The 237,469-nt window shown below is 45.0% G+C and overlaps 4 protein-coding genes, 2 long non-coding RNA genes, 1 other non-coding gene and 1 pseudogene across 11 annotated transcripts; 4 read left to right on the top strand and 4 right to left on the bottom strand.

Annotated features, from left to right (window-relative positions):
* The first annotated feature begins 9,403 nt into the window (after nucleotides 1–9,403).
* LOC134728613 (uncharacterized) lies at nucleotides 9,404–20,208 on the top strand. The gene is made up of 2 exons (XR_010109200.1): nucleotides 9,404–13,994; nucleotides 14,613–20,208. It is a non-coding gene; the product is annotated as an uncharacterized LOC134728613 (long non-coding RNA).
* Nucleotides 20,209–26,814: 6,606 nt separating this feature from the next.
* BOLA3 (bolA family member 3) lies at nucleotides 26,815–39,399 on the bottom strand. Of its 2 annotated transcripts, XM_003810355.4 has the most exons (4): nucleotides 39,242–39,374; nucleotides 36,618–36,732; nucleotides 33,690–33,778; nucleotides 26,815–27,058 (listed from the first exon to the last, which is right to left on the bottom strand). In XM_003810355.4, the coding sequence occupies exons 1-4, from the start codon at nucleotides 39,293–39,295 to the stop codon at nucleotides 26,993–26,995; spliced, it is 324 nt and encodes a 107-aa protein (XP_003810403.2). In that variant the 5' UTR covers nucleotides 39,296–39,374; the 3' UTR covers nucleotides 26,815–26,992. The 2 variants fall into 2 exon arrangements, with proteins under 2 accessions (XP_003810403.2, XP_008960970.2); XM_008962722.5 differs by lacking the exon at nucleotides 33,690–33,778 and having other exon boundaries at nucleotides 39,242–39,399.
* A 155-nt stretch (nucleotides 39,400–39,554) lies between these two features.
* On the top strand, nucleotides 39,555–46,267 carry LOC100995362 (uncharacterized). Its single transcript, XR_156068.6, has 2 exons — nucleotides 39,555–39,899; nucleotides 40,119–46,267. It is a non-coding gene; the product is annotated as an uncharacterized LOC100995362 (long non-coding RNA).
* On the bottom strand, nucleotides 43,993–71,545 carry MOB1A (MOB kinase activator 1A). Of its 3 annotated transcripts, none has more exons than XM_034953406.3 (6): nucleotides 69,924–71,545; nucleotides 63,977–64,143; nucleotides 58,423–58,516; nucleotides 56,626–56,759; nucleotides 50,481–50,644; nucleotides 43,993–48,042 (listed from the first exon to the last, which is right to left on the bottom strand). In XM_034953406.3, the coding sequence occupies exons 1-6, from the start codon at nucleotides 69,935–69,937 to the stop codon at nucleotides 47,965–47,967; spliced, it is 651 nt and encodes a 216-aa protein (XP_034809297.1). In that variant the 5' UTR covers nucleotides 69,938–71,545; the 3' UTR covers nucleotides 43,993–47,964. The 3 variants fall into 3 exon arrangements, with proteins under 3 accessions (XP_034809297.1, XP_034809298.1, XP_063450660.1); XM_034953407.3 differs by having other exon boundaries at nucleotides 63,977–64,140; XM_063594590.1 differs by lacking the exon at nucleotides 69,924–71,545 and adding an exon at nucleotides 69,378–69,762.
* Nucleotides 71,546–87,962: 16,417 nt separating this feature from the next.
* Nucleotides 87,963–105,463, top strand: MTHFD2 (methylenetetrahydrofolate dehydrogenase (NADP+ dependent) 2, methenyltetrahydrofolate cyclohydrolase). Of its 2 annotated transcripts, none has more exons than XM_003810353.4 (8): nucleotides 87,963–90,055; nucleotides 96,312–96,496; nucleotides 97,911–98,033; nucleotides 98,776–98,928; nucleotides 100,134–100,241; nucleotides 101,394–101,486; nucleotides 101,936–102,061; nucleotides 104,257–105,463. In XM_003810353.4, the coding sequence occupies exons 1-8, from the start codon at nucleotides 89,592–89,594 to the stop codon at nucleotides 104,418–104,420; spliced, it is 1,416 nt and encodes a 471-aa protein (XP_003810401.2). In that variant the 5' UTR covers nucleotides 87,963–89,591; the 3' UTR covers nucleotides 104,421–105,463. The 2 variants fall into 2 exon arrangements, with proteins under 2 accessions (XP_003810401.2, XP_054963760.1); XM_055107785.2 differs by lacking the exon at nucleotides 87,963–90,055 and adding an exon at nucleotides 92,169–92,775.
* A 958-nt stretch (nucleotides 105,464–106,421) lies between these two features.
* On the bottom strand, nucleotides 106,422–225,850 carry SLC4A5 (solute carrier family 4 member 5). Its single transcript, XM_055107783.1, has 27 exons — nucleotides 225,808–225,850; nucleotides 220,960–221,110; nucleotides 191,091–191,282; nucleotides 172,709–172,838; nucleotides 155,630–155,790; nucleotides 154,671–154,823; nucleotides 152,671–152,766; nucleotides 150,121–150,176; nucleotides 146,302–146,459; nucleotides 145,149–145,236; nucleotides 143,504–143,658; nucleotides 142,708–142,917; nucleotides 140,869–141,043; nucleotides 138,880–139,013; nucleotides 137,559–137,830; nucleotides 132,242–132,300; nucleotides 129,544–129,744; nucleotides 125,301–125,414; nucleotides 123,599–123,760; nucleotides 122,665–122,843; nucleotides 121,432–121,504; nucleotides 117,964–118,032; nucleotides 117,111–117,284; nucleotides 115,004–115,159; nucleotides 113,027–113,111; nucleotides 111,590–111,657; nucleotides 106,422–108,977 (listed from the first exon to the last, which is right to left on the bottom strand). Exons 3-26 carry the CDS (start codon nucleotides 191,110–191,112, stop codon nucleotides 111,623–111,625), a joined length of 3,117 nt encoding a protein of 1,038 aa, XP_054963758.1. The 5' UTR covers nucleotides 191,113–191,282; nucleotides 220,960–221,110; nucleotides 225,808–225,850; the 3' UTR covers nucleotides 106,422–108,977; nucleotides 111,590–111,622.
* Nucleotides 192,068–198,732, bottom strand: LOC106634469 (keratin, type I cytoskeletal 18-like; annotated as a pseudogene).
* Nucleotides 205,960–206,062, top strand: LOC112438951 (U6 spliceosomal RNA). Its single transcript, XR_003027264.1, has one exon. It is a non-coding gene; the product is annotated as a U6 spliceosomal RNA (small nuclear RNA).
* Nucleotides 225,851–237,469: the final 11,619 nt, after the last annotated feature.

Below are 237,469 nucleotides of genomic sequence, written 5' to 3'. Positions count from 1 at the left end.
TCCCTTTTATGTTTTCTTGTCCTTTTTTTTTTCTTTCCACTGGGAGATACCTCCCTCCTACTAAAATTAACTTCTGATGTTTGTTAGGTTTGCTAAAGGATCACCGAATGCTGCTTGGTTCGGATGGCTTGAACAGCAAGTCTAGTAGGGATTGGCTAATATACGGAACCCGAGATTCTGCTGACCAGCGGCAGAGGTTTCCCGCAAGATCCCATGCCTGGAGCTACCTTCTTTAATTCAAATTGCCAATTCTGGAGGTGGCTGTTCTTGAAAAGGGAATATGAATTGAGGAAGGAGAAGAGAGAATAGTGAATCTGCTCGCTCTTCCTCCTTCCTCCTGCATGAAACATCTGACTGAAATTGATCCAGTGTCTTTGAGGGACAACCAGCCCAGCTGTTGATAAGGACTTCAGCAATATCCCAACATCCCAAGTCACTCTAGATGGGAAAGTTCATCTCTGAGGGCATCTGAGTGAAAATACCATGATCATAATGAGTGCCAGGTGATCGGCTTGGAGGTTTTTATCTCCATTTTACTTTGCTTGCAAAGGAACCCACTGGAAATGCCTTGGCACACCTGGCTATCCAGGGATCCTCAAACATGTTTATATGTTTTACAAAAGTGGGGTCACACTGTGTTTTGTAACCTGCTTTCCTCCTTGAGTTGGAAGAGACCTAGTTCTGTCCCCTTCCTGAGCGCCTGTCATGATGGTTCCATCTGCAGAGCCTGAAGGGAGGGCCAGGACATTCCTCCTTCACCTGGGGCTGGTTTCACTATTGGTTAGCTATAAATATGCTGCCATCTCTTCTTATACAAGTTCCATGTTAAATATAGAAAATTAGAAGACAGAAGTTCTTAAAAGTTATCTGAAATCCCACCACGAGAGAACCGCATATTGGTTGCAAACATTTTGAGTGTGTAAATACGACCCATATGTATTTTTTCAAATGGAATACAATGTTGTAATCTTTTTGCACTTAAACTATCTTTATCAGTATGCAGAATAGCATCTTTTTAAATAGTTGCCTAGCAATGTTTTTAGTATGGATACAGAAGCATTTAATCATCCCTGTATCACCAAACTCTTTAACATCCCAAGTTGTTGCAATTATAAATTGAACTAATCTAAATGTGCCTCCGTGTAAATCCCACTCAGTCTATTTCTTTCTACGCTAAGAAGCGTTGCAGTAAATTCCCCTCTGCCACATGACTACATTCTTAATTCCATAAACCTTCTTGTAACAGGTCCAGGCCCTGTCCACCACTACTCCCCACCGTGCCCCTGTCTGTTCACACCTAGAGCATCATTATTCATATTGGGATCTCTAGAAATGAGCAATTTGTTCCAGATGGGATCCGGCTCATGCAAGCCAAGCACAAAGACACCAAGGAGCCCCATGATCTGGACACACTATTTTTATGAGTGTACACCAAGGTTTATTAGCTTTTTAAGCAGCTGAGTTTTACTGAGGGCTTGTGGCTTGGAAAGAACATAGATCCCTCACTTCCCAATTGTGTGATTTGATGAGGCGTTTCATCTCCCTGTGTCATTTTGTCAATAAGACAGGCTAATGATACCACATAAGATATAAGGATAAAAAAATTGCTACAGAAGTGAAAGTGCCAGGCATTCGGGACATAGCAAGTAATAAGAGCTATCATTATTACTCTTGACATATGCAAAGCTTTAGATCACTAAGAAATCCAAGACTAGTCTTTGGGACCACATAGTGACCTCTTCAGTGAACTTTTGCCAAATCAGGTCCACTAACTCAAGTCTGCATGCAATTTTTTTTTTTTAATGCTTCACACAGCAGTTGAAATGTAGCCATCTTAAATGAACTGTTTAACCCACTCTCCCTGCCTATTTTGAATCTTAATTTTGTCAAATATTGGTTTACCCAACCCAGCTACACAACTTGGTCAGCAACTTTGTTGTGTGTTCTGATGCTCTTGTAAGCTTCTTAAGCTTGGAGAGCTGTTAGTCATCTTTGTCTCCCATTGTACTCTGAAAATAATGGGCATTCAACATCCCATGTCCATGGGATGGTGCATCCATACATACATCATGTCCATGCAAGGGGACATGAAGCCCTAAAAACATGTTCAACACACATAATCCAGTGTACATTCTTGTCAGAGCCATGAACACAACATAGAAGACGTGAAAGACAAAGCTTTGTTAAATTCTAGATACCCCCCAGCACCTCATCCCCACTCCAGAGGTCTTAGCAGAGGCCTGCTTTCCTCTACTGAGAAGCCCAACCCCAGGCCCAGGGAGCCTGCCCAATTTCCCTCGCCACACTTCAAACCATCTTCCTGTATCTTTGTCCTCTTTACCGTACACACACCCCTGCTGCTCGGTACCCCTGACTCTCACTCTCCATGTGCACCCTGTGCTGCTCCTGTGGAACATGCTTCATCCATTAACCCTTTTCTGTGGCTTCTCCCCATCACGTGCTCTCAGGTTCACCCCAGCCTGACCCTGCTGTGCCTCATAGACCTTTCCCACTCCTTCCTATCACCACCACATATCTGCAGGTGTAGACAACCTCCTAGCTTGAAGGTCCATACCACTCACTCACCTGTACCTTTATTTCTCCAGAAATAGTCAGCTTCTGAGCCAGGGATCCTCATCCTCACTGACCTCTGTGAAGCCCTGGAAACCCTCTGCTCCCGGACTGCATAGCCAGGAACATTCCATTGTCCCAGGACCCTGCCCCCTTTCATGAGCCCCTTTGTGACCTCTTGTCCTTTAAACACAAATGCCCCCAAAAGAATCGACTCAGTCTTCTCCACAGACTATAAGCTTTCCTTCAAAGGACTTGTTCAGCCACCAGGCCTCAACTATGACCCTAATGCCAATGATTTCCAAAGCCATGTCTAGCCTCATGAGTTTGGGCTGCTGGATAGCTCTGGGTGCCTCTTTGGTAAGGTCAAAGTCTTAACCAAAACTGACCTCTCAACTCTCCACCAAATTTCCTATTCTCCCAGTCATATCCTGACACCTGCCAAGTCTAGATTCTACATCCTCAGCATTCTCAATCCTGCTTCTCTTTGCTACTTTTATTAGCAACCCACATTGTACAGTCATACAGGCTATGCACTGCACAACTCTGGGGAACACCATTCATACAGACTACCATGTGTAAGCCTTAATTACAGATATGGACTCCTCCCTGATATGGACAGAGGCATGTTGGACAAGGACCACAGTATAGCCCTCTAAAGCTGGGGACCCAGGGCAGAGGCCTCTCATATCTTGGTCTAAATGTGAGACCCTTCAGAAAGGTTGAATGGCTTGCTCAAGACCATCCAGCTAGGAAATGGCAGAGCCCAGAATCAACCCAGGTGTATTTGGTGCCAAAGTCTGTGCCCTATCCAAATATACCCCTGTTTCTTCTGTACCTTAAGACCCACAAACCCAAGGGACATTGTCCTCACTGGTGGGAATCTACCTACCTAAAGCTTAGGGCATGACCTGAGTCTCTGGGTCTATGGGCACAAGAGGCACAGGTTGCAACAAAGTGGCTCCACAGGAAGACTTTGGCTCTTCAGAGCATCTTCAACAGGTATTGTTATTTGAAAGACTTCAATTCTAGCCCCCATTTGATCTCCCTGCCCAGCTTACCAAAGCCAATCTCCTTACTCAGATAATCTTTCTAAAAACCAAATCAGATGATACTATTTCCCTGTAATACTCCTCGATACTCCCCGTTTGATACAGCTCTCAGGATAAGACACATTTTAACTTTGTCACAGGGCCCCACAGGACTTGGACCCAGCTTGCATCTTTAGTAACACTGCAGGCCATTTGGTGTCTTTTATCTGATTATCTCCTTGGTGCACCTCCCCATGTGGCCTCTCAAATATGAAGGGTCTTCTGATGGTAATGCCAGTAATACCACCAAGAACCCACTCCTTTTATTTACTTATTTGCTTTTAAAGTATCTGTAAGAAACTAACTCCTTTTGAAATCCATTAAAACATTTACATAAACTATAAAACTGCTCCAAATAAAATTATCAATAAGAACCAAAACATCAGCAAAATTATACTCAAGGAAGTAAATAAACAGGAAACCAAGTTAACCAAGTTATCTAAAGCCAAATAAAAAGTTTTACTACATAAAAATATGCAGATCTAAGGGTATGAAATTTTTTAAAATTATTTTAAAAAACAAATATTAAGAACTCAAAGACTAGTAATGAGTGCTTTGCAAGAAATACAAGAGATTAGACAATGACTACAATCTACTTTCAAAAAGATTAAAAATACCCACAGCAGGCTGGGCACAGTGGCTCACGCCTATAATTCCAGCACTTTGGGAGGCTGAGGTGGATGGATCATGAGGTCAGAAGTTCAAGACCAGCCTGGCCAACACGGTGAAAGCCCGTCTCTACCAAAAATACAAAAATTAGCTGGGCAAGGTGGTGCGTTCCTGTAATCCCAGCTACTCGAGAGGCTGAGGCAGGAGAACTGCTTGATATGGGACCCGAGAGGCAGAAGTTGCAGTGAGTGCAAATCTCACCACTGCACTCCAGCCTGGGCTACAGAGCGAGACTCCGTCTCAAAAAAAAAAAAAAAAAAACCCATAGTTAACATCTTACTGAATGGAGAAAAGCTGAAAGCTTTTCCTCTGAGAACTGGAACAAGACAAGAATGGCCGGGCGCAGTGGCTCACACCTATAATCCCAGCACTTTGGGAGGCCGAGGCAGGCAGATCACGAGGTAGTTCGAGACCAGCCTGGCCAACATGGTGAAACCCTGTCTCTACTAAAAATACAAAAAATTAGCCGGGCATGGTGGCACATGGGATAGAGTACCTCTAATCCCAGCTACTCGGGAGGCTGAGGCAGGAGAATCGCTTGAACCCGGGAGGTGGAGGTTGCAGTAAGTGGAGATCACGCCACTGTACTCCAGCCTGGGTGACAGTGTGAGACTCCGTCAAAAAAAAAAAGAATGTCCACTCTGATTACTCTCATTCAATGTAGTACTAGAAGTCCTACCCAGAGCAATTAGGCAAGAACTTGAAATAAAAGGCATCCAAATGGAAAAGGAGGAAGTCAAATTGTCCCTGTTTGTAGATGACAGGATCACATATATACAAAAACCTAAAGACTCTACCAAAGAACTCTTAAAACTGATAAATTCAGTAAAGTTGCAGGATAAAAAAAAATTACATACACAAATCAGCAGTTATTTCCATACATGTACAACAAACTTAGCTGAAAAAGAAATCAAGAAAGCAATCCCATTTACAGTAGCTACCAAAAAATAAAATAAAATACCTAAGAATAAATTTAACCAAGGAGGTGAAAGATGTCTACAAGGAAAACTACAAAACACTGATGAAAGATATTGAAGAGGATACAAACAAATGGAAAGACATCCCATGCTCGCAGATTTGGAAAAATTCATATTATTAACATAATAATACTACCCAAAGCAAGCTACATATTTAATGCAATCCCTATCAAAATACCAATACATTCTTCACAGAAATAGAAAAGAAAAAATCCTAAAATTTGTATGAAACTACAAGAGACCTCAAATAGCCAAAGCAATCCTGAGCAAAAAGAACAAATCTGGAGGTATCACACTATCAGGCCTCAAAATATACTAAAAAGCTGTAATAACCAAAACAGCACGGTACTGGCATAAAAATAGACACAAAGACTAATGGAACAGAATAGAGAACCCAGAAACTAATCCACATACTTACAGACAACTGATTGTTGGCAAAGATGCCAAGAATACTCACTGGGGAAAGGACAATCTTTTGAACAAATGGTGCTGGCTTATAAGTGGGAGCTAAGCTATGAGGACAGAAAGGCATAAAAGTGATATAATGGACCTTGGGGACTCGGGGGGAGGGCTGGAAGGAGGGTAAGGGATAAAATACTACATATTGGGTACAGTGTACACAGCTTGGGTGATAGGTGCACTAAAATCTCAGAAATCACCACTAAAGAACTTATCCATGTAACCAAAAACCACCTGTACCCCAAAAATTATTGAAATAAACAATGTGAATACACTTAATGCCATTGAATTGTACAGTTAAAATCATAAATTTTATGTTCTGTATATTTTACCACAATAAAATTAAATCTCTTAAAAGTTAAAAAAGCAGGCTGGGCATGGTGGCTCACGTCTGTAATCCCAGCACTCTGGGAGACCGAGGCAGGTAGATGACTTGAGGTCAGGAGTTTAAGACCAGCCTGGCCAACATGGTGAAACCCCGTCTCTACTGAAAATACAAAAAATTGGCTGGGTGTGGTGGCAGGCACCTGTAATCCCAGCTACTCAGGAGGCTGAGGCAGGAAAACCGTTTGAACCCAGGAAGTGGAGATTGCAGTGAGCTAAGATCACACCACTGCACTCCAGCCTGGGTGACAGAGAGAGACTCTGTCTCAAAAAAAAAAAAAAAAAAAAAAAAAAAAAAGATGCTGGGAAAACTGGTTATCTATATGCGAAGAAGAAAACTAGAACCCCACTTCTCACCCTATACAAAAAATCAACTCAAAATGGACCAAAGACCTAAATGTAAGGCGCCAAACAATAAAACTACTAGAAGAAAACACAGGGGAAATGCTTCAGGACATTGGTCTAGGAAAATATTTTATGAATAAGACCTCAAAAGCACAGGCAATAAAAAGCAAAAATAAGCAATTGAGATTATATCATACTAAAAGCTTCTGCACAGTAAAGTTGAAACAATCAGCAGAGTAAAAAGGCAATCTACAGAATGGGAGAAAGGATTTGCAAACAACTCATTCAATAGGGAACGAATATCCAGAATATACAAGGAACTCAAACATCTCAACAGCAAAAAAACCAAACAATGCTATTTAAAAATGGGCAAATGATTATCCTAAGTTACTCAGGAACAGAAAACTAAATACCCCATGTTCTCACTTATAAGCAGGAGCTAAGCCATGGGATAAAAAGGAATATAGAGGGGTATAATGGACATTAGAGACCAAGAAGCGGGGAGGATGGGAGACGATGCGGAATGAAAAATTACCTATTGGGGACAATGTAGACTATTCGGGTGAACAGGTACGCCAGAAGCCCAGACTTCACCACTGTATGATTCATCCATGTAACCAAAAACCACTGTATCCCTAAAACTGTTGAAATATTTAAAATTTTGTTAATTTGGATAGAGCTAAAGAAAGAGGCCTAGTTGAGAGAAAAATTTAATGTTGAAGATGATTCAATGGAACATGTTAAAGGTGCATTTGCTTCTATAAATTAAAAATAAATAGATAAGCAAACAAACAAATGTGCAAATGAGCCAGGTGCAGTGGCTGACACCTATAATCTCAGCATTTTGGGAGGTCAAGGTGGGCAGACTGCTTCAGCCCAGGAGTTCAAGCAGCCTGGGCAACATGGCAAAACCCTTTCTCTACAAAAAATACAAAAAATTAGCCTGGCATGGTGGCACATGCCTGTGGTATCAGCTACTTAGGAGGCAGAGGTGGGAGGACTGGTTAAGCCCTGGAGGACACGGCTACAGTGAGATGTGATTGCACCACTGCACTCCAGCCTGGGCAACAGTGAGATCCGGTCTCAAAAAAAAAAAAAAAAAAAAGGCTGGAGGGGTTGGCGGGGGAATAATCTGAACAGACATTTCTCAAAAGAAGACATACAAATGGCCAACAAATATATGAAAAAATGCCCAACATTACTAATCATCAGGGAAATGTATATCAAAACCACACTGAGATATCATGTCATCTCAGGACAGCTATTAACAAAAAGACAAAAAATAAATGCTGGTGAGGATGCAGAGAAAAGGGAACTCTTATACAATGTTGGTGGGAATGTAAACCTAGTTCAGCCACTATGGAAAACAGTATGGAGGTTCCTCAAAAAGTACAAATCGAACTCCCATATGATCCAGCAATCCCACTACTGGGCATTTATCCCCAGGAAAGGAAATCATTATATCAAAGAGATATCTGGGAGGGCACAGTGGCTCATGCCTGTAATCCCAGCACTTTGGGAGGCCAAGGCAGGCAGATTACCTGAGGTCAGGAGTTCAAGACCAGCCAACATGGTGAAATCCCAGCTCTACTAAAAATGCAAAAAATTAGCTGGGTGTGGTGGTGTGTGTGTGTGCCTGTAGTCCCAGCTACTCAGCAGGCTGAGGCACGAGAATTGCTTGAACCCAGGAAGTGGAGGTTGCAGTGAGCCCAGATAGCGCCACTTCACTCCAGCCTGAGTAGCAAAGTGAGACTCCATCTCAAGTTAAAAAAAAAAAAAAAAAAACACTGTGTACCCCATGAATATGTACAATTATTATTTGTCAATTTAAAAAAATTAAAAGAACAAACAAAAAGATTAAAAAGAGCATCTTGCCAGGTGTGGTGGCTCGTGCCTGTAATCCCAGTACTTTGGGTGCGGCTAGGGGAGCTGTCAGCAGTCCATGGTGAGCAAAGCCCCAGCTGTGCATGAGACACTCCAGGGAGGGAGAAGGGGACTCAGACACTAAGGGGCTGGCAGGGAAGAGAAGCCAGGAGGGAGGTGAGCAGCAACCAGGGAACTCAGGGAAGCACCTCAAATGGGCAAGGGAGAGGGGAGCGGGGAGATGGGAAAGGGGTATGTGAAAGAACCCAGTGGGAACTCTGATTGGGAGCAGAAGAGGTGGTAAGAAGGGGTCAGATTGTGCTTGTGTTTTGAAGGTAAAGAGATAAATCAGGATTTGTTTTTGAATTGCAACCTCCACCTCCTGGGTTCAAGCAATTCTACTGCCTCGGGCTCCCAAGTAGCTGGGATTACAGGTATGTGCCACCATGCCTGGCTAATTTTTGTATTTTTAGTAGAGATGGGGTTTCGCCATTTTAGCTAGGCTGGCCTTGAACTCCTGACCTCAGGTGATCCACCTGCTTCAGCCTCCCAAAGTGCTGGAATTACAGGCATGAGCCACCATGCCCGGCCTATTTTGTTATTTTTTTAAGACAAGGTCTTACTCTTTCTCCCAGGCTGGAGTGCAGTGGTGCGATCTTGACTCACTGCAGCCTCTGCCTCCTGTGAGGCTCAAGTGATCCTCCTCCCTCAACCTCCTGAGTACCTGGGACCACAGGCATGCATGGGATTACAGACCTTTTGATCCTAAAAAATGTCAAATTTACAGAAAAGTTGCACAAATGGTACAATGAGCACCCACATACTCTTCACCTAGATTCACCATTTTTTAGCATTTTTGTTACACAGTTGTCCCTTGAGCAACACTGGTTTGTCAAGAATGCATAAAATACAGGTAGATATTAGTCTATTTTATCATGTTCTACCATAAAATACACAAAATCTATTATATATATTTTTTGAGACGGAGTCTTGCCCTGTCGCCCAGGCTGGAACGCAATGACACAATCTTGGCTCACTGCAACCTCTGCCTCCCGGATTCAAATGATTCTCCTGCCTCAGCCTCCTGAGTAGCTGGGATTACAGGCGCTCGCCACCACACCCAGCTAATTTTTGTATTTTTAGTAGAGACAGGGTTTCACCATGTTGGCCAGGCTGGTCTCCAACTCCTGACCTCGTGATCCACCCACCTCAGTCTCCCAAAGTGCTGGGATTACAGGCATGAGCCACTGCACCCGACCCACAAATCTATTATAAAAAATTAAAATTGATAAAAACCAAGTACCTGCTTTAAACACCTGTGACGCTAATCATCTCCACGAGAGCAGTTACTATCACCAGTAAATTGCATACTATAGTAAAAAGTGATCTCTTGTGGTTTTCACGTGTCTTTCATTGTGTTTAGCGCAACGCTGTAAATCTTGAATAACACCATGGCACCCACACGGAGTGCCTCTAGTAATGGTGGAAGTGCTCCCGAGAAACAAAGTCAAGTCATGACATTACAAGAACAAGTTGAATTGCATGATATGTACCATGGATTGAGGTCTGCAGCTGCAGTTGCCCACCATTTCAGACAGACGATTCATCTTAAAAAGACAACTGAAACTTACAGTATCAGTAAGCAGAGTACGGTACTGTAAATGTATTTTCATTACGATTTTCTTAATATTTTCTTTTCTCTGGCTTGCTTTATTGTAAGAATACAGTATATAATACATATAACATACAAAATAACTATATTATCAGTACGGCTTCTGGTCAACAGTAGCCTATTAGTAAAGTTTTTGGGGAGTCAAAATGTATATGTGGGTTAGTCAGAATGCTTAACTGACATTGTTCAAAAGTCACATTGTATTTGCTTCTCTCTCTGAATACACATACACACACACACATATATTTACATTTACATATATATAAACATATATATAACACATATATATGAACTATTTGGGAATTTGTTGCAGACATCAAGACACTTCTCCTGTAAATACTTTTGTCTGTATGTCCTAAGAACAGTCATTCTCCTTCATAACTACATAAAATTATTGCACCCAGGAAACTGATATATTATCTAATATTGAGTTCATATTCAAATTTATCCAACTTTTGCAATAATGTCTCTTATAATTGTGTTTTCCTCCTAAACCAAGACCCAAACCAAGATCCAGTCCAGAATCACACCATGCATGTAAGTTGTAGTTTCTTGACTCTTCTTTGATCTGCAGACTGCTGCCCTACCACTTTGTTCTTTCACAATATTGCCAACTTTTGGCTGGGCGCGGTGGCTCACGCCTGTAATCCCAGCACTTTGGGAGGCTGAGGCGGGATCACTTGAGGTCAGGAGTTTGAGACCACCCTGGCCAACATAGTGAAACCCTGGCTCTACTAAAAATCCAAAAATTAGCTGGGTATGGTGGCACGTGCCTGTAATCCCAGATACTTCGGAAGCTGAGGCAGGAGAATTGCTTGAACCGGGGAGGCAGAGGTTGCAGTGAGCCGAGATCGCACCACTGCACTTCAGCCTGGGAGACAGAGTGAGACTCTATCTCAAAAAAAAAAAAAAAAAAGATATTGCCATCTTTTAAGAACTCAAGTCAATTGCTTTGCAGAATGTTCCTCAATTTTTATTTGTCTGATTGTTTCTTCATTAATCAGGTTGAGCCTATTAGAAATACTACCCAGATGATGTATGTTCTTCCTGTTCCTCACACCAGGAGGCACACAGTCTCAGTTTGTCCTATTACTGGAAATGCTAAGTTTGACTTTTGGCTAAGGCAATGTCCAGCAAATGTCTCCATTGCCTGAAAAATTTCCCCTTTATAATTAATAAGTAATCCAGGAGGTGCTACTTTAAGACTGTGTGAATAACCTATTCCCAGTCTTTCACCTAATAGTTTTAGCTTCCACTGGTGATTCTTGGCTGAATCAATTATTACCACGATTGCTGCAAAATGGTGGATTTCCAATTTTATAATTCCTATATTTATTGGTTGTCATTCTACTGTTTTGAAAAAGCATCTTTACTTCTCTCTCCTTTTATATTAATATTAGTGTAGTAGTTGTGGTAATATGAACCCATGGATTCTTTTTAATTGAATGTTTTAAAATAAATATTTGTCAAATTATACAAAATTCAACCAACGGTAGCCCCTTCAAACTTATTCCTGTGGCCTTTTGACATTCCTTGGGTGCTTCTTTGTTTTCTGTTACAGGCCTGAGGTGTCAGCAGGAAAGACGTACTAGTGGCCCTTGAAGCCCTGTTACCTCGGGCCTCTAGGACTTTCGATAGGCCGCCTCCCTTCTCTTAAGAGCCCACAGGTTGGACCTCCAGGTTCTTCCCTGGGTGCTCCCGGAAGGACGCTGCTTCGGGCTCCTCCCGGGGGAACTCCATTCTAGGCGCCCGGCTCCCGGCTCCCCCGCCCGCCCAACCCCGGAGCGCTCCATTCTCCGTGCCGGGCTGCAAACTCCGCCTCCGGTCGCTCTGGCCGACGGCCTCCACGGCGGCAGGGGGCGATCTCTCGGCAAGACTTTCCGCCGGAGTCCCAGCCCGGCAGGAGCTTCCGGAGAGATGGCGGGCGACGTCCGTACCTCTCCGTCTTTCCCTCCTGGGCTGGTGCCGTGGCTACGCCCCGGCCGCTCCACACACCTACCCTGGGGGAACGTGTGCCTGCGCCGCTGGAGTCGCGAATGGCCGGTTATTCACACGTTCAAGTACCCAAGGCAGGCGGCCCTGCAGGCGTCGGCGCGGGTTCCTCCGGCCATCTTGTTGAGGAGGGACCGGAAGGAGGAGCGGCTGAGGAGCCCAAGGAGCGGGGCGACGGCCACTAGAGCTCAGGAGGCAAGGGCGTGGCCGAGTAGGGACCCGCTTCCCTGCCTGCACCCAGAACTCTGGGATCAGTTTGACAACTTAGAAAATCGATAGTCTTGAGAAATTCATCACATCTGCCAAGGAAAGGACTGAGATTGAACTCAGCTATACAAAACAACTCAGGAATCTTTTAAAGAAATGCCAACCTAAAAGGAACTGGAAGGAGAAAGAATACATTACGTAAAACTATCCTTCCCTCCCTGTGAACAAAATGAGTGATCACGCTAGGCAGCATTAAGTTATCTTCTTTGAGGTCTTGAACTTTCAGATCACCGTGGAGTTACAAGGGCATGTTCAAAACCAAAAGCAGGAGAGGAAATCTCACTTTCATGATGCCCAGAAGGCACAACCACCGACAGAGACTTGATGGAAGCAACTTGAGGCAAGTAAAAGACAATTGAGATTATAAAAAGGCTGCTGAGCACATCAGTATTTTGAGAAAATGCCATATGTTTTAAAAACACGTTTTTAAAAGTCGATGTTGAAAAAGGCACACCACCAAGCTGCGAAAACATCACCAATGGCAGAAGACAGCAGACTACTCAATGAGAATTGAATTACTCATCAATTCAAGAAATTTGACACTGAGCTGCAGGAATTTTACCATCCTAGTATTTCCAACAACTTCCAGAAAATACAAGAGATAGAGGGAAAGAGGATAGTGAGAATGAGAGAATCAGTGAAGAGGTATGTAGCGATTGGGCAACAGGTGATAGCAATCAATAGGAGATGCTTGGAGAGAATAGTAAAGGCAACTGAATCAATGATCAGAAAAATGTCACAGCTGGTAATAAAAACTTTCAAGTCAGAGTGTGAGCCTCCTGGAGACATCTGAGGACTACACTCTGCCAATAAGGTGCTTGATAATAGTCTTTCAGATTTCTGAGGAGAAGGCAAACCAGGGTCAGTTGTGGTGGCAAATTGAAAGGGAACTTTTGGCTGTTCATAAAAATGTATAAATCTCCAAAGCAGCAAAAGGAACTGATTGGTTTAATGAGCTCATTATCAAACCCAATACTGGCTGCTTCAAAAGTCTATAATGTAGGCTGGGCACAGTGGCTCACACCAGTAATCATCCCAGCATATTAGGAGGCTGAGGCAGGTGGATCAGTCGAGGTCAGGAGTTTCAGACCAGCCTGGACAACATGGTGAAACCCCATCTCTACCAAAAATACAAAAATTAGCCAGATGTGGTGGTGCACACCTGTAATCCCAGCTACTTGGGAGGCTGAGATGGGAGAATCGCTTGGACCTGGGAGGTGGAGGTTGCAGTAAGCTGAAATCACGCCACTGCACTCCAACCTGGGTGACAGAGTGAGACTCCATCTCAAAGAAAAAAGTCTGTAGTGTAAGGGGTGTAACCCCAGAGGATGTTGGCAGTCTTCCACCTCAACTGAAAAGGAAAAAACTACGAGAGAAAGTCAATGAAATAAATACAGATGGAGATGGATCAAAGAAATGGCATAACAAAAATGAAAAACATGTACGAAAGGAATCTTCAAATGGGAGATACAGCCAGTTTGAGTCACAAATTAACAAAATTCAGACAAAAATATAGAAAAACAAGAGGCCTAGAAATTTGAAGTCTAGCTGCCTGAGGTTGAAGGCAGGCTCACACAATCAAGTGAACAGGCCTGACAACAGAGTGGAATGTACAAAAACCCAATCCAAAATCCCAGAGAGGTTTGCACAAGACTGGAAGGACTCAGAAGGCAGTTACATAGAGGAGCCAGTCAAGAGAGTGGGGTGAGGAGTTCTGGTTGTAGATTTTGATAGTGAAATATATATATGTATGTGTGTGTGTGTGTGTGTAGTGTGTGTGTATATATAAATATATATATATATATATATTTTTTTTTTTTTGAGATAGTCTTGCTCTGTTACCCAGGCTGGAGTGCAGTGGCTCAATCATGGCTTACTGTAGCTTCGACCTCCCAGGCTCAAGCTGTTCTCCTACCTCAGCCTCCCAAGTAGCTGGGACTAAAGGCATGTGCCACTACACCTAGCTATTTTTTTTTTTTTTTTTTTTTTTTGCCACATGCCGCCACACCCAGCTAATGTTTTTATTTTTTATGGAGATGGGGTTTCACCTTGTTGGCCAGGATGGTCTTGATCTCCTGACCCTGTGATTGGCCCGCCTCAGCCTCCCAAAATGCTGGGATTACAGGCATGAGCCACCGCGGCCAGCCTAATTTTTGTATTTTTTATAGAGATGGGATTTCACAATTTTGCCCAGGCTGGCCTTGAACTCCTGGGCTCAAACGATCCACCCACCTTGGCCTCCCAGAGTGCTGAGATTACAGGCATGAGAAACCACACCCAGCCTTGATAATGAATTTGATAAGGAACTGCTTCCTGCCTTAGGGACTTGGAAAACCCTCTACATGTTTGAAGTTCAGAATGAAGGAATCATTTCAATAGTTGAAGCAAAAATATTGTATATTATAGAGGAAAATGAAGGTGCTGTGTGAATCTGCTTTTGGAAAAATGAAGATGAAAAGAGTTAAGTCCCTACTTTGTCAACATTGATTTGGACTAAAATGCCAAAGGTGCTAACATGTCGAATTGCTTGAATTCAGGCGGCAAAGATGGCAGTGAGCCAAGATCGCACCACTCCACTCCAGCCTGAGCGACGGAGCCAGACTCTGTCTCAATGAATAAATAAATAGGCCACACGCGGTGGCTCACGCCTGTAATCCCAGCACTTTGGGAGGCCGAGGCGGGCGGATCACGAGTTCAGGAGATCTAAACCATCCTGGCTAACACGGTGAAACCCTGTCTCTACTAAAAATACAAAAAATTGGACCCGGCCTGCAGGCGGAACCCACCAAGAAACATGCCAGCCAGGGCAGGGGCGTGCAGGAGGGATTCGGTAACCCGAGAGAGGAGTGGGAAAGCAGGAAAGGCTGGAGTGCAGTGGCGTGATCTCAGCTCGCTACAACCTCCACCTCCCAGCCGCCTGCCTTGGCCTCCCAAAGTGCCGAGATTGCAGCCTCTGCCCGGCCGCCACCCCGTCTGGGAAGTGAGGAGCGTTCCTGCCTGGCCGCCCATCGTCTGGGATGTGAGGAGCCCTTCTGACCGGCTGCCCAGTCTGGGAAGTGAGGAGCGCCTCTTCCCGGCCGCCCCGTCTAGGAAGTGAGGAGTGTCTCTGCCCGGCCGCCCATCGTCTGAGATGTGGGGAGCGCCTCTGCCCTGCCGCCCCGTCTGGGATGTGAGGAGCGCCTCTGCCAGGCCGCGACCCTGTCTGGGAACTGAGGAGTGTCTCTGCCCGACCGCCACCCCATCTGGGAGGTGAGGAGCATCTCTGCCCGGCCTCCCCGTCTGAGAAGTGAGGAGCCCCTCTGCCCGGCAGCCGCCCTGTCTGGGAAGTGAGGAGCCCCTCCGCCCGGCAGCCGCCCCATCTGCAAAGTGAGGAGCCCCTCCGCCCAGCAGCTGCCCCATCCAGGAGGTGGGGGGCAGCCCCCGCCCAGCCAGCCACCCCGTCCGGGAGGTGGGGGGCAGCCCCCGCCCCGCCAGCCGCCCCATCTGGGAGGGAGGTGGGGGGCAGCCCCCGCCCAGCCAGCCGCCCCGTCCGGGAGGGAGGTGGGGGGCACCTCCGCCCGGCCACTGCCCCGTCTGGGAGGTGGGGGGCGCCTCTGCCCGGCCGCCACCCCATCTGGGAGGTGTACCCAACAGCTCATTGAGAACTGGCCATGATGACGATGGCGGTTTTGTTGAATAGAAAAGGGGGAAATGTGGGGAAAAGAGATCAGATTGTTACTTTGTCGGTGTAGAAAGTAGACATGGGAGACTCCATTTTGTTCTGTACTAAGAAAAATTCTTCTGCCTTGGGATGCTGTTAATCTGTAACCTTACCCCCAACCCCCTGCTCTCTGAAACATGTGCTGTGTCCACTCAGGGTTAAATGGATTAAGGGCGGTGCAAGATGTGCTTTGTTAAACAGATGCTTGAAGGCAGCATGCTCGTTAAGAGTCATCACCACTCCCTAATCTCAAGTACCCAGGGACACAAACACTGCGGAAGGCCACAGGGTCCTCTGTCTAGGAAAACCAGAGACCCTTGTTCACATGTTTATCTGCTGACCTTCCCTCCACTATTGTCCTATGACCCTCCCAAATCCCCCTCTCCGAGAAACACCCAAGAATGATCAATAAATACTAAAAAAAAAAAGAAAAAGGTTAAAAACTTAAAAAAAAAAAAAAAAAGGTGCTAACATGTATATTTAATACCACTCGGAATTTTTTTTTTTTTTTTTTTTTGAGATGGAGTCTCACTCTGTCACCCAGGCTGGGGTGCAATGGTGCAATCTCAACTCACTGCATCCTCTGCCTCCTGGGTTCAAGTGATTCTCCTCCCTCAGCCTCCTGAGTAGCTGGGATTACAGGTGTCTGCCACCTGCAGAGACAGGGTTTTACTATGTTGGCCAGGCTGTTCTCGAACTCCTGACCTCAGGTGATCTGCCTGCCTCGGCCTCCCAAAGTGCTGGGATTACAGGCGTGAGCCACTGCACCTGGCCTCACTTGGATTATTTTTTAATTGTGGCGCTGTTTCTCCCTACAACATGACTCTTACAGATAGCTTCAAAAGCCTGGCTGGATGGATAACACCATGGTACAATACACGTTTTCAGACAGCCACACAGTAGACTTTTATGCATCATACACTTGAGTTTTCCTTGGCTAGTTTTGACTATAATCAACTTTTTCATGCTGAGATGAAGCTTTACATGGAAAGCTGCTAACTGCCAATTTACAACTGTGTCATTTGAAATTCCATAAACATTTCTTCTTTTGGCAGCATTTATAAATAACAAAAAAGTTGTATTCTAGCTTCTAACCATCCTTTGTGAATAAGAAAGTGTGGCATTGTGGAGGTACAGAAGACTTCAGCTCTCATATATAGTACCTGCCATAAATTAAAGTATGCTAAAATTTTCTTTCTTTTTTTTTTTTTTTTTTTAACTTTATAGAGATGAGGTCTCACTGTGTTGCCCAGGCTGGTCTCAAACCCCTGGCCTCAAGCAATCCTCTTGCCTCAGCCCCCTAAAGTGTTGGGATTACAGGCATGAGCCACCATGCCCAGCTGAATGTTATACTTTGTAGCTCAGTAAATTGAACTATGCTAGTTTGTTAAATTTTACCATTATTCACTTAGAGAAAATCACAAAATTTAAAATCTCAATTTTCTTTGAGGCAAGGGTCTTGCTATATTGTCCAGGCTGGTCTTGAACTTGTGGCTCAGGTGATCCAACCACCTCAGCCTCTGAGTAGCTGGGATTCTCACCCTTTTTGAGTACAGAAGTAAATAAGTACTTGCACTAAAATTTTGTATTTTTTCTTAAACATGGTTAAGATTATTGTTTTCATCATAATTAACCTATCATGTCTATTTGATCCCATAGAGCCAATTGAAATCTGGAGAAGTTTGGTCAGTTAACCTGTTGGTTTTTATATATGGCACCAACTGATCTCTACCAGATTGACACAGTAGATCAGCTGTTTTAATGCTGAAAAGAGAAGCTTATATAAATACAGTGCACATCTATGAATGCTTCTCACTTCTGTAGTTGTGTTTCAGGCAGAGGCTTTTTGGCATAGGACCTGTATTCAGCTCACACTTCCCTAGGCTGGCTATGAGTAGAATGCCTCGTGGCAGTAGCTACACTCATACATAGGCATTGATCTTAGATCTGTGTAGAGTTTTAAATCATTGGCATCTTTTAGGCCTAAATTTTATATTTGCTGGAATTTTTTTTTTTTTTTTTTTTTTTTTTTGAGATGGAGTCTTGCTCTGTCACCCAGGCTGGAGTGCAGTGGCGCATCTCTGCTCACTGCAAGCTCTGCCTCCCGGGTTCACACCATTCTCCTGCCTCAGCGTCCCACGTAGCTGGGACTACAGGCACCCGCCACCACTCCCGGCTAATTTTTTGTATTTTTTCAGTAGAGACGGGGTTTCATCGTGTTAGCCAGCATGGTCTCGATCTCCTGACCTCATGATCCACCTGCCTCGGCCTCCCAAAGTGCTGGGATTACAGGCGTGAGCCACCACACCCAGCCTGGAATTTTTTTAAAGCAGTAAATGTAAACGCTAACTTTAGAAAATATTAATAATATGATTAATTTTAGCCAGAATAAAATAATTTGCCATCTTTATAGAAATCTGGCCACGTAGGAATTAGCATTCTTAAAATTGGCACTGAAGCCAGAAGATGGATAGTGAAATTGGTCACATGCATAGACAGCTACCAAGTCCAGTGTTTAATGGTGCCCAGTGAAGAGGATTGAAGCACACACCAGAGAAGCAGCTGTAACTGGGTCAGAAGAAAAGTGTCAGGCTGAGACTTAGTTTTAGGTAGAAAAATGAGCTGCTTGCCTCTACATTATTGGGTCATCTCATAAACTCAAATGAGGGGATCAGAAGCTGGCAGAAGGGACGGACTCATGCTTGTTGATCTGGATGACCTCTGTTTCAAGGTTCCAGCAATGAGTTAGCTTACATTTTACAAGGTCTCCCAAAGTGAAATGTAGTAGTCTTTACTTAGTGACAGACTAATTTACAACTATGTAATTCTTTTAAGTTTGTAATTAAAATTTCTTCTGAATTATTAATGGCTTTATTGACATGATGTTAATAAAGCCTCTCATCTTGCTGTTAAGTATTGTAGTGAGAAAATCAGCTGACCTGGAAACCATGGGGATTGGTTCTAATGAGCCATAAATGCTTCGCCTCTTCCTTCAGCACTAGTAGACTACCAGCTTTAGGCATTTAACCAAGCGAATTGGAGACAGAAAATATTAAAATCCAGCCATCCTATATCAGATGATGAACTCATTTCCAGACTAACTACCCAAGAAAGCAAGTTAAACACTGTAAAAGCCTAAAACGGGGCAAGTTGGGATTAGCTTTTAAAATGCCTGCCTTGAAAAACACATTATTCTGTGAGGTTTTTTTTTTTCTTTAAAGTTGTACAAATTTGATTCGGAAAAATAGCTTAATAGGTTTGTATAGAGCACGGGAGAAGGGGTTGTGTGCATAAATGTATGATGATTATTTTAAGTGTGTGCTTCAGCAGCGACAACAAACAGATGAAGATACGTGATACTGACTAAACAGGTAAGAGTATTTTCTAGTCTCAGTTCTTCTAGTCAATGCCTAAAGTATTAGAAAAAGTACTGAAACAATTCCCAAAGCATCAGGAATTTCCATTTCTAGTCAAAATATTGTTTGTTTTCTTCCAACAGTTCTGTTAAATAAAAGGAAAAGTTATAAAGTTTTAGAGATATATTTAATGTAACAGGTTAATAATGTGTGTATAGAAGCCTTCTCTAACCTTGTTTGTAAATCTACCAAACCTCACCTCAAACAATGTTCTCCTTAAACCCATCCTTTTTGTGCAAAGCTACTGCTTCCTGATGTCCATAACTCAAGGCATTTTTTTTTTCGCTTGGTGTAGTTTCTGAAATGTGATTATTTAATGTTTGCCAAGATGTTTGGAATAGAGTAACTTTCAACTAATCAATTGATTGTGACTTTCTTCTTTTGTAGTTTTTGTTTTTAAAATTGCTTTCTGTCAAACCCATCTATAATTCCCCCAGAATATATTTATATGGACTAAAGACTTACCAAAAATAAGGAAAATCGGAGAAACTGCCACCGCCAGGAGGAGCCAAGGGGACATGATGACTAAATGTAATCTGGTTTCATGGAGGGGCTACCTAGAAAAAAGACATTAAGGGAAGACTAAGGAAACTTGAATAAAGTATGGGCTCTCCTTAATAATAGTGTAACAAATTCATTGTAACAAATGCCCCATACTAATGTAAGATGTGAATAATCAGGGAAACTGGATGCGGGACATATGGGAACTCCACTATCTTCAAAATTTTTCTGTAAATGTAGAACTGTTCTAAAACAATAAAGACTATAAAAAAAAAATAAAGACTATTAGAAAAAAAAAAAAGGCTGGGCTTATGCTTGTAATCCCAAGACTTTGGGAGGCCAAGGCAGGAAGATCACTTGAGGGCAGGAATTTGACCAGCCTGGGCAACATAGTAAGACCTCAACTCTACAACAACAACAACAATAAAATAGCCAGGCATGGTGGTGCACACCTATACTCCCAGCTACTTGGGAGGCTGAGGTGGGAGGATCAGCTGAGCCCCAGAAGTCAAGGCTGCAGTGAGTTGTGAATGCACAACTGCACTTCAGACTGGTTGACAGAGATCCTATCTCAATTTAAAAAAAAAAAAGGCTGGGCATGATGGCTCACACCTATAATCCCAGCACTTTGGGATTAGTGCTGGGATTGAGGCAGGCGGATCACCTGAGGTTGTGAGTTTAAGAACAGCCTGACCAACATGGAGAAACCCCATCTCTACTAAAAATACAAACTTAGCCGGGCATGGTGGCTCATGGCTCATACCTGTAATCCCAGCTACTCAGGAGGCTGAGGCAGGAGAATCTCTTGAACCCGGGAGGCGGAGGTTGCAGTGAGCCAAGACTGCACCACTGCACTCCAGCCTGGGCAACAAGAGTGAAACTCCATCTCAAAAAAAAAAAAAAAAAAAACCCGGCCAGGCACAGTGGCTCATGCCTGTAATCCCAGCACTTTGGGAGGCTGAGGCAGGCAGATCACCTGAGGTCGGGCGTTTGAGACCAGCCTGGCCAACATGGTGAAACCTCGTCTCTACTAAAAACGCAAAAATTAGTCAGGAGTGGTGGCAGCCACCTGTAATCCCAGCTACTCAGGAGGCTGAGGTGGGAGAATTGCTTGAACCCAGCAGGCAGACTATAGTGAGCCAAGATCGCACCACTGTGCTCCAGCCTGGGAGACAGAGCAAGACCCTGTCTCAAAAAAAATAAATAAAAATGAATTGAAAAAACCTTAAAGGCATTACTTGAACATCAGTTGTTTTACTCCTTTATGTGATCATCTTTTGTGCCCCCAATGACTTTTGTTTTTATATCTTCCAGAGAGAGGCAGGAGTCTGTTGTTGCACTCACACTGAATTCCCTGGTGGCTGCTTTATTGGCTTTAGGCCAGGTGCAGTGGCTCACGCCTGTAATCCCAGCACTTTGGGAGGCCGAGGTGGACGGATTACCTGAGGTCAGGAGTTCGAGACCAGCCTGGCCAACATGGTGAAACCCCATCTCTACTAAAAAACACAAAAATTAGTCGGGCTTGGTGGCAGGCACCTGTAATCCCAGCTACTTGGGAGGCTGAGGCAGGAGAATGGCTTGTACCCGGGAGGCGGAGGTTGCAGTGAGCGGAGATCGCGCCACTGTATTCCAGCCTGGGAGACAAAGCAAGACTCTGTCTCAAAAAAAAAAAAAAAAAAAAGTTGGCTTTAGTATAGACACTTGGGTTCACAGTTTTGTTTGACCATAGTCACTATGGTTGCTTAGTCTTATTGCAAAAGAAAAGAACCCGTCGGGCATCTTTTAGGTGTACTCTCATCTGCCACCCTAAACACCTTTTCCTTACAGAAAAAATAAATTACACAAATGCTCTTTTAAGTTCACAGCCACAGGGTATCTTACCAGGAGCTAAGAAATGAGGTCAGCTTCCTGGAATGAGGTGCCTAAGGGTAGAGCTGACTCCTAGCATAGCCCGACCAGCAATATTAGCGCCAGTGCAGGTACAACTGTTGGCTGATTGGGCAGGGAGTGGAGAGGCGGTGAGCGTGCAAGAGTGCGCGCTCTGCGGGTTGCGCTCCTTTAGGTGGCCCGAAGAAGGCAGCTGGAGCTCACAAGCCGCTGCTGGCGGACTTGAACCGAGAGTGAGTGTCTTATGTAAGACATTTCTTGCAGAGTCGTGGCGAGGAAGCGCGGACTAGGGCGCGCTTGCTGCTCTCCAACAACGTCTGGACCCGGGGATTGAGGGCAGCGGAACCCCCTCCCGTCCCTCCATCTCCACCTTCTCTGTGCTTGGGTACACCCTGTGGATAGAGCCGGCCTGAGGGACCGCAGACTCGTCGGGCTGCTTTCTGATGAGAGGATTAACAAGCAATTGCCGGCTGCGACCATTTTGCAGGACAGGCATCTTCTGCGCGCTGGCCACGTCGGGCCTGCCCGGGCTCTGGCTGCCTGGAAGTGCTCCCGCTGTTCACCCCGCGGAATTAGGGGTTGGGGGGCAGTTCCCCGCAAATGGGTGAGGGGGTGGAGGCGAGGTGAATTAATGGATACGCAGTAGCCCCATCGAGGGAAAAGGGGTTGGACGGAGGGGAACTGCGGTGGGCAGGGCAGGCCTGGGGGTCTGGTAGGGGATAAAGAGGAGAGTCCCCCTGTACGGTGACTTACCTGGTCTCCGTGCCTCCGCTCTCCCGTTCCCTCACTAATGAGACTCTTAAATCTGGCAGGGACCCAGGAAGGGATATTTGTAATTATCCCAGGTGGTTCGAATTTGCAGCCAGAATGGGAATCACTGTATCTTCTTTACTTCAATGCCTGCTTTCTCTTAGCACGTTCTTGCCACAACCCTTCATTCATGACCTTCTCAGTCCATTTGTTCAACTTTGGCCTCTCCAGTCCATTATCTCCGCACTTCCCGATTTGGATTCGCAGGTCCGTTAGCCCTGAGCGCTCCAGCAGCCATTGTCTGGTCGGTGAACTGGCTCTCCGCGGGTCATTCACTCACCTTTCCCACTCTGGATTCCCAAGAAAGGGAATTGAAACCATTGGCTCCTAACCAGTCTGTGTCTGGGTGGGGCTTTGCAGCCTCAGGTCCTCTCTCAGGTTACTGGCCACCCTGTCCGCTACACTGCTAGTTAGGTGGTCTAACCAGGGCTGAGGGGCACTACAGGAACCCAGGAACAACATGTGCCCAGGGGAGGGCTGTGGAGCAGGCAGTTTCCCCTACACTGACTTGCCCAGTCAGCCGGCACCTCAGGGAACTTTGGGTTTTCCACTGGAAAACCGCACACTGTTTTTAAAACGACACTGAGCTCAGAAGACCTCTCATGTGAACCTAGCACTTTCCACAAGCAACACTTAATCAAAAAGCTAGGAGGTGGCTACATCCAATGCAATGCTATACTCTAGCCACTGGGATTAAACACGTTCTTCTCGTTTTCTAATCCGTCAATTAAAAAAACCTGTGATTCCTCTCCCAACTTTCCTTTTAATTTGGGGGGAAGAACAACTGGGTGGGGGGGCCCTATTTGTTTCCAGATTTAGAAGCATTTAGGGGATTACACATTTCACAAGCCTGAAGAGTCCTCTGGTTGCGGGTGGGGTGAAGCAGAAGGAAGAGTCCCCTGTCTTCTGGTGTCCGGAGGTTCCTAGGCGGCTTGGCCCACAAAGCCACACTTATCTTTTCCTCCAGTCAAGAACATCTGCTGCTTTGTCCCAGCCCTTCTTTGAAGAATAGAACCCCCTCTTCTTTTGGTAACGCCTTCTCTCTCCACTTCAAGCCAGAGTCCAGCTAGAGACTGCAATTTTATATGCCCCCTGGACCCCACCTGGTTAGTCCAGGTGGCTCCTAATTCAAGATGAGCCAATCAGAGCCCTTCCTGGGAACTCGAAAAGAAAGTCTGCTCTTCCCACGGCCTGAACAGGACCTCACTGTGTGCCATCCAGGCTGAGTGCAATGACACAATCACAGCTTACTGCAGCCTCAAACTCCTGGGCTCAAGTGATCCTGCTGCCTCAGCCTCCAGAGTTGCTAGGGCTACAGGTGCATGTCACCACAACTGGCATTTTTTTAAATTTTTTGTAGAAACAGTGTCTTACTTGTTGCCCAGGCTGGTCACAAACTCCTTGGCTCAAGCAATTCTCCCATCTCTGCCTCCCAAAGTGTTGGGATTACAGATGTGAGCCACCACATCTGGCTGAACTGGACATTAAAATATATAAATTAAGAGGTACTGGCATTCAAGTCACCACTGTATGGCAGATGCCAATCTAGAGTGAGAGATAATAAAGCTGATCTGCAGAGAGGAAGGGACAGCAGATGAAGGGGAGACCCAGTGGCACTGGTGTTCCTGACTCTTAGCTGGACCCGTGTCCTTTCTGCAATTTGGCTCTTTTTCTTTTCTTTTTTTTTTTTTGTTCTTTTTTTCTTTTTGATACGGAGTCTGGCTCTGTCATCCAGGCTGGAGTGCAGTAGCGTGATCTTGGCTCACTGAAGCCTCTGCTTCCCAGGTTCGAGAGATTCTCCTGCCTCAGCCTCCCGAGTAGCTGGGACTACAGGCATGTGCCACTATGCCTGGCTAATTTTTGTATTTTTTTTTTTTTTTTTTTTTAGTTGAGACAAGGTTTCACCATGTTGGCCAGGCTGGTCTTGAACTCCTGACCTCAAGTGATCCACCCACCTCAGCCTCCCAAAGTGCTGGGATTACGCGCGTGAGCCACCGTGCCCAGCCTGAAGTTTGGCTCTTCAACCCGTCTGTCAATAAGTGAGAGTCCCCCGTGTTCCTTCAGTAATGAACAAACATATTAATTATCAATTGCTGCATAAAAATGTAACCCCAAACACTGGCTTAAAACAACAAACACATATATGTATTTCACAGTTTCTCTTGGTCAGAAATTGGGGAGTGGCTCAGCTGAGTGGCTGTGGCTCAACCTGCAGTCAGGATGCCAGCTGGGGCTGCAATCTTCTGATGGCTTGACTGTGGCTGAAGGATCCACTTCCAAGGTGGCTCACCCACATGGCTCTTGTCCTGGCAGAAGGCCTCATTCTGTGCTGACTGTTGGCAGGTCTGTTTGACTGGCTGTTGGTAAAAGGCCTCAGTTTCTCACCACATGGACCTCTCTGTAGGCTGCTTGTGTGTCCTCACAACATGGCTGCCTTCCCTCAGAGCAAACAATCCAAGGGAGAGAGCAAGGAGAAAGCCACTGTGCCCTACATGATGTATTCTCTGAAACTGCAGGTCACTTTCACTTTATTCTGTTTTTTTGTTTGTTTTTTTGAGACGGAGTCTTGCTCTGTCGCCCAGGCTGGAGTGCAGTGGCACAATCTTGGTTCACTGCAACTTCTGCCTCCCGGGTTCAAGCGATTCTCCTGCCTCAGCCTCCTGAGTAGCTGGGATTACAGGCGCGTGCCATCATGCCTGGCTAATTTTTGTATTTTCAGTAGAGACGGGGTTTCACCATGTTGGTCAGGCTGGTCTCAAACTCCTGACCTTGTGATCCACCCCCCTCGGCCTCTCAAAGTGCCAGGATTACAGGTGTGAGCCACCACGCCTGGCCTATTCTGTTCTTTAGAAGATCACCATGTTGAGCCCACTCTTAAGAGAAAGACAAATAGGTTCCACGCAGGGAATCAGTGTGTCTAATTTTGAGGTCTCTCCATTCTCACTGACCACTGCCGTCCTGCTGGCCTCTGGGATTCCAAGCTTGGGTGTTTCCTCACCATATCACCTGAAAGCCGTCCCTGGGGTGTCTAGCTGTTTCAGAGGTGGCTCGGGCCTTCAGGCACAGTTCTCTGTTTTGTCCCAACTTTCTCAGCTCTGATACAACTGAGTGATTCTACTGCTTGTAAGAGGCAGTTCTGCCCTGGCAGGTACCAATCCTTCCCAACCCCACTGTGCAGATATAGAATATTTTAAAATTACAAAACGGGGGCACGATGTATGAACAGAATATTTGAAATTTTTTTCTGCCCTCAAAAATCTGGGGCCCAAGGTTGTTATATCTTCATGTCCTCATTTCTTAGGGAGGTACCTTCAGAACCAATAGTGACCCCTAACTTCTCTGGTGGTCGGTTCCATGAAAGGCAAAGGAGTGTGAGAGAGGAGTGGATGGTCAACCTCCCACTGCCATGGTAACATGGGTGCTGGCTGATGGGAGCAGAAAATAATTTAGTGAAAGTCTGTGGGGGCAGTCACAAGATGTCTGGGAAAACTGGCGAGCCAGCTGCTGAAAACAGGGACAAGGAAGCCTCCGTGGCTGGAGCCCAAATCACACTGCAGACCCAGACACCGTGACCACCACCATGGACTCCAGAGAGAGCAGCTTATAGTACTCAATCAGCTGCCACTACCACCATCCAGAACACCAGATGTTGTAGCCATGGCTGCAGCAGGAATGGATGTCCCACTGTCCCTGCTCCTCAGTGTCACTTGCTCCCAAGTTCAGGGCAGGTCCATCTGATTGGCTGAGTCTGGAACATCTGCCTGTGCCTCAGCTGTGAGGGAGGCAGGGAAAGTAAGCCTTTTCAGCTTCTGTCGTGGGAGGTGGGCTCTGCCTCCTACGAAGAATCAAAGGGTGGAGGATCTTCAAACACAGAAAAAGAACCCGGATCCTGGCACCCCCAAATTTTCAGAGTCCATTTCAGAGCATAAGAAATTGAGGGTCCAAGATCATTCACGTAAGAAGTTTAGAGGGGGAAGAAAAGAATGATAAACGAAAAGAACAGCAATAGTAAAGGATCTTTTCTTTGTTTCAGTAAGATGAAGAGGCCTGAGCAGTTTCGTGGAGGGGAAGAAACAGGAAAACCTCTTCACAAGACAAAAAGCTGGCACTGCATTCTCTCTCTGTAGCAGCAGGACAGAACTGTCTAAAGACAAGACCCCTTTGGCCAAAATAAAGGAACCTGAAACATTACTAATGACCCTTCAAAAGCTTCAGTTGTTTGTTTCCTTTAATTAACATCTAAATAGATTATACATCTTCTATAATTATAATATGGAAATGTATATGAGCAAAATATATAAATTTTTTGGTGACTGCTTAGGGAAGAATGATGTCAGTGAAGTTCATCCAAGGTCTTAAGCAGCAGCATCTATGCAGCCAGGGCGTGGTCAGCGTTTGGGGACAGAGGTAAATATCCGCAATCCATGCATCTCTTTGATTTCTTCTTTTAGTGCCTAAGTAAGAAAACAGCATCATCAGTTTTTGTGTATTTGACGTTGATTACAGTAATTCTCTGAGAGTATTTTTATACAGCTCTGCATCTGAAGGAGACTTTGTATGTGCTTTGTTTAAGCAATTTTTCCTTTTTTTGAAAAACAATTTTTTTAAATCAATAATATCTAACATGATTTAAAGATTCAAAGGTACAAAAAGGCATACAGGGAAGTCTCCCTCCTATACCTGTCCATCTCCCCAGTTTCCACCCTTGTTCCCAAAAGAACTGTTGTTAGTTTCTTGTGTATCTTTTTTTTTTTTTTTTTTAAGTCATGGTCTCGCTCTAGCGCCGAAGTTGGAGTGTAGTGGCGCGATATCGGCTTACTGCAAACTCCACCTCCTGGGCTCAAACAATCTTCCTGCTTCAGCCTCCCTAGTAGCTGGGACTACAGGCACATGCCACCATGCCTGGCTAATTTTTTTATTTTTTGTAGAGACAGGGTCTCACTATATTGCCTAGGCTGGTCTTGAACTCCTGGACTGGAGCAATCTGCCTGTCTTGGCTTCCCAAAGTGCTGGAATTACAAGCGTGAGCCACTGCACCTGGCCAGTTTCTTGTGTATCTTTACAGGGACTTAAAAATGCATATTCACCAGGCATATTCAAGCTAATATATTTCACCCCATGACCTTTTAAAACGCAAACGGTTAAAATTTCAAACACATTACACCAAGCTTGTCCAACCCACGGCCCATGACAGCTTTGAATGTGGCCTAATATAAATTCGTAAACTTTCATAAAACATTTTGAGATTTTTTTTGAAATTTTTTTTAAAGCTCATCAGCTATCATTAGTGTTAGTATATTTTATGTGTGGCCCAAGAGAATTCTTCTTCCATTGTGGCCCAAGGAAGCCAAAGGACTGGACACCCCTGCTGTACACTTTGCTCTTCCCCCAAACATCTATCTTGGAGATCTTTCTATGTTAGGCATATATGGGTGTCCTGATTCTTTTTTGCATCAGCATAGTATTCCATTATATGAATGCATTATAACTTTTCAACCTGTCCCCTAGCGAACTTTTAGGCTGTTTCCTGTATTTTGTTATTTCGAGCATCAAGCATTCTTTAAAATGAGCTGTTCTTTAAAATCATACCAATTAGCACAAATTCCCCAATGGTCAGAGCAGGAAATAAAGTTTCAAAGGAATTATGGGACTTGTTTTAAGGCTACAAATGGTGTCAGAGCCCAAATCTGAAGGAACTACCAGAGTCAAATAGATATTTGGCCCCTGTAGTGCTGGGAGAAAGTGAGGTTACAGAATCAGAGTGGGGCTTGGACCGCTCAAGTTTATAATCAGTACAGAGGAAGAAATAAGGTCCTTTTATACTAGGCCAAAATCTGATAATCATACTAGAGTGGACATTTTTCTTTTCTAGTCTCTTTAGTGATCTCCTTCTCTTGGGGAATAATTCCTTTTCCACTCTATTGTATAATTCTGGTGGAACCACCAATTGGTCTGATATTGAGGTCATTATGTGCCACTGGCCCAGCCTATGATTGGACCGAGGTGGCACATGACCCAAATTGGGCCACTTAGAATCTCCCTTGGGATTTCTGAGAGTGGAGCCTTGTTTCTTGGGCCAACATGCTATGAAATTAATTGGAGGTGGCCATGGACCGTGTTTCCCACCAAGGAGAGAAAGCCCATCTTTAGCAGGAGAAAAGGAGACCAACACAGGGAAAGAAGCTGAAAGCTCAGAGAGAGAGAGAGAGAGAGAGAGAGAGAGAGGAATCTAGATATGCCAGAAACCAGAAATTTTGTTACATGGGCCAATTAATTCCCTTTGTTTGCTTATGCTAATTTTAATTTGGTCTCTGTCTCTTACAATATAAAGAATCCTAATATATGTGGTCAGGTTTATAGATCCTTAGACACAATCTAGTCCCATCCCCTTATTTAATTAAAAAAAAAAAAATAGAGTCTACTCCTTGTCCAAAGTCAGCAAACAAGCGAGTAATGGAATCAAGATATGAACCCAGGTATCCTGAGGTCCTGGCCATACCTGGTTTCCATCATGTTCCTGACTTGCCCTGATCCAGGAGCTCCTGTTGTGTTGGGGGACAATGAGCTGCCCCACTTGGCCTACACTGCACACCCTCCAGCTCCACAATCAGGTGCAGGGCCCTCAACTCTGCAGACAGGCAGAAATGTCCCTGGAAAAAGCCTCATATAATCACTGGGCGAAGGTCCCTGGGCCACTTGCTCTCTGCAGGCGTGGAATGCTCCCTAGAGACTGTGTCTGTGCCTGGACCACAACCAGCCTCTCCTCCTTACATCCACCTTGGCTGGGTGAGGGCCGTCACACCTTCATGTGACTGACCCTGGACAGAGGAACCTTCTAGGCTTCACCCACTCAGGCCCTGCGCACTCCCCCTCCCTGATGCCTTCTCCCTGCTCTCTGTGCAGCCCCTGAGGGCTTCCCAAAACACACTACAGTCCCTTACAGCCACACAGGGTCTTAGAGATCACCTGAGTCACTCTACAGTTAAGGAAACTGGGGCCCTGCTGGGGGAAGTGACTTGGTCGAAGTCCCATGGGTAATAAGATGCAGCTTGGATAACCATTCTTAAGCACCTGCTATGCCCACAGCACTATAGTAGGTGCTGGGGACACAGAGGAAAAGGCGTGGGAAAGTAATGAAAGAGAAAGTAGCATTAAGTCCAACACAAATGGGCTGAATGTGGGCAGCAGAGGACTGCCAGACTCAAGCCAGCACAGCCCTGCTTCCGGTGTTCGAGGTGAGCTACTGCACCGGTGACTGGGGTGGACGCACAAGGGCCGCACACAGGAGGCAGCCCAGGAGCTGGACAGCCAGAAGTGGAGCAGGCAAGAGTGAGAGGGCATCTGCCCCAGGACAGCAAAGTGAGGAGAGGCTGAGAAGCTCCCGTGATTCACTGAGGTAGGCACATGTCAGGGAGACTGAGGCAGATCACATGAAGAATGGGCAATCCCAGGCTAGGAAGACTGGACTGGATTCTGGGCAACCAGGGGAGCCACGTAAAGGCTCTGAGCAGGGGAAAGACATTGGTGGAGGCGCCTTAGGGGACGGCAATCCCCTAAGCTGGAAAGAGGCCGGAGGCGGGGAGACGGCAACAGCTGTTTAGCAACTGCCTTCCACGTGGCAGGCACGATGCTGGGCACCTGTGGTCAATGCCTCATGCAATATTTGCCAATATGAGGCTCAAATCTCACCTCTGTCCACCTCAAAAGGCAACTCAGTGCTCACCGTGACTACCTACCTACTCTACCCTTGCTGCCACCTCCCCAGGATGGCAGGAGGACAGGTAGGGAGGTGCTCCTGGTACAAAACCCTCAACATCTAGGCCTCCTAGGGCGTGGCCCACAGCAAATGCCCAGTAAGTATTTCCCAAGAGAAGGCTGACGCACTGGGCCCTGGGAGAGGCTGAGCCCCGTGCAGCAGGGTCCCAGAGGAACGAGTCCATTCCTGAGGGTGCCGACAGGGGGCGCCCCCTCCAGGGAATCCCGCAGGGACAGTCTGATGGGAAGCTCAGGAGGGATGCCAGTATCGGATGGGTTGGGCGACCTTTTCAGGCCTTTTGGGCAGAAAATTCTGACTCTACAGCACCAGGATGAACACTACTACGCATAGGGTGAGTAGGCAAAATAGATGAGGCAAGCTTCACCCCGGCAGGACACCAGGCCCCCACCCAAACAGCCTGGGCATGAGAGCATCTGGATGGGGCACCTACCCCACCCCCACCTCACTCCTGAAGAGACCAGCTGGCCCTGGGAGTGGAGTCCAGTTACCACCTTGCCTTCCCCTTGATTCCAGGTCTCTGCCTCCTCCTAGGGCAGTGCCTGTCAGAACCCCATTCCCAACAGCTGTCCTGAGCAGGGCAGCTCCAGGTCCCAGCTCAGACCCTGCTGGCCAACAGACTTGTTCCTGAAGATTTTCATTTTCATTCTTCTCATGCGACTGTCAAAGCCAACATCTCCAGACTTAAATCATCTAAAATTGCCTATGACCAAGTCCATATATTTTAACACAAGTGTCGGCCCCCTAAGAATGTACTGTGGCCAGGCTCAGGGGACCCCCTCATGTCAGCTGCCTGCAGACATCCAGTGTGGAGCTGCATGACCCCCCCAAGTCCTGAGCCAGAAGGGCTGTTCTGGCTGGGGGCAGAGGAGAGGCCTCTAGAATAACTCAGGATGCAGCTGCTCTGGGCACAGTGGCTCACGCCTGTAATCCCAACACTTAGGGAGGCCGAGGCAGGAGGATCGTCAAGGAGTTCAAGACCAGCCTGGGCAGCATAGTGGAACCCCATCTCTATATAAATATAAAAATGTATATTTTTAAGGTTGGGCATGGTGGCTCATGCCTGTAATCCCAGCACTTTGGGAGGCCGAGGCAGGTGGATCACCTGAAGTCAGGAATTCGAGACCAGCCTGGCCAACATGGTGAAACCCCATCTCTACTAAAAATACTAAAATTAGCCAGGTGTGGTGGCAGGCGCCTGTAGTCCCAGCTACTTGGGAGGCTGAGGCAGGAGAATTGCTTGAACCCAGGAGGCAGAGGTTGCAGTGAGCTGAGATAGCGCCACTGCACTCCAGCCTGGGTGACAGAGTGATACTCTGTGGGGGGGAAAAAAAAGAAGTATATATTTTTAAAAAGTGCCCCAATGTCAGGATGTGAGTTCTCCAAAACAGAATGCCTTTCAGATACTAAAACATAATTTCCATGGGTAAGCCAATAAGAAAACACAAGCCAACTCTCCTCACTCTCTGCAAACTCTCAAGAAATACTGACTGGGCTCCTTCCATGTGCCAGATCCTTTGTTAGGTGTGGGGGACACAGCCCCACCCTGCAGTAAGCCTGCTTTCGAGGGGGAATGAAGGACAAGTGACTGGGCTGTCTACTCAGGAAGTGTGAGGAGAGGCACATGTTGCTATAGGGGGCCACAAGACACCTTAATCCCAAGACCGTGAGGTGACACTCCCCCAAACTGTGGGAATCACAGCCCTTCCCCACCCCAGACTGGTGCAGGTTCCTTCCAGTGTTGGAGATGACAATGATGGTGATGGCGGTCACATTTATGGAAGGCTTACTATGTGTCGGGCAGTGTTGTCAGTGGTCAACGTGTACTTTATCACGAATCCTCACAGCAACACTTTGAAGCAAGTACTGTTACTCTCAATTAGGAAACTGAGGCAAAGGGTGAGGTTGAAAAACTTGCTCAAGGTCACATGGCTAGAAAGTAGCAAAGCCCAGATTTGAAAGTGGGAAGTCCAATTCCAGAACCTGCTTCCTTAACCACTTGTAACTGTGGTTTCAGGCCAAGGGACACACTCAAATTACCAGCACCTATGGGTCCAGTCACACCAGGTGGCTTGTACAGATCTGAGAATAAAACCCAAAGTGCCACGGGTTGGGGATCATCTGGCCAGCCAGGTCTTCCCTGTCTCATCTTCTGCCTTGATTCTGACCCCAGAGATCACATGGGACTGCAAGAGTTTCCGGGAGGGCTCAGTGATGCAGCACCCAGCAGACCACCAGCATGCCTTAGGGCTGTAGGGGTCACATCCACTGCAAAGGGCTATATTCCATGAGAAACACAAAGATGGATCCCAAAGGGCACTGGTCCACAAAGGGCTGACAGGTTGCAGGGTCAGACAGCAGAGATGTCCGTTTTCAGGACACAAGACGGAAAACACCGACAGCCAAAAAAGGGGGCCGGGGAGGGTGGGGGAACGGCATTCATTCCCTGCTGGGGAGGGAGGGGAGGCAGCATTTGAGCTGAGTGGAGGACGGGAGGAAGGGCAACCCAGGCAGAAGGTCCAATCTGGGCAAAGGCCCAGATAGAGAAAGAGAGAGACCAGCGGGCAGAGGCCGGCTGGGAGGGTGCACGCAGAGAAGGGTGGGGGGAAATGCGTGAACAGCAGTCTAGGACACCTGAACTCAATGCATGAGAGGCCACCGAAGAGACGCTCATTACCAGTGCTGTGCTTTACAAAAATAACACTAGTTCACAATGGCAAGACCTTCCAGAACGATGCCAAACACACCCAGTGAGGGGGCAAATTCATAGGTACAGGTACAAGGGTCAAAGTTGGTATAAATTCCAAATTAAAATAAATATGGATAATATTTAAACTGAGCCTTAGGCTGGTTGAATGTGATGTTCCAGAACCCAAATGTTCTGTCATTGGGTCTGGGGCAGCTGCAGCCATTCTCACTCATGCCATGCATCAACTGACTCATCTGTAAAGCAGTCCCAAAGAGAGGCCAAAAAACCCCTCTTCAGATCTACAAAAACATGTATCTTTTAGCACTGTCTGTGTTTAGATATACTCATCAATATGTGACAATAACAGTAAACATTGGTAGCATTATACGAGGACATACAAAATCACTATTGGGAGGCCTGTCTTCAATTTTGAATAAAATTCCTATTTGCCACAATGCAGATACTCCCAGATTCGATTTTTCTCAGGTCTTGAGTCCTGTTTCGTGATTGCAGTACTGCATTATTCTTTCCTGCAACTGACAGCAAAAACCACCATCCCTGCTTGGCAGGCCCTTTTGGAGGCTGAAGGCCAGTGGCAAGGGGCACTGTTGCCTCTACTGACCTGATTAACCATCTGGTGCTGCTGGACAGTTCTCTTCTCCTTAAATTCTTCTGATTCAATTTTAATTTCATACATCGCCCCACAACCTCCTAAAATAAACATGATTCAAAAGCATTTCAATTATTAAGTCATGGCAGCCATGGTCCCATATATCCTTGAAGTACTGTACAATCCAAAGGTCTGAATATTATCATTCAGCACAAAGGAAAGTTGCTAAGACCATTAGGAAAAGATCATGGCTTCCAATCTGACCACATGCTCCTCCTGACAGGCTGCCACAATCCAAAATGTGCTCTTCCTTTTGCCAGGCAGCTGCACCACCCAGGGTTACCACTTGTGGGCAGGAAAGATAAGGCACAAAGCATGGACAACCTAGGGAGTGTAGAGTGTTTCCTTTCACTAGGCCAATAAACGCCACGGAAGAGGATGAGAAGGACGGAATTTCAGTGTTCCACCTTCCAAAGGACCAACAATCAGTGTTTTTGAAGTGCAAAAATACACTACAATTTGGTTTGAAAACTGTGTAATACTGTCCAAAGAAAGGAAAGAACCAGGGGAGCATGAGAGCCAGGGTCACAGCAAACATGCTATGCATGGAGCTGCTCGGGGCTGTCTCTGGCACTGCTGGGTCCACAGCACAGCATCCAGGATTTCATCCTGGGTTTTGGGGGGAGAACTTTTTGGTGAAGCCCTTGAGGCAGAGCTTGGTGGGCCATCCACCCCCTGCCTGAGCTTCCCTCCACCTGGCTGGAGAGCTGGTGCTGATGACTGATGATAAACACACAGCTCTAGCATGAAATAACATGGGCAAGAATATGTCCCCTGCATGATTTACAGAGCCAGGCCATTGTATGAGAGGTGCAACGCACTCAACAGGCTTTGCTCTGCTTCTTTTTTTTTTTGAGATGGAGTCTCGCTCTGTTGCCCAGGCTGGAGTGCAGTGGCACGATCTGGGCTCACTGCAAGCTCCGCCTCCCAGGTTCACACCATTCTCCTGCCTCAGCCTCCTAAGTAGCTGGGACTATAGGCACACACCATCATGCCCACCTAAATTTTTTTTGTATTTTTAGTAGAGACGGGGTTTCACCGTGTTAGCCAGGATGGTCTCGATCTCCTGACCTCGTGATCCACCCGCCTCGGCCTCCCAAAGTGCTGGGATTACAGGCGTGAGCCACCGCGCCTGGCCTGTTCTGTTTTTCTTATAATGTGCTCTAGGAGTCCAAGTTTTGGTTAAACCCAGGTTCTCAGCCTCAACTCCCCTTCTGCACTCTGTCCAGGACTGCACAGAGCCACAGCTGAGTCAAGCTTTAACTCTGCCCTGGGCCTGGGGCAAGTTCAGGACCTGGTAACATCAAGGCCTCAGCATTGCCCCAAGACTCCTGCAGAGCCCTCACCTGATGTACCATTCCAGCAGATTTTTTTTTTTTTTTTTTGAGACAGAGTTTCGCTCTTGTCGCCCAGGCTGGAGTGCAGTGGTGCAATCTCAGCTCACTGCAACCTCTGCCTCCCAGGTTCAAGCGATTCTCCTGCCTCAGCCTCCTGAGTGGCTGGGATTACAGGTGCCTGCTGCCATGCCCGGCTAATTTTTTTTTTTTTTGTATTTCTGGTTGAGATGGGGTTTCACCATGTTGGCCAGGCTGGTCTCGAACTCCTGACCTCAGGTGATCCACCTGCCTCAGCCTCCCAAAGTGCTGGGATTACAGACATGAGCCACCGTGCCTGGCCCCAGCAGATTTTTTTTTTTTTTTTTTTTTTTTTTTTTGAGACACAGTCTCGCTCTGTCACCCAGGCTGGAGTGCAGTGGCATGATCTTGGCTCACTGCAGCCTCTGCCTCCCGGGTTCAAGCAAGTCTCCTGCCTCAGACTCTTGAGTAGCTGGGACTACAGGCGTGTGCCATCACGCCCAGTTAATTTTTGTATTTTTAGTAGAGACGGGGGGGGTTTCACCATGTTGGCCAGGCTGGTCTTGAACTCCTGACCTCATGATCCACCTGCCTCAGCCTCTCAAAGTGCTGGGATTACAGGCATGAGCCACTGCTCCAAAACCCCAGCAGATCTTTAGATTGATTTATTTCCTGTGGTTTCCAGAATAAAATCTACTTTCTAAACTTTCTCCTCAATCCTTGGAAATGTTATGTTCTCAGTAAAGTCAGTGAGCCCTCATGGCAATGCTGAGTGGCAAAGGCTGCCTCTGGGTATGGAGAGATTCAGACTGATGCCTATCCAGCGGCCCACGCCACGGGCCGTTCTGTGTGTGTGGGTGTGTGTGTGTGTGGATAAAGGGCCTATCTTCCCCATCCTGTGGATGCAGAAGTTGCTTCTCCAGCCTGCTCCTAACACACTGCCAGCCTGAACTTCTAGGTGCCAGTGGCCACCTGAGAAGGACAGCGCTTGGCTGGGGCTGGTAACTGGGCTTAGGACAGAGTCTCCCCTGAGTCCCGGTTCTGGTTCCAGTTCCACTGTCTCTTCCCTATGAGGAGCTAGGCAATTCCTTTGGCCTCTCTGGGCTCATTTCCTCTTAGCGAAAGTAAGGCAGCTGAAGAAAATCTTTCTGGGGTCCACTCCAGCTCTGATATCCTAGGGTGTCAGAAGAATGGGGGAAAATTAAAGCAAAACCTATTCAAAGTCAAATGACAGACTGTGGACCTCAGCTCTAGGGTGACTGAGAGGGACCTTGTCTGAGCTGAGCCAGGCTGGCAACCTTGAGTCCTCCCAGCTGCGCCTTGTCCTCAGTTTCCCTCTGATATTTCTGAATCCTGACTGCCATCCCATGAGGTGGGGGCAGCCGAGCTCCACCTGTCCAGCAGCAACACATCTTGAGAAGCCACTCACCAGCAGCAAGCCCCCTCCTCCAAGCCCCTGACCCTCTGTCCTTCCAAAGGGCAAAATCTTATCCAAGCACCGTAGGAAGAGTGAGAGAAACCTTACCTGAAATGTCAGTGACTTTTATAGCTGTAGCTCGTGGAAACTTTTCTTTGAGAATTTGGGTCACTCTGAGCTCCCCCTCAGTCTGAGTGGCAAACATCCGATGGTGAAGTGGAAGCTGCCACAGAACAGAGAGGAAGGTCAGGGCAGAGGAAGATGCTGTTGCCCCTGAGCTGGGCCACTGTGCAGGCCCGCCTGCCATTCCCCCTGCAAGGCAGGCCCCTGAGCCCTCGCCAGCACAGCCATGGGTTATGTCAGAGGGGCTCTGTGGTATCAGGAGTCCATGTAAGTCCCAAAACACAGAATAAACTTTTATTGGCGGGGACAGGATGATTGTTGATAACTCAATTTGACTCCAGAGACAAGAGGCCCCAAACCTAATTCAAGAGATGTTTGCTTCCATATAATGTTGTGACACTATTATGCCGATAGTTTGATAGGTAAGGAAACTGAGGCACACAGTAATGTGCCCAAGGTTGAATTCGGTAAGATACAGAAAAGCTGGACAGCCTGCCTCAGATCCATACCACTAGGCCATCCACTGCCCTGGATGGTGGGGCCAAATTCCACACTCCCTCGCCTTTAGGCCTGATTAACATGTCTCGCCCTCCCCAGTGGGATGTGACCTCACAGCCCACTGCTCAATTAGCCAGCTATCCTTCATCATGCACTCCTTCTCACTGGGAGCAAAGTCAGAATTCTATGAAAGAAACTGAAGAAGGAATATCTGTAGGTTGTTTACCATTGGCAACAACACCCCTTCCCCAATGGCTACCATGGGGGAACCTGTGTTTGTGTCTCCTTTTTTTTTTTTTTTGAGACAGAGTTTTGCTCTGTTACCCAGGCTGGAGTGCAGTGGCACAATCTCAGCTCACTGCAACTTCCACCTCCCGGGTTCAAGCGATTCTCCTGCCCCAGCCTCCTGAGTAGCTGGGATTCCAGGCACCCACCACCACGCTCGGCAAATTTTTGTATTTTTAGTAGAGACGAGGTTTCACCATGTTGGCCAGGCTGGTCTCAAACCCCTGACCTCAGGTGATCCACCCACCTCAACCTCCCAAAATTCTAGGATTACAGGCATGAGCCACCACGCCCGGCCAGGGGAGCCCATGTTTCTGATGGAACACGTCTCAACAGTTAGTAGTGAAGGAGCAGAAAAGCAGGTCGGCAGTCACTTGGCTGGGCTGAGTGCATGCTGAAAAGGCAGACTGGGAATGGAGTGTGGCAGGCCTTGAATGCCAGGCTAAAGATTGTGGACTGTATCGGACAGGAGATGGGACTCCAGGTGATGGAACCCAGGCTCATGGGACCAAAGTAACCTGCAGGAAACAGTGCCTTCTGGAGCGAGTCAGGAGAGATGCCCAAGTAAGAGGCATTACAATGATGGAAGCACCGGGCACTGGTCCCTGACTAGACGTGGATGACAGGTTGGAGGACGCTAGGGCCGTTCATGGGTGCTGGTGCTGAAGGTCCCACCCCTCTACCCCTCAGTCCTTCCTGATAGCTCAGAGCAGGGTCCTGTGTCACAGAATCTCAGAGCACCTCCTTTAAAATGAGCTGTGCACTGCCTCTCTCACCACTGGTCTTATAGGCCAGGAATGAGTCCGGCAGCATCCCAGAGCTGACCCCAGGGCAGGCCCTCAGAGGCACTTGGTGCTGGATGAATGAATGAGCAGGGGAAGAACTAGTCAATTAGGGACAGAAATGCAGGACAGGAGAAAGGTCCAGAGTGTGATTATCTGCCTGCTGTGTGGAGGGACAGAAACTCGATGTTGAGAGGCTGGACAGGATTGCCAGGAGTGAGGGTGGGGTGGAGCTGCTTCTGGGGGCAGAACCTTGAGGGTAAAGGCAGAGAGTAACCAGATGGCAGACAGAATCGGCAGCTACTAAGGGGTGAGAGAGGTGAGGGTTGCAGAATCCTTGGGAGAAGCCTTTCATCTTAGCGGATCTGTGGGCAGCGGCCTTTAGTGGAACAATCAACTGACATCCCCAGATGATCACTGTCCACGCTGAAAGTCACCGCAGTGGAAGAACTTCTCTTCATGCACAGGGCAGGCAGGTTCAGAACCAGGGGAGAAGGAAAATGAAAGTTAAGAGAAAGAATGGTATGAACTGAAGCAAAGGATGGTTCAGAAAGGGGGAGAGATTAGGAGAGCGCGTGGGAAGTGCCCCCTGCTTGGGTTCTGCTCCGGTAGTGTGGGATTTGGAGGAGGATCAAGGTCAGAGGCCCAGTCGACCTTCCCAAGGCCCCGGCCCCGCTGCAGTCCCTCGCACCCACGCCTTGACTCTGAGCTATGACTCCTGTCTTCTGCTCGGTAAATCAATCCTTTTTTTTTCCTGTGCCCGCAGTATTATGACTGTTCATGTGTCTGTCCGCCTGACCTCCAACCTCCACCCAGCTCGGGAGCTCCCCTAGAGCGCGCCAGAGCTTGAAATTTCGAATGCCGTTGTCGCTGCGTGAATGAATGAATGAAAGAATGAATGAGAGAAAGGAAGAGGAGCCCCCCATTGCCAGTGCCGCGCGCGCCCTCCGGGAGCCAGTCCTCAAGCCCCGACAGCCGCCGGCCCCGCGGTCCCTCCGCAGCTCCCGTCCCGGGGAGAGCAGCCCCGACCCTGCCCACGCTCACCCCGCGGATCCCGCGGAGGAGAGGCGCTGCCGCGGCCGGGCTCCATGCAGCCATGCCCGGCCGACGTGACCCGCCGCCCGAGGTCACTGTATGCCCGAAAGACGCGGAGCGGGGGACCGAGAGCCGCCGCCGTGGGAGAGGCCGCCCCCTGCCGCCCGGAGGCCGTCAGCCTCCCGGCCCCGCCCCGGAGGCCTCCGGTCGCCTGGCTCCGGCCCCACCCCGCCATCCCCTGGCCCTGGCTGACTCGCCACCCCCGACACTGCAGCGCCTGCCGGCCTCGGGGCCCCGCCCTCTGCCTTCGCTCGCGCCGCTCTCCTTCAGTCTCCCCAGGGCCTGTTTCATGGATAGGGTCCCCTTGCCCGCGTGAAAGTCTCATTCCTGCTCAGCTCAGAAACACTCCAAGGTCTCGGCGCCCCATACTGGCCTTCCCTCATCCGAATACCCCTCGTGCCCCTGATGTACTTTTCCATTCCCACTCCCTACTCTGGCAGTCTAGCTTCTAAGCTGAGGAGTTTGGCCTTCGCTCCAGGTGCGGGGACTCGTGGAAGGATTTGATTCGCGCTTGAGAAAGATCGCTCCGCTCCTGTAAGGAAGAGAGCGTGTAGGGGCTGCAACCAGAGACACAGTCAGAAGCTCCGAGGCTACCGCGATGGTCCAGGTGAGAATGGAGGGGCCTAACTAAACCAGTGGCGGGAGGGATGGAAGAATGAACTGAGACACTTGGGAGGTGAATGGAATCGAGCGACTGCATGTGGAGGTGTGGGTGGGAAGGTATCTGAGATGACTCCAGTTTCTGGCTTGGACAATGACTTGGATGGAGGGTTAGGTGGGGGCTGAGCAGAGTCCACGAACAGTTTTTAATTTGCCTGAGTTTAAGGTGCCACAGGATACAGCCTAACAGAGGCCCAGGTTGGAGCCATGGACCATGGAGTCATGAGAATGGAAGGGAAGCTGACGCCATGTGGGATGGGGTAGAACTGTCCGCAAATTCGTCCCGCCTCTGGAGTCTTCAGACCAGTCAAGGCCGAAATTCAACCAAGCCTCTCCTCTCTCTAGCTGTTATTTGTTTGGAGCACGCGGTCTGGTGGCACCCTGCAGGATTTACCAGCTTTTTGCCAACATTCTGGCCTATGCAATCAATACGTCCCTTCAGCGTTGCACTTGGATGGATTGGACCTATAGTTGTTATATATGGATATTGTCTAATTTATTTATTACAGTATTAACTGACTCCTATGTTCTGGCCTTCAGAATTTCTCCTTTGGATCAATTACTAGCCTGTCTTACATTTTCTGCTTCATTCTTTTAAAATGTTTAGAGATGATTTGCTAAGTTTTCTTCATTGCTGTCAATGATGCAATTTAAACTGTCAAAAATTTTTTTTCTCAAGCAGGGTAGTAATGGTGAAGACAGCATGGTTTAGATGAGGCGCACCTATCCCCAGCTCTAGGAATGGAAACAGGACCCAAGTCTGGCTAATCAGAGACTGGTTTAGGGTCGGCCCCATGGTCTGAGCCAGACCAATGAGAATTGGTAGAGGGACTTCCTTTTGCAACTTCTATTTTAGAATCGGGGGTATATATGCAGGCTTGTTACAGAGGTATATTGCATGGTGCTGAGGTTTGGAGTATGAACAAATCCGTCCTTCAGGTAATGAGCATAGTACCCAATAGGTAGTTTCAACCCTTGCCCCCTTCCTCCTTCCCCAGTCTTGTATTCCCCAGTGTCTGTTGTTCCCAGACATTGATCTTTTTCCTCTATGTTGCTAAGCTGGTAGAAAGGCTGGAGTTGCTGGCAACCATCTTTGCAACCATGCAGGGAGAACTACTTTGGAAATGAAGCAAGACAAAGAAGAAAACAGATAAAAGGAGACAAATGTTTGACTTTGTACAGCTGGAAACCAGCAATGCTGGAAATGAGCACTGAAGGCAGTTTAATGGGTTTGTCACTTGTAACCAAGTGACCCATGGCAAGCTCACAGATTTGTATTGGCAGAATTCCTCCTTTTCTTTATTTAAAATGGTACTTTTGGCCAGGCAAGGTGGTTCACACCTGTAATACAAAGACTTTGGGAGGCCGAGGCGCACTGATCACCCAAGGTCAGAAGTTCGAGAACAGCCTGGCCAACATTGGCGAAACCCCGTCTCTACTAAAAATACAAACCATTAGCTGGCTGCGGTGGCCTTTCTACCAGCTTTTTGTCTCCAAAAAAAAAAAAAGGTACTTTTGCTTATCTCTAACCTTCCTCTTCCCCATAATTTAACAATTGCCCATACTATCTGTTACTCTGAGCTACTCTCTGCCCCATTCTCCTCCTCTTATCTTCAGTTCCTCCTAGGCTGTCAGAGCCATCTGAAATGAAAACATTTAGGCCGGGCATAGTGGTTCATGCCTGTAATCCCAGCACTTTGGGAGGCTGAGGCAGGCGGATCAGCTGAGGTCAGGAGTTCGAGACCACCCTGGCCAACATGGTGAAACCCCATCTCTACTACAAATACAAAAATTATCCAGACATGGTGGCACATGCCTCTACTCCCAGCTACTTGGGAGGCTGAGGCAGGAGAATCGCTTGAACCTAGGAGGCAGGGGTTGCAGTGAGCCGAGATTGAGCCACTGCACTCTAGCCTGGGCGACAGAGTGAGGCTTTGTCTAAAAAACATAAATAAAATAAAATGAAATGAAAACATTTGCTACTTGAAATCCTTCAGACTCCCCATCGCCTACCTACAGGCGAAACTCTCAAGTTCTTTTGTATGATTTAACCACTATCTACCTGTCCAACTGAAATCTACCCTTCAGTAATATTATACTTGCACCTCCCTTCATAAGCTATGCTACAAGTTTGGTTATGCAGTTGCCTACCTTTTAAGGTTCAAGCCTTGTCTTCTCCAAAGAGCCACCTCTGACTGCCTCACAGTAAGCTTAGGGCCCGCAACTTACCTGTAACTTTTGTTGCACTTATGGCCTTTTACAACTATCAATTTATGTATGTGTCTGTTCTCACTGGTTTATAAGCTCCCTGAGGACAGAGCCTTGCTTGAGTCATCTGTCAGCAGCCCAATATGGGACAAAAAGTGCATGCATTGTGATTACTGAACAGAACCGATAGAGGCTCAGCAATTTGCGCTCCATAGGTCTAAGTTTGAACTTTTCTAGAAAAGGATTTGCAGGACGATCTGACGAATCTTGGGCTTCCAAATTAGTTCCAACAGTTCTAGTATTTTTTTTTTTTGACAGAAGCAAATAAGTAAGTTTTACTTTGTGATTAAAACAAAAGTGAAATGCATTTAGTCCCAGGAAATGTCAATCCTTTCTGCATCTTACTTTTTTTTGCTGTGACCTCGAGATTCTCTTGTTCTCTTCAGTTGTATTGGTCCATGATCACTCATAGCTTTCATACACATATATACATCTGAAACTCAGAAAATTCATTAGGTAGGAACTCTTTGGATGCATCTCCTTTTTTAACCTCATTGGGATGATTTTTCGTTGCACCATCATTTTATAGAGCTTCCTAGCACTGCTGAGCATGCAAAATTTTTGCAAATGCAATCCAGAGAAACAGACTTGCTATATACTAGCTATTTGAACTTGTCTGAGCTTATGTGGCATGGTCTAAAGAATACTGAAATATTTCTGGCATACCTCTTAATTGCAGTCACTTTCTCCAGGTTGCTTTATGGATTAAATGAGATAACCTACTAAAGGACTCCAGTAAAAAGCTAAAAAGGTAGCTAGCTTTTGAGGTGTTGTGGCAGACTGGCATCTAGTGGCCAGCGATAAAGGTGCAGACTAGTGTCCACACCTAAGTGGGGACAGTGCAGGCTGTAATGTCCATACCTAGTGGGGACATCGATGGGGTATTTGTCAGAGAAGCTCCATGGCATAGTTTGGACATTGTTTCTGGCTGTGCAGGTTCAAACCCAGAGTCTGGCTCTCCCAAAGATTATCTGAGTTATTCTATTATTTTACAAAGTTTGAAATAGCCATTAGATACCCTTACAAACTTATCATTTTTGTGATTGATTTTAAGTCTACTGAAAATGTCAAAAGAAATCCAAAACTGATTGCTAGTAACTAGGCCAGGTGTGGTGGCTCACACCTGTAATCCCAGCACTTTGGGGCCGGGGCAGGCAGATTGCTTGAGCTCAGGAGTTCGAGACCAGCCTGGGCAACATAGCAAAACTCCATCATATTTACAAAAAATACAAAAAATTAGCCGGACATGATGGTGCGTGCCTGTTGTCCCAGCTACTAGAAGGCTCAGAAAGAAGGATCACTTGAGCCTGGGAGGCGGAGGTTGCAGTGAGCCAAGACTGTGCCACTGCACTCCAACCTGGGCAACAGAGACCTCAGCTCAAAAAAATAAAATTAGTGTTAACTTGTACTGTTTAGCCACATTCATTAAGTTTTTAATTTTAACTCTACTATCGCACAACCAGGAATGTACAAGAGATCTGGAGCCTGATTTGCATGGCAGGAAGGAGACCACGTATTTTTGTTTGGGATGGGTTTTAGCCACTATCAGAGACATAGTTTGTTTCTTAGGGGTTCGGTCCCAGTAGTATGATACTTAGTTCATTTAGGAACTTCCTTTTTTAACGGCTAAGAAAACATTTTAGCTACTAAATGATATGCAAAGATAACTTTCCAAATTTAAGCTGTACTCAAAAATCCACAGAATCTGCAAAACTCTCAAGTTTCTATATTTAAATAGAAATGTGTGTTGATATACATACTTTAATCAGTCATTTCTTGCTTTCAATATATTTTATTCTGACGAAGTTACAAAAGTAGATACAAAATACTTTTTTTAGAAGTACAGTTAACTGATTTAGAAAAATAGATAAAGCCCCTAAGGATTTTAAAACACAACATAAATTTTTATGTAAAGAACATTTAAAAATATTTTAGATGGTAACCAAAACTAACTTACACAAACTATTTTTGATGTAGAATAGAATGCTGTTCTATAATAAGAAGTCTGTAGCACACTGGTAATCCATTTGGATCTACAGAATACTTGTTTGGAATAGAATCTGATAATGAGAGAAAACTCAAATGAATGTCAGTGCAGTTGCTTCAAAAAAATTACTGCTACCACATGTCCTATCATCCCCCAAGGCCTTTTAGAGTCTGAAATATCAAAATTGAAAGCAAAAATAGGATGACCAAAGGACTACTATTTTACCTCTTTTCAGAACTCTACAATAGTAGAAACTAAATCCCCTTATGGATCTCAGGGGGAAATAATGTGCCTGTTGAAGGGGCTCAGTGTTTGGTGTCCAGGCTGGCATTTTTCAGGTGAGGGTTTCATACTGACAGGAGGCAGGCTCCTAAAACAAGGCGGTAGCACCAGCACCATGACTAGGGCTGCTTAAAAACAAATTTCTAGGACTTACGCTCTTTGGGCCTGATTTGTTAATGCTTATGAGGTAATGATATTATGTTTGAGAAGCTCTACTTCTAGTATACCTCAATGCTCAGAGAGAAAGCCAACAATACAATCAGGAAACCACAATATTGACAAAACTTAGTACTACCACCAAGATTGTTCCTCTTGCCTTGGCACTACTAAAAAACTTTACCTTTGTTACTAAAGTCATGGTGAATACAGATTTTGCATTTCTCATGTAAGCAGCTATATAAGCTAGGGTTCTACAAGCCTTAGATGAAAGGAAATACTTTGCTGGAAGCCCTGTAAAAATCACTTTATTCACAATCTGAAGAATGAAAGACAAATTTGGCTGTCAATACAAAAACTGTAGTACAAGGAAGTTCAACTGTTTAAAAATCTGCACATCACTGTACAAGTGTTTTTTGAAGGCCTGAAAATTAAAGCACCATAGGATTAACTGCATAATTTAGCAAGCACTCTCTACCCCATGACTGTAATCATGTATGAAGAGCAGAGATCAGACACTGAGAGGAGATGGCTTCTGATTAGCAAGGGGGAAGGGAGTGAGTGTTATGGAAGAGGCAAACCTTGGGCATGGGGAGATAAAAGTGAGAAGAGTCAAAAAGATTGATTTCTATAGGCCGGGCACGGTGGCTCACGCCTGTAATCCCAACACTTTGGGAGGCTGAGGCGGGCGGATTGCGAGGTAAGGAGATGGAGACCATCCTGGCTAACACGGTGAAACCCCATCTCTACTAAAAATACAAAAAATTAGCCAGGCGTGACTAAAAATAGAAAAAATTAGCTGGGCGTGGTGGCGGGCACCTGTAGTTCCAGCTACTCAGGAGAGGCTGGGGCAGGAGAATGGCATGAACCTGGGAGGCAGAGCTTGCAGTGAGCCGAGATCCCACCACTGTACTCCAGCCTGGGTGACAGAGTGAGACTCTGTCTCAAAAAAAAAAAAAAAAAAAAAAAAGATTGATTTCGTCAAACTGTTATCAAAGGTTGGCCCTCTAGCCAACTCAGGAAGGCGCCATCCTCTTCCCATTATCTCCCCTTCCTCCAATTCTCCTCCTCACCTTGGCTCCCTAGCCTTGGAGGTAAACACTAATATTTCAGTGCTTAACTGTTGGTTAAGCCAGATTGGCTTGGGAACCTGGTAATGTTTTTATTTTTATTTTAAAAAAGGACAGTCTTGAGTCTCAAAATACCAACACATCTCTGATTTATGTCCCATTTATAAGCTGCCTTTACTACTGTCCTGACATGTGATCGTCTTTCATTTGCTTTGGAGCTTAGTGGTGAAGAGAGGGAACATTTCCATAACTGAAAATAAATGGAGAAAAGTGGTAACTCTTTGTTTGAGAATATTTGAAATACTAGAAATAATGAGGAAAGTACAAGCCTAGCTGAGAAACTAGTTTCATCACTTGTGGACTTAAAAAAGTAAAGCTAACAGGGTTTAAAGTTGAGAGGCAGTTCACATCCTAAGTGATACCTAGAAACCTGCTTTCTTGTTCGCAAATGATCAACATGAACATACAGAATGGCTGACATTTGGACCTTTGGATAAGCTTAAAACATGGATTGTGGAATGTCTAATAAAGGGCTTTTCTTTTTTTTCATAATGACTGTCCCACACTTTAATTCCTCAATGATATGTGGATGCTAACTAAATCAGATGAAATGTTTTCTTTAAAATTCTGTATATATTTAAGAATTTCTAGGAAATGATTATTTAAAATGGAGTTTCTAAGTAATTATTTTCTTTATAGTTTAGTGGAGTAAGAAAAATAAATTTTAAAAAAACCATCAAATCTAACCTTTATCAAAGCCATCGAGGAGGTTGGTAAAATACTTTGCAAAAATCACAGCTCTGAACCACATAGAATGCTGATGAACTTAAAGCTTTGCCAGTTTGGCAAATCTTCCAGTATAATACCTGTTGTGCCTCATTACATTTTAAATAGACAGCAAGAGTTTACTAAATCCTAGGAATCAAATAAAAAATAAATGTTTTCTTCACTGAAGGGGAAGGTTTTTATATCCCAATAGAAATAGAGGAATTTCAAGTTTTGATACAAAAACAATTAAAACAAGATAAAACCCAAGTGGAAGCTCAGTCCATCTTTTGAATATTAACAAAATGAGGATTTTTTAAAAACTTATTTCTCCCATTTTGTTTCCTTTAAACACATACACTCACTCACTCTCTCAAGAATAGGTAGCACACCAAAACTTTATCTGTGTTATAAGATGTGTACACCTTCATGGTTTATTGTGGTTTTCCTTAAGTTTTATCCTTATTAGGATGAAGTTCATGCATTTCTACACTACTCTTAACTAAGGCTCAAGAGACAATAAAAACATAGAAGTAATTTTTTAATAAAAGGAAATAAAATAATCAAGTACTCTGAGTATTTTCCTCCATTCTCTTATCCAGAATTTTAAGGCCTCTGAAAAATAATGAAATAATAAAAATAGTGGTTTTGAGATCTAAATTTGTTAATATTTTGGATTCCTTTTCTCAGCCAAAAGCTACTATCTGAATTAAGCTTTTCAGTTTAAAAGCCTGGAAGACCATCCTTAGAAGACATTAAAAAATTACTTCTGATACACACACTCCTAATAATTTAGATAGATATGAAAACAATCTCAAATAAAGATCAAAAAATAAAGTCCCTGTAAAAATAACTTTGGTTGCTCCCACCCACACATCATATGATGATTTAAACTGCAATCATGAATTTTGAAAAAATACACGTATCTTATCTATAAAAACACTACCATACAAACTTGAAACTAAAATGTTATCTGAAGTGACACAGATGTTCTAAATCTCAAGGATACTGAAAAATACATTTTTTATTCGTAAAATAAAAGAATAAAACCAATCTGATTGTGTTATTAGGAAATTTGTTCTGGAAACTTATTCATAAATTATTGATGGAAATTCTTAATGTCCATTATGCTGTCACCTAAAACAGATTCAATCATTTTCTTGTAAAGAAATGACTGAGTAAATGAGTAAAAGAATAATAAGTAAATTTATAAGCTACAGGTTAACCATCACATATTACAACCAAGTATGACTATGTGATAACAACAAGCGTGGTCACACAGTACTTAAGATTTGGCTGTGTCCTTAAGGTCTTACTCGGAAACTATCACACCAACCTACCTTTGGGATAATTTTATCAGTAGACACAGGCAATGGGTATCTTTTTATCCTGTTTTCTTAAAGTTTGTATCACTAGTCTATAACAGATAGCAATGAGCTAGCAATAGATGAAGCAAGGGGGTAACTGTGTTCTAGAAGAAACATTTATCTGTCTTTTGATCCAAGTTTCTCTATTAATTCTTGAAGAGGTGCCAGCTCACGCCTATCAATCAGATTAAACTCCTAAAAAGAGAAGAAAAATAACAATTAAAAATGGATCTAAAACTGAAACTCTGTAAATGTCTTTTGGAGAAGGGATTCCCAACTCTAGCTTTCTGAAGTCCAAAAGAATGATGAAATAACCTCTGTGAACATTTTAAAATAGGCATTAATTCTTTTTCTTTTTCTTTTTTGTACAGATGTGGTCTATGTTGCCAAGGCTGGTACTGAACTTTGGCCTCAAGTGATCTGCCCACCTTGGCATCCCAAATCCCAAAGTGCTAGGATTACAGGGGTAAGCCACCACGTCCAGCCCTCTCTTTTTAAAAATATAGGTATGATATTGTGATATAAGTATTTGGTCTTCCTTTTTCTTCACACACGGCTCCTAAAACCCTTGTTGGAATCACCAGAGTGCTAAGAGTATCTTGTATGCTAATGAGATGACTGGTGGCTGGAGGCTCCTATAAAGCTTCAGGATGGGAACTGGTCAACCTTCAGCCAGCCCTCTCCCTTTCCCAGATCACAGCCTCTGGGGAGGGGAAAGGGCTGGCTGAAGGTTGAGTTGATCATCAATGGCCAATTATTTAATCAATCATGGGCAAGTAATGAAGCCTCCATAAAAACACAAAAAACAGGGCTCAGGAGAGCTTCCAGATAGCTGAACACGTGGAGGTTCCTGGAGCATGGCATGCCTGGAGAGAGCATGGAAGCCCCTTCTCCTTTGGCCCTACACATCTCTTCCATCTGGCTGTTCATCTGTATCTTTTGTTAACATCTTTCATAATAAACAGGTAGAGATAAGTATTTCCCTGAGTTCTATAAGTGGCTCTAGCAAACTAATCAAACCCAAGGAGGGGGTTGTGGGAACCCTGGTTTATAGTCAGAGGTATAGGTGACAATGTATTACTTTTGATTGATATCCCAAATGGGGGGCAGTCTTGTGGGACTGAGCTCTCAAACTTGTAGGATCTGATGCTACCTCCAGATAGACATTATCAAAATTGAATCAAATTATAGGTGTCCACTGTAGAAATGATCACTTGCTTGGTGTGTGAGGGACAGTCCCCATGTTTGGTCACAGAAGCGTTCTGTGTGGTGAGAGTATAGTAGGATAAAGGGAGTTTGTTTTTTCCTATATTTTTACAATGGGAGACTTATTAAAGAACCAACTCTAGGTATCAGTATGATCCTCATTGTGTTAAACATTAAAATCAAAACTGTATATATATTTAAATTTACATTAAAATTACCCGAAAAAGGCCAGGCATGGTGGCTCATGCCTGTAATCCCAGCATTTTGGGAGGACGAGGTGGGTGGATCATTTGAGGTCAGGAGTTCGAGATCAGCCTAGCCAACATGGTGAAACCCCATTTCTAGTAAACATATAAAAATTAGCCGGGCGTGGTGGCAGGTGCCTATAATCCCAGCTACTGAGGAGGCTGAGGCAGGAGAACTGCTTGAACCCAGGAGACAAAGGTTGCAGTTAGCCGAGATCGTGCCACTGCACTCCAGTCTGGGCGACAGAGCAAGACTCGGTCTCCAAAAAAAAAAAAAAAAGAGGGGAAAAAAAAAAAAAAAAAAAAAAGAAACTACCTGAAAACTACAAACTGAATTTTTGATAAAGGGCCAGTAGACCTTTTATGCAACAATCTGAGAAGGAAGATCAGGAAGAGCATGGTACAATACACAAAACTATAATACACAGTATCTACTATAAAGCTACCAGGTTTTTTCATCATAAAATATCTAGACAGACATGTATATGTAATTCAATATGCAAAATATAAGTATCTCTAAAGTTAGGCTAAAGGCATACCAATTCTTTGATATCTTTTTCAAACAATGTGAATTATTTTGATTTTTTAAAGTTCCAATTCTGGCCGGGTGCTGTGGCTCAGGCCTGTAATTCCAGCACTTTGGGAGGCCGAGGTGGGTGGATCAGGAGTTCGAGACCAGCCTGGCCAACATGGGAAACCCCGTCTCTACTAAAAATACAAAAATTAGTTGGGGGTGGTGGTGGGCACCTGTAATCACAGCTATTCGGGAGGCCGAGGCAGGAGAATCACTTGAACCCAGGAGGCGGAGGTTGCAGTGAGCCAAGATCACACCATTGCACTCTAGCCTGGGCCACAGAGTGAGACCCTGTCTCAAAAAAAAAAAAAAAAAGTTCCAATTCTGACTAAGGGTCCACAAAGCAACAGGCCACAACCCTGAATGGATAATCCTAACCACAGACCTAGGGTGGCCAGAGGCAGAAGGCCCAAATGGGGGTGATACCTTTTTATACTGGTGCACACATCAATAAAATAAATAATGTGGAAAAGAGAACAAAACAGAAAAGAGAAGCTTGCCTGTAATTGGCTCTACATCTATAACTAAGACACACAGCTCTTTGTTGAAGTTCCCAATCCAAATAAGTCCAAGTCACAGGACACAGAAATCCACATGGATCAACTTACCTGAACAAAGAAAATAAAGTGCTTAAAGGAGGTGTTGAGGTGGGCCTCCTCTTGCAGCTGCATCACAGAATCAAAGTGCTGGTGATAAATATGGGCATAAACCCTGAACAGACGCTTTAGAATAGTCTTTGCCACAGACATAAAGTTTTTGGGAAATGGGACACCTGCAATTAAATACACATATGAAACAATTATTTGGTTATCTAACAGTAGAAAGTTGTTTATTTGTGACAGGGTCTCACTTTGTCACTCAGGCAGTGGTGCAATCTCAGCTCACTGCAGCCTCGACCTCCTGGGCTCAACTGATCCTCCTCCCACCTTGGCCCCCCAAATAACCTGCACTACACGCCACCACGCCCAGCTAATTTTTTGTATTTTTTGTAGAGATGGGGTTTCGCCATGTTGCCCAGGCTGGTCTTGAACTCCTGAGCTCAAGCAATCTGCCCGCCTCAACCTCTTAAAGTGCTAGGATTACAGGCATGCCCAGCCTAACAGCAGAAAGTTTACACACTGCCATGAGCACCTGCAACATATAAACACACACATTCATAAATACACACAAACCTACCTCTGTATATATTTTTTAAAGCCAAGGAAATGAAAACCCAAACCCAAATCCTCACAAAGTACCACACTTTTTTCTGACTGCCTTAGGCACAGGTATCAAATTATGTAAGATGCTGCTAAATCAAAGTTCAAAAATCCTGTAGTTTTAGTTTTTTGTTCCCCCCCGCCCCCGGAGACTGAGTCTCACTCTGTCACCCAGGCTGGAGTTCAGTAGCATGATCATGGTTCATTGTTACCTCCACCTCCCAGGCTCAAGCAATCTGCCCACCTCAGCCTCCAAAGTAGCTGGGACAACAGGCGTGCACTACTACACCTGGCTGATTTTTGTATTTTTAGTACAGATGGGTTTTTGCCATGTTGGCCAGCCTGGTCTCGAATTCCTGGCCTCAAGTGATCTGCCTGCCTTGGCTTCCCAAAGTACTGGGATTTAGTTCTTTAATATTAGAGAGTTTCTTTCTGAAATTAAATGCAACAAGAGTAAGTATTTTGATCATAAATATTTTTACTTTGTAATTTGTAACTCTAAAGAAATTACACTGGCTCCGTGTGGTGGCTCATGCCTGTAATCCAGCACGTTGAGAGGCCGTAGTGGACAGACTGCCTGAGCTCATAAGCCTGAGTTCAAGATAAGCCTGAGCAACAAGGTAAAACCTCATCCCTTAGGAAAAAAAAGAAGAAGAAATTACATACATACGCACTCTCTCAATGAGGACTGGAAACTCTCCTAAGCAAAATAAAAAGGCAGCCGGGCACAGTGGCTCACGCCTGTAATCCCAGCACTTTGGGAGGCCGAGGGGGGCAGATCACGAGGTCAAGAGGTCAAGACCAGCCTGGCCAAAGAGACCAGCTTGGCCAACATGGTGAAACCCCATCTCTACTAAAAATACAAAAATTAGCCAGGGGTGGTGGCGGGCAACTGTAATCCCAGCTACTCGGGAGGCTGAGGCAGAGAATTGCTTGAACCCGGGAGGTGGAGGTTGCAGTGAGCCGAGATCGCGCCACTGCACTCCAGCCTGGGTGACAGAGCGAGACTCCGTCTCAAAAAAAAAAAGAAATCTCTTTTTAGAAAACAACTGGGGTAGAGTTTGGTATCCTTCCAAGCAGTGGAGATGGGGATCCAACTGGTTACATTCCTGAGAATTTTGGCTGACAATATCAAAGTCCATTAGAAAACACGGACAGACAGGTCAGGAGTTCGAGACCAGCCTGACCAACATGGTGAAACCCTGTCTCTACTAAAAATACAAAAATTAGCCAGACGTGGTGACTAAGGCCTGTAATCCTAGCTACTCAAATGGCTGAGGCAGAAGAATCGCTTGAACCCAGGAGGCAGAGGTTGCAGTGAGCCAAGATCGCCGCCACTGCACTCCAGTCTGGGCGGCAGAGTGAGACTCCATCTCAAAAAATAAAAATAAAAATAAACCTACATTAGTTGGCCTTAAAGGCCTGTTCCACAACGCTACTCTTGAAACACATTCTTTTTTTCAATCTTTCAGAAAACAAAGGCTTAAAACACTCTTTCCTTGCATTTTTTTCCCAGCCAGTTCTCAATAACCTGAAACTTATTTTGCTGATGTTTGTGGTTATTCTCCACCACCACCCCAGTCCTCATTAACGTGACTTTTCAGACATTATCCTGGAGCTTACAGGCATGTTTTCCTGGGCAGGATCTTGTATTCATGTATTGAAAAAGCAGATTTCTGGCCGGGTGCAGTGGCTCATGCCTGTAATCCCAGCACTTTGGGAGGCCGAGGCGGGCGGATCATGAGGTCAGGAGATCGAGACCATCCTGGCTAACACAGTGAAACCCTGTCTCTACTAAAAATACAAAAATTAGCCAGGTGTGGTGGCGGCACCTGTAGTTCCAGCTACTCGGGAGGCAGAGGCAGGAGAATGGCAGAATGGCGTGAACCCGGGAGGCGGAGCTTGCAGTGTGCTGAGATCATGCCACTGCACTCCAGCCTGGGCAACAGAGCGAGACTCCGCCTCAAAAAAAAAAAAAAAAAAAAAAAAAAAAAAAAAAAAAAAGCAGTATTCTGGCCAGGTGCAGTGGCTCATGCCTGTAATCTCAAGCTCTTTGGGAGACTGAAGCAGAAAGGTTGCTTGGGCCTAGAAGTTTGAAACCAGCCTGGGCAACACAGTGAGACCTCGTGTCTACAAAAAATTAAAAATTAGCTGGGCGTGGTGGCACAGGTGCCTGTGGTCTCAGCTACTCAAGTGGCTGATGTAGAAGGACCACTTGCGCCTGGGAGGTCAAGTCTACAGTGAGCTGTAACTGCACCACTGCACTCTAGCCTGGGCAACAGAGTGAGAGTCTGTCTCAAAAAAAAAAGTAGATTTCAAAATCAAACATCTTTTTTATCAGAATGTATAAATGGGCATCTTTCTAATAAAAGGATATTAATAATGTGCATATATTAGTAAAAAATTAATGATAAACAGTTCTGTCTGAGACTAAATAACTGGCAAAAGTAAGATGCAGATAATAGCCTAATGGCAGGGGAGTGGGATTAAGAGGTGGTGGATCAGAATGAATTATTTAAGAACAAGAAAATGAGAAAAAAGCCAGGCATGGTGGCTCATGCCTGTAATTCCAGCACTTCGGGAGGCCAAAGTGGGTGAATCACTTGAGGTCAGGAGTTCGAGACCAGCCTGGCCAACATGGTGAAACCCTGTCTCTACCAAAAACTACAAAATCTAGCCGGGTGTGGTGGTGGCCGCCTGTAGTCCCAGCTACTTGGAGGCTGAGGCATGAGAATCGCTTCAACCCAGGAAGTGGAGGTTGCAGTGAGCCGAGACTGTGCCACTGCCCTCCAGCCTGGGTGACAGAGTGAGACCCTGTCTCCAAACAAAAAAGAGAGAAAAGAGGATAAATCAAAAGAATTATTTACCTTCCATAAGCAGAGACTTTAATGAGTAAAGAAATAAGTAATTTGTTTAAATCTAAACACTTTCCAAGCTGAATTTAACAGATATATTCAAGCACAGTCAATATAAAATAAAGATATGTGAGAAAAGAAATAAAAGGTTTAATAGCAGAATGGAAAAACTGACCAACAACAAACAGACCAAATGTTAACAACTTGGAAAAAAACTGTTGTCCTGAAAAGCCTCTATAAGACTGCAAAAAGGAATTCAAAAATATGTTGCTCATAAAATACTCTTAAGTTGAAAATGACAAGGATTGATTTCATCCATGAACACTGATGCCAAACTCTTAATCAAAATATTAACAAATACTCTTCCAGCAGAATATTTTTATTAAAAAATGGAGAAAACCTTATGGTCATAGGCAACAGATACTGGAAAAGTATCTGATAAACTCTATAGCCATTCCTCGTTAAGAAAAATTTTTGTAATATAAATGGTGGATATTTTTCATTAATATAATTTTTTAAAAATCCATACACCTCTAACCAAAAGCCAAGATTTCGGCTTACTGCAGAAATACTAGAAGTACTTGCATAATAGTAAGAAAGCAAGAAACGGATGTCTGCCATCATCACCATTACTCGGCATTGCGCTTGAAATACCACTCAGTGCAATCAGATAAGCAAGCGTAAAAACAAGAATACATTATCAGAAAGGAAGAGGCAAAACGAACACTATCTTAATATGACACAGTTGTATACTTTAAAAATTCAAGAGAACCAACCAAACACTAACAGAAAAAGAGTCTGATGGTTAATTATAAAATTTAAATAAAAATCAACAGCTAGGCCAGTCCTGGTGGCTGACACCTGTAATTCCAACACTTTTGGAAGGCCAAGGAAGGAGGGTTGCTTGAGCCCTGGAGTTCGAGACCAGCCTGGGCAACATAATGAGACCTCATCTCTACAAAAAATAAACAAAATTAGCCAGGTGTAGTGGTGCGTGCCTACAGTCCCAGTTACTTGGGAAGCTAAGGTGGGAGGATCACTGGAGCCCAGGAGATCAAGGCTGCAGAGAGCTGTGATCACACCCCTGCACTCCAGGCTGGGGAACAGAGTGAGACCCTGTCTCAAAAAAAATTTAAAATAAATTACAATAAAAACCAACAGCTTTCCTATATACTAAATAACCAGCTGGAAACCAGATTATCAATAAAAGACATAAAATCCCTAGAATAAAATTAAGAAACTTGAACAACTGACATAAACTACAGAATTTTACAAGAGAAAATAAAGCTAAAGACATGAATAAATGAACAATATCTTGTTCTTGGCTAGGAAGATTCAGTAAAAAGAATCCCTATCTATAAAAATTAAATACAGTCATAATTAAAATCTAATTTTTTTTTTTCACCTTGTCAAAATGTTTCTAAGTTCTTTGGAAAAACAAATATCCCAGAATAGCTGTGAATATTCTGAAAAAGAAGAGCGAGGAAGGGAGACCAGCCTTACAAGATGCTAACAGATGCAGAGCCACAGTCACCAATGTGTGGAATTTCTATAGGAACAGATAAAGAGACTAAAACATGCAAAAATATATGGCAATTTGTTGTGCGCATAAGATAATCAGGGGAGAAAAGGCAAATGTGTTTAATAAATGGTAATGGGACAAACTGACTAGTATTTCCATTTGGAAAAAAATTAATGTAGCATTCAGAGAAAAAAAACTTCCCAGCCAGGCGTGGTGGCTCATGCCTGTAATCCCAACACTTTGGGATGCCAAGGCAGGTAGATCACTTGAGGTCAGGCATTCAAGACCAGCCTGGCCAACATGGTGAAACCCCATCTCTACTAAAAATACAAAAATTAGCTGGGCGTGGTGGCATGTGCCTGTAGTCCCAGCTACCCAGGGACTGAGGCATGAGAATTGCTTGAACCTGGGAGGTGGAGATTGCAGTGAGCCAAGATTGTGCCGCTGCACTCCAGCCTGGGCAACAGAGTGAGACTCTGTCTCAAAAAATAAAAAAAAAAAAAGAAAACATGAATAAATATTTTTATAATCTTGAAGCAGGGAAAAGCTTTCTAATTGTTATATTAAAATCAAGTCATAAAAGATATAATAGGACAAAATAGTAAGGTTGTGTATAGCAAAAATACTCCATGAACAAAATGAGACAAAAGGTAACCCGGGGAAAAAGATATACAACACATACGACAAAGCGCTAATATCCTTTACGCAGAAATAGATGAAAGATATAAACAGAAAACACACAATGATCAATAAAACAAAAAGGCTAAAATGCTCAATCTCATCAACATTTTTTAAATGCATATTAAAACAGAAATTTAACCAAATTAGAAAATATTAAAAAATGAGTAATAACCAGTGTTGGTGAAGAAATACAAGCAAACACAAACAGGGCTGGGGGGAGTACATGTTGGTACAAACTTTTTGGAGGAGAATTTGGCAGTCTCTACAAGTATAACAATATTAAAAAGAGCAGATTTATCATTCAAAAAGAGAAACAGGCTGGATACGGTGGCTCAAACCTGTAATCCCAGCACTGTGGGAGGCCAAGGCAGGAGGATCACTTGAGGCCAGGAGTTTGAGACCAACCTGGACAACACAGCAAACCCCCCCAACTCTATTTATATTAATAAAATAAAATTTTAAAAAAAGAAAGAATACTTCCACAATGTTAACTCACCAATCTTAGAAGGAAAAAGAGTTTCATCATCAAGCTGATCCTGAACCCAAGTCATCAAATAGTCAATGTATTTTGGTGCAGAACATTTGATTGGCTTTTTAATATTAGTACCATCTGCCCAGTGATATTCATATCTGAAGAGAAAAATGTTTTACTGATAAATTTTTCAAAAATATTAACAAATGTGCAAGTTGTGATTAAAACAGGTTCATTCACATTTTGTCAATAGAAGTTACATATAACTTTAATAAATCACCTTAAGTTCTACTGAAGATTACTGTGAGTTCCCTATGTAATTATCCAGAAAGTGACAGTTATAACTGGAAGAAAAAAGGGAGATAATGTGGCAGGAGGCAATGCCAGGATAGATGTTTTATTAACAACACAGCCCTGGGAAACACAAAGGAACTGCATTCCTGTAAAGCAGAAGGTTCCTGAGGGCTGGGTATGGAGCCGATGGATCCACTACATTCTTCTGAGATTCTTGGTCATCAATTTATTATCATCAATGGACCCAAGATTATAAAACTCTGTTTTGGGGGCCAGGTGTTAGAGATATACATTAGGCATGCATACTTTCCCCCCTTACCTTTGCTGAGCTAGAAGGATTAACAAGAGTTATACAAAACATCACTGTGTAAAGCATTTGAGCCATAGGTAAGTTCAATTTTCCTGTTTATTTTCATTTCTTTTAAAGCTTGAAGAATAAAACTTAACACAATATAAAATAAAAACATTCTTCCTAAAATATTATAATAAAAATAGAACTACAAACTCACTAGGGATCTTTTTTCCTTTACACTTGTAGCAAAGTCAGAAAGGACAATCTTTTCTAAGAAGCAAACATCTTGATAACATCTATCATCACATAAAATCAGTCATTTATTATAAGAAAAAAAAAAAGAAACTGGAAGGAAACACAGCAAACATTAATCCCATCATATGATGGACTTAATATTATGAGTGATAGAGTTCCATCTTTTTCAGTATTTCTTGAAATTTATTAAAGTCAAAACGTTTTTAAATCTAGCATCTTCAAGCCAGATAATTACTTCTAAATTGTGCTGCTTTAAATACTAAATAAGCACAAGAAAAAATAATCAAATATTAAAAGATCAACTAAAAACTCTTCCAAGAAATTCATTTAAAAACTAGAAACAGGAAACATAAATGTTATTAATAAAATTGAAAAAATAAAATGTTTGCAATTCAAGACAAATGTAACTCAAATTTCTGTTTACTCCTATAATAAAACATTCAGACTTACTATGATGCAATATAAAAATGAAAACAGGGAGTACCCACATACTAAAGTATTTAATAATAACTAATAGCTGGCCAGGTGCAGTGGCGCACACCTTTAATCCCAGCACTTTGCGAGGCCGAGGTGGGCAGATCACTTGAGGCCAGGAGTTTGAGACCAGCCCTGGGGAACATGGCAAAACCCCATTTCTACTAAAAATGCACAAATTAGCTGGGAGTGGTGGCACAGGCCTGTAATCCCAGCCACTTGGGAGGCTGAGGCATGAGAACCGCTTGAACCCGGAAGGCAGAGGTTGTTAGTGAGCCAGGATCACACACTGCAATCCAGCCTGGCAACAGAGCGAGGCTCTGTCTCAAAATAAATAAAATTTTAAAATTACACAATAACTAAAAGCTTACAGGTGAGTAGTCAAGAACCAATAAAACTGAATCACCTTCACACAAATGGATAACAAATCTTAACTGTTTAACTTCTATCAATTGGTGATAAAGTAAAACTAATCCAAACACCTATATAATAGGCAGTATATGTACCTCGGACCTGCAGACATGACTGGACAGCTTGCTTCAGTGCAGAATTCTGTAATAGTTCCATATAACATGTTGATCTGGTTAAAGAAATCCACAGCTGCAGAGATAATAGAATTGTGTTAAAATGTCTGTGTAAACACAAAATATGAGACCTCTCAGTTGAAGGAAAAACAGACAATACATTTAGGTTCTTAGCTGAACCCTTGAGACATTCAATAATCCAATGATACTGTAACTTGTAGTATACTACACTTTTTTTTTTTCTCTGAAACAGTCTTGTTCTGTTGCCCAGGCTGCTGCAATCTTGGCTCACTGCAACCTCCGCTTCCCGGGTGCAAGCAATTCTCCTGCCTCAGCCTCCCAAGTAGTTCGGATTACAGGTGCGTGCCACCACGCCCGGCTAATTTTGTTTTGGTATTTTTAGTAGAGACAGGGTTTCACCATGTCGGCCAGGCTGGTCTTGAACTCTTGACCTCATGATCCACTCGCATGTAACAGCAGAAAAATAAGATACTGGAGATAATTCTAACTTAACGATGACTATTATATCCTTTGGATATACAATATGATTATATTCAAGGGAATGAAAAATCCATAGTTTACCAATTTGGACCAGATAATACCATTTGTGTTAGGAAAGAGACAAAACGTGTTGTGGAATATACTGTGAGGGAGAAGGTGCACCAGCTGTATCCAGAGGCATTTAAAAGATCTAATTAATCATAAACATTTGTTTTTGAGGTCTACAGCATACTGAGGACAAAATACTTCAGATAAAGTCCCTTGCCCTGGAGTCTCTAGCTAACAGAAAGGACAAAATTAAAAGAGATGAATAATATAAGATATGGCCAGGCATGGTGGCTCATGCCTGTAATCCCAGCACTTTGGGAAGCTGAGGTAGGAGGCTTGAGCCCAGGAATTCAAGACCAGCCTGGGCAACAGAGTGAGATTCCATCTCTACAAAAATTTTTTAAAAATTAGCCAGGCGTGGTGGTGCACACCTACAGTCCCAGCTATGTAGGAGGCTGAGGCGAGAGGACTGCTTGAGCCCAGGAGGTTGAGGTTGCCGTGAGCTGTGATGGCGCTACTGCACTCCAGCCTGGGTGACAGAGACACTGTCTCAAAATAAAAATAGCAATAATAGTACAAGATATAAGAAGACAGGATCCAAAGGCCAACGATAAATGCTACAGAGAAAAGGCAAAGTCATGAAGAGTTGGAAGTAGTCAGGGGGTACTTCCTGAGGGAGCTTCAGCTAGATCCAGAATAAAATGGAAGAGGAAGGGGGTGAGTAAATAAACTTTACTGAGTGAGTATACTCTATGCAAAGAGAACCATATAAGCCTTGGAAAGTTTCAAAAAATGTTTTAGGCTAGGTGCAGTGGCTCACGCCTATAATCACAGCACTTTAAGAGGCCAGGATTTGAGACCAGTCTGGGCAACACAGCTAGACCCCGGTCTCTATTGAAAATTTTAAAAAATTAGGCATGGTGGCACACGCCTGTAGTCCCAGCTACTCAGGACGCTGAAGTGGAAGGATCCCTTGAGCCTAGGAGTTCAAGGTTGCAGTGAGCTGTGAGGGTACCACTGCACTCCAGCCTGGACAACCCTGTCTCAAAAAAATAAATAAATAAAAAGTTTTAGTCTCCTGTCTAAAGAAGTACCTAAAAACAACTAGGTATTTTCCAAGTTTCTTAAAAAACAAATAGATTTTTTTTAAATGCTATCTTGTAAAAGGAATTTTATACAAAACTCCCTCACTTATAAATCTTCCTCTTAGTCATCTTTCTAAGAAAGTAACACTTAGGTATTCAATATTCACTCAAAACAAAAAATATGCCCAGGTGGAAGTTGGTTTGGTCTAGAAGAGCTATTCTCAAAATGTGGTCCAGGAATCCCCTATCTGAGGGAGGATCTGTAAGGTCAAACCATTTTAATTGTTCTTTTCACTCTTACTCTCTCAAGAGGGCACAATGGTGTTTTCCAGAGGCTCCATGATGTGTAATATCACAACAGACTGAATACAGAAACGGATATAAGAATCCAGGTGTCTATTAAGCCAGACATTAAATAAGATTTGCAAAAATATAAAACAATGCCATACTTCTCACTAAAATTTGTTATGGAAAATAGTCATTTTTCGTAAAAACATATTTATGGTAACATGTAATGGGTTTATTATTGTTATTTTAAAATGAATTTGGGCCGGGTGCAGTGGCTCACGCCTGTAATCCCAGCACTTCGGGAGGATGAGGCAGGCGGATCACTTGAGGCCAGGAGTTCTAGACCAACCTGGCCAACATGCCAAAACCCCGTCTCTACTGAAAATACAGAAATTAGCCGGGCATGGTAGCACATGCCTGTAATCCCAGCTACTCTGGAGACTGAGGTGGGAGAACTGCTTGAAGCCAGGAGGCAGCTGCAGTGAGCCAAGATCGTGACACTGCACTCCAGCCTGGGCGACAGGGCGATACTGTCTCGAGAGAAAATAAAAAATAAAAATAACTATTTACATCTTCTCAGTTTTAATTTCTAACAGAGTATCACTAGATATACCCAATATAATTAAAAGCTCTTTGGGGTTCTCAATAATTTTTTTTGTATTTTTTGTATTTTACCTTTTTTTTCCGCCGACTGGGTCTCACTCTGTCGCCCAGGCTGGAGTGCAGTGGTGCAATCTTGGCTCACTGCAACCCCCGTCTCCCAGGTTCAAGCAATTCTTCTGCCTCAGCCTCCTCAGTAGCTGGGATTACAGGTGTGTGCCACCACACCCAGCTAATTTTTGTATTTTTAGTAGAGATGGTGTTTCGCCATGTTGCCTAGGCTGGTCTCGAACTCCTGACCTCAAGTGATCTGCCAACCTCAGCCTCCCAAAGTGCTGGGATTACAGACGTGAGCCACCATGCCCAGCTTGTATTTTACTTTTTTAATTAACACAGAATGGTACATATTTATGGGAATCAATAATTTTTTAAGAGGGTAAGTGGATCTGAGACCAAAAAATTTGAGAACTGCTGATCTACAGCAGTTAAGTCTCAAAGAAAAATCTAAGGCTGAAGGTCAATAAATGCCTTCAGAATAACACATGATAATCTGAATAAAGTTTTGTTTGTTTGTTTGTTTCTGTGTGTGTGTTTTTTTTAAGATGGAGTCTTGCTCTGTCGCCCAGGCTATAGTACAGTGGCACAACCTCAGCTCACTGCAACCTCCACCTCCCGGGAAGTGATTCTCCTGCCTCAGCCTCCAAGTAGCTGGGACTACAGGTGCGTGCCACCACACCCAGCTAAATTTTTGTATTTTTAGTAGAGATGGGGTTTTACCATGTTGGCCAGGATGGTCTCGATCTCCTGACCTCGTGATCCGCCTGCCTCGGCCTCCCAAAGTGCTGGGATTACAGGCGTGAGCCACCACGCCCGGCCCTGAATAAAGTTTTTTAAAAAAGGTTTTTTTTTGGCTGGGTTTTTTCCAGCACTTTGGGAGGCCATGGTGGGTGGATTACCTGAAGTCAGGAGTTCGAGACCAGCCTGGCTAACATGGCAAAACCTCGTCTCTACTAAAAATAGAAAAATTAGCCAGGTGTGGTGGCGGGCACCTGTAGTCCCAGCTACTCGGGAGGCTGAGGCAGAAGAATCACCTGAACACAGGAGGAGGAGGTTGCAATGAGCTGAGATCGCGCCAGCCTGTGCGACAGAGCAAGACTCCATCTCAAAAAAAAAAAAAAATTAGCAGGGCATGGTGGTGTGAGCCTGTAGTCCCAGCTACTCGGACGGGTGAGGTGGGAGGATCACTTGAGCCCAGAAGTTGAGGCTGCAGTGAGCTATGATCATGTCACTGCACTCCAGCCTGGGCAACAAAGCAAGACCCCATCTCTGAAGAAAAAAAAGGAGATTCAAGAAGCATACACACAGGCCTCTTTGGATCCTGATGTAAACAAAGCATAGATTTTTAAAGCAAAAAAATTTTTAAAAGAAAACATTTGGCCAGGTGCGGTGGCTCACGCCTGTAATCCCAGCACTTTGGGAGGCTGAGGCGGGCAGATCACTTGAGGTCAGGAGTTCGAGACCAGCCTGGCCAACATGGCAAAACCTCCTCTCTACTAAAAATACAAAAATTAGCCGGGCGTGGTGGCGGGCACCTGTAATCCCAGCTACTGGGGAGGCTGAGGCAGGAGAATTGCTTAAACCCGGGAGGTGGAGGCGGAGGATGCAGTGAGCCGAGATTTCGCCACTACACTCCAGCTTGGGTGACAGAGCAAGACTCCATCTCAAAAAATAAAATTAAAAAAAATTAAAAATAAACATTTATGGGACAGTCATGAAAAATGTGAACACTGACCAGTTATTTGATAAGTTAAAGGAGGATGGCATTGTCATTATCTTTACAAGTTCTTGTCTTTTAGACATACCTTACTGAAATATTTGTAGATAAAACATCATGTCTGGGATTTGCTTAAAATAATCAGGGTGACATATAGAAGAAGAATTGGTCACAAACTGATATTTGTTGGAGCTGGGTAATGGAATGAATACCTGGAATTCACTGTACTTAGTCTCTCTACTTTTGTATGTTTGAAATTTTCCATTAAAAAGTTTTAGGCTGGGCGTGGTGGCTCATGCCTGTAATCCTAGCACTTTGGGAGGCCAAAGCAGGCAGATTGCCTGAGCTCAGGAGTTCGAGACCAGCCTGGGCAACATGGTGAAACCCTGTCTCTACTAAAATATAAAAAATTAGCTGGGTGTGGTGGCGTGTGCCTGTAATCCCAGCTACTCAGGAGACTGAGACAGGAGAATGGCTTGAACCCGGGATGCGGAGGTTGCAGTGAAGCAAGATTGAGCCATTGCACTCCAGTCTGGGCAACACAGCAAGACTCCGTCTCAAAAATAAATAAATAAATAAATAAAAAGTTTTAAACTTTTTATTTAAACTTTTTATTCCTGGAACATCTGAAATCTCTAATTTAAACTTTATTACCCAGAAATGATCTCATCTCAGAAATGAGAGACTCTCACATTCAAATCTCTAGCCTTAGCATATTGTCCCATGTCATGCACTTGTTCTCTTGAACTTAAAGTGACTTTCAGCTCAGATCCCTCCATTTTCTCCCAATCTCTCAATTCCCTCTGCCACTCTAAGTCACAACAATCAACTGTCCATATGAACTGCAATTGACTTTTCTGGATATGCAGGCTGATGAGTACTGCTGGGAGTGGAAGTAAAACTGTGTAGATGGATTTGCTACAAAGTCACAGACCACAACAGGCATCATCTTTTCATTTATCAATCTTTTATCTGACCTTACTCAGCTTTTCATACTATTCTTCTTAGAAATTGCCCAAAAGCACTCATCATTTCTCCTCAGCTCCCTCTACTCAACCTCACAAACTACCACCTAGTACTCTGAAAAGAGCAACATAGCTTTGGATGTATTTGTACTTAATGTTTCTTTACAGATAATTTGTTATATTAAAACAGTTCTATCTGTAAAAGAAAATTCATTAACAAAGAGATTTTAGCAAAACCTTTCTATAAAACAGCAAAGTTGCATTTTAAAACTTACTGTTCACAGCAATCCATTCATTGAGATCCTCTCCCTCAGGCAACATAACAGCTTGTCTCAGATTCCCACTTCCTAGAGTTGCTTCTGCATGTTTTAAGAGTTCATACTGATGAGATCCTTCAGGGATATTCTTCTTTGGTTTGAATGTTTTAGAAGAGCGGCTGCTGCTGTAAGATTAAAAGTGCAAGTATATGAATTTTTAAGACTGGAAGTAGAACAGGTAGAACAATATAATTTTAGGTATATAAAGTAGCCTGTAAAAATAAAATAAAAAATACTCTCTGGGCCAGGCATGGTGGCTCATGCCTGTAATCCCAGCACTTTGGGATCACCTGAGGTCAGGAGTTCGAGACCAGCCTGACCAACATGGTGAAACCACACGTCTACTAAAAATACAAAAATTAGCCAAGCATGATGGCGCACACCTGTAGTCCCAGCTACTTGGGAGGCTGAGGCAGAAGAATGGCTTGAACCTGGGAGGCAGAGGTTGCAGTAAGCTGAAATCGCATCACTGCACTCCAGCCCAGGTGACAGAGCAAGACTCAGTCTCAAAAAAAAAAAAAAAAAACACTCTCTGAAAAATGCCAAGATAGGAAGATGATGATCACAATACAAGAATGCTTTTTTGCCCCTGCCCGTAAAAGCAAGATTAGCAGCACAATTCCACAAATAAGGCAATTTTACTATGCCCTCTGAAGAAGTCTGGTACAGAGAAAGATCCTGGATTTTAGTTCTTGATCTGACACTAACTGTGTCTTCTTGAGAGACTGAACCTCTTTTGGCCTCAATTTCAGTGTTTTTTTTTTTTGAGATGTAGTCTTACTCTGTCACCCAGGCTGGAATGTAGTGGCACAATCTCGGCTCACTGCTATCTCCACCTCCTGGGTTCAAGCGATTCTCCTGCCTCAGCCTCTCGAGTAGCTGGGATTATAGGCATGCACCACCATACCCAGCTAATTTTTTTTTTTTAGTAGAGATGGGATTTTGCCATGTTTGCCAGGCTGGTCTCGAACTCCTGACCTCAAGTGATCCACCCGCCTCAGCCTCCCAAAGTGCTATAGAAAATGATGGGGCCATGGCTAGGTGCGGTGGCTCACACCTGTAATCCCAGCACTTTGGGAGGCCGAGGCAGTGGATCACCAGGTCAAGAGATCGAGACTATCCTGCCCAACATGGTGAAACCCCGTCTCCACTAAAAAAAAGTACAAAAATTAGCTGGGCGTGGTGGCACACGCCTGTAGTCCCAGCTACTCGGGAAGCTGAGGCAGGAGAATGGCTTGAACCCAGGAGGCGGAGGTTGCAGTGAGCCAAGCTTGCACCACTGCACTCCAGCTTGGCAACAGAGTGAGACTCCGTCTCAAAAAAAAAAAAAAAAAAGAAAAGAAAAGAAAAAAGAAAAAAGAAAATGGTGGGGCCAAGTGCAGTCGCTCACACCTGTAATCCCAGCCATTTGAGAGACCAGGGCGGGAGGATTTCTTGAGCCCAGGAGTTTGAGACCAGCCAGGACAACATAGTAAGGCGGAATGGGGGGTGGGGAAGATAAAAAGAAAATGGCGCAGGGAGGTTTAGTTCAAAAATCCAGAATTCTATATCAAAATATTTGGGACGCCTTGAAAGCAAACCACAGTAAAAGAAACACTAACATCTTTAAGTTTATAATAGGGAAAATAAATGAGACAGGCACAACTCGTTATTGAGGAAAAAATGTTTTTATTCCTATCTCACACCATCCATAAAGTCTTCCTACAAAAAACTCAGACACCTCAAAGAAAAAGTGGACAGATTTCAAATAGTATCAATTAAAACTTCCATAACAGAGCAAAAAGACAAGTAACCAAATAAAAGTACTTGTAACATATTTTACAAAGGATGAACTGGATAATAGAGGACTTCTGTAACTCATTAAGAATATAAGGAATCCTTTAGAAAAATAGGCTAAGGAGATGAATAGGCAATTCAGAAGTATGACAATCAATGAGCATGTGAAAAACTGTTCAATTAAAGTAAGATTTATTTTTTCCCTAATCTGAATGTCGAAAGTTTAAATGATTACATTAAATGTGGACTAGGGTAGGGGCCCCCAACCCCAAGGACACAGACTGGAGCCCACAGAAGGAGATGAGCAGTGAGCAAGCAGCAAAGCTTCATCTGTATTTACAGCTGCTCCCCATTGCTGGCATTACCACCTGAGCTCCACCTCCTGTCATATCAGCAGAGGCATTAGGTTCTCACAGGAGCGTGAACCCTATTGTGAACTGTGCATGCAAGGGATCTAAATTGCATGTGCCTTATGAGAATCTAATGCCTGATGATCTGTCACTCTCTCCCATTACCCCCAGATGGGACTGTCTAGTTGCTCAGAGCTCCCACTGATTATACATTATGATGAGTGGTAGAATTATTTCATTATATATTCCAATGTCATAATAGAAATAAAGTGCACAATCAATGTAATGCATTTGAATCATCCAGAAACCATCTCCCCAACCAGATCTATGGAAAAATTGTCTTCCACAAAACTGGTCCCTGGTGCCAAAAAGGTTAGGGACCACTGGACTAGGGTACAGAGAAACTAGTATTTTAATACACTACTGGTGAAAGTATAAAGTGTAACATTTTGGGAGGGCAATATGGTAGTATCTATTAACACTGAAAAGCTCCTCAAGCCATCCATTCTACTTCTAAATATCTCCTCTAGATATGGATAAGAATTTTTTTCCAAGATTGTTTTTAATAGGGAGAAACCTAGAAGCAATCCTCAAGTTTATCAGTAGAGGATTGAATTAAAGTATGGTACATCCATATCATGGAATATTGTAGAGAAGTTAAGAAAACCAGACAGAGTACACGTATTCACAGGGAAAGATCTAATACATGGTTAAACATAATACACAGCCAAATGTACAGCAGGAGCCCATTTTGTAAATGCATAGAAAATATCAAAAACTAAACTCATCAAAACTGGTGATTACTTCTAGGAAGAGGAATGGAATAGAACTATGGACTTTTACTTTACCTGAGTAATTTGGAATTTAAATAAGACTGATTAAGAAGTAAAAAAGAGCCGGGTGCAGTGGCTCACACCTGTAATCCCAGCACTCTGGGAGGCCAAGGCGGGTGGATCACTTGAGGTCAGGAGTTTGAGACCACCCTGACCAACATGGTGAAACCCCGCCTCTACTAAACACACACACACACACACACACACACACACACACACAAACTAGCCGGACGTGGTGGCAAGTGCCTGTAATCCCAGCTACTTGGGAGGCTGAGGCAGGAGAATTGCTTGAACCCGGGATGCGGAGGTTGCAGTGAGCTGAGATCGCACCACTGCACTCCAGCCTAGGCAACAGAGTGAGACCCTGTCTCAAAAAAAAAAAAAAAAAAAAAGGAGGTAAAAAAGAATGATGAAAACACTAAAAATCATATCTGAAAAGTTTTTAACATGATAAAAAAACTCTATTGAACAAGGAAGAAAATATTTGCAAATCATAGATGTGATAAAGACTTGTATCTAGAATGTATAAAGAACTCTTACAACTCAAAAACAAAAAGACAGCCCAATTTAAAAACAGGCAAGGCCGGGCGCAGTGGCTCACGCGTGTAATCCCTGCACTTTGGGAGGCCGAGGTGGGCGGATCACTAGGTCAGGATATTGAGACCATCTTGGCTAACACGGTGAAACCCCGTCTCCACTAAAAACACAAAATATTAGCCAGGCATGGTGGCGGGCGCCTGCAGTCCCAGCTACTTGGGAGACTGAGGCAGGAGAATGGCGTGAACCCGGGAGGCGGAGCTTGCAGTGAGCCGAGATTGAGCCACTGCACTCCAGCCTGGGCGACAGAGCGAGACTCCGTCTCAAAAACAAAAACAAAAACAAACAAACAAACAAACAAAAACAGGCAAAAGATCTGAATAGACTTTACTCCAAGGAATATATACAAATGACCAATAAGTACACGAAAAAAATGCTGAACATTATTAGTCATTAGGGAAATGCAAATCAAAATCAGGAGATACCACTCCACATCCACTTAGGATGACTATTAAAAAAAAGAAAATTAACAAGTGCTATGAGAGGTGTGGGGAAATTGGACCCCTCATAGAGTGCTTATGGGAATGTAAAATGGTGCAGCACTTTGAAGTTTGGCAGTTCCTCAAAAGGTTAAACAGTTACCACTTAAGCCAGCAATTCTGCTCCTAAGTATATACCCAAGAGATATGAACACATACATCCATGCAAAAACCTGTCAGATATGTTCACAGCAGCATTATTCATAATGGCCAAAAAGCGGGAACAACTCAAGTGTCCATCAAGAAGGCCAAGTTTTAAAAAAAGAAAGTCTCGGCCGAGTGCGGGAGTGGATCATCTGAGGTCAGGAGTTCGAGACCAGCCTGGCCAACATGATGAAACCCAGTCTCCACTAAAAATACAAAAATGAGCCAGGTGTGGTGGCCGGCGCCTGTAATCCCAGCTACTCGGGAGTGTGAGGCAGGAGAGTCGCTTGAACCCGGGAGGCAGAGGTTGCAGTGAGCCGAGACCGTGCCATCCCCGGAGGCAGAGGTTGCAGTGAGCCAAGACCGTGCCATTGCACTCTAGCCTGGAGGACAGAGCGAAACTCCGTCTCAAAAAATAAAAAAAAAGAAAAAGTCTCGTATTAAGGTCCACAAAGCAACTGTGCATTCACTAATTAAATATCAACTCGTAAGAAAAAAGTGGAGGAGGAAGGAATACTTCTATTAATATGGAAGTTAAATCTAAATCATACAGGCTTTTTGACAAGGTAATCGTATTTTAGAGACCATTCATTTACGAGAATAACCCAAAGGAGGGAAAATGAGACACAGATAAACATATTCTGAGTAGTGCTATTTTATAATAGTAAATACTGGAAGGAATCCCAGTTTCTCACAATAAAGTGGGTAAACTCTGGTTATAAAAAATTTAAAAAAACTATATAGTGTTTTTATATTGTATTTAATAAAAATGTCAAGCATGTGGATTACATCCATAACTAAAACTGGATAATTATTCAATCACAAAACACACATTTAAGTAATATACAAGGTAGAGAGAGACACCTGAGAATAAAAAATACTGTGCCAGAGCAATGCTTCTCAAACCTTAATGTGCATAAGAATCATCAGGGAATTTACAAGCTTTTTCATTTTAGCCTTGTTTGGTTGGGCTCAGGCATTATCTCTAAAATGAGATTCTAAGGTATGCCTATCAAGTTAATTGCTGTAGTGCACTAAAATGGCAATATTGTGTTTCTGTAATGGGACTATGAATTTGTTTTAATTTTAACTTTCCAAATTATTTATAATAATACTGCAATGTACTATATAATAATGCTGTATGGTATATTACATAATGATTAAAAACACAGGATTCTACCGAGGACAAGAGAAGTTGGTTAAAATCAAAGCCAGTAAGTGGGCAGAATCAGAACTGGACAGAACGATCCGACTCCAAGGCCAGCATCTTAACTTCAAGCTTCTCAAACTGCGGCAACGCACATTCTCCTGGGGCGGCATTTAACACCGACAATAATGAAACTGGACCTATAACCGAGCAACGAGTTAAGTCGGCAAGGACGGTTTCTAGAAGCTCGAGACAGGAGAAACTGGGGGCTCGCGGCTCCGCCCCCAGATCGTCTCCCCGCCCTCGGGGGCGCTCGGGCGGAAAAGTTTGGAGGCGCGACGGCCCCGGGGCCTTTCTACTCCCCAGCCTTCACGCTCCGTTTCCTTTACCTCGACCTTCATCTCTGTCGGCCTCTCCCAACATCTCGGCCTCCCCCGCGGACACGAACAGAGGCAAAACAAACGCCAGCTACCCCGCCCCCGCCCCGGCCCCCAGGCCGAGCCCTCGCCTCAGGTCCGGGGAGGCCTCCCCCACAACCTCGGCCCGCAGCCCCGGCGCCCGCGGCCCGACCCCACTCACAAGAGGAAGCTCATCTTCGGTCCTCAGAGGGGAGGCGAGGGGCCTCTGGCCCCCGCCTGGATCAGGATTCGGAGCTGGCGAGAGGGAGCGGACCGTCCTTAGCTCACGGGCAGCGGAAGCCGGGCCGCCGCCGCTCGGAGCCGGGTTTCTGGCCGCTGCGAGCCTTTGCAAACCTCGGTGCCCGCCTTGCCCGCCTACCCCACCTCGCAGACCCGAAATGCGGAACCAACAAAATCTCGCGAGCTAAGGTTTCGCTGAGCCGGGAGGGACTTGACGTGCCCCCTTTCGCTCCGCCTCGTCCTAGAACTCGGCCAATCATCGCTCTCCAAGCCAGGACCTCCCTCCCCCGGAGGCGTGGCGAGGATGGCGGTCCTGCGGAAGGGGCAGTGGCTGGTCCTGCTCTTAGTCTATCTTGGTGCTGCTGGGTTTCGATCCCGCTCCCTAGGTTATGCAGGGACCTCTATAAGCGCTGCGTACTCCTGCAATTTTTAAAATTGTTAATTTAATTTTTACTTGAAATATATTCACATAGCATAAAATCTGTCCTTTAAACATGTACCCTCTAGTGGTCTTTTTCGGTTTTTTCTTTTTTTTTTTTTTTTTCTGAGGTGTCTTGCTCTGTCGCCCAGACTGGAGTTTACAGTTCACTGCAGCCTGGACTTCCTGGGCTTAAGTGATCCTCTCGCCTCAGCCTCCCGAGTAGCTGAGACCACAGGTGCCTGCCACCACGCCTAGCTAATTTTCTCAAAGTTTTTGCAGAGACGGGCGTCTCACTGTGTTGCCCAACCTGGTCTTGGACTCCTGAGCTCAAGGGATCCTCCTGGTTTGACCTCCCAAAATGCTGGGATCACAGGTGTGAGCCACTGCCTCCGGCTTTGTTTATGTTTTCAAAGTGTGCCAACCATCAGCACTAATTTTTTTTTTTTTTTTTTTTGACAGAGTCTCACTTTGTAACCCAGGCTGGAATGCAGTGGTGCAATCTCGGCCCGTTGCAACCTCTGCCTTCCAGATTCAAGTGATTCTCATGCCTCAGCCTCCCGAGTAGCTGGGATCACAGTCGTGCGCCACCACACCCGTCTAATTTTTGTATTTTTTTTTTTTTTTTTTTTTTTTTTTTTTAGTAAAGACGGGGTTTCGCCATGTTGGCCAGGCTGGTCTCGGTCTTGAACTCCTGACCTCAAGTGGTCCACCCGCCTCGGCCTCCCAAAGCTGGGATTACAGGCGTGAGCCACCGCCCCCAGCCTAACCATAATTTTAGGCCATTTTCATCACCCCGAAAAGAAACCCCATACCTATTAGCAGTTACTCTTTATTACCCACCTCCCTCCTCCCAACCCCTGGCAACCACTACTCTACTTTCTATTTACATGGATTTACCTAATCTGGACATTTCATATACACTGTGAATGGAAGCATACACTATGTGGTCTTTTGTGACTGACTTCTTTCACTTAGCATAATGTTTTAAAACGCACCCATATTGTAGCATGTATCAAAGCTTCATTACTGGCCAGGCACAGTTGTGGCTTACGCCTGTATCCCAGCAATTTGGGAGTCTGAGGCTGGCGGATCACTTGAGCTCAGGAGTTCGAGACCAGCCTGGGCAACATGGTGAAACCCCGCCTCTACAAAAATACAAAAATTAGCCAGGCATAATGGTGTGTGCCAGTGGTCACAGCTATTCGGGAGGCTGAGGCGGGAGGATTCCTTGAGTCCAGGAGATGGAGGCTGCAGTGAGCCAAGATGGCGCCACTGCACTCCAGCCTGGGTGACAGAGCCAGATCCTGTCTCTAAAACAAAAAAAAAAAAAAAAGAAAAAAGAAAAAAACTTTATTTCCTTCTATGGATGAGTAATATTCCATTATGTGAATATACCACATTCTGTTTGCCCATTCATCTGTTGAGGAACATTTGGGTTGTTTCCACTTTTTGTCTATTATTAATAATGCTGTCATGAACATTCATGTACAGGCTTTTGTGTGGTATTAATGCCAAGTGACAGCCAAGCAACGCCTTCATTCCACCATGGTGGAATGAAGAAAACAAAAGGAAAATAGTGGGAGACTTCAGTCATAGCTCAGCAAATGGTGGTGCAGGGTGCTCAATGTAAAGGAGTTTGCCCTGTACCTGACTGCACAATGTTCATGTTTCCAGTAATTTTATTTCATTCATATATCACTTGTCACATTAAGTTAATGATATTAGGGCACATGAGACTGTATTAAATTATATTTACTATTTCTTGAATATATTTTTCAGTCAGTTATGTAAAGCAAATTTACATACTTTTTCCTCCCCTGAAAAAAATAAATTAATAATTTTAATTTTAATTTTTTAAACTTTTGTAGTTTTTTGGAATTTGATTTATAAATAAATGCGATTTGATATCGCTATATGGAAGTTACAAATATAGGAACACAGATTTAGGCCGGGCGAGGTGGCTCACACCTGTAATCCCAGCACTTTGTGAGGCTAAAGTGGGCAGATCACTTGAGCTCAGGGGTTTGGGACCAGCCTAGGCAACATGGCAAACCCCCATCTCTACAAAAAAAAAAAAAGATAGCCAGGTGTGGGGGTGCACGCCTATAGTCCCAGCTACTTGGGAAGCTGAGGCGGGAGGATGGGTTGAGCCCTGGAGGTAGAGGCTGCAAAGAGCCGAGATCACACCACTGTACTCCAGCCTGGGTGACAAAAGTGAGGCCCTTTCTCAAAAAAAAAAAAAAAAAAAAAAAAAAAAAGTACATCTATTTATACTTCTGTGGTAATTTATATTACTTAAATAATATCATAAAAACAATTTCCAAATAACATGGGAAAAAAGAAATTCATGAAAGGTTTCCCTCTTTCAATGGTATTCTTCTTCAAGTTGAAGAATCACTGAGGATAGAAGGCCAGCTATTTATAAGAAAAACCTTTCAGGATGGCTAAATTTGGTTGGGGTAGCAGGGAGGGAGGATTTCAGGGTTAGGGAAAAATCTTCAATCAATATTTAAGCACGATATCAACATAGTTCACTTAGAGATCAAAGATAAGATTTTTCCAGTAAAAGAGAGAAAAAGAAATTGTTCATTGCTAATTGCTACAGGACAATTTGTTCCCCACCAGACAAGGTCTACACAAAGACCGAAGAAGTTTTATTCACTTCTTGGCTTAGCCGGCCAGAGATCACTGCACACCATCTGGTCACAGCAGATGCTGAAAGCAGAAGCTAAGCGACAAATTATGAAGCCTCCAGGACTAGATCTTCTGAACCTCTCCCCACCCCCCTTTCATCACACACAGTTCCCCTTTCTAGCTCCCTGAGGCAGGATTTGCAACTCTGCATTTTCATTCTGTGTAAGTGCCCATCCTATCATTTGCAAAACTCCCGTTTTACCCTAACAACCTCAACAGGGCATCTTCCCACTTTGGTCTCAGTAACGTTCCTGCCCCTCCCAGCCAGTTGGTGCTGTTGGGAGCTCAAGCTTTTTTTTTTTTTTTTTTTTAAACAAAAACAAACAAACAAAAAACTCTACTCCTGTGACAGATTAAGGAATTTTAATCTTTGTCACAAATAGGTGAAGAGAAACAAACAGTAAAGTTGCTAACCAGCCTGGGCAACATCGTGAAACCCCTTCTCTACAAAAAATACAAAAATTAGCTGGGCATGGTGACTTGAGCCTGTAGCCCCAGCTACTCTGGAGGCTGAGGTGGGAGGATCCCTTGAGCCCAGGAAGTCCAGGCTGCAGTGAAAGGAGACTGTGCCACTGCACTCCAGCCTGGGCATCAGAGAGAGACCCTGCCTCAAAAAAATTAAAATAAAATAAAATAAGTTGGTAAGCTGTCTCTGTCCATTATCTCAGTACTCAGGTTGCAGACTTTGCAGACTGTGAAGGAGAAATCCCAATTTATCAGAAATCAAAAACTCACTCAGCGGCTGGGCATGGTCGCTTACGCCTGTAATCCCAGCACTTTGGGAGGCCAAGGTCGGCAGATCACTTGAAGCCAAGAGTTCGAGACCAGCCTGGCCAACATGGTGAAACCCCCATCTCTACTAAAAATACAAAAATTAGCCGGGCGTGGTGGCGTGCACCTGTGGTCCCAGCTACTAGGGAGGCTGAGGCAGGAGAATCACTTGAACCCTGGAGGCGGAGGTTGCAGTGAGCCGAAATCGCACCACTGCACTCCAGCCTGGACGACAGAGCCAGACTCTGTCTCAAAAAAAACAGAAAAAGAAAAAAAAATACAAAAATTAGCCAGGCTTAGTGGCATGTGCCTGTAGTCCCAGCTGAGGCTGGGAGGCTAAGGCACGAGAATCACTTGAACCCAGGAGGCAGAGGCTGCAGTGAGCTGAGATCATACCACTGCACTCCAGCCTGGGTGACTGAGCAAGACTCTGACTCAAAAATGAAATAAAATAGGCCAGGCGCGGTGGCTTACGCCTGTAATCTCAGCACTTTGGGAGGCCGAGGTGGGCGGATCACCTGAGGTTGGGAGTTCGAGACCAGCCTGACCCACATGGAGAACCCCATCACTACTAAAAATACAAAATTAGCCAGGCTTGGTGGCACATGCCTATAATCCCAGCTACTTGGGAAGGCTGAGGCAGGAGAATCGCTTGAACCTGGGAGGTGGAGGTTGCGGTGAGCCGAGATCACGCCATTGCACTCTAGCCTGGGCAACAAGAGCAAAACTGTGTCTCAAAAAAAAAAAATTAAATTAAATAAATACAAAAATTAGCCGGGCGTGGTGGTGCACGCCTGTATTCCCATCTACTTGGGAGGCTGAGGCAGGAGAATTGCTTGAACCTGGGAGGCAGAGGTTGCAATGAGCCAAGATTGTGCCACTGCACTGCAGCCTGGGCAACAGAGTGAGACCCTGTCTCAACAAACAAACATTAGTGTCACTAAAGTTAATATACAATCCCCTACTGGTAAATTTAACTGGCTTAAAAAAATTTTTTTAACAGTAATTCAAAAAAAATTTTTTTTGAGACAGGATCTGGCTCTGTCACCCAGGCTAGAATGCAGTAGTGTGACCGTAGCTCATTGCAGCCTCAACCTTCCAGGGTCAAGTGATCCTCCCACCTCAGTCTCCCAAGTAGTTGGGACTAGAGGCTCACTCCACCACACCTGGCTAAATTTTTTTATTTTGTAGAGACAGGGTCTTACTATGGTTTTGAACTCCTGGGCTCAAGGATCCTCCCTCCTTAGTCTCCCAAATTTCTGGGATTACAGGCATGAGTGAGCCACTGTGCCTGGCAACATTTTTTTTTAAAGCATGTTACAGGAGAGACCTAAGAGAGACTGAGGAGTCTTAGGAGATGTCATTTAAGCCTAGTCTCCAGAAGATGAGTTAGCTGAATGGAGAGAAAAAAGAGATCTGCTCAGAGTCCATAGCATGTGCGAAGGTTCTGAAGCAAGTAAGAGTTTGTTGTGTTCAAGGAACTGAAAAAAGCCCAGTGTGATGAGAATGTGACAGACAAGGGGGAAAGTGAGGGGAGATGAAACCAGCCACCAAGAATCTTGGATCTTATTTGAAGCAAGGTGGCCAGACATTGAAAGGGTTACAGGACAAGCATGACACCATTTACTCTTTAAAAAACCGATACAGTGGCCAGGGGTGGTGGCTCACACCTGTAACCCCAGCATTTTGGGAGATTAAGCGGGGAGGATCCTTGAGCCTAGGAGTTCAAGATCAGCCTGGGAAACATAGGGAGACTCCATCTCTACAAAAAATACAAAAATTAGCCAGGTGTGGTGATGTGCCTGTAGTCCTAGCTACTCAAGAGGCTAAGGTGAGAGGATTGCTTGAGCCTGAGAGGTTGAGGATGCTGTGAGCTGTAATCAATCCACTGCACTCTAGCCAGGGTGATAGAGTAAGCCCCTGTCAAAAAAAAAAAAAAAAAAAAAAGCGAAGCAGTTAAGAGGTTATTGTATTTGTCTGAGTAGGAGATGGAGTTGACCTGGCCTAGGTCAATGGAGAGAGGTAGATGGAATTGAGATTTATTTTAGAGAAAAAAATACACAAGTCTCAATGAAGAGCTGGATGTGGAGTCAAGGCTGATTCCTGTGTCTTTGGCACAAGCAGCTGGTAGCTGGTTGTTCCCATTTACTGAGATGGAAAAGACTGGGTGGGAAGAAAGTAGCTTTAGGGGTACATCAGGAGTCTGTTTTGGATGCATTAACTCTGAAATGTTAGACTATATACATATATACAGATTTGGAACTCAAAGAAGAGGCCTGGATGGATGGATATAAACTTGGGAGTTATCAGCATATAGATATTTACAGACATGGAAGTGCGTAAAATAGCTGAGGGGACGGTAAAGAGGAAGAGGTGCCAAAATGGAGCCTTGAGGACGTCTGATATGTATATTTATAATATATATTTATATATACATATATATATGTATATATTTTTTTTTTCGAGACAGAGTCTTGATCTGTCATCCAGGCTGGAGTGCAGTGGCGCGATCTTGGCTCACTGCAACCTCTACCTCCTGGGTTCAAGCAATTCTCGTACCTCAGCCTCCCGAGTAGCTGGGATTACAGGTACATGCCACCACGCCCAGCTAATTTTTGTATTCTTAGTGGAGATGGGTTTCACCATGTTGGCCAGGCTGGTCGTCTTGAACCTTTTTTTTTTTCTTTTTTTTTTTGAGATGGAGTCTCGCTTTGTCACCCAGGCTGGAATGCAGTGGTGCCATCTCCGCTCACTGCAACCTCAGCCTCCCAGGTTCAAGCAATTCTCCTGCCTCAGCCTCCTGAGTAGCTGGGATTACAGACGCGCACCATGACACCCGGCTAATTTTTGTATTTTTAGTAGAGACAGGGTTTCACCATGTTGGTCAGGCTGGTCTCAAACTCCTGACCTCGTGATCTGCCCGCTTTGGCCTCACAAAGTGGTGGGATTACAGGCATGAGCCACCGCGCCCGGCCCAGACTTCCGACATTTAAAGGCCACAAGGGAAGAAACTGACAAAGGAGGTTGAGAAGAGGCAGTCAGAGAAACGGAAGGGAAACTAAGAGGGAGTATTACAAAAGCAAGAGAAGAGTGTTTAAGAATGATCTATTCGGCCGGGTGCGGTGGCTCACGCCTGTAATCCCAGCACTTTGGGAGGCTGAGGAGGGCAGATCACAAGCTCAGGAGATCGAGACCATCCTGGTTAACACGGTGAAACCCCGTCTCTACTAAAAATAGAAAAAATTAGCCGGGTGTGTTGGTGGGCACCTGTAGTCCCAGCTACACGGGAGGCTGAGGCAGGAGAATGGCGTGAGCCCGAGAGTCGGAGCTTGCAGTGAGCCGAGATCACACCACTGCACTCTAGCCTGGGCGACAGAGCGAGACTCCGTCTCAAAAAAAAAAAAAAAAAAGAATGATCTATTCAATGATCTTGAAAGTTCCTGTAAGAGGAGGACAGAAGGAGGAAGTTGATAAATGTGGTGACATTGGGAAAGTCCTCTGACAGCATTCTCATTGTCACGCTCCACGGCAGTGGTTCAGGAGTGTACACCCACAAAAGACATTGGTCTAAGGGGAGGGATTCAGGCAGGAATCAAGGGTACAGATGACAATCTATGTTGCTAGGCACGGCCTGTAGTTCTCTGACTACAGAGTAGCCTTCTCTGACGGTGCATTTTTTTGTGTGTGTGATAGAGTCTCGCTCTGTCGTCCAGGCTGGAGTGCAGCGGTGCGATATTAGCTCATTGCAACCTCTGCCCGATTCTCCTGTCTCAGCCTCCCGAGTAGCTGGGATTACAGGCACATGTCACCACACCCGGCTAATTTTTGCATTTTTAGTAGAGACAGGGTTTCACCATGTTGGCCAGGCTGGTCTCAAACTCCTGACCTCAGGAGATCTGCCCGCCTCGGCCTCCCAAAGTGCTGGGATTACAGGCGTGAGCCACTGTGCCTGGCCTGAAGGTGCACTTTTGAGTGAGATGTGATGACAAAATTTTGGCTCATATTGTTGACAAAAATTTGGCTAATATTGTTTTCAACCGTGGAGAGACCCCAATCACCCTGAAGTTTTTTATTTTTTTGAGACAGAGTCTTGCTCTTGTCGCCCAGGCTGGAGTGTAACGGCGCGATCTCGGCTCACTGCAACCTCTGCCTCCTGGATTCAAGCAGTTCTCCCACCTCAGCCTCCTGAGTAGCTGGGATTACAGGCATGCACCACCACACCCGGCTAAAGTAGAAATGGGGTTTAGTAGGAATGGGGTTTCACCATGTTGGCCAGGCCGGTCTTGAACTTCTGACCTCAGGCGATCTGCCCACCTCGGCCTCCCAAAGTGCTGGGATTATAGGCATGAGCCACCGAGTCTGGCCCACTCTGAAGTTTTAAAATGCCTCTACTCTTTTTTTTTTCTTCTTGAGACGAAGTCTTGCTCTGTTTCCTAGGCTGGAATGCAATGGCGCGATCTTGGCTCACTGTAACTGCGGCCTCCCAGGTTCAAGCAATTCTCCTGCCTCAGCCTCCCAAGTAGCTGAGACTAGAGGTATGTGCCACCATCCCTGGCTAATATTTGTATTTTTTAGTGGAGACAGGGTTTCACCACATTGGCCAGGCTTGTCTTGAACTCCTGACCTCAGGTGATCCACCTGCCTCGGCCTCCCAAAGTGCTGGGATTTTAGGCGAGAGCCACTGTGCTCAGCCAAAATGCCTCTACTTTTATATTTTTATTATTTTTCTTTGTTGTCTTAACTCTAACTCACTAGTTATGTAACTAATGTAAGTTATTTAACCTCTTTGTGCCTCAGTTTCCTCATCTGCAAAATAGGAATAAGAGTAGGACCAATGTGAAGATTAAATAATGCATGTAAAATGCTCAGAACGGTAAGTGGTATATGTTGGTTATTATTATTATTTTGTTAATGTACTTTTTCCCTGCTTCCCCTCATACTGGCTATTATTATTAGTCAGAAGCTAAGGTTTGTGTTGTTGACTTCTTTCCTTCTCTCTTAAAGTTCAAAAATGATTATTTCTCTTGTATCTTAAGAAAGAAAGAAAATGGATTTGAAAATTAGATTGGCCACTTACTATCTGTGTGAGGTTACTAACCTCTTTGTGCCTCAATTTCCTCTTCTGTAGAATGAGAATTATAGTAGCGTACTGCTTTATAGGGTCATTGCGAGGATTAAGTGAGTTACTCAGCATAAAGCAGTTGGTACAGTGACTAGCACATAGTAAGGGCTACCTGTTAGTTACGTTGTTCTCTGCAGCAAATCATTTCTCCCAATATTGTTACTAACTTTAAAATGCTGAATGTGGATCATTGATAGTGGCAGGAGGCAGACAAATGCCTAGGCAGACAGGGGCAGGTCCCTGGTGAAACCCAACCTTCAAATCAAAGACAGTTTTAAAGCCTGAAAGTCAAGCTACGAGTCCTGGGTAAATCCATGGACTGGATTGAGAGCCTCTCTTCCTGTTTGGTATGCTTTCCTCTGATTGATTCCCACCCTTCACCTATTTTACATATACTTACCTTCCCTAATTGGTTTTTTACACTGTCATGCCCACCTTTGAGTGGTGCCTTTGTTTTAGCCTTTTTGCATACTCACAAACCTATCAGCACACACTCCCCATTCTGAGCCCATAAAAGCCCTGCAACCAGCCATACTGGGAGGGAGACCATCTGACTTTGGGTGGGGGATCACCCTATCATCTCCTCTCCACTAAGAGCTGTTCTGTCACTCAATAAAATTCTTCTCCACCCTCCTCACACTTCCACTGTCAGCATAACCTCATTCTTCCTGGATGCAGGACAAGAACTCAGGAATTGCCAAATGTGGATACGAGCTGTAACACAGGCGGGCTGGGGCATGCCCAGCATAGCTGTGGGATGAGCGCGGATCCTGCAGCCAGCACAGGATCTGGGCCAGTGTGCAAGCCAGGTGTGGCCCAGCTGGCCAAGTGGATGGGGCAACTCCTGTGGCAGGCCTGGGGCCAACCGAGGCCCAGGTGGGGATGACACTGGCCATGGAGGTCCCTGGCTGGCAAAGTGACCAAGAAAAATCCTGCATCACTGTCATCTCAGCACTTTGAGAGGCCAAGGTGGGAGGATCACTTGAGCCCAAGAGGTCGAGGCTGCAGTGAACCATGTTGGGACCACTACATTCTAGCTTGGGTAACAGAACAAGACCCTATCTCAAAAAAAAAAAAAAAAAAGTTCAATTTAATAAAATCAGGACTAATAACTGTGTAGAACTTTTTTCATGATAATTATGGCTACAATTCACTTGTAATTAATTGTAAGGAGATGATAAGCAAAAACATGATGAATCAGCATCTAAGTACTGAAGGAAGTCAGACAATCATCTCCAAAACAACTTCTGGTGCTACTGTCAGAATAATTTATTTTTAAGCACATTGGTGAACATCATCTCTATTTCATAAAACAATCATACAAAATTTTTATTTTTATTTATTTTTTTTGAGACAGGGTCTCGCTCTGTCACCCAGGCTGGACTGCAGTGGTGTGATCATGGCTTGCTGCAGCCTCAACCTTCCACACTCGAGCCATCTTCCCACCTTGGCCAAGTAGCTAGGATTATAGGCACACACCACCATGCCTGGCAATTTTTGTATTTTTTGAAGGTCCCACTGTGTTGCCCAGGCTGGTCTTGAACTCTTGGGCTCAAGCAATCCTCTTGCCTTGACCTCCCAAAGTGCTAGGATTACAGGCATAAGCCACCACACCCAGCCCAAAATTTTCATAGATGGCAAAAATTTAATAAGAGTTGTTTGGTTTTTAAAAATTAACGAATAAATTAAATTTATTCTGTCACCTCCTTAATTTCACAGAGTGAAATTAAATTCACTCTGTCACCCAGGCTGGAGTGCAGTCGCATGATCTTGGCTCACTGCCTCCTCCACCTCCCGAGCTCAGGTGATCCTCCCACCTCGGCCTCCTGAGTAGCTGGGACTACAGGTGCACACCACCACACACAGCATGTATTTCTATTTTTAGTAGAGACAGGCTTTTGCCATGTTGCCCAGGCTGGTCTCGAACTCCTGGGCTCAAGTGATCTGCTGGCCTCAGCCTCCCAAAGTGCTAGGATTACAGGTGTGAGCCATTGGGCCCAGCCAAGAGTTGTTTTAGCAGGCAAAAAAGAAGAAAAAGGAGGAAGAAAACAAAGAAGATGGAAAAGAAGGAAAAGGACGGGGAGGGAAGGGAAGGAGAGGGGAAAGGAGAAGGGGAGGGAGAGGAAAAGAAAAAGGTTTGTTAGAGTGTAACCTTCAGTGCGAATCATTTCCTTAAGTCTTCTGTGACCTTGTCAGGGGTTCCTTCTCCTGCATTCTGGCCAATGTGTTCTGCCAAATGCCCTGTCTTCAACCAGAACTAACAACAGTACTAGTTAGGTTTTGTGGATGAACATGGATTTTGGATGAAGACAGGCTTATATTTAATCCTGGCACTGCCATTACTAGCTGGTGACCATGGGCAAATTACTTTCACTTTGTGAATCTGTCTCTTCTTTTTTAATATAGAGATAATATGATACAGTATTGACCTCACAGGAAGGTTAGCATTATGAATAAATGTAGGGGAAGAATCTAGCACAGTGCCTGATGCATGATTAATGGTCCATAAACGTAGTGCCCTTATTCCCCACCCTTTGACTCCGTATCCCTTTTTCTATCCTGTTAAATAAGTAAGATTTCCTTACTTTTCCTTGAAATTAGAAGAAAATCTCTTTGCATCTACTTAGGTGCCACATTGACTCCTCCCAAATCCAGAGGTGCCCCTTAAACTGAAAGCACCCCTAGTTCAAGGCAACAAACAAGAGTTGAAGAGGCACCTAAGCCCAAATTCTCAGGTCAGAGTTCTCCAAACACGGGATCCTTAAGCAGCTGCCTTTCATCCCCCTTGGTTCATGAAGATGTACAGAGGGGCCCTGTCACTGGCAGCATAATTGCTTGAACCCAGGAAGTGGAGGTTGCTGTGAGCCGAGATCGTGCCACTGCACTCCAGCCTGGGTGACAGAATGAGACTTCAATCTCCGTAAAAAAAAAAAAAGCCTGGGCGTGGTGGCTCACTCCTGTAATCCCAGCACTTTGGACGCTGAGGTGAGCAGATCACGAGGTCAGGAGTTCGAGACCAGCCTGACCAACATGGTGAAACCCCGTCTCTACTAAAAATATAAAAATTAGCTGGGCGTGGTGGCGTGCACCTGTAATCCCAGCTACTCAGGAGGCTGAGGCAGGAGAATCACTTGAACCTGGCAGGCGGAGGATGCAGTGAGCTGAGATTGCGCCACTGTACTGTAGCCTGAGTGACAGAGCAATACTCCATCTCAAAAAAAAAAGATATGTTTGATCATTAATGTGCTGTCTGCTTGCACACTAAAGATGAATGAGATGAATCATGAGATATAAATCGCCCTGGTTAAATAAGCCTACATCCACTATTGTTGAAGATAGACAGGTGCACAAACAACATCAAGATGTTCTTAGAGTTGCAATAGGAGTATTCCTACATGCTACAATAGCCCAGAGGAAAATGCAATTCATTCTGTCTGTTTTGTGTTGCAGCAAAAAGTTTATTTTGCCTGTGTGCGGTCCTGATTCCTGGTTATGTGTCTATGAAGCATTCAGACTCACTTAAAGTGGAGGACTAGGGGCCAGGTTTTTAAGTCAGGCAGGGTAGGGGTACAGGGAGCAGAGAAAGGAGTGTAATCAAACACCATGCAGAAGTGCAGGGTATGCTTAGAGTATAGAGGGCAGAGCAAAGAAAGACGAGGCAGAAAGACTAGCTGGGGTGGGATATAGACAGGCTTGAGCACCTCCACCTCACAGAATTTGGACTAAAATTGGGGCAAAAAATATTTTTGTTAAACAAAAGAGATTTTATTTTATTTTTATCATTATTTTGAAACAGGTTCTTGCTCTGTCACCCAGGGTGGAGTGCAGTAGCACAAGGTGCATCCCGGGATCAAGCCATCCTCCTGTCTCAGCCTCCCCAGTAGCTGAGACTGATACAGGAGGTGGAAAGAAATTATTTAGGCAGATAGTGAGGGCAAATGAGTCCTCAGCAGAGCTTCCTTTCTAACAAAAAGCAGCCCAAGAAATTAGTTTTCTCCTAACAAAAAGTAGCCTGAAAAATCTAGCTGCAAACATAGGTAAGCAAGCTGGAACATTGCACAGGGGAATGCTGGCAGCTGTGTCAACAGAAAAGGGGTACCTGGGGGCCAGGCATGTCCATCATGGAAGCTTCATCTTCCTTTTTGTTAGCACGTGTACAGTAAGAAAGAAGTGGGCAACATGGCACAGCTTAGGCTGAAAACCCGCCTGCATAATAAAAGACTGGGGTGGGGGCTGCCAGAAAATCGTGCCCCATGCAAATGGCACACCTGGTCCTAACCAGCTTTTTGTGCCCTACGTAGATCAGACACAACTTTCCAACCAGCTCATCTATAAAACCTTCTGCATTTCACCATGGGTCGACAACCCATTTTTCTGGGACCCCTCTCTGTAGCAGAGAGCTATTTTCTTTCTTTTGCCTATTAAACTTCCTGCTGTTAACCTCACTCTTTGTGTGTCCATGTCCTTGATCTCTGTGGCTGCGAGACAATGAACCTCAGGTTTTACCCCAGACAATGAGGCTGCTTCAAGACTACAGGTGCATGCCACCACAGCCAGCTAATTTTAAAATATTTTTTAAAGACAGAATGTGAACCCAAAATATTTGAGATAGGTCTCAATCTATTTAGAAAGTTTAGTTTGCCAAGCTTAAGCATGCACCCATGATACAGCCACATCAGAAGGTCCTGATTACATGTGCCCAAGGTGGTCAGGGTACAGCTTACTTTTATTCATTTTAGGGAGACATGAGACATCAATCAATATGTGTAATATGTACATTGATTCAGTCCCAAAAGATGGGACAATTCAAAGTGGGGAGTGGTGTGGGGAGGCTTTTACGTCATAGGTAGATAAGATACAAAAGGCTGCATTCTTTTGAGTCCTTGATCAGCGTTTCACTGTATACACAATTTAGTCTGGCTCAGTGAATCTGCATTTTTACATAAACAATAGGGGAGGCCGGGCACAGTGGCTCACGCCTGAAATCCCAGCACTTTGGAGGCCAAGGCGAGCAGATCTCCTGAGGTCAGGAGTTCGAGACCAGCCTGGCCAACAGGATGATACCCCATCTCTAGTAAAATATAAAAATCAGCTGGGCGTAGTGGCGGGCACCTGTAATCCCAGCTACTCGGGAGGCTGAGGCAGGAGAATCACTTGAACCCAGGGGGCGGAGGTTGCAGTGAGCTGAGATCACGCCATTGCACTCCAGTCTGGGCAACAAGAGCGAAACTCTCTCTCAAAAAAAAAACAAAAACAAACAAAACAAAACAAAACAATAGGGCAGAGGAAGCAATCAGATATGCATTTGTCTCAGGTAAGCAGAGGGATGAGATGACTTTCTGTCCTGCATCTGTGAAGATCATCTATCAATTTACATTGCCAGGATGAAATTCAACAGAACTGTTTTCAGGTAAAGATCTTGAGACCCACAAGGAATTTCCTTGTGGGCAAATTGTGAGGAAGATATGCAGCTTTCTTTTTTTTTTTTTTTTTTAATCTTTGTAGCTATCTTATTGGGGAATAAATTGGAAGGCAGGTTTGCCTGACATAGTTCCCAGCTTGACTTTCCCCTCAGTTTAGTGATTTTAGGGTCTGAGATTAATTTTCCTTTCACAGGGTGTCACTATGTTGCCCAGGCTGGTCTCAAACTCCTGGGCTGAAGTGATCCTCCCACCTTGGCCTCCCGAAGTGCTGGGATTACAGGTGTGAGCCACCATGCCCAGCCCATTTCATTATTATTAGTAGTAGTATTTTATTTATTTTTATTTTTGGGACAGAATCTCGTTCTGTTGTCAGGCTGGAGTGCAGTGGCATGATCTCGGCTCACTACAGCCTCTGCCTCCTGGGTTTAAGCGATTCTTCTGCCTCAGCCTCCTGAGTAGCTGGGACTACAGGCATGTGCCACCATGCCCAGCTAATTTTTGTATTTTTAGTAGACACAGGGTTTCACCATGTTGGCCAGGATTGTCTCGATCTCTTGACCTCATGATCCGCCCGCCTCTGCCTCCTAAAGTGCTGGGATTACAGGCGTGAGCCCCTGTGCCCAGCCGAGACAGAATCTCTGTCACCCACACTGGAGTGCAGTAATCCAATCATAGCTCACTGCTGCCTCAACCTCCGGGGTCAAGTGATCCTTCCATCTCAGCCTCCCGAATAGCTGGGACCACAGGTGTGCACCACAACGCCTGGCTAAGTTTTTTATTTTTTTGTAGAGCTGGGGTCTCACGATGTTGCCCAGGCTGGTCTTGAACTCCTGGGCTCAAGCAATTCTCCCACCTCAGCCTCTCAAAGTACTGGGATTACAGGCATGAGCCACCCTATTAGACTATTTAGCCTATTAGACTATTTAGCCTAGTCTAAATAAATGATATTTTAAGAGAGTGGGAGCGTAGAAGCAGGTCCTTTTGTGAAGCATATTAAAAATATATAATAATGTTCACACATGGGTTTCGTAACTCCCCAGTGGGCTCATCTTGCCTGCTGCCTAGATACAGCCCATTTATCAAGACACAGGAATTATAATACAGAGAGCGTTTAATACACAGAGAGCTGGCTAAACCAAAGACTGGAATTTTTTTTTTTTTTTTTGAGACAGAGTCTTGCTCTGTCACCCAGGCTGAAGCGCAGTGGCTCACTGTGACCTCCCGCCTCTCGGGTTCAAGCAATTCTCCTGTCTCAGCCTCCTGAGTAGTTGGGATTACAGGTGCATGCCACCATGCCTGGCTAATTTTTTTTTTTTTTTTGTATTTTTAGTAGAGACGGGGTTTCACCATGTTGGCCGGGCTGGTATCAAACTCCTGACCTCGTGATCCACCCACCTCAGGCTCCCAAAGTGCTGGGATTACAGGCATGAGCCACCGCGCCAGGCCAGGGTTTTATTATTACTCAAATCAGCCTCCCAGAAAGTTTGGGTGTTTCAAGGATAGTTTTGTCCATGCCCAGGAATGACCAAGGGAAGTTTGGAAGTTAAAGGCAAGATGAAGTTGGTTACATCAGATCATTAATGAAAGTGGTCCAGCTAAATGTTAGATCGCTGTTAACAATGTTTGCAAAGGCGGTTTCAATTCATTCCTGAAAGTTCACATTTTGGGAAAAGAAAATTTCCAAAATTTTGCAGAGGGATGGAGGGTTAGTTTCCTTAAAAGATGGGAAATGTGTATTTCCTTTCCCTCTTCAATCACTGTTGCTAAGTTCAAGTAACTCTAAGGTGCCTCCTCCCCACAGCGTGCTGGGGACAGGATCTGCAAATTATCACACCCAGTCTTATCACCAGTTATATAACCTGTAGGCCATTCTCTGACCTCTAAACCTTCCATATCCATTGTTTTGTGGGCTCTCAGCATCACATTCTTTTTCTCAGTCTCTTATTCATTGTATGCCTGCCTTACTCCATGCCCCATAAGGGCATAAATATTACTGATCTTTTTAGCCTGGCCAACATGGGGAAACCCCATCTTTACTAAAAATACAAAAATTAGCCAGGCATAGTGGCACATGCCTGTAATCCCAGCTACTTGGTAGGCTGAGGCACGAGAATCACTTGAACCCAGGATGCGGAGGTTGCAGTGAGCCAAGATCATGCCATTGCATTCCAGCCTGGGTGACACAGTGAGACTCTATCTCAAAAAAAAAAAAAAAAAAAAGAAAAGAAAAGAGAAAAAAATTACTGGTCTTTTAAAAAATTTTTGACATTATTTCAGACATACAGAAAGGTTACAGGAAAAGTTCAAAGAATACTTGTATACTCTTCCCCACTTGTTAATATTTTACATTTGCCACTTGCTTTATGGGTTTTTTTTATGTATATACATTGTTATGGACTGAATTGTATCCTCTCCAAAATTCAGTGTTGACACTCTGACCTTGGAATGTGACTCTATTTGGAAATAAGGCCTTTAAAACAATGATTAAAATTTTTAATGGGGTTAATGATTAACCCCATTAAAATGGTTAAAATGGGGCTGTTAGGGTAGGCTCTAAATTAATCTGACTGGTTTCTTTATAAGAGGAGATTAAGACATTCGGAGAGGCTGGGCATGGTGGCTCATGCTTATAATCCCAGCACTTTGGGAGGCCAAGACAGGTGAATTCCTTGAGCCCAAGAGTTCAAGGCCTACTTGGGCAACATGGCGAAGCCCGGTCTGTACTAAAAATACAAAAAATTAGGCTGATGTGGTGGCGCATGACTACAGTACCAGCTGCTGGGGAGGCTGAGGTGGAAGGATCACCTGAATGCAGGAGGTTGAGGCTGTAGTGAGCTGAAGGCGCACCATTGCACTCCAGCCTGGGCGATGAGAGTGAGACCATGTCTCAAAACAACAACAAAAGAAGTAAAATAATAAAAGATATTCAGAGAGAGACGTCAGGGTTGCATGTGCACGTCAGGGTTGCATGCCATAACACAGCAGGCATGCAGCCCTCTGTAAGCCAAGGACTGCAAGCCTCAGGAGAAACCAATCCTGCCAACACCTTGACCTTCGCTTCTAGCCCCCAGAACTGTTAGAAAATACATTTCTTTCTTTTTTTTTTTTTTTAGATCGAGTCTCACTGTTGCCCAGGCTAAAGTGCAGTGGTGCGATCTCGGCTCACTGCAACGTCGGCCTCCTGGATTCTAGCAATTCTCCTGCCTCAGTCTCTCAAGTAGCTGGGATTACAGGCATGTGAAACCATGCCTGGCTAATTTTTGTATTTTTAGTAGAGACAGGGTTTCACCATGTTGGCCAGGGTGGTCTCAAAATCCTGATCTGAGGTGATCCGCCCGCCCCAGCCTCCCAAAGTGCTGGGATTACAGGCGTGAGCCACTGCACTCAGCCCATTTCTGTTGTTTAAATGACTCAGTCTGTGTTATTTTGTTATGGCAGCCCTAGCCAACTTATACATACAAAGCATTATTTTTTTCTGAACTATTCAAAAGTAAGTTACAGACATGGTCCTTTAGTACTAGAAGCAAGTGCAATATATTCTCTTACATTACTGCATGCAATTAGCTAACACTGATAAAATGCTATTAGCTAGTTGCAGACTTTATTCATATTTTGCCAATTGTCCTATAATGTCATCTATAGCAAAAGAGAGAAAAAAAGAAGCAAGAAAGAGAAAAAAAGAAAGACAAAAAGTTTTGGGTCCAGAATCCAATCCAGAATCAAACAGCATTTAGCTGTCATGTCTAGGCTCCTTTAATGGAGAACCAGTTTCTCATTCTTTGTCTTTCATGGCCTTGGAGCTGTCAAGAGTACAAGCAATTTATCTTGTAGAATATCTCTCACTTTGGGCTTGTCTGATATTTCCTTGTGAATAGATTAAGATCTACTAGTGTGTTCCAAAGCTTTACAACTGTTTTTTTTCCTGGACAGTTTTAACATTCTAGGTCTGTGATCTTTCTTCTCAATGTGAAATGAGGAATCTGTAACCGTTTTTAGGAGACTCATTGGTTTAGGAAAATCACCTTATTAAATTTACAGACTTGTTAAGAGCTACGAAGTGATGTGTCTCCTCAATGGATCCTATCAGAAGGCACATATGTGTGTTCCCTTGCTGGGTGGTGCTAACTTTGATCACGTGGTTGAAGCAGTAACTGTCATGTTTCTTCACTGTAAATTTACCATTTTCCTTTCCTTCCTGGAGGCTAGAAGTAAAGGTCAAGGTGTTGACAGGATTGGTTTCCCCTGTTCTTTGTTTGTTTGTTTGTTTTGTGTTTTGAGACAGACTCTTTTTGTTGCCCAGGCTGAAGTGCAGTGGCACAGTCTCGGCTCCCTGCAACCTCTGCCTCCCAGATTCAAGCGATTCTCATGCCTCAGTCTCCCCAGTAGCTGGGATTACAGCGTCCGCCACGATGCTCAGATAATTTTTTGTGTTTTTAGTAGAGACGGGGGTTTCAACACATTGGCCAGGTTGGTCTCGAACTCCTGGCCTCAGGTGATCCGTCTGCCTTGACCTCCCAAAGTGCTGGGGATTACAGGCGTGAGCCACCGCGCCCTGCCCTCCTTAAGTTTCCTTGCGGGAGAGATACTTTGAGACTATGCAAAAAGTTTGCGGGAAAAAATACAGGAAGCCCAGTTGAATCTGAATTCCAGATAAGCCATAAATAAAGTATAAATATGACCTCCCAAAGTGTTTATCTAAAATTCTGATTTGATTGGGCATCTTGTGTTTTTATTTGCTAGATCTGGCAACCCTATATGTAAATATCTTGCTCCTCATCCAACTTTCACCCAGTTGTTTTGACATCTATTGCTGCTTCTGAATCAGGGTTGCACATGCAACCCTGACGTCTGTCTCTGAATATCTTTTATGATTTTACTTTTTTTGTTGTTGTTTTGAGATATGGTCTCACTCTCGTCGCCCAGGCTGGAGTGCAATGGCGCGCCTTCAGCTCACTGCAGCCTCAACCTCCTGAACTCAGGTGATCCTTCCACCTCAGCCTCCCCAGTAGCTGGTACTGTAGTCACGCGCCACCATGTACTGATTTTGGAAAATGGTGATTTTCTAACTCCATCATTCCTTTTACTTCTATTCGTTGGCATTCTATCAGCTTGTCTTTTCATCCACCCTTTACAGTGCTTGGCACACAGTAGGCGCTCATATAATTGTTCAACGAATGAATGAATGAACTTTTCTCTTGTGTTGTCCGGCCTTCGGTGACACTAGCGGCGTCAGGCAGGAGTTTGACTTCCTCAGCCTATCATGGCACGTTGCCGAGGCTTCGGCGCCTTACAGGACCTCGCTTCAGGCTCTTCTGGCTCCAATCAAAAGCAGGGCTCTTTCGGACTTCGCTTACGTTTAATAAAGAAAACCGGTTGGCCCCTTCGGCTCCAGCTGGCTCAACAGACAGCCAGTGGCATGCGGCAGGGACCAATGGGTGGCAGAGGGAGGCGGGGCCTGCCACGAGGCCGCAGTATAACCGCGTGGCCCGCGCGCGCGCTTCTCTCCCGTCGCAGTCACCGGCGCGGTCACCGGCGCGGGCTATGGCTGCGACTTCTCTAATGTCTGCTTTGGCTGCCCGGCTGCTGCAGCCCGCGCACAGCTGCTCCCTTCGCCTTCGCCCTTTCCACCTCGCGGCAGTTCGGTAAGAGGGTCACAGAGCTCGGTCAGGGCGGAAAGCTGAGGGGAACGGAGGGCGAGGGGCACGCCGGGCCCCCGAGGGACACCGAGGGAAGTCCTTCCCGAACATCTCCGCCCCGGCGGTGGTGGCCGCTGAGGGGTGTGGCGGGGCGACGTGGCACCGAGCGCCGCCGCAGCTCTCGACTGGGGCGCTTCCTCGGCGCGGAGGGCTGGTACCCGAAGCCCGCCTTTCGGAGGGAGCCGCTCTCCTGCGACTCGGGGCGTCGCCGGGGCCCGTGGCCAGTCGGCGGGCGGGACGGGGGTGGCGTGCGGAACGCGAAGGCATCAGTTTACGCAGAGCCTTCCGACAGCGCCGGCCGCCTCTGGCTGGGATGCTGAGAGTCGTCTGGGGGAGAACAGGCGAGGGTTCCAAAAGAGCAGCCCTCGGCGAGCTGTCCTTGCGGGGACCCTAGCGGCGGAGGGCGCTGCTGCAGCTGATGAAATCGCGGAGCCGACTTGCTCGGGGTCTCCGCGCCGCCCTCCTCCCTCCGCCGGTGGGAGTGGCCCGCGCTGCCTCCGCTCTGCCAGGAACAGGAACGGACTCTGCGCACCCTAGCTTTGGCTGCAGCCCACCCGAGCCGGTCAGTGCCGGGCTGCGTACATAGAGGTGGCAAACATCCGGGAGGCTCCCAGGGCCTTAGGGAAATGGAGAGTGACAAGTACCCATATTTCAGCGGTACTTGCAGAATTTCAGTTTTACAAGATGAAGAGTTCTGAAGATGGATGGTGGTGATGGTTGCACAACATATGAACGTATTTAATACCACTGAACTGCACTTAAAAATGGTTAAGATGGGCCGGGCGTGGTGACACGCACCGAGGCTGAGGCACGAGAATCGCTTGAGCCCGGGAGTTCGAGGCTGCAGTGAGCCGTGATTGCACCACTGCACTCCAGTCTGGGCGACAGAGCGAGACCCTGTCTCAAAAAAAAAAAAAAAAAAAAGTTGATAAGGTTTATGTTATGTGAATTTTACCACAATAACAAAATTGGGAAAAATATACCGGGGAGGAGGAAAGGAAAAGCTCTGTTTGCATTTTTGGGTTTCCTTGGGAAGGTGATTTGGTCGGTCATTAGAGCGCTGGCATTGTTGGCATTGTTAGAGCCCTGCACCTTACAACATCAGCCCCTTTTTTTCATCTAACGTTCACTGTGTACCAGACACTATGCCAAGCTGTGCGAATTCAGAGATGAGAAAAACTGTTCTTAATGGAGCTCATGTTCCTGACAAGGGGCAGAACACGCGTGTAATTTCCAGTCAGTGCAGAAATGCTGTTAGAAATATTTCAAAGGCGCTGCTTGTTGGAGCAATGAGTTCTTGAAGGAAAACGTGGGAGGGGACTTTCAGGGTTTTCCCTGGTCTGACTCTTGACCTCCCCCATGTTTCGTTACTGTGTGTTTTCTCCCCGTCTCCCTCTTCCTGAGTACTGGCCTCATGTGACTGTGGACCAGACCTTTCCTAGGCTTCCATGGTCCAAAAGAGATTTATAAAGATGCTCTCATTCATTACCTAAAGAACTGGGCCAGTTTGTCTACACTCTCCAATAACAAATGCTCTTTTCACTACCTTTCTGAAAGAACAAGTAAGCTTCATCCACATCTCTGAAAGCAATCCATATTATCTGTACTGCACATTTGCTATTTACAATTCCCACATATTGCTTTCTTACTGCTGCTTATTTTTTAAAATACTGTTTATTTTTAAATACTGCTTATTTTTAAAAAGTTGTATCCTTTTAAAAATATGAGTCTGCATTCTTTTTTTTTTTTCTTTGTTGGATGGTATGAGAGTTTCAGGAACATAAACCTATGGTTGGAGAAATAGTAGCCTAGGAGACAGTGGGATTAGGAAGTCAATGGACTTTAGAGGCAGAAGTTTGCCTTTGAATCTTGTTTCTACTATCCTCAGTTTCATCTTCTGTATTACAGTGTTATTATAATAGTCCCAAGGTAACAGAGTAATATATGTTAAAGTCTAAGCAAAACACCTAGTGTTTAATAGATGTTTGTTCCATTCTCCATTATGTCTTCCTTCACTCATTATTTTTCCCATTAATAATTGATAACTCTTCCCTAAATCACTTGATTATGAATTGTAAAATGCCCTGATACTAATTTCTCATGGAAAATTACAGTACTGTAAGCTGTTGAATTAAAAGGAAAGTGAAGATGCTACTCACTTGGATTTTAGTTTTGAATTTTATTTTATTTTTTGAGACGGAGTCTTACTTTGTTGCCCAGGCTGGAGTGCAATGGTGCAATCTTGGCTCACTGCAACCTCTGCCTCCTGGGTTCAAGCTGTTCTCCTACCTCAGCCTCCCAAACAGCTGGGACTATAGGCGCACACCACCATGCCCTGCTAATTTTTGTATTTTTAGTAGAGACAGGGTTTCACCATGTTGGCCAGGCTGGTCTCGACCTCCTGACCTCAAATGATCCACCCACCTTGGCCTCCCAAAATGCAGGGATTACAGGCATGAGCCACAGTTTTGGATTTTATTTGAACAGTCCTCTTGACTTCTTCCTATTCTGTTGATTACCTATCTTAATGGGATTTTTTCTTTCCTTTTTTTTTTTCTTTTTTGGCAGGGGAATCTCTCCCTAGGTCAGGTTGGAGTGCAGTGCTGCAATCACGGCTTACTGCAGCCTTGACCTCCTGGGCTCAAGTGATCCTCCCACCTCAGCTTGTGAGTAACTGGGACCACAGGAGCATACCACCATGCCTGGCTAATTTTTTTTTTTTTTAACTTTTAGTAGAGATGGGGTCTCACCATGTTGCCCACGCTAGTCTTGAACTTGGCCTCCCAAAATGCTGGGATTACAAGGCCTGTGCCACCATGCCCAGCCCTGGGAATTTTTCCTAAACACATCTGTGAATGCATTTAATTCTGGGATAAATGTTAGCTAATATAGTTACAATTTTGGATTCCCCGTGGGACTTAGCTGACTCTCCATTTCCCTGTTTATTTTGGGGTAGCAGTTAATCTGCCCCTTGGCAAAAGAGATGATGCTAAATTAGTTAATGACTCACTCCCAAGGCTGTATTTCACATTTTGCAGAGTTGTGGGAAGCAGAGGAGGGCTGACAGTTATACTATGAAAGATATTCATTGCATGTGACTTTGTTTTTGGTTCTTGTTACTCTTTGACTGTTTTTCTTTTTTTTTTTTTTTAAGCAAATTGGCATAACATCCAGAACCTGCTTTTGGAAGCAAAGTTTGGGACTTGGAACACTGGCTTTTCCCAGAACCCTGTGTCCTTAACTTTAGTATATGATTTTATCTGAATGTGCTAATACCATTTTCTCTAAGTTTACTGCTTGCTTTTTTTTTTTTTTTTGAGACGGAGTCTCGCTCTGTCACCCAGGCTGGAGTGCAGTGGCGCGATCTCGGCTCACTGCAAGCTCCGCCTCCCGGGTTCACGCCATTCTCCTGCCTCAGCCTCCCGAGTAGCTGGGACTACAGGCGCCCGCCACCACGCCCGGCTAATTTTTTGTATTTTTAGTAGAGACGGGGTTTCACCGTGTTAGCCAGGATGGTCTCGATCTCCTGACCTCGTGATCCGCCCGCCTCGGCCTCCCAAAGTGAGTTTACTGCTTTCAAAAGAAGCTTTTTATGAGGTGCAAGCTAAGTCATTCTCACTGACTAGATATACATATAGTGTATATACTTATATATATCTCCTTATGAGTATGTGTAAGTGTATCTATTTTAAGGATACATGTGTATGTGTGTGTATATATACATATATATATAAAACCAAGAGAAAAGAGTAAGAAATTAGTTTTATTGAACATATATGCCTGGCACATTATATATGTTTGTTATTTCATTCAACATAAATGACTGTTCTAAGCCGTTTTAAAGTAGTCTTTCACTCTGTAGTGTTCCAGGATTAGGAACGTATTTTTGGCCTGCGGTGGGCATTCCAGGTACTAATATAAATCAGGAATGAGGAATGTTGCCAGGTGTATTTGTATCAGCAAAACCCCCCTATTTTAATTTTTTTTTTTGGAGATGGAGTCTGACTCTGTTGCCCAGGCTGGAGTGCAGTGGCACGATCTCCGCTCACGGCAATCTCTGCTCACTGCAACCTCTGTCTCCCGGGTTCAATCGATTCTCCTGCCTCAGCCTCCCAAGTAGCTGGGTCTACAGGTGCGTGCCACCATGCCCGGCTAATTTTTTGTATTTTTAGTAGAGACGGGGTTTCACCATGTAAGCCAGGATGGTCTCAATCTCCTGACCTCATGATCTGCCTACCTTGGCTTCCCGAAGTGTTGGGATTACAGATGTGAGCCACCATGCCCGGCCTGCAAAACCCTTTTAATGAAGTCCTCTTCGTCTCTAATTCTGAAATGGAATTGTGAATATTAATATGTTTTCAATTTCTTCATATACCATGGGTATAATTAAATGCTATTATATGTTGTGCCATGCTAGTATTATATAAAATCAGGGTAAAAGTATTTGATTTGCTGTAAGATTGTAACTTTTTTCTTTTTTTGAGATGGAGTCTTGCCCTGTTACACAGTCTGGAGTGCAGTGGCGTGATCTTGGCTCACTGCAACCTATGCCTCCTGGGTTCGAGATATTCTCCTACCTCAGCTCCCGAGTAGCTGAGATTACAATTACGGGGTCCTGCCACCATGCCTGGCAAATTTTTGTAGTTTTAGTAGAGGCGGGGTTTCGCCATGTTGGCCAGGCTGGTCTCAAACCCATTACCTCAAGTGATCTGCCCACCTTGGCCTCCCAAAATGCTAGGATTACAGGCATGAGCCACTGTGCCTGGCCAGATTATAATAATTTCATACTTCACAAGATGCAATACAGATTAAGATAAAGTTTATATATAAGATTATTGCATTATATCTAAGATGTTGAGATTTGGTTTAAAGTTGGTATTTAATCATAATGCAATAAAAAACACTTATTGAAGGCCTAAAGATTGTGAAAGCTTTAAAATCCCATTTAAATTAGCAGTTACTGGCCGGGTGCAGTGGTGGGTGCCTGTATTCTCAGCTATGGAGACAAAAGCTGGAGAATTGCATGAACCTGGGAGGCTGCAGTGAGCTGAGATTGCTCCAGCCTGGGCAACAGAGCAAGACTCTGTCTCAAAAAAAATAAATAAAAAAATTAGCAGTTATCTTGAGAATTAATTTTATCTGACCCTACAGGATATTCAGTACCTTGATGTTAGGTTTTAGAATATAAGAGATTACTTCATTGGTCTTGAGGTTAGAGCAGTCTTCATGACACCAAGGACAGAGATCTAAAGGGAAAGGCTTTTTTTAATGGGATCATTTTACTTAAGGAAGCGATGCTCATCTACTTTATTTTAGTTTAGTTTAGTTTAGTTTATTTTTTTGAGATGGAGTCTTTCTCTGTCGCCCAGGCTAGAGTGCAGTGGGGTGATATCAGCTGACTGTAACCTCTGCCTCCTGGGTTCAAGCGATTCTCCTGCCTCAGCCTCCCGAGTAGCTGGGATTATAGGCACGCACCACCATCCTGGCTAATTTTTGTATTTTTAGTAGAGACAGGGTTTCATGTGTTGGCCAGGCTGGTCTCGAACTCCTTACCTTGTGATCTGCCCTCCTCGGCCTCCCAAAGTGCTGGGATTACAAACGTGAGCCATCGTGCCCGGCCTATATTGTTTGTTTATTCAACTACAGAATATAATTTATCGATTTAAACCACCATAAAAATGAAGTCAGTTGACTGGGAAATGATTTGAAATACATGCCTGGCTGCTAACAACAGGGACAAAACACGAACTACAAATGGCATACAAGCAGATAAGAAAAACTATTTAACCTCATGGTGAGGGGTCAAACAATTGCAAATTAAAACTGTAAAACACTTAGTAATGATCAGGGCGCAGGGTGGTGTAGCAGTTAAGAGCCCAGACTGATGTGAGACTCAGCTTGACCAAGCGCTGTCAGTTACTTAAACTCTCTGAGCTTCAAATTAATGATAATAATGATTTCTATCAACTTTATCCCCCTCCATATGTAGCTGGATATATTCATTCATTTATTTATTTATTTAGCAGAGACAGGGTTTTGCCATGTTGCCCAGGCCAGTCTCAAACTCCTGGGCTCAAGCCATCCTCCTGCCCCGGCCTCCCGAAGTGCTGGGATTACAGGCATAAGCCACTACACCTGGCAGAGTTTTAGTTTTTATAAAAATTCAAGTTACTTGGTTTTGTGACTCTGTTGCCTTCTGCAGAAATGAAGCTGTTGTCATTTCTGGAAGGAAACTGGCCCAGCAGATCAAGCAGGAAGTGCGGCAGGAGGTAGAAGAGTGGGTGGCCTCAGGCAACAAACGGCCACACCTGAGCGTGATCCTGGTTGGCGAGAATCCTGCAAGTCACTCCTACGTCCTCAACAAAACCAGGGCAGCTGCAGCTGTGGGTATGTGTCCTTCTGAGACCTCAACTGCGGTTCAGTTGAGGTTTATATGAGGCAAAGTCCATTCTAATTTATGATTTCTTTTTTCTGATTAGGAAACCCAAGCAGAGGAGGCTAATGTGATTGAACTGTATCCCAAAACTTTGTCATAGGAAATCAGACTATATCTTTCGGGGTTTATACACTAGGACAGGAGATACTGGTTGGTATTCTCTGTGGCTTCTGGAAAGAATATAAGCTACATTCTGTTCTTAGTCTTTATATTTGATAGGTGACCCTGAATGCATTTTACATTTGCTTTCCTTGAGCAATAATGGGTCTCCAGTGGAGGTGTTTGAGTGTTTGCAGCTTAAAGCCTTAGAGGCTTAGGGGGCATGATTGAGCAATACAGTATTAGGTGACCTCAGTGATGAGGTCAGGAACACAGTCGTAGATTTGAAGGAAATGACTCTGACTTCTGGGAAATAGCTTTCAAGTTCTTCACCGATTGGTTCTAAAGCCAAACATGCAGTTTAGAAGCAGTTCAGGTCTGGATGATGGGGTTTGTGTTCTAGGTCTCACGGTACCACAGATTACTGTGTGTCTGTGGACAAGAGGTGGGTGGGCAGGCTCAGATATGCCTCTGCCTGCCCATCTGTGGGCCTGTGGTCTGAGCAGCAGGTGGCCTTTCCTTCGAAGGGCTGTGAAACCACTCGCGTGGCTGGGTGGGGTTACTGGCCTGTAAGCCTGTGGTTTTCTCTGTTCTTTATTATTGAGGAGTGAGGCCTCCTGCTCTTTTAACTGAAAGCCTTTAGAAACCTCTAGATAATGGCAAGCCATGGCATTTTGTTTTGTTTTTTGAGACAGCGTTTCGCTCTTGTTGCCCAGGCTGGAGTGCAACGGCGTGATCTCGGCTCTCCGCAACCTCCGCCTCCCGGGTTCAAGTGATTCTCCTGCCTCAGCCTACCGAGTAGCTGGGATTATAGGCATGGGCCACCATGCCTGGCGAATTTTGTGTTTTTAGTAGAGATGAGGTTTCTCCATGTTGGTCAGGCTGGTGTCGAACTCCCGACCTCAGGTGATCCACCTGCCTCAGGTGATCTGCGCCTGCCTCAGCCTCCCAAAGTGCTGGGATTATAGGCGTGAGCTACTGTGCCTGGCCTAGCTCGCTTATTTTTAAACCTCTCTGAGCCTCAGTCTGTCTGTAAAATAAGGTTAATGAGGATTGCATAGAATGAGGTATACAGGATGTGTTAAGCTAGTATTCTCTAGTGTATATATTTGTGAAGTTACTTTTTTAGGTTCCTTGAGCTACTTCAGCTTTTAGGGATGAGTGTGATGATACAAAACCCGTATGGTAGCCAAGTATGGTAGGCAACATAGCAGTGCTCATTAAATGCCTCAAAAATTTTTTTAACCTCAAAATTTCTTATAATAGGAATCAACAGTGAGACAATTATGAAACCAGCTTCAATTTCAGAGGAAGAATTGTTGAATTTAATCAATAAACTGAATAATGATGATAATGTAGATGGCCTCCTTGTTCAGTTGCCTCTTCCAGGTGAGTTCTGGACTCCATTTAACATGATTGCTGCTGCTTCTGCTCCTTTCCCTCTCCCTCCCTCTCTCTCTCCCTCCCCATCCCCCTCCTCCTCCCTCTCCTTTCCTTGTCTCACTCTGTCACCCAGGCTGGAGTGCAATGTTACAATCATAGCTCATTGCATGCTCAAGCTCCTAGGTTCAAGGGATCCTCCTGCCTCAGCCTCCCAAATAGCTAGGACTATAGGCATGTCCACCATGCCCAGCTAATTTTTACATTTTTCCTAGAAATGAAAGTCTGTCTGTGTTGCCTGGGCTGGTCTTGGACTCTGTGCTTCCCAAAGTGCTGGGATTACAGGCATGAACTACCATGCCCTACCTAAAATGATTTCTGAGGGGTAAAAAGGCCTTGTTACTTTATACACCTGGTTCTTCATGTGGATTTGGCTTAAAGGCAAAATAAACTCAAAAGAGTGAATATTTTATTAGAAATGGGACAGACCAACTCAGAATACCAATTACGCCTTGATTTAGTATTGTGGTCTTGATACAAAGGACAGTGGAGGGAAGCAGCTGTGATAGACGATATTGGCTTTGCTATTGGTGTTTGGCTTTGCTTATGCGAGTTCCTTCCATGCAGATGAAGTACATCTCAGAGGCAAGCTGTAGAAGAATAGATTTCCTTGCGAAGCAGATAAGCTGGAGTCAGGCAGTGCTGACTATGCGGTGGTGATTTAAGGCAACTGTGCCAATTTCTTTTTCAGAGCATATTGATGAGAGAAGGATCTGCAATGCTGTTTCTCCAGACAAGGATGTTGATGGCTTTCATGTAATTAATGTAGGACGAATGTGTTTGGATCAGTATTCCATGTTACCGGCTACCCCATGGGGTGTGTGGGAAATAATCAAGCGAACTGGTAGGTATATCCCAGAATTGCATGTCTGTGTTAATATTATAAAAGTAGTACTGGCAAATGGTAAAAACTCATACAGTCCCAAAGAGTGGAAACCGTACCGCATATCCTCTAGTCTTACTCCCCAAAGTTTACCTCTCTTAACAGTTTTTTTTTTTTTTTTTTGAGACAGGGTCTTGCTGTCACCCAGGCTGGAGTGCAGTGGCGCGATCTTGGCTCACTGCAGCCTCTGCCTCCTGAGTTCAAGCGATTCTCATGCCTCAGCCTCCTGAGTAGCTGGGATTACAGGCACGTGCCACCATGCCCAGCTAATTTTTTTATTTCTAGTAGAGACAGGTTTCACCATATTGACCAAGCTGGTCTCGAACTAACCTCAGGTGATCCGCCCCCTCAGCCTCCCAGAGTGCTGGGATTATAGTCATGAGCCATCGTGCCTGCCCTTAACAGTTGCCTATGACAGTTTTTGCTTTTTAATCCAGAAGTCTCAGTGGAGGAAATTTTCTATTTTTCTTTTTCTTTTTTTTTGTTTTTGAGACGGAGTCTTGCTCTGTTGCCCAGGCTGGAGTGCAGTGGCGTGATCTCGGCTCACTGCAAGCTCCACCTCCTGAGTTCACGCCATTCTCCTGCCTCAGCCTCCTGAGTAGCTGGGACTACAGGTGCCCACCACCATGCCTGGCTAACTTTTTTTTTTTTTGTATTTTTAGTACAGACGGGGTTTCACCGTGTTAGCCAGGATGGTCTTGATCTCCTGACCTTGTGATCCACCTGCCTTGGCCTCCCAAAGTGCTGGGATTACAGGTGTGAGCCACCGCGCGCGGCCTCTATTTTTCTTTTTAATTTTTTCTTTAAGAGTCAGAGGTTTCGTCATGCTGCCCAGGCTGGTCTCAAACTCCTGGCCTCAAGCAATTCTCCTACCTTAGCCTCCCTGGCCTCAAGCAATCCTCCCTCCTGCTGGGATTACAGGTGTGAGCCACCGCCCCAGCCCTCAGTGAAGGAAATTTAAGATTTGATAGTGGTGACAGTGCACATTCCTGTAACATTTTGTAGCCTGTAGTATGCTTTCTCCTGTTTTCTTTTAGCCCTTATGTGTAGCAAGTTACAGCTCCAGTTGACTGATGAGGCAAAATTGGGCTCATGTTCTAGGCCATCTGACTTTGTTTTCCTTTGGACTGGCACTACTTTTAATGTCAATACATATATTTTTATAGGCATTCCAACCCTAGGGAAGAATGTGGTTGTGGCTGGAAGGTCAAAAAATGTTGGAATGCCCATTGCAATGTTACTGCACACAGATGGGGCGCATGAACGTCCCGGAGGTAAGGAAATTGCTTTCAGGGAACACTGTCCTTTTTTCCCCATGTAAGAACTTTCAGAAGCCATCCTGTGCATGTTTGGAAGTATTAACTCTGTTATACTTTGTATTTGTTGAAATTTTGTTAACAGACAATTCAGGGAGTAACCTTTATAGAGAAGCTGCACCCAGTGTCACCTGAGTTTCTTTATTATTCATTTATCATGTAACTAGCTTCAGAAATAAATTTAAGTTTTGAGTTTAAGCATGGTTGTAGGCAATTAGAAAATTTCAGCTATAGCTTTGATAGCTGGAGCTAAGGAGCAATTCTTATTCAAAGATACTGTGTCATTTAGTGGAAAAAAATCTTTAGCCCGTTGCAAAGGATTGGATTGATATGACTGTAATGTGTCCTGTCAGGTTCTGTTAATTGGTTCTAAGGTAAAGCCTCGTCCATCAGTTATCACATAATTATTGTAGTAATGACCTTACATGATTATATCAGAAATAAAGGCAAAACTATATACTTTCAACTATCTTTCAACATACTTAAAACAACCTTGAGTAATTTTAGTGATATTTTGCTTAGAAAAGGTAAAATTCTTGAAAGGCTTTAAAAATAGGATGAATAAATTTAATTATATGACTCAAAACAGTCGAGCTGGGACCAATGGGTTAACGCTATATGAAATTAGGTATTAATTTTAAAAAAATAAATGACAATTAGCTGTTCAGAAAATATGGCACAAGCCATTAAGTCAGTTTTTTTTTTTTTTTTTTTCCTGGAGATGGAGTCTTGCCCTGTTGCTCGGGCTGGTGCAGTGGCACAATCTTGGCTCACTGCAACCTCCACCTTCCAGGTTCAAGTGATTCTCATGCCTCAGCCTCCCAAGTAGCTGGGATTACAGGCATGCGCCACCATGCCCAGCTAATTTTTGTATTTTTAGTAGAGACGGGCTTTCACCATGTTGGCCAGGTTGGCCTTGAACTCCTGACCTGGTGATCTGCCCACCTCGGCCTCCCAAAGTGCTGGGATTACAGGCGTGAGCCACTGCACCTGGCCGTAAGTCAATTATTTTTCAGAGATGTTGAGTTTCTACAATGACTTGACTAGTTGAGACCTAATCCAATCCCAGCTTTGTGTCAGAAATCAAGACATCTATTTTTTTCTTTCTAGGTGATGCCACTGTTACAATATCTCATCGATATACTCCCAAAGAGCAGTTGAAGAAACATACAATTCTTGCAGATATTGTAATATCTGCTGCAGGTAAGAACACAAGGGGGATGGAGGGAAGGACTTCACCTCAGAAGAGGAGGTTGTACCCCTCATCTTAGAATTCGCCTGCCTAGCTGCTATTCATCATTCCCCTTGTAATGATTCTTTGAGCTGCCTACAAAGATGAGGATAGAGTTGTGATTGGAATACTGGTTTCTGGCAGTCCATTATAGTCTAGATGGGTAAATGTTATTCCTAAAGCTTCAAAATATTTATATTAATATTTACTGTATAAAGTTTAAATGGTTCCTTTTGTTTCCTGTCAGGAGCCAAAATAAATAAATAATAAAAGTAAATAGTTCCTTAGTTAATATTTTTAACAGGTTTTAATAAAACATGTTGATTAGTTCTTCAGGGTCTCTTGAAATTGAAGTTAGACAAGAATCTGACAGGTAGACTGTTTTCAGTACTAAGTTGATCTTTCCTTTCTCCATTTCCAGGTATTCCAAATCTGATCACAGCAGATATGATCAAGGAAGGAGCAGCAGTCATTGATGTGGGAATAAATAGAGTTCACGATTCTGTAACTGCCAAACCCAAGTTGGTTGGAGATGTGGATTTTGAAGGTAAATGGTGAAATTTTATTTTTAAAAATGAAATCAATAAATACTACCTTTCATGGACATTTAGGATAGATTATTTATTATTTTTTTTTTTTTTGAGATGGGAGTCTCACTCTGTTGCCCAGGCTGGAGTGCAGTGGCACGATCTCGGCTCACTGCAACCTCTGCCTCCTGGGTTCAAGCGATTCTTCTGCCTCAGCCTGCCGAGTAGCTGGGACTCCCAAAGTGTTGGGATTATAGGTGTGAGCCACTGTGCCCAGTCAGTATGCTTTTCCCTCCCTCTCTCCTTCCCTTCTTTCTTTCCTTCCTTCCCTCCCTCCATCTCTCTCTCTTCCTTCCTTCCCCTCCCCTCCCCTCCCCCCCCCTTCTTCCTTCGTTTCTTTCTTTTTTTTTTTTTTTTTTGAGACAGTCTCATTCTGTCACCCAGGCTGGAGTGCAGTGGCACCATCTCGGCTCACTGCAGCCTCCACCTCACAGCTTCAAGCGATTCTTGTGCTTCAAGCCTCCCCAGTAGCCAGGACTACAGGCATGTGCCACCACGCCCAACTAATTTTGTGTATTTTTAGTAGAGACGGGGTTTCACCATGTTGGCCAGGCTGGTCTGGAACTCCTGGCCTCAAGTGATCCACCCATCTTGGCCTCCCAAAGTGCCGGGATTACAGGTATGAGCCACTGCACCTGGCCTTAGTAGGCTTTTCACAAGAATTAGAGAAACCTTTTTAAAATTATAGATTTTCTAGAATTATTTTAGGTGTTTTATCATAGTGATGGAGAGCAGTTATAAACTTTTCAGGGAATTGTTTTTTTCCTTAGACTTATTTCATAATTCAAGCAATTTCTTGACTTTTAACAAGTTTGAAAATTTGATGAAGTGATTTTTCTAAACCATGGAGTTTCCCAAAAAGTGTTAGAGATTTCTCATTTTCACACTGAGAGATCACAGGCCTAGAAAGTTAAAATGGTCCAGGAAAAAACCATACCCCTGAAATACTAGAATATACTAGTAGATTTCTTCTTTCAGTTCTGTTTTTTTTTTTAAGAGGCAGAGTCTCACTCTGTTGCCCAGGCTGTAGTGCAGTGGTGTGATCTCTGCTCACTGCAACCTCCACTTCCCAGGTTCAAGTGATTCTTCTGCCTTAGCCACCCAAGTAGCTGGGATTACAGGTACATGAGCCACCATGCCGGCTAATTTTTTGTATTTTCAGTAGAGATGAATTTGGCTGTGTTGGCCAGGTTAGTCTTGAACTCCTGGCCTCAAGTGATCCGCCTGCCTCAGCCTTTAACAGTGCTAGGATTACAGGTGTGAGCCACTGCACCTGGCCTCTCCTTTCAGTTCTTAAGATAGAATGTTTATCTGAGTTTTATGCTGATAATCCTTTTTTATCTTTCCTTTTTTTTTTTTTTTTTTTTGAGACAGGATCCCTCTCTGTTGCCCAGGCTGGAGTACAGTGGCACGATCTCAGCTTACTGCAACCTCTGCCTCCTGGGCTCGAGCAATTCTCCTGCCTCAGCTTCCTGAGTAGCTGGGACTATAGGCACATGTCACCTCACTTGGCTAATTTTTGTATTTTTTTGTAGAGATGGGGTTTCACCATGTTGCCCAGGCTGGTTTCAAACTCCTGGCCTCAAACAATCTCCCCCACCTCACACCCTGCCTCAGCCCCCCAGAGTGCTGGGATTACTGGCATGAACCACTGTACCCGGCCTATGCTGATAATCCTATTCCTAGCTTTCTGTTTTTATTAAAGCAGTCAAACCCATGCCTAGGTATGTAAGGATTTTCACTTTAACATTAGGTTAATTTTTTTTTTTTTAACTTCTCACTTTTAAAAAATTACTGTGCTTTCTGCTTTGGACAAATTATACTTAAAATTAAATTAAGAAAATGCTATAGGCAGGTATTGAGGTAATGCTTATTATTGTTATACTTACAACTCCCACACAGTTAACCTACTAGATATTTCTTTAATAGATTTCTTTATAGGTTACTTAGATGTATAAATATTCCTTGAACAACTCTGTATGTGCATGTTATTTTACTAGTGTGTTCACAAAACCTTGAATGATGTAGATGTGATTTTTGAGTTTTATGCTTATGTATGTTACTTTTTCCTTGCATGCTTGTTTAATAATATATTAAAGTACACACATGTCCTTTGCCATAACTAAAGCAGCCTGCCTGTCTTGTTTCTATGTAGGAGTCAGACAAAAAGCTGGGTATATCACTCCAGTTCCTGGAGGTGTTGGCCCCATGACAGTGGCAATGCTAATGAAGAATACCATTATTGCTGCAAAAAAGGTGCTGAGGCTTGAAGAGCGAGAAGTGCTGAAGTCTAAAGAGCTTGGGGTAGCCACTAATTAACTACTGTGTCTTCTGTGTCACAAACAGCACTCCAGGCCAGCTCAAGAAGCAAAGCAGGCCAATAGAAATGCAATATTTTTAATTTATTCTACTGAAATGGTTTAAAATGATGCCTTGTATTTATTGAAAGCTTAAATGGGTGGGTGTTTCTGCACATACCTCTGCAGTACCTCACCAGGGAGCATTCCAGTATCATGCAGGGTCCTGTGATCTAGCCAGGAGCAGCCATTAACCTAGTGATTAATATGGGAGACATTACCATATGGAGGATGGATGCTTCACTTTGTCAAGCACCTCAGTTACACATTCGCCTTTTCTAGGATTGCATTTCCCAAGTGCTATTGCAATAACAGTTGATACTCATTTTAGGTACCAAACCTTTTGAGTTCAACTGATCAAACCAAAGGAAAAGTGTTGCTAGAGAAAATTAGGGAAAAGGTGAAAAAGAAAAAATGGTAGTAATTGAGTAGAAAAAAATTAATTTATATATGTATTGATTGGTAACCAGATTTATCTAAGTAGAACTGAATTGGCTAGGAAAAAAGAAAAACTGCATGTTATTCATTTTCCTAAGCTGTCCTTTTGAGGCTTAGTCAGTTTATTGGGAAAATGTTTAGGATTATTCCTTACTATTAGTACTCATTTTATGTATGTTACCCTTCAGTAAGTTCTCCCCATTTTAGTTTTCTAGGATTGAAAGGATTCTTTTCTACATTATACATGTGTGTTGTCATATTTGGCTTTTGCCATATACTTTAACTTCATTGTTAAATTTTTGTATTGTATAGTTTCTTTGGTGTATCTTAAAACCTATTTTTGAAAAACAAACTTGGCTTGATAATCATTTGGGCAGCTTGGGTAAGTATGCAACTTACTTTTCCACCAAAGAACTGTCAGCAGCTGCCTGCTTTTCTGTGATGTATGTATCCTGTTGACTTTTCCAGAAATTTTTTAAGAGTTTGAGTTAATATTGAATTTAATCAGACTTTCTGATTAAAGGGTTTTCTTTCTTTTTTAATAAAACACATCTGTCTGGTGTGGTATGAATTTCTGAAATTCTGTCTTCCTATGACTCCTAGTTGTGACCTAACCAGTTTTTTTCTCATTTAATCAATGTAGATATTCCTATATTCAGTAACACTTACTTCTATAGCCTTAAATAGATAATTTTTTTTCTTCCTCTTTTTTTTTTTTTTTTGTAGAGATGGGGGTCTTGCTATGTTGCCTGGGCTGGTATTGAACTCCTGGCCTCAAGCAATCAATCCTCTTGCCTCAGCTTCCCAGAGGGCTGGGATTACAGGCCTGGGCCACCCACGCCCAAACAGAGGTTTAAAGAGCTTTGGAGAAACCAGCCTCGTCCTCCAGTCTCTTTGTTTGTTTGTTTTGAGACTGAGTCTTGCTCTGTTGCCCAGGCTGGAGTGCAGTGGCATGATCTCGGGTCACTGCAACCTCTGCCTCTCGGGTTCAAACAATTCTTGTGCCTCAGCCTCCTGAGTAGCTGGGATTACAGGTGCATGCAACCATGCCTGGCTCATTTTTGTGTTTTTAGTAGAGATGGGGGTTTCATCACATTGGCCAGGCTGGTCTCAAACTCCTGACCTCAAGTGATCCACCTGCCTCGGCCTCCCAAAATGCTAGGATTACAGGCGTGAGCCACTGCACCTGGCCTGTCCTACAGTCTTATATCACAACAGGTTGTGCCAAGCTAGGAGCTTAATCTGTAAAATAGTTGAGGCAGGGATAGGTTTGTCTGTTTTGGCTTTTGGCTTTCATGCGAGCAGAAGTAGCTCCTGCTCTAGGCAGCTTGAGGCAGAAAGAGAAGAAACAATTGAGTTGACCTACCTCCGTCCTTGTTCTTCTGCCAGCTGGCGTTATGCTTTTGATAGTTCTCTGGAGTTTAAAGAAGTTTAGATAGTTTGCTGGAGATGTTTTTGTAAGTGACGTATAGCTTATGTCTCTAATCCATGCCTGCTTACCTAGATTATTAAACGTGGAGCAAGATGACCAGACAGGATTAAATTTTATTGAATTACAGTTACAAGTGGAAAAAATGACTGACTTACTGCATGGAGAAGTATTATGTCAACCTGTTAAAAGCTATGGAAATTAAAATGTTCATGTATATACAAAATATAAATGACATGTAAGGTAAAATTACAGTGATCAATTTACAACAAAGAAATTAACAGTAGTTTTCCAGCTTGTTTGATTAATCAAGCAGGTTTACTCTTGAATCCATAGCATTTCTACAATTTAATTTGGACAAAGTTCTATTCCAGATCAGCCAGGTTTTTAAAACTGAAATGTGTTAAGGGTGGATTGTTAGCTTCCCCAGGATTGGTGTGGATGATAAATACTTTTTAAAAAAATTAATTATTATTGTTTATAAGACATGGATTCCAGCTGTCTCCCTGGCTGGAGTGCAGTGGCATGATTATAGCTCACTGCAGCCTTGAACTCCTGGACTTAAACGATCCTCCTGCATCAGCCTCTGAAATGGCTGGGACTACAGGTGTGTGCCAGCATGCCTAGCTAATTTTTAAACATTTGTTTAGAGATGGGTCTCACTATGTTGCCCAGGCTGGTCTTGACCTCCTGACCTCTGCTGATCCCCCCACCTCTGCCTCCCAAGTAGCGGGATTACAGGTGTGAGCCACTGTGTCTGACAAGAATTTATACTTAAGCATAGGAGATGGTTCTGGAAATTCTAAGAAATTCTGCTCTCAGTAAGAGTAGAGGTTTGGAGCTTTACCTCTTGGCAGTATCCCTTGGAAGGGAGCTCTGAGATTAAATGTAATCAAACACTTATTGAGAGCTTTCTATGGACCAGGCACTACACTAGACTCTGGGAATTACAGGGGCAATTACCTGTCCTATACTCAAGGTGTTAATGATCTAATGTCATTTTTCTTTAAAAAAGAAAGCACCTGCATTTGTCATCTTGAGCAAATATAGTAACTCTAACCTCAAGGTTCAAGTGATTTACTCAAGGTTCAAATCATAGTTGTTTTGGAGAAAGTAAGTGTCAGATGCACTGTGGCTGTCAGGGTCATAGTAGGCATTAAATCAACATGGTTGGTGTTCATTAAATGTGGATTGAAGATAAAATGACTGATCTTAAGTTTCATGAGGAATAGGTTTGCTTCATTGAAACTGGTTTTTATCTTCCCAAATAGTTTTCAATCATTCCTTTAAAGTACTAGGTTGATTAATATTGCAAAGTTGTAATGTAAAATGTGACCTTACCTCTGTCTAACCTGTATTGTTCACATGAATGGGAGTTTGACTTTGGGAATAAACATTGAAAATTTGCAGGGAGGACCCACCCAAATGTATCATGAAATGTGATCCCAGGTATGAAAAACCAGTGATACTAATTTAAAGGATCATTTTGATTTAACATGTGGTTTCAAATTTCACTTTAACAAGAACTATTTTATTTTAGAAACATTTATCCACTCAGATGCATTGGTTCTTTCATTAACAGAGTTTTGGAACTGGCTTTTCAATCTGGGAAAGCCCCAGTCACACTTCTGGAGCAAGGCCCATAATGCAGATGGTTCAAACTTTTTTTTTGTTTGGATACGGAGTCTCACTCTGTTGCCTAGGCTGGAGTGCAGTGGTGCCATCTCAGCTCACTGCAACTTCTGCCTCCTGGGTTCAAGCGATTCTCCTGCCTCAGCCTCCCGAATAGCTGGGACTACAGGCGCATGCCACCACACCCGGCTAATTTTTTGTAGTTTAGTAGAGACGGGGTTTCACCGTGTTGCCTAGGCTGGTCTCGAACTCCTGAGCTCAGGCAATTCACCTGCCTCGGCCTCCCAAAGTGCTAGGATTACAGGCATGTGCCACTGTGCCCGGCTGGTTCAAACTTTTCATATAACCCTTAGGAAATTGGATGTGACAGGGAGAAAAGATAGGACCTTTTCAGCATTTCTTAATATGCAGAATTGCCAAATATTCCAAAGATGGTCTAGTGACATAAAAGTATATTACAAGTTTGTTCGAGAACATCTATATTTAAATCTAACCTTTAAACAATTTTAAATTGATATTTGTTTTAAATATGAATTGACTATTGCCCCTTTATCTTAGCTATGGTTTGGGGAAACAAGCATTTTTTTATTTCCAAAGAAATGTTAGAATTTCTATGCTGAACTGCATTTTAAAATAAAATATAATATTTAGCTTTAGGTATTTTAATTACTACAAAGGGAAGGGGAGAGCTTTGCATCTAAGCAATACTTTTCATCAATAGATCTCCAGTTTTCTATAGGCAGACGGACTCCCTCTGTTTGATAAAGAAGGAAACAGGCACAGAGAAGTTAAGACCTTCCCAGTGAAGACTAAGCCAGGCTCTCCATCTCCCATCTGGGAGAAGCTGCTTCATCCTAGAGGGTGGTCTCACTGTCAGTTTCTCTTCGGTATTTATCCATGTCTGTGAAGTCATAGTCTGACTCCATCTCTATCTTCACCTGTGGCACCATGAACACTGGGTTCCGTGAGTAGCTGAAAGCAGGTGAAGCTGGACAGGATATTTTGAAGTGCAAGGTGATGCTGAACGAGAAGTAGGAAAGAACGATTACGTAGTTCTTGGTGTTTTGAACCCATCCCCTAGAGCAGGGCTCTAATGCAAATACTTCCATCTTCGCTTCTGAACTCTCAGCACATGCCAGAATGAGCAGTTTCCTATTGGCTTGGCCTTCAGCCATAGTCACGCATCTGGTCTCACCCTGTAAACCTATCTTCACATTGCTGCCAAGGTGAACTTTTGAAATCACAAATTTGGTGATGCCTCATTGGGTTCAAAGAATCTAAGCTCCTTAGTGTGAGAAGACAGGAGTGTCTTGTCTTCTCACAAACACAAACACAGTCTTCTGTGTTTGTAGTCCTGCCTGCTTAGTTTGCCCCATCCATTGCAGTGTTCTTTGCTCTTTGGAGGTGTGTGTGTGTGTGTGTGTGTTTTCAAATGGTACTTCGGGCCTGTGTCCACTGCCTGAAATGCCTTTTCTTTTCTCTGCCCCGCTCTAGGTCTGGCAGATTCCAGTTTCCCTTTCTTAGATTCTCAAAATGAGGCTACTCCCTCCCTGTGTGCTCCGATATTCTTGCACAGGGTGCTCTGTCTTTGTTTGCATGCCTTTCTTTCCACATCCTCAGGGATTAAGCATCGCACCTGGTAGATCATTGATGCTTAGTCTTTGTTAAACCAGATCATGTTGCAGAGCCTTTCACTGAAACAGAATCTTGCTATTTAGTGGTCTTTGCCTCCATCTGTTTTCATAAATTCAGTAAAACACCAATGAGGTTGGGAGATACCATCTCCAGTTACCAAAGTTTCTTCATTTCTGACCCTGTCTTAGGGCCTTGTGTAATTTAACAGGGTTTTGGAAACCCCTAACCTGGTCCAAATTTTCTCTCTACTGCCTGAAATTGGGAGCAGTCAGTCAATTTCATGTAGATTATTTTATAAATGAAAATAAGATAGACAGACTGCTTTTCTCATAATACCGGTGTATACTAATGTATAAAGATCAATGGCATCACATATATAGGAGCCTGACTGGGGAAGTGGGATGAGAAGGAAGGTGGAGATTAACTGGGACAGGTGACACTTTGGGCTGGAGCATCTTTGGGACTGCTGCTTAGGGAGGGTTGAACTGGGGAAAAGTGTGTCGTTTCACCCTGGCATTGGGATAGCAGCTTTGCCTTATAATTCAGAAGATCCCCTGCCCCGTTTCCCCAAAAATCTCTTGGATGAGTGCCCTCTGTGCCTGGAGATTGATCTTCTAGACTTGGGATAGCCTGTGCTGTAATTACTGTTTGATCCCTGTCCATTCTAGGGCACAAGGTAGGAGTGGGACTGCCCCGGCATCTTCCCAAGTAACAATGAAGTAAAGCCTTCCTTGCCTCTAAATTCATCTTTTCTGTGTTTGCGCCCACTATGTCATCATCAGGGAGTCTCACCTTTTTCACAGGTGGCTTCTCATGAAGAACAATCACATTGTTGGCATGGGGGCTTCTGGCAACTGGCCTTGAACCTATTCTTAACAGTTCCCATCTCCAGTTGATCTCTGATGTTAGCTTTGATGTTGATCTCTGATGTTGGCTTTCCTCCATACCCTTTCTGACCTTTGCTAATTAACCCTGCTGTTAATTCATTCTACAGAGTACCCCAGGGTTTCGATCCTTAGCGTTCATTTATCCTGGCTTTCAGTGATATTACACTTAAGCCATGCCTAGTTTTTCTGTTTTCTTTTTTTTTCTTTTTTTGAGATGGAGTCTTGCTCTGTTGCCCAGGCTGGAGTGCAGTGGCGTGATCTCGGCTTACTGCAAGCTCCGCCTCCCGGGTTCACGCCATTCTCCTGCCTCAGCCTCCCGAGTAGCTGGGACCACAGGCGCCCACCACCATGCCCGGCTAATTTTTTGTATTTTTAGTAGAGACGGGGTTTCACCATGTTAGCCAGGATGGTCTCGATCTCCTGACCTTGTGATCTGCCCGCCTCAGCCTCCCAAAGTGCTGGGACTACAGGCGTGAGCCACCGCGCCTGGCTTCTGTTTTCCTTTTGTCAATATTTCCTTTCTTTTTTTTTTTTTGAGATGGAGTCTCACTCTGTCGCCCAGGCTGGAGTGCAGTGGCGCGATCTCGGCTTACTGCAAGCTCCGCCTCCTGGGTTCACGCCATTCCCCTGCCTCAGCCTCCCTAGTAGCTGGGACTACAGGCGCCCACCACCATGCCCAGCTAATTTTTTTGTATTTTTTTAGTAGAGACGGGGTTTCACCATGTTAGCCAGGATGGTCTCGATCTCCTGACCTCGTGATCCGCCCGCCTTGGCCTCCGAAAGTGCTGGGATTACAGGTGTGAGGCACTGCGCCGGGCCACAACGTTTACTTTCAATTTTTGTTCTACCTAATCTTTTATAAGAATTTCCTTTACTAAAGTTGAATACCTTTGTGTGTTGTAACCATGTTGTTAAGTCAGTAAGAAGACATATTTGTTTCTTGGCCCTGAATGATGAGTCAGGTTTGTCAGCCTTTGACTCCCAGTTGGGGGCCAGCAAGGGCCTTCTACTGAGAGGACAGCTAGCTTGGGAAATCCTAGACCCTCCACCTTCCCGGCCATTTCCTAGTCTCTTACCTAATACGCAAGGAGTCTACCTAACAGTGTTTACCTTCGGTCAAGTTCTGTGTCACTGAAGGAAGAATCAGAGTGAGTAACTCCAACTGGAAGATCTTTTTCCTGGCAGGAAAATGAAAAATGTCAGATGTGGAGCAGGTTTGAGCACCATATTTCTCCGGGCTTCCCCCACCATTTCCTTTCTTTTCCTTCTCTAACCCTAGAGCCAACACTATGCAAGAGGAATACGGGGCCTCAGAGATGTGTGGCTTCGGGCTTAGTTACTCCTTCACCCAGAAGGCGCTCAGCCGGGGCTAGGGGGTGTGAGGCATGGGAGGGCCAGGGAAGAGAGAAATAGGAGTGGGGGAGGAGTCTGAGAAACTCAAGATCTTGAGGTACCTATGATGGACAGTGCTGATGGGAAGGATGCCCTGGCTACTCACCCCTAATCTGTCTTTGAGGGTGGCAAGCCCTGTATTAGAAGCACCGGGCTCGGGACTAAGGTAGGGATCTTTCAGAAGACCTCGGGACAGGCTGTGTTGCCTGGATGACAGGACTGGCCATCTATAGGGAGCTGAGGCTGGGAGGGGTTAAAGGCAGTAATATAATCTCCCAGGATTTCCATAAGCAATGCCCAGTCCCTCCTAGGCAGCCTCCCTCTCAGCTGTCTGCTGAGAAGGTGCTGAGGATTCACACAGAGGCACAGCACAACCACCACGAGGACCTCCAATTATGCCTGACTTATAACCCAAGTGCTATGCTACCTATTTCTCTAAAGGGGAAAGCTTGGTTCTGAGCCCTCAACCATTTCAACAGCCACTGGAAAACATGGGAGGCCTGGTGGGCCATGTTTGGACTGATGTGGTCTGAAACAACATAGAAGAGGGCCAGGAGATGCCACAGGGATCTGGGGACACCTGGGGAAAGGAGGGAATGAGGGATTTTGCCTCAACTAAAGTGAGAATTAGTCATTTGAGTCTGCAGGCTTTGCTCTGGGGTTTCCATCTGGTTGGAGTACCAGTTCTGGTGGCCCAGTTCTCTTTGATCTCTGCCAAGGACAAAGGTCTTCTAGCGCAGGGGTCCTCAGCTCCCAGGCCATGGAACAGTAGCAGAACCAGGCCGCACAGCAGGAGGTGAGCATGGGTGAGCAAGCATTAACCCCTGTGCTCCAGCTCCGGTGGGATCAGTGGCAGCAATAGATTCTCATAAGGGTGAGAACCCTATTGTGAACTGTCCATATGCAGGATCTAGGTTGCTTTTCCTTAAGAGAATCTGAGGTGGAACAGTCTCATCCCAAAACCATTCCCCACTCCCTACTGGTCCGTGGAAAAACTATCTTGCACAAAACTTGTCCCTTATGACAAAAAAGTTGGGGACTGCTGCTCTAGCATCCAAAATGATTAGATCCCCCTGAGTTACAGATGAAAGTTCCTAGGGGAAAGACATGGAGGACTAGTAGTAAGAAGGGAGAGACATCATGTGTTTTACTTACTGGCAATGCAGTGGATACCGTTTTGGGGATCTGATTGGACACTTTCCATGGGAATCTTTATAACCGAGGGAGGAGGGAACTGGGGCTGGAGAAAAACAGTGGGAAAAGAGGATAAACACCAACACAACAACTTGGCTTTCTTTTTTTTTTTTTTTTTTTGAGACAGAGTCTCGCTCTATTGCCCAGGCTGGAGTGCAGTGGTGCGATCTCGGCTCACTGTAACCTCTGACTCCTGGGTTCAAGTGATTCTCCTGCCTCAGCCTCCCAAGTAGCTGGGATTACAGGCATGCACCCCCATACCTGGCTAATTTTTTTGTATTTTCAGTAGAGACGGGGTTTCACCATGCTGGCCAGGCTGGTCTTGAACTCCTGACCTTGTGATCCCCCCTGCCTCAGCCTCCCAAAGTGCTGGGATTACAGATGTGAGCCACCGCGCGTGGCCAACAACTTGGCTTTCTTGCCAAGATGGAAAATGCATGCATGAACATTGCAAACCACCATTCTGTTCACCTCTAAACAGTTAGGGGGTGCTGCAAATACCCTGGGGTCCACTGAAGGGGAATGGGCACAGTTAGCCTGCTGTCCTATACACACCATCAGACAGACCGGAACTCTTCCAGGAATGTTACGCATCAAAACAGTTTTATCTGTCACAGCAACCAGTCACTTGGGAATGAACCTCACACAACAACTGTGTTGCTATAAGACAAGTAAAATGAATTTGTATAAATTGAATCCTGTTTTTCCATTGATATATCATAATTCAGAGATTCTTTTTCCCAACCCTGTAATAGTTCTTGGCATGTGGTAGCCACTCAGATATTTATTGAAAGTATCAACAAAAGAAGTATTTGTCTTTAAAAGGCACTTAGTCTCTGTTTCTTTGTTTTCAGAACCCACCTTTACAAATCATCTACAAACACATGCATTATGGGACTCTTCCTGGAAGAGCACAGTAATTAAGGACCAGGGGAGTTCTGACTGATCAGAAGATGGTTTAATCACCACCAGCCAGTCAGAAGGGATTTGCCTTGAACAGGTTTCATCTGCACAAGGCAAAATCACGAGAACAGGACAAGGTGGATGCAGGGACGTGAGTTTGGGTCAAATTGGGAGATTGGGAACCAAGCACAGCATTAGGAGATGGCACAGGCAGCTTAGCATATCAGAAACCAGCAAAGTCAGGAATTATTTTCTTAATTCCTTCTTAGAAATGTAGCTACATGTCCATTTTGGGTAAGTCACTTCCTTTTGCGGGGACAGTTTCATCATAAGTAATGAACACATGAATTAAGAATCTTTCTGCCTCATGTTTTGTGATTCACTATAATTTCTGGACTGGCCCCTTGTCTGTTGACTCCCTGAGTGTTTTGGGGATGAAATGGGAAGGGACCATGGGAGAAGAGGGGCAGATGGGGCAACCATGTTGTCCCAGACATCTGGGAAATGTAGCCAGTCTCCTTTTGGCGAGGATACCTGCCTCTTTCCCCATCTTTGTCCTCAATACCCTAGGCAAAGGCGCAAGCAAAACTTGTTCCCAGCCCCTCCTGCCTGTCTGGAGTCCAGTCTACTTATAAGGCCCCATTAGACACCTCTCCCCAAGTCTGCTCCACTCTTTGGAGGTCAGTCTTCATAACCTCCTTCCATGCTGGAGCTGCCTCCTGGCCCTTCCCACAGGAACCCGCTTGCTGTGATCACGGCCGTAAAGCCCACAGTGATGGAAAGAGTGGGCATGGCCAGTCACCTTTTCCCTGGACAGGGAGTCTCATTCACTCTGGCCCACCCTGAGGATATTCACATAAACAGAAGAGCCCTCAACACCCCAGACCAAGACAAGCAGATGCCCCAGCCCATCCTGGACTGGGCCGAGGCACTGCTGCAGGCCACCCAAGAAGCCGCCCTCTCCCTGTCCCTGGCAAAAGTGGAGAGAAGGTCTCTCGATTTCTCCTCTGTGCCCCGGCCTCACATCTTCCCCACCTCCTCATCACAGTCCTCGTGGGCCCCTTTTTTTCTCTTCCTCTTCTTGTCTGTCTCCTTTTTTTCCTTCTCTGGGAGGATGTTGTCAATCCAGGCCAGGTCGTGCTGGGAAAAGATGAAATCCAGAAGCCTTCGAACGATGATGAGGCCCAGGATCTGTGGTGGAGAGAGACTAAAGTTTTGTGAGAATTTGGAGAAAACTGTGGTCTCAATGCCCAAATTCAGGCATAGATTTTTTTCTCCCTCAGTCGGCTGAGTTCAGGGACTTTTTGTGGTGTCTTTGGAGCCGTCTCAAAGCTCCCATAAGCCATTATTCACCTTCCCTCCACCGTAGTTCCTCTTGTCTGGCCCCTCAGGTGAGTGACCATGCCTACCAGTGACCAAGAGGGACGGAGCCTGTGACAGCCGAAGTGGGGAGCCTCAGAAAGGCCATGGGCTGGAGAACTACAGTTATTCTTTAAATTAGTGGTTCTCAGCCAGGCGTGGTGGCTCACACCTGTAATCCCAGCACTTTGGGAGGCTGAGGTGGGCAGATCGCCTGAGGTCAGGAGTTTAAGACCAGCCTGGCCAACATGGTGAAACCCTGTCCCTACTAAAAATACAAAAATTAGCCAGGCATGGTGGTGGGTGCCTGTAGTCCCAGCTGCTCAGGAGACTGAGGCAGAAGAATCGCTAGAAACCGGGAGGCGGAGGTTGCAGTGAGCCAAGATTGTGCCACTGCATTCCATCCTGGGCGACAGAGCAAGACTCCATCTCAAACAAATAAAATAAATACATAAATTAGTGGCTCTCAAACTTGAGCATGCACCAGGACCTGGAGGGCTTGTTAATTAATACACAAATCACTGGATTTCTGATTTAGCAGGTCAGGTAATGCCTGAGAATTTATGTCTCTAACCACTCTGTACATTTGCCAAAACTCATAGACCCACACATTGAATTTTACTGTATGCAAATTAAACAAAAAAATCAATAGGTGGAGGGTGTGGGTCTTGCCTTGCCCTATCTGGCTGTGTGTCCAGGGTCACTCTGCTCATGCTCTCTGAGCCTCATTTTCTCATCTGTAAAGCAGGGTTATTAGTGCTTTGGGGGCTGGTGTGGACTCAGTGGAACAGTACTCAGTAAATGCTAATCATGACTACTACTGCCTTTCCCTTCGCCAGCTCTGAGGCCCCTAAGGGCACTGGGGGGACGATCTATCTCCCTTTCCCTGCAGTGGGGGTTCTCAACCCTGGCTGCAGGTCTATGCTCACCTGTGGACCTCATAAAAATACCAAAGTCTGGGTTTCCCTAGAGATTCTGATTTGTTGATCTGGGTTGATTTTCATGGGCAGCCCGGGTCAAGAACCATGGACTAGACCCCTCCCAGCAGTGTGCACTTCAAGTTCTCCTCAGTGTCCTTACTTTGGCCCCTACCCCAGAGCCCTCAGGCTTTCCCCAGGCATTTGCTGACACACTCCAGGCTCCTGGCAAGGGCCTGGGTCACTGCCCTCGGTGAGTTATCTAGGGGGCCAGATGCAACATGTTGTTGGCTTTGCATTCTTTTCACTTCTTATTTTGGAGTAATTTCAAACTTATACAATATTTGCAAGAATAGTGAAAGACCTGTAACCTTACCCTTGCTCAAGCTTTATATATACCATCATTGGGTTTTGTTGTTCTTGATCTCTGACCCTCGTTCTTCCCCTGCCCCCCACTTCACTATTTGACTTTTTAAATTTAGCTATCTTGAATGGTGGAAAGATCTATATTTAGTACGCATCGACTTCTGAGACTGGTTGGAATTTTGGCAGTGGGAACTCGGTCTCCTGGTTGAACTGATTTTCTTTCTCCGTCCCTCCCTGGAGCCAGGAGGTAGGGTGGCTCCTGGGTTCTCACTGAGTGGCTCTGACATTCCTTCCTCCGCCTCCTCTCTGCCCCACCCCACACCATCTGGCCTGGACTCACAACTCAAATCAGGTCATTCTGTGCCAGCCTCCGTGACCCGAGGGAGCCAGGCCACAGCTGATGGGAAGGCAGAAGGTGGCAGGAGGGGAGGTTGCGCTGCACCTCTGGGTTGCCCAGGCCAACCTGCCAGGCAGGAGGGGGAAGCCCGTGCCCACTTTACCATGACCGGGAAGATGATGGCAGCCACCGTGGATTTGAGGATCCAGAGCACCGCCAGGCAGAGGATCTGCACCAGGGTGAAGAGGTGGATCCGGCGCAGCGGCACGTGCCGCAGGAAGGCATGGTCCGGCTGGTGCTTGGCTGGCATCAGGAAGAGCTTGCAGCGTTCCCAGAACTAGGGGGACAGCGGGGGCTCAGCCAGGCAGCCGGACCCCGAGGGCCCGCTGGGTCCTGGGACTAGGGGAAGGGGTGCCTGGGTGGGGTCTCAGAGAGGGGAAGCCCCCTGCTCAGGCCTTAAGGATGCATGGGAGGGGGGCTGGAGGTGTCTAGGCGGATGCATAATGGGGTCTTAGAGAAAGGGTCCTGAGCCCTGGGTGAGGGGAGGAGCCCTGGAGCTGGCCACAAAATGGACATTGTCCATATTCAGGGAAAGTGCAAGTTAATTGTAACACAAACTGTTTAAGAATTCTGGGATTTCACAGTAAATACAGAACAAAACAAAAATGTTTTCTTCTGCATAGTTGCCTTAGGGAAGAGAGAGAGGTACAGTGAAATGCTCACTGGAGTCAGCTTCTTCTGGATTTTGAATTCTGACCCTCCGGTCCCCATCTGTAAAATGGGGATCAGAGGACCTAATTACATAGATTCAATTATATGAGGCCTATGAAGTGCCTAACATATTTATTTTGCCTGATAGCATCAGTAAGTGGTAGTATCATTATTACTATTATTCTTTCATTGAATTAGGACAATTGGGGACAGTTGGGACAACTGAATTGGGGGTCTTGGTGACATGGAACCAGACATGGAATGTTGACTCCAGATCATGAAGGGATCTGGAGGGAAAGCCTTACCTGGATGCCATTCAGGGAGGCCACGCCCATGTAGAGGAAGACTCCGTACAGCACCGGCAGGGGGATACACTAAAATGAGAGCAGAGCTTTGGATCGGCCTCTGCCTGAGGCGGCCCTTGGCCACCCTGTTCTGGATGACAGTGGCTCCTGACCACAGAGGCAGCTAGAAACTGGATATTTGGGGGAACCGAGAGTCAGCAGAACTGGGATGTGGGCAGGGGTGAAGATGAGGGTCACTGGGGCTGTACTGCCCCTTCTCTGGCTGGGGTAGCTGGCCCAGCATGCAGCTGCTCTCCTGGCCTGGCCCCTCACTGCACCGTGCGGAGGCCATGTGGTCTGGCTAAAGAAATGCCTTCTGGAAAGTGAGAAGACTCCACAGACTGCCCCCTCCTCATTCCTGCCCAGCTTCTTCCTACCTCCAGCCTCAGCTGAGGGTCCCCTAAAACTGCTCAGCCTGCAGGGGCATGGGGACCTTTAATGAGCTGATCTACATCAGCAGCGAGTACCCGGGACACTTAACAGAAATCACGCATCCAGCCGGGTGTGGTGGCTCACACCTGTAGTCCTAGCACTTTGGGAGGCCAAAGCAGGTGGATGACCTGAGATCAGGAGTTTGAGACCATCCTGGCCAACATGGTGAAACCCCGTCTCTACTAAAAATACAAAAAAATTAGCCAGGCGTGGTGGCGCAAGCCTCTAATCCCAGCAACTCAGGATGCTGAGGCAGAAGAATCGCTTGAATCCGGGAGATGGAGGTTGCGGTGAGCTGAGATCGTGCTACTGAACTCCAGCCTGGGCGAAAGAGACTCTGTCTCAAAAAAACCAACCAAACCAAACAAACAAACCCCCCCCCCAAAAAAAAACCAAAAAAAAAAAACAGAAATCATGCCTCATACGCAATCACATACAAAAGAAGCAGAACAAAAGTGTGTAAACTAATCAGCACTCATCACCAACTAACCACCAATAGTTTGGCGGGTATCCTTCCCTCCAAACTTGCACACAGGCAATTTGTTTGCTTTTTCAAAAATGGGATCATAGAATTCATCCCATTCTACAAGAATGATTCCAAATCTTCACAGCCTTTCAAAGCATTCTTCCGCTGTCTCTCTCAGCTGTTTCTGCCCCTTACCTTCTCTCTTTCTCCTGCAGCTGTGGCTCCCCATGGTGAGCAGAGGCTGCTCCTCCTTGTGGTCATGTTAGAGCACTCTGGAGAGCACAGAGCACTATGCCAACACTAGGAGGGCTTTAGAGGAATTTTTGGCCCCTAAAGAAGTCTGTTCTTAGATTTGAGCTTTTTTTTTTTTTTTTTTTTTTTTTTTTTTTTTTTTTTTTTTTCTTGAGACAGAGTCTCGATATGTTGGCCGTTCTGGTCTCAAACTATTGTTCTCAAGTGATCCTCCCACCTCGGCCTCCCAAAGTGTTAGGATTACAGACATGGGCCACCATGCCTGGCCGATTCGAAGGTGTTTTTTTTTGGGGGGATGGCACGGAGTCTCACTCTGTCTTGCCCAGGCTGGAGTGCAGTGGTGCAATCTCGGCTCACTGCAGCCTCCACCTCCTGGGCTCAACCAATTCTCCTGTCTCAGCCTCCTGAGTAGCTGGGACTACAGGCATGTGCTACCATACCTGGTTATTTTTGTATTTTTAGTAGACACAGGGTTTCGGGTTTCACCATGTTGGCCAGGCTGGTCTTGAACTCCTGACCTTAGGTGATCCACCTGCCTCGGCCTCCCAAAGTGCTGGGATTACAGGCTTGAGCCACCACACCCAGCCTGATTCGAGCTTTTTAATGCAAATACTTGTATGTTAAACAGTGTCAAAATTGACATACACAATGGCACCTTAGAACCCTCTCTACAAAAGTAAGTAGTCCCTGGCCATTTAAAATATATTTTTCAATAAACAAAATGCTTGCCCTCCTGTGTGTAATTTGTTTCCCCCACAAGGGAAATATCCCTTAAAAAATGCCAGCCTCCTACTTACTGCTCAGGTATGCCTAGCACCAATTCTCAAGCCAGAAATATTTTCTATTGTAAATACATCAGCCAGAATCATCATTCTTTAGCGTTTGTTTCTTACAAGGTCACCTCTGAATGAGGTTTTTTTTTTTTTTTTTTTTTTTTTTTTGAGAAGAGGTCTCACTCTGTTGCCCAGGCTGGAGTGCAGTGGCATGATCATGGCTCACTGCAGCCTCGACCTCCTGGGCTCAAGTGATCATGCCTCACATGTACCATGGTGCCTGGCTAATTTTTGTATTTTTTTGTAGAGATGGGGGTCTTGCTATGTTGCCCAGGCTGGTCTCAAGTGATCCTCCCACCTCGGCCTCCCAAAGTCCTGGGATTACAGGCATGAGCCACCATGCCTGGTCATGAGCTGTTTTGAGATATTCGAAGAGGAAAAATAATATCGGCAAAAGGTTGAGGCAATTACAGGTAAACTTAATTCAAGAAAGGAAAGTCTTACGTGGGCACTGATCAAGGGAAAGGGAGAGTGATGGGCGATTGGCTGGAGTGGAGAGCAGGGAAGCCTGGTGGGAACACCTTGCTTTCTGGAGTCTCTCCAGAAAGAGACCCTTGTGGGGGACGCCTGCCTCCATTGTACCCCTACTTGACTTAGTCTCTTAGCTGTTGTGGTGGGACATAAGCAAGAGGAGCTTCAAGCTGTGTGGGAAAAAGTCACTCGAGTCCCAAGACTTCCTGAGCTCAGGTGATCCTCCCGCCTCAGCCTCCTGAGTAGCCGGACTACAGGGATGTACCACCATGTTTGGCCTCCTGCTGCAAGTTTTAAACTTCATGAGCCCCAAACCCTGGCAATGTGGACACACACCCCATTCAGGAAGTTCCTGATCTAAGCAGGGCTACAACTTGGCAGAACTTTCAGAGGGAAGAGTATCCTCCAGAAAGGTGAGAGTGGCCCCGGGATGGGTGGGAGAGAGGATTGGTGATGATAAAAAAACTGCAGTATCACAGAAAACGGCGGTGACAGTGTGGAAACATTGCTTTGGCCTAGTAAGACTGTGCCTTTCTTTTTCTTTTCTTTCTTTTTTTTGTTTTGAGATGGAGTTTCGCTCTTGTTGCCCAGGCTGGAGTGCAGTGGTGCGATCTTGGCTCACTGCAACCTCCACCTCCTGGGTTCAAGCCATTCTCCTGTCTCAGCTTCCCGAGTAGCTGTGATTACAGGCACGTGCCACCATGCCTGGTTAATTTTTGTATTTTTAGTAGAGACAGGGTTTCACCATGTTGGTCAGGCTGGTCTTGAACTCCTGACCTCAGGTGATCCGCCTGCCTCGGCCTCCCAAAGTGCTGGGATTATAGGTGTGAGCCACCATGCCCGGCCAAGACTGTGCCTTTCTTAGGGGGCTGATAGGCCAGTGATCCCTAGCCATGTGGAGACCCCCTCCCTGCCTAAGGCATCCGCTCTGCTTTCTCAGGCGACGAGGCCCTAGGTGACAGTGCAGGACCTCACCTTTAGGATGGGAGCCAGGAAGACAGAGATTCCCGTCAGGATGAAGACGATGATGCCGGTTACTCTCTGTTCCCTGGCAGAGAAGAACACATGGTCAGGGTGTACCAGGAAATGCCTGGCAACTACTCTGGCCCTCCTGCCCCTCTGTGGACACCTGAAGCTTGTGTCCAAGGCCATGGCCTTGAGGGCTTCTGCATGAAGCTCTGCCTGGTTGCCTGAGGCCCAGCTGAACCATATGTGGGAAGACAGGCGGCCCTTGACTGGGGCAAGGGCATCTTGCAGGGGCATTGAGGGAGGCCGCTTAGTGTAGTGGCTCGTAGCTGGGGGGCTTGAGCAGGACTGATGTGGACTGGATCCTGGCTCTGCCACTTGCTAGTTATGTGGCATTGGGCAGGAGCCTGCCCATCTTGAGCCTCAGTATATGCAGATAATAATGGCACCTATTGTGAGGATACATGCGAGATAAAATGCTATTACTCTGCCCTTTGATTTTAAGATTTCGTTTTTGTGGGGCACAATGAATGAGGATCTGGGGAAGAGGACACCAGCAGAGCAGGTGTCAGGGGTGGGAGGCAGGTGAGCCCTGCAGTCGGGCAGAGAAGCCTCATTCGGGCAGGCTGGGCGGTCCAAGTATCTCAAGATAGTGGGAGAAGTTCTTAGGGCAGCCACGTAGGAGAACGCCAGGGTTTGGTGTGGTCTCGCCCTGGAGGCCCTAAGGGGCTGAAGATGTACTTCTCTGCCTACCATAGGGCGTGAGAGAAGAGGCAAGTGAAGGAACAGGAGTGACAGGCAGGGCCACAGACTGGGGAGCGGGGGTGATCCCAGGACAGCCTTCTGGAGGAATAGAGACTGAGCAGGACCTGAACCCGCAGGAGGGCCATCGGGGCAGTAGGGGCCTGGAGGGTCTTGAGGAAGAGGAAAAGGGCAGGACAGCACGAAGCCTTGTGGGGACCTTGGGTGGCCGATGAAGATGAGTGTCTGGCACGTGTGCATATTTATGGATGGGGTATGCATACTGCTTGGAGCCCAGTAGGTAAAAAGCCCCACTTAGAGCTGGACTTCTGTCTCTCTCCTTCCCTCCCTCCAGGGATAGCACTCCTGTCCCTGTGGTTCTTGGGCCGTCAGAGCGGGGGCCCTTTTTGTCCAAATCCTTTTGTGGCAGGCAAAGCCATCTTCCCCTCCCCGAGTGGGCCCCTCCCCATTGGGTGATCCCTAGGCCCTGACCCCTCCTACCTGACTCCCAGAAACTGGGGCTGCTCCCCAGGGGCACTGGTCTCTGTCTCCATCTTGAGGCTGTCGATGTGGGCGATGGAGATGACCGTGGCAGCCACGTACCAGGGGAGCCCCATAAAGGAGCACAAAGCCATGAGGATGCCCACCCAGAACAGGTCCAGATGGTAGCCGGCAGCCTTCTGCAGGAGCGGGGTTGAGGGGAGGGAGAAGTTTCTGGGGAGCCAGTTCCTCCTGGATGCAACCATTCTGTGGAACATGGTTCAAGGCCCCCCTGACTTCCAGAAGATACTGAAGGGGCCTGAGGTGCTCCTTGCAAGGATTGCAGAGGTGGGTGTGTCCTGCCACCCCATCTGAAAGGGTGAACTGCCTAAGGGGTATGGGTCATAGAAGAGAGGGATGTTCAAGCTTGGAGAGGCCCTGGGTTTGGGTCTCTGGGGAGAAGGGCCCAGAAGGTGGCCACAGGGTCTTTGCGGTTCCTGAGGGGCCCCAGCTGGGACAGGCCACACCTAAAGTGGTCCAGACCTGGATGGGGGAGGGGGTGACCCGAGTCTTCTCAGGCTCACAGGCTGGGTGGGGAGTTGCAGAGACCAGGAAGGCTAAGGAAGTTCCTCTGCCTCAGTGTTCTAGGCCTAGCCCCTGTCAGGATCTGCTGATTCTCATAAGAACTCAAGGTCACTTTGGGAAAGACAGAGAGCCTGTGCCCAGTGGCCCAGCCTAGTTTGGTCCTGGTCCTCAGAAAGTCACTCCAGCCCTAGTGGCCTTACCCACATCTGGAGGTCACATTTCCCCCTCAACACACCAAGTGGGAACTCTAGTCTCTGTCCTCATATTTTCCTGGCCCAAAGTACTGAAAGAAGCATCATGTCCTTCCTTCGCTCCTTCTGACTTTGTGGGAAGAAAGAGGTTATGCCTCTGCTCCTAGTACCGGCCTTACCTTCAGTTTGTTCTCCTTCCGGTTGACAATGACGGCAGTGATCTGCTGGTCCATGAAGATCAGGATGGTCACCAGCAGGGCGGGCAGGATGCTTGCTGGGTATACCCACCACGGGTTCTTCCCAAAGGGGGCCACGAACCAGCCTCGGTCAGGCCGCGTTGGCTGAGTGGGAGCAAACAGAGAGGGGCCCTTTCCTCTCTCCCTTGTCCCAGGGCACTTGTCACCTGGTCTGCTGTCCCACCTCCTCAACTTTCCCTGACTTTGGGTACTTTTCAAGTGCAATCTTTTCCCTTAAACACCTTAGGTAGCTGCAACTTTAGACTAAATTCAGACATGGGAAGGAGCATGCATGCAGACAGTGTCTGTAAAACTAAGGAGGTAATTTGCTGCAACAGCCCTGGGGTTTGTCAGGAAACATGGAGGTGAAGGTCAGAGGGCAGCCAGGAGAGAGAGCACAGTCACCTGCTGCAAATAACAAACAGCAGGAATGAGGCTCAGCAGAAAAGAATAAAGAAATGGGTGGGCCCAGGGCCAGCTGCTTCTGCCTCTCCTGAGTCGCCTGTCTGGGAGCATTATAGAATTGTCTGTAAAATGCTGAACATCAGTTCAGTCCTGCATGTTAAGAATGAGGAGAATATATAAAAAGACTTTGTCTCAAAAAACAAACAAACAAACAACAACAACAAAAACCTTAAAGACAGGGAGGGTAAGTTCTAGAATCTGGACTCCCTACTCTGGTGAGATCGTTGGTGCTCTTTTTTTTTTTTCTTTCTTTCTTTCTTTTTTTTTTTTGCTTTTGAGACAGAGTCTTGTTCTGTTACCCAGGCTGCAGTGCAGTGGCGTGATCTCCGCTCACTGCAAGCTCTGCCTCCAGGATTCACGCCATTCTCCTGCCTCAGCCTCCCGAGTAGCTGGGACTACAAGCGCCCGCCACCACGCCCGGCTAATTTTTTTGTATCTTCAGTAGAGATGGGGTTTCACCGTTACCCAAGATGGTCTCAATCTCCTCACCTCATGATCCGCCCACCTCGGCCTCCCAAAGTTCTGGGATTATAGGCGTGAGCCACCGCACCTGGCCGGTTGGTGCTCTTATGAGGGAGTAGGGCTGAGTTTAGCTACAAGCATATGTCACCAGTTCTAACTAGTGGGTAATTTCTAAGCAGTGGTTCTCAAACTTGAGCATACTCCAAGTCACCTGAAGGGCTTGTTAAAATGCAGATTGCTGGTCCCACCCCCCAGCTTTTCTGATTCCACAGGTGGGGCCGAGAAATTGCATTTCCAACGAGTTCCCTGTGACTGTGATGCCATGATATTGGTCTGAGGACCACACTTTGAGAATCACTGTTCTAAGGGATCAGTTTCAATGGATCCCATTTGGCCCAGCTTATAGATTGCCAGAGGTCAGGGAACTGGAGACACTCAAATAGGAATCAAGAGGCTTCTGCTGGGTTGGAGGGTGAATTCCAGTGCCTTCCTCACCTCGTGACTATAGATCAGGATTTCCTGGTGAATATGTTACCCCTCACCGCCCTACCTCAAAGGACTGGCTCCTGGGAGCCTGTGTTCAGGAAAGGTGGCACACAGAGAACTAAAATGGTCTCTTGGCCAAGAGGAGAAGAGAGTTTGATCAGCACAGAGGGGAAAGAATCTGCAGCTGGTAGGCAGGCAGACTGGATGCCCAGAGCGAGGGAAAGGGGCAAACCTTGATGACACTGGGCACATGCAGCTTGGGAGTTTCTAGGCCAAAACAGGCATCGATTCCACAGAACATCAGGATGGAGAAAACAATGGAAAAGTCAGCCACCAGGGCCCGGACCTGCAGACAGGAGATGAGCAAGTAAAAGAAGTGAGTAAAGCACCCACCCAGCTCCAGGCAGCCCCAGTCCTCAGGCAGCAAAGAGGTGAACTATTACAGTCTGGGCTCTGAAGGCAGCAGAACTAGGCTCAAATCCAGGCTCTGCTCCTTGCTAACTGTGTGAGCTTGGGGAAGCATGTCATCTCTCCAAGACTCAATTTCCTTCTCTGTAAGATGGAGATGATGGTAGTATCTCCCTCAAAGGTGTAAGTGAACTGTGACACATTTAGAGTGCTTGGCATATGGTGGTCAATGTGGGAGCTGTTACGATCCATATGGCCATGGCAGCCACTGCTAAAGATGTGTTCTGGTATGACAGTCTGAACTGGGGCACCCAGCAGGTATGATGAGGGCAAGGGCTGGACTCTGAAGCAAACCTTAGTTCCTACAAGCCTGTGACAGGTTGTTGTACCCCACCTGGGCTAGGAGGGAGGCTCCCCAATTCCACTGGGGATCATTGGCTACTCTCAGACCTTTTGTCCACCAAGAGTCTCTTGTTCCGCTGTTTCTCAAGAGGCCCTTCCTAGGCCAGGTTCTGAACCTGGAGGCCCTTCTTAGACCAAGTTCTGAACCTGACCTTCCTGCCCATTCTGAATCAATGTCCTCCGACCTCCCCTCCAAACCAACTCTATGTCCAGAAGTCTCAGGACAGATGGTCCCCCAACGTCTACCCTGTGGCCTTTTTAATATCTTTTCAAAGAAGGCAATTTGAAGGGCAGGGGCAGGTGACAGTACATTGACTTCATTCCCTGCATCCCCCTTTTCTCTTTAAATTTGTTATTAACATAACATATGTAATTGGTTAAAAACCCACATAGTGGAAAATACTTATGAGGAAAAGCAAAGTCTCCCACCTCCCCTTTTCTCAATTCAGCCCCGCCTTCCAGATCTATCCACTATGTCTGCTTGATTTTACTTGTTCCAGAGGTTCCCTCCATGTCATTAACTAATATGCATATACTTTAATATTTTCATTTACTAATTTAAGGGATTATCTATTGATAAGAATTTACCTTTACTTACACTGTGCCTCCTGTCCTTTCCTTATTCCTAATCTTTGATAGTTAATTTTAAGCTCCTATGGGTTTCCTTTGTACTTTCAAGTGATAATAATTAAACATCTCCTTCCATTAGCTTTGGCTAATATCTCTCATTCACCATCTTGCAAGGTGAGGACCACTGCCTCTATCCTCCTACCACCTCTCTCCTCCTCCCCTCTTCCTTCCTGTGACACCTCCACTTTGACCTTTCCATTGTCGAAGCTGAGAACAATCATTTCTTGTTCCGTAAACACATGGCTTGTGTGTTTTATCTGTAAGTCAATTCCAAAAGTTGAAAATTAGTAACAGCTTTATATTATCATGATCATATAAATATTAGTCACAGCAGAACCAAGTAGTGTGCTGGGTTTATACTTCCTTTTCTATAATATTCCTAGCATATACATCAAAACCATATGAATGCTTATTAAGTTAAACCACATGAACTTGACTTTTTTTGTAGGTTGAAACAGTCAAATATGGGCAACTTCATATGGTCCAACCTAATCAGAGAGTGTCAGTTGCTCTCCAAATTGGATGTATCTGTCTACATTCCCACCTACTGCTTTCCATCTCCAACATCTGGTGTCCCAAGACCTTCATCTGTCTACCAATCTGATGAGTATAAAATGGTGTGGCCTCATTCCTCTGTGCAACCGGAAATTCCAGAAGGCAACTGAGCAAATTTTTTTTTTTTTTTTTTTTTTTTTTTGAGACAGAGTCTCTCTCTGTCGCCCAGGCTGGAGTGCAGTGGCGCAATCTTTGCTCACGGCAAGCTCTGCCTCCCGGGTTCATGCCATTCTCCTGCCTCAGCTTCCCAAGTAGCTGGGACTACAGGCGCCCACCACAACGCCCGGCCAATTTTTTGTATTTTTAGTAGAGACGGGGTTTCACCATGTTAGCCAGGATGGTCTCGATTTCCTGCCTTCGTGATCCGCCTGCCTGGGCCTCCCAAAGTGCTGGGATTACAGGCGTGAGCCACTGTGCCTGGCCCAACTGAGCAATTTTTAAGTAATGTGACGGAAAAAATGTTGTTGGCACAAGAATTTCATGCCACATGAATTACTTTTCATCCTGTAGGCAACAGATAGATACTCTCAGATACAGTGACTGCTTGAGAATTTTTACATAAGAGGAGATTGAGGGATGTGCTCTGGACTGGAAGTGGGCAGGAAGGAAGAGAACTTGTCTTGAGGGTGCATTTGTGTTGTAAGCAAACTATTTTTTTACTCAGTTTATATACTGTGAAGCTTCCTAAAGCACCTTTTATTTAGTCTTTAGAAAATTTGGGAAAAATTCAACTATTTATATCAAAGATTTTATCATTATGATTAGTAGCAGTAGCAGCTGTAATACTTAGTTAAGATGGCTTTAGGAGACTGCTAATGGAGTTTACGGTGGGAAAGAGTTGCTTAAATTCTTCCGAGTACCCCCCACCCCACGGCACAGTTACTGCTTATGTATGCAAGTGCTGTTTTAATAAATCTTTTATTCCAGCCACAAACAGGTAGAAAATAAAATTTAAAACAGCAGTTAGGGCTGGGTGCGGTGGCTCACACCTGTAATCCCAGCACTTTGGGAGGCTGAGGTGGGGGGATCACCTCAGGTAAGGAGTTCAAGACCAGCCTGGCCAGCATGGTGAAACCCCGTCTCAACTAAAATTACAAAAATTAGCCAGGTGTGGTGGCAGGCGCCTGTAGTCCCAGCTATTTGGGAGGCTGAGGCAGGAGAATCATTTGAACCAGGGAGGCGGAGGTTGCAGTGAGCCGAGATCATGCCATTTCACTCCCACCTGGGTGACAGAGTGAGACTCTGTCTCAAAAATAATAATAATAATAAAATAATAATAACATAGCAGTTAGCATTTACGACAGTATAAAAAAATCAAGTACCTAGGAATAACTCTAACAAAAAATGTTCAAGACTTAAAGATCAAAATGTATAAAACATTATGGAGAGAAAGAAGACCAAAATAAATGAAGTATACTGTATTCATAAATCAGAAAAACTCAAAATTTGAAAGACGTTAATTCTTCCCAAACAGAGGCAAAGATAATCCCATCAAAATTCCAACAAGTTTTCATTTTGGTGAAATTTAAGATGATTCTAAAATTCATGTGGAAATGCAAAGGGCCAAGAAAATATTATATAAAAAGGACAAAAGGGGAGAGCTTGGGAGACAAAGATATAAAGACTTATAAGCTACAGAAATGAAGACTGTGATACTGATACATAAATAAACTAGTGAAACAGAATAAAGAACCCAGAAACAGACCCTGTCATATAGGAATATTTGATATATGGCAAAGGAAGTATTGCAAAGCAATGGAGAAAGAATAGTCTTCAAAAAATACTGGAACAATTGACTATATAAAATCACAAAGAAACACTGTCTCACAGTACACATCAGAATCAATTCTGATGGATTGTAGATCTAACATGAAAGGAAAAACAATGAAGCTTTTAGAAGGTAACATACAAGAATATCTGCTGTCAAATATTTGCCTTGAGGAAAGTTTGATATATTCAATTACAATAAAACTAAGAATTTCTGTTAATCAAAAGATGCCATTAAGGATGTAAAAAGAAAAAAACAGTCAGAGTGGGAGAAGATTTTGCAACACATATAATCACAAAAACATTTCTACCCAGAATATATAACAAACTCTTGCAAATCAGAAAGGCAGACAACCCAAAATGTGCAAGAGATTTCAAGAGACACTTCCAAAAAGAAAGGCAACTGGGCATGTGGCCAATAAACACAGGAATAGCTATATTTTCAACTTCATTAGTCATCAGGGAAATGAAAAATTTAAAAAACACAATGAGATACTACTATAGACAAAGACTAAAGATAAAAGCCTGACAATACCAAGTGTTGTCAAGGGGACCGGCCAACAAGGGAACACAGTTCTCTCTGACTTAACTTGAAAAACCCCAGTGGGCCAGTGCTCGCATGGAGTCCATCCTGTCGGTGGACCAGAACCCTCTCTGGGGGACTCAGCAGCTGTCTGACTGCAGGTCCCCTCCTAACTGCAGGGTGAGCTTACCTTGGTAGGAAAATAGCGGCTGAATTTGAACTTCTTCAGGGTCAGGGTCATGGAGTATGTCCCAAAGAAAAGGATGAAGGACATGAGCGCCAGGTCTGGGATAAACTTGCAGGAATTCCCAAGCAGGCGCCCGCCGTAGCTCAGACACTCCTTCTTGCTCAGCAGGGACCAGTCCAACGCTGTGAGGTTAAGGGGGTTGTACTTGGAGACCAAGCACAGGAGAGAATGGGTCAGCATCTTCCTGATGAGTCAGCTGTGTCCTTCCCACTGCAGTCCCCAGGCAGCCAGCATACCTTCCCACCCTCTGAGGGACCCCAGCCCTCCTGTCCATGATGGTGCCCTCAGCAACAGAGTGATGTTCCTGGGGACGGGCTGGTTCAAGGAATGACAAGCTCCCTAGGAAGATTAGGAGCTCACATGTGTTTCTTCATTGTGTTCTAGGATGCACTGCTGTGCTAGCAAGTAGGAAAAGTGCAGAGGCAGGATGCCTTTTCCCTCAGCAGGCCTGGCTCCCATCAACCAACCACAGGTCCTGTGGACGCCTCCTTCCTGGAGTGTCTCATCTTTATTCTCTCCCCTCCATCCCTTCTGTCACACCCTTTCATATATGGGGGATCACCTCCCTTGTCAGTCCCCTCTTGGGTCATTTCAGCCATTCCCCACCTTGGTGTCTCAGATGCCTAAAATCCAAGGCATACACAACAGTGAATTTTTATATATAAATTTATTTATATATACATATATAAATTTATATATATATATAAATGTGTACTGTGAGACACACTCTGATGTGTACTGTGAGACAGTGTTCCAAGCCCCACCCTCACCCCGTCTTAGCTGGCCTAGCCCACCCACTAGCCTCTGCACAGGTTTTGTGCTTTTCCTCTCTTGCCCTTCTGTCTATGCTGTTCCTTCAGTCTGGAATGTGCTTTTCTCTGCTGAGCCAACTTTTTCCCAACCTTGAAGACCAGATCGCATTCTACTTCCTCTTTGAGGCTTTTCTTGGCCTCTCCAGCAGCCTCCTTTCCTGCCTTCAAGATTGATGTACACATTTGGCCTATATTTAATGCATGGTACATTATGCTTTAAACTTATGCTTATGCTTATGCTGTACCATAACTTTTCAGGTTCTTCTCTACAAATATATTAAAAACAAATTTGAGGACAGGTTCTGTGTTGGTTTCTTAGATGTCTTTTTTAGCCTTCAGTGCACATGGCCCCTTGCATATAATAGGGATTCAGAAATAGGCACTGACTGATTCTGTTCTTTCTCTCTCAAAATTTGATACTTGGCCAGCCTGGGCAACATAGTGAGACTTTGTCTCTACAAAAAAATTAAAAATTAGCCAGGCACAGCGGCTGATGCCTGTAGTCCCAGCTACTCGAGAGGCTGAGGCAGGAAGATCACTTGAGCTCAGGAATTTGAGGCCGTAGTGATGATACGATCACACCACTACATTCCAGCCTGGGCAACAGAGCAAGACCCCATCTCAAAAAAAAAAAACCCTAATCTTTGAAAAATATTAAGTTAAATTGCCAACTAGGATGTGTGTAGGCAGAGCAGTCAATTGCCTAGGCAGGAATAACTTAAGAAGCAACCTTGGAGACAGTAAAAGCTCACAAATGTCCCCCAAGTCCTACCAGGTGCTACCTTCATCTGGAATTGAACTTCTATCATTAAGCCACTTAGGCTGGGATGCTGGCTCCTGAAGACCACTGTCATTACTGGGAAAGGCAGACCATACCTTAGGCCCCAGAGACTAAGGTGTGCAAAGGACACATTAGATTCATTGAGGAAGAAACACTAATAAACTCTCTGGGGCTGGAGAGTGGCACTGCTGGAAATTGGGGGTCCTAGGCAGAAAGAGAAGGAAGAAGGCAGAAAAATGAATGGGAGGCTTTGCTTACAGCTTTGTGAGGCTCTATTTACCATCCCTCATCTCTACTTCCCCTTCCTTTGTGTGCGTGTCTTATTATTATTATTATTATTGAGACAGGGTCTCGCTCTGTCACCGAGGCTGGAGTGCAGTGGTGCGATCTTGGCTCACCACAACCTCTGCCTCCTGGGTTCAAACAATTCTTGTGCCTCAGCCTCTTGAGTAGCTGGGATTACAGGTGTGTACCACTACACCCAGCTCGTATCATATTATTAATACACATGAGGGGGCCAGGCGCGGTGGCTCACACCTGTAATCCCAGCACTTTGGGAGGCCGAGGCAGGCAGATCACTTGAGGTCAGGAGTTCGAAACCAGCCTGGCCAACATGGTGAAACCCCGTCTCTACTAAAAATACAAAAAATTAGCTGGGCGTGATGGTGCGTGCCTGTAATCCCAGCTACTCAGGAGGCTGTGGCAGGAGAATTGCTTGAACCTGGGAGATGGAGGTTGCGGTGAGCCAAGATCACGCCACTGCACTCCAGCCTGGGCAACACAGTGAGACCCTGTCTCAAAAAAAAAAAAAACGCACAAAAAAACATGGATTTAACAGAATGAGGCATGTTTTTAAGTGGGATGTTTACAGTATATACCTAAGAAAAAAGTGTTCATTTACAAAGCTCTGCAGGTGACCCTGACGTGCAGCTGGAGTTGACCTCTGCAAGTCTGGGAGGCCATAAGTTGGTCTCATTTCCAAAATCTTTTCTCCCTCCTCCTACAAACAAAAGCACTCAAATGTCTAACATAAGAGGAAAGGACTTACCAGAGAAGCGTTGGTGTCTGGTGCCAATGGGGCTGAAGCATTGAACACGGTTGTATTCACTGTGGATGAGCACATGACACGGGGCAGGGTCAGCAGCTGTGGGGCTGGGAGCTGCATTCCCAACCCCTTCCCATCTCCTTCCAGTTCCTTAGAGCCAAGGCCTGGCTTCCATTGTGAGGGCAGCTCCCTCTCCACCTTCCTCACTTTGCCCCAGTTAGGGAAGGGCTGGTGGGACAGAGCCTGGGCCACAGCTCTGACAGACCAGCTGGGCCAGGACAGCACCTGCCTGACGACGAACAGCTGGTTTTAAAAACTGAAATAAGGAATCTGGAGCCAAGACAAAGTGCTAAGACAAACTGGAGGATAACGTGCCTTGTGAATCTTCACTGGCCACTGGGCTTTTAGACTTAAAAATGTTCAAAGAACTTACTCTATGCCATGCCCTATGCCAAGCCTTTATATATATTCATTTGTTTAATTCCCAGATCTTCACCAAGTATGCCCACTTTACAGATGAGGTAACTGAGGCCCAGAGAGGTTATGTAATTCATCCAAGGTCACACAGTTCATACTCGGAGCCATGATCCCATCCCAGAAAGGCTGGCCCAGAGCCTATAAACTTCCCAGCTCTACACCATGAACTTCCCTGCCCTGTTCACCTCCACAGATATGTCCCTTCCCTTCCAGCCCTCTTTTTTTGCCCAGGCTGGAGTGCAGTGGCGTGATCTTAGCTCACTGCAATCTCTACCTCCCAGGTTCAAGTGATTCTCGTGTCTCACCCTCCCGAGTAGCTGGGACTACAGATGTGTGCCACCATGCCTGGTTAATTTTTTGTATTTTTAGTAGAGATAGGGTTTCACCATGTTGGCCAGGCTGGTCTTGAACTCCTGACCTCAAGTGATCTGCCTATCTCAGCCTCCCAAAGTGCTGGGATTACAGGCATGAGTCACTGCACCCAGCCCATATGTGCTTTTTATTAAAGGTCAGCTAGGCCTGAAATAACTTGTTGCTTTGATATCTTTTCTAATCTGCCAAATGCAAGTTGAGGAAAGTTAAACCAAAGTCCAGGTCCTGAAGCAGAATCGGGAACCCAAAGGTGCTGCTCTCAGTGGCTCTCTCTGCATTCCTTGCTGGGTACTTCCCTACCCTGGCCTCAGTGTCCCTAACTGCATGTGGATCAGATGACGGTCTACAGGGAGAGTTTCAAGGAACCACTGTTGCCCATCTCTCCTTTCCATGTGGACCCTTCTGCTCCCCCGTTCTGCAGTCTGTCCTTCCTTTGCTCCTCATTCACAGGGCCAGGCTCCCCTGGGATGTGGCCACCCATAGGAAATTAGGCTTTGGAGGCCTGCTGCCCTCTCTCTTCTTCCTGAACTGCAAGGGTGGAGGCAAAGGCCAGGCCCACCTCACCATCCTCCTCTAGTGAAGGCAGACCAAGCAGTCCCTCTGCAGCACGTCTGGGGAGAGAGGGAGCGGGCCCGCCAGCCAGCTTGCCGGCAATATGTCTGAAATGCAGTGTAAGCCTGATGTGGCTCCTGCTGGCTGACCACAGTTGGTTAGAAACCCAGAAAGAAGAAGAGGTGTATCTTGGGGCCTCTCCCAACCTCCAACAAGCTGTCCACAGGGCTGATGTGGCCACAGGGCCCTGCTATGTTGCTCACTCCCAGGCCTGCTGACGCTGGGTGGCTAAGGAATTCCATCTTGACCCAGGGCAGAATATTCCTAGAAGCTCTACAAACCCAGAGGTTTGTTAGGATTGTCCTGAGGAAGGCTTCATTTATTAGAAATTGGGGTTCTATTGCCTTTCCTCACATCAGTGACCAAAAGAACATGATGTGCAATTAATGATGGAGACAGAGAAGCCGGGCAGGAAGGCTGGCTCAGGGCTTCTCATTCAAATGCTAGAGAACTCCTGGCTGACGCTTGAGCCTGGGGAGTTCAGATGTCTTTTTCACTACCCAATGTCTTCAGACCACCTTTGATGTCTTCTGCTTATGCTTATCAATTCTTTTATATCGAGAACTCTGTAGGGTTTATCTGAAAGCCACTTGAGATGAATATGAAAGAAATATAACATGGAAAATTTCAGAAAGGGTCCAAGTATCAAACATTTTAAAATTCCAGTGTTTACAAAGTGGTACTCACTTGGGATTGAAAGCAGCCAAATCAGTGTGTGCAGCATTCATAAATAGAATACAAATCAGTTACAATGGAAGCAAAAGCAAATTGAAAGAGAGTGCCCCCAAACAAGCTTTTATGATGAAGAGTGACAAAGAGTGAGAGTATACTATAGTAAGACTGGGCTTCGCAGTAAAACTAGGAATATGGGCCCATTACTAAGTAGGTGGCCCATGGACTGGCAAAGAAACCCTCCACAGTTCGTCCCCCTCATCCCAGTCTCCTAAATGTGTAGAATTTTCCTTTCCATGTTATCTTAATCAAAACTAACTTGTCCTGGTTCTAGTTCCTTTACTTTCTGTGAAGAAACTGAAATTTTAATCTTACTGGGGTTTAGTGGTCAATAACGGCCCATTATTACTAACAGTTCAATAGAGCAATGGTTCTCAAACTTGAGAGTGCATCAGAATCAATTGGAAGATTCAATATACATCTGGTTGGACCCTACTCCAGAGTTCTTTCGCTTGTTTGTTCGTTCGTTCCTTCCTTCCTTCCTTCCCTTGCTCCCTCCCTCCTTCCTTCCCTCCCTCCTTCCCTTTCTTTTCTTTCTCTCCTTCCTTTTCTTTCTCTTTCTTTCTTCTCCTTTCTCTCTCCCTTCCTTCTTTTCTTTTCTCTTTCTTTCTTTTTTCTTTCTTTCCTCCTCTTCTCTTCTCTCTTCTTCTTCTTCTTCCTCCTCCTCCTCCTCCTTGCTCTCGCTCTCCTTTTCTTTCTTTCTTAGAAATAGAGACAGGGTCTGGCTATGTTATCCAGGCTGGTCTCAAACTCCTGGGCTCAAGTGAAATTCCTGTCTCAGCCTTCTGACTAGCTGGGACTACAGGTGTGCACCACTGTGCCCAGCCAGAGTTTCCGATTCAGCAGGTCTGGGGTAGGAGGCTAAGAATTTGTATTTCTAACAAGTTCCCTGATGCTGCTGGTCCAGGGACCACATTTTGAGAACCATGACAATAGCATGACCCCAAAGAATGAGGTGACATCAGGCACCTGGGCAAAGCCAGAGGGGAAGCTATTTGGGAACAGGTGGCTTCATTATGTCCCTCATAATGCACCTTATATGATCCTATGGCCCTTGTTCCTAGAGCACCCCGGGTTTGTTTTTTCCTGTGTATAGATGATTCTCAGAATGGCCAAAGTGGCCAGGCATGGTGGCTCACGCCTGAATTCCCAGCACTTTGGGAGGCCAAGGCAGGCAGATCACGAGGTCAAGAGATCGAAACCATCCTGGCCAAAATGGTGAAACCCTGTCTGTACTAAAAATACAAAAATTAGCTGGGTGTGGTGGTGCACACTTGTAATCCCAGCTACTTGGGAGGCTGAGGCAGGAGAATCGCTTGAACCCAGGAGGCAGAGGTTGCAGTGAGCCGAGATCGCGCCATTGCACTCCAGCCTGGGTGACAGAGTCAGACTCTGTCTCAAAAAAATAAATAAAATAAAAATAAACAGAATTTGGATTTTTTCTAAAAGAGATCAAGGATGTGTGCTTCTAGAAGCTATGTTTGTGTAAAATTTACGTCAATGCAACACTGAATCTACAGTCTAGAAGATACAAGCACGTAGGAGGGCCCTGATGGGGCTTCCCCACAGAGGCAGGATTTGCTCCAGGGCAGAATGAAAAGGGCCTGCCTGCAGGTAGGATCCCCTCTGGGCAAGCAACATGCCTTGGCTCAGAACAAAGGGTAGCATCACCTGTCATTAGATTTTAGTGGAATAACTCAAAATTAATGACAGAAAAAAAGAAAGAAAAAATAAGTCTGGACTTCTTTACAAAATCAGTGCAGTCACAGAGAGAAGGGGTTATAATCAAAACTGAACTCTCTGAAGGCAGGACATCTTTATCTTCCACAAGGCCTAAAGTAGGGCATACAATAATTGTGCAGCAAATATTTTCGATTGACTTATGATTGATTTTTTTTTACCCGTAGTAATGTATTAAGGGGCTGAACAACCCACTATCCACTTATTTCCTTCAACTCAATTGGGGTATAGATTTGGAAACCCCACAGGAGTCCCAGGAGACCACCAGGGCCTGCATTGAGACCCCTCTTTTACAGCCAGGGAAACTGAGGCTTGGCATGACCTTGGGTGGTCTCTGGACCTCAGTTTGCTCTCTGTGAGTCCAGCCTTGGTGCTTGGAGATGTGTGCATAGACCTCCTGCTCCTGCTCTGCAGCACCCTGGGCACTCTGGGCACATCCCACTGAAAGCTCTTAGGGGCATGATCATGACTATGAAGGAGGCTCAGATGCTATGGGAAGCCCTAATTTACAGATGACAGGTGTTTTGGCCAGAAAGTAACTCCACAGGAGTGGCACTGGGTGTTACCAGGTTGACCCCATCTGTACAGGGATCCTTTTTACAATATCCTTGGCAGATGGACATCCAGAGAGTGTCCAAGTAACTTGCTACCAACCAAGGGGGCCGAGAACTCCCATGGTGGTTAACGCCCACCACTGTAGGTTCTTTCCTAAATTCAGCCAGCATCTGGCTTCCTGGAGCTTCTGCTCCCTGTTCCTCATTCAGCTCTACATCCTGTGGTTTCAGAGGGTGAACACAGCTCCTTTGTGACATGACAGTCCTTCTCTCATAACTCTCATATTCATAAGAGGCTGAATAAGCCCCGGTTCTCCAACTGTTCTCAGATGGCATGGATGACAGAGCCTCCACTCTGGACATGTTTCCATCTGTGTGGATGTCCATCCCTCAGGTGTGGTCTCACCTTACACGGTATGTGGCCACACGGGCAGCTCTGTCTTGGGGAGAGCTCATCGTATCATGACTTGATGTAGCTGGGCGGGACTTCAGGCACCATCAGTTCTATCTCTGGCCTGCAGCAGGAACCCCTGAGTGGCACTCCTGATAGGTGTGGCCTCCACATTACCCTACACTGAGGCAAAGCATGCCTTACTCCTTCCTAGGATATCCCTGTGCCCTCCTGATGACAACCCTGTGACTCTTATTAGAGCTACTGTCCCCTTGGTTTCCTTCCAAACACTGGGTTCAAGACCCTGTATTTGCTCCCTTGGAACTGTAAGCCCTTGGCTGAATGGCCCCTCCCCAGCAGTAGGAGTAGAGAGCTGTGGTGAAGGATCAGGGGGCCGGTGGGGTAGGTGAGGGCCCATGGCATGTCTGGGGTTACCGGTCACCTGTGTCAGGGGCGACACACTCGCACTTGTAGGTAGTGATGAAGTTTGGCTTGAAGTCCATATTGATAGGGTAGTACTTGAAGGCACCGATCATCTTCTTGATGGCATCATAGATGAAGATGAAGCTGATAAGGGTGGAGAAGCCCTCCTCGGTGAAGCGGGTGATATATTTGATGATAAAGCTGGCATCTGTGGCCACTAGGATAAGGCACTGGACAGCTGAGTGTAGGCCAATCCAGAGGCGGAACTCCATGTAGTCCAGGCCATTGCCTCTGGAAGGCAGAGGGGAGGTGAGGGGCCTCCAGCCCAGGGCTCCTGGCTGTGCTTGACTCCTCAGACTCATCCTTAAGTGGCTTATCTGTCCTCCTGTGGCACTGATGCCCTCCCAGGGACTGTGAAAGACTGGGGACAGGGACAATTCTTGGGCACAGTTGTCTGATCTTTGAGATTTCATGGGGGTCCAGTGTTCATCTTTATAAGAATTTTTTTTTTTTTTTTTTTGAGAAAGAGTCTCTCTCTGTCACCCAGTCTGGAGTGCAATGGCGTGATCTTGGCTCACTGCAACCTCTGCCTCCCTGGTTCAAGTGATTCTCCTGCTTCAGCCTCCTAAGTAGCTGGGATTACAGGCGCCCACCGCCACGCCTGGCTGATTTTTGTATTTTTAGTAGAGACGGGGTTTTACCATGTTGGCCAGGCTGGTCTCAAATTCCTGACCTCAGGTGATCCGCCCGCCCCAGCCTCCCAAAGTGCTGGGATTGCAGGTGTGAGCCACCACGCCCGGCCAAAAAAAAATTTTTTTTAAAGATCTTATGGAGGAGGCAGGAAGGTGCCAAGACATCTCAGTGCTCACAGTTGGTAACAGACACCAGAGTGAGTGAAAAACAGGGAATTTTGGAAGAACAGGGTTGGAGCAGCCCTTGGAAATGGTCTGGTCCAAACCCTCATGTTGTAGAGGAGGCAACTGAGCCTGGAGTAGTGATGGGAGCTGCCTGGGTCGGGGTGTAACCTTCTGACCTTCAGCCCAAGACTTCATACACTATACTGCCTATCAAGTCACCATTGCTCACAAACTGAGTGGTGTGAATTTTCTCCTCTTGTCGTGGCTGGTCCCTATGGGCTGTGCCAATATGCACTAAGATGTCTTAAAGGCAGGTAGCTGGCAGGAGTCAGGAGGGGCCACCTGGTAGCCCTTCCCATAGTTAAAGATGGCTTTGGCACCACCGCACCACCACCTACCCTTTGGGCCTATTCCCCTGCCCTAGCCCTAGCATACTGCCCCAAGTACGAGAGCAGGCACTGGGGGCCACCAAGGGACACCTACTTGCTGAAGTCGAAGAGGAGCTTCTCAAAGATGAGGATGGGCCCCGTGCTGCTGAGAATGATGAGAGGCTGTCCCGAGAAGAGGCAGAACAAGGAGCCAGCCATGGCAGTGCCCAGGAAGCTCTCCATCACTCCCTGGGGGCACAAGGAATGTGTGGTTCAGCATAGGAAGGAGAAGCGGTCTCTACACACAGGCTGCAGCCCAGCGATCTCTCCACGGGCCCAGGCCACAGTGTTTATCCTTCGTTCTGGGCCCTTTCCTCCCTAAATCCTGTTCTCCATCTCCTACACCCTCCACAACTTGCCACCACGGCCATTGTCACTCTGTTTAATTCCATCTAGATAAAGGTACCATGTGACTTCCTTCTGGCACCCAGGGCCTAGAAAACAGTGGATGTGCTTTTCTCTGTGTCCATTCTACTCCCAGAGGACAGCCCATTTATCCATCTGATTATTCATTCATCTAAACATCTGTTTGGTGCTTTTAGAGGTCAGATCATTCATTTATTCAAAGTCCGCTGAGTGTCTGCTGTGTACCAGGCATTGTGAAAGGTATTGAGAACCCATCACTGAACAAGATAACATATCTTCATTCTAGTGGGAGACACAGGTAAGTAACCAGGCAATTCCCATATAGCAGGGTTTCTCAACCTCGGCACAATGGACATTTTGGGCTAGATGATTCTTTGCTGTGGAGGGTCTGTCCTGTGTATTGTAGTGTGTTTAGTAGCATCCACAGCCTCTACACATTAGATACCAGTAGGAACCCTCCTCCCAGTTATAACAATGAAAACTGTCTCTAGATATTGTTAAATGTCTCCTGGGGTGAAAATTGTCCCTGGTTGAGAGCCACTGCCAAGAGGTGTGCTGGGATAGGTTTAGGGTGCCACAGGAGCACGCAGTAGAGGTAAAGATGTAGTCAGGAAGGCCTCCCTAGAAGTAGATAAGTGGAAGCTGAGATCCAAAAAATGAGCAGAGAATTGGCCAGGGGAATAGGGTTAAGTGGAGTGATAAGAAACAGTGTCCCAGGAAGAGGGAATAGTGTCTAAAAGGTCTGGAGCTGAAAAACAGCACGTACTTGAAGAACCAAAAGATCATCAGGATTGATGGAAAACAGAATGTAGAATGGTTGGGGAGGGTAGGAATGCTGAGAAAGAGAATGCTGGGAGATGAGGCGTGAGAGCCAGGTAGGGCCATGTGGTGAGGGCCACATGGGGCAGCTGGGACTTATGAGTCAAGGATAATGCTTAGTTTCTGGTGTAGACAGCTGGGTGAACCATGGTATCACCTGCTGTGCTGGGGAAGGGCAGGGAGCAGCACGTCAGGAGGGAAGATAAGGGACGCAATGTCAGCTGTGTGAATTGGGGGATCCTGAGGGGCAGCCATGGGGAATCCTGAGGGGCAGCCATGTGGACATGCCCAAAAGGCAGCTTGACAAATGGGTCTTCTCCTTGGTGTACTGAGCTTTCCAATGGCTCTACTTTGAAGGCCTCCATTGGAGAAGACCCTTGCCTAGGAGATTGGCAGGTGTCTGCTGAGCTGTTTTCCCCAGGGAGGCCTGAGTTGTTGTCATGGCAACAGCTTACCATCCTTCTAAAAATGTCTTAACTCCAAACTAAGAATTCAAGGTTAGTTTTTAAAAAGTGTGGGGAGAAGGCCACAATTAGCACTCCATTAATTGTGCTGATTAAATTCACTCCAGCATCAGTGGGAAAAGTACCAAATAACACAGCAGATGATTCCCCTTAACGGTTTGACCTATTTAAATAATCATTAAATTTGGTCTTTAGTAATGAGATTTAGCTTCAGATCTTTTAATATTGTCTTATTATATTATTATTACTTGAAGCGTAAAGGATTACAAATAGTGATGGCCTCAACCTGGATGGTAGATGAAACCTTGGTTTTGGGATTACAGGATGAAGCTTCCTGCTGCCACCAGGTGGCGGCAGATCTTACTTTTACACTCAGGGCCCCAGCTCGCACACACCTGATAATTGTCGGTGGCATCCCCCAGAAGCCCACCAAAGGTGATCGCGTTGGTGATACAGCCGAGGTAGATGAATAGGATGGCAGAGATGGACTGAATGTGGAAGCCATCATAGAAGTCACTTGGGAACCAGGGCAACTTCCTCTTGATATCCAGACACAGGCCACCGAAGAACCTGCTCAAGACAGGCCCAGGGGCTGCTTTCTCACCACTAACACCAGTGCAGGGGCAGGGCTATTTACAAGAACTTGCAGAGTCTGGGGCGAGGAAAGGAACTTGACCAGGGTGGATGGGGCAAAGATCTTTCCACCAGAACATTTAGGGCCAGGGATGAATTCCTGTAGGACTGAGTTTGTGGTTGGCACCACCCACATTGGGAAGGGTGGACATAGAGGGTTTTGGAGAGGGAAAGTCTGATGGGAGTATGTCCTGGGGTAGACCTAACATTCCATGGAGAATGGAAGTCCTGGGGTCCACAGATGGTGGTCCTCCTCACATCCCTAACCATCTGCAGGGTGCCTGCTCTTGGTGAACACAGGAGTGTCTAACTTTCGGTGACAGAAGCATCCCAGATTATAACAGATTCATTAAGAACAGATCCTAAACGTTATAACTGGTTGGTATTTGTTTGTTTTTTGATTTTGCTATCTGGAACAGCTGAGTGGGAGATTTTAGGTTTGGAGACATTGTTTACTGGGATTGCTATTCCCATAGCCCCTAATGCAGTCCTTAGCATGGAGCAGAGTTTCTCAACCTCAGTTCTGCTGATATTTTGGACTGGATACTCCTTTGCTGCAGGGGCTGTCCCATGCACTGCAGGATGTTTAGCAGCTACCTACTAGATGCGAGTAGCATCTCCCCTCTCCGGTTGTGACAAACAAAAATGTCTCTGGACATTGCCAAATTCCCTGGGCTTGAGGGTAGGGGGACTAAGGAGGGCCAAAGCTGCTTACAGTGAGAACCACTAGTATAAAGCCAAGGGCATATAAAACATGTCTTCATTCTCAAAGTCATGATTTATATGTAGATTTTCAAGGCCACATCCTTTCCTAAATCTAGATCAACCTGAATGACTCCAAGAGCTGGAAAAGAAACCCAGGCCAGGAGAACTTTCTCTTATTTTCTTTAAAAAAAAAAAAAAGTTTTTGAATAGGTAAATTAAGTTTTAAAAAAGGTACTGTTATTGAGTTGTGTCCCCCCAAAAGATATATTAAGGTCCTAACATCTATGTAACACCTATGCAAATGTAATCCAGTTTAGATTAAGTCATTATGGTGGGCCCTATTCCAACATGACTGGGGTCCATACACAAAGAGGAAAGTGCTCTGTGAAGACAGACACACAGGAGGCCATGTGGTAGAGAGGCAGAGCCGGGGGTGATGCGGCTGCCAGCCACGAACACCAAGGACTGCTGGCCACCACCAGAAGCCAGGAGGAGGCCAGGAAGGATTCCACCTGGAGCCTCAGGGAGCACGGTGGTCCTACCAACACCTGCTGTGGAACTCCTGGCCTCCAGAACTGCAGGAGAGTGACCTTCTGTGGTTTTAAGCCACCTAGTTTGTGGTACTTTGTTACAGCAGACCCAGGAAACAGGCACCAAAGGATATCTAAGAGAAAAGTTTGGGTTCCTCTCCTCTTGTATGGGTCTCAAATTCCCCTCTCCTGAGGCAACCCTTTTTGGGGATCCATGATGGGGTTCAAGGGCTCTGGGAGGGAAAGAAGGCAGGGGTGACCTCGAGTGGGCACTACAGACCATGGTTGGGAAAAGTCCCTAGAGGGCAGCTGAGAAGGGAGAAGTCTAAAGGACAGCAGGGTCACTGGGAGGCCTGGGGTGGGCACCTTCCTGTCCAGATAAGTTCCTCCCCGATTTCATGCATGGCTGGCATCTCTCCATCATCCCCGCTGCTTGTTCCGCCGGCCCCGCCACTGCCAGCCCCGCCGCCACTGCCACCACCACCTCCACCTCCATTGCCTCCTCCAGGAGCTCCGCCGCCTCCTCCCACAGAGCCATTCATCTGGCCCAGCTCTGCTAGGGAGAACACAGATTTCCTGGAAGAGAAGGGGGATGAAGGAGAGTGGGTCCCCCCAGAGCACCCCTCACCTCTCCAACCAAAATTATGAAATATCTTAAAAGACAGACAAAAATGCAGAAAGTTGTCTAACAATATCCACACGCAGGTCACCTAGATTTTACAAATGTTCACATTTAGCCATATTTGTTTCTGATATATCTTATTATTTTTAAACTTATTTTAAACATTATTTTGAGACAGGGTCAAACTCTGTTGCCCAGGCTGGAGTACAGTGGCATGATCACAGCTCACTGCAGCCTTGACCTCCTGGGCTCAATCAATCCTCCTGCCTCAGCCTCCAGAGTAGCAGGGACTATAGGTGCATGCCACCATGCCCAGTTAATTTGATTTTTGTTTTGTAGAGACAAGATCTCACTGTGTTGCCCAGGCTGGTTTCAAACTCCTGGGCTCAAGTGATCCACCTGCCTCAGCATCCCAAAGTGTTGAGATTACAGGCATGAGCCACTATGCTGAGCCCCAGATGTATTTTAAAGAGAAATAAAATGATACCGACAGAGTTGAAGCCTCCTTTTTCTCTCCCTACTGCCCATTCTCATACACACCTCTTGTCAGCAGAGGGCACCTTCTTGGGGGGCTCAATCCGGATATTTGGGTCCCATTCTCCAGGAGGAAGGACGATGACCTCATCCAGAAATTCATCAATTCCTGCGATCAGATCTTCCCGATTGCGGGCTTTGTAGGCCACGTCACTGAAGAGCTGGCGAGGAGAGAGGAGGGAGAAAAGAAAGATCGGGTCTGTTTCTGAAATGCCTGGGAGCATATCACATCTAGTTTTTAAAGGAATCCCTTTGAACCACATCTCCCACTGCCAACTCACTCTCAGTTTTTGGAATGAGACTATAGTACATTGGTAAAATATGGCACAATGGGACACAGCAGGCACTGGGGGAAGACAGCCTGTTTTGGATCTGAAGGCCAGGTCTCCATATTCTTGCTTGTAGGACTTCGGTTAAGTTACTTAACCTTTCTGTTTTCAGTTTTCCACACATCATACATATTAGAAAACCTTTGTAGAGCCCAGTCCAAGGAGCTCAGATATTTCACAACCATTTTTTACTTCCAGCCCTTCGCCCTTGGAGGCTCAGGCCGTGTTCTTCACACTGTCTCCAGAGTGTGCTTTCTGACTTACAGATTCGATGGGACTATGCTCACATTTAACCCTTTCCCATTTAGGCAAAAAAAAAAAGTGCAGCTCACTGCCAGCACTCATTTAATTTTACATAAACACACTCTTTGAGGCCGAAGCAAATCTGACTGATTTTCAATGTGAAAATGCAATATAAAAATTATTCTTAGAATTATTTCTAAAAAGAACTAACATTGGAATCATTGGAATGATCAGAATCATCTATTTTGGAAACACTGGATTCATCAAATGAATCTTAGGCCAAAAACTGTTCGAGAATGATGTTAGCATCACTCGTAGGAATGCTAGTTTTCTAGGATTTGATATTTTCAATGATTGAGAGTTAGTGTATTTTGTAAATGGAAATGCCACAACTAAAAACAGAATGCTTTAAGTAGAATGATGTCTTTTGTTTCCAAAGTCAACATACAAGAGCAACGCAAAAATAATAATAAAAGTGAGACATTTCGTGGGGAAAAGTTATCTCAGGGTAAAGCCTGCAGCCGCAAGCACCGCCAGTGAGTATTCTTGGCACAAACGGGAAAAGAGTTAAAGTCCTCTAGGCTCCCCATCACTCTGGGGACAGAGTGTGACTCAGCTCTGCTTACAGGCTCTGTGTAGTCTCTGGCTCACCTCTCCAGTGTTACCTCCTGCCCTTGAAGCTCTTACACTGAGCCTATATCAAACCACCTCCATCCAGCTTCTCTGAGCCTGATCCATTTCCTTTGTTTGGAATGCTTGCCTCACAGCCTGGTGCTGGGTCTACCTTCCTCCTGCTCCTCCTTAGCTTTAAAGCCCCCTCATCTGTGAAGCCCTCCTTGACCCCCTGGGCAGCTAGCACATGGTTAGTTTTATAATTATCAATCTGTCCCTCACACTTGATTGGTTCTCCTAAAGGACAATGACTATTCCCTGATTCTCATAATCTTTAGCATCCTATGTAGTGCCTGGTACACAGTAGGTGCTCAAATGTGCTGGCTGGATAAGTTAATGAATGAAGGTGGAGTGCTTGGTGCAGGAGCTGTAAAATTCAGGAGTACAAGCTTCTGGTTACCACTTACATCATCTACCATGAGGGTTGCAATGGCACGGCCAATTTCATTGTAGGATTTTGCTCTCCCAGAAGGTCCCAGTAGTATAAACAGAAATCTGCAAAGAAGATGGAGGAGGAGACAGAGAAGATTAAGGAAGAGGAGCATGAAAGTGAGAAGGAAAAATAGAAGTGAAGAGAATTCTTTGGCCCTGAACAGTATGCATTTTTTTTTTTTTTTTTGAGACAGGGTCTTGCTCCATCACCCAGGCTGGATGGAGTGCAGTGGTGCAATCTTGGCTCACTGCAACCTCCACCTCCTAGGCTCAAGTGATCCTCCCACCTCAGCCTCCTGAGTAGCTGGGACTACAGGCGTGTACCACCAAGCCCGGCTAATTTTTTGTATTTTCAGTAGATACAGGGTTTCACCATGCTGCCCAGGCTGGTCTCCAACTCCTGGGCTCGAGCAATTCACCCGCCTTGGCCTCCCAGAGTGCTGGGATTAGAGGAATAAGCCACTGCGCTGGGCCCATTCTTAACTTTTTTACTTCCCTCCATGGAACCCTATGTTTGCTTTGGAGGAACGTTTCCTCTTCCCCTCCCATGAGGCTCCCCCTTGAGCATCCTCACCTTTGTCTTGCTGCCCAAGCTTACCTGACAACTTCTCTCCCAGTTGTTGCCTCCTTCTCTTTTATTATTTATTATTTTTATTTTTTTTCTGAGACGCAGTCTTGCTCTGTTGCCCAGGCTGGGGTGCAATAGCACGATCTCGGCTCACTGCAACCTCTGCCTCCCGGGTTCAAGTGATTCTCCTGCCTCAGCCTCCCGAGTAGCTGGGATTACAGGCGCGTACCACCACACCTGGCTAATTTTTTTGTATTTTCAGTAGAGACGGGGTTTCACCTTGTTGGCCAGGCTGGTCTCGAACTCCTGACCTCATGATCTGCTCACCTTGGCATCCCAAAGTGCTGGGATTACAGGCGTGAGCCACTGCACCTGGCCTCTTTTGTTATTATTTTTAATAAACTCTAAAACTCTTCCCTAGTCAGAAGATTTCCCTTCCCAGCAGCCTCCACGTTTAGAGGTGCCTTTGAGAGCACTAACAGTCAACAGCACTGCTTGCTGACTGCACTGCTGACTGGCTCCCTGAGAGTGGCGTGGGGACAGGTTTCAATGGCTCTCACCTGGTGGGGACAGGCACCTCGGTCACTCCTCCCAGCATGGCCGACTGGATGAGGCGCACGAACGCGATGAATGGCTGGTCTAGGAAGTCCACCTCGCCCACGAGCACGTTGGACGCTTCTGAGTCCTTGGGGATCTTCTTCATGAATTTGTTTTTCCGCTGGACAGGGAGGGGAAACGAGATAGCCAAGGAGACTCCCACCTGCTCTCACTCCCTCACTCCCCTTCAGACTTTTTTGAGGCCTAACTTGAAAAAAATTCTCCCAATGTTGCCAAGAGACTGAAAGAATAAATAAGTACTCCTCCGATTCTGCAGATGGGGAGACTGAATGTAGGTTAACCCCAGGCACCATTAAGCCTTGTAGATGGGAAGGAACTGGCAACGACTTTCCTTGACTAAGACATTCCTTGACAGATGAAAACGGCTCCACTGAGATGTGGGTTGAGGGGTCAGAGAAGAGCCCCGGGGTTGCCGGACATCAGGCCTGGATGGCCTCCTTCAGGCTGAGCAGATGGGAGTCTCAGTGCTTCTACCTCAGCCACCCAGACCTCCCCTCTCCACCTTCACTTTTGGTAGCTGTGGGGAGGAGGAGGCCTGTTCTGATGGTCAGAGTAAACAGGCCTTATTTTCCCTTTGCCACCAGCTTCCTGGCTCACAGGAATTCCTGGACCAGTCTCCAAGTCTGTGGGAGACTTCCATGCCCCCACATTACCCCCAGGGGACCTCCCAGGAAATTCATCACTTCTGGAATTTTCCAGCAGATACTATCAAGGTGGCCTCTCTCCAGTCTCTCTGGCTAGTGTCACTTCATGGGAGGAAGGTCACACAGGCAGAGCCAGTGGGGTCTGATGTGAGAGGTATTGGAGACAAGCCCTCCACCCAAATGTATTCCCACTCTCTGCGTTTATAACTTCCTGAGTCCTCTTTTATGCTGAAGATACCCCAGGGATGGTTACTTTCAAGCTCTTCTTAGTCCTTAACGTCTAAGAATGAATTCCTTTTTCAGATTGCTTTCCCTCTGGGCAGCAAGGGCATGGACAGACAAGAGACAGAGATAATTTTGTCGGAAGACGGAGGGGAGCAGTTGGGGTAGCGGCAGGGCTGGGTGCAGTCCACGGTCGCTGACACAGTGGGAAAGAGCCTGGGAGTAGAGGACAGCTCTGAAGAGAGCGCCTGTGAACATCACAATTTTCCTACCAATCCCCCTTCTACTGCAGTCTTTCCCGCGGGCACAGGCCTGTTTCTCACAGCCTCAGTGAAGACACAGGTTCCTTGTGCCTCTTCCTGTCCCTGTGGAGGGGTCAGCTATGGGCATGGATATGGTCAACAGGTCCTGCCATTTTGTCCCCACAGCTGTTTCCCAATTCGACTCATGTGGGGGCATCACACACACCGGGCTGGGTGGCCTACCAGCACGAGGAGGGGCTCGTGAGCAATGGCACTACCCTTATAATCGTTTAAATCCAATCAGACAAAAAAAAATAACCCTCCACAACCACCTGGGCAACCATCAGCAGCCCCAAGGATCCTAACATAGTGAGAAAAAGCAGGAATTGACAGGAACACCGGAGTCCCCAAGACTCAAAAAGTCCCTTTGTCTCAGGCATGGTCAGCTGATTACTAAGCAGCGTTCTTCAGGGTGGAGGGCTGGGTGTAACAGGGCAGCCACCGTCTCCGAGCATCAGGCAGGGAGGGGGTCCAGGGAAGGGGAGGAGATACGGGCTGGGCAGGAGCACCCTGGAGAAAGAGGCTTTGGAAGCAGCAATGCTTCAGCGTGTCCCAACAAACCCACTTGTTTTTGTTGTTGTTTTGATTTGTTTTGAGACAAGAGTCTCACTCTGTCATAAAGGCTGGAGTGCAGTGGCACCATCTTGGCTCACTGCAACCTCCTCCTCCTGGGTTCAAGCAGTTCTCGTGCCTGTCTGGCACATGCCTGGGACTACAGGCATGTGCCACCACGCCCGGCTAATTCTTGTATTTTTGATCGAGATAGGGTTTCTCCATGTTGGCCAGGCTGGTCTCAAACTCCTGGCCTCGAGTGATCCATCAGCCTCAGCCTCCCAAACTGCTGGAATTACAGGTATGCGCCACCACACCTGGCCATCCAACCAACCCACTTGTAATACAGAAGATAAGAGAAATTGAACCAGGGAGTTGGTCCTTCCTTACACGTTGTGACATGTTTGGTAAGAAGGCCAGGGTTGTGGCATCCCAGAAATGGGAGCATGCTAGTGTTCCAACCAACCCTGGCTTGCCCAAAGCCTGGATGTGGGCTTGTATAACCAGGGCCCTGCTGACTCTACTTCCTGAACCCTTGGGGACTCCAATCTGGCTCTGCACTGCAGAGTCACTGCAGCACAATGATGCTGTCTGAATCTACTCTCTGTTCACTGGGAATCTGCCAGCTGAGGGCAGGCATGGAGTTTAGCTTTGCACAAACCAATGATGAAGAAAGAGCCTGCAGAGCAAATGCCTCTGGGCTTGCACCTGAAGAGCGCCCAATAGCAGAGACCACTGATGCTGCAAATACCGAGAAGCAGCATCAAGTATCAGCAAGGAGAACTAGATGCTGGCACTAGGTGATGGGTTCCAATCCCCAAATCAAGAAAGCACTGTCTGGTGAAAGGGACAGCTAGTGTTATTATTACCACTCACACATTCATTAAAACAGGTTATAAAAAACTTTTACTAGGTAATGCTTTCTTATCACAGTTGCACTGTCTGTATGCATGAGTAAAAGTGGTTTTCCTCTCCAAATAATGTTCCAGAATACTGACTAGTTCCTAAATTACTTCCAAATTAAGGGCTCTAGAGTTAGACTGCCTAGGTCAAATCAAAGTTCTGTCTTTCAGCTGTATAGACTTGAGTGTGTTATTTAACTGCTGTAAGCCTCAGTGTTCTCTCATGAGTAAAATGGGAATGAAAATAGTACCTTTGTGATTCACAGAAAATGCCTGGCACAGTGTAGTGCATGTGGTGTGGGCCTTAAATATTGATTGATTTTATTACTGTTGTTATTAATTTATTTGTGCCCGGGACACTGACATGAGGGGCTGACTTTGTTTTTGCCTTCCACCAAACTTAGGGGTGGCTGGAAGGCCTGGGGGTCACCCAAGCTCCTGAAGGCTCCTTGCCAAGTCTCAGGTTTCCTTTGTCATCTTTCTTCCTACTCCTGGGGAGATAGACAAGGGGACCATGGGGCCTCCTGTCCTTGAGGTATGCAGGAGTTGGAATTAAGGGGGCCTCCTCTGGGCTTCCCCAAGGGGCACAGTCACAGGATTCTGGGGCTGTGGGCCTTAGAACTGGACCCAATTTGTTTGCAGAATTCTGATCTCATCAAGAGGGTTTCAGCCCAGCTCATGGGAGACCACAGGAAGAAGATGCACTATTGGACAGTCTAATTAATTAACTACCACTGTTCTCGCCACAGGGAGATTCTTTTCTGTCTCTCTGCCAGCCCCAATCCCTATCCCATCTTTAAAGGTGCTTGTGGATCACAGGATAGATGAAGCCATGTGTGCTGGTCTTCTCTCTCCAACAAATCCCAAGCTCAAGGACAGCTGGCGCCTCATTTAATCATGTTCTCTGTCCCACACCCCCAGGGCCTGACACAGAGCCAGCATCTGGGACTCCGTCATTCCCCGACTAGTGGCCTTGGCAAAGTCCCCCAGGCAGCCCAGAGTCCCCACTGGGGATCTTCCTGGAACTCCCACTCCTTCGTAGGAGTGGAATTCTGCCCATAGGGGATCCTTGCTCCTGAAACCAAAGACTTTTTCCTGCCCTGGCCCTCCATTGCAGCTAAGTGCAGGGGTTTTACTACCTGGTCTGTGTTTGGGGTGAGAGAAATGTCATTCATGCTTCTGCTCTGGGCATGACCTAGGAGAAAAGGAAAAGAAGATCCATCAGGGGAAGCCAGGCTCTTGTAGGTCCCTTTCCTATGGGCCCTACTCATGTACCTCTCCCATGTTCATAACCAAAGCAAACTCCCTCCCCCTTAATCCTGCAGTCCCCTTAAACTAGCATCCTCTCACTTTCCTTCGGTTCAATGGCTGCTTTCCTGAAAGAGGTGTTAAGACTCCAGTTTCCACTGTTTCCTTCTCCCTCCTCAATCTACCACACTCTAGTCTCTACTCCTCCACCCCAACGTCTTGGATGTCACCTGGCTGTCTACTCTGGGTGTGGCTCTGCACCAGACCCGGATAGGAGGAGGGACACAGACGCATTATTAGGTGAGGTTCCATGTGTCACTTAGCTTGGAATTTGCTGGAGGGGGAGCAGTTTCACCTCTGTCCTCCATGACCGGTGAGAGTCTTCAAACATGGGCTGGGGATTTAGGCTGGCAGAGGGAAGGAAGTTGGGCTTCCCATGAGAACAGTGATAGCCAATTATTTGAACTGCCCAGTAGTTCCTTCCTCTGTTAAGAGAGAGAAAGCCAGCTCTCCTCTCCCACTAGCCCAATCTGGTGGACACCCTCAGACCTATCGTGTCTCGGCTATTGGCCTGTGCCACTCCTGGTGTCCAGAATGCTGCTCCTCTTGGCTCTCCTCCTCTCATTTCTGTCCCAGGATCCTCTCCTGCTTGGACATCCCAGGGCCTTGTCTTTGCTCTCATCCCCTCCAGGTGCCTCAGCCTCTCCGCTGGTCAATCGCTCCCACTCCTGTTGTTTCCAACACCCATTTGGGCTGAGGATGCCCAGGATGGATCTTTAGTCTGACTCCTCTTCTGAGCTGCAGACTCCTTGGAGCAGTCCCCTCTGGCACCTCAAATGCAACTCTTTACCTGCCCCTAAATCACTTTCCTCATGGACACATTCCACTCAATGACCCTCCCTCCCATCCACCAGCCCTTTAGACAGAAATCTAGGAGCAGCCTTGGGCCCTCCCTCTTCCTCACCTCCTACTTCCCACCAGTCCTTCAATTCCACCTCTGTCCCTTCCTCTCCATTCTGGAATGCAGGCTCAGTCTCTGCCTTCCAATGTTGCCCCTTCTAGATTATTCCTACTCAGACAGAAATCCGATCACAGCATGCTCCTGCTTCAAGCTTCCCAGGGGTTCCCATTATCTTCAGAATAAAACCCGGGTTCTTTTGCTGGGTGCACAAGGCCCTCTTTGATTTGACCCTCTCTTCCCTTTAACTCCTGCACTTCCTGTGAACTGGACCAATGTTTTTATTTTCGTAGCTCCAGCTCCTTCTCTTCCATCCCCCAACCTCCTATTTGTTTCGTTTGTTTAGAACCCCCTCTTCCTCCTCCTTGCTCCTGGAAAACTTCTATTTATGCTCCAAGACTCAGTCAGTGTCTCCTCCTCTCTGATCCTTCCCCTGTGCGCTGTGTTCTGCATGCTGGGCCACCTCATGGCGGGTGCCCACCTTGAATATGACCTGGTTCACACAAAGCTGCAATCATCCATTCGTGCCTCTTGTCCCAGTGGTTCCCAGCCCTAAGCAGTGTCAGTAGGGAGGTGACCTCATATACAATGATAACTGAGTGGAAGGTCTTCCCAAAGCCACTCTGTACCCACTGAACACTGCCACTGGGCATCCCTATGTGGCATAACAAGGCTGGGGAGACTAAGAGGACTTGGGTCATCAGGACAGAGAGAGAAGACTGCAGCAAATGCCTGCTGTGCCCAAGGCCATGGGCAGGGGCTGCATTGCCCCCAAGTCACTCCTTGGGCCTGGACAGGGGTACAGCACTGGGCTGAACTTGTTAACATCTTGGCATTTTAGTAAAAGTACCTGAAGGAAAATAGTCCTTCACTGCTTTTTCTTTTTCACTTCACTTTCTAAGTTCGCTCCTTTCTTTCCCCCAGCTCGCCTGTCTGTGTATCCCTGATGAGGTGCATGTAAAACCTGTCTGTCACCTCTCACCTCAAACCCACACCCCGCCCCCTACCAGCCATTCCCAGAAAAAAGGGGCCGTGACTCTGCCCACATTTCTTCTCCATGGTGGCATGAGACTGCCACCCAGTGATGGGAACACTGCCTGACTGAACTGAAGGAAAGGACCTTGCCTGTTTTTGATTCCATTTCCAGGAAAGCTTTTCACCAAAAAACAGGGTTAATGTCAGTTTGATGAAGATGAAGATACAGACTAAGATAAAAACACCTAGAATATGGGAGTGGGTATTGATTACACCAGGATGTGACTGACAGCCTCATTTTTCAGAGGAATGACTTGAATATTATGGCAGTAAATGAGGCCCTGAGAGCAGCCTGGGTTTAGAGTGAAAGTTAGGCTCCTCCTGATGCATGCCCTGAGAATTCTTGGCAGATCCTGGGCTTTGTCTCCCCCACCTATGGCAATGTGGCCATGTCACAGCTGCCACAGCCTGAATAAAGCTGCCACAGAGCGGCAGAGCACACACTCACACAGACGTCCGTAATTTGCACTCTGCCGCATCCGCAGGTCTTCCGTGGAGTGGTGTAGACTCGGGCCAGCACCAGGGCTCCGGGCAGGACTGCGATCTGGGAGGAGAATCAGAAGGGACTTGGCTTCGACAGCCTTGCTGGTGTAGCGAAGCCTCTTGGGTTAGTTCACTTTAACTAAATAAAACTGGGTGGCAAGACATGTCTCTTCCCCTTCTGGGAAGAAATTCTTTTTTTTTAAATTTAAGCAAGTCAATAGTCTGAACAAGATTACAGGCTGGGCACGATGGCTCACGCCTGTAATCCCAGCACTTTGGGAGGCTGAGGTGGGTGGATCACCTGAGGTCAGGAGTTTGAGACCAGCCTGGCCAACATGGTGAAACCCTGTATCTACTAAAATACAAAAAATAGCCAGGCATGGTGGTGGGCACCTGTAATCCCAGCTACTTGGGAGGCTGAGGCAGGAGAATCACTTGAATCCAGGAGGCAGAGTTTGCAGTGAGCTGAGATCGCGCCATTGCACTCCAGCCTGGGTGACAGAGTGAGACTCCGTCTCAAAAAAAAAAAAAAGAACAAGATGAGAGAGAATATCTGTACTGTTGAAAGTGAGAGAGATACACAGTTCATTAAATGGGCACAAGGTGTAGTAGACTGCTTGGGTTCATCCCTGATTCCACCACTTAATGGCTTTGTGACCTTAGGCAAGTTACTTAAACTCTCTGTGCCTCAGGCGTCTCATCTGTAAAATGGAGACAAGAACCGTACCTACATGCCACAGCATTTTTGTGAGGATGAAGTGAGTTAAAACAGGAAGAGCACTCAGAATAGTGCCCAGAACATAGTTACGTGCTGAGTATGTATCTGTTGCTATTATGGTATGTTAAACACTTCCCGTTGTTTGGGAGCGATTTTTTGAGACAAGGACTTGCTCTGTTGCCCAGGCTGGAGTGCAATGGCACGATCTCTGCTCACTGCAACCTCCGTCTCCTGGGTTCAAGCGATCCTCCCACCTCAGCCTCCTGATTAGCTGGGACTACAGGTGTGTGCCACCACGCTTGGCTAATTTTTTGTAAGGCGGGGTTTATGCCATGGGGTTTAAGCCATGAGGTTTATGTATTTCTTGTAGAGATGGGGTTTATGCCATGTCACCCAGGCTGGTCGCAAACTCCTGAGCTCAAGCAATCCACCCACCTTGGACTCTCAAAGTGCTGGGATTACAGGTGTGGGCCACCATGTCCGGCCCACTTCCCATTTTTAAGTAATTCATTTAAAGAGGTTCCTCAATGTTTTTAATGTAGCAACTTTGCTCTGGTTACTGTGTTTGTCTGACAGGCTCAGTAGGGCTAGTGTCCCTGGGCATCTAGGCTGGGATATTGATAGTGGAATGTTGGAGATTTGAGATGTGTACATGGAACAAGCCACTCTCTCTAAATGGCCCCAGGTCCTGCTAATCAGAGTGACATCAGCCACCAGATCTACAAGCCCTGGCACTCTTGAGATAAGCCCAGCCCCTTCTACCACCCTGATGTGTTCCATTTTCTGCTGAGGCTCTTGACCTCTCTAGGGGGTTTGATGTGAAACTTTTGGGTCCTTTCCTTAGCAAGCCATCTCTACCAGCATTTCCCAATGCTGTGTGACATAAGAATCTCTTGGGGTGCATTCTAACCTCTCTTTTTCTAGGCCATACCCCAGAACAATTGACTCCAACTCTCCAAGGTGGGGCCCAGGCATTAGGACACATCTCAAGCCCCAAAGTGATCTGCCACGTGCAGCCCTGGCTGGGAACCAACTCTCTCCCTAGAAATTGTTCTGCTCTGGTGGTGGGAACAACACGGGAGTGTGGCTGGGGTCCCCACAGGCCTGCCAGAGAAGGAGGCTGAGGGATCCCCAGAACATCAGAATTTCTCCAGAAACTCCCAGCCCCTAAGGTGGGCTCACCCGGGTACCAGGGCCTGATACTGGCCCTGCATGTCCCATGCCTACCAGCGTAAGGCCTGACTCACTTGTGGTGGAGACTGACTTCCCAATGTCAGCTAAGGAGCGGTGGATGGGCTTCTTGGTTTGGTGGCGGTGCCTCCTCAGGAGGACGTAACTGACCCTCTCCCGGAGCTCTGGCCGCAGGAGACCATCCTCAATCTGCTTCTCAATGACATCGTCTGTGTGGAAAACATACACATCTCATCCCTGTGGGACAGAACAGCTCCAGGGTATGGAAGTCTTCAGTTTCACCTGTTATTAGTGGGATTAAATGTGGCAGAGGGGGTGTGGAAGTACTCCTGGCTTTGCCACTAGCTGTGGAAAACTGGGCACATCACCAACTCTTGGCCTCCTCCTGTTCAAGGGCACGTGTGTGTGTGTGTGTGTGTGTGTGTGTGTGTCTCTGCTCTTTCTGTCAATGTTCTTATGAAAAGTGAAATAAACAGTACATATGAAACTGCCTCAGGAGGCACAAAAGTACTGTGTTCAATGGTTTTAGTCCTAAAGTGAACTCTTTTTAGAAAAGTATTTTGGGCAAAATACTTCTGGCAAAATCCAATGTGCCAGAACAAAACTCACAAAAATTTTTAGGGGTGTTAAGGCAAGCCAACTTCTCCCTTCGACACACCACTAAATGACAGCTAATTTCCTAAAGATGAATGATGACCCATTTTACCCTGAAAAGAAACAGGTTGTCATGGCAAGAGGTATCTCTGACTATGCAAGAGGCCCTCTCCCCTTTTACCACATTTCTGGATGGCATTTTGGAGGATGGTCTTTTCCTCTCTACTGGAGGTCTACATGGCACTGAAACTTGGAGTGACTATGATCCTGCCCTGGGAGCAACAGAGTCAAAGCTGGTCTCTGCAGAATCAGGTGTCAGAGACGGGCCGTCACACAGACTTGAGGGAAGGCATGAGGTCGGGGGAGCTGCCCTGGTTTGCAGGGACCACAGGAGAGATGCACACAGTGGCCCCTGCCTCACCTATGATCTGTGGTAAGGAGCCACTGTCCAAATCCAGCAGCACCGTCCCCGTCTGCAGGCAGGTACGGAGCTCGAAGAGGCTGTGCAGGGATAGTGTGGACACGTGGGGCTTGCTCCAGCGTTCGCCGCCTTCCTCTACCTTTTCTTCAAACTTTATCCACCTGGAAGGGTAAGGATGGGGCTCAGTGTGGCCAGGGCCCTCAGGAGGAGGCCTCACCTGGGTCTTCCCAAAAGAGGGGTGTCATGTGGGTTCATGCTGTGTATGTGGTTGTGGTGTTGGTCCTAGACTCACAGGCAGAGGATCTCTTGGGGATCCCCTCATTTGTCCCCCACTCCTCCTGATACTGTCATGTGAAGGAAAGTGGCATCCAGAGAAGTATACAGGGGCATGAGGGATCTTCTGGGAGTGATGGAAATGTTCTAAAATTTGATTATGGTGACAGTTGCACAATTCCATACATTTTCTAAAAATCATTTACCAGTACACTTACAATTAGAGAATTTTAAGTTATTCTAGAACAATAAAGCTGTTTTTTTAAAAAGCCTCAACTGGAACCTGATTATCTCAGGCTGTTCACACATGAGTGTTCAGTGTGGTTTGCTGGGAGCAGGAAAAATGTTCCCTGACGAAAAGTATTTCACCCTGAGTTCCCCTGCAAGGTCTGAGGTTTCCATGCTTTTCACTCTTTTTGCCTCTGAAAGTTCAGGTAAAAATTCACATGCCATCCAGGGAAGGAAAGAAATTAAACCAAGGATGTGTAGGGATCTGTCCTTTCTAGAAGACTTGGAATCATGGGCTGGGTGTTCAAGTAGAAAGGCCTCAGATAGTGCCAGGGGAGCAAGGAGTCCTGGCCAGAGACACCTAGCTCCCCTTTGTAAGATGTCAACCACAAATGCATGGGTAGCTCCAATCTATTGCAACTGAAATCCCAAGGGAGGACTTTTGGACCATGACTATCTAATTCTAAAGTTCCTCTAAAAAAGGTAAATGTAGGAGAATGGTTGAGGAAAGTTCAAAAATGAAGAGAAATGGGGATGGGGCATGCCTTAGCACATATAGAAACTTGCGGAGAAGCTTCAGTAATTAAAGCAGTGTGATTCCAGGCCAGATATAGACAAGGGATCAGTGGCACAAGAGTCCAGAAACAGACCTGTATATCCATGGGAATTCAGGTTTTTTGTTGGTTTTTTTGAGACAGAGTCTCCCCCAGGCTGGAGTGCAGTGGCATGATTTCGGCTCACTGCAGCCTCGACCACCTGTGCTCAGGTGATCTTCCCAACTCAGCCTCCCAAGTAGCTGGGACTACATGCATGCACCATCACGCTTGGCTAATTTTTGTATTTTTTGTAGAGATGGGGTTTCATCATGTTGCCCAGGCTGGTCTTGAACTCCTGGGCTTAAGCGATCAGCCCACCTTGGCCTCCCAAAGTTCTAGAATCACAGTCGTGAGCCATCACGCCCAGTCACGGAATTAGGATTTTGATGAAGGAGTTGTTTAAAAGACAACCAACCTAAAAATAGAAAGTTAAATCCCTACTTTTCACCAAACACAATACTAAATTCTTCATAGATTAAAGTCTAAACGTAAAAATAAATCTATAAGCAAAAATGCAAATATACTAGAAGAGAATATAGGAGAGTATTATTATATTCTTGGAGAATATTGTGGAGAAAGACTTCCTAAACAAGGTATAAAACCATAAAGGAAAAAAATGGACAGATTTGATTGCACAAAACTAAAATAAATGAAAACTTCTATATAGTAAAATAACATATAAATCAAGTTCAAAGAAAAGTAATGTACTGAGAAAAATATCTGCAACAAAGAAAGCATCAAAATACTAATATTTATAACAATGCTCCTTTGAATTAATAAGAAATTAACCAATTAATTCAAATTATCCAATAGAAAGTAAACAATCCTGAGAAGAAATGAAGATGGCCAATAAACATATGAAAAGATGCTCAACTTTACCAGTAATCATGGACTTTTAAATTACTACAAATGAAATAACATTCTTCATTTTTTAATACCGGCAAAAGTTAAAAAGATTGACAACTTCCTGTGTCAGTGAAAACATGGGGAGGTGGCCTCTCATCTGCTGCAGGTGTAATGACACAGCCTTCCTGGTGTGGGCAGCCTGTTTCAACATTCAGTGAGCATGCCTTTTGACCCAGTGGTTCCATTTCTAGAAAACGATCACAGGAATATAATTACACTGCCACACCCTGTAATATGTATACAAGGACGCTCGATGAAGCTTTGTCTGTTAGGCCAAAGAACTGGAAACCACCAGGTTTTCAGTAGAAGCATGATTACATCAATTCTGTATGTCCATGTTGTGGAATATCCCCCAGAAATAAATAAAAAATATGTGGGTGAACTCACATACTGACAGGACGGACACTACCATCCCATTTTATAAAAAAGAAAAACACACTTGTGTGTGTGCACACATGTGTCTGGAGAAAGCAAAAGTTTTGGAGGGACCCATGTCAAATGGTTAACAATGATTACTTTGAGTAGAGGAGTAGGATTATTGTTGGGGCGGGATTTAAGACTTTCACTTTATTGGGGCGAATTAGTGTAGCAAGAGTGCAGTCTGGTTAGGCTGGGTGAGGTGGCTCACGCCTGTGATTCCAGCACTTTGGGAGGCCCAGGTGGGTGGATCGCCTGTGCTCAGGAGTTTGAGACCAGCCTGGGCAACATGGTGAAACCCTGACTCTACCAAAAAACCCAAAAAATTAGCTGGGCATGGTGGCACACAGCTGTGGTCCCAGCTTCTTGGGAGGCTGAGGTGGGAGGATCACTTGAGCCTGGAAGGCAGAGGTTGCAGTGAGCCGAGATGGCACCACTGCACTCCAGCCTGGGTGACAGAGTGAGAGTCCGTCTACATTTTTTTTTTAAAAAAGAGCACAGTCTATGAAGCAACACTATTAGGTTTTGAATAACAGCTCCATCATTTACTAGCTGAAAATCTCGAGTAAGTTACTTAATCTCTCATCACCTTTGATTTCTTCAGTAATAATAATGTACAGCAATTAGAGCAGTGCCTAGCACACAAGATACACTCTGTTAATGTTAGCTATTAAGTTAAAAATAAAGAATATTACTTTTATAATTTTAGGAACAATAAAAAAAGAAGAAAGCAAAGTCATTCAAAGCTCCTCCAACCAGGAGGCATCATACTGATGTCTTGATGGTTGATATTTTGGTAACTGCCATTCTAGATCTCCTCGTGCATGCAGGCACATATGCCTGTGTTTGCATTAACTGTACATTAATGGCACCACAAGGACCTTAAGGGTATAGTATCTAATGGACATCCTTTCATCTCTATTAGTATTAACATCATTCTGAAGTCCTTCTAGTATTCCACTGTCTGAACGTACCATAATTGATAGGAACAGTTTTCAACTGGTGGACATTCAGATTATTTCTAATTATTCTTTATTATTAATTAAGGCTGGTTGGAACATCCTTGGTCCCTGCTCCACAATTTCTTTAGGATAAACTCTCAGAAGTGGAATTACTGTGTCTGCACATTTTTACATTTATAAGAAGCATTACCAAACTGTTTTCCAGAAAGCTTATGTCAGTGCCCACTGCCACCAATGAGATCTTACATTTCCCTAAAGTCTCCCAGACTTTGGTATTTTCATTCTTTTTCACCTTTGTTCATTTGGTAATTGAAAAATTATCTCACATTTGCAGTCTTCTGATTACTAGTGAGATTGAACATCTTTTCCTTCATCAGATTTCCTCTTCACGTAACTGTATATTTTGCATTATCAATGTTTAACACCTTCATTCCATACATTTATTTGAGACAAGTTAACCAGGCACCTGGTGGGATCCTGGGGAATCAGATGGACACAGAATGGGGAGATCTAATTAGAGAAGGACTGGCAGGTGAAGACCTGAAACATGGGGGCTGGAGCCAGAGACCAGGCAGACAAGTTGTAGCTGACCTTTTCGTGGAGAAATCTGTTTGGGAAATATCATTTAAATTATGGCAGATCCAAGACTATGTGATATCGAAAGTAAGATGTTTCTAAAAGGTATATTAACATAAGAGTTTACAAGGAATAGACCAAAGGATAAGTTCAAAATTTTTTTTTTTGAGACGGAGTTTCACTCTCATCGCCCAGGCTGGAGTGCAATGGTGCAAGCTTGGCTCACTGCAACCTCTGCCTCCGTGGTTCAAGTGATCTCCTGTTTCAGCCTCCTGAGTAGCTGGGATTACAGGTGCCTGCCACCAGGCCCGGCTGTTTGTTTGTTTGTTTGTTTGTTTGTTTGTTTTTTAGTAGAGACAGGGTTTCATTATGTTGGTCAGGCTGGTCTCAAATTCCTGACCTCAGGTGGTCCACCCACCTCCGCCTCTAAAAGTGCTGGGATTACAGGCGTGAGCCACCGCGCCCGGCCAGTCCAAATGTTTTAGTTGAGAGGATGCTCAACTTTTCTTCCTGAGGATCGACCTCCTATTCAGATTGCCTTTTATTGTTTTTTTTTTCTCAAAAATAATACAAAAGATAAACTGAACTGTCACCCTGCTCCCAAAGACTCTTTTGCTACTCCATGGTCTTACCCACCCACCTAAAGGTGTGATGTGGCCCAGTGCACGGGGCCAGTTGAGTGGGTTGCTGTCTTCACTGTCTCACAAACATCCTAGGCCAGACAGTCTCAGGCAGCTCTCTCCCCTGACATCCCATTCTTCAGTCTTCTGCCCATACAAATGCAACTCCACCTGAAGGAGTGATAAGAGCAATGCTTCCTCTTTGAAACATCCTCTACTAACTCCAGATAGCAGATAGCAAAGACATGCAGTCCTCTCCACCTCTCAGGACTTCAACTATTTGTACTGTGTTAGGCATACACCAAACATTAACCCCATAGACACACAGACAAGGGCGATAACCCACATGAGAACAGCCTGCAGAAACACTAAATTACTTGTCTCCAATTTTAAGCCAATGCCAGAACTAGACTCTGCTACCAGAATCCAGAAAATTTGATTTAAGAAATTCCGGAATATGAGACCATTTAACTAGGGACACTGCTCTAGTCCCTTCTATAACTATTTTGGGAATCCAGATGTTAAACCATTAAGCTTGCTACCTGGAACTTAATTTTGTGTTTTCAATAGCTACAGCTAGAAATTTAGCTCACTTTCACCTTGAATGGAAAAGGAAACATGGAGGACCAAAGATCCATAGCAGTGGTTTTCAACCTTGGCTGTCCATTAGAATAACTTGGAGAGATTTATAAAAATACCAATGCCTGGGGCTGGGCGCGGTGGCTCATGTCTGTAATCCCAGCACTTTGGGAGGCAGAGGCAGGCGGATCACAAGGTCAGGAGATCGAGACCATCCTGGCTAACATGGTGAAACCCTGTCTCTACTAAAAATACAAAAAATTAGCCAGGCGTGGTGGCAGGCGCTTGTAGTCCCAGCTACTCAGGAGGCTGAGGCAGGAGAATGGCGTGAACCCGGGAGGCGGAGCTTGCAGTGAGCAGAGATCATGCCACTGCACTCCAACCTGGATGACAGAGCAAGACTCCGTCTCAAAACAAAACAAAACAAAACAAAACAAAAACCAATGCCTGGATGGTTACCCCACCAGGAGGGTGACCCTGCCATGGAAACTCCCGGGTTATCTGACTGCACCCTGTGGGTTCAGGAGCCCCTGCTCTGTAGGTACATAGAATGGTGTGACTTAGGGATAGTTCAACTTATATGGGGTCCCAACGCAGGCAAACGTAGCTCACATGGGTCTGATTCTCATACAGCAGGACATGGCCTCTTTCCCTTAGAATGGCTCCAAGAACACCAGCTGAAAGGGTCTCCTTTCTAGCACAGTCATGCTATGCTTTAGTTTCTCTGATTTTATAACTGAAGTCCATTTACAGTACATATTCTACTACACCAGTGTGCCTCAAACTCTAATGTGCATGGGGATCTTGTCAAAATGCAGATCCTCATTGAGCAGGTCTGGAATGAGGTCAAAGATTCTACATTTCTAATAAGCTCCTAGGTGTGCTCATGCTGCTGGTCTGCAGATCACCTCTGAGATCATGTAGAATGTCCTCTTTCCTCTCTGTTTTCCACTGCCCAGCGAGAATGCCCCTTCCTCCACAAAGCCTCTGCCAGTTATTCTGCTTATTTCTCCTATAACACCCTAGGATGGTTCTCAACCTGAAGCACTTTAGGAACCACTGTTCTAGGACAGTGATTCTTAAGCTTGCTTGCATATAGGAATACCCTAGATGCCTTTAAAATCTTCATGTCTCAGTCATATCCTAGACCAGTTGACATCAGAATAAAAACGGGTGGGATCCAGGCAACTCTGTGCTCCAGACTATCCTAGGTAAAGTTTCTAACTTCTTAGGCTCAGAGCCTAAAATAATTAATTAATTCAGGCTCAGTGCCTAAATTAATAATTAATTGTAGCCAATCATGTTTTATGATTGTTTTGGTATATAACAAATGCCAAATATACATTAAGCTTTTTGAAGACAGGTGCCATTTCTTCCTCTCTGGTGTCCCCTTATGGTCTCCTGCCCAGATCAATTGCATTAAATGCTTGCTCCCTTCTGCTTGAGGGTAGCAAGACCTCACTGATCACTTTGGGTGAGATCTCGCTATGAGGAAATGACTGGGGAAAAAAAGCTTAAAACCCATTTTGTTTAAGTATATTTAAAAATACTCAGAAGCCGGGCATGGTGGCTCACACTTGTAATCCCAGCGCTCTGGGAGGCTGAGGTGGGAGGATTGCTTGAGACCTGCCTGGGAAACAAAGCAAGACTCCACTATACAAAAAATAAAATAATTAGCCAGGTGTGGTGGCATATGCCTGTAGTCCCAGCTACTCAGGAGGCTGAGGTAGGAGGATTAAGTCCAGGAGTTTGAGGCTGCAGTGAGCTGTGATCGCACCACTGCAATGAAGCTTAAGTGACAGAGAAAGACCCTATCTCTAAAAAGAAAGAAAGAGGCCTTATCTTTTAGAGACATAATGAAATATTTACAGATGGAATGATGTGGTGTCTGGGATTTGTGTCAACCTGATCTAGCATGTGTGTCTGTGTGTCTGGGGTAGTAGGTGGGGGACAGAGAAACAAGAATTGCTATGAGTTAGCTGTTAACTGTTGAAGCTGGGTGATGGGCAGGTGGGGGTTCATTCTGCTATATACTACTTTTGTATAAATTTGAATTTTCCATAATAAAATCCTTAAACATTCTCCAGAATGAATAAAGGAATGGCCTCTGTAAAAAGCCTCTGGTCAAAGCCAAGTTTAAAAACTTTAAAAAGCCTGATAATAAGATTCATGTGTAATCCCAAACAACTCATTGCAAAGTGAACTGTGTACCATGGTTGGCTTCAAAAAGTGGGGAATTAGAGTTGGGGAAGCAGGTCAAGTGGAAAGAAAATCTCCACGTTCTCCTTCATTATCCAGCAAAGCTTTAACTTTTAGGGATTTTGCCCAAGCCTGGGTGTAGACCCCCAACTCTGCATGCCAGGGTGGGCACCAGGTGCCCCGCTCCTGACTGGAATGTAGCTAAAAGGAACCTTGAAATGTCACTTGTCACAGAAAGCAGCTCTCTGTCACACAAAGCAGGGCCAGAACTGAGGCCTTTTCTGTGCCTAGTAACTCGGTCAGAGATATAATTAGAGGACATTGCTGTTCAATTAATAAGAGCAGGAGAAAGCATCATGGCGCTAGCTACCAGGTACAGTCAAGGCTTCCAATGCTCAAACCACAGGATGGGAGAAGAGGAGGGGAGAGGAGGGGAAATAAAAGGACAGGGGAAGAGATCATCTGTGCACAAAAAGCCTAAAATATTTTCTGTCTGGCCATTAACTGAACATGTTTGCTGATACCTGTACTAGATCATAAGCTCTTTAAGAACACATTCATATTTTACTCATTTTAATTCTCCCACAGGACCTAACACAACATCCCCTCAACTATTTTTGGAATGAAAGAAGAAAGGTGTGGATAAAACAACCTCTCCAAAGCTCTCCTAGACTCAGAAGTTAGAGCTTCCACCTTTCCACTGCTCTAGGGATTGATGTAGTGCTGCAGTTACATCAGCAGATCTCCATGGACAGAGATGGGGTGTGGTCTCTCTCTCCTTCAAGAGGAAGATGAGTTTGAGTTTGTAAAATTGCACCACCTATACTCTCATAGGCAACTTGAAGAATTCTGAAAGTTCTGGTTGGTATTAGAGGCAGAACTGTGGCCAAAGGATTGCTTACGTTAAGTGTATATCTTCATTACTACAGGTATGAAAGACATATTCATTACTACAGGTATGAAAGACATATTTGGGGTGTCTGCTCTCCCTGTCTTCCATGGGGATGTGCTCTCTAGGATATAGCGAGTCCTCCCCATACCTCCTCATACCTCTGATCTGGGTCCCAGTGATAGGGCAATCAAAGTTGGACAGATCAGATTCTCCATGAAGAATTTGGAATTGCTGTGGGATGGTCCCTTGAGTAGGGTGGATGTGAACATGGAAGCTGAGGATTGGCCAAAGGCAGGGACAAGCAGAAGAAGCTGGTTGCAGAAGAGTAAAGAAGATGCCCTGAGAGAAGCAGAGACCAGAAGCAGAGAGAAAGAGGACAGGCCAGCTTCCCAGACCCAGCCCTTGAGATATCATGCCCCTGGGGACTATGAAGTCATCCCAGTGTCCCAGTGATGCTCCCTCCATTTGTATGAGTTAGCCTGAGTGGGTTTCTGTTACTTGTAGCCCCAAACCTCCTGATGATGACAGTGGCATTTCTCTCCCCTTGGGCATCGCAAACAGTCCCCAACAGCTCACTCAAGATTAGGTTGTGGGAGCCAGAGATGGAGATGCTGGGTGGGGGGCTCTTGACTCTCGTGTAAAGTACTGCTGCCGGCCAGGAGCAGTGGCTCACGCCTGTAATCCCAGCACTTTGGGAGGCTGAGGCGGGTGGATCACCTGAGGCCAGGAGTTTGAGAACAGCCTGGCAACATGGTGAGACTCTATCTCTACTAAAAATGCAAAAACTAGTCAGGCATGGTGGTGGGCTCCTGTAATCCCAGCTACTCGGGAGGCTGAGGCAGGAGAATCGCTTGAACCCAGGAGGCGTAGGTTGCAGTGAGCTGATATTGTGCCACTGCACTCCAGCATGGGTGACAGAGCGAGACTCCGTCTCAGAGACTGAAAAATTAAAAAAAAAATAAAGTACTGTTGCCAAAGGGCTTTTAGGCAGGACTCTTCCTTTGGCATCTCTGGAGTCTGATGGCTGTGATCCTAACAAGACAGGAGATATAACCACCAAAATCAACGTGTAGATCTTGTTTTGATTCTAAGTTGTATAAACCAACAGAAATATGATATTTTTGAGACAGTAAGAGAAACTGAATCTAGACTAGATAACCAATTATAGTAAGGAATTTTTCTCAATTTTATTAGGAAATGTAACGGCATTGTGTTTACAATAAAGTCTAATTCACAAAGATGTGTACTGAAATGTTTACAACATTCAGGATTGCCTTTAAAATACCCCAGCAAAAGCAAACAACAACAAAAAAATCCCCAAAAGCAAACAAAAAAAGTGGTGGAGATAGATAAATATGAAACTTTGATGAAGCTGGGTGATGGGGACCATTCTCTCTACTTTTTGTGTTTGAAATTTTTCATAATAAAAAGTTTAAATATATATTTGGATATATAAAAATATACATGAATAGGTAAATCAAGTAGGGGTTTTGACATGAAGGTGGTCTGACGGTGGGGTTATTCCCCTTCTGACAGCTGCAACTGAGTGAGCTATCCAGGGATGACTTTGGTTGGGGGAGGTGTTTGCTCCTGCAGACCAGCTCCAAGGGTTCTGAGGAGCTGCCAGCCAGTTGTGCCCTATCTGGGAAGAGCTTCCTGAGTGCGGATCCAGTCCCTCCCATCTCTCCTCACTTAATTAGCCTTCCAATCTCACTCATTGGCCAACTAATCTGATTGTACTATCCTGGGTCAACCACATGATGGCCTTGTGTCACTGCCTGGCTGTCCCCATGGGTGTGGACTTGTGCTTCCCCTGTCTGATTGCAGGACTTTGAAGGTCTCTTTTGCAGCTCCACCCTGGGATAACTGTAAGTTATCCTAAGTCCCTGAGGGATGAAAGCCCCTAGCATAGCCCTCATTCTGTGTTACACTGCCAGCTGTGAGAGCACTGGATGGAACCCAGGGCCTCTGAGACTTCAGGGAACCTTTTACCTGGGGCTTGATCCAGGTTCTGATTCATATAAAAATCCCTTTTTCCTACTTCACCAACATAAGCCTCAAGTGTCAGTGTTGGACTAGCATAGAGAGAGGGAAGGACCAAGTTAGATACTGGACATAAAAGCAGCTGGATAATGACAAAGAGTATAATTATTCAGAACACTAGATCAGCAGAAGGTGGAAGTCAAACAACCTTAAAAATCTTCATCTGACCATAAATCTCCATGCATGACTCCACTGCAATAAAACAAGAGAGCGATGGCTGCTAGCCTGCAGCTGCTTACCTGGCTCATGTATATCAGCCATCTGCAGCTCCTACAGTCGCTTTTCCACCCCACCTGTCTCCTCAAACCAGAGACCGGCCTGGAATTCCCTCAACTCCCTGCTAGGAGCCCCTCCACCTGTGCCCAGGGCCGCCTTGCTCCATCCAGCAGCCTCCCTCAGCTTCTTTTCCCTTTAAATCACTCTCTTTTCCCTGGACACTTCTTGTAAACCTATGACATGCTCAGACTTCGCTGACCCTCAAAAACAAAAGGATCTCCCTTGGCCCATGTTCCCCTTAAGAGGCTTCCTTCACTCCTGCCCTTCATGGACAAGCATCTTGGAAGAACTGTCAAGTGAACCCAGCTTTTTACTTTTAACTCTTCTCCACTTACTGCCCTCTGGCTTCTGCCCTACCCCTCCTCAGACTGCGGGAGTAGGTCCATCCTGTGGATGCGCTTCAGTTCTTGCGGTACTTGTTATCCCCTCCCTTCATCTTGAATGTCTCTCAGCCCTTGATTTCCAGGACAAAGCCCTCCTTCCATTCCCCTCCTAACCTCCTGGTTGCCCCTTCTCAGTCTCTTTCGTGGGTTCCTCTTCCTCTGCCCATCCTGCAAATACTGAAGTTCCTAAGGACTCTGTTCTGGGCTCTCTTCTCACTTCACAGACCTCAGGGGCAACCTTATCCTTTTCTGTGGGCTTGATTTCCACCTAGATGCTGATGCCTCACAAATTTATGCTTCTCTACTGAACTCCAGACACGGTGGCCACATGATGACCCCTGGACATCTCCACTTGGAGTTTCCTCAAATAGAACCTGTCCAAAATGGAACTCATTATCAACTGCCCCCAAAACAAAATTTAAAAATATCCAATGAAATAAAACTTTACTACTACATTTGTGTTTTCTAAGCTGCTACCATGAGGTACTCACTAGCTCAGGTTGGAATTCTGGGTGTCTCCCTGACTATCTGTCCCCACGTGCCATCTGTTATCAAGTCCTGTCAATTGTACCTTTTAAATTTTGTCTCAATCTACCCCTTCTCTCTATCCCTACTGCCAGCATCTCTCCCTTGGACCAGCCTCTTAACTAGCCAAGTCTTGCCCCCTTTTATCCATTCTCCACACTAAAGTGAGATGAACTCTCTTAAGGATATGCACGATTCTGTCCTTTTCCCACCTAGAACCCTTCTGTGGTCCTCCGAAGCTCTCAGCACCAAGTTCCAACACTGCAACATGGCTGGCATAGAATCTGCATCATCAGCCCTGCCATTCCCTGCCTCCTATTCTATAGTCCAGCCACAGGGAACCTGTGCCTTTTCCTCTATGTGTCTGTTTGCCCTATTCCAGAGGCCTCTTCCCCCTTCCCTACCCTCTCCTGGCTAACTCTGACCCATCCTTCAGGTCTCAATGTGAACATCTCTTCCTCCTAGAAGCCTTCCTTGACCCCTCCTGCCTGGATTAGATGCCCCTATGCTCTGCTTTCACAGTGCCCCCATTACCAAATGCCCCCTTATTTGCCTCAGTGTCCAATTAGACTGAAAGCCCAAGAGAGCAGGGGCAGCATCTGCCATGTTCCATTTTTATACCTCTAGCAGGCTCAGGGCTTGCAGATAATAAATATTAGTTGATGAATGAACCAAGTTTGTTGATTTCTGCACTGGGAGCTCAGCATCTTACTCTCCTTTAAACTGAGTGGGCAGCTCTGGCTCCACTGGAAGGTTGATTCCAGATGGGTGGTGAGACCAGAGGGCTGGGGATGCCTACTACCCCACACTAAGATGGGAAATGATGTTAAGAGGGCATTATACAGGATTTTTTTTTTTTTTTATTGAGACAGAGTTTCACTCTTGTTGCCCAGGCTGGAGTGCAATGGCACAATCTCGGCTCCCTGCAACCTCTGCCTCCCAGGTTCAAGCAATTCTCCTGCCTCAGCCTCCTGAGTAGCTGGGATTACAGGCACCCACCACCACGCCTGGCTAATTTTTTTGTATTTTTAGTAGAGATGGGGTTTCACTATATTGGCCAGGCTGGTCTTGAACTCCTGACCTCAGGTGATCCACCTGCTTCAGCCTCCCAAAGTGCTGGGATTACAGGCACGAGCCACTGTGCCTGGACTATACAGGATCTTAATGAGGGTGATTTCAGGGTTGAAACAGAAAGTTCAGCTTTCTCCATCCTGTATGGAGTGAGAGCATCCCTGCCTATGTACATAGAACCATTCAGGGCTTTTGAAAACATACTGATCTGGTTTGACCCAACAACTGACCCACTTCTCCTGCCCTTCCCGGTCACTGCAGGAACGTTCTCAGAGCATGTGTCTCATAAGAATCTTCTGGCAGGTTCGTGTTTATGGTCTGCTCTGAGTTGAGACCAGAAGCAGCTTGGATTTAGAATTTGCTTTCACAGCTCTTGGGAGGCGCTAAGCTCTGGTTATTTCTGAGTAACCCCAAAGGGCCCTCCACACTTGGGTGGGTTCCAACCCAGGTCATTCTCCTTCCCAGCCCTCCACTTGCAGTCAGGCAGAGGTGGGCATGAGAGAGGATGGAATTCTGGGTAAATAGTTTGCTCACAGTCAGGTGGTCGCCCCCACCCAATCTGATCCAGCCCTCCCTTCAGGCAAGGTCATTATCAGCAAACAGCCAGCTGCATTTCCCTCATGGGAATGCTAGAGACAGAGTTAATAAAAATCTATCTTATTAACAGCCTGACCTACCAGCATTGATCACATTAGAAATGACGCTGCACACACAGTCCCCATTATGTGCATGGTGCAAGGCTCAGCAGAGCTCAAAAAGCCATTTAAATCCCTCCAAGAGTGACTCCTCCAAGGGCCTGAAACATCCCCCAAACTAATAACTCCCGACAAAGCACCGCCAGAGAAAATTCCTTGCGGATTTGAGATTTTCACTCTGTTAATCTCCTAACTCAATAAAGCAAACACTCCCTGCAACAAATTAAATACTTTTATTAAAGGGTCCCCTCCCCGATTCTCTTTGACATGGGCATTGTGGACCATAACCCTCTTGGAGCCTGAGTGTCTGTGTGAGGGGCTGTCCCCTACTCCCTATCATTTTCTCCTGTTACTCTAAGAAGGCCCAGAACCCATTATGATTTGCTGATTCTTAGATTCTTAAAACATCTGAGATCTCTAGCTTCCCTGAGTGGCTCCACTGGCCTGTCAACTGAAGAAACTGCTATTTTTTTGTGGGGGTGACAGGCCTCAAACAGCTCTGACCCAAGCACCTCTAACCTTGTAGTTTGCCTGGAGGAGGGCCCAGCAAAACTGTTCAGGCCCATGGTGGGCTTCTCGGCTGATGGTCAAACCCTTCTTCTGACTTCACTAGGGGCTTGCTGGTCATACCTTGGAGAGTTATCTGGAAACCAGATGGGGTTAGCTGTAGAGAGTAGAAAAGGGTGGAGCAGAAGTCGAGAAAGCTACTCTCCTCCCACATTTTCCTGTCCCCAAGCTGGCCTTCAAGCTACTCCTCTTTGGGATCTGCCTAGAATTGGGTTCGACCACTTTAACTTCTAGTCATTGCTTTCTTCTCACTGCTGGCTGGAGCCAGGTTATCCTGAGGTCCTGATGGCCTTTCTTCCAGGACCTCCTCAGATGCTATCTTCAGAAAGCCTGCTTTGTAGGGAAACCTACCACTTTGCAGATGGTAACTGCCAGACCCTTTATGTTTTAGGAGAAGCCCCCTTCTAGAAACATCCTCATCTACAGTTTTTGGTTCCTTCACTGGGTCTGGAGTGCAGAGGGCTTTGTGAATCCACACTCTGAGAGAATAGAGACAGTGTGGTTTGCCTTTGGTGATAGTCAGGTCTCTGGGGGCCATAAGGCCTTCTTGGCAAGGGCTCCACGGGTGTGTGTGATAGGCCCTCGTGGAGGGTCTGGTCCTGGCAACCATGGCTAGGGCTTCTGGATGCAGACCCTGTCCAGGGTGTGGAGAAGGCACCTTCCCCTTCCTGGGCCTCTGAGAAGGCCCTGCCCAGATTTCCTCCTCTCTATTTGCTCACTCTGGGCAGGAGAGGCCCTCGTTCAGGGCGGACAGTGGCTTCAGGCCCGGGCCCCTCAGAGGTGTTAAGACATAATAACCCAGGGTGGGTCCTGGTCATTTGAAATGTCCCCCTTCCCTGTCAATCTTGGATAGGCATCCTGGGCTCTGCAGCTCTCCCCATGTATCTCTGACCCCAACAGAATTGCTTCCAGACCTATGTCCTTCCCGGGAAGTCAAAACAGTCACTGGAAGTTAGACAGAAAGAGAAAGGGCTGAGAAAATGAGGAAAGGAAGACAAAGTCCATTATCCCTCAAGTGGGAAGTCAGACAGGCCTGGACTGGAATCCATATTCAGCCACCTACATGCTCTGACCCCTGGTGAGCTACTTGCTCCCCTTCACCTCAGTTTCCTATCTATAAAACAGGGATAATGAAAGTTCCACCCACTCAGGGTCACTGTGCAACTTGCAGGAGATAAGCCGTGAATGGATCAGCACAGTAAGTGTTCAAAGAATGGCATCATAGGAAGAGATTCAATGGCTTCCACACAGGGACCGGCCCCAGATGTGGAGCTGGGGATTTGTTCCTCTCTGAGGCCCGCAGGGATTTATTTGCTAGTACACCCAGTGGCTTTTCTTCCAGATACATGGTACGTGGAGTGGGGAAAACCTGGGGGTGTCCAAACCTGTGCCTTCTGCCTCTGCACAGCAACTACCCAGGCTAGTGAGGGAGATGAGCGAGGGAAGAGCCCAGGCCATGGTTGGGGGCAGCTGTCAGGCTCTGGGTGTCACGGTGGCCCCCATGCAGAGACAGACCTGGGCACAGTTGAGTCTATGCACTCTCAACTTGGGCATAATTGCCCCCAAGGGGGCAAAAACTGTTTCTTCGAGGAGTGAAAATATTTTAGATATTACAATGGTTTGTGGTACTCTAGAGCTACACTCGACCTGACAAATCTTATTCCTTTTTTTTTTTTTTTTTTTTGAGACAGAGTCTCACTCTGTTGCCCAGGTTGGAGTGCAATGGCACAACGATGGCTCACTGCAGCCTCAACTTCCCCTGGCTCAGGTGATCTCCCACCTCATCTTTTCAAGTAGCTGAGACTACAGGTGTGTGCCACCACGCCTAGCTAATTTTCTATTTTTATTTTTATTTTTGTAGAGACGAGGTCTTCCTATGTTGTCCAGGCTGGTCTTGAACTCCTGGGCTCAAGCAATCTGCCTGTCTTGGCCTCTCAAAATGTTGGCATTACAGGCATGAGCCACTGTGCCTAGCCCTTATTCCTTATTTCTAATGAAAGAAATTAAATATTAATTTAATAAAGTTGATTTAAATCCAATTAAATTCTTCTCCTGGGGGCAGAGTGGCATCATGTAAAGAAGGTGAAGAAATATTGGCAGTCTGTCTTCCTATCCGAAGGTCCCTCCCGCTGCCTCTTACCATAGCCTTCCTTCCCCTTGGGCTCTTGGGAGCATTGGGCACTGCTGAACAGTCCAGTTAAGTCCCAAGGCCCCTTTGTCGCAGGCACTGGGGATATGAGCAGTGCCAACCACTCTTACTCTGCCCCTCCCTTGGCTCCTGTGACTTCTCCGTGCGGCTCCCCTCCAGTTTCTGCTCTCCGTATATATGGAGTGCTCTCTGCTCCACATGCTTTTCTCCATGGCTCCAACTCTGCAGCCCCAAACTCTGCCAGATAGCCCTCTCCATCTGGATTTTTCCCACCATTCAGACTTGATGTGCCTGGCACACCTTCTCCTTCCTCCAAGAAGCCCTCGCTGTCTACCCCAGCCTGCTTGTTACTTTCCCTTTTACAGCATTTACCTTGAACCATTTTATATTAAAGAACATCCTGGGTAAAAAAGTGAGACCTTATCGCTACAAAAAATAAAAATAATTAGCTGGATGCAGTGGCATGTGACTGAAGTACCAGCTACTTGGGAGGCTGAAGCGGGAGGATTGCTTGAGCCCAGGAGTTTGAGCCTGTGTGCAGTAAGCTATGATTACCCTACTGCACTGAAGCCTGGGCGACATAATGAGACCCTGTCTCTGGAAAAACAACAACAACGAGAAGAATGCAGTTGACCCCTGAACAACATGGATTTTGAACTGCATGGGCCCACTTACACAGGTTTTCTTCAACCAAATGGGGTCAAAAATACAGTATTCATGGGATGCAAAACCTGCATATATGGGCCATTGTTTCATATAGGTAGTTCCACAGGGCCAACTGGGAGACTTGAATATATGCGGGTTTTGCCATCAGCAGGGGGTCCTGGAACCAGTGCCCTATGGATATGGAGGGACAATGGTATATGCCCTTGTATTACTCTCAGAGTTTCATGGATGACTGTTCTATCTTCCCACTTGAACTTTAATTTATTTGAGGATGAAGAGGAATTCATAAGGTTCTGTTTGCTCCTTAGTTCTGGACACCAAGGAAGGCAGCTGGGAGGGTCTTTGTGGACCAGGAAGCTCTCAAGGTACAAGGTGCCACTTCCCACCAGGAGGGTCAGGCAAGCCCAGGCTGTGCGAGACTGAAGTGCCCACCTCCCTCGTGGGGCCCCGCCTCACCTGGCTGACTCCTTCCACTCCATCTGGTCTCCGTCATGCTGCAGAGTATCCATCTCTGTAAAGAGGGTGGGGTTGGGAGCCTCATCTTCCTCCCCCAGGATGTCCTGGAGCTGCTCAGCAGCTGGGGACCCTGCAAAAGAGGGGCAGCAGGTCTGCTGAGTGTCCCATGGAAGGCAGGAGGACCACAAGGCCAACAGAAATGGAGTAGGAGGCAAGCACAAGGGAAAAGTATTTTCTAATTCTGTAAAACTAAGTCCAGCTCCTGGGTGATGCTGGCCTCCTGTAACCATGAATCAGAGGTGGGCGAGATACTCTTTAAGATAAAAGAGATGAAAAGATTTAGTCTGCATTCAGATCCAGGGTCTTGCAGCTGGCAGTGAAGAATGATGGGAAATGGTCGAAGCCAGGGCAGCAGCAAGAACCAGAACTGAAGAGAGAAGTGAGAAGCACTCTGACCCAACTTCAGCTTACCACCTGAGGGGTTCTTCTTCCCACCGGGCCCCAAACAAGCCAACTCCCAACACTGGTCTTGAAAAGGCAGTCAGCCATACAAAAGGACAGCTTGCACACCCTTGTACCATGTGGGCCCACTTTCTTCCTGGGCAAGATGGCAGTCCATTTCTTGAGGCCCCAGCCTGCTTTCCAACTGCCCATTGGAAGTCACTTCCTGGGTGTCCCCCAGGCACCTCAAAACTCAACATTCCTCTCCCAAACACACTTCACCTGTGTTCTTTCTCTCTTTTTCTTTCTTTTCCTTCCTTCCTTCCTTTTCTTCATCTCTCTCTCTCTCCAGTGAATACCTACTATGTGCCAAATAAAGCTATGAAGAAGACCTATGTGTCCTTGCTCTCTTGAGCATGTCCTCTAGTGATAGAGACAGAGAATAAACAAGTCAACAAATCCATAAATGACCATTTCAATGATAAGTTGTCTAAAATAAACAAAATGACCAGGGGAGCTACAGTAGATAGTATGGTCACAAAAGGACTCTCTGAGGAGCTGTGACTTGAAAAATGAGAACGAGCCACTCTGCAGATCTGGAGGAAGAGTGCTCTGCATGTTCCAGACACCCTGTGGTGGAAACGTGCTGGTGAGTGTGGTTCAGCACGTGAGCAAGGGACAGAGAGATGGCATGATGTCAAAGTGGTGACCAATGCCATGACTAAAGGCATCCCTGCCCACCCCACTGCACAGGCTAGACACCCTGGAGTCATCATTACGTCACCTCCCTTCCCCTCATCTTCACACTCATATTGAAATTTTCAGGAACCCCACTGCCCTGCCCCGACGCAATCTCTCGTTCACTGTCTCCTGGGCCTCATCAGGTCTTCCCTTCCTCCAGCCTGTTTCCTCAGTTCATCATTCCTTTCTGTCCTCACTTATTTCTTCATGGACCTCTACTCTTTTCTTCACCACATCCTCCATTCTTTCCCCTTGACTTCCCAATCAAACCAGCCAGGCAATGCCCAAACAAGAATTCACTGGCCCAGTCTCCTCTGCAGGTGTGTCTGAGGGCTTGGGCTGGGGGGTGGCTGGGGTGGGGATGGCAGCACGGAGTGGTAGTGTGGTGGAATCAAATAGAATCCCAATCCAGCTAGACAAGGGTGTGAGTCTCGGGGCTGCCACTTATTCACAAGCAAACTCAGTTGAGTGAGCAGGACTGCTGGGAGGAATACAACAGGTAAGAGAATGAAATACCTGACACAGGGCTTGGAAGGTAACAGCTGCTTAGCCCCTCACCACCAACACCCACACCCAGGCCCATGAGCCCCACTGTAAGGGTTTCCCCTCAGCAAGTCTCAAGTGCAGCAACCTTCCATGCATCCTTGTCAGCGCCCTTACTGTGTCCCTCAAGGCTGTCCCTAACCTTTGCTCCTCTCTTCAAGCTTCTTGATTCAACTCCTACCCCACTTCACCAAGAGAATAAAGGCCTCCAGGCATGAAATCCATCAACATCCTTTCTTCCATCCCCTCAACTCTTTTAGATCCTTATTTCATCAGCTAGTCTTTCTTCACCTGGATCTTCAACTTCCCTCTCTCCACCCTCTTTCTCTCAGCCTAGAAACAGCTCTTCCTACCCAAGACACGTTCCCTGACCCTGCCTGTCTCCTTAGCTCTCCTGCTTGCCTTCTTCTTTCTTTTACCCATACTTCCTAAAGTAGTGGTCTGTGCTCATGGTCTCCATCTCCTCCTTGCCCAATCAGTTCCTGGCCTGCTGCCACTGGCTCAGCCCCCACCACGCTAAGGACATTGACAAAGGCAGAGGTTTCAAACTGACAGTTCAAAGGTGTGTTTAATTCAGGCCTCGCAAAGTATGAAATTTTTTGAAAGTATTGCTAAGATAAAGAATTGTAAGATTTCATATAGAAATCCAGATCTCTGACTTTTCTTGAAAAGTCAGATGTTGTGATCACTGTGCCCACGTTCCTGCTTGGCAACAATCCATGAGAGTTGATGATGGTGCCTTCTTAGGTAAACATATGCTTTTTAGTTTGCCACAGTCCCCACTACTTCTTACTGGTGTCCCGTTAATCTCACTTATTGCCATGCACCCAAATTCACAACCCCTGCCCTCAGATCCCTCTTGTTATTTTAATTGTCAAACCAATAAGCTAATAAAATCAATCAAACCAACAGCACTGAGAAGCTATGGTCTGGCTTATCTCTCTGGAACTTCAGAGGTGATCATCGCCGCTCTGAACTGAAATGTGACTTATGGCTCTTATAACGTGGCAGTTTCTTGATATTTTCCCTCTTTGAAGATTCTCTCTCAATATCTTTCCCTAGTTCCTCTTGCCTGGCTAACACTTAAATCTTGATCTTCCCCAGGATTCTGCTTCATCTTGTTCTCTCTTCTCTCTCCACACTCCTTCCAGGCTAGCTCACGTTATTTGTGGTGTCATTTTATAAATGAGGTCACCCTTGTGTCCAGGCAATACACCCATGTGTATTGAACATTCCAACTGACAATTGGACTGCTCCTTCTGGAAGCTCGGCAGCCTTCTCAAGTCACCCTCAACATATTCAAAACAGCTCTGCATCCCTTCTTTCATCAACCCAGCCCTGCTCTCCTCTGTTTTTATTAATAGCACCTCTAGCCACCTACCCATCTAGACAATGCTGGACTCATTCCTGAAGCTCCTTCTTTTTCACAATTCATGTCCAACTGGACACTAATGTCTTTCATTTGCTTCATAAACATTTTTTGGCTCTCTCCTTTTTTCCCCACCCATTGCCACCATCTTGGTTCTGGCTCTCATCATCTGCTCCTATCACTGCAATAGCCACCTACTGTTGCCATTGCCTCTGGTTGTCCCATTTAATCCCATTCCCTATGTAGCAGTAGAGTGTGCTTTTAAAACATTTCAAACATGTTCACACAATGGGCTCCTGGGAGTCATGGTTCTCTTTGAATAGCACCATAAAACACTATACATATGAGTTAGAAATCATTTTACTAGCAGAACACACTATTATCTACAGAACTCATGGACTCATGTATTTAAATGAATTTTAAATTTCTCAATTTTTCTATTACTTTTTTTTTTGAGACAGAGTCTCACTCTTTTGCTTAGGCTGGAGTGCAGTGGCACAATCTTGGCTCACTGCAACCTCCATCACCTGGGTTCAAGTGATCCTCCCACTTCAGCCTCCAGAGCAGCTGGGAGTACTAGCTCATGTCACCACGCCTGGCTAACTTTTGTATTTTCTGTAGAGACGAGGTTTCACCATGTTGCCCAGGCTGGTCTCGAACTCCTGAGCTCAAGAAATCCACCTGCTTCAGCCTCCTAAAGTGCCAGGATTAAAGGTATGAGCCACTGGACCCAGCCTATTACTTTTAACTTACATCCTTTCCATTGTCTTATTGATTGCTGGCGCTTGCTAGCAGACACCAAATGTTTAAAGAAATTTTATAGACAAAAAACCAACAATTGAGAAAATAACCTTATTTTTTCTTAAAATTGAGAAAACTGTGACTGCTTGATTCTGAGGGGCCATACCAATTCTCCCTGGGATCAGAAATCAGTAACTACTCTTTTAAAATGTAGATTTGATGTACCTTGGAGGATTGCATGAAAAAGAAAATAAAATATAAAATAAAATAAAATGTAGATTTGATTATGTTATTCACCAGTTGAAAAACTTTCAATGTCTCTCTATTGCCTAAAGCCTAGGGGTCAGTGACATGGCTCAAACCATCCCTCATAATCTAGCCCTAACCTGCCTTTCTAGGTTCTAGCATGTCCCACACCCAGCCACCCTGACCCCAGCCACAGCAGACCACATCCCTGAAGAGGAGGGCATGCTACTCCTTGGGCCCCTGTGCCTGCCATTCCATAAGTCTGGAATCCCCTTTCCCCTTCAAGGCCAGACAAGAAGGCAAATAAACGGACAGGTCCTGGAGAGAGGAGACAGGCAGAGAGCAGGATGCAAACCAGTTCTGCCTGGGGCATTACCTGCTCCCTGGAACAGCTGAGCGCTGGGGTCCCTGGCTGTCGATGCTGCCTCTGGCCCCAGCCTGCTTCCGCTGCTGCCTCCCTGGCTGCTACTTCCACAGGTCCTCTTCTTCACACAACAAACTCACTTTTGTTTCCAGTTAAGCACCAGGGGAGGTGTGGGGAGAGAAGAAGGGGGGCTTGGGGGGAGAAAAAGAGAGAGAGAAAAGGAATGTGTGAAGGACTGGGGAGGTGGAGAGAGAGGCTATATGTAGAGAGAACACAGGTGTGCTAAGTGTAAGTGTGAGAAAGATTATGCAAAAGTGTTTGAGAGAGAAAAGCTACACTGAGTTAATTAAAGATCTGAGAGAGAGAGAGAGAGAGAGAGAAGTGAGAGAGAGAGAGAGAAGTGAGCAAGAGAGAGAGAGAAGTGAGAGGGTGAGAGAGAAATCTCAGGTGCACTAGAGAGAGAAATGCTCAGTGGCTGCAGCAGAACCTCAAGCAGGAAGCCGGGTCTCCACAGCAGCAGGGGTGGTGGCAGCTGAGGACCTGTGAGAGGACTGGCAAAACTGCCCCTTTACCCCCTTCCCCATGAGTGCTTCCTATGTGCCTGTGGTCTGTAGGAGAGCCCAGGCTCCTCTCTGCAGGCCCCTTTATAAAGGCAGGGGTAGGATGTGCTGTGAGATTCCCCGGGGCCTCCTTAGGAGCCTTGGTGGCAGGTGAGCTGGCTGGAGAGGAACCTAGCAGGGCCCTTCCTCTCCACCACACAGCCCCAAAGGTGGAGTGGGGTTGCTGGAGGGGAGTGTTTGCTGTGGGGTCTCACACTGACCAAGCAGTGCTTCGATAATGTGCTATGTAGCTGGTTTCTTTCCTCCCCATCTTTAAACCCAAACTCCTGATACACTTCCTGTTCCTCCACCTCTCAGGCAAAGTGCCAAGTGTCCCCACTTGGCAGGGGTTTTCTGAGAGCCCACGGACAGTGGAAGCTGGTCACTTCAGAGTGTGAGGTAAACTCCACTGGGGAATTATTTTGCTCTTCTGAGAAACTCCTAATCTCCTGGGTTTGGTTTAACAAGTGCTTACTGAGTACTTAGAATGTGCCAAGGTTGATTGGAGGTCACTGAGTGGTGGCTGCTCCAGGGAGTTACAAACCCTGAATTCACTAAGTCTTAGAGCTGGGAGGGAGCTTAGTGATGGTCAAGTCCAAACCCTTCATTTCACGGATGAGAAAACCAAGACCCAGTTTACCCCATAGGCCCCCTAGGCCCCAACACAGGTTAGCAGAGCCTGGGGGAGAACAGACATCTGACATTCTCCCCCTACACTGCCCCATTGAGGCTGGCTCCACTGGTGACATTTTCATACCTGAGGCTCGAGGATCAAGTACGCCCATTTTATTATTTTATTTTTAGAGACAGGGTCTCGCTATGTTTTGCAAGGCTGGTTTCGAACTCCTGTGCTCAGACAATCCTTCCGCCTCAGCCTCCCATAGTGTTGGGATTACAGGTGTGAGCCATCACACCTGGCCACAAGTATGCCCGTTTTAAAGCTGAGAAAACAGAAGCAGAGGACACCAGGCCCTGCCTGAGGGTCCCAGGCTCTGCAGCTTCCACTGCACTGTGGCTGAGGTTGACCCAGCTCCTTCTGAGTGGCCACAGCAGGCCACACCAAGTCAGGCCCTGTGGGTGGCCTCAATACCCAAAAAAAGATGGCCAAGGATCCCAAAAAGACCCTCTTTATTCATGTGGTGTTTTAAGAGCCCAGACCTGGGCTCAACTCCAGACTCTGCTATTACTAGCAGTAGGATCCTGGTAAGACATCAAGCTCCCACTGAGCCTTAGTTTCCTCATCTATGAAGTGGTAATAATCACGCCCCCCTCACTGGACTGTGGCAGGGATTCAATGAGATAATACATGTAATGTGACTGGCTGGCACAGCACTCGTGTACACCAGTCGCTCAATAGGTGATATTGCTATTATTGTTGATGCCAGCAGGTGAGACGCTTCCTCTGTTACTACCAGTCACCAGCCTGTTCCCTCTAAACATTCCAAGGGCCCAATCCTTCTCAGCTTCTAGACTCCATGCTCCTCCCATGCTAACTCTGGCCCTCCATCCCAGGCCCCTACGCTGTCTCTGCCCCTCCCTTCTGCCCACAGAAGGTTTAGCTCACCACATGCTGGGCCACTGGGTCAGGGTTTCTCTAATGCCCTGCGGATCCCACATGTGTGCAGCACGTCAGAAGTTAATCCACATAATGAGAAATGCCACAGGTAATAGCCCCTCTGTTCTATAGCTAACAGCAAGAGTCACAAAGTGCCAGCCCAACTATAGGAATGGATTCTAACAGCAGTTGCTGGGAGAAACATAACCTCCGTGGGGACCGCTTCAGGAGGCATATTAAAGCCACACAAAGAATCATGCTTTTACTGGGTGGGGACTGACTTAGCACAAAATGATCTAGTGGCCTGCAAACTAGCAAGCAGTGTGGACTTCAACTCTTAGTAAATATCTGGGAGCCATTATTGCCATCTGGAAGTCAACATCAGGACACGATCCTGGGGTCCTCAGCTCTGGGCAAGTCCTTTCAGACATTCTCTCTCTCATCGGCTCCCTGATGGGTGGCTACACGGTCAGCTTTGTGAGGTCAGGGCCTATCTTGTTCACATCGCACTGCTGGCCCCTGACATGGGTTCACACAGCATGTGTACTCAATGCATATTTGCTGGGTGAATGGATTTGACTGCCTGACACTCGGGAGTATATTTGCTGAGGCTTGCCTCAGCAAGAGAGGAGCCAAGAACAAGGAAACGGAGCTGAGGGTGAAGCAGAGGGGGCAGGGATGGGGGGATTCGGGTGACTCCAGGCCACTGACTATTGGGGAGTGGGAGAGGGAACCCAAAGGAGCCAAAAACCATTCTTGCCAACTGTGTGAAGTAGGTCTTGGAGGCCCTGAGTCCTAGTTTCATGGGCAATAACATTCTTTTTCTAGAAGGCTGTATACAAACTCCAAGTGTACCCTCTGAGAGAGGAAGAGGAGAGAATCTGCTGACTTGCTGTGTTCACGGGAATCCTTCCTGGGGTGGGTGGCTTTGGAATGTCTGCCCAGCCCATGTCCCCCCCTCCCATAAGGATGACCCTGGGCAGCCGTGTTTGTGTGACATGTAACCTGTGCTCCTGGCCACAATGAATTGGAGCAGGAATGGTTCATTGGACACCTGTCCCAAGCCTGTGAATTTTGAATTGGGTCTCTGAGTTAGCTGGGCCTTTCCTGATGGTTTCTGGGAGACAGAGCTGGTAAATGGAAGAGGCAGAAAGGGCTGGGCTGCAAAGAGAGGAAGCAGCCTAGAGGCAAAGCTGTGGGAAAGGGCTGTGTACACCCAGAGAGGGGGCTGAGAAGGCACTGCGCTCACCCACTTGAGCCCGGCTCTTCGTTTTGCTTTGGGACAGTGAGAAACTCCTTTGTTCTTGTAATATAAACAATCTCTCCCCACACCCCTTCTCTCTCTGCTTCCCCAAGCCAGTTCAAATAGGTTTCTGGCATTGTGATAAAATTACCTTCTTAATCATTAGTCCCCTTTGTATGAAATTCTAGAGTGTGGAGATTTTTTTCTGAGTACCTTCTTGAAAACCGTAAGTGTAAAGGTTATAAAAGAATGTTGAGTCACTGTCATAAGAATAGTTAGATTAAGCCTAGTCATGTGAAAAGTAAAAGAGCGGGGAGTAAAAAAAGTCAGGGCAGGCCTAAAGAAAGAAAGAGACGCAAAGGAAACACTCCGTGACCTTGGATAAGGGAGGAAGCTCAGCTGGGTCAGAGGGGCTGGCAGAGCCTGGCATGTGCATGGCCAGCCCCCGAAAAGTGCTTGTGGATGGAGCCAAGGCTGGAGAAGGCCTAAGTATTTTGGGGGTCAGGGGAGACTCAGTCAAGGCTAGCTGAGAAATTCAGATAAGAGATCCCTCCGTCTTTCCCATCAGAGTCCCCTACGCCACTCTGGACCTACCAGGCCTGGGAAGGGCAACAACCTCAGTGTGAAATCAGAAAGGCCCCGAGCATTATAAGACCCAACAGCAAAAAGAGAACAACGATATCCATCTCATTGGCGCACAAGGGAAGGAGAATCAGACGTTTCTGGAAAACCAAAAGGGTAAAAGGCAATTATTACTCATGATTTAAGATTTAAAAATGTCACCAAGAGTCTTCAATTTGCATGTTGTCCTTATTGTTCTGTTTTGGTAGATATAAATGCAGTATAATGAAGAAGCTGTCATTTAAAACCAAACTGAACAGTTGCTCTGCTTTTTCCTTCCAAGCCAAGAGGGGTATGGAGCCTAATGATATCAGTAGGAAGTTGAAACTTGATCCCGCTTCTTTCATCTGACAGAGGCCAGTGGGGAGGGAGAAAGGAGAGAAGAATATTTAAAGGCCTCTCAGTTTTTTGGATTTTTTTTTTTTTTTTTTTTTGAGACACAGTCTCGCTCTGTCGCCCAGTGCACTGACGCAATCTCAGCTAACTACAACCTCTGCCTCCAGTGTTCAAGCGATTCTTGTGCCTCAGCCTCCTGAGTACCTGGGATTACAGGTGTCTGCCACCACGCCTGGCTAATTTTTATATTTTTAGTAGAAACTGGGTTCGCCATGTTGGCCAGACTGGTCTCAAACTCCTGGCCTCAAGTGATCCGCCTGCCTCAGCCTCCCGAAGTGCTGGGATTACAGGTGTGAGCCACCATGCCTGGCCCTCTTTCAGTTCTTTTATGCTGCATAAGCGCTAGACTGAGAGATGGTCTTTGTGTTTAGTTCAACACATTATGAGTCCAGTTGGGTGAAAATGGGCTCTGAGCTAAGGTGAGAGAGACCGAGGTAAATCATATGACAGGTAAAGTGAGTGGAGTGAGTGTGTGTGTGTTGGAGAGGGGGTGCTGAGGAGAGGGGGCTCAGAAACCGAGAAGCAAGGAGATATGAGGAGACTCAGGAGGGCAGTGATGGGGGGTGGGAGTTGCCAAAAATATGGTAGGCAGGTGAAACTACAGAGGAAGGTGGCCAAGGGGAAATCTTCAGTGGCCAGAGGATTTTTAAGAACAGGGATATCTAATATCTCATTTTAAAAATTGAGTATCTTGGCCAGATGCAGTGGCTCATGCCTATAATTCCAGGACTTTGGGAGGCCGAAGTGGGTGGATCATTTGAGGTCAGGAGTTCAAGACCAGCCTGGCCAACATGGTGAAACCCCGCCTCTGATAAAAATACAAAAATTAGCCGGGTGTGGTGGCGGGTGCCTGTAGTTCCAGCTACTCAGGAGGCAGAAGCAAGAGAATTGCTTGAATCTGGGAGGTAGAGGTTGCAGTGAGCAGAGATCATACCACTGCACTCCAGCCTGGGCAATAGAGGGAGACTCCTTCTCAAAAACAAAAAACAAAACAAAAAAGAAAAAGAAAAAATTGAGTATCTCTGCAAAGTAAACCCCCTCCATGGTTCTGAACCTTCAACAAAGCCTGCTGCTCACCTATATGCCTTAAACGACCAATTTTGAGGAAACCACAGCAGGGCAGAACTCCATACCTGGGCTTTCCTGGAGGTGAAAGCAGAGAACAGATGCCAAAGGTGAAGCACAGTGAGACTGAGTCCACCAAGCAGGGACTTGGAGCCAGGGCAACACTGAGACTAGAAGCCTTTGGAAATTCACAGACATTTAAGCAAAGGTGTGGGCCTATTCTAGAATGTGGCAAGGAGGCTGGAGTCTATTTTAGTTAACCACATGGAATAAGGTTATAAAAACTTTATATTAGGATTTTCATTGGTTCACTTGCAAATTCAGGCTCTCAACCCATTTCCCCTTAAGGTCTTAAGGTCACTAACTCAAGATTCTCTCCTGGTAGGGTTTTTTGCTTGAGTTTTGTTTTTGTTTTTTAGGAGAACAGCCCTCTTGGCTAGGGAGGGAATGAAGTATATGTTGAAAATTCGGGGAGATCTTGGTTTTAAGGTGTTAAAGGGCAAGAAGAGAGTGGTATAGAAACAGACTTCCTTGAGGTAATTTTAATTTGCCTTCCTTCCCCAGCCCCAGGGTTGGGGGGAGCATAAAAGGTCTAGAATGATCTTTATCCTTTCTCCTTTTTCTTCCTCCTTTTCTCTTTTCTAACTTCTCCCCTCTTCAGCACTTCCTTCAAGATCCAAATTAAGTAGACAAAGGTGAGGAAGCCACCCCTATTTTAAAGTTTCAAACCCTAAAAGAAAGCCAATTGTCGGCCAGGCACTGTGGCTCACGTCTGTAATCCTAGCACTTTGGGAGGCCGAGGCAGGTGGATCACTTGAGTCACTTGAGGTCAGGAGTTTGAAACCAGCCTGGCCAACATGGTGAAACCCGTCTCTACTAAAAATACAAAAAAAAAAAAAATAGCTAGGTGTGGTGGCACATGCCTGTAATCCCAGCTACTCGGGAGGCTGAGGCAGGAAAATTGCTTGAACCTGGAGCGGAGGTTGTAGTGAGCCGAGATCGTGCCACTGCCCTCCAGCTTGGGTGACGGAGCAAGACTCTGTCTCAAAAAAAAAAAAAAAAAAAAAAAAGAAAGCCAGTTGTCTTTGCTCCTATGTTTGAAACGTGGCCTGCCTCAGGGACTCCTTAGTGCAGGAGATGTTTTAGAGATAAACTTATTTTCTATCCTAACCCTTGCTCCTTCCTTATCAGAAAAGAAAGACAACATGAAACATGTCTTTGGTCCTAAGGCTTTGGAACCTTGTGAGGTTCCAGTGTCTTAATAGAAAGTCTTTCTCTCCTTTACTTCTCATCTTAGGGTAATTTTGATCTTTTGGTGATCCCAGCGCTGCTCAATACCTGGCAAATAGATGAAGGCTTGAATATTTTTCACACTCCTTCCATCAGAAGGATCTCATAAGCTTCTCAGTACCAACGAGGGCAGCCAAATCAAACAAATGCCCACTTGTAGAGGAAAAAGATTTGGGCGTGGTGCTCTTAAATTGGGTTAATGTGTATAAAGTGAACCAAGTGTATAAAGTGAACCAGTGTATAAAGTTAACTATACGTTAAGTGCCTACCATGCACCATGCACCATGTGAGGTATCTAATATCTATTTATCTCTCATTTAACAACTCATAGCAATCTGGCATGAACAACCATGCAGTTTGCCTAGGACCGATCTGGTTTTAGCACTGAAAGTCCTTCCTCCCTCATCCTGGGACAAATCTCAGTCCTGGGCAGACTGAAACAATTGGCCACCCTGCAACAATCTTTCACTCTCCAGATGAGAATACTGAGACTCCAGGGTCTACACACCCCGGTTGGGCTTGACTGACCTTGTTTCTCTTAAATTGGCTCCAGTTCTTATTAGCAGCCTAGAAAAGTGGAAGTGCAACCACATTTCTAAAGCTGCTTCTAATCCTCTTTCTCCTAATGGCCTCTCAAGAGGTTTTCACAGCCAGAAAACACATTTTTCCCCCCCAGGGTAGAAACCCTGGCTCCTACTGACTTTCACCACAGCTTGATGATTCTATTCATCATATGAGTTCTGCTTCAGTCAAAATTGATTAGCTACTAAGTATTGACTTCCTAAATTATTAATATATTCACATTGGGGGAAGGTGTGGTAAGGAGGGAGAGAGAAAATAAATAAACCAACTGCTATGGCCTATTATTTCCTACCTATCTATTCCCTTCAACATGAGGCAATTTGGCTACTTGAAAGGACATCATTATCAGCCTGGGTCCAATATGGTGACTGACCAATGACATCTTATAAAGGAAAGCAATGTAGTGAAAGAGCAAGCACAGTCTTTGGAGTCAATAGATCTGTTTTTATTTCCCACATTCACTGATGAACATCAGCATTATGCTACATCTCTTTGAATCTTAGTTTCACAATCTGAAGATGGGGATAATAATATCTCCCTTTTACTGTTGGTGTGAGGATTAATTGAGAAGATGTAATTCCAGATTTCAAGCTATATTACAAAGCTATAGTAATCTAAACAGTATGGTACTGGCATTAAGACAGGCACGTGGACCAAGGGAATATAATAGAAAGCACAGAAACATGCACACATACATGGTCAACTAGTATCTGACAAGGGTGGTAAGAATACACAAAGTGAAAAGATTAGTCTCTCCAGTAAATGGTGTTGAGAAGAATGGATATCCACGTGCAGAAGAATAAAATTGGACCCCATCTTATACCACTGACAAAAAATTAACTTGAAATGGATTAAAGGCTTAAATGTAAGACCTCAAAACATAAAAGTGCTAAAGGAAAACAGGAGAAAAGTTGTTTAACATTGGTCTTGGCAGTGATTTCTTTTGGATATGGCACCAAAAGCACAGGTAACAAAAGCAAAAATAAACTAGTGCAACAATATCATATGAAAAGGCTTCTGCATGGCAAAGGAAACAATCAACAAAATGAAAAGGCAACCCATAGAACGGGAGAAAAGATTTGCAAGCCATATATCTGATAAGGGCTTAATACCCAAAATATATAAGGAACTCATACAACTCAATAGCAAAAAGAAAAAAATCCTATTTTTAAATGGGCAAAGGAAGCCAGATACAGTGGCATGTGCCTGTTGTCCCAGTGCCTCAGGAAGCTGAGGCAAGAGGACAGCTTGATCCCAGGAGTTCAAGTCCAGCCTGGGCAACACAGTGAGACCCTTAAAAAAATGCCAAGGATCTGAATAGATGTTTTTCTAAAGAAGACGTATAATATGGTTTGGCTGTGTCACCACCCAACTCTCATCTTGAATTGTAGCTCCTATAATCCCCATGTGTCATGGGAGGGACCTGGTGGGAGGTAATTTAATCATGAGGGCGGGTTTTTCCCACGTTCTCATGATAGTGAATAAATCTCGTCAGGCGCAGTGGCTCATGCCTGTAATCCCAGCACTTTGGGAGGCCGAGGAAGGCAGATCACCTGAGGCTGGGAGTTCAAGACCAGCCTGACCAACATGGAGAAACCCCATGTCTACTAAAAACACAAAAATTAGCTGGGCGTGGTGGCGCATGCATGTAATCCCAGATACTTGGGAGGCTGAGGCAGGAGAATTGCCTGAACCCGGGAGGCAGAGGTTGCGGTGAGCTGAGATTGTGCCATTGCACTCCATCCTGGGCAATAAGAGCGAAACTCCATCTCAATAAATAAATAAATTTCATGTGACCTGATGGTTTTATAAAGAGCAGTTCCCCTGCACATTCTCTCTTGTGTGCTGCTATGTAAAACATGCCTTTGCTCCTCCTTCACCTTCTGCCATGATTGTGAGCCCTCTCCAGCCATGTGGAACTGTGAGTCCATTAAGCCTCTTTTTCTTTATAAATTACCCAGTCTCAGTTATGTCTTTGTTAGCAGCGTGAGAATGGACTAATACAACATAGAAATGGCCAATAGGTACATGAAAAAGTGCTCACCGTCACTAATTATCAGGGAAATGCAAATTAAAACCAAAACCATAGTGAGATGTCACCTCATACCTGTTAGAATGGCTACAAAAAGCAAAAGATAACTAGTATGGGAAAGAATGTGGAGAAAAGGGAACACTTGTGCACTGTTGGTGGGAATGTAAATTGGTACAGCCATTATGGAAAATAATATGGAAGTTCCTCAAAACATAAAAAGTAGAACTAGTATATGATCCAACAACCCCATCTCTGGGTATACACCCAAAGGAAGCCAAATCAGTATCTTGAAAAGATACCCATGTGCCCATGTTCACTGCAGCATTATTCACAATAGCCAAAACAGAAACAACCTGCATGTCCACTGACAGATGAAGGGATAAAGAAAATGTGGCATATATAAATATATACAATGGAATATTATTCAGCCATAAAAAAAGAAGGAAATTCTGCCATTTGTTTCAACATGGAAGAACCTGGAGGGCATGATGCTAAGTGAAATAAGCCAGAACTATGGCATGTTCTCATTTATATGTGGAATCTGAAAAAGCTGAACTCATAGAAACAGAGGGCAGAACGGTGTTTACCAGGGGTTGGATGTGGAAGATGGGGAGATGTTGGTCAAAGATAAAAATATTCCAGGGATCTAATGTACCGCATGGTGACTATAGTTAATAATACTGTATTGCATACTTGAAATTTGCTTAGAGAGATCTTAAGTGTTCTTACCATACACACGCACAAAGGTAACTATGAGTGGTGATGAAGGTGTTAACCAATTTGATTGTGGTAATCATCTCACAATGTGTATGTATATCAAATCATGTTTTATACCTTAAACATATATAATTTTGTCAATTATACTTCAATAAAGCTAGAAAAGAGAAATGTATGAATTTCCTTTTCCTTAATTCTCCCAGCTGCCTTTTCTAGCTAATTTTTACCTATCATTTAAGACTCATGACAGGTGTCACCTGCTCCAGGAAGCCTGTGCTGCCCCCTCTGCCACCACTCACCACCTAGGCCTATGTGCCCCTGTTTCTCCTCCTATAGTTTCCTGTGCAGACCTCCATCAACGCACCTCCCACCAATTTATGCTTATCTGTTTGTGGGTCTGTCATCTCCAGGTGCAAGATATTTTCTCCAAGGGGCTCTGACATGATCCAGAGGGCAACTTTGCAGCAAGGGGCTGCTTTCCATGTAGCACATGGAGCCAGTACAAGAAGGACAAGGATGCCTGGGCTGGCCTCTTTCCTGCCCCTGACCTGCTGTGGGAATGAGGACCAGCAGTTACTTGGGCCTCAACTAGAGTTAAAGCAGGGACTTCACAGGGTTCTGTAAGTTAAATGTGGTTCAAGGAAGCATCAAATTTCTTTAGGATAGTGTATCTTTTAACCAGGTACACTGGAACTTAATAGAAAAGTACAGACACCCAAGCCCCATTCACATCTAACACGTCAGGCAGCTGGATTGTGTATTTCAAAACTGTCCTGGAGGTTAGGAACCTTGCAGCATATATTAAAGGCACCCTCGTGGGTCTCTGTGGAAGGAATAAAAGTCAGCTACCTGGCCTTTGTTTCAACTTTATAGTTATGATTATTAATATTATACATTTAGTTAAAAATGATATTGAACTATCATTCTCAGGGGGCTGTCACAGGTACCAAGCCCCTTCACATATACGGTCTTATTGGATCTTTGCCATTATTCTGTAAGGCAGGAACTGAAGGGGTCTCTGCTCAATCCTCCATCTGCATAGTGTGCCTGACCCTCAGGCCCAGACACATCTAGCCACCCTGCCTGGTCCAGGCCCCTCATACTCTGCAGGATGCCCCTGTCCTCTGAAGTGGGAGTTCCTGCTGGGCTATGCAGCCAGACCAGCTGGGCCCCCTGCCTAGGTGTCTGGATGGATTTACAGAACAGACAGGACACTCAGAGAGGAAAAACATATGTGGTCAGGTGTCCTACAGCAAAGAGAAGTGGGAGATTCAGACAATTATCCAGATGAGGCAGGTAAAATGATTCTGGCGCTGTTTTATTTTCACTTCCACAGGGCATTGGCACTATCCCTGAGATGTGGCAAGAGCAAGGTTTCTATCTGTATCACACATACAATGCCCATTTTGCTTAGAAGTGAAAGACTGAGGGTTGAGACTTCCACTCCATGAAGAACAGCAGAAACCAACTCAATGCCCATGGGCTGCAGAAAAATCACTGTGGGTTGTGACTTTGTTACCAGGCTTTGTGGCTTCCTTAAACCGGAGTGTCTGGAACTGGGGTCTGGAATGTATTCTCAGGGGTAGAAAGGTTTTACTTGAACTTTTAAATTTTGCTTCCATTTTGATAATCTTAAAAATATTCCTTTTATTAGATGGAATAGCAAAACTTGGGTTATAATTCATAATTGGAAGATATTTTTATGGAATAAAACCCTAATTAGTTAGATTATTTCTCAAATTGGAATATGTGGCTTCCTGGGGCCCTACAAATATACAAATGCATTTTCATGGGTCCACAAGACTTTATTTTCCCTTTAAAAGGGGTCTTTACTTTACTCCAGCTTATGAGACATGGCCTAAAATTCCCTGTCCTCCTAGGCTCTCCCATTCTCCCTTTCCTACTCCACAGCCCTGTCAGGAACAAGCCAGTAACACACACACATAGTATAGGAAGAGCAGACGGTGAAGGAAATGCACCAATATATTTGGTACAAATATGCCAAAAGGGCTGGACGTGGTGGCTCATGCCTGTAATCCCAGCACTTTGGGAGGCTGAAGCAGGTAGATCACTTGATGTCAGGAGTTCGAGACCAGCCTGCCCAACATGTTGAAACCCTGTCTCTACTAAAAATACAAAAATTAGCTGGGCGTGGTGGTATGTGCCCGTAATCCCAGCTACTCGCGAGGCTGAGGCACGAGAATCACTTGAACCTGGGAGGCAGAGGTTGTAGCGAGCCGAGATCGCGCCACTTAACTCCAGCCTGGGCAACAGAATGAGACTGCGTCTCAAAAATATATATATGCCAAAGGGTTCTACATTCTTTTTCCTTTGGTTTGCATTTAAAATCAGTGTCCACTTAACTGAACAAGACACCACCAAAGCAATGTCAAATCCACCATCTATAACTACTTCTGTGATGTTCTATGTCACCTCTTCTAAACTCTTTGAGCAGAGGGCACCAAATCTAAACTGCTTTCTTCTTCTCTGGCTCAGGAAGGACCCAGCAGACTCCACCTTCCAAGGACGACCTCAATCCTGAATGTAGGAGAGGTGGTGAGGTGACAGGGGAACATCTCAGAGACCATGTCAGTATGTGTGAGGCATCCAGAACCCACACAGGGGCAAGAGGTCTTCCCAGCAGGCTTGCTTTCCTCTTGGTCTCTGATGTTCCCACTCCTGAGCAGGACTGTGTGTGTGTGTGTGTGTGTGTGTGTGTGCGCGCGCGCGTGTGCAAGTGTTTTTTTGTGTGTGTGGTGTGTGTCTGTGTATGCCTGTGCATGTGGTGTGTGTGTGTGTTGTATTTTAACTATAGCCCATCTCTTACACTGGACTCCTCCAAAGGATTTACCATTACCCCATCTCCTACAAAGGCACATTTACTCTGTAAAAGCCACAGGCCCTGGTCAACCTAATACCAATGATGGGGGTTGTAGAGGGCTCTGCGGGGTTGGGGGTAGCTCCCATGGCCTGTGAGAGCAGGTGCATCAGGTCTCCTGCCAGGATACTAAGATGCAGTCACTGCCTCTGACACTCCTTGGAAGTTATAGATGGTATAATAAACCAACTTTTCCACGCTCAAGACAGTGAGCTATATATAGTAGAAACCAAATTAATACTGTTTATTAGGCAGGTTTGGGATATGCTGAGAGTGAAATCACATCCCCAGAAACATCAGTAAAGTCGCAGTAAAATGTCACATTTGTGCTCTAAGGATTCCAGTCCTTTTTACTCCTCTTAAGAGTGATCATTTTCTTTCCATAGGAAAGAGCAAAAGACTGATTTTTAATTAGCCCAGAACTATTTTCTGAAGGAGCAGAGGAAGGCCTGGGGGCTTTGTTGTCCTGGAAGAAAGCTTCCTAGGTGTCTTGCAAGCTACAGTGCAGGGTGACTACACAATTCTGTACCAGGCCTTTCAGCTCCAGTGAGGAGAGAGGGTGGAGCTAATGTAACAAGAACTTCAATTTACTGAGCACAATGCCTCATACAAAACAAGCATGTCCATTATTGGTTCTTAGGGCAATGACCGTATGGTCCTTGGAATTTGGAAATGAGGGAAATAATTCTGAGAATTAAACCATGAAATCAACATAGAATGGATCAGAGTGGAGGTCTCAAAGTCCCCAGAGAAAGACAGAGGGCGTCAGTCTGACCAAAAGTGTCAATGAGCAGGAAGGATGGCCAACAATGGAAGCAGAGCAGAGGGGGCCAGAGAGGTTAGGCTGAGCCATGTGGAGCATTACCCATATTCTCCAGAAAATCCCCCCTGCCCTGCTGGGTCCCATCTGGACACACCAGCAGGATGGCTCCCCAGAATGTACCCCTCAAGGAACTCACGAGTCCTGCTGATAAGATCCATGCTGCTGTCCTGGCTGCTTGCCCCACTCCCTGGGCCAGTCAGTTCCTGCTGCGGCTGGTCTGGCCGCAGGCCCCAGTGGACTTTTTGCAGGCCTGAAAGATGTCCCTTCTGGTCAGTTTTTCTTTGAGGGTAACTGGGTACTGGAAGCCCAATGTGGATAGGAGGGCATTCTGTGGACATGGCACAAAAGACAGGGGAGGCAGGGTTACTGAAAATTGGCATTTTTCCATAATATTCATCAGTTACAAAGAGATTGGGCTGCAGAAGCAAAATGGAAGACATGGAGGTGCCAGGATGGGGTCATTGCCCTGAGGCTTGGGTTTGACCGAGTTCCATTAATCAACCAAATCAACAGTTGCTGGAGGGAATACCCTCAGTGCTATAATTAGAATTCTGTTAGAATGAGCAGAACTCCCATTCCCCCGTTCTTGCTTGTCCGGAACAGTGATTACTGGATATGGCTTATGACACGTGGTTAAGGGGAAAGTCCCTCAGTGGGTCACAGATGTAGTTCAAAATGCCAAGTGCCCTCTTTGATTGTTATGGGAAAGTCATATGCATTTCTACTGAGAGCCACTTTTACTAACAATCAAGGACTACACAGACTATCAGAAAAGTGAGTTATTGAGGGTTTCACAAAGCTGGCTTTGTAAACTAAAATTTCTAAGAACTAAAGTTACCAAGAGCCCTAATTCAGAATCCCACTAATAAGCCTGATTACTATTGAAACCCAGGGTAATGGGCAAAGCACACAGAGGTAGCTGGAATTCCCTCACCTCTCAGATAGGACATTGCTATCAGTTTAACATCAGTGTTGTCTTAAGTCAACAATTTTTAAAATAATTAATAGATTTTTAGAACAGTTTAAGATTTACAGAATTATTGAACAGACAGTACACAGAGTTCAATATACCTACCTCGACCCTAACCCTACCTCTACCCCTACAGTTTTCCCTATTAACATCTTACATTAGTGTGGTGCATTTGTTATAATTAATGAGCCAATACTGATACATTATTATTAACTATATAGTTTACATTAAAGTTTACTCTTCTATTGTATAGATACTTCTATGGGTTTTGACAAATGCATAAGGACATACATCTACAATTATATATCATATAGAATAGCTTCACTACTCTAAATATCCTGTATTTCACCTCTTCATCCCACCCCTTCCTCCCTCCAACTCCCTTTTCTTTCCTTTTTTTTTTTTTTTTTTGAGACGGAGTCTTGCCCTGTCGCCCAGGCTGGAATGCAATGGCACAATCTTGGCTCACTGCAACCTCCCCTTCCCAGGTTCAAGCGATTCTCCTGCCTCACCTCCCAAGTAGCTGGGATTACAGGCACGCACCACCATGCCTGGCTAATTTTTTGTATCTTTAGTAGAAACAGGGTTTCGCCATGTTAGCCAGGCTGGTCTCGAACTCCTGACCTTGTGATCCACTCGCCTTGGCCTCCCAAAGTGCCGGTATTATAGGCGTGAGCCACCGTGCCTGGCTCCAACCCCCTTTTTACTTACCATCTCTACAATTTTGCCTTTTCCAAAATATCACAGAGTTGGAATTGACAGAGCAGGAGCACTGCCATCTTGTTGGACAAGCACTGCCATTCTAAAGTTCACCTTGATCAAAAACCACCTAAATCCAAAGGGCATCAGCCTAATGGCTAAGGTGAGCATGACCATAAGCCACAAATAACATCTCCAACTAGAAACATTCAAAACCCCTCCCTGACCAGAGACATGCCAGCCCTGAAATAACCTCCCCTCTGGCCAGACAAATGTTAGCCCCAGGATAACTGCCTCTCTGACCAGAGACATTCCAACACCACCATAAACTTCTTCCCCACACAGAAACATTCCAAGCTTGTGGTAAGTTCTCTTACCCTAAAATAAATAGTCTTAGTCAGTAAGAGAGAGCGCTTCTGACCCAAATCGGCCAGAAGCCCCTCTCAGGTTTATTCTCCAAAATAAAACCGTCTTTGACTGCTGAGCCACTTTTCGTGTTTCTTTCCTTTCTTTCACTCTTACAGGAATCATATATTATGAAGCCTTTTCATATTGGCTCTTTCAATTAGCAATATACATTTAAGCTTCCTCCATGTGTTTTCAAGGTTTGATAGTTCATTTCTTTTTTTTTTTAACCTCTGAACTTTTTATTGGCCTCCTGCTCCCCAAAGGGTACCCTGCTTCTGCTGGCTTAATGTCTCAGAATTTTGATGTCATTATTCTCAGACACCACTTTGCCATCCACTATCCAGTGGGTAGTGGTCTTTTGGATGATTTGCATGGAGTTGCTGCTGTCCAGGGCATCACCAAGATTGAAGTCCTTGCCATCTTCCAGCAGGCAGTGGTAGGTGGTGATCTCAGCCTCCAGCTTGAGCTTGATGTTCAGCAGGGCCTTGTACTCCTGGGCCTGGCACTGTCCCTCTGCCTGGGTCTGTGCCAGCTCTGACTCCAGGTGCAGCAGGATCCCATTGAGCTGCTCCATCTGCAGGGTGTAGTGGGCCTCCACCTCCCTCAGGCTGTTTTCCAAGCTGACCTTCAGATTTCTCATGGAGCCCAGGTCAATCTTCAAGGACTGGACTGTACATCTCAGTTTCATGAGCATCATCTCAGCAGCTCCAACCTTGGCAGACTGCATGGTGACCACTGTGGTGCTCTCCTCCATCTGCTGAGACCAGTACTTGTCTGGCTCCTCTCGGCTCTTCTGAGACAGCTAGTCATATTGGGCCCAGATGTCTGCCATGATCTTGTCAACGTCCTAAGATTTGGGGACATCTACCTCCATGGTCAACCCAGAGCTGGTAATCTGGGCTTGTAGGCCTTTTACTTCCTCTTCGTGGTTCTTCTTCATGAAGAGCAGCTCCTCCTTGAGAGCCTCGATCTCTGTCTCCAGCTACAGCCGAGTGACACTGGTGTCATCAATGACCTTGTGGAGCCCACGGATGTCGCTCTCTACAGACTAGCGCATGGCCAGCTCTGTCTCATAGTTGACTCTAAAGTCATTGGCAGCAAGACGGGCATTGTCGATCTGCACAACGTGGGCATTGTCCACAGTATTTGTGAAGATCTGAGCGCTCATGTCCTCAATGGTCTTGAAGTAATGGCTCCAGTCTCTGACCTGGGGTCCCTTCTTCTCCAGGTGCTCCCGGATTTTGCTCTCCAGCTTCCTGTTATCAGTCTCCAGGCTCCTCACTGTCCAGGTAGGAGGCCAGGAGGTCGTTCAGGCTTTGCATGATCTCTTTCTCATTCTGGATGCCTCCCATTCTGGCCAGACCCCTAGCCATCCCCGTGGCCAGGCCCCCAGACCCCATGCCACCCTGGAAGCTGGTGGAGCAGGACACAGAGATCCAGGAACCAGAGCCCCCCGCGCCTGCACAGACACTGGCCACACTGCTGACCAGCCAGGCGCCATAGCTGGGTGGCTGGACAGAGCCCAGGGACCAGTAGTTGGAGGAGAAGGTGGAACGAGTGGTGAAGCTCATGCTGTCCGGGGAGGAGAGTGAGAGGAAAGGACTCAGGCTTTGCTGATGACCTCATTTCTTTCTATCTCTGAACAATATTCCACCGATGAATGTACTGTAGTTTGTTCATCCATTCTCCTATTGAAGGACATCTTGGTGGCCTCCAGTTTTGGTGATAATGAATAGTGCAGCTCTAAACATTCATATGTAGGCTTCTATGTGAACATAATTTTCAACTCAATTGGGTACATACCTAGGAACATGATCGCTGGTTCGGACGACAAGACTATGATCAGCTTTGTAAGAAACTGCCATACCATCTTCCAAAGTGGTTATATCGTTTGCACTCCCACCAGCAATGGAAGAGCATTTCCTATTGCTTTGCATCCTCATCAGCATTTGGTATTGGCAGTTTTTTTAAAAATAGCCATTCTAATAGGTGTTAGTGGATCTTATTGTTTTAATTTTAAATTCCTGACTGACATATGACATTTAGAATCTTTTTATATGCTTATTTGCCATCTGTATATCTTCTTTGATGAGGTGTTTGCTCATATCTTTTGTCCATTATTAAACTGGGTTGTTTCCTTATTGAGTTTTAAAAGTTCTTTTGGTATTTTCAGATGCAAGTCTTTTATCAGATACATGCCTTTTGCAAATATTTTCTCCTGGTCTGTGGGTTTTCTTTTCATTCTCTTAAATGTCTTTCACAGAGCAGAAGTTTTCAATTTTAACAGAGTCCAGCTTATCATTTTTTTTTTCATCAATTGTGCTTTTAGGGTTGTATCTAAAAACTCATCACCAGACCTAAGGTCACCTAGATTTTCTCATATGTTATCTTCTAGAAGTTTTGTAGTTTTGCATTATACATTTAGGTTTAAGATCCACTCTGAGATGATTTTTTGAAAGGTGTAAGGACTATGTCTGAATTTTTTTTTTTTTTTGAGACAGAGTCTTACTCTGTCATCCAGACTGGAGTGCAGTGGTATGATCATGGCTCACTGAAGCTTTGACCTCCTGTGCTCAAGCAATCCTCCCACCTCAGCCTCCAGAATAGCTGAGATCACAGGCATGCATCGCCACACCCAGCTATTTTTTTTTTTTAATTTTTAGTAGTCTCAAAATCTCTATGTTGCCCAGGCTGGTCTTGAACTCCTAGGCTCAAACAATCCTCCCGCCTTGGCCTCCCAAAGTGCTGGGATTACAGGCATGAGCCATTACACCTGGCCTGGATTCTTTTTTTTTTAAACATATGAATGTCCAGTTATTCCATCACCATTTGCTGAAAATATTATTATTCTTCCATTAAATTGCCTTTGCGTCTTTGTCAAAGATCAGCTGATTATATTTGTGTGGGTCCATTTCTGGGCTATTTATTCTGTTCCACTGATCAATTTGTCTGTTCTTTTGACAATATCACACTTGATTGTAGTAGCTTTACAGTAAGTCTTGAAGTTGAGTAGTGTCAGTTCTTCAACTTTGTACTTTTTCAGTGTTATGTTGTCTATTCTGGGTCTTTTGCCTTACCATATACACTTTAGAATCAATATGTCAGCATCCAAAAAAATAACTTGCTAAGATTTTTATTGGGATTATATTCCATCTATAGATCAAGTTGGGGAGAACTGACAATATTGAATTTTCCTACGCATGAACATGAAATTTTTTTTTTTTTTTTTTTTGAGACGGAGTCTCACTCTGTCACCCAGGCTGAAGTGCAGTGGCGCCATCTCAGCTCACTGCAAGCTCTGCCTCCTGGGTTCACGCCATTCTCCTGCCTCAGACTCCTGAGTAGCTGGGACTACAGGTGCCCACCACCATGCCCGGCTAATTTTTTTTATTTTTTTAGTAGAGACGGGGTTTCACCGTGTTAGCCAGGATGGTCTTGATCTCCTGACCTCGTGATCTGCCCGCCTCGGCCTCCCAAAGTGCTGGGATTACAGGCATGAGCCACTGTGCCCGGCCGAAATATTTTTTCATTTACTTAGATCTTTGATTTCTTTCATTACTTTTATAGTTTTTCTCATGTAGATCCTGTATACATTTTGTTAGATTTATGTCTAAAATTTTTGGTGCTAGTGTATCATGTCTTAAATTTCAAATTACAATGGCTGGTATATAGAAAAGCAACTGTCTTTTGTATCCTAAGACTTTACATCCTGAGACCTTGTTACAGTCACTTATTAGTTATGGGAGTTGCTTGGTAAATTCTTTGGGATTTTCTGCATAGACAGTTATATCATCTGTGAACAAAGATGTTTTATTTCTTCTTTCCCAAACGATATACATTTATTTCCTTTTCTTATCTTATTGCATTAGCTAGAATTTCCAGTATGATATTGAAAAGGGCTGGTGAAAGGGGATCTCTTTGCTTTGTTCCTGATCTCAGCAGGAAAGTTTTCAGTTTCTCATCATTAAGTATGATGTTAGCTATAGGTTTTTTGTAGATTTTTAAAAAATCAAGTTGAGGAAATTTCCCTCTATTCCTAGTTTACTGCAAGTTTTTATTATGAATAGGTGTTGGGTTTTGTCAAATGCTTTTTCTGCATCTATTGACATTACTGTGTGATTTTTCTTCTTTGGCCTATTGATATGATGAATTATCTTAATTGACTTTTGAATACGAAACCAGCCTTAAATACCTGGGATAAATCCTTTTGGGTCATGGTGTATAATTATTTTTACACATTGTTGAATTTGATCTGCTAGCATTTTGTTGAGGATTTTTGCATATATATTCATAAGGGACATTGGTCTGTAGTTTTTCTTCTTGTCATGCCTTTATCTGATTTTGTATTGGGATAATGCTGACTTCATGGGATTAGTTAGAAAGTATTCCTTCTGCTTCTATTTTCTGGAAGGGATTGTAGACAATTGATATCCTTTCTTCCTTAAATGTTTGGTAGAATTCACTAGTGAAATCATGAAGGCCTGTTGCTTTTTTTTTTTTTGGTAAGTTGTTAATTATTATTATTATCTATTACTTCTTTAATAGTAACAGGCCTGTTCAAATTATTTATTTCTCCTGTGTGAGTTTTAGTAGTTTGTGTCTTTCAATAAATTAGTCCATTTCACCTAAGTTATCAAATTTGTAGGCATAGAGTTGCTCATAATATTCCTTTATTATCCTTTTAATGTCCATGGAATCAATAATGATCACCTTTCATTTGTGACATTAATGTATGTCTTCTCCCTTTTTTCCTTGGTTAGCCTGGCTAGAGATTCATCAATTTTATTAATCTTTTTAAGAGATAGCTTCAGTTTCATTGATTTTCTCTATTGTTTCCTATTTCTAATTTCACTGATTTCTGCTCTATTTGGTATTATCCCTTTTTCTTCTTGCTTTAGGATTATTTTGCAATTCCTTCTCTTGTTTCCTAATATGGGAGCTTAGGTTGTTGCTTTTAGATCTTTCTTCTTTTCTAATATATGTATTTAATGTTATTCATTTTCCTCTAAGCACTGCTTTTGCTGCATCCCACAAATTTTGATAAGTTGAATTTTCATTTTCATTTAGTCCAAAATATTTTTAAAATTTTCTTAAGACTTCTTCTTTGACTACTCATATATTATTTAGAAGTGTATTGTTTAATCTCTAAATATGTTGGGATTTTCCACTAATCTTTCTGTTATTGATTTTTAGTTTAATTCCAATGTGGTGTTACAGCATACTCTGCATGACTTCTGTTCCTTTAAATTTGTTCAGGTGTGTTTTATGTCCCAGAATGTGGTCTGTCTTGGTGGATATTCTACATAAGCTTGAGAAGAATGTGCATTCTGCTATTGTTGGACGAAGTATTCTATAAATGTCAATTAAATCCAGGTGATTTATATGCTGTTCCTTTCAATTATATCGTTACTGATTTTCTGCCTGCCGGATCTGTCAATTACTGGTAGATGGGTGTTGAAGTCTACAACTATAATCACTGATTTGTCTGTTCGTCTTCAGTTTTGTCATTTTTTTGCTTCATGTATTTTGATGCTCTGCTGTTAGGTACATACATGTTAAGGACTATTATGTTTTCCTGAAGAACTGACCCTTTTATCATGATGCAATGCCCTCCCTTATCCCTGTTAAAGAGATGTTCTTTGCTCTTAATTCTTCTTTGTCTGAAATTAAGATACCTATTCTTGCTTTCTTTTGATTAGTATTATCATGGTATCTCTTCCTCCCTCCCTTTACTTCTAATCCATCTGTATCTATATCTATACCTATATATCTATATCTATATATATGTGTGTGTGTGTGTATATATATGTGTGTGTGTATGTGTGTGTGTATATATATATATATATATATATATATATATATATATGCATTTTTTTTGAGACAGAGTCTTGCTCTGTGCAGCCTCCACCTGCTGGGTTCAAGTGATTTCCTGACTCAGCCTCCCAAGTAGTTGGGATTACAGGTGCATGCCACCACGCCTGGCTAATTTATGTATTTGTAGTAGAGACAGGGTTTCACCATGTTGGCCAGGCTGGTCTCAAACTCCTGACCTCAAGTCATCTTCCAACCTCAGCCTCCCAAAGTATGGGGATTACAGGTGTGAGCCATAGCACCTGGCCTGTGTCTTTATATTTAATGTAGGTTTCTTGTCACATAGTTGGGTCTTGTTTTTTGATCCTGTCTAACATCCTCTGCCTTTTAATTGATATGTTTAGACCATTCATATTTGAAGTAATTATTGGCTGGGTGCAGTGGCTCATGCCTGTAATCTCAGCACTTTGGGAGGCTGAGGTGAGTGGATCACTTGAGGCCAGGAGTTCAAGACCAGCTTGGCCAACATGGCGAAACCTCATCTCTACTAAAAATATAAAAAATAAACCAGCGTGGTGGTGGGCACCTGTAGTCCCAGCTACTCGGGAGGCTGAGGCATGAGAATTGCCTGAACCTGGGAGGCAGAGGTTGCAGTGAGCTAAGATGCACCACTGCACTCCAGCCTGAGTGACAGAGCAACACTTCGTCTCTAAATAAATAAATAAAGTGATTATTGAGATCAGTGGATTAATATCTACCATGTTTACAACAATTTTGTGTTTGTGGCACTTGTCCTTTTTTTTTTTTTTTTTTTTAAGAAACAGGGTCTTGCTGTGCTGCCCAGGCTGGCCTCAAACTCCTAGCCTCAAACAATCCTCCTGCCTCTGTCTCCTGGGTAGCTTGGACTACAGGCACATGCCACTATGCCCAGATCCTCCTCTGGTTTTAACTGAGCACTTTATATGATTCTGTTTTCTCTCATCTCTGAGTGTATCAATTATATCCCTTAAAAAATTCTAGTGTTTGCCCTAGACTTTACAATATACAGTTAGAACTAATCTATGTCCACTTTCAAATAACGCTATACTGTTTCTCAGCTGAACTATGGAGAAGCATGTCTAAGCCTTTTAGAGAGATGTTGAATATGCTTTAGAGAGATGTTGAATATGCTTTAGACAGATGTTTTATGAGTCTACTCTGGTTGGTGCATTCCTAGGTACTAGGGGTCAGGTTACTTGGATGTCAGTGTCCAAATCTGTCTAAAGTCCCAGCTCACCCCACTGCATGCTCTTCTGGATCCCATTCTCTCCTGGATGTAACAGGGATGAAGAAAATGAAGTGGAGATTCTTATGAAGTATGGCCTCACTTCCTAGGGCACGGGTGTCACAATGACTAGTTTCCCTTCTTCCTCCTCTCACCTCCCCACATCATGGTGGAACTTCCCTTCCCTATACTGCATTGTTTAAGCAAGCTGCAATTTGAGATAAGCAGTAGACACTAGCACTTAGAGGTAAGTAGTTCCACTCTTAGGGCTTAGCATATTTGGGTCTTCCAACAGCAAGTTCCTATTCTCCACCCTTGAGGCCAGGAATGGAAATGAAAAGAAGCAGGTATATCAGAAAGGCCCCAACCCAAGAGGCAGCTGCCCTGGGTGCTCCCTGGCTTGTCCTTTACTTGATCTGTGGCCATCCTGCTTCTCTGGGACTCGGTGAACTCATCTGTAATGTGGGAATGAAAATCCTTTCTCTACCAAACTGGCTTCTGAAAAGATAGAATGGGATCATGTATAAGAACATGATTATGCAAATTGTAAGGGACTATACACAGGAAGAGTATACTTATTATAGAAATCAGAGGAGATGGCTGTCAAAAAACTATTTTACTTTCTGTTCTGAATCTAAATTGTCCCATCTTTTCTTGGCTTCTATCATAATCAAAAGAGCATGGTGATTTAGCTGGTGAACTGTGGGGAGTGGCTTGCCCTCCCCCAAGTCTACATTCTCCTTTGTGGCTCTGCAAGACCTCTCCTCTCACGGTAAGTATCTTGCAGTTTGGCTCAGGACATGTGCCAAGTTCTCCTAGCAACTCTTTAGGGCATTTTTCTTGCTTGACAGCTCCAGAGTGGCTCTACACATTCTGCAGCTCACCGAGCCTCTAGGTGGGCAGCGAGGTTTGTATTTTCCTTCAAGTGGGGCTGGGGTAACGACGGCAGTAGCCGCCCATCTGATTGCCTTTTCATAAGCCCTGTGGCTTCTTCTCTGTAGTGTGTAGGAGGCTTTGGGCCGTTAAAGTCAGCAATTCTGGAGCAACAGAAATACCTGCCACCTCAGCATCCTCTTGCACTGGTTTTAATTGCACTGTCAGTTTGGGAATCTATTAATATAAAATGTTGATATTTGGCATTTATTATGGTTTGCAGATCTTGTAAAATTAGGTGAGTTACATTTTGTGTTGGGGAAGCTATATTCTAATCCACATAGGCAAGGTGGCAGTTTCCTGTCTCCAGCCTGACCATGCAGTCACCTGGGGATACCATGAAGGCTGGTCCCACCAGCCTCAAGGAGACACTGTGGATGAGTCAGGAAAAGGGACCTGCTCCCTAGACTCTCCTGCTGAAAGAGCTGTCATAAAGACATCCAGAGAATTCTCAGTGCCTCCTGAGATTTGCATCAAGTCCTCAAAGTGACCTCACCTTTCTGATCCGGAAATCTCCTCCTGTGGTTAGTGTGGTCCAGCTTTCCTACCCCAGCCTTCTCCTTCACCTTCATGACTATAAAGTAAAAGGAACACAGCCTCAAAATGTATACATTAAAAAGGGTAGGATTTCAAGGAGAAAAGGTCAAATCCACAGTCATAATGGGAGATTTTAATACAGATAAAAAACTAAGACAAAAGGACATATAGCTGGGTGCAGTGGCTCACACCTGTAATCCCAGCACTTTGGGAGGCTGAGGCGGGTGGATCACCTGAGGTCAGGAGTTCGAGACCAGCCTGGCCAATACAGTGAAACTCCATCTCTAATAAAAATACAAAAATTAGCCAGGTGTGATGGCATTCACCTATAATCCCAGCTGCTAGGAAGGCTGAGGCAAGAGAATCTCTTGAACGCGAGAGGTGGAGGTTGCAATGAGCTGAGATTGCACCACTGCATACCAGCCAGGGGAACAGAGAAAGACTCTGTCTTAAAAAAAGAAAAAAAAAAAAGGACATATAAACAAATTGAAGAATAATTTCCAACAAGCAGAGAACACACTTCTTTTTCAAGTACAAATGACACATTTACAAAGAGAGCACATATATTAGGTCACAGAAAAGCCTCAGAAAAGTACATTTATTATGCTTATATAATAACATATATAAAAGTAATATATTATGCATATATATATGCGCCAGGTGTGATGGTGTGCTGTAGTCCTAAGCTACTTGGGAGGCTGAGGCGGGAGAATCATATGAGCCCAGAAGTTTGAGGCTGCAGTGAGCCATAATGATTGTGCCACTGCATTACAGCCTGGGTGACAGAGTGAGACTCTATCTCTACGAAAAAGAAAAAAAAGCATAGATTGCTTTTGTTTTTAAGCAAACAACACTAGGACTGAAAAAGGGACATATAGTTGAGAATTTAAAAATTATAATTCCATTAAAAAATTCATGCCAATTAATTTTAAAACTTAAATAATAAGAATAGTTAACATTGCTATGTGCCAGAAGTGCTTTGCATATATGATTTAATTGAATCTTATCAACAATCCTATGACATAAATAACATTATTATTCCCATTTTACAAATGAGGAAACCCAGACACAGAGAGCTTAAATGACTACCCACATGGAAAAACAAATCTGGACAATCTGTTTCTGGAACTATAGCCCTCAGCCACAAGGCTAATACATGGATACTTCACTACAAAAATAATAGAAGTATCAAAATTGACTTTTAAAAAAATTAGAAAACCTAAATTAACCAATAACAATTAAAATGATTGTAGGAAAGATACCACAATCAGTCATGTATTGATAATTATTGAAGCTAGGTTATGCTACAAAAGAGTTGTAAAAAAAAAAAAAAAAGAGTTGTAAACTAAAAATAAAATCCTAAGCCTCCCCACCAACTGAACAGACTCCCTCTTGGCCAAGGGGATCCCAGAGATACATTAAAAACCAAAATCCTGGCCAAGACAGGATAGGAGGTCAGACACACCTGGTTATATCCTCTCCCTTTTGCAGTGTAGACATAACTGACCAGCATTTATGTTAAAATTGAGAATAAGACTGACAGAACAGACCCTTTATGGCAATAAGGTACCAAACTGTAAACAAGACCTAAAGCCAGGCCAGGCAAGGGTTAAGTTATACACACCTACACTTGAAGAATAAACTGTGTCCTAACTGCCACACGGTTTTTCTTTTCCTCTAGCAGCTAAGCAAGCACTGGCCTTAAGACAAGCAATATTAGAACAATTTGCAGCACATCTACCAGCAGATGCTGACTAACCAACCCCCTGCTCCATAAGCCATAGCTATAGCTTTGATTGGACAAAAGACTGACTTTAGTAACTTCCTCCTGATAAGAAGATCATGAACCATGGACTGGTTCTGGTCAGTTTACAGAGGCTGTGCACTTGAACGCATTTGTGTCCTACAAAGACCTTCTAACGTATAATGCCTAATGTAATACATTTAAATGTTATGGCTCCATCCCAAGGTGAACATGGGCATGTGTAATATGCATGTTTGTTCAATACACATGCATCAGGACCACCTTCATGAATATTCATAGATCCTCCTGTAACCTATTGAATATGCATGTTTAGCCAACCCAGTCAACTTAAATTCCTGCTTTTCCCCTCCTCCTTCGAAGTGCCTGTCTCTGATTTAACCCTGAGGCTATGGTTCCCAGCCTGTAACATGGCCACCTTGCAGGCTGTAACCCTTTACAAGAAATAAAGTCTTCTCTCCAAATGCATAGATCATGTGATTTTTAAGTTAACAGGGTCATCACCATTTATTTTACTTTTGTTGTGTTTGAAAATTTTTCTATAATGCAAAGAAAAATAAACACCAGGAACAGATAGTTTTTTAAAATGTTTCATCTGAACCTTCAAGGATTAGACAGCCTCTACATATACAAAATGTTTCTCAAAGATAGAAATAGGACATCAGAGGCAATAGGGATATCTCAAGACCATGATGCAGAGCGGGCTGAACACAGGGGAGATGGTGGAAAATCTTCATAAGGAGTTCTGAGGTTAAATCCTCAGGTCTCTCCTCTAGGCTCTAGTCTCCTATAATGCCCTTTCTACTCAGAATATGGAGGGGCCCTGTAGGAGACTAAAGCCAGGACAGAAGATCCCTGGACAGCTGAGGGCAAAAAGGAGTAATTTCACTGGGGAAACAAAAAGGAGTTAAGTAAATGCAGTTAGCCCCTCAGCCTTTTGCCTGCTGGACTCCTAGAACCCTAATGAAGTTTAGGCCCTCCAGGCAGGACATTGGAGAACTTCCAGATTCCAACATTTTGGGGACCTCTGACAAAATGGCAAGGGCTGCATCCAATTGCCCACTGTAAGTCTATCATTCAACAAGTCCAGCCTGGCCACATGGCAGCTGTTTGGCAGCTCCACTTCAAAACACGAACAGCCAGCCAAGAATCACCAGAATGACAGATACCAAAACAAACAGGAAAAGAAAAAGTCCAAGGAAACAGGAGCAATGTAGGCAGCAAAAGAAACCATTAAAACTATGTAGTAGCAAATGTCACAAAAGCAAAAATAGACAAATGGTACTTAATTAAACTAAAAAGCTTCTACACAGCAAAATAAACAATGAACAAAGTAAACAGACAACCTACAGAATGAAAAAAAAATATTGCACACTGCGCATGTGACAAAGAGCTAATATCTAGAATCTGTGAGGAATTCAAACAACTCAAAAAGAAAAAAACAAGTAACCCCACTAAAAAGTGAGCAAAGGACATGAACAGATATTTGACAAAAGAAGACATATAAATGGCCAACAAACATGTAAAAAATGCTCAATATTGCTAATCATCAGAGAAATGCAAATTAAAACCACAATGAGATACCATCTTACACCAGCCAGAATGGCTATTATTAAAAAGTCTAGGCCTGGCAAGGTGGCTCATGCCTGTAATCCCAGCACTTTGGGAGGCAGAGGTGGGGGGATGGCCTGAGGTCAGGAGTTCAAGACCAGCTTGGCTAACATGGTGAAACCCCGTATCTACTGAAAATACAAAAATTAGCCGGGTGTGGTGGTGCACGCCTGTAATCCCAGATACTCAGGAGGCTGAGGCACGAGAATCGCTTGAACCCAGAAGGCGGAGGTTGCAGACCGAGATTGTGCCACTGCACTCCAGCCTGGGTGACAGAGTGAGACTCTGTCTCACAAAAAAAAAAAAAAAGTGTCCAAAAATAACAGATGTTGGCCAGGCCGCAGAGAAAACATGCACTGTCGGTGGGAATGTAAATTAGTACAACCTTTATGGAAAACAGTATGGAGGATTCTCAAAGAACTAAAAATAAAAACTACCATTTGATTCAGCAATCCCACTACTGGTATATGCCCAAAGGAAAAGAATCATTATATTAAAAAAGATACTAGCACTTGTATGTTTATTGCAGCACTATTCACAATAGCAAAGATATGGAATCAACCTAAGTGTAATCAATGGAGGATTGGATAAGGAAATGTAATATATATATTACATTATATATACATAATGGAATGCTAATCAGCCATAGAAAATGAAATCATGTCTTTTGCAACAACATGGATGAAACTGGAGGCCATTACCCTCAGTGAAATAACTCAGAAACAGAAAGACAAATTCTGTATGTTCTCACTTATAAGTGGGAGCTAACAATTCGTACACATGGACATGTAGAGTGAAATAACAGACACTGGAGACTCCAAAAGGTAGGAGGGTAGGAAGGGGGTGAGGGTTGAAAAGTGACCTATTGCTACACTGTTCACTATTCGGGTGATGAGTACACTAAACTCAAACTTCACCACAATGAAATATATGCATGTAAGAAACCTGAATTTGTACTCCCTAAATATATATTTTAAAACGTTTAGGTTCTTTAAAAAACTATGTAGCTGGTGCTCGCTTTAGTAGCACATATACTAAAATTGGAATAATAAAAGATAAGCATGACCCCTGTACAAAGATTACAAAACAAAGACAAAAACAAAGATAGTTAATATCTTCAAGGAGATTGTCATAGGTTTGTTTAATATAGTTGCTTTCTTGGCATCCAGTTTTTGGCCTGACATAAGTTGTTTGAAACCCAATTAGTTGTACTCCTTTGGCCTAGTTAAAACTTCCCCTCCCCATATGATTGTTTGCAATATAGTGCATTCTCTCTCTTTCTTTCTCTCTCTCTCTCCCCATTCACTGATTGAACATCCTACTGCCTCTTGACTTCCCATCAGCCACCCCTAACCTCTCTGAGATCTGTAAATAATAAATTTCTTCTGTTTTATGCATTTTGGTTTCATTTTGTCTCACCTGACCACCTAAACCTTACTCTCCTCCTGGTTAGAGCTCTCCTAGAAAGTGGCTATCTTGGTTTCTGGCTACTCTCCAGAGACAGCTCTCAAGACCAAATTAGAGGAAATCACAACAGAGACAAGAAAAAACATTGTATTCATGACGACAAGAAAAGCAGAATGCTATAAACCTATGAACCTGTAAGTTTTTAAAGAATAAGACAGAACTTTTGGAAATTAAAAATACCTTAGAAGAAAATTTTCAATAAAAGACTTGGAACATAAATTTGAAGGAGTATATCAGATAATAGAACACAAATAAAAAGAGATTAAACAAATACTATGACAAAACAAGAAAACCAGAGGATCAATCCAGGAGGCCCAAACATCAAAATAATAGGAGTTCCCAAAAGAGAGATAAAAAAATAGTGCAGAGAAAATTATCAATGAAATAACATGAGAATACTTTCCAGAACTGAAAGATTTGAATTTTCTGACTGAAAGAACTTTCGATCAGCTCAGAAAAAATTAATTTTTAAAAAATCCACTCCAAGTCACATCATTATGAAGCATTAGGACTTCATGGATAAAGAAATCTTAAAAGCTTCCAGAAAAAAATAAGTCATCTACCAAGAATCCGAAACAAGAATTGACATCAGATTTCTCAATCACTACAGTGGAAGCTACAAGACAATGAAGTCATGCTTCCAAAAGTGAGACAAAATTATTTCCAACCTAGAATTCCAGTCCCAATCAAGCTATCAAACAAGTGGGAGGGTAGAATAGGGGCATTTTCAGACATAAACTATCTCAAAAATTTACCTTCGATGCACCTTTTTTTCAGGAAGTGACTGAAGGAGGAACTCTAGCAAGATGAAGGACTTGCACTAAGAAAGAAAATAAGTCTGGGAAACGGGATTCACCACAAAAGATAGGCAAAGGAAAGTCACCGGAGAAGAACCCTGCAGCAGTCCAGAGAGCAACAGGCACATCTTAGAGCAGGCTCTGGACAGGATGTCTTCAGGAAAAAAACCTGGATCTGAAAAATGGTCTTGATGTGTTTGACTGTTGCAAGAGGATACAAAAAGTTTGTCAAGAATAGTCATAGAAAGGAAAAGTAATCATGGTACACTATACTCAACTGTGAGCAATATTTACACAGTCATAATAAATCAAGTGAGTGTTAATTTTCCTGAAAATAGCAATAGAAACAGGGTTGATATTCCACCAATACGCATTGGTATGGCTGCTATTTATGATTGGTGTCCATTTTTAGTGATCAGGTATTCATTTTGGTTGGTCAATGTCAGTGCCATGTTGGTTGTTAAATATTTTGAATATCACCACTGGATGTAACTATTTGGGGAGTATAAAAAACCTGTGGAGGATGCTGCTAGCTACTTCCCCGATGCCCATTCCCCTTTCTGCTCTGATTTTCTGACTTCTGCTCCAGCCACAGTAGCACTATGGCCAACTAAAAAGAAACACTTCCCTCAGACACCCTTCAGCTCTCTCTGGCTGAAGAGCTACAGGAGAAAGAACCTGAGGAAGGAGTCCCTTCCTAGATAAAGCATTTTCAGAAGAAAGCCTCTTCACTTTTCCTTCTTCTTCCTTCCTGGATAGAGTTGCCAGGTTTAGCAAATGAAACTACAGTTTGCCCAGTTACATTTGAATTTCAGATAACAACAAATAACTTTGAGTATATGTTCAGCACAATATTTGGGATATACTTCTACTAAAAATTATGTGTTGACAAAGGTGACCCAGATGTGGTTACTGAAAACCACACCTGGGTCATCTGACAAAGGACTCTGGGAAAGTAAGTTTTTACTGGGAAAATAATATTGAGTCTGTCAGTAAGGGAAAAAGGGAGAATGGGCATTGGGTGGTCATCTAGCATGTCTCCTACACTGTCCAACAACCATTCCCTCTTCTGCTTGCCTATTTACAAAACTTCATTTTGTTCAGGTAGAGACACAGGGCCCTTGATTGCCAGTAGTCACCTTCCCTAGGCTCAGGCAGGAGCTGGGATCTATATAAACCATTCACGGTGTTCTGGTTGCCCTTAGCCAGTCACTGAGTTTAGGAATAGTCATGTGACCCTATTCTAGCCAATGAGATTTAGGTGGAAGTCCATTGGGTAAGACCTTCAGGAAAGCTTTTATTTTCCTAGTTGAAAGTGACACAGTTGGAATGCACAGTTTGTCCTTTACCCTCCTGCTTTCTTGCACAGACCTTGAGACTTTGAGATAAAGCAGCCATCTTGCAACAATGAGGTGACAGGTATGAAGACCAAAGGCACAGGCTAAGAACAAGGCAGAAGGATAAGACAAATCTGGGTTCCTAAGAATATCACTGAGCTCTGGACTGCTTATCGCTGGATTTCCTGTTATCTGAAAAAAAAAAAATCTCTATATTTAAACTGCTAGCCAAGTTTTATGTTACTTTTAGCTGAGGCCTTCCTAACTGACACATAATGGATGACTATGGACAGTTGAAATTAATGAACTAGATTTTTATGTATTAACATGTATAAATCTCAAAAACATAATGAGAAAAAAAGGAAGTTGTAAAAGAAAATGATATTATTTACATAAAACTTTAAAACAAACAAAACACTACCAATATTGATTATAGTTACATTTATAAGTAATAAAATCATAAAATTATGCAGAGGAATGATACACACCAACTTCAGGTTACTTCTGGGGAAGGATAAAGTTAATGATGCTTGATGATCTTTGGTATTTTGGATAGATGATAGATATACATGTAGATATGAAACGAATATGATAAAATGTTAACATCTGTTAATTCTGGACAGTAATATATCAATATCTGTCATATTGTACACATTTGAGGTATTTTATTATTAAACTTTTTAAAAGTATTTTTAAAAATAACTAAGAGGTCTCCCCAACACTATGAGATAATAGTCTCAGGCAAAATGGGTCAACTGAGCACTCTGCACAGAAAATATCTGGGAAAAAAACTCCTCACACTTTGCTAGATCATTATGAAATTTTAGAACAGTGACTATGAAGAAAAGAAAGATCCCAAAAACTTCTAGAGTAAAACAATCAGAAACAGGTCACCTGTCAATGAATAGAAATCAGACTAGCAGAAGACTCCTCCTCAGCAAGTTAAATAAGAGAAGATAATGGGCAGGGTGCGGTGTCTCACACCTGTAATCCCAGCACTTTGGGAGGCTGAGGCGGGTGGATCACCTGAGGTCAGGAGTTCAAGACCAGCCTGGCCAACATGGTGAATCCCCGTCTCTTATTAAAAATACAAAACTTAGCCGGGTGTGGTGGCACATGCCTGTAATCCCAGCTACTTGGGAGGCTGAGACACGACAATCATTTGAACCCAGGAGGTGGAGGTTGCAGTGAGCTGAGATTGTGCCACTGCGTTCCACCTAGGTGAGAGAGTGAGACTCTGTCTCAAAAAAAAAAAAAAAAAAAAAAGAGAGAGAGAGAGAGAAGATAATGAGCAAAGCCACCCAAAATCCAAGGGAGAATGTTTCCAACCTAACATTCTCCACCCAGCCAAACTACCAGTCCAGAGTAGGGGTAGAAGACATTTCCAGACATGTAAAAAATCATTTTACTTCTCTTTCATAACTTCCTAGGAAGTTCTTTAAAAAAGTTACCCATCATTAATCAAGAAGGGGAAGACAATGAGATGCAGGAGAGAGTGGATAAAATCAGAATAATGAAGAGCAGTCCCCAGATGACAGCTGTGTCCTCAAAAATCAATCAGTCCTCAAAAGAGCTAGAAAATGAGGCTTTGGAAGGAGCCACCCAGGGAAAAAATGAAATGTAAAAGATTTGATACACTCTTGGGGATTTTAGAACAACTCAAGAAAGTGACAGAAAATGCAAAGAAAAAAGATAGCAATGAGAAATACCAGCGAAAAATTAAAACTCTGCAAGGAATAAAATGTGATCATGGCATGTAATCATGAGTATAAACACTGATTTTTGAATGAACTAAAAATGGTGATGATATTCTACATTGGGAGGATAAAAAAGAGATATCTGTGGTTGTAAGATAGTTAAATATTCACTTGTAAGTGGCTAATATCTAACTTCAATAAATAGCAGGAATAATTATTACTATCATTATTATTAAAAGGTAGCCAAGAGAAAAAGCTAAAAGAATTCCTAGTGGTTATCTTTGGGAAGTGGAACTGTGGCATATGGAGGAAGCTGGAATGGAGTTCCATTGCTTTTTATGGAAAGCTCTTACATGTGTTAATTGATTTTTAAATCATAGCTTTTTTATTTTAAACATTTTAAAGTAAATAATTTAATATTCCATGTGTTCCTACTTTATGTGATAATTGTATCCTTGAAAATTAATGGTTAAATCTATTTGTTCAAAGTGAATCATGTTTAAAATACTTAGCAGAATTACACAACAAAGAACCCTTTAAGGCAGTGGTTCTCAAACTTGAGCGTGCATCATAATACCTAGAAGGCTGCTTTCTGTTTGTTTTCTTGGAATTGGGGTCTCGCTTTGTCGCCCAGGCTGGAGTTCAATGGCGCAATCACAGCTTACTGCAGCCTCCAACCTCTGGGCTCAAGCAATCCTTCCATCTCAGTCTCCAAAGTAGCTGGGATTACATGTGTGAGCAGCTCCAGAAAGCTTGTTAAAATAGATTGCTGGGTCTCATCCCCAGAGTGCCTGATTCCATAGCTCTAGGTTGGGGCCTGGAAATGTACATTTCCAACAAGTTCCCAGTTGCTGCTGATGATGCTGATCCAGGGACCACATTTAAAACCTCTATTTTAAGAAAGTAACTCCCAATTTACATTTTTTATTAAATTGGGTCAGTTGGTGATTTTTAAAAAGCTGATATCTTCCTACTCCAGTATGGTGTGAAGAGTACAGAGAAGCTGAGTAACAGATTTTTCTTCCCATAGAGAACCACCTTCAAATGTCTTAGGGGGAGACTCCATGTCTCCCCAAGCCTCTGCAGGAAAGGCCATGTGACCCAGGCTGGCCAAACACACCCCATTCCAGCCACAGAGACTGGTTCAGGAATGATCCCATGTCCTTAACTGGGCCACTCAGAATTCTTCCCAGGACATTTCTGCTTGATTCATCCAAAAACTCTGCTCACTCTGGCACTGCTAAGCTGATAAGCTTGGAAGTTACTATTTTGCCTGTCACATGGAGGGAAGCATTCAAGAAAAGTAGAGAAACAGAGTCCAGATAACACTGTGACTCCCTGAGTCAGTTAATTTTGAACTGTCCTTCTCAGTTGTGTTCAGCTGTTAAATTCACTTTATTTTTTCTCATGTTTGAGTTGGGTTTCTCATGTTTGCAATCACAAGTGCCTGACTAATGAAAATGAAATAGAGCTTTCCAACATGATTTTAAAATGTGTTATTTCCTATTTGAAGTACTATGGATTCTCAGATTGGAAAAGAAAGTTTGTTGGAAAAATAATGAAATGCCTGGTTGTCACTGACAAATGACAATACATATGCAAACACAGATGAGAACTCTACAAACTATAGAAGTATGGAGCTATAATGTAGCTATAATATTCAGGTAGATGCATACCTTCCAGTTCTGGACTAGCTAAGACCATTCCTGCTTCATGTCCTCTGTGCTAGATCCCAACTTCTCACAACTTGAGAGAAGCTCCCTCCCAGGAATATGCAGAAGTAGGAGAACCCAAACTCCCTGAGATGATCTTCAAAGGAGTCCATCCATCTGAAGCTGAGTGTTGGCCCTGGGGAAGTGTTTGGATTAGCTCTGCTCTGACTGGCAACTATACTGCCCACCATAAAACTCCCAGCCTAATTCATGAAACAGAATTTCTACCTCCAGCATTTCATATAATGTATATTAGTTGAATGTCAGGTATTTTGCTTTCATCATCTTATTGAATCCTCACTATAATTCAGTGAGGTATATAATTTTCACCCACATTTTATAGATGAGTAAATGAAGACTAAGAGTTAAGTGATTTGTCCTGGATCACAGAACCAGCCATGGTGGAGCCAGGGTTCAAACTGGATTCTTTTTGATTCTCAAACCTAAGGAAAGAAGGAAGAAGGAAGGGAAGGGAGGGGAGGGGAGGGGCAAAGGAGAAGGGGAAGGGGAAGGGGAAGGAAAGGAAAGGAAAGGAAAGGAGGGGAGGAGGAAGGGAGAAGGAAGGGAGAAGGAAGGAGGGAGAAAGACGAAAGAGAAATAAAGTTGTGAGAAACAGAGGGGGCCTGGTATGGGTTTCTGACAGTCTTCCACTTCTGGGTTCCAGGCCCTTCCTGAGGCCTGGCTGAACTCCAGTCCACAAGACTTCCGTGGTATTATAATAAGTCCCTCCTTGGTAAAAAGGCATTTGATGTTTAAAAAAATAAAAAATTTTAAAAACCCTCTTTTCTCTTCAACTAGCTTCAGCTGATTTGAGTTACTTGTATCCAAAGAGTACTAACCAGTACAATCATCCACTACAATATCTTGCCAAAGGAATTGTGCTAGCAACACATCAGCCTCTGGCATGCAGCAAATGAAAGGACTTGTAACACCAGTCTCTTCCCTGCCCAACTAGCTCACTGTTATTCCCCCATCCATCTTTAGATCATAGATCGCCTTGGTGTTGAGCATGGCTTTACAGTAAGGGAACACACAAAATTCTCTTCTGTCCTGAGTCAAAAGTCACTTTCGATTTCATTGCCCCTACCACTAGCCTGGAATCACATCTGGGATCCCTGAGAATCCAAAACCCTACTGACAAAATCAACACCTGGGCCACGTGCAGTGGCTCACGCCTGTAATCCCAGCACTTTGGGAGGATGAGGCGGGCAGATCACGAGGTCAGGAGTTCGAGACCAGCCTGGCCAACATGGTGAAACCCTGTCTCTACTAAAAATACAAAAATTAGCCGGGTGTGGTGGTGCACGCCTGTAATCCTAGCTACTCGGGAGGCTGAGGCACGGCAATTGCTTGAATCCAGGAGGCGGAGGTTGCAGTGAGCTGAGATGGCACCACTGCACTCAAAAACAAAAACAAACAAACAAACAAAACACCTTAAGCCTGTAAGACCAAGGATCAGAGTGCTATCCTAGCAAACAGACACACAGGGGTCCTTGCCCAAGCAGCCTGCATGCCCAAAGCAGCAAGGAGGTGGTGACACAGCTAGCTTTAAAGATGTATGACACGTTTTAGTCATCAGAGCCCTTGTGATGGAATCATCTGGTGTTTAGGTGCCCACCCCTTCCCTATCCACAAGGGCACATCAATTCAATCCAACAAATCCTTATTGAGTATCCACTTTGTTCCAGATATTTGCCCTAGACACTGGGAACAGAACAAAATAGTTTCATTACTAGGGAAGAAGAGTAAAGCATAGTAATGAATCCTTAAGATTAGACATCCATGTCTCTGGGAAAAAAGGTAACTAGTAAAAAGGTTGTGCCACATTCACTGGTCAGCTTTTGGGGAGCTTTTCTTTCCACCCCATATTTTAAGCCACTTGACCTTGATATCTAAGAACTCTAGACCAGCCAACATGGTGTCTGATGCACCCTTCTGACAGCCCAGAGTATTTCAGAAAAGGACTTCCCCAAGGGCTTATCTGGGATTATTTTGTGAACTGAATCGACAAGAATGACACGGGGTCATGCTGGGCTTTAGAAAGCTAAGCTAGAAGCCAGGGAAAGGCTACCCTCTCAACCCCTAGCTTGTCCATTGCCTCGGGGCCCTGCAGACTGAAACACCCACGCATGCTCCAGGAGAGAAAGGACAAAACAAACAAATATCCCTAAGAAAACTAGCAGTAGCAAAACCAGGTACCGTATCCAAAACCTAAAAACAAAAATGTGTAATGAAAGGAGACTAGCCATTATTCTGTTTCTATCCTGAGATGCTACATTAGCAGATATAATTTATTTTCCCATGGTTTTCTGGGAAAGAGGTAAGTCTCAGGGTTTTTGCTACTTCATAAATATTTCAGCCAGTCTAACACATTTGACAAAGACAACAGAAATTTACGTACTAGAAGAGAAAGATTCAGTTCTATCAGATGAGAACAAGATAGAACTAACTTACCACGGTGTCAGACAGAACAAGTTTCCTGTCATTTCTGTTAATTTGGAGTGGTTTTGCACCCAAAAACCTCAAGGCCAGGGTGATAAAAACAGTATAATTTTTAAAGGAAAACCAAATATCCTATACTCATTTGGAAGATTTGCCCAGCTTTCCTGGTATTCTCCTCTTCAGTGTGTGTGAAGCTTACTCTTAAATACTCTGTGTTCATGCTATGAAACACATTTTCCCTTTTCTGCATAGCTCTGTCTACTTTCTCTGAAGCTTCCAGCTGCAAACTTACCTTTGTGTTCTTAGCTCTGGAAACCAAGATCCAAATCCCAGGGAGGCCAGAACCACTTGCTCTGTTCCTGTTGGGTGGCAAGAAGGGCTCTTTGTGGTTTCCAGGCTGAACAGTATTTGGGGCATTGGAGATTGACTTCTGAGGCTCAGTGGCGGCCAGCCATGTGACCAAGGTGGGGGGAGGGACGCTCCTGCAGGGTCAGGGATGGATGCCTGGTTGACTGACAGACCAGGGTATAGCAGGGTCTGAATAGAGCTGGCCATGATCATAGGCAGATGCCTTTGCTCTAAATTTCTTCTTGAATTTTAACTTGGTGATCTTTTTATGGCAGTGGTATATTCCAGCCTTGATTCTAAAATGCTATTTTATCTCCCTGCATGGTTTTTAACCCAGATTCTTTTTGGATTCTGTCTTGGAGGTATGTTAGAGCTGGAAGAGAACTTGGAGAATCCAGCCCTATCTCAAGGTTGCCCACTTTATATAATGAAAAATTGAGGCCCAGAGAGGGGCAGTGGCATTTCCAGGAACCTACAGATACGTGGGCCTGTTGTTATGTACTGGCATGACCCCAGTTGGCTCAAAATTACAGCTCACTTTAATGTCTCCAACTTTTAAGTTGTTAGAGCTTTGAGGACTGCTGAGATGTCGATAAAGGATCTTATCACATTGCAAGTACCTAAATGTTCAGCTGTCAGATTAGGGCATGGCTTGGAAATAGTGGCAGTCTGTACTTGTGGTCAATGAGTTTATATAAACGTGTGTACTTATTTTTAGGCATCTCTAACCCAATCTTTGTAAAATGCTCCAAGGTGATCTTTTCGGAGAGATCAGGTGACACCAAAAGCTAGAGACATTTTTTTTTTTAAACCTCAAAGACCTTGAAGACCTCTCTAGACTACAGCCATGCAGGTAGGCTCCTAGTTCACACCTGTCACTCCAGCCAAAAGGATGGCTGCTGGCTCTCTGCTGACAAAAGGAGAGGTGGTAGGAATGATGGAGAAAATGATAAAGGCAGAGGTGTTGGTTGTAGAAGTAGCAGTAAAATGGTGGCAATGTAGATGAAGGTGTAAATTGTAGGTGAAGTTGTGAAGTACAGATGCAGGTGATGAGGTATAAATGGAGATGTGGGGTATAGATAGAGGTGTGAGGTGTAGATGGAGGTAATGAAATGTAGATAAAGATAGTAAATTGGCCGGGTGTGGTGGCTCACGCCTGTAATCCCAGCACTTTGGGAGGCTGAGGCGGGCAGATCACCTGAGTTCAGGAGTTCGAGACCAGCCTGACCAAGATGGAGAAACCCCATCTCCACTAAAAACACAAAATTAGCCGGATGTGGTGGCACATGCCTGTAATTCCAGCTACTCAGGAGGCTGAGGCAGGAGAATCGTTTGAACCTGGGAGGCAGAGGTTGCAGTGAGCTGAGATCATGCCATTGCACTCCATCCTGGGCAACAAGAGCGAAACTCCATCTCAAAAAAAAAAAAAAGATGGTAAGTTGTAGATGGAGGTGAGGAGATGTAGACAGATAGATAGATGGTGAGGTGTAGATGGAAGTGTGAGGTGTAGATGGAGGTGTTGAGGTATAGATGATGGTGTAAGGTGTAGATAGAGATGGTGAAGTGTAAAAAAAAAAAATTAGCCAGTGTGGTGGCACATGCCTATAATCCCAGCTACTCAGGAGGCTGAGGCAGGAGAATTGCTTGAACCCAGGAGGCGGAGGTTGCAGTGAGCCAAGATAGTGCCACTGCACTCCAGCCTGGGCAACAGGGCAAGACTCCATCTCAAACAAACAAACAAACATGGTGAAGTGTAGATGGAGGTGGTGTGAGGTGTAAATGGAGGTGTGAGGTGTAGACAGAGATGATGAGGTGTATGTAGAGAGAGGTGGTGAGGTGTATATGGTGGTATGGGGTGTAGATGGAGGTTCTGAGGTATTGATGGTGGTGTAAGGTGTAGATGGAGATGGTGAGGTGTATATGGAAGTGATCAGATGTAGATGGAAGTGTGAGGTGCAGATGGGGTGTGAAGTGTAGATGGAAATGTGATATGTGAATGGAGGTGGTGAGGTTTACATGGAAGTGATGAGATGTAGATGGAGGTGGTAAGTTGTAGACAGAGGTGTGAGGTAGAGATGGAGATGGTGAGGTAGTGTATGGTGGTGTGAAGTATAGATGGAGATATGAGGTATACATGGGGGTGGTGAGGTGTGGACAAGGGTGGTGAGGTGTAGATGGTGATGGTGAGGTATAGATGGAGGTGTGTGGCATAGGTGTAGGTGGTGAGATATAGGTGAGGGTGGTGAGGTGTAGATGGTAGTGGTGAGGTGTAGATGGTGGTCGTGAGGTGTAGATGGAGGTGGTAAGGTGTAGATGGTGATGGTGAGGTATAGATAGAGGTGTGTGGCGTAGGTGTAGGTGGTGAGATATAGGTGAGGGTGGTGAGGTGTAGATGGTAGTGGTGAGGTGTAGATGGTGGTCGTGAGGTGTAGATGGAGGTGGTGATATCTAGATGGAGGTAGCGAGGTCTAGATGGAGGTGTGTGATACAGGTGTAGGTGATGAGGTATAGGTGAGGGTGGTGAGGTGTAGATGGTGATGGTGATGTCTAGATGGAGGTGATGAGGTCTAGATGGAGGAGTGTGGTGTAGGTGTAGGTGGTGAGGTATAGGTGAGGGTGGTGAGGTCTAGATGGTGGTGGTGAGGTCTAGATGGAGATGTGTGGTTTAGGTGTAGGTGGTGAGATATAGGTGAGGTGAGGGTGGTGAGGTGTAGATGGTGGTGGTGAGGTCTAGATGGAGGTGGTGAGGTCTAGATGGAGGTGTATGGTGTAGGTGTAGGTGTAGGTGGTGAGGTATAGGTGAGGTTGGTGAGGTATAGATGGTGGTGGTGAGGTCTGGATGGAGGTGGTGATGTCTAGATGGAGGTGGTGAGGTCTAGATGGAGGTGCGTGGTTTAGGTGTAGGTGGTGAGGTATAGGTGAGGGTGGTGAGGTCTAGATGGTGGTGGCAGTGAGGTCTATATGGAGGTGCTGATGTCTAGATGGAGGCGGTGAGGTCTAGATGGAGGCGGTGAGGTCTAGATGGAGGCAGTGAGGTCTAGATGGAGATGGTGAGGTCTAGATGGAGGTGGTGAGGTCTAGATGGAGGTGTATGGTGTAGGTGTAGGTGGTGAGGTATAGGTGAGGGTGGTGAGGTGTAGATGGTGGTGGTGAGGTCTAGATGGAGGTGGTGATGTCTAGAAGGAGGTGGTGAGGTCTAGATGGAGGTGTGTGGTTTAGGAGTAGGTGGTGAGGTATAGGTGAGGGTGGTGAGGTGTAGATGGTGATAGTGATGTATAGATGGTGGTGGTGAGGTGTAGATGGAGGAGGTGAGGTCTAGATGGAGGTGGTGAGGTCTAAATGGAGGTAGTGAGGTCTAGATGGAGGTGTGTGGTTTAGGTGTGGGTGGTGAGGTATAGGGGAGGGTGGTGAGGTCTAGATGGTGGTGGTGAGGTCTAGATGGAGGTGGTAATGTCTAGATGAAGGTGGTGAGGTCTAGATGGAGGTGTGTGGTTTACGTGTAGGTGGTGAGGTATAGGTGAGGGTAGTGAGGTGTAGATGTTAGTGGTGAGGTGTGGATGAGGGTGTGATGTGTAGATAGAGGTGGCAAGGTGTAGATGGAGGATGTGGAGGCAGTGATAGTGATGAAGGAAGGAGTTAGAAGTCCTTGTGCATGATGGAATAGAAGATTCTTGTTGCTATTATGCTGATAAACGTGGAAGAACCTGTCCTCCTTTGATTACACATGTGAAATGGTGAAACTTCACCATTAGGAGTCTGGAGACCCTTATTCTTTCAGAGCCATGGTACCTTTGGGAAATCACTTCACCTCTCTGGGCCTCAGTGTTCTTGGAGCAGAGTTTGCTCTATTAAATGGCATTTGTTACGGGAAAATCTACCTCTCTCCCTCCAAGCACTTTTGCCTCACTTTATAAAGTGGGAACTTCTGTCCTTGCTGCAGCCTTGAGAAAAGTACTCTCCACTTACTGCTCTACCTCTAAACTCATGCTATCTAGCAGAGGATGAGTGGTTCGTGTGCTTGGAGAATTGGAGCACATAAAATGGGCATATGTCATGACTCAGGTTCTTCTGGGTTTCCTCCTTCTAGGAACAGCCTCCTCAGAGAAGGCCTGTGCTTCCCTCCTCTCCTCTTCTTTTCAACCTGCCCTAGGAAGGGCAGGTTCTTGCGTTGTGGGATAGGGGAGTCTTCCAGTTCTGGGTAGATAACTTTCATTCTGAGAGAAAGAATTAGGAAGCCCAACTGTACATTCAAAACCACATTCTCCAATCAGCTTTAGCTGTCATAAATTTTTTTTAGTTCCAGCTGCTGGACTTCTATATCTTATTTCTCATTTGATTCCAAGCACAGAGGGGTTGTGAACAAGTCTCATTCTCAAAGTCCAGCACTGAAGAATTAGTAAAAGAGTCCACATAGACTGGGTTGGACTCAAGGATCTCTTAAGTTTCTTTGAAACTCTACTGCCCTATGATTCTATGTGTCTAAGTGAAATTATCGCTGAAGCAAAATAAACATATATTGACAGTTCTGGTCAGATGTTGGGACTCTTAATGGATAACTTCCCAAGCTCTGACTCCCTTCTTTCCTGCTTTTCAACTGGATGAAGACCTCTGATCTTCAGGCATCTTCCTCTTCTCCCCATATACCAGCTCCTCATGGCTTCATTTACTTCCCCTTCTGGTCTGGACATCATAATGAATCCTTTCCTCTCTTCTCTCATTGATACTCATAACCTCTTATTCCTGCCCTGCCAATCTCTTGGGCAAAATCAGTCCATTCGTTAACTTTTTCCTCCTGCACAAAGTACTCTTTTGTCTCTGGAAAAAGCCTGTCTTCAGTGGGAGAGAGCAAAGCCAATACACAGAATGGCAGAGGGGTGTCCATTTGTGTGTGTGTGTGTGCGTGCATGTGTGTGCGCATGTATGTGCATGAAAGAGAGAGAGAGATGAGGAGGGAGAGAAAGACCTAGTCCTGTGATGTGTATGGCCAACTTCATCCCTGCCCTTCCCTGTGGTTTAGTTTTGTAAGCCAAAAAATGTTGAGAGAAGATATGGCTACCCCTTTTCTCTCTGCTCCCTGTCCTCTGGCCTCCTTCCATGTTACAGCCAAGGACATGCCAAGCCAGCCACTCAGCTGTGGCACTGAAGTAAATGCTTGGGGAATACTGTCAACTCTTCCTCACCACCAGAGTGGTAACAGCTGAGGCTCATGCACTGGTCTTGGGGAAAGGGAAAGAACTGGCCCCAGTGGTCCTCAGCCACAGGTGTCTTCCCCTGGGCACATCTGGCAATGTCTGGATCTATTTTGGTTACACTGGAGGGAAGGTCACTACTGGAGGGAGAGTACTTCTGGCCTCTAGTGGGTAGTGGTCAGAAATGCTGCTAACGTCCTACAAGGATGGCCCCCACAACAAAAAAATTATCTGACCCCAACTATCAATGGTGCCATGATCAAGAAATCCTGGATTAGGGCATTCAGTCTCTGGTTCTAGGCTTTCACTCAGGCAAAAGGAGCACTCAACATATGCCCACCTCACTCGCCAGGGATCTGCCAGGAGAGGGAGCTAAAGATTCTTAGTACAGTTGGCCCTCTATATCCACAGGTTCCTAACCCAAGGAGTCAACCAACAGCAGATCAAAAATATTTGAAAAAATAAAAATAAATAACAATACAACAATAAAAAATAATACAAATACTCCCAAAATACAGTATAAAAAACTATTTACATAGCATTTACATTGTATTAGGTATTCGAAGTAATCTAGAGATGATTTAAGATAAACAGAGGATTGCATAGGTCACATTTTATGTGAAGGACTTGAGCATCTTCAGATTATGATATCTACGGGTGGTCCTGGCACCAATCCCTTGCAGATGCTGAGGGATGACTGTTTGACCTCTGTGCCTCCATTTTCTTCAGATACCTGGCGGACAGTGATGGCTGCTCACTGGGACGGATTCCCTTCCATCTCCTGGCTAAATGCCATCTGAACCCTACCTGGGTTTGACATCTGGAAGGATTTAGGTAGGTCTGACCTAGGACCACGGCATGGGGGCAAAATTCTTTGAAGAAAATAGCAGCTTCCTACCCTGGAGAGGCCTGCGGGACTTAGGCCCTTGTTAATGGGACTAAGGATTCATTTGGGGGCCCTGGCAGGCTTATCTAGAACCTTTACCCACAAGAAGTTCCCCACAGGCTGGGCAGTACTCACCACAGTATGTGCAATTTTTGGCTTCCAGATTGTTTGTGCCAAGCTTTGGCAGGTGGTACAATATTGGCTGCCCCAGATTCTTGTCTGCTTTAGCTGCTTTTGAACCGTGTCCAGGGTTGAGAAGGGAACATACTGTGATGGTGTCAGCACTCTGCAGGAAGGTGAAAAAAGGTGAGAGATATATTAAAGAGAAGCTGAGACATTGTAAGAGGCCAAGCCCAGGTGATGCTGTGGAGGAGTTCTCTTTCTTCACCACCCCTATCTACTTCCCAATCGCTGCTGTGGCCTATGGACTCGGCTCACTCTACAGCAGCCACAACGCAAGTCTTGCTGTTCCTCTAACACCCCAGGCTCATTCCCACCTCAGGACCTTTGCACTTACTGTTTCCCCAATCTTCAGCCTGACTTGCTACCTCGTGTATTCAACTATTTGGTCAAATGCCATCTACCCAAGAAAACCTTCCCTGACCAGCCCATCTAAAATGCCCCTCTCTGGTCATTAACTCTGCTTTATTTGTCTAAATGGCATTTCTATCCAAAACCACAGTATGTGTTTATTCATTTGTTCACTTTTTGTCTGTTCCTCTAATATGGCAGAAAGTTTGTCTTATTCACTGATGTATCTCTGATACCTAGAATAGAGCCTGGCTCATAAATGATTGGGTTCAAATCCTGACTCAACTAACTGTGGCATCTTGGACAACTTCTCTTTTTTTTCACTGCAATTTCCTCAACTGAAAAAAAAATGCGAATAATAATTATATCTACCTCAATAGTTATCTGAATCAATGTGAAACCTTAGGTCAATGTCTGGCCCACAGGGAATAGTTAGTATTAACTAATAATATTATTATAATTATTACACCCTCAGGAAGAAGCTCACATGTGTATCCTGAGGAGGCGGGGAGGGGGATGAGCAGTATTCCTAGCAGCTTGCAGGAACAGAGAGTCTTTTTTGCTTCTCCAGGAACCAAGTCCTGTTCTCCCCTCTTGCCTGCTCTCTGCTGCCCTCTGGAGGTCTGCAGTGGAGTCAGGCAGGGAGCTGATTCAGGGACGCCACAGATTATGTATCCTCCACTTCCTATGGGATAGCTGCTATCATTCCCATTTTACAGATGAGGAAACCACTTCTCACAGTTGTAAGTAACTTGCTCAAAGTCATGTGATCTCCTGCTCTTAATCACATGATGAAGAATGAGACATTGCTGGATGACAGTCCCTCTACTTAAGCAAGCCAGAGCCCACGGAGGCATCTTGGGCCTTGGCAGAGCTGCCACTGGAGCCATCATTTGGCACACACTATTGGGAATCATTGAGGCCACAGAGGAAATGTGGGTACCTAGGAACTCGTTCTTCAGACAGATCCCCAAATGGACCCAGAAACAGCATGCAGCCAAGCAAGGGCTGGCCCCTTCCTTCCCCTCTCCCCAGGCTGTACTTCCTTAGCCAAGGGACAGTTCTCTGATCACCTCAGCCAACCTGAGCTACCCTGGAAAGCTACTTCTCACCCTGTGCCCCTGTGCCTCTCTGTCAGAGCGTATGTCACTGGCTGGGCCAAATGATCTTCATGTCAACCTAAAATAAGAGGGCTATGGAAAGACATAGCCTCTAGAGACATCTGGGAGCTGATTAACTAATAAGAACCTGGAGACACCAGCACTGTCTGATCAAAAGATACAATGGAGGAAAAGATTTCATTTTCAATAAAAACAAAAACCCTAAAACATCTAGAAATAAACTCGCCTAGAAATGCATGTTTTATATGAGGACACATGGCAAAACTTTGCTAAGAAACACATAATAAGACATCATATTTCTGGATGGGAAAACTGAATAGGGCAAATATGCTTAAGTTCAGACATTTATATATTTTTAAAATACAATTCCAAGGGCATTTTGAATGAAAATGACCAAAAAATCATGGGTAAAGTATGAGCTTAGAATGTACTGAGTTTTTACTATGTGCTAGGCTCAGGGCTGACAGCTTTACATACTTTACCTCAATTAATCCTCACAGCAACCTCAAAAGGTCATTTTATTTATTTATTTATTTATTTATTTATTTATTTATTTATTGTGGAGACAGGATCTCACTCTGTCACCTAGGCTAGAGTGCAGTGGCACTATCACAGCTCACTACAGCCTTGACCTCCCAGGCTCAAGCGATTCTCCTGCCTCAGCCTCCCAAATATCTGGGACTATAGGCAGGTGCCACACCATACCAGGCTACTTTTTAATTTTTTGTAGAGATGAGGTCTCAATATGTTGCCCAGGCTGGTCTCGAACTCCTGGGCTCAAGCAATCCTCCCACCTCAGCCTCCCAAAGTGCTGGGATTACAGGAGTAAGCCACCACACCTGGCTGAGGTCATTATTAATATTTATGAAAGACAGGTTGGGGAAGTGATTAAGAGCAGGAGATCACATGACTTTGGGCAAGTTACTTACAACTGTGAGAAGTGGTTTCCTCATCTGTAAAATGGGAATTATAGCAGCTATCCCATAGGTTTATGATGAGTATTAAATGAGGTAATATACATGAAACATTGAGAGCAGTGCTTGGCAAGTAGAAGCACTGATATGAACTACTATTATCCTCATTTACAGACGAAGAAACTAAAGCTTAGAGAGGATAACATAATTTGCCCAAGTTCACACAGCTGATAACTGGCTGCCCTGGCCTGGGGGATGGGAGTAGGGAGTCTTGCCTACAAGATCTGAAAAATTATAAAATCATAATAGTTAAAACAGGAAGCACATCTTGTATAAGATATTTTTATATGCCTTGCAAGATCATGTTCTGAAATATTAGCCAATGCCTTCTCCAGCCTGATATTCCCTTTACCTCTCTCCCTTCCCTGCCTCAAATAGCCAGGCCATTCTATGCTCATTGCTGAAGGGAAGGTGTGTGAAAACAGACAGAAGAGGTAAGGAGCCTCTTTCCTTAGGGGAATAGAAAAGACTTCTGGCCTAGACCTAGACCAAAGTGTGGGAGAAAATGGTCATGAGAAAGATCAAGGCATTCCCTGCCCCTCATATCCAAGAATAATTCCCCAGGGCAAGGACAAAGGCTGGAGGGAAGTTGAGAAACATTGACTTTGCTAGGTCCTGGAGGTTGAGGTCCCAATCCCCACTCCCTGGACTGAGCCCCACAGAGAAAGCAGCATCCCTCACAATCTGTGGATCTGAGAGCAGGGAACAGAACAGCTGCCGGGTGTATCTAGGCCAAGAGGACCCCAGGCAAGCTCCCTGAGTGAGACTGCTTGAAGAGGTGGAGAGAGACTTTGACCTCCACAATAACCTGCAGGCACCAACGACCCAGGACCAGATGGGACAAGGATAGATGACATGAAGGGCAGGACCCTTTGTAGGTCACTGAGAGTCTAGAACCCTGTACTCCACCCCACCCCAAACCCAAAATGGAAACTGCAAAGGAAACTCAGAACTGACTGGGATTAAGGGTCAGCACCTTTTTAAAGAGGGGGGCTCAAGTATAGATGAAGGAGAATTTTATAAACAAACTAATTTTTTTACACACTTGAGTTTATGGGCCGAAACTGGTATTCTAAAGGATAAATTTTTAAGAAAATAGTGTTAGGGAAATGCACTGTTTAAAAAATCCATTTAGAAGAGAAGCTTGGGCAGCGGACAAAGGCAGCAACTTAAATCATTCGCGGGGCTCAGCACATATTATTGATCTCTGCTCCGAAATTAAATGTAATTGTTTCTTAAGATTGAGCTTGAATTTGCATCCCGATCTGCCTTGGACAGTAACTATCTGCCCCTGTTGTCTTGGCTTCATAATTAGTTGTGCTCCTTTCATTCTCAAAAGGGTCCCAGTTTGAGCAGTAAATTATGTGGTTACTCTGCTTAAGATCTTTAAATGAGAGTGATCCCATGGGTGGGCTGACTCTGAACTAGGTATCGTGAAACAGAAAGTAAGGCTTTCCACGCAGGTGTGGCTGGAGCCCAGTGGCGCCTGACATGGAGCCTCTGGAGGGCAGAGAACCTCAGCTGGATGGGAAAGGAAGGTAAGGTAAAGGGCAGGTGGGGTGTCAAGAGAGGGTCAGGTGCTTGGTAGTTAATAGGACAGTGGCGAGATCAGAGTGGAATGTTTGAATTTAATATTTCAGAGATGGAGCAGCTAAGGATAATGGTGTGGCCCAGGTTTTGACCATAGGCATAGGAGGGAGAAATGGAGGCAAATGGAGGCCTGATTTTGTTTGGGGACAGGAACTGGGCACTGGGGAGACACATGGATAGGGGTTTGTCTCTACTCTTGTACTCTTCAAATTTTGAATCTTGTAACTGTGTTATTTTAAAAATCTACAAGTAAAATTAAAATGCAAATCAGCGCCACAATGAAATACCATTTTTCACCTTTCAGATCAGCAGATATCAAGAAATTTTTCCACAGTGAGAGAGGAGGGCAATGGGCCCTCATACATCTACTTGCCAGTGAGATGCAGATAAGCACAGCCTCGATGCGGCCGGTTTGGCTGTATTTATATAACTTTAAAATGGACATACCTGGCCAGGTACAGTGGCTCACGCCTGTAATCCCAGCACTTTGGGAGGCTGAGGCAGGTGGATCACTTGAGGCCAGGAGTTCAAGACCAGTCTGGCCAACATGGTGAAACCCCATGTCTACTAAAAAAATACAAAAGTCAGCCAGGTGTAGTGGCTGGAGTCCCAGCTACTTGGGAAGCTAAGCCATGAGAACTGCTTGAACCCAGTAGGCAGAGGTTGTGGTGAGCCCAGATCGTGCCACTGCACTCCAGCCTAGGTGACAGAGCAAGACTCCATCTCAAAAAAATAAAAATAAAAATAAATAAATAAAATGGACATACCTTTTGGTAGCAGCAACTCTTTATCTGGAAGGTTATCTTACACTCCCACCTGTGGACAAAAACAGAGATGCGGTTTGGGACAGTTACTCACCTCCCTGTGCTTATGTCACAGTTGTAGTGAGAATTAAATATGATACATGGGAAGGATTTTAACAAGGGCCTGGCACATGGTAAGCATTCAGGAAATGCTGGCTGTTATCATCAGAGCATTGCTCACAGTGGCAAAACATTGGAAACAACCTGAATGTCCATGAATAAAGGACTGATTTTAAAAAAGAAAGAAAGAAAAACAAGTTTTGTCTCCACTTTGGAAAACCATGAACCTTTTAAATAGAATGAGGATATTCTTTAAATGGTGCTATGGAATGATTTTTTTAGAAATATTGTTAGGGGAGGGAGAGCATCAGGAAGAACAGCTAATATTTGCTGGGCTTAATATCTAGGTGATGGGATGATCTGTGCAGCAAACCACCACGGCATACATTTACCTATGTAACAAACCTGCACATCTGGCATATGTTCCCCTGAACTTAAAATAAAAGTTGAAGAAAAAAATAAATAGATTTTTAAATTTTTAAAAAAGAAATATTGTTAAGTAGGAAAAAGGGAAAGTGTAGAAGAGTGCTTATGGCTGTCATCATGCCTGTGTAGAGGGTGCCTATGGGTACAGTATGGTCTCTCCAGGGAAGAGGTCACAGAAACTGGTTACAGTGATGCTTCCTGGGAGGGGAACTTGGAGGTCGGAGCTCAGGGAACTCTATGACTTCTTGTGCCTTTTATATTGTCCACCATACAGAGGTATTCCCTATTCAAGAACAATTAAGTAAATTCCACTTCTGGGTATATACCCAAGAAAACTGAAAACCAGGATTCAAACAGATAGTTATATCCCAATGTGCATATCAGCATTCTTCACAATAGCTAAAAGGTAGAAACAACCTAAATATTCATCAACAGATGGATAAATAAAATGTGGTACATACATACAATCGTGATTCAGCCTTAAAAAGGAATAAAATTTGGACACATGCTACAACATGAATGAACTTAAGGACATCACGCTAAGTGAGATAAGCCAGACACAAAAGGACAAATACTGTATGAGTCCACTTATAGAGGTACCTAGAATTGTCAGATTTATAGATACAGAAAGTAGATTAATGGCTACCAGGGCCTGGGGCAGTGAGAAATGGGGAGTTAGTGTTTAATGGGTATAAAGTTTCAGTTGGGAATGATGAAAAAGTTCTGGAAATGGATGGTGGTGATGGTTGTATTACAGAACAATGTGAATATAATTAATGCCACTGAATTGTACATTCAAAAATAGTTAAAATGGTCAATCTTATGCTTATTTTGCCATAAAAGGAAATCATTTTAATAAAAATATTCCTTTATCACTTTGATTGGAGCTATGTTAAATGTAGATTAATCACAAAGAGCTGTGTTGTATGAGCAACAACAAAGAACAGTCCTATCCAAAAAAGGGCTTTTGTTCTCCAAATTCTGGCATTTTCTATGCTAGGCAGGCCTGCTCTGCTTTGCTGGCTGGCTTTTTGGGGGTTCATGTTACTGAGCAGCGATGAAAGGCTGAACCAGGACCAGGGGAAGAGGGTAGCTTCATCCAAGATGGAGGAGAAATGGGCAGGAAAGAGATGATGGGTGGGGGCAGAAGCAGAGAAATTCCCATGGGGCCATGAGGATGAGATAAATGGGGTGGGTGTAGGAAAGGAATTTCCTACAGGGGTGGAAAAAGCTGGCCTTTGAGGGGAGTAACAGAGGAGTTATAGCAAGAATCTGTAAAAGAATCACCATGTTCCACTGGTGAGCTGGAGATCACAAACGTATAGTTTTCATATTCTTCTCACCTATTCTCTTCCAGGCAACAACCCTGACGGGGTTGAGGACCCTGGTTAGCTAAATAAGTGAAGAAGAGTGGAAACCAGGGACTCCCCATCCAGACCACCATCCACCATGGGCCTCTGTTCTTTAGCAGCACCAGAAGAGGCTCCACTCCAAGTCAAGATTGAAGTGGTATCTTTAGGTAGGACTGGAAATTATAATTATTAAAATGAGACTGAGACCAAGGGTGGCTGGAACAACCTTGTGACTTGCCTAAATTTCATTCAGGGGCAAAGCAAGAGCTAGTCCCACCGAATAAATGTAAAAGAGGCTGGGTGCAGTGGCTCACGCCTGTAATCTCAACACTTTGGGAGGCTGAGGTGGGTGGATCACCTGAGGTCAGGAGTTCGAGACCAGCCTGGTCAACATGGTGAAACCCCATCTCTACTAAAAATACAAAAATTAGTTGGGCGTGGTGGTAGGTGCCTATAACCACAGCTACTCAGGAGGCTGAGACAGGAGAATCGCTTGAACCCAGGAGGTGGAGGTTGCAGCGAGCCAATTATTGTGCCACTGCACTCCAGCCTAGTGACACAGCGAGACTCCATCTCAAAAAAAAAAAAAAAAGAGTAAATGTAAAAGAGCAGTAAGAGACAAAAATCAAGCTGCTTTCTGATTTTACCACATAAGTCATGTTTGTTCAATGGAACAGTGCACATTAGCTTTAATTGTTAATTAACACGCATCTGTTAAATAACCTTGTATCTGACTTTGGATTTTAAGCTTTCTGAGGGCAAGGACCATGTGCTGTTTAACCCCACACTGTTCCCACAGCCTGGCAAAGTGCCTCAAATTTACGCAGGTGGCACTGAGATGGCTGCTGAGTGAATTGCTGACCAAGAGGGACTGCCCCACATCAGGCAGCCCATGCCATTACTGTGCTCACACTGTGCCCGACACAGAGCAAGGGATCATAAGTCCTGGGTGGCTTGAATTGACTCTTCCTAAAAAAAGAGTCTGTGATCTAGGAAGTCCAATATAAAAAGATGTTGCAGATTGCCCAGACTTAGAGTAAGAGGGGCAGAAATGAAGTAGGCATGGATGGTAATTTTGTTTTTCCATCGGGGCTGCTCTTAGTCTGGAGTAAGGAGAGGAAGGCTAAGACACAAAAGGGGGACTCCGCCCAACCCAGCTTATGTCCTGTGATACCAGAAGGGAGCATTGCAATGACCTATTAAACCTCAAACCAAGTTGAATCCATTTCTGAGTAAGAGACTCTTACAGGGCTCCTGTCCTCAAAACTATATAAAATTGCCCAAATTATGTACTTCTGAGATAATAAATTAGCAGAAGAAGCACACAGCCCACCTCTTAAGATAGGGAAGTAGATCTGAAGTAGCTCAAGAAACAAAGTTTTCTACAGATGAAGGATGAGGGAAGGAAACCCAAGACCAGTTGATTCTGGTTTGGGAAATGATAACATTGGAGAACACACTCTACTATCTGTTTCTTGTGACATCCTTTGTGCTAAAGTTATCTCCTTTGTTGGCATGGCCACCATCCCTACTTCTAATGCAGTGGAGATGTATGAGTGTCTCCATTGCTAAGTGTTTAGTTACTCCCTCCTGGGAGATAAACTTGACTGGAGAGGGTGTGGGCAGGCATTCAGTCAAGCAACAAGCCACTCACTGAGTGCCACCAATGGTGTGGGAAAAGATGACTCTCCTTAGACTGGTCCATCCAAAATAAAGGAGGTGGGGAGAGCATACCTGGGTGGTCTTCAGGGTACTCCTGGAAACATCCATCAGCTCATGAGCTCACAGGTGAATTCCAAATCCTGGGATGCCTGCTTGGAGGGAGGGTAAAACACCATTTCTCAGGAACAGAAGCCCACAAAGCTAAGGGCACTGGGTTTCTAAGTCAGGATTTCATCACGGCTGGATGACCCTTTTTTAAGGAAAGCCAGCTGATCTCCAGGACTCCTGATACATAAGAACTATGCAGTCTGTCACTTCTAGGGAGAGAGATGGGGACTAGCTCTGGTTCCTCATGCGTTCCTTCCCTCTCACTCCCTAAAGACCTCAAGAAACAGATCCTTGGTAACAATGCCTTCTTTGGGCCAGAAAGCTTAGTTGAAGTGTGGATTCTTATACAAGTCTCATGTTTTCTGGACTCCTAGGAGACTCAGAGGAGACACCATAGGTAACACTTATGGAAGAAGTGTGAAGTACTATCAACCACTGTGACTCCCATGGCTCAAGAATATGCACAGAGGTCTAACTAGATATAGGTCTCAGCCCCTGACTTTAGAAGTCTGACATTCCACAGATATGCACACACTACACGCTCCCCTCACAGAGGAAACTGGAGTAGGGGGACAGAGCAGAACAAAATCGCAACACTACTACAAGAAAACCTCGTCATTCCGTTACTTGTCCTTTGCTATGTTGGAATAGTTATAGATTAGTTTCAACAATCAGGTTACTCCTTATCTTTGCTCTAAGTCTTGTACAGGCCTTTAGCAAAAAGCAATAAAATTCTCATCTGACTCTTGGTGGGCTGGGGAATCTGCCTATTCTATTCAGTTGGTTCACTTACATCTCCAAACCAGAACCTACAACCACTCTGTAACTTTATTTATGTAAAATCCACTCTACTCACCCCAGTGCAGTGGGCTGTGGCTCCTGGGCCCTGACTCCAATTCCTTTACGGTGGACCTTGCAGTTGGAACCATCCACCTCTCGTTTTTTCTATCTCTGCTATTAACATAGCCCCTCCTCTATTGCCTCACCAACTATTTTCAAACCAAAAAGTCTTTGTCTATTCATAGCCACTGTAAAAGTAACATTCATTTTTCTGTTTTTTAATCTAATGTCTGCGTCTTCAGTGGTTCTCACTGGCTAATCTAATCAGTGTGTTCTAGGGAGGTTTATTCCTTGCCTGTTCAGCTTGTCCCAGCATAACAAAGGTAAATCATTTGCCTGGGGAGAATCAGCTCTTTTAAATCAGACAGTCCTCAGGAAAGATGTCAGGACTTTTGCCTCTTTTCTTCATGGGACTGAGATTCAGGAGAACATTCCACATTCCACTGCCACACAGCTCTGCAAACCCCAAATCCTGACTCTCCGAAGAAGGATATGGGCAAGGAAAACAAAGAAGGCATTTGAAAAAACCAAACCTTGCAAGAAAAACTTTGCATACTTGGTGATTTTTCTAGGTTTATCCTGACTTTTGGCCTCTTTCTTTACGAATTCCATTTTTGTTTAAGTGAAAAAGATACGGTGAGAGAGACATAGTGGAAAATGGGAAGTTTGGAGGAAGATGGGAAGGAAGAAGCCAGTGAGTAGGAAGTGAGAATCGGGAGTGGAGGGAGTGAGGGACGCAGTGCTGAGTGATGGGGAAGAGAAACATGCCAGGAAGGTGCAGCATCTCTGGGCACCCAGCATGGGGCCTGGTATATGCACACATTTCCCCTCATTGAACTCTCAACAGTCCAGTGGGGAGAGCATTCTCGTCCCCAACCTTACAGAGCTGGAACAGAAGCTCAGAGACTTACAGACAGGAAGAAAAGTAAGAGCTGGAAGCCCCATTAAAAAAGCAACTCTACCCCTCTTCTTCCAGTCTCTTCTGTGGCTTCTCTAAGGGTCTTCAGCTTCCTTATTTCAGGGTTGACCTTCCTTTCAGATAGGAAATTTATCATCTGGTTGGATATCCTCACTTTCTTCCTAGATCACGTGTTTTCCCTCAGTGGAAAAGCCTCATTCCTGGATCTAGAGCCTGCTGGTGGCAGACATGTAAAAAACATGTTTCGGAGGCCATGCCCAAGCCAACACATTAACCCAACATTATAGTTGCTGTTAGTAATCCATGGAATCAAAGACAGGCAAGACTAGGGAGATCAACACATGCTGGGTCACCAGAGGCTTTCCTTGTTTTAGCACAGAAGATCTGTGACCCAGGAAACCCCTTAGTCCCAGGAAGATCAGCACAGCCTAGGCCAGAAACAGTTTCGGGCCTTAGGGAATTTCCAGCTGGTTGGAGATTCAACAAATTCAGAAGAGTGTGAGGCTCCAAAAAGAAGCACAAAGGGAGGGAAGGGTTCAGTGAAAGAAAAATCACCCTTGTTTGGAGGATTACCTTGTTCCACAAATGTTCATGGCTTACCTACCAGCCCCATGTGTTAAAGAAAAGCTTTGTGGAGAAAATGGCCTTGGAGATGCAGTGAAGGGATAGGATAGGGGTAGGATTTAGAACAGCAGAACTACCAAGGGGTATCTGAGGCAGAGGGAAGAAGCCACAAAAAAATATAGACATAAGAGGTGGGAGAACATAGCATAAATATCTTGAGAACTGGAGAGCAGTTTCCCTGGCACAGGGCAGGTTTGGGGGAATAAAGCTTTGGGCATGCGACGATAGGCTGGGTAGTCTATGGAGAGGTGTAAACATCAGCAAACATGTCTGAAGTGAAAGGAATGTGGAAGGGGACTTGGTACAAGAATGGAATAATGGGCTTCACAGTGGATTGTAGCACAGGTGGAAAGACCAGTTGAGACGTTACTGCCAAGCATTCAAGTGAAACCCTTTGGTTTCTACCTACCCAGGTTTTGTTCAAATAATTTGGACATTTATTTCAGACACTTCAGGTTTGGGGTTTTTTTGTCTCTCACTTCACACAGGAATTTGAGGGTGAGCTTCATCTGGTTTGGTGAGGGTATTGGAAGGTATGGGGCAGGGGCTGTCCCTCCAGGATGCACAAAGGGAACAGGTTTGCAGGCTCAGGAATCCTCCTAATGGAGGAAGGAGGGAGGAGGACCTGCCCTGGCAGCACCGTGCTTTCTTCCTCGTGTCTAGTGTCCACTGGGATTTGGCTGGTGCACTGCCTGTCTCCCTGTCCAGACCTAATGCCTCGTTAGCTGTTAACCAAAGCATGTTCCTTACTTATTTGAGAGGCTTTCTACCTTGCTAGAGAAAGACAGCCATTTGAATGTTCTCTGTGAGAAAAGGGAAAGGCAGTGTGGCGGTGTGAGACCACAGCCTGAAGTCCCCGACTGCCACCACCTGCCACAATATCCTGCTGCCACTCCTCAGTTCTGCTGTCTCTAAGCCTCAGTTTCCCACATGAACCAGGCGACTAAAGTGGGGATGGCAGATTTTCTCCCAGAAGGGAAAAGTGCTAGGCGTCAGGTCCAAAGAAGTATACTGTAAACCCCTCCTCGTATTCCAGCACTGCTTTGGAATGCTTTTTTTTTTTTTTTTGCTTTGGATATTTTTCCTTTTTACTTTTTTTTTTTCAAGTTCTCTCATGAGGTTGCATACTTTACTTTTTTTCATTTAAAAAATGTAGTTCCAGTTGGACTTAGGGAGGAAAGAGAAGTAAATGTTAACAGTTCACTTTACAATCTTGAACGAGTTTTTTACTTAAGGTTGATTTAACTTGGTAAGTGTATTTTTTGTGAATTTCCTATTCATATCTATGTTTCTATTGATGTGTTTCTTTTTCCTATTTATTTATTTATTTATTTTTGAGATGGAGTCTCACTCTATCACCCAGGCTGGAGTGCACTGGCCACCATCTCAGCTCACTGTAACCTCTGCCTCTCAGGTTCAAGTGATTCTCATGCCTCAGCCTCCCAGGTAGCTGGGATTACAGGCATGTGCCACCATGTCAGGCTAATTTTTGTATTTTTAATAGAGATGGGGTTTCGCCATGTTGGCCAGGCTGGTCTCAAACTTCTGGCCTCAAGTGATCCACCTGCCTCAGCCTCCCAAAGTGCTGGAATTACAGGCATGAGCCACCATGCCCAGCTTCTTTTTCCTATTTATTTGTAAAAGTTACTTATTTATGTTATAAATATTTTTCTTTTTCTTTGTTTTTAGAGAAAGGGTCTTGCTCTGTCACCCAGGCTGGAACACAGTGGCGTGATCACAGCTCACTAAAACCTCAAACTCCTAGGCTCAAGCAATCCTCCCGCCTCGGCCTCCCAATTATAAATATTTTTCTGTTTGTCATTTGTCATTCAATTTTGTTTGCAGTCTTTTTCTTTTTCTTACAGAAAGGTTTAATACGATGTGTGTGTGTGTGTGTGTGTATTTTAATAAAGTCAAATTTATCCATATTATCCTTTAAGGTTTCTAGTTTTGTTGTCAATCTTAGAAAAGTTTTAGCCATCCCCAACTTTATATACAAAATAAATTTTCTTTATATAGAAAATCTGTATGTTCTAAATTTTCTTCTAGTTCTTTTCTGTTATTGCTTTGTATATTTAAATATTCAATCCATCTGGACTTTGGTATATGGTGTAATATGAGGATTTAACTTGTTTTTCCCAAGTGTTAAATCACCATTTGTAAAATTATGTACCCTGTACCCACCATCCTACACCCTCCTTCCCAAAGGGGCAGACTGAAATCCAGCCGAGGGGACCCATCCTGCTTGATCACATACTGATGTTTCTGTGTGCTTGAGTCTGTTCTCAGCCAACCATCCTGATAGTAGGCCCCGTGCCCAGTTTCCCTTTCTTACCACTCACTCATCCCTCAAACCACTGTGTTCTGATTTCTGCTCCTTACTGGTCACAGACATTTCTGTGGCAAAGCTCATCATCAAACTTCTAATTGCCAAGTGGACAATTAGACAGTGGACACTTTTCAGATCTTTGCTTGATAGACCTATTACATCTGGTGTTATTGCCAATTCTTTCCTCTTTTTTTTTTTCCTGTTTGTTTTGCTTGGTATATTTTACAACTTGTGGGCCATTCAGTATGTGCATATTTATCTTTGTTAAATATGGCCACATTGTTTTCCAGAGTGGCTGTAGCACTTCACACACCTACCAGCAGTGTGTGTGTCTAACTGGATTATTTAAGGATAAAAGTTGGGAGATCTGGGATGCTCTGGTTTTCTGCCCCCAGGCATGTGCTCAGTGTCCCCTTTGTGCTGTCACCCCACAGATCTCTCTCCTGTGAGCTTCAGTCCTGCTGCTGGCCTAAGTCAACCCCACTACTATCACTACCAACTGCCAACACAAACCAAGAGACAGCTTTAAAGACTAACCTTCCCCAAACCCTGTTTTTGCATTTTGTTCCCTGTTCCAGAATTGCCAGTAGCTTCCCAATGCAGTCAAATACAGTCTGAACTCCTTGGATTGGCACTAATGGTGTTCTCCTGCCTGGCTTTCTCATTCCTTGCCAGCCTTATTTCTCTCCCTGCTACACCCTCCTCCCCAAAGGGGCAGACTGGAATCCTGCCAAGGGGACCCATCCTGCTGATGAGGCTGTAAACCAGTACAGCCACTCTGCAAAAACAATGTGGCAATATTTAATAAAGATGAAAATACTCATAAGTAATGACGAAGCAATTTAACTCCTTACAGAAACTTTTGCATATGTGTGCCAAAGCACATGAACAAGGGAGGATATTTATATAGCATGGTTTGGAGGTACCTGAACTCGGAAGCAACCCAAATGTCCACTGGTAGTGGAATGGGTACGTTCTGGTCTCTTCACCCTTCTTCACTCCCCTTGCCTCCTCACTGAACTTACACAGCATGTTAATTTTTCAGATAACATGTCTTCATTTAAAACAGGAGCCCAACTACCTACTTTCCAAAATAGAGAGCATTTTTTTTCCACTGAAAAATGAATTTCCAATATCACTATGTTAATATGTATAAAAACTGGAGAGGTGCAGTGGCTCACACCTGTAATCCCAGCACTTTGGGAGGCCAAGGCGGGTGGATCACAAGGTCAGGAGTTCAAGATCAGTCTGGCCAACATAGTGAAACCTCATCTCTACTAAAAATACAAAAAATTAGCCGGGGGTGGTGGTTGTGAGCCTGTAACCCAGCTACTTGGGAGGCTGAGGCAGGAGAATCACCTGAACCTGGGAGGCGGAGGTTGCAGTGAGCCGAGATCGCGTCATTGCACTCCAGCCTAGGCGACAGTGCGAGACTCTGTCTCAAAAAAAAAAAGTATAAAAATTTTGTAAAATGGTGTGGTCATGTTTTATCATCTGTTAATCTAAGTGTTTCTTTTTGCGTTTTTAAAAATTCACTTCTTAAAATGTGTGTTTACATTTTTTTAAATTTAAATATATATCTAGGTTTTCAGTTCTATGTTGTCAAATGCAGTCTCTCCTTTGCTTTTTGCTTTTTACAAAGGAATACCAAGATGAGTTACAAGTGATTTATCTCAGATTTTGTTCACTGAGGCTTAGAGTTTACTCCATGAGTTCATGAGGGTTCAGTTCCACCTATTGTTCCTTGCTCAATTGTTTGAGTAGGTCCTGATTACCTGCCAGATGGCCAGTCCTAGGCTGATCTTTTCTACAAAGATCAGAAGGGTCTCTTCTGGCAAGGCAAGACTGGCTTGTACTCTCTGTGGAAACTTAACTAGCCATGGCTGCAGCTAGAGGGCTCAGCCAAGGATCTTTCCAAATCAAGTGTCTTTGGCTGTCAAATATGTAGGTAACTAAAACTCCAATCTCTGAGGGAGGACAGTCTGCCCTATCTGAATTCCCTTGTCTTCTAGAAAGGGTCAAATAGTAGTCTAAGCACTCAGGGAGAGTGAACACTTTGCTCCTTGTGTCTCTGTCAAGGGCAGGGAACACTAAACCATTAGTAATAATGTAGTCTTTAAAGTACATTAAATCAGCTAAGTTAACTGTTTAACTGTAAGTTCACCACTCCTTTTTTTTTCTTTTTTGCATTCCATCTGTTACATAAAAACCCCAATTTTTGATTGATATGAAATGAAAACATAGAAATAACAGGCATGCCATGCCATCAAGAGACCAACCACTACCTCATCCAATATTTCACCCCTCTCCACTCCAATTGTTTTGATCTCTTTCAATGGGCGACTTCACAGAATTGAGATGCTAGGTCTCACCAAGATGCTGACTTTTATGGCCAGCTTCTCTGGGATGAGTAGGAATTAGCATTTCCTACAATTCCCAAATGATGCTGATGCTGTTAGTCAGAAAATCACTGCTCTAAACCCAACTAACAATTTACAGAAAATGGAGAAGACAGAGGAACTTATTAACACCATGAGGATGCATTTTAAGAAAATCCAGATTCTGAGAAATAGTTCTTTCAACAAATAAATTATAAGGAAAAATCAAGCAAGAACGAACCTAGACTGCCTGTGAATGGCCACTGCATTCCAGCCTTGGCAACATAGCAAAGCCCTTCTCTGAAAGAGAGAGAGAGAGATGATGATGAGAAGGAGGAGGAGATGTTTCTAAGCAAGAGACTGGACTGGAGGCCTCAATTTACTCCCAACGTCATCTGGAGGTCACAAAGGGCAGAGAGCCAAGATGGCAGCCCAAGGCACGGTACAAGCCTATCTTAGCTGGTGTCAATGTCTACTAGATTCTGCCCCAGGCCTCCAACAATGGCTACAGGCTGGAATGTGGACCAGCCTGCTTAGTCTTCAAAAGGGAAGACTGCCTATGTCAACTCAAGTATAAAATATCAGGAGAGCTCTTTGCTCGGGCACCAGTAGAACAATACGCTGACACTGCTGAGACAGTGAAAGATTACAGCTTCTACTTTGTAATGCGGTTCTAGGATGACACTGAGCAGGTATAGTGCTTTCATCGACATTGGCTTCACAGATGAGGGTGATGCCTTTGACTTTGATAACTTCTGAAAAAGCACCTTAAATGGATAAAACAGGTATCTGAGATGGCCAAAGGATCTCTTGAAATGAACACTCATCCCAGGTTGGATCTGGGCTTTAAGGAAAGACAGACCATCAAGTTGAGTAATGGGAACATTACAACCAAGGAATGATGTGCTTCAGCCAGGTGCAGTGGCAC

The sequence above is a fragment of the Pan paniscus genome, chromosome 12 (genome assembly GCF_029289425.2).
Source record: "Pan paniscus chromosome 12, NHGRI_mPanPan1-v2.0_pri, whole genome shotgun sequence".
Taxonomy (NCBI): domain Eukaryota; kingdom Metazoa; phylum Chordata; class Mammalia; order Primates; family Hominidae; genus Pan; species Pan paniscus.
Note: the sequence above shows the minus strand (reverse complement) of the source record. Positions and strands in the feature narration are given on the sequence as shown.

Bases quoted from the DNA above. Each gene is read 5' to 3' on its own strand.
- BOLA3 (XM_003810355.4), bottom strand. From the start codon at position 39,295: ATGGCTGCATGGAGCCCGGCCGCGGCAGCGCCTCTCCTCCGCGGGATC. The intron at 33,779-36,617 runs GTAAGGTTTCTC...TGTTTATTTTAG, and splicing joins AAAAGTCACTGACATTTCAG to GAGGTTGTGGGGCGATGTAT. The intron at 27,059-33,689 runs GTCAGTAGAGGC...TTTCTTACTTAG, and splicing joins AGCACCAGATGGTTAATCAG to GCACTAAAAGAAGAAATCAA.
- MOB1A (XM_063594590.1), bottom strand. From the start codon at position 69,517: ATGCCGCCCCAGGAGAATGTGCGTTGCCGCAGTTTGAGAAGCTTGAAG. The intron at 50,645-56,625 runs GTGAGTTAACAT...ATTTAATTGCAG, and splicing joins TCTTTTTCCTTCTAAGATTG to GTGTCCCATTTCCCAAAAAC. The intron at 48,043-50,480 runs GTAAGTTGATCC...TTCTCTTTTTAG, and splicing joins ACTTTATTTTCTTTGTTCAG to GAGTTTAATCTGATTGATAG.
- MTHFD2 (XM_003810353.4), top strand. From the start codon at position 89,592: ATGAATGAACTTTTCTCTTGTGTTGTCCGGCCTTCGGTGACACTAGCG. The intron at 98,034-98,775 runs GTGAGTTCTGGA...TTTCTTTTTCAG, and splicing joins TGTTCAGTTGCCTCTTCCAG to AGCATATTGATGAGAGAAGG. The intron at 98,929-100,133 runs GTAGGTATATCC...ATATTTTTATAG, and splicing joins GGAAATAATCAAGCGAACTG to GCATTCCAACCCTAGGGAAG.
- SLC4A5 (XM_055107783.1), bottom strand. From the start codon at position 191,112: ATGGATCTTATCAGCAGGACTC. The intron at 155,791-172,708 runs GTGAGGCGGGGC...TTACCCTTCCAG, and splicing joins GAGTGGAAGGAGTCAGCCAG to GTGGATAAAGTTTGAAGAAA. The intron at 146,460-150,120 runs GTAGTAAAACCC...CTCCCTGTCCAG, and splicing joins TCACCCCAAACACAGACCAG to CGGAAAAACAAATTCATGAA.